At 44.3% G+C, this 288,358-nt stretch overlaps 2 protein-coding genes across 3 annotated transcripts; one reads left to right on the top strand and one right to left on the bottom strand.

Annotated features, from left to right (window-relative positions):
* Positions 1 to 55,384: 55,384 nt before the first annotated feature.
* On the top strand, positions 55,385 to 143,047 carry LANCL2 (LanC like 2). Of its 2 annotated transcripts, XR_005779037.1 has the most exons (10): positions 55,385 to 55,790; positions 69,326 to 69,443; positions 71,878 to 72,085; positions 87,551 to 87,698; positions 89,642 to 89,788; positions 91,951 to 92,133; positions 103,110 to 103,286; positions 133,020 to 133,092; positions 139,901 to 142,265; positions 143,034 to 143,047. XR_005779037.1 is itself a non-coding variant. In XM_040432389.1 (9 exons), exons 1-9 carry the CDS (start codon positions 55,578 to 55,580, stop codon positions 139,975 to 139,977), a joined length of 1,344 nt encoding a protein of 447 aa, XP_040288323.1. In that variant the 5' UTR covers positions 55,385 to 55,577; the 3' UTR covers positions 139,978 to 142,420. The 2 variants fall into 2 exon arrangements, 1 of the variants encoding a protein (XP_040288323.1); XM_040432389.1 differs by lacking the exon at positions 143,034 to 143,047 and having other exon boundaries at positions 139,901 to 142,420.
* Positions 143,048 to 164,372: 21,325 nt separating this feature from the next.
* Positions 164,373 to 287,818, bottom strand: VOPP1 (VOPP1 WW domain binding protein). The gene is made up of 5 exons (XM_040433139.1): positions 287,173 to 287,818; positions 221,359 to 221,417; positions 182,330 to 182,407; positions 178,752 to 178,888; positions 164,373 to 164,974 (listed from the first exon to the last, which is right to left on the bottom strand). Exons 1-5 carry the CDS (start codon positions 287,221 to 287,223, stop codon positions 164,802 to 164,804), a joined length of 498 nt encoding a protein of 165 aa, XP_040289073.1. The 5' UTR covers positions 287,224 to 287,818; the 3' UTR covers positions 164,373 to 164,801.
* Positions 287,819 to 288,358: the final 540 nt, after the last annotated feature.

Below are 288,358 nucleotides of genomic sequence, written 5' to 3'. Positions count from 1 at the left end.
TGTTCATGGTACGCTGAAGAGAGTTAAATCTAGACAGAGCTTGTTCCCTATTGTTCGGGAGTCTCACCCTGGTAGCTCGGAAGGGTAATGGAGAAACCCAGTGATTGGTTTCGTCTTTAAGGAACTCATTGTCCATTATCTTGATAAATTCTCTGTCCTCTACTGACAAAGCTACTTTATCATCGTCCTTGCTTGTGTGAAAGACTAATCTTCCGAAGTTGTCAGCAAAGGGAGGAATGTCGTCAGGTGGTTGTATGAGGTCTGGAGGCTTCTCTTTCACCTCATAGTGATGAGGACAAGGCTTAATGCAAGTTGTGCGTCCATCTCCACGCACGTTTTGAATGAGTGGATTTTTGGCTGATCCAAACATACATTTCCTATGACCACCCATCCCAAGTCCAGTCTCTGGGCGTATGGTGCATAGTCGGGACCATTACACTGTTGACGCACCTTGTGTACCCTTAGATTGTCTCTGCCAAGCAGGAGTAGAATCTCAGCGTTGTTGTCCATAGGTGGGATAACGTTGGCCAGGTGCCTTAGGTGTGGATGGTGAAATGCAGCTTCCGGGGTAGGAATTTCATCCCTATGGTTGGGTATTTGATCGCATTCGATCAGCGTCGGTAGAGGTATTTCCGTATTTCCACTGACGGAACAGGCGATAAATCCTTGTGCCCTCCTGCCGCTAGTCTCTATGCGACCCGAGCAGGTGTTTAAGATGTAGGGTTCTGATGGTCCCTTTATTCCGAAGGCTTCAAAGAATTTAGGTCCTGCTAGGGAACGGTTGCTTTGGTCGTCAATGATGGCATACATTATTACTGCCTTTTATGGTAGCCCCTCCGGGTAGACCTTGATTAGGCATATGCGGGCACAACATTTCTCACTCTGGCCCTCCCCACATACGTCCAAGCATGAGCAGGAAACAGCAGTGGCTGTGTTAGCGTGGTTCTGGGGCTCCCCGCCATGACTTTGAGCAGGACTGGTGGTGACAGCAGCAGGTGAATCCCTTGTGAGTGGAGTTGGGTGCATAGCTGAGGCATGTCTTTCACTATGACACTCCTCACACTTGATAATGGATTTACAGTCCTTAGCCATGTGCTCCAATGAAGCACAGCACCTGAAGCATACCCCAAGCTCGGTGAGGACTTTCTTGCGCTCCTGTATGGTTTTGGATCTAAACCCACTGCATTTGTTCAGTGAGTGTGGTTTTTTATGAATGGGACATTCACGATTGAAGGCCTTGTCTCCTGATGAGGTAGTGTACTGTCTACCAGTGGGTACTGCAGATGATGGTAGGTTAGTCTTTCTAACATTCACGCTGCTCTTAAAGTCTCTGTGTTTATGCACAATACTTTCATACCTTGATGATGGTGTCACTGAGGCTGTAGTATTGAACTCCAGGAAGTCGAGGCTGGGGTCATTCCTCATCTGGGACTGTTCATCGATGAATCTACAGAAATGAATAAATGGGGGAAAGGTGACGTCATGCACTCTTTTGTACCTTGAGACTGATGCCGCCCACTTCTCTTGCAGGCTGTATGGTAACTTCACGACAATTGGGTTCACCCCATGGGCTGTATCTAGGTAGCACAGCCCGGACAGACGAGGGTCTCTTTTGGCAAGCTCCAGTTCCATGAGCAAATCACTTAAATCCTGAAGCTTATGGACATCTTTGAGACTGATCTTGGGGACGTTCTGCAGTCTCCTGAATAGTGCCTTCTCTATTGCTTCTGCACTGCCAAAGGTGCGTTCGAGTCTCTGCCAGGCTGCAGCGAGACCTGCTTCTGCTTGTCCCACATAGACAGTTCTAAGGCTCTTGATGCGATTTGTGGAGCCTGGGCCCAGCCATTTGATCAAGAGGTCGAGCTCCTGCTCTGCAGTTAGGTAGAGGTTGGCGATGGCGGCTTTGAAGGTTGCCTTCCAGGCTCTGTAGCTCTCCGCACGGTCATCAAATTTTGAGAGACTGGTGTTAATTAGCTCTCTGCTCACCATAAACCTGGCAAACTCAGACATATCTGATTTCTCACTGCTTGTTGCCATGACAACTTGTGATGCCCCTGGGGCGTTTAGGCTGCGTGGCGTAAAAGGGTGAGATGCTTCCGGGTAGAATGATGTTGCTGCAGGGTTGAGCTGTGGTCTAGCCTCTGTAGATTCTGATGACTGCTGCTTGAGCTGTGGAGGTAGGCCAGGAAACACCTGGTCGCCATCTTGCTGTAATAACTGCCCTTGAGAGGGCGCGTCTGGGCAACTGTTATTGGATTGCTCGGGTGCTGTGGGTATCGCTGCCACTGCAGGTAGAGCTGACTTGGAGGTATCAGTGTTGTTGGCTTGGACAGTACTGCACACTGGGGGTGGTGCAGATAACTGTTTCAGTATGTAGTCGCTGGTGCGATCAGCTGGATCGTCTATCTCCTCTGGTGGTAAACAGATTGAATCAAGGCCTTGGCTCAAAGCTTGCTCAAGTAGTCTTACTTTTGCTAATGCGATTTCCTCCTCCCTCTCTGATTCGAGGATCTTTATTCGAGCCTCTGCTTCTGCTTCTGCCCTCTTGGCTTCTGCCTCCGCTTCTGCCCTCTTGGCTTCTGCCTCCGCCCTCTTGGCCGCCGCCGTCTGTGCTTCTGTTCTCGCAAGGACTTCTTTTTCGGTGAAGGAACGCCTCACTTTGGATAGCTCTGCGTTTATGCGGGCCTCTAGTAATCTGTCGCTCAGGTTGGAGCTTCTAGAGCATGATGATCTGTAGGACCGCGAGGAATGTTTGGATGAATGCGATCTGTGTGATCTGGTTTCTTGTAAATGAGAGATGCGGAGTTCCACTTTATCTTTAGCGTCCAGCACCATGGCGTCTCTTTGTCTGTCTATTGATTCTGCCTTGCACAACTCTGACGGGGCTTCTTCAATATTAGAGTCTTTTAGAAAGGTTATATACCTTGTGGACAGTCTCTTGTATTTTTCATGGGCTGCGTTCAGCCGCACGACGGTAACTTGTAAGCTGGTGGCATCGCCTGAGGAGGACTTAAGTCCTGATATGAGGGAGGAAACTCGTTCCCATAGCTCTTCCAGGTTGTCACATAGCTCATCTTTCCTGGTGTGATAATTTTCTGTGATCTTTATAGTTGGTTTGAGAGAGCGCCTTGGTCGCGTGACTTGGTCTGCTGGAAGTGTGGGTTCTACCTCCAGCTCTTCATAATGATCAGTATCAGGTTGCATTTGCTTTGTTTCATCGCTGGGGAACTGTACAAGGTCCTTTTTGGACATTTTGATTTAAGGTGCGCTGTCTCTTTAAGAAATCGAACTTTTGAATTGGGGGCTGAAAATTGCAGTGCGGCTCAGATGAGGCACCCCGATGAGTTTCCCAAGGTGTTTTGAGTGAATTGCGGGGTTTTGGTTTGAGGGAGGCCCCGCGTGCGTGAACAGTTCTTATATCATGCGAGCAAGGGTTAATATAGGATGTAGAAAGTGGCTTGGCGAGTAGTGGAGGACTTCCAGGCGAGAGTATATCTACTGCGGACACGCCGTGCTTCCCCTTAGGCTTATGGGACGTGCACTGTTGCCGGGCAGATTTGCTGGGAGTGGGCCTGTTGCAGGGGAGGTTCCTGAGTGTGGCACTGGGCTCTGAGGGAACCTGCAGCCGGGCATTGGACATTCAGACAGATATTGACTGGGGTATAAGGCTTTAAGGCAGTTTTTGACTGTTCTGTCCCCACATGAAGGCGAATGAAGGTGTAACTGATAATGACTTTGTGACTGTCCTACCTTCGTATCCAAGCAGTGGAGCAGACCGGACCGGCAGAGGCTCAGGTTAGATGGATCCAGACGTAGACATGAGGATGCAATCAAACGTGGGTTTATTTGATCCAGAGCAGTGACATACGGTGATACAATACAGGAATGCAGTAGATGCTGTCATGTGGATGTCTTTTCTGAGGCTAACTGCTGAGGCAACTGCTGGTCAAAAACTGATGCCTTCACAAGCCAAGGTGTGTGTCTCCAGTCACAAAGAATGCAGCACTGAAAAAGGCAACAGGAAGTGACCAGGTCCAAGGCTGCTAAAACCACGCCCAGAGAAAAAACTTTATTTAACAAGAACGAAGGCGTGCAGCATATGAATTCCGGCCAGCAGATGGCAGCAGAGAACAATAGACTTAAACAACATAGGTAAAACAAGAAATAATACAGTGCAGAAATTCAATATGAAAGGAACAGCACACCGGTATTTTATGAAAAGCCCGGAGAACCCCTTTAAGCCAGATAATGATGAGAACACTTACCGGTAATCTGATTTTCCTGACCCCACGACAGCACCACTGAGAGATGGATCCGCCTCCATGGACAGGAAACCTGTAGCATAAAAAAGGTGGAGCCACTCTCCCACCTCAGTGAGTTTACAGAGCATGAGAGGGACTCTCCTTTTGGTTAATACAGCTTACTATATATATATATATTTTTTTTTTTTTTTTTTTTGCGTCTCACCACGTGCACTCCACACAGCACCACCACCTTAGGGAGGGAATTAGACGGGTGCTGTCGTGGGGTCAGGAAAATCTGATTACCGGTAAGTGTAATCAGCATTTTTCCCCTCCCCACGACAGCACCACTGAGAGAGATTACATAGAAATCAGGGGTGGGTAACAGCTTCTAACACCTTTCTTCCAAAAAGGAGGTCAGAGATAGTCAAGCTGAAGCCTATAGTGCCTATAGAAGGTAGAGGGAGAAGCCCAAGTGGCAGCTCTGCAGATCTGGTCAATTGACACACTGGCCCTTTCTGCCCAGGAGGTAGACACCGCCCTAGTAGAGTGAGCTTTCAAAGATAGAGGAGGAGAAGAACCAGAATTAGAGTATGCTAAGGAAATTAGCTCTCGAATCCACCTAGCGATGGTACTCTTTGAGGCAGCATTACCTTTCCTAGCCCCTGCGTGCAAGACAAATAATTATTAAGATTTTCTCCAGTCCTTGGTCTTTTCTAGGTACTGGATCAGACATCTTCTTACATCTAGAAGATGCAATTTTTCTTCATCTTCATTCTTTGGTTCTGGAAAGAAAACTGGGAGAACTATCTCCTGTAATCTGTTTGTCTTGGAAGGGACTTTAGGACTAAAGTTAGGGTCCGGCCTAATCACTACTCTATCCTTACTTATTGTCATAAACGGGGGATTAAAAGACAGGGCCTGAATCTCACTAATTCTTCGCGCTGAAGTGAGAGCTACCAAGATAACCAATTTCAGGATAAGCATTTTGGTAGAACTATCCCCAATAGGCTCGAATGGATGACTGGTCAATGCTTTCAACACTAAATTCAAGTCCCAGGGGGGAAATCTAGGTCCCTTAACTGGAGCAACCCTATCTACTGCTTTGAAAAACCTGACTATCCAGGGATCCATAGCTAAGCTCCTACCGCTTAATCCCGAGAGGGCCGAAACCTGAACCTTGAGTGTGCTTTTAGCTAAACCTAAAGATAGCCCTCGCTGAAAAAATTCTAACACCTGTCTAGTAGAATTTTTTTTTGGTCAAATATTGGTCTCTAGGCCTGCAAAGGATAGGAATCTTTTCCAAATCCTGGCATAAATTGTGTTGGTCACTTTTTTCCTGCTTTTAACCACCTCCGGACCGCTGTACGCACAGACGCGTCCTGGAGGTGGTTGATTCATTCCTCCTGGACGCGCCGGCGCGTCCTCTCGCGATGGCCGAGATTTCCTGTGAACGCGCGCACGCAGGCGCGCGCGCTGACAGGAACGGAAGGTAAGAAAGTGGATCTCCAGCCTGCCAGCGGCGATCGTTCGCTGGCAGGCTGGAGATGTGATTTTTTTAACCCCTAACAGGTATATTAGACGCTGTTTTGATAACAGCGTCTAATATACCTGCTACCTGGTCCTCTGGTGGTCCCCTTTGTTTGGATCGACCACCAGAGGACACAGGTAGCTCAGTAATATGTTGCACCAAGCACCACACTACACTACACCCCCCCCCCCCCGTCACTTATTAACCCCTTATTCACCCTTGATCACTCCTGATCACCCCATATAGACTTCCTGATCACCCCCCTGTCATTGATTACCCCCCTGTCATTGATCACCCCCCTGTAAAGCTCCATTTAGACGTCCGCATGATTTTTACGGATCCACTGATAGATGGATCGGATCCGCAAAACGCACACGGACGTCTGAATGGAGCCTTACAGGGGCGTGATCAATGACTGTGGTGATCACCCCATATAGACTCCCTGATCACCCCCCTGTCATTGATTACCCCCCTGTCATTGATCACCCCCCTGTAAAGCTCCATTTAGACGTCCGCATGATTTTTACGGATCCACTGATAGATGGATCGGATCCGCAAAACGCACACGGACGTCTGAATGGAGCCTTACAGGGGCGTGATCAATGACTGTGGTGATCACCCCATATAGACTCCCTGATCACCCCCCTGTCATTGATCACACCCCTGTAAAGCTCCATTCAGACGTCCGCATGATTTTTACGGATCCACTGATAGATGGATCGGATCCGCAAAACGCATACGGACATCTGAATGGAGCCTTACAGGGGCGTGATCAATGACTGTGGTGATCACCCCATATAGACTCCCTGATCACCCCCTGTCATTGATTACCCCCCTGTCATTGATCACACCCCTGTAAAGCTCCATTCAGACGTCCGCATGATTTTTACGGATCCACTGATAGATGGATCGGATCCGCAAAATGCATACGGACGTCTGAATGGAGCCTTACAGGGGCGTGATCAATGACTGTGGTGATCACCCCATATAGACTCCCTGATCACCCCCCTGTCATTGATTACCCCCCCTGTCATTGATCACCCCCCTTGTCATTGATCACCCCCCTGTCATTGATCACCCCCCCTGTCAGGCTGCATTCAGATGTCCGTATGATTTTTACGGATCCACGGATATATGGATCGGATCCGCAAAACACATACGGACATCTGAATGGAGCCTTATAGGGGGGGTGATCAATGACAGGGGGGTGATCACCCCATATAGACTCCCTGATCACCCCCCTGTCATTGATCACCCCCCTGTCATTGATCACCCCTCTGTAAGGCTCCATTCAGACATTTTTTTGGCCCAAGTTAGCGGAAATTATATATTTTTTTTCTTACAAAGTCTCATATTCCACTAACTTGTGTCAAAAAATTAAATCTCACATGAACTCACCATACCCCTCACAGAATCCAAATGCGTAAAAATTTTTAGACATTTATATTCCAGACTTCTTCTCACGCTTTAGGGCCCCTAGAATGCCAGGGCAGTATAAATACCCCACATGTGACCCCATTTCGGAAAGAAGACACCCCAAGGTATTCTGTGAGGGGCATATTGAGTCCATGAAAGATTGAAATTTTTGTCCCAAGTTAGCGGAAAGGGAGACTTTGTGAGAAAAAAATAAATAAAATCAATTTCCGCTAACTTGTGCCAAAAAAAAAAAATTTCTATGAACTCGCCATGCCCCTCATTGAATACCTTGGGGTGTCTTCTTTCCAAAATGGGGTCACATGTGGGGTATTTATACTGCCCTGGCATTCTAGGGGCCCTAAAGCGTGAGAAGAAGTCTGGGATCCAAATGTCTAAAAATGCCCTCATAAAAGGAATGTGGGCCCCTTTGCGAATCTAGGCTGCAAAAAAGTGTCACACATCTGGTATCTCCGTACTCAGGAGAAGTTGGGGAATGTGTTTTGGGGTGTCATTTTACATATACCCATGCTGGGTGAGAGAAATATCTTGGCAAAAGACAACTTTTCCCATTTTTTTATACAAAGTTGGCATTTGACCAAGATATTTATCTCACCCAGCATGGGTATAGGTAAAATGACACCCCAAAACACATTCCCCAACTTCTCCTGAATACGGCGATACCACATGTGTGGCACTTTTTTGCAGCCTAGGTGGGCAAAGGGGCCCACATTCCAAAGAGCACCTTTCGGATTTCACAGGTCATTTACCTACTTACAACACATTAGGGCCCCTGGAAAATGCCAGGGCAGTATAACTACCCCACAAGTGACCCCATTTTGGAAAGAAGACACCCCAAGGTACTCCGTGAGAGGCATGGCAAGTTCCTAGAATTTTTAATTTTTTGTCACAAGTTAGTGGAAAATGATGATTTTTTTTTTGATTTTTTTTTCTTACAAAGTCTCATATTCCACTAACTTGTGACAAAAAATAAAAACTTCCATGAACTCACTATGCCCATCAGCGAATACCTTGGGGTGTCTTCTTTCCAAAATGGGGTCACTTGTGGGGTAGTTATACTGCCCTGGCATTCCAGGGGCCCAAATGTGTGGTAAGGAGTTTGAAATCAAATTCTGTAAAAAATGACCAGTGAAATCCGAAAGGTGCTCTTTGGAATATGGGCCCCTTTGCCCACCTAGGCTGCGAAAAAGTGTCACACATCTGGTATCTCCGTATTCAGGAGAAGTTGGGGAATGTGTTTTGGGGTGTCATTTTACATATACCCATGCTGGGTGAGATAAATATCTTGGTCAAATGCCAACTTTGTATAAAAAAATGGGAAAAGTTGTCTTTTGCCAAGATATTTCTCTCACCCAGCATGGGTATATGTAAAATGACACCCCAAAACACATTCCCCAACTTCTCCTGAATACGGAGATACCAGATGTGTGACACTTTTTTGCAGCCTAGGTGGGCAAAGGGGCCCATATTCCAAAGAGCACCTTTCGGATTTCACTGGTCATTTTTTACAGAATTTGATTTCAAACTCCTTACCACACATTTGGGCCCCTAGAATGCCAGGGCAGTATAACTACCCCACAAGTGACCCCATTTTGGAAAGAAGACACCCCAAGGTATTCGCTGATGGGCATAGTGAGTTCATGGAAGTTTTTATTTTTTGTCACAAGTTAGTGGAATATGAGACTTTGTAAGAAAAATAAAAAAATAAATAAAAATCATCATTTTCCGCTAACTTGTGACAAAAAATAAAAAGTTATATGAACTCACTATGCCCATCAGCGAATACCTTAGGGTGTCTACTTTCAGAAATGGGGTCATTTGTGGGGTGTTTGTACTGTCTGGGCATTGTAGAACCTCAGGAAACATGACAGGTGCTCAGAAAGTCAGAGCTGCTTCAAAAAGCGGAAATTCACATTTTTGTACCATAGTTTGTAAACGCTATAACTTTTACCCAAACCATTTTTTTTTTTTACCCAAACATTTTTTTTTTATCAAAGACATGTAGAACAATAAATTTAGACCAAAATTTATATATGGATGTCGTTTTTTTTGCAAAATTTTACAACTGAAAGTGAAAAATGTCATTTTTTTGCAAAAAAATCTTTAAATTTCGATTAATAACAAAAAAAGTTAAAATGTCAGCAGCAATGAAATACCACCAAATGAAAGCTCTATTAGTGAGAAGAAAAGGAGGTAAAATTCATTTGGGTGGTAAGTTGCATGACTGAGCAATAAACGGTGAAAGTAGTGTAGGTCAGAAGTGTAAAAAGTGGCCTGGTCTTTCAGGGTGTTTAAGCACTGGGGGCTGAGGTGGTTAAGTAGGGTAGAAATTAGAGCTTCAGAAAACCCTTTGTCGACTAAATGTGCCCTTTCAATCTCCATGCCGTAAGATGCAAGGACCCTACCTCCTAGTGCACTACTGGGCCCTGCACCAGGAGATTCGGAATCTCGGGAAGAACCCAAGGTTCCGATACCGACATGGACCTGAGAAGAGAGAACCATGCCCTCTTTGGCCAAAATGGGGCAATAACTACCATGTCTGATTTCTCTTCTCTTATTTTCCTGAGGACTCTGGGGAGAAGCTGAAGCGGGGGAAAGGCATACCCCAGACGAAACTTCCATTCTAGGAGAAAGGCATCCACCCCAAACGGGGATTCGTAAGGGCTGAGGGAGCAAAACTTCTCTACCTGACTGTTCTCCCTGGTGGCAAATAGATCTATTTCCGGGGTTCCCCATAACTTCACAATCTTTGCAAACACTAAGGGGTTCAGGGACCACTCTCCCTGTCTTAACCGATGACGACTTAAAAAGTCGGCCTGAATATTCTCCTTCCCCTTTATATGTAGAGCAGATATATGCGCTACCTGACCTGTATTTCAAATATGACACCACTGTACTGTTGTCGGACATAACCCTGACGTGTTTGTGTTGTATCTCTGAAAGGTCTGCTCTTAAGGCTAACAACACTGCTCTTAGTTCCTTCCTGTTGGAGGAGAAATCTCTCTGAAGCAAGGACCAATTTCCCTGCCTCAATTGACCCTGAAAATGCGCCCCCCCCCCCCCACCCCCATGGGCTGGCATCGGTCGTGATTACTACTGGGTCTGGATAATTCCACGGAATACCCTGGTTTAAGTTTTTTACCTCCGACCACCAGTTGAGGGAGATAAGAGTCCTCCTGCAGAGCATCATCTGGGAGTCCAAGGTTATTCCTTCCGGGGGAGGAGCCTAGCGGCGCATGGAGTAGGACGCACGCCGCACTAGCTCCGGCAAGTATTCTTTCTATTATACCTACTATGGTGGCGATCTATCTTTAAAATACCTGAAGGAGCTGGGGACATATCCAGGAAGCGGTCCGGTGCAAGGAAACAGCATTATGCCTGCGAAAAGAGGCAAAACGCCGAGCCGTCAGGAAAGAGAGACCCGGTCTCAAGATGGCGCTGAGGAGGAGGAATAGCCTGACCTGAGGGCAGCGGTGAGTCAGGGAGCGGCAGCGCGGCTTGAGCGCTTCGCTCACAAGTCCCATCAGTCCCCCAGCCATATATGGGGAGAAGGAGATGACACCCTGGCACAAGTGGAGGAAGGCTTAGGGGAGCAAGATGGCCCCTGTAATGATGACCAGCATTCCCCTGTTCAGCATGAGGGGGGGGCGAGCTCTAGCCTGTGCAGCACTGAAAAGGGTCTGCCAGTGATCACTGCCCCTGAGCCCACCTTGAAAGACGTGATGGCAGCTATTGCTAGTTGTAACGTCACCCTCCAGAATATGAATATTAACATTGGAAGCCTAAAAGCGGATATATCCATTATCCGTCATGACCTGCATAAGGTGGCTGAACGCACCTCAGAAGTAGAGAGGAGGGTCTCGGATCTGGAAGATGGGGCTGTTACCCTACAGAGAGAGAGCCGGGCTGCGTCAAAGGATATAGCGGCGCTTTATGCAAAAACTGACGACCTTGAAAACCGCTCTCGCCGCAATAATATTAGGCTGGTGGGCATTCCTGAGAAGTCTGAAGGCCCAGAGGCTACTGAGTTTATTGAAAAATGGCTTGCGGAAAAATTCCATGATAGAGGACTCTCTGCACTTTACGCTGTTGAACGAGCACATAGGGTCCCCACCAGGCCCTCGCCGCCAGGACGTCCGCCACGCCCAATACTGGCTAAAATCCTGCACTATCGAGACAGAGACACTATACTGAGGGCTGCGAGGTCTCATCCTGATTTAAAAATTAATGGGGTTCAGGTGTCTCTGTTCCCAGATTATTCGTCGGATGTACAAAAGAAGAGAGCTCGCTTTGTGGAGATTAAACCGGAGGCTGAGAGAATTGCAAGTACAGTATTCCATGATGTTCCTGGCCAGGCTCAGGGTGGTGGCGTTTGGATCCGCTGTGTTCTTTGAGGACTCGGATGCTGCGGTCAAGTGGCTGGATCAAAATGAACGTCGCCTTAGGATCCCTTCAACAGACACCTGAGACTGATGGACATTCCTGTTCCTGATCAAAGTTTTGATGTCCCCTGGACTGTCCACCCACCGTTGTGGACATTTTACTTCTGTCTTTAGCCGGTTGCTGGAGACACTTTGTGGGTAGAGCATACGCCCTCGGTTGCTCCCCACCTTCTCAATGTGCCTGCGTACGGTATCGTGCTGGATGCTGTGCTGCTTCAGGCGCTGTTGGGCCAGGTTCACAATGTTGGCCCCGGGTTCACTACTGAATCTAATTATGCTGCATATGTTTATTGTGTGGGGAGGGATAGTTGGGTGGGGGGAGGGAGGGGGGAAGGGGTTAGTGGGGGATAATACTGTCAAAGGTGCTATTGATGGCAATTCTAAAATGCTGAAACGTACAGTCCTTTTATACCTTGTCGGGGGAAATGGAGAAGGGATGGGAGACTGTATTCTGGTGATTAACATTGTTTTTCCTTGCAGCTGCTGGAAGGTGGAGAGGTGTGAATCTCAATTGTACTTTTATGTATGTATGCATTCTTATGGGACCTGTTACGAGAATACTTAGCTGGAATGTGAGGGGAATGGCGGATGCTACGAAGAGAGACGGTCTGTTCCGTTACTTATATAGATATCAGCCGGCAATAATATGCTTGCAAGAAACGCATATGACCAAACAATCTACACATGTTATGCAAAAGCCGTGGTTGGGTTATTCGGTGCATTCCATCTTCTCCTCGCATTCCAGGGGGGTTAGTATCCTAGTTCATAAGAATATCATATTTGAATGCCCCAGGGTATGTGTGGATGATGAGGGAAGGTTTATAGGAGTGCATTGTGTGGTCCAAGGGATGAGAATGGTGTTAGCGACAATCTATATACCCCCACCATTTTCCTCGGTGCCTTTAAGGAAGCTTATGGAGTTTATGGCAGAATTTTCAGAACTTCCAATGTTAATAGTGGGAGACTTTAATAATGTACTTGACAGTTCGCTTGATAGATGCCAGATCACACCTAGCGGTAGTAATACGGGTGAAACCCCGTTTGCAAGAATACTGAGGGAAGTAGGTCTGATGGATGTATGGAGAGAGACCCACCCCCTGGACAGGAAGTACTCGTGTTGCTCCTCGACTTATGGCTCCCTGTCGCGTATAGATCTGGGTCTGGTAAATGCTCATATGTTTCCGTTTGTGCAGAACTCAGAATATCTGACTAGGACCTTATCTGACCACTCCTTATTTAGCATCGCCCTTGATATTTCTGAGACAGCCAGGCCGGGGATTAGATACTGGCGTTTAAATGCCTTTTGGTTAAAACTGATAGGTGACCCGTCCGATACGCTTCAATCCCTTAGGGAATATTTTTGTATAAATGAGGGGACTGCGTCTCCGATAGTCGTTTGGGAAGCGATGAAGGCCTTCCTCAGGGGCTCCCTTATCAAAGCAGTCAGTCGGATTAAATCTAAATCTAGAGAGCTTGATCTGCAGAAACATGATAACATGAAGCTAGCGGAGGAAGCCTTTGTGTTGAATCCATCTAACCTAACAAGCATGGCCTTAAAGACTAGGCAGGAGGAGCTGAGGTGCCACCTCTTGGAAGTAGCAGAGAGGAAACGACTGTTTTACAAGAAGCAGTTTTTTACTGAAGGCGAGAGTGTAGGCCATATGCTCTCGGTTATCGCGAAAGCGCAGCAAGGGTCGCAATGTATATCTGGCCTGTTAGATGCTGGTGGCGTCCTCAGGCGTGATACTGACAACATTTTGAATATACTGAATAATTTTTATTCCTCTCTGTATACTTCTAGGGTGTCATGTTCGGATTAGGATATTGACGCCTTTTTAGCCACATTAAATCTCCCTAAGCTCTCCAGGGAAGACAGTATGCGGTTAGAGGAGCCGATTGAGTTAGAAGAATTGAGGGCGGCACTAGCTGCTATGGCTAGCGACAAGGCGCCAGGTTTAGATGGGCTCCCGGCGGAAGTATATAAGTCCTTTGCGGAAGTGTTGCTGCCGGAACTTCTGAAGGTATTCAATTATTCCAAGGAGAGGGGGGTGCTACCTCCGTCTATGCAGGAGGCGTTAATAGTAGTCATTCCTAAGCCGGACAAGGATCACTCTCTCCCTGACTCATATAGACCGATATCGTTACTCTCCACTGATGTTAAGTTGCTTGCAAAGGTTTTGGCCATGCGTCTGTCTAAAGTGATTTTGTCTATCATACACCCTGACCAGACAGGCTTCATGCCTCAGAAATCAACGTCAATTAATATTAGAAGAATGTTTGCCAGTATTCAACTTCCAGCTGACAATGTTGGAGATAGAGCTATCCTTTCTTTAGACACGGCCAAGGCCTTTGACAGCATTGAGTGGCGATTCCTGTGGAGAGTTATGGCATATATGGGGTTTGGAGATGAGTATATATCCTGGGTCCGGGTGCTATACTCTAATCTTAAAGCATGTGTCAGGGCGAATGGTGGGATGTCCCGCAAGTTCTGTTTGGGCCGGGGTACTAGACAGGGATGCCCGCTGTCGCCTCTGCTATTTGCAGTTGCGATTGAGCCGTTAGCCGCAGCGATTCGTAAGTCACCGGACATTCGGGGGTTCCAATATGGGACAGTTAATAATAAAGTGGCGATGTATGCAGACGACACTTTGGTTTTTCTGGGGGACACTGGTCCATCTTTGGAAGCGGCTATGAAAATCATTGATTGCTTCGGTGACCTGTCGGGTCTGACTATTAACTGGAGTAAGTCGGCGATTATGCTGCTTGACGGGCAAGTGCAATCGCAGACAGTGCGAGACAGAAGTATTCCATGTGTAGCGACCTTTAAGTATTTGGGTATCCATATATCCCCTAGAATCCGAGACTTTGTGCACCTTAACTTTGACCCGCTGGTTATTAAATTTCGTAACAAAGCTAAGGCATGGTGTAAATTATACCTGTCGGTGGCGGGAAGAGCCAATCTTATTAAAATGGTGTTGATGCCTCAGCTACTCTATATTCTACATAACTCCCCGGTCTGGCTGTCAAAGTCCAAATTTGTTCCAATCAATGCTACTTTCAGGGAGCTCATATGGCGGAAGGGGCAACCGAGAATTAAACTTGAAACGTTGCAATATCCTAAGACGGAAGGGGGCCTTGCAGTGCCAAACCCCTGGGTGTACTTCCTGGCTGCACAATGCCAACGTTTTAAAGGGTGGATAGAACTAGAGTCGAGTGAGGTGTCGTGTCAGTTGTTTACCCATTGCTTGGCATCTAATGACCTATTGCTGATCCTGGAGACTAAGGGGGCCGGGAAGAATGGTATGATGGGAGATCTGGGATACTTGATGCACTCCGTGTGGAACAGGGTTAAGCTCCTGAGGGGGGTTATCGGCAATACGGAATACACTCCACTGTGGGATAATCCCGTGCTGCCGGAATTCCTCTCCCTGTCTGATTTTGGGGCATGGAAAAGAAAGGGTATTCTGAGGTTGGGCCACCTTTTGGAAGAAAAGAAGTTCATGTCATTTACCAGATTTCAGGAGAAGTATGAATTGCCTAGAACTCACTTTTATAAGTATCTTCAGGTGAGACACGCATACAACTCCACATTTAAAGGTACGACTGTGATGGCAGGGAGAGATGGTGCATTGCACCAGATTCTGTCCAGGGGGGAGAGGAGAGGTATGATTTCCTGTATATACAAGCTGTTGCTTGATAAGTTTCTAATGTCACATCCGCTTGCGGCTAAAGGTAAATGGGAGAAAGATGTTGGCGAGCTAACTGATGACCAATGGTCTGACATACTGGAGGCGATACCTCTCTCTTCCTTGAGTGAAGGACGTAAACTCTCGCAGCTGTTTATTGTCCATAGGGTCTACAAGACACCGTTTTTTTTTGTTTCGTATAGGGTTTAGACCCATGGATAAATGTCCAAGGTGCTCTGTGGTTTCTGCAGATTTGTTGCATATGATGTGGACGTGCGAGAGGTTGGGGAGATACTGGGAGTTGGTATCTCAGACAATACAAGACGTTTATAAGGTACGGATACCCTCTGACCCTAAAGTGTCTGTGTTGGGATATGTCTCTGAATTGGCCACCGGTCAGGTGCATAAAATAGCTATAGGTAGAGTGTTATATGTTGCTAGAAAATTAATCGCCCTACATTGTAATCGCCCTCTGTTGTAAGGAGTCCAGCTGTAAACCTAAAAAAATCTGGCTTGTGCTGGGTTCTAATCTGGATTTCTTTAGATTTATTATCCATCCTAGACCTTCCAGAATATGCATCATAGAATTCTGACACTTCTCCCTGGAATTGGCGATTATCAGGAAATCGTGCAGGTAGGGCAGGAAAAGAATGTTCTCCTTGCGAATGAATGAGGCTACCTCCGCCAGTACTTTGGTGAAAGTCCTTGGTGCACTTGAAAGCCCGAAGGGCATAGCCTGAAACTGGAGGTGTCTGGTCCTCTCGTTCCCTACTACTGCTACTCGTACGAATCTCTGGAAAGAAGGATGCATCGGGATATGCAGGTACGCATCCTTCAAATCCAATACTGCCATGAAACATCCCGGAAAGACTAGGTGAATTGCAGACTTTATGGTCTCCATTTTGAATCTTTTTGCAACTAGAGACCTGTTCAGTTGTCTTAAATTTATAATTGTCCGGAAAGAACCGTCCGTTTTTTTTACTAGGAAAAGCGTCGAGTAGAAGCCCTTCACCCACTCTGCTTCTGGTACCTGTATCAACACTTTTTTGTCTATTAGTAGGTCCACTTCTGCTGACAAGTTTGGGGACTCTCTCGTGACCACAAACCTTTGTGGATAATGTCCTCTGAACTGTAATTTTAAGCCCTCTGCCACAATATTTCTGACCCAACTTCCTGCAATCTCTTCCCAAGCAGAGAGGAAGTATTTTAGCCTTCCTCCTACCTGTAGCCTGGCGTCATTTCTTAGACAGTTTCTTTCTGAGAGGAGGTACTCCCGAACATGAAGCCCTTACTCCCTGAACCTCTGGCCCTGGGAAACTGATCTCTATCCCCCAGCTGCCTCTTTCCCTGAAACCTAGAGGAATTACGAAAGGGACGCCTATGACTCTTAAACTGTGAGAAAGAGGACTCCTGTGGCAATTTCTTTTTTCTGTCTGCTGCCTTTTCTAGAAGGGCATCGAGTTCTGGGCCAAACAGGAACTGTCCCTGGCAGGAAATACTGCATAGACGCTGTTTGGAAGCCATGTCTCCTCCTTTCCAGTTCTTAAGCCATAAGGCTCTACGGGCAGAGTTCAAAATAGAAGCTGACCTGGCCGACAATCTGACTGCCTCAACTGAAGCGTCAGATAAAAAATCCGCCACCTTCTGTAAAGTCGGCAAAGAGGCCAGAATTTGATCTCTAGGGCATTTATCCCTAATCTGCCCCTCTAGCCTGTCAAGCCAAATGGCCAAAGATCTGGCAGTAACTGTTGCTGCTATGCAGTGGCGACTCTAGGATCAATATATAGGGGGGGCACAAAGATACCACAGTCAAAAATGGGGGGGCAAAAACAAATTAAGTATATATAAATAAGATTACAAAATACCAGAGAATTGCGGTCTGCAGGGATACATTTATACTAAAACTATTTACTTACAAAAGAAGCCATTCAGTCGTCTGCGGTGCCGTCCTCTTCTTGCTTCTGCGGATTCTTTCCCCTTCTTTCTGTCTCTCATCAGTGCGCAGTCGCATTGTTATGGTGGATCTGTGGAAGACACACTGTTATGGGGGCATCTGTGGAAGACACTGTTATTATGCCTCTTATTAGCCCCCATTATGCCTCTCATTAGCCCCCATATCAGCCCTTATGCCTCATTAGCCCCCATATGCTGCCTCTCATCATTAGCCCCCATATGCCTCTCATCATTAACCCCCATATGCCTCTCATCATTAGCCCACCATATGCCTCTCATCATTAGCCCCCAAATGCCTCTCATCATTAGCCCCCAAATGCCTCTCATCATTAGCCCCCCATATGCCTCATCATTAGCCCCCCCATATGCCTCTCATCATTAGCCCCCCAAATGCCTCTCATCATTAGCCCCCAAATGCCTCTCATCATTAGCCCCCCAAATGCCTCTCATCATTAGCCCCCCAAATGCCTCTCATCATTAGCCCCCCAAATGCCTCTCATCATTAGCCCCCAAAATGCCTCTCATCATTAGCCCCCCAAATGCCTCTCATCATTAGCCCCCCAAATGCCTCTCATCATTAGCCCCCCCAAATGCCTCTCATCATTAGCCCCCCAAATGCCTCTCATCATTAGCCCCCCAAATGCCTCTCATCATTAGCCCCCCAAATGCCTCTCATCATTAGCCCCCCAAATGCCCTGGCCCCCCATATACCTCTCATCATTAGCCCCGGCCCCCCATATGCCTCTCATCATTAGCCCCGGCCCCCCATATGCCTCTCATCATTAGCCCCCCTTATGCCCCCAGCAGCCACATAGTTTATAAAATAAAAAAATCACTTACCTCTCCTGCTCCTGGACGCCGCCTGCCTCTCCTCAGTCGACTGTGCTCTGAACTGGCGCGCACAGCGTGAGGTCACAGAGCGCCCTCACGCTGTGCGCAGCCCTGCACAGCCGACAGCCGAGGACCAGGAAGTAGTAAGTACAGAGCGTTCACCACTTCCTGGTCTCTCGGTTCTAATGAGCGCTTCCATAATGGAAGCGCTCATTAGTATTCACGTGGGGGAATCAGCGGGGGGGCAACCGGGGGGGCAAAGGACAACATAGGGGGGGCGATTTCCCCCCCTCACCCCCCCTAGCGACGCCACTACTGCTATGTTAGGTCTGAAGGATGCGGTAGATGCCTCCCATGTATTCTTAAGACAGGAATCTATCTTTTTGTCTAATGGGTCTCGAACGGCAGGGAGGACCTTCTAGAAATTTTTGATATTGCTACGTCCAACTTAGGTGCTTTATCCCACGATGTAGAGGCTTCTTCCTCAAAGGGGTATTTCCTCTTAAAATTCTTGGTTACAAAGGCCTTCCTATCTGTTTTTTTCCACTCCTTTTCGATTAGGGCTGTTATGCTTTTATGTAAGGGAAAACATCTTCTCTTCTTCTCGCGTAACCCTTCAAAGACTGCGTCCGCTACCGATTTGTCTTCTTTAACATCCTCTAACTCTAGAGTGGCCCTAATAGTTTTAAGTAGTTTATCCGTGTCACCCACTGGAAATAAAAAAAAATTCTCACTGTCCTCCTCTGAAGAAAACGAATCCTCTGACCCTTCGTCCTTATCATCTTCACTATCACCTGAAGATTCCACCTCTGAATCCACCCGTTCCTCAGATTTATTAGACTTCTTAGATGATTTAAGAGAATCTTTAACCTCAGATCTAATCAAGGCCCTAATATCCTTCATAAAACTTGGGGATTCCTCTGCCAGCGTCCTCTCGATACACTGCTGGCACAACTTCTTAAGATAGGAAGACGATAAGGGGCATCTACATAAGGCACATTCTTTATTTTTCCTTTTCGCCATGACCTTTTTTGGCGCCATCTAATGAAAAAAATGGCACATACACAACCACATATCAGTATTCTCTATACCAACAATTGTACCTTACCCCTTCAGAAGCTTCTATACTGGCGTCTGCCTTTCTGTCTCCATTTCTTCCGACCTCTTGTCCTGCTCCATGTTACTCCTGGGGGCATAGAGGTTTAAAAGCAAAATTAAGCTGAAGCAGGGAACAGCACCTCTCCTTAGAGAGTTCCACTTGTTCCCTGGGAGCCGACTGTGCCAGAAACCATCGCATTTAGGTCCTCACCAGTAGCCGATCCGGAGTCTGAGCTCTGCTTGCCTGTGCTGGAAAAAAGCAATCCGACCTCCCAGAGTGGTTAAGGGATAGCAGCCAATCTTAAACTCTAGCCAATGCAGCCAATGGTGCCCCCAGCTCTGAGAACGCCGACTCTCCACTGCTCCTGCGGTCAGTATGCAGCCTCCACGTGCGCGCCCTGGAACACTGCCCTCTGCCATGTTCCTCCAACAGCCGCCATCCTGTGTCCTGCGGCCCCCACGCGGTCTCACTCCTCTGAGGGACCCGTGCAAACAGCCCTGAAGATCGAGGAACGGCCCATAGCATCCCCCGATCCCCTTGAAGGAGAAGGACCCGGCACTCGGTCTCTTGGGCTGGTAAGACCACATGACCCTCTAGGCTTTCCTAGGATTTCCTGGTCATGGGTCCCTAGAAAAAAAAACTACAAGTCTCCTGCTCCAGGGACAGGAAACCTCACTAAGGTGGGAGAGTGGCACCTTTTTTATGCTACAGGTTTCCTGTCCATGGAGGCGGAGTCCATGGGGGAGGGGAAAATATAGACTTTGTATGCCTCATCATTGACGTGTATTTAGCTGTGGCAGGCTGCATGGTACTGGCAAAGAAATCCAGCATCAAACTATGAGAGTGAAACTTGGTCCAACTAGTGAGCCATGTTGATGCTGAGAATATGTTGGTTGGCCCACACATCTTGACCAGCATAGACTGCGTACTTGTTTGGGACTGCTGCGTCTGAGGACAGCCCTTACGTCTCTTTTATTTGACATAGAAAGAGTCAGGGAGTGTTAAGGGTAAAACTGATGGTTTTTCACATAAGTTTAACCAGTTTTGTCTGCAATTATGTTCAGAGTTTCATTTTTTTCAGTGCAGATGCAATTAGTTTTTGATGCGTTTTTCATGTGCGAAAAGAAAAGCTGAAGAAAAGCTGAAGAATAACACTCCATATCTCCTAGTAGTCATCAGTAAAAACGCATTGTATCAGGATACCTTCTGTTTTTCATGCAAGCCCTATTCATTTCTAAAGACCAGTTCTGTGTAAAAAATACACAATATAGAACATGCTGAGATTTTTCCTGCACACAGAGATGAGCAGTGATAAGCTCATGTGCACAGGCCAATTAAATGAATGGCTCAGGATTTAGTCTGGATGATATCTGTTTGCAACACTAGTCGCATCTGTATGAAAAACTCGCTTATGTGAAAGAGGCCTTGACTGGAGGTGTCCCTGAAAGCATTGCAAGCAGTGTGCCCCTGAAGAGAGACGCTACCAATATCCACCAAGCTCTGTGCCTCTGGAATAGACTTTGTAACTGCAGTGTACTTATTGTGAAATATAACCATTTAACCACCTCCGGACCGCCTAACGCAGGATCGCGTTTCGGAGGTGGCAGCGCTGCGCACAGTCACGCATATACGCGTTATCTCGCGATGGCCGAGATTTCCTGTGAACGCGCGCACACAGGCGCGCGCGCTCACACAGGCGCGCGCGCTCACAGGAACGGAAGCCAAGAGAGTTGATCTCCAGCCTGCCAGCGGCGATCGTTCGCTGGCAAGCTGGAGATGTGTTTTTTTTAACCCCTAACAGGTATATTAGACGCTGTTTTGATAACAGCGTCTAATATACCTGCTACCTGGTCCTCTGGTGGTCCCCTTTGTTTGGATCGACCACCAGAGGACACAGGTAGCTCAGTAAAGTAGCACCAAGCACCACTACACTACACTACACCCCCCCCCCCGTCACTTATTAACCCCTTATTAGCCCCTGATCACCCCATATAGACTCCCTGATCACCCCCCTGTCATTGATTACCCCCCTGTCATTGATTACCCCCCTGTAAAGCTCCATTCAGACGTCCGCATGATTTTTACAGATCCACTGATAGATGGATCGGATCCGCAAAACGCATCCGGACGTCTGAATGAAGCCTTACAGGGGCATGATCAATGACTGTGGTGATCACCCCATATAGACTCCCTGATCACCCCCCTGTAAAGCTCCATTCAGATGTCCGCATGATTTTTACGGATGCACTGATAGATGGATCCGATCCGCAAAACGCATCCGGACGTCTGAATGAAGCCTTACAGGGGCATGATCAATGACTGTGGTGATCACCCCCCTGTCATTGATTACCCCCCTGTAAAGCTCCATTCAGATGTCCGCATGATTTTTACGGATGCACTGATAGATGGATCCGATCCGCAAAACGCATCCGGACGTCTGAATAAAGCCTTACAGGGGCATGATCAATGACTGTGGTGATCACCCCCCTGTCATTGATTACCCCCCTGTAAAGCTCCATTCAGATGTCCGCATGATTTTTACGGATGCACTGATAGATGGATCCGATCCGCAAAACGCATCCGGACGTCTGAATGAAGCCTTACAGGGGCGTGATCAATGACTGTGGTGATCACCCCATATAGACTCCCTGATCACCCCCCTGTCATTGATTACCCCCCTGTCATTGATTACCCCCCTGTAAAGCTCCATTCAGACGTCCGCATGATTTTTACGGATCCACTGATAGATGGATCGGATCCGCAAAACGCATCCGGACGTCTGAATGAAGCCTTACAGGGGCGTGATCAATGACTGTGGTGATCACCCCATATAGACTCCCTGATCACCCCCCTGTCATTGATTACCCCCCTGTAAAGCTCCATTCAGACGTCCGCATGATTTTTACGGATCCACTGATAGATGGATCGGATCAGCAAAATGCATCCGGACGTCTGAATGAAGCCTTACAGGGGCGTGATCAATGACTGTGGTGATCACCCCATATAGACTCCCTGATCACCCCCCTGTCATTGATTACCCCCCTGTAAAGCTCCATTCAGATGTCCGCATGATTTTTACGGATGCACTGATAGATGGATCGGATCCGCAAAACGCATACGGACGTCTGAATGAAGCCTTACAGGGGCGTGATCAATGACTGTGGTGATCACCCCATATAGACTCCCTGATCACCCCCCTGTCATTGATTACCCCCCTGTCATTGATTACCCCCCTGTAAAGCTCCATTCAGACGTCCGCATGATTTTTACGGATCCACTGATAGATGGATCGGATCCGCAAAACGCATACGGACTTCTGAATGAAGCCTTACACGGGCGTGATCAATGACTGTGGTTATCACCCCATATAGACTCCCTGATCACCCCCCTGTCATTGATCACCCCCCTGTCATTGATCACCCCCCTGTCATTGATCACCCCTATGTAAGGCTCCATTCAGACATTTTTTTGGCCCAAGTTAGCGGAATTTTTTTTTTTTTTTCTTACAAAGTCTCATATTCCACTAACTTGTGTCAAAAAATTAAATCTCACATGAACTCACCATACCCCTCACGGAAACCAAATGCGTAAAATTTTTTAGACATTTATATTCCAGACTTCTTCTCACGCTTTAGGGCCCCTAGAATGCCAGGGCAGTATAAATACCCCACATGTGACCCCATTTCGGAAAGAAGACACCCCCAGGTATTCCGTGAGGGGCATATTGAGTCCATGAAAGATTGAAATTTTTGTCCCAAGTTAGCGGAACGGGAGACTTTGTGAGAAAAAAATTAAAAATATCAATTTCCGCTAACTTGTGCCAAAAAAAAAAAATTTCTATGAACTCGCCATGCCCCTCATTGAATACCTTGGGGTGTCTTCTTTCCAAAATGGGGTCACATGTGGGGTATTTATACTGCCCTGGCATTCTAGGGGCCCCAAAGCGTGAGAAGAAGTCTGGTATCCAAATGTCTAAAAATGCCCTCCTAAAAGGAATTTGGGCCCCTTTGCGCATCTAGGCTGCAAAAAAGTGTCACACATCTGGTATCGCCGTACTCAGGAGAAGGTGGGGAATGTGTTTTGGGGTGTCATTTTACATATACCCATGCTGGGTGAGAGAAATATCTTGGTCAAATGCCAACTTTGTATAAAAAAATGGGAAAAGTTGTCTTTTGCCAAGATATTTCTCTCACCCAGCAAGGGTATATGTAAAATGACACCCCAAAACACATTCCCCAACTTCTCCTGAATACGGCGATACCACATGTGTGACACTTTTTTGCAGCCTAGGTGGGCAAAGGGGCCCACATTCCAAAGAGCACCTTTAGGATTTCACAGGTCATTTACCTACTTACCACACATTAGGGCCCCTGGAAAATGCCAGGGCAGTATAACTACCCCACAAGTGACCCCATTTTGGAAAGAAGACACCCCAAGGTATTCCGTGAGGGGCATGGCGAGTTCCTAGAATTTTTTATTTTTTGTCACAAGTTAGTGGAAAATGCTGATTTTTTTTTTTTTTTTTTTCATACAAAGTCTCATATTCCACTAACTTGTGACAAAAAATAAAAACTTCCATGAACTCACTATGCCCATCAGCGAATACCTTGGGATCTCTTCTTTCCAAAATGGGGTCACTTGTGGGGTAGTTATACTGCCCTGGCATTCTAGGGGCCCAAATGTGTGGTAAGGAGTTTGAAATCAAATTCTGTAAAAAATGACCTGTGAAATCCGAAAGGTGCTCTTTGGAATATGGGCCCCTTTGCCCACCTAGACTGCAAAAAAGTGTCACACATCTGGTATCTCCGTACTCAGGAGAAGTTGGGGAATGTGTTTTGGGGTGTCATTTTACATATACCCATGCTGGGTGAGAGAAATATCTTGGCAAAAGACAACTTTTCCCATTTTTTTATACAAAGTTGGCATTTGACCAAGATATTTATCTCACCCAGCATGGGTATATGTAAAATGACACCCCAAAACACATTCCCCACCTTCTCCTGAGTACGGAGATACCAGATGTGTGACACTTTTTTGCAGCCTAGGTGGGCAAAGGGGCCCATATTCCAAAGAGCACCTTTCGGATTTCACAGGTCATTTTTTACAGAATTTGATTTCAAACTCCTTACCACACATTTGGGCCCCTAGAATGCCAGGGCAGTATAACTACCCCACAAGTGACCCCATTTTGGAAAGAAGAGACCCCAAGGTATTCGCTGATGGGCATAGTGAGTTCATGTAAGTTTTTATTTTTTGTCACAAGTTAGTGGAATATGAGACTTTGTATGAAAAAAAAAAAAAAAATCATCATTTTCCACTAACTTGTGACAAAAAATAAAAAATTCTAGGAGCTTGCCATGCCCCTCACGGAATACCTTGGGGTGTCTTCTTTCCAAAATGGGGTCACTTGTGGGGTAGTTATACTGCCCTGGCATTCTAGGGGCCCAAATGTGTGGTAAGGAGTTTGAAATCAAATTCTGTAAAAAATGACCTGTGAAATCCGAAAGGTGCTCTTTGGAATATGGGCCCCTTTGCCCACCTAGGCTGCAAAAAAGTGTCACACATCTGGTATTGCCGTACTCAGGAGAAGTTGGGGAATGTGTTTTGGGGTGTCATTTTACATATACCCATGCTGGGTGAGAGAAATATCTTGGCAAAAGACAACTTTTCCCATTTTTTTATACAAAGTTGGCATTTGACCAAGATATTTCTTTCACCCAGCATGGGTATATGTAAAATGACACCCCAAAACACATTCCCCACCTTCTCCTGAGTACGGAGATACCAGATGTGTGACACTTTTTTGCAGCCTAGGTGGGCAAAGGGGCCCATATTCCAAAGAGCACCTTTCGGATTTCACAGGTCATTTTTTACAGAATTTGATTTCAAACTCCTTACCACACATTTGGGCCCCTAGAATGCCAGGGCAGTATAACTACCCCACAAGTGACCCCATTTTGGAAAGAAGAGACCCCAAGGTATTTCGTGATGGGCATAGTGAGTTCATAGAAGTTTTTATTTTTTGTCACAAGTTAGTGGAATATGAGACTTTGTAAAAAAAAAAAAAAAAAAAAAAAAATTTTCCGCTAACTTGTGACAAAAAATAAAAAGTTCTATGAACTCACTATGCCCATCAGCGAATACCTTAGGGTGTGTACTTTCCGAAATGGGGTCATTTGTGGGGTGTTTGTACTGTCTGGCCATTGTAGAACCTCAGGAAACATGACAGGTGCTCAGAAAGTCAGAGCTGCTTCAAAAAGCGGAAATTCACATTTTTGTACCATAGTTTGTAAACGCTATAACTTTTACCCAAACCATTTTTTTTTTACCCAAACATTTTTTTTTTATCAAAGACATGTAGAACTATAAATTTAGAGCAAAATTTATATATGGATCTCGTTTTTTTTGCAAAATTTTACAACTGAAAGTGAAAAATGTCATTTTTTTGCAAAAAAATCGTTAAATTTCGATTAATAACAAAAAAAGTAAAAATGTCAGCAGCAATGAAATACCACCAAATGAAAGCTCTATTAGTGAGAAGAAAAGGAGGTAAAATTCATTTGGGTGGTAAGTTGCATGACCGAGCAATAAACGGTGAAAGTAGTGTAGGTCAGAAGTGTAAAAAGTGGCCTGGTCTTTCAGGGTGTTTAAGCACTGGGGGCTGAGGTGGTTAAAGGGGCTCTCCGGAAATGATTTAAAATGGCTGCCAGCAACCTGTCCTAGAATATGAGCAGGACTGTTTGCCACCACTTGCAGAGCTGCCTAGTGAGGTGAGGGGGCGGGGCCTCACTGCACTGCTGTACAATAGATGGTAATGATGTGATCCTGCCTATGATATGCCACCATGGCTGGGCAAACTGATAGAAACAATTACCAATGTGTAGTATAAGGGGTATATATATATATATATATATATATATATATATATATAAAAACAAAAAGTTCAGTGGCAGCACCGTCGATGGAAAAAATGCGGGTGCAGCTGGCCCAGTGTGGATATAAGCCAATCCAGATAGATAAAAAATAACAAAAAGGGCAGCACTCCAGGAAGTAAAAAATGAAAAAATACTTTATTCACCCATATGGGACAAGCGACGTTTCGGCTCAGTATGTGAGCCTTTCTCAAGCAGTGAGTACAGACAAAATACTGGATATATATACCAGTGAGGTGAATACAATCAATGTGCAATGCAGGTGTGATCAATTCATAATAAATACATTAATTAAATAAAAAATACAATACATGTATCACATTTACAATATATCTCATAGTGAACCTCAGTGCATAATCATACAATAAATAATCACTTGTAAAAATTAATATATTATCCTGTGAATTACACAAATGTATACAAAAATTTATAATTATCAATCATCTAGTGAACGGTGTCAGCTGTATGTGCTGATAAAGTGCTTAATGCTTACTGCGTAGGTCAAGCAGACGGAGGGTGAAGGAGGATGTATAGCATAGACGGCTGTCATAATCCATGCGGTTTGGCGTGCCTATAGCGCAACTGCGCATGTCTCAATGACGTATATGGCGTACTTCCGGGTTACGATGTGCCTGTAGTACCGCAACTGCGTGTTGGTCTTCTGATGTATCTTACGCCATCTTGGTTCAGGGCAACTTGCCTTTATTGCCAGATACTTCTGATATTAACAGCCGATGTGTAACAAAGCAAGGTAATGGCACATATTAGTGCTCTATGGCCTATAATGGTGGCTGGGTGAGTTCAGATCCGGGACGCAACAATATCAAAGCTGCAGCCCACATCCGTGACCCAAGATCAGTTGCGCACCAACACGTTAGTGTAGGGTCACACTGCATCTGTGATCAAAGCCCACCCATTGCCATCTAATAGGGAGGGATCTCCTCATAAGTACCTGCCATTGTACACAACGGACTGTGATTACAAAAGCACCAAATTCATACAAAAGCAAGAAAATTAAAAAGATTTATACTATGGATAAGAGACAATCCTTATATGAGCATGCCGTCCATAAATATACCTCCATAATTCCTCACTTCATACTCTGTGGCCCACCTACTGCAGAAAAAAGAAAGGAAAAAGAAAAAAAGAAAGAAAAAGAGAAAGAGAAAATTATTTTGTTGTATTAAACATGAAAATTAATAAAGAACATTTTTTGTCCTGTACAAAAAAATCCACATAATACACATGGAAGCGGTCGACAACACAATATGCAACAAAGAGGCAAACCACAGACTTAACCCACCCCGATTTTATAATCCACATTTAAACCATGTGGTTTAAGTGAATTAAGTGTGTGGATCCATTTCAACTCCCGTTTTTTTAAAAGATTGGCTCTATTGCCACCTCTCCTGGGCATTGGTATGAAGTCAATGATGCAACACCTAAGGTCCCTTTCTGTGTGTTTGAGGTCCGTAAAGTGTTTAGACACTGGTAAATCAAGCCGCTTTTTACGTATACTCAACCTGTGATTATTGAGCCGTGACTTAAAGTCAGTGGTTGTCTCACCCACGTAAATTAAATTACAAGGACATGTGAGTGCATAGATGATGTAACTAGAATCACAGGTTAAGTAGTGTCGTATTGGGTATGTCACCCTGGTCTGCGGATGCACAAAATTTCTACCTTTTAAGATGTATTTACAATTCACGCATGATAGGCATGGGAAACATCCTGTACTGTTTGTTGTCAATGTTGTCTGTCTTGATTTTTTTAAAGTACCCACATCTGCCTTGACTAGTTGGTCTTTTATACTTTTGGATCTGCGGTAGGACATTAAGGGTGGAGAATGGAATTCCTTGACGGCACTATGGCATCCACCCAGTATATTCCAGTGGCGTCGGATGATATTCCCTATGGCTATACTCTGTTCTGAGTGCATGGAAATAAAAGGAATCCTGGCTGGTTTTGTTTGTTGTACTTTGGTTTTAAGCGTATCATCCCTATTTAGTTTCCTGACCAGTTCTTTTTTATCCTGGAGTAATTTAGAGGGATACCCTCGTTTCTTGAACTTATTATTCAGTGAATCCAGTGTGTCATCAAACACATCTGGATCTGAAACTATGCGTCTTGCCCTTAAAAACTGAGAGTAGGGCAAGGATTTGATCATATTTTTAGGGTGATTACTGCTGTACGTCAATAGTGTGTTCCTGTCGGTCGGTTTCGTAAAAAAAGTGCAGTATGCAATTTACCGTCCGCCAGGAACACACGTGTGTCAAGAAACTGCATTTCAATGTGAGAATGCACTAAGGTGAATTGAAGTGCATCATCAATTCCATTAAGGAATTCGTGGAATTCACAAAGTTGTTCGACAGTACCAGTCCAGATGAGGAAGATGTCATCTATGTACCGCCACCACGCCCTAGCATGTTTGAAATGGTGGCTTCCATAGATGACATCTTCCTCAAATCAAATCATAAATATGTTGGCATAAGTTGGGGCCACATTGGACCCCATTGCCACGCCCTGTTCCTGCAAGTAAAAAGAATCTTGAAAAAGAAAGTAGTTGGACCTCAGGACAATTTCAAGAAGGGACAATACAAACTGTTGGGCCTGAATAGTCAAAGAAGATCTGTCTAACATGTATGCGACTGCCGATAACCCCTTGCAGTGATCAATTGAGGTGTACAGCGAGGTGACATCAAATGATGCTAACGTCACCTCCTGTACATCCGTCACATCGATGAGCTGCAATTTAAGTAGAAAATCGGTAGTATCTTGTATATAAGAACTACCTCCACATGCAAAACTGCGTAGTATCCTGTCTAAAAAGATAGCGACATGACTGAAAATTGAATCAGAACCTGATACAATAGGTCGACCGGGGGGATCGATGAGAGACTTGTGGATCTTAGGCAACACATACAGCACCGGAGTGACTGGATGCGTTACAGTAAGGTAATCCACAAGTCCCTCATCGATGACCCCCACGTCCAGAGCACCAGCCAAGACATTTTTGATCAATTCAGCAATTTTAAACTTAGGGTCAGCATCAATGGGCCTGTAGATGGTATTATCACTCAATTGCCTCAAAATCTCTGCAATGTATTTGCAGGTGTCTAGTACAACCACCGCACCGCCTTTATCTGCGGCCTTAATAGTAAGTTCGGGGTCACGTTTTAATTAATTGAGGGCAACAATCTCATCAACAGTCACATTGGGGCGACCAAAGGGTTGTGGAGAGTGTGTCTCTCTCAATGTCTGAATGTCAGACTTAACCGCAGCCATGTACGCCTCAATTGCAGGATCACAGATGACAGGATTGAAGTTACTACCAAGTGAGAGATCGAACATACCAAGAGATAACTCACTCATCTTGGCATGTTCGATCCGCTCCTTGTTCTGAAACCAGACCTTTAATTTAATGGCCCGGAAAAAAACATGCAGATCAAAATCTAACTCAAACCAGTTTGCAACAGTTCTAGGGCAAAACGAAAGTCCCTTACTATCACGGTCGGCGTGGCTATCACATACGTGACACAGAGGGAGGGAACGAGGAAGGCCCTGCCCAAGTGAGAGGGAAGATGGTGACCCCTGACTCACCTGGCGGCTGGCACCTGGCTGCCCTGACGTCCCTAGACGGGTTCCTCACCCGTACACCGATCACGTGCCTAAAGCCCTGGCTTTCCCTGAGCTGAGCCCTAGGTAGTGAACAGGGCGATGGGAACACTAGTCCGCACCACTAACTCTAAGGGAAAACACCAAGGGGAGGACAGACAACACAGACTCAACACATATTCCCAGGTGGGAGACAACAGGAGACAACAATAAGCCCAACAGGGATCCGGAGGGTAGCACTCAGGAACGACAACCAGGATTAACCACTCCAGTGGGTCAGTATAGATGTCCAGGCAGGAAGCTCTATAACTGGCAACTAGAGAAGTGTGAGGGGAGAATATAAGGAGGTAGGGAGTGGCAGACAAGAAACAGCTGAGGAGGAGAAGCTACGGATCCCTGAGAGAGACAAAAAGGATAGCAAGGCAAACACAGAAAACAATCACAAAGAAACAACGTGATCTTTAGATATAGAGCGCGCAGCCACCCGCTGCGACTTCCTGACCCCGGGTATAACGGAGTCAGACGTGGCTCTTGATACCCTCGTGACAGTACCCCCCCTTTCACGAGGGGCCTCCGGACACTCAGGACCAGGTCTCTCCGGATGAGAGGCATGGAAAGTCTGAATTAACCTGTTGGCGTTTACCTCTGACGCTGGAACCCACATTCTTTCCTCGGGACCGTAACCCCTCCAATGCACCAGATACTGAAGAGAGCGGCGGACCCGACGAGAATCAACAATTCTGGCTATTTGAAACTCCAGATTACCAGCCACAATGACAGGAGGAGGTGGCAGCGGCGATGGTTCTAGAGGTGGAACATACTTCTTGAGTAACGATTTATGGAAGACGTTATGGATCTTAAAAGTCTGAGGTAGCTCCAGGCGAAAAGCCACAGGGTTAATGACGGCTACTATTTTATAGGGACCAATGAACCTAGGACCCAGTTTCCAAGAAGGAACCTTCAACTTAATATTCCTAGTAGACAACCACACATAGTCATTCACTCCTAGGTCCGGACCTGGCGACCGTTTCTTATCGGCCATGCATTTATATTTACCACTCATCTTTTTCAAGTTAACTTGCACCTTCTGCCATACCGATGAAAGAGATGAAGAAAACCTTTCCTCTTCGGGAACCCCAGAAGACCCCCCCTCTTTGAAAGTACAAAATTGGGGATGAAAACCGTATGCACCAAGGAATGGTGACTTGCCAGTGGACTCCTGATAATGATTATTTATGGCAAACTCAGCTAACGGTAAATATGATGACCACAACTCTTGGTTTTCAGACACAAAACACCTTAAATATGTTTCTAGGTTTTGGTTGGTACGCTCAGTCTGTCCATTCGACTGAGGATGGAAAGCTGAGGAAAAGGACAAGTGAACCCCCAAACGGGAACAAAAAGCTTTCCAAAACTTAGAAATAAACTGGGTTCCCCGATCCGAAACCACATCGGAAGGGACCCCGTGAAGCTTCACGATTTCACTGATAAACACCTGAGCGAGAGTTTTAGCATTAGGAAGTGCGGGTAGCGCAATAAAGTGTACCATTTTGCTAAACCTGTCTACTACTACCAAGATAACTGTTTTACCCGCCGACAACGGTAAGTCAGTGATGAAATCCATTGACAGATGTGTCCATGGCCTATTGGGGATGAAAAGTGGCAATAAAGACCCTGCTGGACGTGTATGAGAGACTTTCGCGCGTGCACAAGTAGAACAAGTAGACACGAAATCCATTACATCCTGACGCAACCTTGGTCACCAAAAACGACGAGATAAAAGCTCCAAGGTTGCTTTACTACCCGGGTGTCCAGCAAGTGCCGAATTATGATGTTCTTTTAATAATTCAAGACGCAGGTTTAACGGTACAAACAATTTCTCTGAGGGGCAAGAGGCCGGGGCGTCCCACTGAGCCTCTAACACCTTTCCCTCTAGAACAGAGTGTACAGCAGAGACAACCACTCCTCTTTGTAAAATAGGTACCGGATCACAAACATTACCCCCTCCAGGGAAACTACGAGATAATGCGTCTGCCTTGGTATTTTTTGCCCCAGGACGATAGGTGATTACAAAGTTAAATCTGGTAAAGAATAGCGACCACCTAGCTTGTCTAGGGGTGAGACGCTTAGCCGATTCTAGGTACAGAAGGTTCTTGTGATCCGTAATCACCGTGACGGGGTGGATTGCTCCCTCTAAGAAGTGACGCCACTCTTCAAGCGCCAGTTTAATCGCCAACAGTTCCCTATATCCAATATCATAATTCTTCTCCGCAGAAGATAATTTTTTGGAAAAGAAAGCGCAAGGACGCCATTTGCCAGGAGACGGACCCTGAGACAATACAGCTCCCACTCCCACCTCTGACGCATCTACCTCGACAATAAAAGGCTGGGAGACATCAGGTTGAATTAGAACAGGTGCCGAGGTAAACCTCTCCTTTAGAGAGGAAAATGCATCTTTAGCGGCGCCAGACCATTTGGAAAAATCCGTCCCCTTCCTAGTCATGTCGGTAAGGGGTTTAACGATCACTGAATAATTTTTAATGAACTTTCTATAGAAATTAGCGAAACCCAAAAACCGTTGTAGGGCTTTAAGGTTCTCAGGAAGATCCCAATCTAAAATTGCCTGGACCTTCCCAGGATCCATGCGGAAACCTGAAGCAGATAATAGATATCCCAGGAACTGTAATTCCTGAACAGCGAAGACACATTTTTCAATTTTCGCATATAATTTATTCGTCCGTAGGACCTGCAGTACTTGCCTGACATGCACCTCATGTGTTTTCAGATCAGCCGAATAAATTAAGATATCATCTAGGTAAATGACTACAAACCTGCCGATGAGATGACTAAAAATATCATTAACGAAATGTTGGAAGACAGCAGGGGCATTGGTCAGACCGAAAGGCATAACTAGATTTTCATAATGCCCCTCAGGGGTGTTAAAAGCTGTCTTCCACTCATCCCCTTCCCTGATACGAATCAGATTGTAGGCCCCCCTAAGATCAAGTTTGGAGAACCACTTAGCACCCGCAATCTGATTAAAAAGGTCAGGAATGAGAGGAAGAGGGTATGGGTCACGGATGGTTATCTGGTTTAACTCACGGAAATCTAAGCAAGGACGCAGGCCCCCATCTTTCTTTTTAACAAAGAAAAACCCTGCAGCCACGGGTGAAGAAGAGGGTCTGATGTGTCCCTTAGCCAGACTCTCGGAGATATAATCTTTCATGGCTTGTCTCTCGGGACCCGAAAGATTATACAACCTGGACTTGGGTAATTTTGCCCCGGTAATCAGGTTAACCGGGCAATCATAAGGACGATGAGGTGGTAGTTTCTGACAACACTTTTCAGAAAAAACGTCCTCAAAGTCCGAACTAAATGTAGGTAGGGAAGCTATGGAGGCGATTAAGCAATTGTTATTTAAGCAATTCTCTCTGCAATGCTCACTCCGCTCCAATATCTCCCTGGCCTGCCAATCCACCACTGGATTGTGCGCTACCAACCAGGGAAGACCCAATACCACCGGAGAGGGAAGGCCCTCCAGAACGTAACATGAAAGACACTCATTATGGTGGTCCCCTACCCGAAGGTGTAAATTACGAACAATGTGGGTGAGGTTTCTCTGAGACAGAGGAGCAGAATCTATAGCGAATACGGGAATAGGTCTCTGCAGCGTACAGAGAGACAAACCCATAGTGCGGGCAAAATGGGCATCAATCAAGTTTACCCCTGCTCCACTGTCTAGAAAAACAGAAACAGACTCCGTCTTAACACCAAAAACAATGACCGCTGGTAACACAAATTGAGATGTTCGTATGGAGGAAACGTATACCCCCCGGCTGACATCCTCCGCACAGCCCGGGGTTAGTAGTTTTCCGACGGTCTTTTGTTTTTGAGAAAGGAGGGACAGACATTAATGAAATGACCCCTCCCCCCACAGAAAAAACAAGCCCCCCCCCTACGGCGAACCTCGGGAGGACGGACCTGACGAGAAGTTCCGCCTAGCTGCATAGGCTCATCTAAGTCAGTACAGGCTGACTGTTGCTTGGGAGAGGTAACCAATTGCTCCGGAATTTTCGATCTCTCCCTAAGACGTCTATCTATTCTGATAGAGAGGGACATAACAGCATCAAGGGAAAGGGGGGTCTCATACAGCGCCAGTGCATCCGTAACCCTTTCAGATAACCCAGAGCAGAACTGACTCCTGAGAGCCGGGTTGTTCCACTGAGTATCCGTAGCCCACCTATGGAACTCTGAGCAATATTCCTCTGCTGACCGATCTCCCTGTAGGAGTCTCCGTAACTTCGACTCAGCCAGGGCGACTCGGTCAGGGTCATCATATATGAGACCCAAAGCCCCAAAAAATCCCTCCACTGACCGGAGAGCCTGGGAACCAGGGGGTAACGAGAACGCCCAGGATTGCGGATCCCCCTGAAGCAGGGAAATGACAATCCCTACCCGCTGTTCTTCATGACCTGAGGAGTAAGGGCGCAACTTAAAATATAATTTGCAGGCCTCACGGAACGTCGCAAATTTGTCCCTTCCCCCAGAAAATCTGTCGGGAAGAGCAACCTTGGGCTCAGTGACAACCTGGTTACCCATAGCAACCGCTGGGGGTGCGGTCTGCTGCATTTGCTGCTGTTGTTGGAGAACAGACGCCTTCAATCCTGCCACCTCCAAAGACAGGCTTTGAAGCTGTTCTGCCAAGGCATCAATAGGATCCATATTGGATTCTAAGTAGAGAGAGAGAAAAAAAACAACAAACAAAAATATATTTTTTTTTTTCTCAAAAAGTAAGGGCCAGTTATAATATCACGGTCGGCGTGGCTATCACATACGTGACACAGAGGGAGGGAACGAGGAAGGCCCTGCCCAAGTGAGAGGGAAGATGGTGACCCCTGACTCACCTGGCGGCTGGCACCTGGCTGCCCTGACGTCCCTAGACGGGTTCCTCACCCGTACGCCGATCACGTGCCTAAAGCCCTGGCTTTCCCTGAGCTGAGCCCTAGGTAGTGAACAGGGCGATGGGAACACTAGTCCGCACCACTAACTCTAAGGGAAAACACCAAGGGGAGGACAGACAACACAGACTCAACACATATTCCCAGGTGGGAGACAACAGGAGACAACAATAAGCCCAACAGGGATCCGGAGGGTAGCACTCAGGAACGACAACCAGGATTAACCACTCCAGTGGGTCAGTATAGATGTCCAGGCAGGAAGCTCTATAACTGGCAACTAGAGAAGTGTGAGGGGAGAATATAAGGAGGTAGGGAGTGGCAGACAAGAAACAGCTGAGGAGGAGAAGCTACGGATCCCTGAGAGAGACAAAAAGGATAGCAAGGCAAACACAGAAAACAATCACAAAGAAACAACGTGATCTTTAGATATAGAGCGCGCAGCCACCCGCTGCGACTTCCTGACCCCGGGTATAACGGAGTCAGACGTGGCTCTTGATACCCTCGTGACACTTACTGAGAACACTCACTTGAGAGTTGGCCAAGTCCTTTGATGAAAGGTTTACCACAATCATTTCTTCCTCAGTGGAATGTTCCTGCACGGTATTGGTCGCGGCTTGTTGCTGCGCAGCCTTTTGGTACCTTCGATGTCTGTGGCCTCCACGTCTAATGCGTTGTTTCCGGACAATTCCAGTTCTTTCAATCCTAAAAAAGATTGATCTGTAGAGGAAATTTGCACATTCCTTTTCTTTTTCTTCCATGTGTCCTTATTGGACTGCGTATTTTTGTCATCCGATTGCCAGGAATATACGTTGCCTTTTTTATAGTCGTCCGCATCACGGTTCCATTTGGAGCGCTTTCCTTCCTCCATGTCGGTGCGAAAATTTTGTAACTGAGTAGAAATCATATCATGAAATGTCCCACATTCCTCTGCTGAGGACAAATTACTCAACTGCTGCTCAATTTTAGTTAAATCAAGTGTGACACCAGATAGTTCCTCCTGCAAATATTCAATATTCAGCAACATAACTCTACTAAGTGGCTTCTTATTAAGTGGAGTTAAAAAACAAGGAGTTTAAGAAAAGGAGTTTGGAAACTAAGGTTGGATATAATTTCCTGGTGTGTTGTTGGCTTAATTTTACGTGGTCCTTCGACTACAGCAGACAGGATCTAAATCATTTATACTGTTTTACTTTTTTACTGTTGTAATCCCCATTTAGTATGTGTTGCACAATTTACAACGCAGTCCAGTGCACATCTTGCATGATGTATGCAGTCCTGGAACAGGAGTTCAAGGGTGTATATCTTTGTTCTAGATGTGAGCAAATTACCAGTTTGGAATCGCAGATCGAGTCTCTAAATGGGCAAGTTGCAACACTGAGAGGCATTGATAATTTGCAAAAGAGTTTGCTTCTCACCGAGCAAGCACTCTTTGGGGTAGATGAGGGGGAGGGTGACAGAGAGGAGGCTGAGGAAAGTGAGGTAGCTAGCTGGGTAACAGTTAGAAAGCGGGGTAGAGGAAGAGTGCCAGGGAGGCTAGCCCTGATCTGACACACCCCAACAAGTTTGCACGTTTGGCAGATGAGGGGGATGTCAGTCCGGGGACGGCACTGCTGCAGCCAGACACTTCCTCTGCCAGTCAGGGGAATGTCAGCTCCAGTAAGCAGGGGACCAGGAGAGCAGGGCAGGCCAGACAGGTGCTGGTAGTGGGAGACTCCATTATTAGGGGAACAGATAGGGAAATCTGTCACAAAGACCGTGATCGCCGAACAGTGTGCTGTCTTCCTGGCGCTAGAGTTCGACACATCGCGGATCGGGTTGACAGATTACTGGGAGGGGCTGGAGATGATCCAGCGGTCATGGTCCATATCGGAACCAATGACAAAGTTAGAGGTAGGTGGAGAGTCCTTAAAAATGATTTCAGGGATTTAGGTCAAAAGCTGAGGGCAAGGACCTCAAAGGTAGTATTTTCCGAAATACTGCCTGTACCACGAGCCACACAAGAAAGGCAATGGGAGATTAGGGAGATTAACAAGTGGCTCAAGAACTGGTGTAGGAAGGAGGGGTTTGGGTTCCTGGAGAACTGGGCCGATTTTTCTATCGGCTACAGGCTCTATCGTAGGGACGGGCTGCACCTCAATGGGGAAGGGGCAGCTGTGCTGGGGAGAAAGATGGCTAGAAGGTTGGAGGAGTGTTTAAACTAGGGACTGGGGGGGAGGGTAATTACGTTATAGGAGGGGAAGATAGTGCAGATAGAGACCGGGGGCAAGGTAATAAGAATGGGGGAGGAATGGAAGGAGGGACTAGAACAGTTCAGAAGGAAAGGTGTAGGGTAAAAAATATACATAAACCTCTCAAATGTATGTATACTAATGCCAGAAGCCTGACTAATAAAACTGGTGAACTGGAATTAGTGATGTGTGAGGAGGACTATGACATAGTGGGAATAACTGAGACATGGCTGGATGATAGCTATGACTGGGCAGTTAATGTACAAGGTTACAGTCTGTTTAGAAAGGATCGTCAAAACCGGAGAGGGGGAGGGGTCTGCCTTTATATAAAGTCCTGTCTAAAGCCCACAGTCCGAGAAGATATAAGTGAGGGACATGAACATGTGGAGTCACTGTGGGTAGAGATACATGGAGCTAAAAACAACAATAAATTACTAATAGGAGTTTACTATAAACCACCAAATATACCAGAGTCCACAGAAAATCTACTACTAAACGAGATAGACGAGGCGGCAAATCATAATGAGGTGGTTATTATGGGGGACTTCAACTACCCAGATATAGACTGGGAAACTGAAACTTGTATATCTCATAAGGGAAACAGGTTTCTGGCAATAACCAAAGACAATTACCTCTCCCAACTGGTTCAGGACCCGACTAGAGGGACGGCCATACTGGACTTAGTATTAACCAATAGACCTGACAGAACAACAGACGTGCAGGTTGGGGGACACCTGGGAAATAGTGACCATAAAGTAATAACCTTCCAATTATCATTCAAAAGAGCGTTTCTACAGGGAGGAACAAAAATACCAAACTTCAAAAAAGCTAAATTTAGCCAACTAAGAGAGGCCATAGGCCAAACTAACTGGGACAAAGTCCTCACAAATACAGACACAAAATGGGATATCTTTAAAAACATCCTAAAAACTCATTGTGAGAGGTACATACCGTATGGTAATAAAAGGTTAAGGAACAAAAAGAAACCAATGTGGATAAATAGAACTGTAAAGAAAGCAATAAATGACAAAAAGAAAGCATATAAAACACTAAAACAGGAGGGTAGCATGGAAGCACTAAAAAACTATAAGGAAAAAAATAGAACATGTAAAAAACAAATAAAAGCGGCCAAACTAGAGACCGAGAGATTAATTGCCAAAGAGAGTAAAACTAACCCTAAAATGTTCTTCAATTATATAAATGTTAAAAAGTATAAATCTGAAGGTGTTGGCCCTTTAAAGAGTAATGAGGGGGGAGTCGCAGAGAGCGACGAGGAGAAAGCAAAGCTGTTAAATATTTTTTTCTCCAATGTATTCACTGAGGAAAATAAATTGTCAGATGACATGCAGAATGCAAAAATAAATTCCCCATTAAAAGTGTCCTGTCTGACCCAGGAAGAAGTACATCAGCGACTTAAAAAGATTAAAATAGACAAATCGCCAGGACCGGATGACATACACCCCCGTATCCTAAAGGAATTAAGTAATGTCATAGCCAGACCCTTATTTCTGATATTTGCAGACTCTATACTGACAGGGAATGTCCCACAGGATTGGCGCGTGGCATATGTGGTGCCAATATTCAAAAAGGGGCTAAAAGCAGAGCCTGGAAACTATAGGCCGGTAAGTTTAACATCTGTTGTGGGTAAACTGTTTGAAGGTTTTCTGAGAGATGCTATATTAGAGCATCTCAACGGAAATAAGCAAATAACGCCATATCAGCATGGCTTCGTGAGGGATCGGTCATGTCAGACTAATTTAATCAGTTTCTATGAGGAGGTAAGTTCTAGACTTGACAGCGGCGAATCAATGGATGTCGTATATCTGGACTTCTCCAAAGCATTTGACACTGTACCACATAAAAGGTTAGTATATAAAATGAGAATGCTCGGACTGGGAGAAAACATCTGTATGTGGGTAAGTAACTGGCTGAGTGATAGAAAACAGAGGGTGGTTATTAACGGTACATACTCAGATTGGGTCACTGTCACTAGAGGATTACCTCAGGGGTCAGTATTGGGCCCTATTCTCTTCAATATATTTATTAATGATCTTGTAGAAGGCTTGCATAGTAAAGTATCAATTTTTGCAGATGACACTAAACTGTGTAAAGTAATTTACACTGATGAGGACAGTATACTACTACAGAGGGATCTGGATAGATTGGAGGCTTGGGCAGATAAGTGGCAGATGAGGTTTAACACTGATAAATGTAAAGTTATGCACATGGGAAGGAAAAATGCAAGTCACCCGTACATACTAAATGGTAAAACACTCGGTAACACTGACATGGAAAAGGATCTAGGAATTTTAATAAACAGCAAACTAAGCAGCAAAAACCAGTGTCAGGCAGCTGCTGCCAAGGCCAACAAGATAATGGGTTGCATCAGAAGGGGCATAGATTCCCGTGATATGAACATAGTCCTACCACTTTACAAATCGCTAGTCAGACCACACATGGAGTACTGTGTACAGTTCTGGGCTCCTGTAAACAAGTCAGACATAGCAGAGCTGGAGAGGGTTCAGAGGAGGGCAACTAAAGTAATAACTGGAATGGGGCAACTACAGTACCCTGAAAGATTATCAAAATTAGGGTTATTCACTTTAGAAAAAAGACGACTGAGGGGAGATCTAATTAATATGTATAAATATATCAGGGGTCAGTACAGAGATCTATCCCATCAGCTATTTATCCCCAGGACTGTGACTGTGACGAGGGGACATCCTCTGCGTCTGGAGGAAAGAAGGTTTGTACACAAACATAGAAGAGGATTCCTTACGGTAAGAGCAGTGAGACTATGGAACTCTCTGCCTGAGGAGGTAGAAACATAGAATGTGTCGGCAGATAAGAACCATTTGGCCCATCCAGTCTGCCCAATATACTAAATACTATGGATAGCCCCTGGCCCTATCTTATATGAAGGATGGCCTTATGCCTATCCCATGCATGCTTAAACTCCTCCACTGTATTTGCAGCTACCACTTCTGCAGGAAGGCTATTCCATGCATCCACTACTCTCTCAGTAAAGTAATACTTCCTGATATTACTTTTAAACCTTTGCCCCTCTAATTTAAAACTATGTCCTCTTGTAGCAGTTTTTCTTCTTTTAAATATTCTCTCCTCTTTTACCTTGTTGATTCCCTTTATGTATTTAAAAGTTTCTATCATATCCCCTCTGTCTCGTCTTTCTTCCAAGCTATACATGTTAAGGTCCTTTAATCTTTCCTGGTAAGTTTTATCCTGCAATCCATGTACCAGTTTAGTAGCTCTTCTCTGAACTCTCTCCAAAGTATCAATATCCTTCTGGAGATATGGTCTCCAGTACTGAGCACAATACTCCAAATGAGGTCTCACTAGTGCTCTGTAGAGCGGCATGAGCACCTCCCTCTTTCTACTGGTAATTCCTCTCCCTATACACCCAAGCATTCTGCTAGCATTTCCTGCTGCTCTATGACATTGTCTGCCTACCTTTAAGTCTTCTGAAATAATGACCCCTAAATCCCTTTCCTCAGATACTGAGGTTAGGACTGTATCACTGATTTTATATTCTGCTCTTGGGTTTTTACGTCCCAGGTGCATTATCTTGCACTTATCAATATTAAATTTTAGTTGCCATATTTTTGACCATTCCTCTAGTTTTCTTAAGTCCTTTTCCATTTGGTGTATCCCTCCAGGAACATCAACCCTGTTACAAATCTTTGTGTCATCAGCAAAAAGACACACCTTACCATCGAGGCCTTCTGCAATTTCGCTGATAAAGATATTAAACAATATGGGTCCCAGAACAGATCCCTGAGGTACCCCACTGGTAACAAGACCTTGGTCTGAATATACTCCATTGACTACAACCCTCTGTTGCCTGTCCCTCAGCCACTGCCTAATCCATTCAACAATATGGGAGTCCAAGCCCAAAGACTGCACTTTATTGATAAGCTTTCTATGTGGTACAGTATCAAAAGCCTTACTAAAGTCTAGATAAGCGATGTCTACTGCACCTCCTCCATCTATTATTTTAGTCACCCAATCGAAAAAATCAATAAGATTAGTTTGACATGATCTCCCTGAAGTAAACCCATGCTGTTTTTCATCTTTCAATCCATGGGATTTTAGATGTTCCACAATCCTCCCCTTAAGTATGGTTTCCATTAATTTCCCCACTATTGATGTCAGGCTTACTGGCCTATAGTTGCCCGATTCCTCCCGACTACCTTTCTTGTGAATGGGCACAACATTTGCTAATTTCCAATCTTCTGGGACGACTCCTGTTGCCAGCGATTGTTTAAATAAATCTGTTAATGGTTTTGCTAGTTCAACGCTGAGCTCTTTTAATAGCTTTGGGTGTATCCCATCAGGCCCCTGTGACTTATTTGTATTAATTTTAGACAGCTGACTTAGAACCTCTTCCTCTGTAAAGACACATGCATCAAAAGATTCATTAGTCTTCTTTCCTAACTGAGGTCCTTCTCCTTCATTTTCCTTTGTAAAAACTGAACAGAAATATTCATTGAGGCAGTCAGCTAGTTCTTTATCTTCTTCTATATACCTTTCTTCTTTTGTTTTTAATTTGGTAATTCCTTGTTTTAGTTTCCTTTTTTCATTTATGTATCTGAAGAATGCCTTCTGGCCTTTTTTCCCTGACTGAGCTAATTTCTCTTCTGCCTGTGCTTTGGAAGCTCTTATAACTTGTTTGGCCTCTCTCTGCCTAATCTTATAAATTTGTCTGTCATCCTCGTTTTGTTTTTCTTTATAATTCCTAAATGCTATCTTTTTGTTTTTAATGATTTTGGCCACTTCTGCTGAGTACCACAGTGGTCTCTTCCTTTTTTTGCTTTTACTGACAAGCCTAATGCAATTTTCTGTTGCCTTCAATAGTGCCACTTTTAAGTAGTCCCATTTCTCCTGGACTCCAATGAAACTGTTCCAGTCTGATAGGGACTTGTATACCACTAATCTAATTTTAGAAAAGTCTGTTTTTCTAAAATCTAAAACTTTTGTTTTTGTGTGGTGTGACTCAGTCACTGTACTTATAGTAAACCACACTGACTGGTGATCACTAGATCCCAAGCTTTCCCCTACAGTAATATCAGATACCAAATTCCCATTTGTGAATACTAAATCTAAAATGGCCTCCTTCCGGGTTGGCTCCTCCACTACTTGCTGTAGAGATAATCCCAGTAGGGAATTTAGAATATCTGTACTCCTGGCAGAACTAGCTATTTTGGTTTTCCAGTTTACATCTGGAAGATTGAAGTCTCCCATAATGATAACTTTCCCCTTCAATGTCATTTTAGCTATTTCCTCAACTAGTAGATCATCTAATTCTTTGACTTGGCTAGGTGGTCTATATATCACACCTACACGAGTTACCTTATGATTATCAAGCTGCACGGTAACCCAAACTGACTCTAAATTGTTCTTGCTAACTTGTATCAAATTAGATTTTATGTTATCTTTCACATACAGGGCCACCCCTCCCCCCTTCTTGCCTTCTCTGTCTTTCCTGTATAGAGAGAACCCTGGTATTGATATATCCCAGTCATTACTCCCCTTGAACCACGTCTCAGTAACAGCCACTACATCTATATTCTCAGATGCCATTATAGCCTCAAGTTCATTGATCTTATTCCCTAGACTGCGAGCATTTGTAGACAAGACTCTGAGCTTGTCATTCCTTAACCTTTGTGCTACTGGCCTCTTCTGGCATTGTCCCGGGGGGCAGTTGGACTGCTGGATTATCACTCTTTTGCCCCCCTTTCCTAGTTTAAATGCTTCTTAGCAAATACCTGGAACTGTTCACCGAGGACATTCGTTTCTTTGAGAGAAAGATGCAAACCATCTTTCTTGTACAGTTCTTTTCCATTCCAACAAGAGCTAACATGAGACACAAAGCCAAACCCTTGGTTCAGACACCATTCACCAAGCCATACATTGAATTCCTTAATGCGCATCTTCCTGTCATGCTGAAGGTTATGCACAGGCAAAACTGCAGAGAATGAAACAGTTGATGCAACCTCCCGTATATCCTTTCCAAGTGTGTGAAAAGCTTCTTTCACCTTTGAAACCTCATTGCAAGCCAGATCGTTTGTCCCAAGATGGAGAATAACATCCACTTCCCTTTCCTGCTTTGCTTGCCTAACAATATTAAGGATCCGTCGTCTATCCCTGCTAGCGGTAGCACCAGGGAGACATCTCACAACACCATTCTCCTCAAACTTCACACCTCTTATGATGGAATCGCCCACCAACAGCTGCTTACTATCAATCCTCACCTTCTCCTTTTTGTCTTTGGCTGCAGTCTTACATACTTTAGGCATGGGAGATGATTGTTTCTCACCCACTGTGCTTGAGCCATCCTCCATGTTGCTCTTGCACTCTGAAAGTGCTGCAAATGAATTATGGAGAGCCACAGACTGTGGGACATGCCTTCTATCCACAACTCTCAGTCTACCAGAACCTACAGTAACCCATCTCCCTATTCTAGGGGGCCTCTGTGGCAGTGGCATTGCAATGTTCTCAGCCTGAGTTTGTTTAGTGGTTAATTTAAAAATCTCATATTTCAAAAAGTTAATTTCCTGCTGCATTATGGAGAGCTGTCTACAGATCAGACAGTATCCAAACCTCTGAAGAGTGGAACCTGAAATAAAAGCACAACAATTCCTGCACAGAACCAGATCTGCCAGATCTGCCAGGTGGTGATGGTGAGTACAATAAAGGAATTCAAGAGGGGCCTGGACGTATTTCTGGAGCTTAATAATATTATAGGCTATAGCTACTAGAGAGGGGTCGTTGATCCAGGGAGTTATTCTGATTGCCTGATCTACCTCACAGGGTTTTTTGCCTTCCTCTGGATCAACTTGCAGGATAACAGGCCGAACTGGATGGACAAATGTCTTTTTTCGGCCTTATGTACTATGTTACTATGTTACTATAAAGTCCAATGCATAACGATTAGATAAATTTTCAAATCTTTTGCAGTAGGATGGACAGCCAGAGAATAAATTAGGACGTAAACTGGACCTCATCCCTTTTGGGATCCGTTGTACCTTATAGTATTCGCCTGTACTCACTGCTTGAGAAAGGCTCACATACTGAGCCGAAACGTCGCTTGTCCTATATGGGTAAATAAAGTATTTTTTCATTTTTTACTTCCTGGAGTGCTGCTCTTTTTATTATTTTATATATATATATATATATATATATATATATATATAGTGGGGATTTGTTCTGGTAGACAGGCTAGCGGACGCAGTACAGAGGCAACCACAAAGTCTTTAACTTAAATAGTTCAGTGTTTATTCACACATAAGTATAAGCAAAACAAAAAGTCAATTTCAAGGAAAATAGTCACCTTGAGTCTGGTGTTTGTTCACACCATGCAGCAATGCAGAAGTTCTTGGACACAGCAGAAACCACCTGCTCTCATGGCAACAAGGTAGCAGGCCTTTACCCAGGCCCAAACTCCCAGGTCCCAACACAGAGACTGTCAGAGAGGAGTAAAATTCCTACCACCTGACAGTGCTGCCTGTGTTTTATAGCCCAAACCAAGACCCGGCTTGGAACGTGGGGAGAAGCCACCCACCCTGCACTTTGGCGTCTTCCAGTAAGAGCCGGCCCAGATCGGCCATACTAAATAGCAAAACCATGTCAGCCAGCACTAGCTGCCGCTGACACATGAAATTACCGGCTCTTACCTCACTGAGGCCAGGAATCTCAGTGACACATACCTTCCGTCAACGACGGACCCTTGCGCCTTCCTGCATACCACCCCCCTTTGTTCAACCCTGATCGGGTGAACACTTGCCAGACAGTGTACCTGGAACAGGGCATCCGCGTTTCCCTGTAAGCGGCCTGCCCTGTGTTCCACTGAGAACTTGAAGTTCTGTAACGACAAGAACCATCTGGTGATCAGAGCATTCCTCTCTTTGGCTTGGCTCATCCACTTGATAGGGGAGTGGTCGGTTACCAGACGGAACTTTCTCCCCAACAGATAATAGCGACTCGAGTGCTCATTTGATGGCCAGGCACTCTCTCTCCACTATACTGTACCTAGTCTCAGCTGGGGTAAGCTTTCGGCTCAGGAAAACAGGATGTTCCTCCCCATTGACGTCCTGAGAGATAACAGCTCTGAGGCATCGGTCTGTACCACAAATTCACTCTTGAAGTCAGGTGTCGCAATACGAGGACCCACACAGGGCAGACTTCAAAGCGGAGAAAGCCTTTTCCGCCTGTTCATTCCACTGAACCGTCACGGACCTGGGTCCTTTTAAAAGGCCTGTCAATGGTGCGGCGACTGTAGCAAAATTGGGGGACAAACCTCATATAGTACCCCACCATACCCAGGAACGACTTTACTTGTCGTGTAGTGACAGGTTGGGGCCATTTCTTAATTGCCTCAATTTTGTTCACCTGAGGTTTGATCATTCCGCGCCCAATTACATACCCCAGGTACTTGGTCTCTTCTAACCCTATCGCGCACTTTTTTGGGTTAGCGGTTAAGCCAGCCTTCCTAAGGGAGTCCACTACAGCCTGTACTTTAGGTAGGTGACTTTCCCAGCCGCTGCTATGAATAACGATATCGACCAGGTACGCCGAAGAGTACCGACGATGTGGGCGTAGAACAACGTCCATTAGCCTTTGAAACGTGGCAGGAGCGCCATGTAGACCAAATGGTAATACCTTGTACTGATACAGCCCCTCTGGTGTGATGAAAGCCGTTTTTTCCTTGGCAGCCTCCGTCAAAGGTACCTGCCAGTAGCCTTTGGTGAGATCCTGCACAGAAAAATACCGGGCTTGGCCTAACTTCTCAATAAGCTCATCTACTCGGGGCATGGGGTATGCGCCAAACTTGGACACCTCATTCAGTTTGCGGAAGTCGTTACAGAACCGAAATGTCCCATCCGGCTTGGGTATTAAGACTATCGGACTGGCCCATTCACTTTTTGACTCCTCGATGACACCTAGCTGGAGCATTAGCTGCACTTCCTCCGCGATGGCTTGTCACTGAGCCTCGGGTACCCGGTACGGTTTTAACCGGACTTTTGCCTGAGGCTCAGTGATAATGTCATGCCGGATTATGGACGTGTGTCCAGGGAGGTCCGAGAATACGTCCGTGTTCCGACTAATGAACTCCCTGGCTTCCTGAGCCTGTTTAGAGGAGAGGCTATGGCAGCCGCTTCCCTTGCTACAGACAGAGGGGCCGAAACCGCTTCCCCTAAGAATCCTGGTCGTGGGCTGTCATCCGTACAGGTTTCCCTATGTCTCCATGGTTTGAGCAGATTCACATGGTACACCTGCTCCGGCTTTCGCCTCTATGGCTGGTGTACCTTGTAATCTACCTCTCCAATTTTTTCAAGTACCTCGTAGGGCCCCTGCCACCTAGCTAGGAACTTACTGTCTACAGTCGGTACCAGATCACCCGGGTTAAAGTTCCGGACCCGAGCCTGCCGTTTATAGACCCTACTCTGGGCTCGCTGTGCTGTCTCCATATGCTTCCTAACCTGGGTGACGTATTCAACAACACTTTTGGGCGGTGTGGGTTGTTGTTTCCACGCCTCTTTGGCCATGTCCAACAGACCGCAAGGGGGTCTGCTGTATAGCAGTTCGAAGGGCAAGGACACAGTAGAGGCCTGGGGCACTTCTCACACTGCGAACATGAGATGGGGCAGAAGAAGGTCCCAGTCCCTCCCATCATTAGACACCGCTCTTTTTAACATATTTTTGTATGTTTGATTAAACCTCTCTACCAGGCCAACCGATTGCGGATAATACACAGACGTCCGTAACTGTTTTATGTGGAGCAACTTAGAGTTCCCTCATGACTTTGGACATAAACGGGGTCCCTTGGTCAGTCAGAACCTTCCTTAGGCAGACCCACTCGAGAAAACATCTCGGAACGGAACTACGGGGTGCTTTCAAAATCTTTTGCGGCCCCATTGAAATAAATGGGTCTGCACCCGTTCCGCAAAATTGCAGAACGGATGCAGACCCATTTATGCGGACGTGTGAATGGACCCTAAAGGATTTAAATTTTTTAGTAGAACTAAAATTTTATGCCTGAAACTACAAATATAGTTTAAAACCGATTTTTTTTTGGTATGCGCATATACTGCCATAGATGCGCCCAATTTATGACGAAGCACACGCCTTGTTGTAAATTAGCCATCTACTATGGCAGCACAGGGGGAAACTAAGACCAGTGTAAAAAGCCAGTCTTGGTAAATACGCCCCAGGGTGTTGGCACATATTTCTTTTGTGTAGTTTTTGGGGGGTCATTTGAGATTGTTTATATGTCACTCCGAAGTCTGTTTCTGCATTGTGCGGGTGCACCAAATTTATGAAATGGTGCACAGTTTTCATGGATTTGGTGCAACTACACTGTGTTGCATGACTTACATGCCCCTTTCACACAAGCGAGTATTCCGCGCGGGTGCAATGCGTAATGAGAATGCATTGCGCCCGCACGGAATCCGGACCCATTAATTTCAATGGGGCTGTGTACATGAGCGTTGGTTTTACGCATCACTTGTGTGTTGCGTGAAAATCGCAGCATGTTCTATATTCTGCGATTTTCACGAAACGCTGGCCCCATACAAATGAATGGGGCTGCGTGAAAATCGCATTGCATCTGCAGGCAAGTGAGGATGCGATGCGTTTTTCACGGATGGTTGCTAAGAGATGTTGTTTGTATACCTTCAGTTTTGGTGACATGACATCACATGGTCCAATCACATGGTCCATCACCGTGGTGATGGACCATGTGATTGGACCATGTGATCTGACGTCACCACAGGTCCTTTAGCCGGCAGCTCATGATTAAAGAAGTAAGAAGAGACTGGCAGCTACGTGATCAAGAGGAGAAGGTGAGTTAATAATTTTTTAACCCTCAATTGACCACCTAATAAGCATTCTGTATTAAAGAACGCTATTATTTTCCCTTATAACCATGTTATAAGGGAAAATAATAACATCTACACAACACCTAACCCAAACCTGAACTTCAGTAAAGAAGTTCGGGTCTGGGTACCACAGTCAGTTTTTTATCATGTGCGTGCAAAACGCATTGTACCCGTGCGATAAAAACTGACCAACGGAACGCAATCGCAGTCAAAACTGACTGCAATTGGGTACCTACTCGCGCGGGTTTGCCGCAGTACACCCGGGACGCATCCTGAACAAATCCGTCACGCCCGTGTGAACTCAGCCTTAGTCTTAAAAAAATACCCCAGGGGGCTGCCTGGCGTAGGATGCAACTTTTTTTGCGACATTTCAAGTGTCACAGACAGTCAATGTGCCATAATCCGGATCTAATCTCACTTCTGCCTTAAACAAAGACCACATTTAAAAACAAAAGTTGAATTTGTCATGTCGTTCAACATTTTTACACAAAAAACCTAACATATCTGGTTTGATAAATTATCCGCTAAGGCTACAGGCACACAACAGTGAAAAAAAAGCCCTTTAAAAAGGTCAGTTTTAAATGGACAATTTTTCACTGATGCCTTTCTGAGAAATGGACGCTAAAAACCCCTTCAATTCTACGGGGGCAGTCGGTCAGTAAAAAACGGACAAGATAGAACATGTTCTATTTTTTTACGTCAGTTTTTCACTGGCTGTCAAAAAAACTGCTGTGTGAATAACCCCACAGACGACCATTGTTCTTAAAACAGACGTGTGATGGCTGTTAAAAAAAACCACCCATCACATGTCCGTTTTTCACTGTCGCGTCCATGAAGCCTAAATATATTTGTGGTCAAGGCTGCAGGGGACGAGGAACCCGACTGGAGGCAGCTTGCCTATCTTACTTACCGATACTATCTAAGATGGCTGGTGGTGTGCCCTTAGCCATAAGCGAGGGTATGCCTATAAGGGGGCATACCCTAGGGACCTATGGAAAAAAGGGGAAGGGAGGGTGGGGCACCGGAACTGCACCTGCACAGGTGAATAGGTGGGAGGAGAATAAAAAAAACTTAAGCCCCTCCCACAATTGCAGGCTGAGTATTCAGCCTTCCTTATTTGTGATCAAGGCTGCAGGGGACGAGGAACCCGACTGGAGGCAGCTTGCCTATCTTACTTATCGATACCGAACCTATCTAAGATGGCTGGTGATGTGCCCTTAGCCATGAGCGAGGGTATGCCTATAAGGGGGCAAAAACCAAACCATTTAGTATGCAGCAATTTATTTGAAACAGCAATTTACAAGGCCAGGCTGGAAAAAGCTTTGGATATCTCCGCCTGTGGGTTCGGAACATAACGAGTACAACAGAATGACTGCCAGCGGCCCATTTTCCGGATAATGTGGGGAGGAACCCCATGACTAGAAGCCGAAGATGCAGCTCCAATGGGGAAGGAATGTCCAGAAATGAGTTTGGAGTTGAAACCTAAACCTGAGGCCGGTGTGCGAACGTGGGAGATGAACTGTGTTGAAGTGAGAGGTCGGTTTTTGAAAGGTAATAGCGGGCTATCTGGTGGGGAGTTGCCCAGAACGGACAGTAACTTTGTAAGGACCCTGACAGGGCACCAATCGTTGAACGTTTGAAAATAATAGATTTTTGTCGGGGGTCCTGCTTGGGAAGTTTTTGTGGAATGTAGGGATAAGGTGAAATGACTGCTATGTCATACCAATTGACCTATGGACAAGCCTTTGACCCTGGGAGAGGTGCGAGTGAACTCCCCGGGTCTCAAAAAGCTGAGATACATCGCTGCTTTAATGATTGTGCTGGTATAGGGCCCAAAAGGATTGCCGTCTAGGGAGGTGGACAATTTCCTAAATAGCTCTCCTGAGACTGGTTGTCTACCTGGACCTGGATTCTTGGAACTCTTCAGTATGCCCCTTAAGGTTGCTTTGAGTGCTTGTGAAGCAAACAATGACCTGCTGTCTGGGTGTCTTAACATGTGCTGATGCTGTACCTCGGCCAAATATAACCTGATTGTGTTATGGGAAAGGCCTAGTTCTTTATGACAGTAGGCTAGAAAAGCCGTGATGTATGTGGTTCTGTTGACGTTATTCCTGGGATGCCGGTTTGTGAATTGGATGAAGGTATTCCAGACAGTTTTGTAATTCCTACCAGTGTTGAATGATAGGGATTTGTGGATGAGTGACTTGGCTGCTGAGATATGACTCATTAGTCCATTACCGGTGCTCTGAACGCCGGCGGTGAAAGTCCCGTCTGTTCCGCCTCTGGCATTGCCTAGAAGAAAGCGGGGAAATTAAAATGTGATAATGCATCCGCCGCACAATTTTGTGCCCCCTGGATGTGCTTACATGAGAAATGGAAATTGTGATGCAGGGAGAGCCACACTAATTTACCAACTAAGGGCATGATTTGTGGAGACTTTGACCTGCCTTTGTGGAGAATGGCAACTACTGCTTGGTTGTCTGTGATGAAGGCGACTGGGGAGTTTGTCCAAAGCCTACCCCAGACCTGAGCTGCCACCACTATAGGATATATTTCTAGTAACGGGGAGGACTTTAAGATTGTTTGACTGCAAACCACTGATTACCATATATTGCTATGAACCCTCCGGATGTAGCTGCGTCAGTGAAGAGAGTGGGTGAAGTGGGGCTCCATGTTGGGACAAACAGGGAAACGCCGTTCCAACCGGACAAGAAGAAATTTCACATGGATAGATCAGCTAAGGCCTCGTTGTCTAAGTAAATGAGAAAATCCTGTGCAGGGGCTGTGGGGAGCAGCTGGAGAAACATAGAAACATAGAATGTGTCGGCAGATAAGAACCATTTGGCCCATCTAGTCTGCCCAATATACTGAATACTGGAGAAGTCTAGCTATGAAAGCCTTGCCTTGTGGCCTGACCTTGGATGCAAAATGTAACATCCCCAATAATGATTGCAGCTCCAACTTGGTGAGTGTTCTGGAAGCCGCTGATTTGGCTATGTTTTTTTTTATTTTAACTTGTCTTCCGGAAGCCTGGCCTGCATTGCATCGGTGTCTAGGACAATGCCCAGAAAGGTTACCAAAGTGGAGGGACCCTCGACCTTTGTGGGTGCTACGGGAATGTTTAGCTCAGAGAAAATTGTTAAGAGGTTGTTGAGTTTGTCGGAACTAGGGTCTGGAAGTTCTATTAGTAAGAAATCGTCCAGATAATGGTTAACCATGGAGCAGCCGGCATAATTAACCAAAATCCAGTGGAGGGCCTGGAAGAGCTGATCAAAGAGCCACAAGCTGCTTTTGGACCCAAATGGTAAATGATTTGCAAAGTAATAGCAACCCATCCATTTGATTCCATAAAATTTCCATAGCTGTGGGTGAATGGGTAGCAACTTGAAGGCGTCGGCAATATCAGCTTTGGACAACCAGGTTCCTCTGCCCAACTTGATGATAAGCTGAATGGCCTTGTCTATGGAAGAGTATTGCATTGAGAATTCTTTGGAATGAATGAGGGAGTTGAGGCTGGGTGTATCAGAAGCATGAGGCACTGACAGATCGTATATTAAGCGTTTTTTATTTGTGAATTTTTTGCTAACGAGCCCGATGGGACTGACCCTCCAGGAATCGAAGGGGGTGCGGAAAAAGGACCTATAAGGAAGCCCTTTTGTAATTTGGATTGGATTAAGGTGTTGACCGAATACGGGTCTCTGAGTGCCGAAAGGAGGTTGGGGCCCTCCCAGGTAGATTGAGGCAGAGCTACCAACCCTGTATGGAAACTCTTCCTGAAGCCGGACACCAGGAACTGTACAAAATTGGGATCGTGATGGTCCTGTAAAAGGACTGTCAACAGGTCCACGTTGACCCCGCCTAGTCATGTATTTCTGGATGACCTTTGAGGACAGGTGGATTGAGGATGGGCCCTGAAACAGACCGAGCAGAGATGGAGGGCCCTACATTTGTTGTAGTTGCAGATCGATAAGTTGTAGTTGTTGCATACCTGGGATTTGCCAAGAAAGACTATGGGTCTGCCTAATTTGTCGACTGTTGGGACGGGTTTAGGCGGTCCGGGGGGACCAGAAAAATACCTATCTTGAGGGGCGGGACTCAGGTTGGGACACCAATCGGATGAATGAAGCATGGATTGACACGAGGCGCAGGCTGGTGCCTTAAGCCCTGCGAAATGCCTGAAAAACAGCTCCATATCCATGGTGGCCCAATTGATGACATGCTGAAACTGGGCCAATGCGGCGGCAGCTTTTGTGGAGAAGGAACGATGGTAATTGTAAAAAGCGTGGACACCGTATTTGTGCCCCAGGTCTGTGACCCTGTATAGATAAGCATCCAGTTCCTCCCGTCTACCTGGCTGTGCTGAACATGTGATGTCTTGGAAGAGACTAAATGCCAGTACGAACTCTGGAATGGTGAGTTTCTTATTGAGACGGACATCCTTGGATTTAAGGACAATGGAAACGTCGCCGCAGGCGATGGTCCTGCTGTCTAGCGAGTCGTTGGTGGCAATAAGGATGGATGCAAGGTTTACATCCTTGCCTGCCAGGATGTCCCTTTAAAGGTTGTCGGGAATGAAATGTGACTGGGCTATGTCGGGTGCCCCAGAGAACCTACCTGGGGGAAGCGGAGGGACATGGGATGGGTGAGGCTGGACAGTTAGAAGGGGTGGCCCTAGCTTCCACTGCGAGCAGTCTGTTCTGTATGTCAGTGACCGAGCTGGAGATTTTGTTAATGGCAGCATGCAACTGCACCAGAGAAAGTTGTATTGTATTGTGGACATGGGAACCTGCTCAACCGCTGGAACGGCTAAGTCTGTAACCAGGAGCCTGTACAACTCTGCCTTCCGGACGGATGCTGGATGATTCCTGTTCAATTCGGCGATCAGTTTGGGGATCGTCCAGCTCCTTAACGACATATTGCTAGTGGGTTGTGAAACTGCTGTTTCTGGGACCGATAGCGCGTCTTCGATGTCAGACAATTGTGACATGATTACACTGCGGAACGAAGCCAAGCGATTATTGTAGAAAGAACCCGAAATGTCAAAGGACCGAAACGTGAAGAGAACGGAAAACGTGATTTTTTTTACAGCGTAAGACAGCGAGACGGCAGCGTGGAAAGGTGGTGAATTTAGTAGGACGTGCCAGCGAGCACACTCTGTGTATGAAGAGGTATTGACCCTTTGGGTTTTTTTGCTTTTTTTTTTACCTGGGTCTGGATTGCCTAAACCTGAAAGCACGGATGCCGTAAGGGAAATGCCCGGAAGCCTGAACGACTACTAACGTGGTCTGGACGTGCCAGATGAGGTAACTGATCAGGAAGCCTGAGAAGTACATAACAGGAGAAAAAAACATGACGTCATGAACCAAAACCCAGCCGACATGCATGACCCTGGTGAAAGATGCACCTGAGGCGGGGCACTAGGTGGATGGAACGTGATAGTGAAGTTAAATGATGGAAGGCTAGGAAAAGAGAAACATGGCTGCGTGAAGAAAGACGGGCCGAAGGAGGTGGTATGTCTCAGCGATGTGGGCCTGGAAGGTGACTGGCTAGACACTGACATTGCAAACGTGAGTACTCGACAAAAATGTAAGCCTGGTGCGTACCCGGCTGCAACATGATATAACCAGCGTAAGCCTAGGACGCAACTGGCTGCGATATTTAAATTGACAAACGTAAGCCTGGAACGTACCCGGCTGCAACATGAATTTTAACAAGCGTTAGCCTGGAAACGGACCCGGCTGCGACATTGATTTGACAAACGTAAGCCTGGAAACGTACCCGGCTGCAACATTAATTTTAAACAAACGTAAGCCTGGAAACGTACCCGGCTGCAACATTACATTTACAAAAGTAAGCCTGGAAACGTACCCGGCTGCAAAATTTATTTAACAAACGTAAGCCTGGAACGTACCCGGCTGCAACATTAATTTAACAAACGTAAGCTAGAAATGTTTTTTTTTTTCTGAACGCATTCCCCTACATGTCCACTGGGTGGCGAAAGTGCTCCTTTTCTTTCTTTTTTTGAACAGAGAAGCAGTCTGCGGCACATCCACTGGGTAGCGATAGAGCCTCTGCCGAGCTTGCTGATGAGACAAGGCTCCACCCTAGGATGTGCACGCAGCGGTGAGTGGCAGTATCGGGCTGCGGGAATGTGGGGACGTGGGCTGGAGCGCCTGCAGGGACACAGCGGGGGAAGGGGCGCCTGGCATTACTGGAGGAGAGGGCCGGATGGAAAAACCTGCCCCCTGTGGACAGCTGCGCCATGCAGGAAAGCGGGCAGCTGCCGCTACTGAGTCCTGGATCGGGTCAGACACGCTGTGCCGGACTCCGGGAAGTTTCCCCGTGGAGAGGGATCGGGCCGGCATCCAGCAACAGGGAGCAGACTGTGGTGCGTGGCCGCGCTGTTTGGGCCGCACCACGTGGGATGAGCTGGCGGCGAGTGTAGCCATACTTACCGGAGTGCTGTGTGCGGGCGGGCCGGCCATGCTGTGAAGAGGAAGGGAACTTACCCAAACAAACTCCTGAAGGCTTGAGGCAGCGCGCAGGTTCAACTCAATGACCGAAACTGCACGTGCACAGGTGACTAGGTGGGAGGAGAATATAAAGCCCTTACGCCCCTCCCACAATTGCAGGCTGAGTATTCAGCCTTCCCTATATGTTTCTTTGGGGTGTTTTTTTTTTGTCTTATTTGCGTTTTTTTCAGGCCTTTCATTTCTTACAGATAAGCCTATGAGAAACATCAGAAATAAAAAGCGACATACGCAGAGCATGCCGCAATTTTGGAAAAAAGTTATTAAAACCAGTAGAAAAAAAACGCAGTGTTTTATAGGAGGTCTTAGGCGACATGCACTCGACAGTGAAAAAAAAGTCCATTAAAAAACTGATACACTGTCCTGACTGTTTTTCACTGATGCCATTCTGAGAAACGGACCAATTCATTTGTATGGGGGGCAGTTGGTCAGCGAAAAACCGGACGAGATAGAACATGTTCTATTTTTTGACGTCCGTTATTCGCTGGCTGTCAAAACAATTGCAGTGTAAATAACCTCATAGACTACCATTGGTCCATCATGTCCGTTTTTCACCGACGTGTGCATGTAGCCTTACAATTTCGCATCATCCAGCGTGGCGTTTTGGAAAACATCATGTGTGAAGCTGCCTCAGTGAGGGAGCAGGCTTGTCCGTCATGGCGGTGCTGACAATTGTGCGTGGCGTGTGTGACTGCAGCCCTCCTCCCCTGAGCCTGTCCTACCCACTTCTTCATCTGTGGATCACAGGGAGGGAAGACAAACTCAGCACCAAAGACAAAGGCTGTGAGGGGACGGAGGAGCGCTGCTCCTGGGCATTTAGGGAAGTGGATGCTCTCCTCACATCTCCACCAGTGGACCCTGCTGTGGATGTTGGGGCTCCCTGTAAGGAGGGATCTGTGGGGTTCACATGACTGGAAGGATGAAGAACTTTTGGGGCTGATGTGACCTGGACGCTGGCCACAGCTGTGCTCATGGTGACAGGAGGAGGTGAAGAAGCTATGAATGCTAGCTGCTGAGGGAGATTTGTGCTTTGTCACCACAACACATATCGCGACTGGCCATATCATTAATACCACACTGCCCCACACACTGGCAGCTCTCTGTGGCACTGAGCCCTCCGGTGTGTGGCGGTGACAGTGCACAGAGGACGCGTTGCGCTAATTGGCCGGGTGTTTTGTCCCTGCCGGCTCTCGGTCGGGGAGATGGGAGAGAGCATGTCTAAACGGCTGAAGCTGCAGTTCGGCGGGGAGGCGGAGATGGAGGAGCGCTCCTTTAATAACTTCTACCCGGATTACCGGCCTGCCCCTGAAACGGTAGAGCAGGCGGAGGGAGAGGGAGAAGAAGAAGAAGAAGAAGAAGCCGGCGCCGCCGCTGAACACGGGGCACTGGACCTGCCCTTTGACAGAGATGGAAAGGTAGGGCCTGTGACATTGCGCACTATGCAGAACCTGCTGTCTTTCTCAGAGTGCCCCCTGGCGGTTATTATGACCTCAGCGGCAGAATGCGGTCTCCATCTGGTGGCTCCCTGTATACCTGTCCTAGTGCCACCAGACATGCTGGGTCACCGGTTAACCCCTTCTATCTGCAGGCATTTGGGGCCTTAGTAACCAAGCGCTTTAAAAAATATATATTTTTGTCACATTACATATACTGCTACAGAGCTATAACTGTTAATTTTTCCATCGGCTTATTTTCTGCGGGACAAGTTAGGGTGGGTTCACACTAGCGTTATGGCTTTCCGTTATAACACGGAAGGACGGATCCGTTCTTCTGCCCATAGACTTGTATTATGACGGAATGCAAAACGGAAAGCCTTTAAAAGGCATGCTCTCCGTCCTAATAGAAGTCTATGGGAATCAAAACGGATCCGTCTGGGTCCCGTTATGCAAGACGGAAAACAAAGTGATGTCGACAGGACCCAGACGGATCCGTTATGCTTTCCCAACGGAAACCAAACGGAATGCCTTTTAACCACCTCAGCCCCCAGTGCTTAAACACCCTGAAAGACCAGGCCACTTTTTACACTTCTGACCTACACTACTTTCACCGTTTATTGCTCGGTCATGCAACTTACCACCCAAATGAATTTTACCTCCTTTTCTTCTCACTAATAGAGCTTTCATTTGGTGGTATTTCATTGCTGCTGACATTTTTACTTTTTTTGTTATTAATCGAAATTTAACGATTTTTTTGCAAAAAAATGACATTTTTCACTTTCAGTTGTAAAATTTTGCAAAAAAAACGAGATCCATATATAAATTTTGCTCTAAATTTATTGTTCTACATGTCTTTGATAAAAAAAAAATGTTTGGGTAAAAAAAAAATGGTTTGGGTAAAAGTTATAGCGTTTACAAACTATGGTACAAAAATGTGAATTTCCGCTTTTTGAAGCAGCTCTGACTTTCTGAGCACCTGTCATGTTTCCTGAGGTTCTACAATGGCCAGACAGTACAAACACCCCACAAATGACCCCATTTCGGAAAGTACACACCCTAAGGTATTCGCTGATGGGCATAGTGAGTTCATAGAACTTTTTATTTTTTGTCACAAGTTAGCGGAAAATGATGATTTTTTTCTTACAAAGTCTCATATTCCACTAACTTGTGACAAAAAATAAAAACTTCTATGAACTCACTATGCCCATCACGAAATACCTTGGGGTCTCTTCTTTCCAAAATGGGGTCACTTGTGGGGTAGTTATACTGCCCTGGCATTCTAGGGGCCCAAATGTGTGGTAAGGAGTTTGAAATCAAATTCTGTAAAAAATGACCAGTGAAATCCGAAAGGTGCTCTTTGGAATATGGGCCCCTTTGCCCACCTAGGCTGCAAAAAAGTGTCACACATCTGGTATCTCCGTATTCAGGAGAAGTTGAGGAATGTGTTTTGGGGTGTCTTTTTACATATACCCATGCTGGGTGAGAGAAATATCTTGGTCAAATGCCAACTTTGTATGAAAAAATGGGAAAAGTTGTCTTTTGCCAAGATATTTCTCTCACCCAGCATGGGTATATGTAAAATGACACCCCAAAACACATTCCCCAACTTCTCCTGAGAACGGAGATACCACATGTGTGACACTTTTTTGCAGCCTAGGTGGGCAAAGGGGCCCACATTCCAAAGAGCACCTTTCGGATTTCACTGGTCATTTTTTACAGAATTTGATTTCAAACTCCTTACCACACATTTGGGCCCCTAGAATGCCAGGGCAGTATAACTACCCCACAAGTGACCCCATTTTGGAAAGAAGACACCCCAAGGTATTTCGTGATGGGCATAGTGAGTTCATGGGAGTTTTTATTTTTTGTCACAAGTTAGTGGAATATGAGACTTTGTAAGGGAAAAAAATAAAAATAAAAAAATCATCATTTTCCGCTAACTTGTGACAAAAAATATAAAATTCTAGGAACTCGCCATGCCCCTCACGGAATACCTTGGGGTGTCTTCTTTCCAAAATGGGGTCACTTGTGGGGTAGTTATACTGCCCTGGCATTTTCCAGGGGCCCTAATGTGTGGTAAGTAGGTAAATGACCTGTGAAATCCTAAAGGTGCTCTTTGGAATGTGGGCCCCTTTGCCCACCTAGGCTGCAAAAAAGTGTCACACATGTGGTATCGCCGTATTCAGGAGAAGTTGGGCAATGTGTTTTGGGGTGTCTTTTTACATATACCCATGCTGGGTGAAAGAAATATCTCGGCAAAAGACAACTTTTCCCATTTTTTTATACAAAGTTGGCATTTGACCAAGATATTTCTCTCACCCAGCATGGGTATATGTAAAATGACACCCCAAAACACATTCCCCAACTTCTCCTGAGTACGGCGATACCACATGTGTGACACTTTTTTGCAGCCTAGATGCGCAAAGGGGCCCACATTCATTTTATGAGGGCATTTTTAGACATTTGGATCCCAGACTTCTTCTCACGCTTTAGGACCCCTAGAATGCCAGGGCAGTATAAATACCCCACATGTGACCCCATTTTGGAAAGAAGACACCCCAAGGTATTCAATGAGGGGCATGGCGAGTTCATAGAATTTTTTTTTTTTTTGGCACAAGTTAGCAGAAATTGATATTTTTTTTTTTTCTCACAAAGTCTCCCTTTCCGCTAACTTGGGACAAAAATTTCAATCTTTCATGGACTCATTATGCCCCTCACGGAATACCTTGGGGTGTCTTCTTTCCAAAATGGGGTCACATGTGGGGTATTTATACTGCCCTGGCATTCTAGGGGCCCTAAAGCGTGAGAAGAAGTCTGGAATATAAATGTCTAAAAAATTTTACGCATTTGGATTCCGTGAGGGGTATGGTGAGTTCATGTGAGATTTTATTTTTGGACACAAGTTAGTGGAATATGAGACTTTGTAAGAAAAAATAAATAATTTCCGCTAACTTGGGCCAAAAAAATGTCTGAATGGAGCCTTACAGAGGGGTGATCAATGACAGGGGGGTGATCAATGACATAGGGGTGATCAATGACAGGGGGGTGATCATAGAGTCTATATGGGGTGATCACCCCCCTGTCATTGATCACCCCCCTGTAAAGCTCCATTCAGATGTCCGTATGTGTTTTGCGGATCCGATCCATGTATCCGTGGATCCGTAAAAATCATACGGACATCTGAATGCAGCCTGACAGGGGGGGTGATCAATGATAGGGGGGTGATCATAGAGTCTATATGGGGTGATCACCCCCCTGTCATTGATCACCCCCCTGTAAGGCTCCATTCAGATGTCCGTATGTGTTTTGTGGATCCGATCCATCTATCAGTGGATCCGTAAAAATCATGCGGACATCTGAATGGAGCTTTACAGGGGTGTGATCAATGACAGGGGGGTAATCAATGACAGGGGGGTGATGAGGGAGTCTATATGGGGTGATCACCACAGTCATTGATCACGCCCCTGTAAGGCTCCATTCAGACGTCCGTATGCGTTTTGCGGATCCGATCCATCTATCAGTGGATCCGTAAAAAATCATGCAGGCGTCTGAATGGAGCTTTACAGGGGTGTGATCAATGACAGGGGGGTAATCAATGACAGGGGTGATCAGGGAGTCTATATGGGGTGATCAGGGGTGATCAAGGGTGATCAAGGGGTTAATAAGTGACAGGGGGGGGGGTGTAGTGTAGTGGTGCTTGGTGCAACATATTACTGAGCTACCTGTGTCCTCTGGTGGTCGATCCAAACAAAGGGGACCACCTGAGGACCAGGTAGCAGGTATATTAGACGCTGTTATCAAAACAGCGTCTAATATACCTGTTAGGGGTTAAAAAAACCACATCTCCAGCCTGCCAGCGAACGATCGCCGCTGGCAGGCTGGAGATCCACTCTCTTACCTTCCGTTCCTCTGAACGCGCGCGCCTGTGTGCGCGCGTTCACAGGAAATCTCGCGTCTCGCAAGAGGACGCGCCGGCGCGTCCACCCAGAAGAGCAGGGCCGCCGCAAAGACGCAATCCTGCGTACGGCGGTCCTGAGGAGGTTAAAGGCTTCCGTTTTGCATTCTGTCATAATACAAGTCTATGGGCAGAAGAACGGATCCGTCCTTCCGTCTTATGGATTCCGTTATTTTCATAACGAAATCCCTAACGCTAGTGTGAATCCACCCTTAGGCCCCTTTCACACGGGCAAGTATTCCGCGCGGATGCGATGCGTGAGTTGAACGCATTGCACCCGCACTGAATACCGACCCATTCATTTCTATGGGGCTGTGCACACGAGCGGTGAAAATCGCAGCATGCTCTATATTGTGCGTTTTTCACACAACGCAGGCCCCATAGAAGTGAATGGGGTTGCGTGAAAATCGCAAGCATCCGCAAGCAAGTGCGGATGCGGTGCGATTTTCACGCATGGTTGCTAGGAGACGATCGGGATGGAGACCCGATCATTATTATTTTCCCTTATAACATGGTTATAAGGGAAAATAATAGCATTCTGAATACAGAATGCATAGTAAAATAGCGCTGGAGGGGTTAAAAAAATAAAATAAAAATGTAACTCACCTTAGTCCACTTGATCGCGCAGACCGGCATCTCTTCTGTCTTCTCCTTTGCTGAACAGGACCTGTGGTGAGCATTCATTACAGGTAAAGGACCTGTGGTGACATCACTCCGGTAATCACATGATCTTTTACCATGGTGATGTCATCATGTGATGACCGGAGTGACGTCACCACAGGTCCTTTACCTGTAATGAATGCTCACCACAGGTCCTGTTCAGCAAAGGAGACAGAAGGAGATGCCGGTATCAAGTGGACTAAGGTGAGTTAAATTATTATTATTTTTTTTTAACCCCTCCAGCGCTGTTTTACTTTGCATTCTGTATTCAGAATATTATTATTTTCCCTTATAACCATGTTATAAGGGAAAATAATACAATCTACAGAACACCGATCCCAAGCCCGAACTTCTGTGAAGAAGTTCGGGTTTGGGTACCATACACGCGCGATTTTTCTCACACGAGTGCAAAACGCATTACAATGTTTTGCACTCGCGCGGAAAAATCACGGGTGTTCCTGTAACGCACCCACACATTTTCCCGCAACGCCCGTCTGAAAGAGGCCTTATAGTTTTTTTATGGCACCATTTTGGTGTACAGAGACCTTACTGGTTAACTTTTATTAACTCTTTGTGAGCTCTTACGTTGTAATAATAATAATTTTTTGTTTTGTTTTGTTTTTCTATTTTTGCTCCCCCAAAAAAAACCTTTAAAAGAAAAAAGATAATCTTTTTGTATCACTACATCCCGAGACCCATAACATTTTTATTTTACTTTCTACTGAGCCATGTGAGGGCTTTGTTTTTGTGGGCCAACGTTTTGGGGTTTGTTTTTATTGGTATCGTTTTGGGGTATGTAACACTTATTGATCGCTTGTTCATTTTATTTTATTTTTTCATGGCAAATAACAAAAAAAGTAATTCTGCTTTTTTTATAGTGTTGCGGATCCGCAAAACACGGATGCCGCTCATGTGCTGTCCGCAGCCGTTGCTCTGTTCCGTGGCCCCGCAAAAATGATGAGGCATGTCCTATTCCTGTCCGTTTTGCGGACAAGAATAGGCATTTCTATAATAGGCCTCCTGTTCCGTTCCACAAATGGCGGAAGGCACACGGGCGGCATCTGTGTTTTGCGGATCCGCAATTTGCAGACCGCAAAACACAGCACGGTCGTGTGAACAAGCCCTAACTTGGATATTTTTGTAGGTCCCTCACTGCCATGTGATCTCACTCGTGAGGTGCTTTTACCTGACAGAGGGAGCTCCCTCACTATTAACCGCTTAGATGCCATGGTTGCTATTGATGCGGCATCGAAGGGGTTAAGCGGCCCAGATTGGCGCTTTTGCAGATCCGGGCCATTAGATCAGGAGCCCGGCTTTCATGTGCAGCGCTTATTCTAGGATTGTGTTCATTTTCTTTTTCTGCTAATGTGCAGCATGGTCTGTGGGGCAAAAACCTGCCATGTACAGGATTAGAAAACATGGCGGCTTTCGTCTAGAAACAGCGCCACTCCCTGAATTGCAGTATCACAGACAGCCTGTGGGCAGGGGTGGTGCTGTTTCTGCATAAAAGCAGCCCCCATTGCTAGGATATGTCCCCATTGTCTGATCGGTGCGGGTCCCACCTCTGGGACCCGCACCTACACTGAGAACGGAGCGGGAAAGGTGGCGGCCGGAGGACCCTGGGTTTCCCGCAGTCTGGCCACCGCCAATCGCTCTCCCCATAGGATTGAATGGGAGCGCACCGCGCTTGCATGTCCACCGCTCCTATTAATTTCTATGGGGCTGATGGAAATAGCCGAGCCAGCGCTCAGCTATTTTCGGCGGCCCCATAGAAATAAATGGAGGGTGGCTGCGCAGTGTGCGCCCTCTACAATCTTCAGGGGTCCGTTCTCGGTGTAGGTGCTGGTCCCAGAGGTGGGAGCTGCACCTATCAGACAATGGGGCATATCCTAGCGATATGCCGCCGTTGTCTGAGATGGGAATACCCCTGTCTATGGTCCCAAATCTGTGCTTTACTCCAGTGATTCTGTGCAGATCTTGCGCCTGACGGATGGATGACTGTTTATTAATATGTTACCCAGTGCATGGAGTCGGCTCTAGTAATCCTATCCTAATATTACTGAAGTGCTTGTATGCCTGACAAGATGGGATTGATACGAACCGCGCTGGAAGATAAAGATGTCTAGGGGATGAAGTTCTGAAATGAGCGTTCCTCCGGGGACATAACCGTCAGCTATAGACTGTGCCCACCGGCAGTGTTTCTCTTAAAGGGGTTGTCAGCTGGATAAAGATTTCTGAGAAAAGGAGCAGGATGGTTTAAAAAAAATATATATAAAAAGTTGAGGCAATACTCCATCAATCCCCCACCGCTGCTCCACCCCTAGTGCCTCGTGACACACAGGAAGTGAGAGCTCAGCCAATCACAGCTGAGGCAGGTCACCACTGCAGACACTGATTGGCTGACTGTGGGTGGACCCGCGTCAGACCAGCAGGTGAGATGGGTATTGCATGTTCAATTTTTAACTTATTCTGCCCCTTTTCTAAGAAATTTTTATCCACTCAAACAATTGACATCTTGCAGATTTCAAAATTTACACCACAGGTCAATTTCCACACTGTGTACATGAGATTTTGGACATCTCATTTACTTGGCTTGTACCGTGCTATAGTGCGAATTTTATGCACAGAAACTCTCTGTCTAAGGGCTCATTAAGAAGGTAGTATGCTGGCCGCAAGTATGCGAATCCGTTTTTTTTTTTTTTTTGCAGTTCAGCATGTCCGCAAAAAACGGATTGCACTTTAATAGGGCCATGTCCTGATTCTCACTGACAAGTATAGGACCGGTTTTATTTGTTTTGTGGAGCCGCAGAATGGAAGAAAAAGGCCCCATAGAAGTGAATAGGTCTACATCTAATCTGCAAAAAAATGGACCTGCATTTTTGCGGACAGCATACGGCCGTCTGAATGAGCCCTAATACATACTCTGCACATAACCCTTAGGGGGTGTTCACAATGCTGAGGGACATGTCCTTGCTCGGCACGGCCATGGCTTTAGACCATCGCCCCGCGATCCTTAGTGCTGCCTCCCATTGAGATGTATGGGAGGCAGAGAGGACACCGCCGCTGGCGGGTTTTCAGTGAAAAATCTCAGCTTAAAAAGCCGCCGTGTGACTGTACCCTTAGGGTTTACAGCAGAAGCCAAGTGGATGGAATCATTTCACCTCCATGCGGCATCATAAAGTCTGTGTGCCTCATGGTGCAGATGTTACAGGGGCTGTCCCACCTGGGATAGTGATGGCATATCGATAGACAGCAAAATGGATTTTACATTTTTTCAAGACTAAATAAAGTATTATGGATTTTGGCCTCATGTCCACATCCACGTGTCCGTTGCACAACAAGATACAACATGTCCTATTTTTAGCTGTAAAATGCGGACCACAGAGTGCGCAAAAAAAACAGATGCAACACAGATGTCATGCGTGTTGAGACTGCAAAACGGATACGGTCGTGTGCATGAAGCCTAGTGCTGAACAGGCACTACCGATTTACTACATATGCAAATTAACCTGAGATGAGTCCTGTACGTGAGATGAGTCAGGAAAAGGACTCATCTCAGGTTAATTTGCATATGTATCAAATCGTTTTGTTTGTTTTTTAAACAATAAAAGCACACAGAGCTATGGGGACTGGGTATTGCGGAGGTGCTAGCGGCCATCTAGCAACCCATGTCATCAGCTCTATACACAAACTCCCGGTGACAGGTTCCCTTTAAATAGCAGAGACCTGCGGCACATGTATGCGATCACCCATAAGGCTGATTGCATACATTTCCCTTTCAGATGCCGTGGTCAAATGTGACCATGGCATCTGAGCAGTCCGGAAGCGGAAGCCGCGCCCTTCCCCTCCGATAACAGCGTTCTCCGGCTGAGATCGGGGAACCTGTTACATTGCCCAAAAAGACCGTAGCCTCAAGCAGGCTTCGGAGTCTATTAGAGAAATATACCAATACAGGCCACTAGGTGGCAGCCCTAGATTGTTATATTGAAAAATATAGCCATCAATTAACACAATGGGCAGAATATGGGGCGTTGTAGGGGTCAGAATATGGTGATAATTTGTTTTCTCAAAGGTTTTAATTTTTTTTCAGCATTAAAAAGCAAGAAAAATTATACAAGTGTGGTATTGTTGTAACCGTACTGACCTGGAGAATGAAGATAACAGGTCAATTTTACAGCATAGTGTACGGTGTAAAAGAAAAAAAAAAAACCTTTGTCAGAATTGCGTTATTTCCCAATTCTATCCCATTTGGATTTTTTTTTCCGCTTCCCACTACATGGTACGCAACGCTAAATGGCACCACTAGAAAGTACAAGCCCTCATAGGGCTTTGTAAACGGAAAAATAAAAAAGTTAGGACTATGGGAAGGCGGGGAGTGAAAAACGAAAATGCAAAAATGGAAAATCTCAGGGTCCTCTAAGGGCTCTTTCACACGAGCGGATGCCATGCGGGTAATCCGCTGCGTGAAAGAGTGCCAAGCCGCGCTCTGGATTGCAGAGACACGGAGCAGTAACATGATTGATAACGCTCTGTGCCTCTCTGTGACCTTTTTACTACAAAATCACGGTGAGATAAAGATGTGACCGTGATTTTGTAGTAAGAAGATTACAGAGAGGCACAGGGCGTTATCAATCATGTTACTGCTCCGTGTATCTGCTGTCCGGAGCGGGGCTTGTCTTTCTTTCACGCAGCGGATTACCCGCACGGCAACCGCTCATGTGAAAGAGCCCTAAGGGTTAAGTCCCAGATGGGAACACCCCTTTAAAGGGATTCTGTCACCCAGATTCTTCTTATAGTGACGTTTATAGCGTCTGTCAGATCTCCTATAGCATGTCCACAATTTACCTTTGTCATATATATGAATCCTATGAGACCAACAGTGTCCAGACCTAGTGACAACTCACCATTAAAATAAAACTGCGTCCGCCATACAGCTGTGACCAAAACATAATCCCATAGCAGGACCCACAGATTATGCAGAAAATCGATTTTATAAATATGTAAATTACCTCTGAAAATAGTCCAACCATGTCAAGCAAAGTGTGCCGACAGCTGGCGCATGCGCAGTCCGTTCCCTGAGGCTGATGCCAGCACAGAGAGAGACCGCGCGGGCGCTTACTTGTGGTGTACAGGTGCATGCGCGAGATTACGAGGATTCCGCTGATTGATGTCGGGGGACCAAGGAGGGGACTTTGGGATGCGGGGCGGTGCGGACTCCTTCGAAATGGGCGCTGCTGGGCTCCATAGACATTAGGGACAGTCCCATGGGCTCTTTTCAGAGGTAATTTACATATTTATAAAATCGATTTTCTGCATAATCTATGGGTCCTGCTATGGGATTATGTTTTGGTCACAGCTGTATGGCGTACGCAGTTTTATTTTAATGGTGAGTTGTCACTAGGTCTGGACACTGTTGGTCTTATAGGATTCATATACAGTACAGACCAAAAGTTTGGACACACCTTCTCATTCAAAGAGTTTTCTTTATTTTCATGACTATGAAAATTGTAGATTCACACTGAAGGCATCAAAACTATGAATTAACACATGTGGAATTATATACATAACAAACAAGTGTGAAACAACTGAAAATATGTCATATTCTAGGTTCTTCAAAGTAGCCACCTTTTGCTTTTATTACTGCTTTGCACACTCTTGGAATTCTCTTGATGAGCTTCAAGAGGTAGTCCCCTGAAATGGTTTTCACTTCACAGGTGTGCCCTGTCAGGTTTAATAAGTGGGATTTCTTGCCTTATAAATGGGGTTGGGACCATCAGTTGCGTTGAGGAGAAGTCAGGTGGATACACAGCTGATAGTCCTACTGAATAGACTGCTAGAATTTGTATTATGGCAAGAAAAAAGCAGCTAAGTAAAGAAAAACGAGTGGCCATCATTACTTTAAGAAATGAAGGTCAGTCAGTCAGCCGAAAAATTGGGAAAACTTTGAAAGTAAGGGCTACTTGACCATGAAGGAGAGTGATGGGGTGCTGCGCCAGATGACCTGGCCTCCACAGTCACCGGACCTGAACCCAATCGAGATGGTTTGGGGTGAGCTGGACCGCAGAGTGAAGGCAAAAGGGCCAACAAGTGCTAAGCATCTCTGGGAACTCCTTCAAGACTGTTGGAAGACCGTTTCAGGGGACTACCTCTTGAAGCTCATCAAGAGAATGCCAAGAGTGTGCAAAGCAGTAATCAAAGCAAAAGGTGGCTACTTTGAAGAACCTAGAATATGACATATTTTCAGTTGTTTCACATTTGTTTGTTATGTATATAATTCCACATGTGTTAATTCATAGTTTTGATGCCTTCATAGTCATGAAAATAAAGAAAACCCTTTGAATGAGAAGGTGTGTCCAAACTTTTGGTCTGTACTGTATATGACAAAGGTATATTGTGGACATGCTATAGGAGATCTGACAGACGCTATAAACGGCTCTATAAGCAGAATTTTGGTGACAGAATCCATTTAAAGGGACATACCCAAACATACCTCCATTTTTACCCAGGCAGCCCCCCTGACTTGAGCATCAGAGCAGTTCATGCTCCGATGCTCTCCTTTGCCCTGCGCTAAATCGCTCAGGGAAAAGGCATTTTTAGGAGTTCCGGTGACATACCGGGCTCTCCATGGGGCTGCCAGGAAGCCCGGTGACGTCACCAACACTGATGGGTGGGCTTTAGCGCTGTCCTAGCCTGTAAAACGGCTAAGGCAGCGCTAAAGCATGCCCATAAGAGTCGGTGACGTCACCGAACACACTGCCAAGCAGAGGTGTTATTGTAAACAAAAGAGCCCTTGCCCTGCGCGATCCACTGCAGGGCAAGGGAGTGCATGGGAGCATGAGATGGTTCGATGCTAACATCAGGGGTACTGCCTGGGTGAAATTATGGGTATGTCCGGGTTCAGAGCTGAACCCCTTTAAGTCCCAGATGGGAACACCCCTTTAAATCTACAGCATATATGTCACCCTTTGCAAGACAAGGGGTAAGTTTGCAGCAACACTTTTGCAAAAAAAAATAATCAAGATCGAGGTGTTCATTACCGTGAACTATTAGGTAGGAGTTTCACGTTGTTCAGGGCCAGTTAAGGGTGTTGAGCGTTATTTTGTTAGCTGGTGCTCGGAGCTTTCCTGTCATGGTGTCAGGTCAGTGAGGCTGTTATCCTGGCATCTTCGTAGCGGTCGATAGGATTCCAGGGACGCTCTCTGTGAAAGCCTCTGCCGTCCTCCCAGGAGGATTTCTACCTTTGTAGCTGACTTTCCCCAGAAATGAACGCCATCCTCTGCCCGCTCAGGGGATTTCTAACGCGTCCGCTGTAACGTGTGCTCAGAAGGAACATCAACCGTATTAATATCCAGCAGAGTGATAGCAGTGAGTCGATGAATTGACGTGTGCCCAGTGAAAAAATATCTTAGGAAAGGAAAAACATTTATGGAGATGTTTAATAAAATTCACTAGTCTTACTTTTCATATAGAACAAACGTTTCTGGAAGAAGAAAATTCATATCGACACCTCATGGTCCAGCGTACATAGTCTACATAGTCAATGGTGCCTCACTTTAGAGGGGTCTGTTCTTCAGATGTCTTGACGCTGCGTTGCGGTGGGATTATATCAGCTGTTATCTAGTGCTACTTCTAGGTTGTGACGCTGTGTTGGGCACTTATGTGTCATTATCTACTGTAATCTGTGGGTGCTGCTATGGGATCATTTTCAGGTCACAGCTGTATGGCGGACGCAGTTTTATTTTATGGGTGGATTGTCACCAGGTCCGGACACCGTTGGTCTCATAGGATTTGTCACCTCTCCTGACATTTTTATTTTATGAAATACTTGTATTTCCCATGGAAAAACAATGCTGTAACACCATTTCTTAGAATACTATATTTTGCTGTTTCTCTGTTATTCCTCTAGGAAAACTATGGCTACATCGATAACTTGCAGTTATCATTCCATTGGTCCACAGCCTCCACTGTCAGCATTGATGGAGCATTGTCAGTACATAGGGACATGCTTGTTAGACAAGAAAAAGAGTAACACCCAGTTGGCTGTTTATTAGTCCTACATTTCCAGGAGGAATAACAGGGGAATGTCTAAACAAGAAGTTATTATTATTTACTAATTGGAGTCCTTTTTAACTCCATGACTGTGAGAAGAGAAGTAGGGGTACTTGGAACTCTGTAACAGAAAAAAATGACCGCTTACACCTGTATTGTTTCAGTAATCAACTAAACTGCCGACAGCACTAGGTAGGGGCTGGGGAGAGCAGTACAAACATATATTTTCTGGAGCTTTTATTGTCAGGAGTAGTGTGAATATGAGGTTTTATTCTGCCTACACTTGCACTGGATTCAGAGCTCTCTGGTCGCGGCCCCTCCTCTCTGCTCTGAGTGACAGCTATAGTGGGGTCCTGGTTGGATGCTGGAGCTGTCACTCATAGAGAGGAGGGGCTGTGAAGCAGCTCAATACATAAAGCACTTCCCAGTGCAGCCCGCCCTAGGCACTTGCCTAGCAGAATAAAACGTCATATTCACAGTACTTCTGATAATAAAAGCTTCAGAAAAGGTACGTTTGTACTGCTCTCCCCAGGCCCTGCTGACCGACTCGCTGACTAATGATCTGAATGATTGTTAGGTCTGCAGTACTAAATCCAGTTGGCTCTAATCAGGGGACATTTGACTTTCTACAATGAATACTGTTTTTTCTTCTAAATATTTCCGGGTCACGTGGGGCAATGTAGATGCAAGCAATTGCCAGTATACAAACACTTTTCCATGGGCATCTCATTTCTTCAGACTGTGGGAAGTATCTTTCTGTGTATTAATCTTATTGGTAATTGTATTTCATACAATTCTTATGTCTTTAGTTGTGTTTATTGGAAACCCACATATTCTTCCTCCTTTATAGATTACAGGAAGCTTTTCAAGACGCATCCAGGCGAAAATTAGTGACCTGCTACAACAAATGGAGGAAGGTCTAAAGACTGCTGACCCACATGACTGCTCTACATATACTGGGTATACAGGTGGGTGCTACATTGGGTACACACTGAATGGCCTCTTTATTAGAGACACCCATATAGCAGCACGTTAGACCTCCTCTAGCCTTCAGAGCGGTTTGTCATGGCATTGCTTCCACTAGGCATCTAAACCGTTCTCCAGGATTATTGACCTGTGTGGACTGGAAAGCATCTCACAAATTATGTGGAGGTACTGACCCGCTCTGAGCAGCCCATTCTACCTTGTGCTAGACATGTCTATAGGATTGGGATCTAGAATCTCGACTGTGAAGGCCAGGGAAGCAAGGAAAACTCTGTCATGTTCCTGGAATCTGTCCATGACCATCCAAACCTCGTGGCATGGTGCATTGTACTGCTAAGTGTCCTTGTGCCATAGGGTAAACGGCTGCCATGGAGGGATGAAATTGTTCAGCTACAACCATTAGGTGAGCTCTAGTGTCCATAATTATCAGAGAACCCAAGATGTACCAAGAAAACATGAATCACTCCATTACTGCACTTCCACCAGCCTGAACTGTTGACAGGAAGGGTTCATTGTTTTATGCTGCTTGTGCCATCAGCATGGTACAGCAGAGACCTGGATTCCTCTGACCAGGTGATGTTTTTCCACTTTTTAGGGATCCAGTTGTTTTGCCCTCTGGAGTCTTGCCTTTCCATTTCCCCTAGACAGCTATGGCGCTTAAACTGATCATCTGCTGTTATAGCCCATCGGTGCTAAGGAGCAACAAGTTGTACGGTCAGACACGTTAGTTGGTGCTCCAGTATTTGGCTGCAGTTTGCTTGATTTGCACTGCCTGTTTGTCAGAACAGATAAACGTGGAAAAAAGGGGAACCTTGAATTGGCGCTGCTACCCCAGGGATGAGTTCTGAGAACTGGCATCTCTTCCATATGTTTATTCACCATGTACTGTTAACGCGTTTGAGGACTGGACTAGTCCCTTCATCAGGTACAATGCCAGATGTTTATTAGAACAATTCTTGACGAGTAGTTTATGTCCACAGGATCCCCTTTCACTGGGTGTTTTTCCTCGATCACACCATTCTCTGAATGGAAACCCCCGGCTAGTCTAGGACCAATGACCATGCCTAGTATGAGGTTGCTCAGATCCACAGAAAACCTGGTCGTTCTATAGTACTCCACTCAGGGATCGCATACAGAGAAACTCCAGTCATGAACAGAGCGGGTGTCTTCAGTAAAGTGACGGCTCAGGGAACCTGTCAGCATGAATATGCCATCCAGTCTACTGGCATCATGATATACAGCAGGGTGAGATGGCTGTAACATTTTATAGGAAATTTTTCAGTATAACTTATTGATTGGAATCCTTGATGAGTCCAGTGGGTGGAGTCAGTGAGTAGGACCACCCACTAAACATAGAACGAGCAAGGATTTCTGTCACTAAGCTACACGTTATACTGAATCATTTCCTATAAAAGTACACAGGTACAGTGCATCAATCTACTCAGCATCTCCCACTCGCATCCGACTACATATTTAACCTTACAGGACATGGCCTGTTTTTTTTATTTTCATTTTTTCCTCCACACCTTCCAAGAGTCCAAATTTTTTTCATTTTTTGTTCACATACCCGTTTAAAAGCTTCTTTTTTGCAGGACAAGTTGTATTTTTTAATGGCACTGTTTATTTTACCACAGCTTGGATTGGAAAACGTGGAAAAAAGTTCTCTGTGCAGTGAAATTGGAGAAAAAAAATTCCACCAAGGTTTTTTGGGTTGTTTTATGGCATGACCTTATTCTGCTGGTCAGTACAGTTACAGCAATACCCAATTCATGTAGTTTTTATTATGTTTTACTACTTTTGTTTTTAAAATAACTTTTAAAAAATGTTTTTCTTTGCTGCGCCATATTCTGACACCATAACTTTTTTTATTTATCTGCAGAGCTGTATGGGGGCTTTGTTTTTGCGAGGGTGTACAGTGGTTTTTAATGGTGCCATAAGACTAAGATCACATTTTATTAAATTTTTGGCTGGGGACAAGGCGACCATGATGTTTTTTTCTTTTTTTCCTTTACGGCATACACCACACAGGAAAAGTATTTTTATATTTTAATAGTTCAGACGTTTTTTGGATGTAGTCTTACCTGTTATGTTGTCTTTTATTATTAGTTATTTTTATAAAAATTGATAAGGGAATTATTAGTATTTTTATTATTATTATTATTTTTTTGTATTTTACATTTTTAAACTTTTTTTTTTTTCTCTTAAATTTTTAGTCCCTTTAGAAGACTTGGACTTGTGATCTTCTGATCGCTTGTCCCATATACCCCAGTAGAATAGTACTGTGGTCTATGGGGTTTCATTGCCGTTATTGCACTTGTTATACATCTGTAGGTAATGTGCAAGTATACATGTAGGTGATGTTCATCATTGGTACTGCAGTAGATATAAGTAACCCTCTTTACTGCTCTTCTCTTGTAGGCACAGCCCTCCTCTACCTGCAGCTTCATCGCATCACTAAAGACCAGGCTCACTTACAGCGCTCTCTCGATTATGTGAAAAGAATTCTGCGCAACCTGAACGGCCGAAGAGTCACATTCCTGTGCGGTGATGCCGGGCCTCTTGCTGTAGGTGCTGTAGCCCATCACAAGCAGCAAAATGAAACAGAATCCAAGGATTGTATTGCAAAGTAAGGACGTAGAGATCAGCAAAGTACAAACTAACAACACCACTTTTATCCAGTCAGTATTTAGTCAGTGTTTTGGTCAGCTTTTATAAGCCAAAAACAGGAGCGGACCCTACAGAGGGAAAAGATTTGGACTGTGTTTGGACCCACTCCTAGAACTGGCTTTGAAATATTGATGCAAAATATCAAACTACTGCTGTGTGATAGCCTGACATCCAGGTCCATCAAAGCAATATATTGTGTACACTTGCATAGATATCAAGCTGATCCTGCTGACACAAGCACATTGACCACTCACTGATGGATAATACACTGCTCAAAAAAATAAAGGGAACACAAAAATAACACATCCTAGATCTGAGTTAATTAAATATTCTTCTGAAATACTTCGTTCTTTAAGTAGTTGAATGTGTTGACAACAAAATCACACAAAAATAAAAAAATGGAAATCAAATTTTTCAACCCATGGAGGTCTGGATTTGGAGTCACACTCAAAATTAAAGTGGAAAAACACACTACAGGCTGATCCAACTTTGATGTATTGTCCTTAAAACAAGTCAAAATGAGGCTCAGTAGTGTGTGTGGCCTCCACGTGCCTGTATGACCTCCCTACAACGCCTGTGCGCATGCTCCTGATGAGGTGGCGGACGGTCTCCTGAGGGATCTCCTCCCAGACCTGGACTAAAGCATCTGCCAACTCCTGGACAGTGTGTGGTGCAACGTGACGTTGGTGGATAGAGCGAGACATGATGTCCCAGATGTGCTCAATTGGATTCAGGTCTGGGGAACGGGTGGGCCAGTCCATAGCATCAATGCCTTCATCTTGCAGGAACTGCTGACACACTCCAGCCACATGAGATCTAGAATTGTCTTGCATTAGGAGGAACCCAGGGCCAACCGCACCAGCATATGGTCTCACAAGGGGTCTGAGGATCTCATCTCGGTACCTAATGGCAGTCAGGCTACCTCTGGCGAGCACATGGAGGGCTGTGCGGCCCTCCAAAGAAATGCCACCCCACACCATTACTGACCCAATGCCAAACTGGTCATGCTGGAGGATGTTGCAGGCAGCAGAACGTTCTCCACGGCATCTCCAGACTCCGTCACGTTCTCACATGTGCTCAGTGTAAACCTGCTTTCATCTGTGAAGAGCACAGGGCGCCAGTGGCGAATTTGCCAATCTTGGTGTTCTCTGGCAAATGCCAAACGTCCTGCACGGTGTTGGGCTGTAAGCACAACCCCCACCTGTGGACGTCGGGCCCTCATATCACCCTCATGGAGTCTGTTTCTGACCGTTTGAGCAGACCCATGCACATTTGTGGCCTGCTGGAGGTCATTTTGCAGGGCTCTGGCAGTGCTCCTCCTGTTCCTCCTTGCACAAAGGCGGAGGTAGCGGTCCTGCTGCTGGGTTGTTGCCCTCCTACGGCCTCCTCCACATCTCCTGATGTACTGGCCTGTCTCCTGGTAGCGCCTCCATGCTCTGGACACTACGCTGACAAACACAGCAAACCTTCTTGCCACAGCTCGCATTGATGTGCCATCCTGGATAAGCTGCACTACCTGAGCCACTTGTGTGGGTTGTAGACTCCGTCTCATGCTACCACTAGAGTGAAAGCACCGCCAGCATTCAAAAGTGACCAAAACATCAGCCAGGAAGCATAGGAACTGAGAAGTGGTCTGTGGTCACCACATGCAGAACCACTCCTTTATTGGGGGTGTCTTGCTAATTGCCTATAATTTCCACCTGTTGTCTATCCCATTTTCACAACAGCATGTGAAATTGATTGTCACTCAGTGTTGCTTCCTAAGTGGAGAGTTTCATTTCACAGAAGTGTGATTGACTTGGAGTTACATTGTGTTGTTTAAGTGTTCCCTTTATTTTTTTGAGAAGTGTATATACCTACACACACATGGTCAAAAGTCTCAGGACACCCTTTTATTTCAGAAACGGAAGGTAAAAGGAAATATCTGAATACCCCAGCAAGTAATGGGTGAGGGGGCCTATCTTTTAGGCTATGTCCGGAACATGGCCTCCATATTGTAAGCCGCCATATTGGATCGAGGGTAAATTTTTCCAATGGGAAGGGGGTCATGTAGTATATCAAAGACACATTGAACACGTCAAATAGCGTTCCCGTTGTTGCAACTTTCTGTGTTGATAACTTTTGAACCACGAGATATTGCAAATCTGATTGTAGCAATTGATTTCTGAGAAAATTCTTGTCTTCTTTAATATGCTACATGACCCCCTTTACCATTGGAAAAATTTGCTTTTTTGATCCAGTATGGCGGCTTTCAAGATGGTGGCCATGTTCCAGACATAGCCTAAAAGATAGGCCCTTTCACCTCTCCTATTGCTGAAGGTGTCCTTGTCTTATCTGGTAGTACGATGTCAGCAGCAGATCCTTTAAAGGGGATGCCCCACAAAAAATATTGTACATTTTTCAAACCCGTACTTGGATCTGTAAACTTTTGTAACTGCATGTAATTAGCAATTTACTAACAGCCACTGTCTGTATAGCGCCACCTGCTGTTTGCACTTTGTCTAAATTCTTTGTCCAACTCAACGAGGTTGACATACATGCTCAGTGCCATCCTCCCTCATCCCCTGAGCTGCCAGCTTGAAAGAAATCTAGCAGAGCAATTGCAGCAATGAACAGGCAGATCTCTGGATCCATGTGAGGTACAGGGCTGGTTTGGAGTTTGTTAGAAGGTGATTGACACGTGTATGATGTCTGATATTCATATTTTTTTTACAAAAGGCGGTGGAGCCAGTATGATATACTGGGCAGTGTTCTGCTAGTAGACCTTAGGTCTTGGGCATTCATGTGGATGGTACTGTGATATGTACCATCTACCTAAACCACATCTCACAACTTACAGAACTGAAAGGGCTTACCCCATGATTAATATAAGAAATCTGATATCATATAACAATCTCTTTCTAACAAAGCTAGAACCTCATGGGGATCCAGAGCTTTCACCATTTCTCAAGCTGGTAGTTCGAGGAGGGGGATGTTCTTTCTCAGGGGCAGCTGTCTCCCTATCACAGCTTCAGGGTCCATTCACACGTCCGCGGTGTATTGCGGATCCGCAACACATCCGGCAGCGGACAAGAATACGACATGTTAATTTTTTTGCGGAAGCCGCGACCCGGAAGTTCGGGGCCGAAGCCCGGAAGTTCGGGGCCGTGCTCTCCGCATACATTCCTGCCCCATTGAGAATGAATGGGTCCGCACCCGTTCCCGATATTGCATAACGGCTGCGGACCCATTTGCGGAAGTGTGAATGGAACCTCAGGGCGTGCCCTTTCTGCTACAGTTCTGTCACAGCTTTTAGCAGTAGATACAGCTGGTGGCAGTTGAAGGATGGAACTCAGCATGTGTGTCCAGCTGAGAAATGAGGAAAAGAACAAACAGCAGGTGACACTATACAGACATTTTAATGACTAGCTCAGTGGCTATACTAAATGTTAATTACATAGAATTACAAAGTATTCACATCCAGGTGCTGATTTGAACAATATGGAATGCTTTTCATGGGATAACCTCCTTTAAAGGTTCTGCTTCTAACCTCCTGGTGTCAGATACCAGAGGACACCTTCACAGGTCTTGTGGAGTCAATGCCTTGACAAGCATCTAAACAATATTAATGTTATGGCTGATCATTGTGTTTTTAAGCCTTGTCATTACCATTGGTATTCTATGGGGGAATCATCGATTTAAGCATTACCAGATGAATAGAGCTATAGTCTGCATGTTCCTGCCCTTAAGTGACGGAGCTTGTATTTTGTTGGTGGCGCTAATTATGTTTCTAAATTCATTCATTTCCCAAGTGATTCCCTTCCATGGAGATACATCCCATTTATATCCGTAATGCAAATCATTAGTTACATTAAGGCAAGTCCTTTAAAATAAAGTCTGATATTGGGTAAAGGCACAGTACATTTATTCTGGCTAATGAAAATGTGAGGAGAAGGATGCTTTTATATAAAGGACAGACTGGTCCCTGTGGGAAGAGGTATTTCAGAACCTGGTCCTAACCGACATGTGACGCTGAACCACTCGAAGTTTAACTAGTTCACTGCCTGAAGGATAGAATTGGGATTTCTTCCTGATTTAAATTTTTATATACAGTATATTTGTACAATAAGGTGGGAAATAATCAACCCCTGCACTCCAGAATTCTGGCTTCAAAAAGTTGAAAAATAGGGTTTTGAAACTTTTTTTGGTCACTTGCACAAAAATTTTGCAACATCTTGCATTTTACACCACTCACTACAGTGTTGAAAAGTGTAAAATGGTTAGCTTGTTATTAATATTGTATCATTTATAACCTTTCATGTACATTTACAAAAGTTTAGAAATGTTAATCATAAATATATTTTATGTTCTATCAGTCACTGTTTTATCAAAAACAGTGATAAGCTGGGTGTTCTAGTGGTGATGGATAATCAGTTCTCACCCCTCTTGTGTTCTCTCCTCTACTGTAGAAGTTTTTCAATGTAGTCACGTGCGACTTTGCGAATAACTTCGGCTCATTGGAGCCCATACATTTTAATACTGTACTGAGACGGATCTCCGTACAGTATTAATCCGAAGTTTTGAACAAAGCGACTTCGGATTTAGCATCCGAAGAGCTTCGCTCAACACTAGTGGTAGATAATCTGTTCTCCCCTCTCCTGTGGTCTCCCCTGTCCTTATACACTGCTCAAAAAAATAAAGGGAACACTTAAACAACACAATGTAACTCCAAGTCAATCACACTTCTGTGAAATCAAACTGTCCACTTAGGAAGCAGCACTGAGTGACAATCAATTTCACATGCTGTTGTGCAAATGGGATAGACAACAGGTGGAAATTATAGGCAATTAGCAAGACACCCCCAATAAAGGAGTGGTTCTGCAGGTGGTGACCACAGACCACGTCTCAGTTCCTATGCTTCCTGGCTGATGTTTTGGTCACTGTTGAATGCTGGTGGTGCTTTCACTCTAGTGGTAGCATGAGACGGAGTCTACAACCCACACAAGTGGCTCAGGTAGTGCAGCTTATCCAGGATGGCACATCAATGCGAGCTGTGGCAAGAAGGTTTGCAGTGTCTGTCAGCGTAGTGTCCAGAGCATGGAGGCGCTACCAGGAGACAGGCCAGTACATCAGCAGACGTGGAGGAGGCCGTAGGAGGGCAACAACCCATCAGCAGGACCGCTACCTCCACCTTTGTGCAAGGAGGAACAGGAGGAGCACTGCCAGAGCCCTGCAAAATGACCTCCAGCAGGCCACAAATGTGCATGGGTCTGCTCAAACGGTCAGAAACAGACTCCATGAGGGTGATATGAGGGCCCGACGTCCACAGGTGGGGGTTGTGTTTTCAGCCCAACACCGTGCAGGACGTTTGGCATTTGCCAGAGAACACCAAGATTGGCAAATTCGCCACTGGCGCCCTGTGCTCTTCACAGATGAAAGCAGGTTCACACTGAGCACATGTGACAGACGTGACAGAGTCTGGAGATGCCGTGGAGAACGTTCTGCTGCCTGCAACATCCTCCAGCATGACCGGTTTGGCATTGGGTCAGTAATTGTGTGGGGTGGCATTTCTTTGGAGGGCTGCACAGCCTTCCATGTGCTCGCCAGAGGTAGCCTGACTGCCATTAGGTACCGAGATGAGATCCTCAGACCCCTTGTGAGACCATATGCTGGTGCGGTTGGCCCTGGGTTCCTCCTAATGCAAGACAATGCTAGACCTCATGTGGCTGGAGTGTGTCAGCAGTTCCTGCAAGACGAAGGCATTGATGCTATGGACTGGCCCGCCCATTCCCCAGACCTGAATCCAATTGAGCACATCTGGGACATCATGTCTCGCTCTTTCCACCAACGTCACGTTGCACCAAAGACTGTCCAGGAGTTGGCAGATGCTTTAGTCCAGGTCTGGGAGGAGATCCCTCAGGAGACCATCCGCCACCTCATCAGGAACATGCACAGGCGTTGTAGGGAGGTCATACAGGCACGTGGAGGCCACACACACTACTGAGCCTCATTTTGATTTGTTTTAAGGACATTACATCAAAGTTGGATCAGCCTGTAGTGTGTTTTTCCACTTTAATTTTGAGTGTGACTCCAAATCCAGACCTCCATGGGTTGAAAAATTTGATTTCCATTTTTTAATTTTTGTGTGATTTTGTTGTCAGCACATTCAACTAATGTAAAGAACAAAGTATTTCAGAAGAATATTTAATTAACTCAGATCTAGGATGTGTTATTTTTGTGTTCCCTTTATTTTTTTGAGCAGTGTACTATATATGTGATAAGCAGAGTGTTCTAGTGGTGATAGATAATCAGTTCCGTTCTCTCCTGTCCCTTATACTGTAAACAGGGTGTTCTAGTGGTAATAGATAATCAGTTCTCCCCTCTCTTGTATTCTCCCCTGTACCTTATACTATAATCAGTGATAAGCAGGGTGTTCTAGTGGTAATAGACATTTGTATTCTCCCCTGTAGCTTCATACTATAATCAGTGATAAGCAGGGTGTTCTAGTGATAATAATCAGTCCTCACCTCTCCTGTGTTCTCTACTGTCCCTTTTACTATAAACAGTGATAAGCAGGATGTTCTAGTGGTAATGGATAATCAGTTCTCACTTCTCCTTATATTCTCCCCTGTACCTTATACTATAATCAGTGATAAGCAGGGTGTTCTAGTGGTAATAGATAATCAGTTCTCACTTCTCCTTATATTCTCCCCTGTACCTAATACTATAATCAGTGATAAGCAGGGTGTTCTAGTGGTAATAATCAGTCCTCACCTCTCCTGTGTTCTCTACTGTCTCTTATACTATAAACAGTGATAAGCAGGATGTTCTAGTGGTAATGGATAATCAGTTCTCACTTCTCCTTATATTCTCCCCTGTACCTTATACTATAATCAGTGATAAGCAGGGTGTTCTAGTGGTAATAGATAATCAGTTCTCACTTCTCCTTATATTCTCCCCTGTACCTAATACTATAATCAGTGATAAGCAGGGTGTTCTAGTGGTAATAATCAGTCCTCACCTCTCCTGTGTTCTCTACTGTCTCTTATACTATAAACAGTGATAAGCAGGATGTTCTAGTGGTAATGGATAATCAGTTCTCACTTCTCCTTATATTCTCCCCTGTACCTTATACTATAATCAGTGATAAGCAGGGTGTTCTAGTGGTAATAGATAATCAGTTCTCACTTCTCCTTATATTCTCCCCTGTACCTAATACTATAATCAGTGATAAGCAGGGTGTTCTAGTGGTAATAATCAGTCCTCACCTCTCCTGTGTTCTCTACTGTCTCTTATACTATAAACAGTGATAAGCAGGATGTTCTAGTGGTAATGGATAATCAGTTCTCACTTCTCCTTATATTCTCCCCTGTACCTTATACTATAATCAGTGATAAGCAGGGTGTTCTAGTGGTAATAGATAATCAGTTCTCACTTCTCCTTATATTCTCCCTTGTACCTAATACTATAATCAGTGATAAGCAGGGTGTTCTAGTGGTAATAATCAGTCCTCACCTCTCCTGTGTTCTCTACTGTCCCTTATACTATAAACAGTGATAAGCAGGATGTTCTAGTGATAATAATCAGTTCTCACCTCTCCTGTGTTCTCTCCCGTCCTTATACTATAATCAGTGATAAGCAGGGTGTTCTAGTGGTAATAATCAGTCCTCACTTCTCCTTATATTCTCCCCTGTACCTTATACTATAAGCAGGGTGTTCTAGTGGTAATAGATAATCAGTTCTCACTTCTCCTTATATTCTCCCTTGTACCTAATACTATAATCAGTGATAAGCAGGGTGTTCTAGTGGTAATAATCAGTCCTCACCTCTCCTGTGTTCTCTACTGTCCCTTATACTATAAACAGTGATAAGCCGGATGTTCTAGTGATAATAGATGAGTTCTCACTTCTCTTGTGATCTCTCCTGCCCATATACTTGGTATCTTCATACTGCTCTAAGGCCCTTTGTTATAGTGCCTGAAACTGTGCTGCACATGCTCAGTAGTAAGTTCATCCCCTAAAGTCTAGAGGAGGACATTCACTTCTGGGCTAGCCTACAGTCATCTCAGAACTGCTAGACAGGACAAGAAGACAGCATTAAAGGGGTTGTTCGGGAATAATTAACTTTTCACAAGTGCCCACAGTCTGCCTCTGTATGGAAATATTCATACTTGCCTACTACCCACCACTCTGGTCTGTGTGCCAACTCCCATGTGTCCATCTACTGGTCCATGGCTTGTTTAATTCATGTCTGGCAAGGGCATGAACGTCTGCTCCGCTGCAGCCAATAACTGGCTTCAGTGGTGATGTGTATCAAACTAAAACTCACCCATTCACAATCAGTTTGGTATTATATATGGGGGTCAGAGCCCAGGACATCAAATCTTCTCATACTGTTACATAGTTCATCCATTGATTCATGACTTCACACAGATATAGATTTAAAGGAGTTATCCGACCCCCACTGCTGTTGGAGCTCTGTGCCCAGATCTGCAAAAAAAAATAAAAAATTACAGAGTTTGTGGGCTGGAAATGTGGCATCCCGTCAGTCATCACGTGAATATCTGCAGTGGTCCATGTGTTGACAGACAGGACTTCACACTTCCACTCCACAGGAGACTAGAACCTAGGGGACGTGTCCCTGGGCGCTGGAAAGGCGCTCTGGTGTCTAGATAAGTGCTTTTCTTTCTTTAAGCAGAGCAGATTCGGGCACGTAGCTGCAATTGCAAAGGGTTTGGAAACCACTGTCAAATTCTGCCTCTTAGTAATCTGTATGTTCTTTAATTTGCCCTAGTGGTGACTATGAGGAGACAGAATTTTACAGTTTAACCCCTTAGTGACTAGCCTTTTGGGCCTTAATGACCCAGCAATTCTTTCTGTCTTTTAGTAACTCTTTTATGTATTTGTCAAGGTAGCCATCTGAGGGGTTGTTTTTTGTGTGGGACAAGTTGAAGTTTTTAATGCACCATTTTGGGGTACACATAACTTACTGATTAACGTTTATTAACTCTGTCTTGGGAGGAATGGGGTAAAAACAGAAATACCATCATTGTCTTTTTATGCTGTAAATTTTGCGACATTCACATAGTAGCATAAATAACATAACTTTATTCTCTGGATCAGTAGGATCACAGCAGTGCCAGATTTATATATATATTTTTTGTTTTCTACTTCATTAGACCCCTGCCTGCCATATAAGCACATTGGCACCCAGCAATACCCTGGTCCTGGCCGTTACTGCAGGAGCCCAGTTGTCATAAAACAGATGAGCACTCACTCACTTAGGCCCCTTTCACACGAGTGAGTTTTCCGTGCGGGTGCGATGCGTGACGTGAACGCTTAGCACCCGTGCTGAATCCTGACCCATTCATTTCAATGGGTCTGTGCACATGAGTGTTTGTTTGTTTTTTTTGTTGTTTTTTTCATGCATCAGTTCTGCGTTAGATGAGAATCGCAGCATGTTCTATATTCTTCGTTTTTTTACACAGCCCTGGCCCCATAGAAGTGAATGGGGCTTTGGTGAAAAACGCATTGCATCCGGATGCAATCCAGAAGCAAGTCCGGGTGCAATGCATTATTCACGGATGGTTGCTAGGAGATTTCGTTTGTAAACCTTCAGTTTTTTTCACGTGTGTGAAAAATGCATCAAAACTGATTGCACCCGCATGGGAACAACTGAACGCAATTGCAGACAAAACTGACTGAACTTGCTTGCAAAATAGTGCGAGTTTCACTGACCGCCTCCTGAGCCAATAGGTTTCGTTTGTGTGAAAGAGGCCTTAGACTGCACCCCTTGGTGGTGTATGGAATCACTCTCTCTCAGGGGGTCGCAGTCACAGACTTCTTCGCAGACAACCGGATTTAATGTCCAAACTGATGCTTTATTGTGGCACTTCAGCACCCACACAAACATAAGCATCAACATGAAATAAACACCTGCCCGTCTGGGCTCTAACTAATACACAGTAGTTTTCCCTGATTCACCTCTAGTCACAGGTTACACACAGGGTCTCAGGCTCCAAGCCTTTCTGTGGGGGTCACGTCCTCTCTACAGTCATACACAGAGGGTTGTCTTATCCCTCCTTGATTATAGCCCCGCTGACCTCACCTGTGATCTACTTAGCTAAAGGGAATACCTGTAGTGGACTAGGGGTGTGGACTGAGAGACTCGCTCCCAGTCCAAAGAAATTCAGCCCATACAACTTTAAACAAAACAGTCTCCAGCAAGCTATGCCTTGCTGAAGCAGCACTATTTCTGGATTTCATTTATCTCCCCCAGCTAAACTGAACCCCTGGGTGAAATACAGTCCATTGTTTTTATTTTTTGCCAAGCTCATGGCAAGTATGAATATCCATCATATCAATTTCTTGTTGTGTCAGTGACTGGAAACCAGGGTGGATAAAAATCCATATTTTTTTTATTTAAATCAGATTTTTTTTATATAAAATGCTTTTTGAGGAAAATATATAACCATCCAAAGGTTATTCCATCATGAAATAAAGATTAGGTTTTTAATTATGTAGAATAAGGCTGTATATGTTTATTTTTTTTGGTAAATAAATTCCATTAATCCATTCACAATGTCATGCTCTTCCAGAGGTTTTTGTAAGATTATTGGGCAGTTTCTCTGCCTACAAGATATTATCACAGATGCTTGGTTTACTTTTGCAGTTCTCAAAACTGAATTTGACTCAGCAGAGATCACATGCCTCTTCTTCACAGCAAAAATGTTATAACATGAACAGATTTGAGAAAAAGACCTTAATCCTAACTTCTACAAACCTATGAATACAGAATCAACCTAATATGAAAAGTTGTTATTCTATCTATAAATCAAATCCACCCTGCTGGAAACCGTGCCATGCCAGTAGAACAGAAGCTGTAAACTTCTCAAATACTCGGTAGATTATAGAAACTATAATGCACATATTTTCCCTTTTTACATGGTTCTGAAAATTCAATGTTCTTCCCACCCCTGATCTGTTATTCCTATCAGAAATGTATGTATAAATTGACAACTGGGCATTACCCATTAATTCGCGCCTGTCCCTACACAATACACAAACAAAGGATAAGCTGAGACTAAACGGGTTTAGTAGCAAAATGTAAATGTACTTTATTCAATAATTCTCATAAAAAATATATATATGATGTAATACATCAGATAAAAAGGTGGACTGCACCTGAGGGGACATAACACAATAAACCAGTAGGTAGAGGGCAATAAGGCAACCACAATTGGCTGGAATATACACTAAATACACTGATATATAAAGTTGTGTTCAAAATAATAGCAGTGTGTTTAAAAAAAAAAGTGAATAAAGCTCTAAATCCTTCTAATAGCTTTTATTTCCATACACACAAATGCATTGGGAACACTACACATTCTATTCCAAATCAAAACATGAAGAAAAATATATCACATTTGTTTTGTTCCTCTAAAAAAAAATTGAAGAAAAGTGAATATTAGACTGTTCAACAAAATAGCAGTGTTTTTATTCTTCTTTACAAACTCACACATTCACTATATAAACTGAAAAATGTTTGAAGATTTTGCTTTCCTTTGAATCACTTTACTAATATTTAGCGGTATAACCACTGTTTCTGAGAACTCCTGGACATCTGTTACATCTGTGTTGCATGGAGTCAACCAACTTCTGGCCCCTGTGAACAGGTATTCCAGCCCAGGATGATTGGACTACATTCCACAGTTCTTCTCTATTTCTTGGTTTTGCCTGAGAAACTGCATTTTTGATGTCACCCCACAAGTTTTCTATTGGATTAAGATCCGGGGATTGGGCTGGCCACTCCATAACATCAATCTTGTTGGTCTGGAACCAAGATGTTGCACGTTTACTGGTGTGTTTGGGGTCGTTGTCTTGTTGGAACACCCATTTCAAGGGCATTTCCTCTTCAGCATAAGGCAGCATGACCTCTTCAGGTATTCTGATGTATTCATCTGATCCATGATCCCTGGTCTGCGATAAATAGGCCCAACACCGTAGTATGAGAAACATCCCCATATCATGATGCTTGCGTCACCATGCTTCACTGTCTTCACAGTGTACTGTGACTTAAATTCAGTGTTTGGGGGTCGTCTGACAAACTGTCTCCGGCCACTAGACCCAAAAAGAACAATCTTACTTTCATCAGTCCACAAAATGTCTCTTTAGATCAGTCAATGTGCTCTTTGGCAAAGTGTAACCTCTTCAGCACAGGTCTTTTTTTCAACAGTGGGACTTTGCGGGGGCTTCTTGCAGATAGCTTGGCTTCACATGGGCGTCTTCTAATTGTAACAGTACTCACAGGTAACTTTACACCTTCTTTGATCTTCCTGGAGCTGAGTCCTTGCCATTTTGGCTATTCTTCTATCCATTCGAATGGTAGTTTTTCACTTTCTTCCACGTTTCAGGTTTTGGTTGCCATTTTAAAGCATTTGCGATCATTTTAGCTGAGCAGCCTATCATTTTCTGCACTTCTTTATATGTTTTCCCCTCTCCAATCAACTTTTTATTTAAGGTACACTGTTCTTCTGAACAATGTCTGGAACAACCTATTTTCCTCCGAATTAGAGAGAAATGCACTGTAACCAGCATGTACAACATTTGCTGCCTTCCTTCCTTAAATAAGGGCAATAATTGCCACCTGTTTTTCAAAGAATGAATGACCCCACTCATTGAACTCTACACTGCTATTATTTTGAACATGCCCCTTTCAATTAGTAATTCAATTACACAGAATCAGCAGCATGCACGTCATGACTGTTGGGTCTGTTCGATTTCTATTACTCTACTACACCTGCTAGTAAATTATTTGCCATGTAGAAATATCAATTCTAACAAAAACAGTGATTGATTAGGTTAGTAATCTCTGACTGCTATTATTTTGAACACAACTGTAGAAATATCACATAAATATCACAAGTATCCAAATCATATCAAAGTTCATATCTCTAGAAGTACACAAGGAATGACTATCGATACCCTAAGAATGGAGCCGTAAATAAAGGTGTGTATATATATATATATGTATAAAGATAGGTCACTTAAATGGCCGTGCCCACTGTCAGTGAACACAAAATCTAGGAGGAGGAGAGATCTCAAGTAAATACAAAGATCGATCTTCCTATAACATATAGCAAATGGCCAAGTGTACCAAAAGTAACATATACAGGCACCAACTACTTATGCAAGAAACGACCTCACACCATAAAGTAACATACCCATAAAGCAGTAATGTCCACCTCAGGAGAGCCACGTACCCCGACGCACGTTTCGGCTAGAATGCCTTCCTTCTGGTATTATTGTCTACCAATGTCTGTATTTCTCAGTATATATTGCCTTGATACTGGTTATGTTGTACTGTATTAGTTTGTTGAAATTAGGGGTGGGTGATATAAACGATATACAATATTATCGTCATAAATTCGGGCAACGATATAGATTTTGTCTATAACGCCATATCGAGATAGTTGACCACGGAGCGGTAGTGAATTAAAGAAGCCTTCACTCACCGCTCTGTGGCCTCCCGACTCTGCACTGCGCTGCACTGGCCAGGGCATTGCCTGCACACATCATCAGCGCGCTGGCTGACGCTGTGTGTGACGTCAGGTCCCTCCCAGTGCATGCTGGGAAGAAGACGCGGTCCGTCTCCTGCAGACTCCATCAGCCAGCCGCACACCCTGCAGGAAAGGTAAGTATATTAGCAGGGGGGCTGGGGGATGGATGGCTATGGCATGGGGCTGATGGCGCTGGCTGGGGGACATGATGATGGTGGCAAACTGGCAATGGCATGGGGCTGATGGCGCTGGCTGTGGGACATGATGATGGTGGCAATGGCATGGGGCTGGATGGGGGACATGGATGATGATGGTGGCAATGGCATAGGGCTGATGGCGCTGGATGGGGTACATGGATGATGGCAAATGTCAATGGCATGGGGCTGATGGCGCTGGCTGGGGGACATGGATGATGGTATGGGGCTGATGGCGCTGGCTGGGGGACATGGATGATGGCAATGGCATGGGGCTGATGGTGCTGGCTGGGGGACATGGATGATGATGGTGGCAATGGCATGGGGCTGATGGTGCTGGATGGGGATCATGGATGATGGCAGATGGCAATGGCATGGGGCTGATGGCGCTGGCTGGGGGACATGGATGATGGTATGGGGCTGATGGCGCTGGCTGGGGGACATGGATGATGGCAATGGCATGGGGCTGATGACGCTGGATGGGGATCATGGATGATGGCAGATGGCAATGGCATGGGGCTGATGGCGCTGGCTGGGGGACATGGATGATGGCATGGGGCTGATGGCGCTGGCTGGGGGACATGGATGATGGCAATGGCATGAGGCTGATGACGCTGGATGGGGGACATGGATGATGGCAATGGCATGGGGCTGATGGTGCTGGATGGGGATCATGGATGATGGCAGATGGCAATGGCATGGGGCTGATGGCGCTGGCTGGGGGACATGGATGATGGTATGGGGCTGATGGCGCTGGCTGGGGGACATGGATGATGGCAATGGCATGGGGCTGATGACGCTGGATGGGGGACATGGATGATGGCAATGGCATGGGGCTGATGGGGCTGGCTGGGGTACATGGATGATGGCAATGGCATAGGGCTGATGGCGCTGGATGGGGGACATGGATGATGGCAATGGCATGGGGCTGATGGCGCTGGCTGGGGGACATGGATGATGGCAATGGCATGAGGCTGATGACGCTGGATGGGGGACATGGATGATGGCAATGGCATAGGGCTGATGGCGCTGGATGGGGGACATGGATGATGGTATGGGGCTGATGGCGCTGGCTGGGGGACATGGATGATGGCAATGGCATGGGGCTGATGACGCTGGATGGGGGACATGGATGATAGCAATGGCATGGGGCTGATGGCGCTGGCTGGGGGACATGGATGATGGCAATGGCATGGGGCTGATGACGCTGGATGGGGGACATGGATGATGGCAATGGCATAGGGCTGATGGCGCTGGATGGGGGACATGGATGATGGCAATGGCATGGGGCTGATGGCGCTTGCTGTGGGACACTTTATCTTTACATTGTTTAGAGAAAGATCTGTTACACAATGCACATCTTAAACATTTCTTGAACAGTTTTATAATTTGTTTACATACAAAAGAAAATAATATATCGCGATATATCGTTATATCGCACATGCTTCAAATTATAACGCGATATAGATTTTAAGCCACGTCGCCCAGCCCTAATCCTAACAAAACAATAAACGGATTTGCAAAAAACAAAACCAAATAAAAGCTGCTGCGCGATTGGTCGGGATGGGCAACAAAGACAGTTTTTGTTTTCGACACTTTCAGAAATGCACCATAGGGTGTTATAATCCCAGTGAATACATTTGCCGACTGGACAGAATTCGTAGTCTAATCTCTTGTAACCTTTGACATTTAGGTTACTGGCCTTGCATCGAGGGGTGGTCAGCACGGACTCTGAGCTCCCGGATGAACTGCTGTATGGAAGGGCTGGATATCTCTATGCGTTGCTGTATCTAAATGCTGAGATCGGTCCAGACACGGTGCCTCAAGCCACCATCAAAGAGGTTAGTCATCGACAATGGTTAAACATGGCCGTAGCATTTCTCGTGTTTCATCACATTGATGTCAATGGTTGTCTGACCTTTCACAAACATTTGCATGGTGACAGAAAGGTCACCGAACACTAGGAATAAATCAAATGTCTGTAAAACTGGCTGCTGTTCCTGTTCTACAGGGAGTGCAGAATTATTAGGCAAATGAGTATTTTGACCACATCATCCTCTTTATGCATGTTGTCTTACTCCAAGCTGTATAGGCTCGAAAGCCTACTACCAATTAAGCATATTAGGTGATGTGCATCTCTGTAATGAGAAGGGGTGTGGTCTAATGACATCAACACCCTATATTAGGTGTGCATAATTATTAGGCAACTTCCTTTCCTTTGGCAAAATGGGTCAAAAGAAGGACTTGACAGGCTCAGAAAAGTCAAAAATAGTGAGATATCTTGCAGAGGGATGCAGCACTCTTAAAATTGCAAAGCTTCTGAAGCGTGATCATCGAACAATCAAGCGTTTTATTCAAAATAGTCAACAGGGTCGCAAGAAGCGTGTGGAAAAACCAAGGCGCAAAATAACTGCCCATGAACTGAGAAAAGTCAAGCGTGCATCTGCCAAGATGCCACTTGCCACCAGTTTGGCCATATTTCCGAGCTGCAACATCACTGGAGTGCCCAAAAGCACAAGGTGTGCAATACTCAGAGACATGGCCAAGGTAAGAAAGGCTGAAAGACGACCACCACTGAACAAGACACACAAGCTGAAACGTCAAGACTGGGCCAAGAAATATCTCAAGACTGATTTTTCTAAGGTTTTATGGACTGATGAAATGAGAGTGAGCCTTGATGGGCCAGATGGATGGGCCCGTGGCTGGATTGGTAAAGTGCAGAGAGCTCCAGTCTGACTCAGACGCCAGCAAGGTGGAGGTGGAGTACTGGTTTGGGCTGGTATCATCAAAGATGAGCTTGTGGGGCCTTTTCAGGTTGAGGGTGGAGTCAAGCTCAACTCCCAGTCCTACTGCCAGTTTCTGGAAGACACCTTCTTCAAGCAGTGGTACAGGAAGAAGTCTGCATCCTTCAAGAAAAACATGATTTTCATGCAGGACAATGCTCCATCACACGCGTCCAAGTACTCCACAGCGTGGCTGGCAAAAAAGGGTATAAAATAAGAAAATCTAATGACATGGCCTCCTTGTTCACCTGATCTGAACCCCATTGAGAACCTGTGGTCCATCATCAAATGTGAGATTTACAAGGAGGGAAAACAGTACACCTCTCTGAACAGTGTCTGGGAGGCTGTGGTTGCTGCTGCACGCAATGTTGATGGTGAACAGATCAAAACACTGACAGAATCCATGGATGGCAGGCTTTTGAGTGTCCTTGCAAAGAAAGGTGGCTATATTGGTCACTGATTTGTTTTTGTTTTGTTTTTGAATGTCAGAAATGTATATTTGTGAATGTTGAGATGTTATATTGGTTTCACTGGTAAAAATAAATAATTGAAATGGGTATATATTTGTTTTTTGTTAAGTTGCCTAATAATTATGCACAGTAATAGTCACCTGCACACACAGATATCCCCCTAAAATAGCTAAAACTAAAAACAAACTAAAAACTACTTCCAAAAATATTCAGCTTTGATATTAATGAGTTTTTTGGGTTCATTGAGAACATGGTTGTTGTTCAATAATAAAATTAATCCTCAAAAATACAACTTGCCTAATAATTCTGCACTCCCTGTATAGAGGCGCGTGAAAGCAGCTTTATACCCCGATGTAAATCCAAGGTCCTCAGCGGCTGAGCCTTCTGTCACGTTAGGAAAGCAGCTAGAGGAAAAACGCTGGAGGAACCCTGTAGTGACATCTAACTGGACCTGGGGCTAATATGCCAGCACTGGAGATTTCTGAGTGGATGCTTGAAAAGAATGACTTAAAGTGCTTTCTCCCTCAATAGCTTGTGGATGCCATCATTGAGTCTGGGAAGAATTTGTCCAAAGAAGAGCACAAGACAGAACGCTGTCCTCTGCTGTATCAATGGCACAAGAAGCAGTACGTGGGAGCGGCCCATGGATTGGCTGGCATTTACTATATGCTGATGCAGGTAAAGCGTGAGTCGGTGAGGTGGATATTAGGTCTGCCATGTGACTGCTAAACAACTTGAAACCTGTGGACACTTACCTTTTTGACTTTATTCCAAAAGCAATGCACCAAATGACACTTTATTCCACTATGCTAGGGCTGCAGTAAACAATTATTTTAGTAATCGAGTATTCTATTGATTTATTGTTTACGATGAATTGAGTACTCGAATAACAAAAAATAAATTTATAGACTGTTTTCCTTTATAAAAACTCATAAGACCCCCTGACATCAGTCCCCAACACCCTTTGTTCCCCACTGTGCGATCAGCCCAAGTGCATCAGTTCCCCCCAGTGCCATGAGCTCTTCCCCACCCCAGTGCCATGAGCTCTTCCCCACCCCAGTGCCATCAGCTCTTCCCCACCCCAGTGCCATCAGCTCCACTCCCCCACCCCAGTGCCATCAGCTCCACTTCCCCACCACAGTGCCATCAGCTCCACTTCCCCACCACAGTGCCATCAGCTCCACTCCCCCACCCCAGTGCCATCAGCTCCACTCCCCCACCCCAGTGCCATCAGCTCCACTCCCCCACTTCAGTGCCACCAGCTCCACTCCCCCACTTCAGTGCCACCAGCTCCACTCCCCCTCCCCAGTGTCACCAGCTCCACTCCCCCTCCCCAGTGCCACCAGCTCCACTCCCCCTCCCCAGTGCCACCAGCTCCACTCCCCCTCCCCAGTGCCACCAGCTCCACTCCCCCACCCCAGTGCCACCAGCTCCCCTCCCCCTCCCCAGTGCCACCAGCTCCACTCCCCCTCCCCAGTGCCACCAGCTCCACTCCCCCTCCCCAGTGCCACCAGCTCCACTCCCCCTCCCCAGTGCCACCAGCTCCACTCCCCCACCCCAGTGCCACCAGCTCCACTCCCCCACCCCAGTGCCATCATCCCTCCCCCCATTGTGCCATAGTCTCTGCTGCCCTGCTCCTCCTGACACCCGGATTGCACAGCGTCATTGGTTGCTATGACGCTATGCACTCTGGCCTTAGTCGCGCCCCCACCCCCTCCGTTTTACCAACTTACCTTTCCAGCAGGGGCTCCGCCGACACTCTATCGTTCCGCGACGTGCTGTGAAGTGTCCGGAGGCCCCCTGCTGGAAAGGTGCGTATTCCAAGCGCAGCGGGAGACCACAGAGTGGGAGTAATAGCAAGCGCTTCACTCCCGCTCCGTGGTCACATGACACAAACGCATCTTCGATGCAAAAAATTTGCATCAAGGTTTTTTTTTGTGTCAAATTACTCGATTTAATCGAGAATCGTTTCAGCCCTACACTATGCCAATTAGATGGCAAGTGCACGAAGGAGGTCTTATTTTTGGCAAGTGTCCGACGCCTCCCCTTTTTTTCCCACATTGACAGTACCAAGCTTTTCGGATATCAATGGCACCCCAATTGAAATCATGCGCAGGCGCCATTCAATCACTGGGTGCACAGACTATGTCAGCGGCGCATACTTGAAAGGCATGCATCTAGCCACGAACAGCAGGCTTCAAATGGGATACCAGTGACGTCAGATAAGGCTGGTGCTGTCAATTAGGGCAAAGTGGCAAATGTTGGTTTACAAGTGAAACCTGGAGTACTTACAGGGTTCCTCAGGCACCTGCCACGTAACTTGAATAACAGGTTAAAGCTAGGAACAACCACAAAGGTATGTGTTCACAGATTTCTATGTCTCCTGCCAAGTGCTTGAGTCGCTTGGAAGGCATAATTCACCTTTGGCATTTCTGATGAAATGATCAAATATTCCGGGTCTTTAGACATACCCTGAAAACAGTGTGAAATTTGGTCAACTTTGTGGAGTCATACGTTGTGAAGGCCCCACACACATTAGATGGCAAGCCAATACTGACAAAATTATTGTCTTCAGTTATCTTTTCTCTTATGTGTATGGCCAGCTTTGCTCGTTTGCCTTTTGCTTGTTCATAAAGTGAGCCTTTGATTTGAAGTAGGTTTTTCTACTATGTTGCTGGGGAACTCCACATTCATCTCCAGGATATTAAATTATTGGATTTCATTAGCTTGCCGGAAAAGATTAGATTAACTTAATATTTATTGACTGATTTCCTGTCTAAAGATATCCATGATTTTCTATGCTTCTGAGAAATTTTGTGTTAAGGTCTTTTTTATTTCAGCCTTTAGCAAAAGTAGACCAAGAAACCTTGACTGAGCTGGTGAAACCAAGTATTGACTACGTACGTCACAAGAAGTTCAGGTCTGGGAATTATCCGTCGTCTTTGAGCAATGAAACAGATCGGTTGGTACACTGGTGCCATGGAGCACCAGGAGTCATACACATGCTTCTTCAGGCCCACAAGGTACACATCAGCCAGTGTTTTTATATTCTTTATTAGTGTGTTGTAAATCTTCAAATATAATGTAAATTCTAGAAGGAGACTTAAATCTATACATCACGTTGACACTGATAACCTATTCAAGTTGGTAAACCCTTTAAAGCACATTGATAATTATCTAGGGTTCAGCCAGAATCAGGGCTTTAAAACTGAGGGGTTCAAAAGGGTTTTTCCTACCACTAACATTGATAGTGTCTGATCAGCGAGAGTCCAATCATTAAAACCCTCAGTAATGTCTAAAATAAATGGGCCATGACTCGTTAGGGCAAGTATGCAGCCCTTTCATTCTGGGTACTTCCCAAGGTCAAAACGGTAGGATCTTCTATGGATTAGTGCTGATGGTAGGAAAATACCTTTAAAGAGGTTGGCCCATCTCGCTTGGATATGCCACCAATGTCTGATAGGTGGGCGTCCCTCGTCTGGGATCTGCACCTATCTCTAGACTGGAGCCCACAAAGTGAAGCAGAGTGCAGCCGCCCTCCATTCTAGAGTGCTGGAAATAGCCAAGCGGCACACTTGACTATTTTCAGAAGTCCCATAGGAAAGAATTGGAAGCGCACCAAGCACGACCACCACTCCATTCACTTAAATGGGGCTGATGGAAATAGCTGAGACAGCTATTTCCACTGGCTCATAGAAATGAATGGAGGGCGGGCCATGCATGCCTCATGCACTCTCCTTCATTTTGCAGGCTCCGTTCTAGAGATGGGACCCACACCTTTCAGACATTGGTGGCATAGCCTAGGGATATGCCACCAATGTGTGAGATAGGCCAACCACTTTAAAAGGGGTTGTCCCAGTACAGACACTTATTCCCTATCCACAGACATCCGACCACTGGGGCCCCTGTTAATCATGAGAACAGGGGCACTGTGTCATATGTATATATGCATATGTTCCATTCAGCCCTATGGGACTGCTAGAGATAGCAGAGCACTTGTACGCGACTATCTCTGACTCTGGGCACTCACTAGGTGGTTAAGTTACAGTAGACTATTACAACAGACTGATTGCATATACATCTAATTGGTTCAATTAAAGGGGTTCTCCGGAAATTAAAAAAATGAAAATATGTCAATATTACTTTATTATAAATATATTCCCAAATACCTTTCATTAGTTATAATGACTCGTTTTGTCTAGGGAGCAATGATTAGGAGAAACAAAATGTCCGCTGTCCTATTAGTCCACACAAAACCTGTCCTAATCACACAGGAGGACAAGTTACTTCACACTGCGGTAATAAGCTGCCTGATCCTCCTCTCTTACTTGTCAGGGATTATGATCCTGAATACAGATGACAAGATCTTCAGCTGAATCTCTGTAGGAATGGAGTTCATGAAGAGACATGAAGTAAAGACAGGACAGACTGTGGTAATGGAGACTGCATACAAGTGCTGCTGCTCATTAGCCACATCTGCTCATGAACTCCATTCCTACAAAGATTCAGCTGATGACCATATTAAACTGTATTCAGGATCATAACCCCTGACAAGCAGAGCAGAGAGGAGGATGAGGCAGCTCTTTACCTCAGTGTTGTGAAGTAACTTTTCCTCCTGTGTAATTAGGACAGGTTTTGTGTGTACTAATAGGACATCGGCCATTTTGTTTTTCCTAATGATCACTCCCTATACAAAACGAGCCATTATAACTAATGTAAGGTATTTGGGAATATATTTCTAATAAAGTAATATTTAAGTATTTTCATTTTCTTAATTCCTGGAGAACCCCTTTAAAATGTTTGCTATGACATAACTAAGAAATGTTATTCGAGCATTTAACATCTCGCCAACAGGTGCCGCACAGTTTGGCACTTCTCGGCTTAGGCTACTCTCACACTAGCGTTAAAGTTTTCCGGTATTGAGTTCCGTCCTAATGCATTCTGAATGGAAAGCATTCTGTTCAGTATGCATCAGGATGTCTTCTCTTCCGTCCGGAACACTTGCTGGATTGCCGGATTTCCATTGAAATGTATTAATGCCAGATCCGGTACCAAGTGTTCAGGAAATTGCCGCATTGATGGATCCGGTTTTTCGGTCTGCGCATGCGCAGACCTTAAAAAATGTGAAAAAAATATATATACCGGATCCATTTTTCTCGCCTAGCTCAACTCCCTAGGAGGCGTGACACTAAGTGAAAACTGTTAAGCCCCTCCTCCAGCAGCTATACCCTCAGCCTGGAGAGAGAGACTACCAGTTTTTTGCTTAGTGTCCAAGGAGGCAAGACACTCCCTGCTCTGCAGAGCTGTCTTTTATCTTTCATTTTTTTCTATTTTATTTATTTTATGTTATTTTTTTATTTTTTCTATTTTTCACAGGGACAACAGAGACGCCTGGACCTCTCTGTTTCTCCCGGGGTCGCGCTGCGCCAGTGACGGCTATCCGCACTGCTGCCTCCCCCACTGAAGAAAAGGAGGACCAGGGCAGCCCAGCTCCCCTGCATCCCGCCAGGGCAAGGGTTTCCCACACGCCAAGCCCCTCTCCAGCTTCCTGCCACTTCGGTGCCAGTGGCTGAAGGGGCAACCCTGCTGGAGTGGACAGAGGGTGAAGACATCAGGATGGTGAGAGTGGCTGTTCCAGCCCTGCTCCCCACCACCTTCCCTCTCTCTCTCTCCCCACTCCCCCTCCTGCACCCCTCACTATCGGGATGCAAATTGTTCTGGGACTACAGGCTGCCCCCACTCCTTCAGGGGGGGCGATATGCAGGGGGGACGAGGGGACGAACCGGCGGCGTTGGGCAGAATTCTACAATGGTACAAGGGGATAGTGCCCCTTGATCGTGCTTAATTCGTCGCAGGGACTGCAGCGGCGGTCCCAGAATGCGCCGGCAGGCTTGCCTGCTTCGGCACTAGGACCGAGCACCCCTTATATGCCGGCCGGCAGCGCAACGGCCGCTCAGGGATCGCGGCGGCGCACTTCTGCCGGTGCGGTCGGTACCTTGCGCCGCTTACCGCCCCAGTCTCGTGGGATACAGGGGGCAGAAGGGTTGAAATCGGCACCCTCCGGCGCCATTACGGTGCCACAGGCCTTCACTTCCGGCCTTATGTATATATTTAAATCGTGCGCGCGCGAACGATACTGACAGGGGGCGGAGCTTTGCTTCCCGCTCTTCTCTTATCTTGCCTCCCGCTCCTCTCTTATCTCGCCTCCCAATCATCCCAAGTGCCCAGCAATCTCTGCTGCCGCTCCTAACCTGAGGAGGGATCGCGCTTGTGCTCCGGTGCCTGCTGCCTGCGGTTTGCTGTTGGTCTGGTAGGACTGTTAACCCCTTCCTAGTGCCAGCAGCCCCTAGTCTGGAAGGCCATACCATACTTTCTAGCCAACATGTCCGATCCCTCAGGGGCCTCTGGACCCTGGTACCACGCCTGTACCGCCTGTAATGCACCCTTTCCACAGGGGCAATCAGACCCACATTGCGCTCCATGCCAGGTCCCAATACAGGGTCCGCCACTTGTTGTGCCGCCCCGTGTTCTCTTGGATCCTCCTGAATGGGCTAAATCCCTCTCCCTGGCCGTGGAAAGCCTCACTAATGTCGTGGGCCGCCTTGCGAATGATCAGCCTACCACCGAGCCGGATACGCCGCCTGCTGTATCCTCCGGCTCGCTACTTCGGCCGACCCGTCTGAGTCGCTCGCTCCCAGCGACGCCTCCAGGGCCCGGCACCCCCAGAAGCGGTCCAGGGCGGAATGCGTGTCATCCTATGGATGCTTCCCTGTCACCTCCAAGGGTACGGTCTCAGTCGGGCCCCTCCTCCTCACAGGACGTGCCCTCAGAGGGAGAATTAGTGGATTCGAAATGGGATATGGACTCGGCCTTGCCGTCCAAGCTGGCCTCTGCTGTGGGCCATCTCATTACCAGCATTCGTGACACTTTTAAAATTCACGTTGATCCTCCCAGCTCTGACAAGGCCGGTGTGTCGTTTTTACGCCCCCAAGCAGGCGTCCACAGTATTCCCTCTCCATGCCGACTTCTCGTCGGTAGTCTCTAAGGCTTGGTCTCGCCCTGATGCCCGCTTTACCCCCCCTAAGAAGTTGGATATCTGTTATCCCTTCCCGGCGGATTGCATCTCCACTTGGGCGTCTCCGCCTAAGGTTGACCCTCCTGTGGCCCGCTTGTCTGAAAGCACGGCCATTCCTGTGGCGGACGGCTCCTCTCTTCAGTCCGCTGAGGACCGGCGCATGGAATCAATTACTAAGGGCATATTTGCCGCCTCCGGTTCTGCCCTCAGGCCAGTTTTTGCTTCCGCCTGGGCCGGAAAAGCGGTTTCAGAATGGGCCTCACAGCTGGATCAGAAACTTGATTTAGACGTCTCCATTCAGGACCTCCGTGCTTTGGCCCAACTCGTTGTTCAGGCAGGGGAATTTATTTGTGAGGCCTCCCTTGATGCAGGTGCCCTCATGGCACGTTCATCTGCCCTGGCCGTTTCAGCTAGAAGGGAACTTTGGCTAAAGGTTTGGACGACGGATACCACTTCCAAACGGTCTCTTGCTGGCCTTCCTTTCGCAGGTTCTCGCTTATTCAGGACCCGCCTGGATGAAATCATTTCCGAAGCCACGGGGGGGAAGAGCACCCATCTACCCCAGCCTAGGACCAAGAGCGCCATTCGAGGCCGTCCTGGTTTTTCTCGCTTTAGGTCCTCCCGCAGGGCTTCCACTTCTCGATCCGCGTCCGGTCCGTCATCTAATTCTTCCCAAGATAGGCGTAAGAAGCCTTTTTTTTGGACTCAGCCCTCCTGGCGTAAGTCCCAGCCTACTCGCCCTCCCTCGGCCAAGCAGAACCCCGCCTGAAGGTGCACCCAGGGACGACTCCTCCTGTTCAGGGACATCTGGCAGTCGCATGTCTCCGACGCCTGGGCCCTCGAAGTTGTATCTTCCGGGTACAAACTCGAATTCGCGTCCGTCCCCCCAGTTCGCTTTTTTCGCTCCCGTGTCCCGAGGGATCCCCAAAGTGCGGCCGACTTCTCTGAAGCCATTCGCATTCTTCTGGAAAAAGGAGTGATCACTCCTGTTCCTCTAGAGGACCGATTCAGGGGGTTCTATTCGATCCTTTTTGTGGTCCCCAAAAAGGAAGGTTCGGTAAGACCCATATTGGACCTCAAGCGGTTGAACCGTTTCCTCCGTCTACGGCGGTTCCGGATGGAGTCCCTCAGATCAGCGGTGGCCTCTCTGAAAAAAGGGGAGTTTCTGTCATCTATCGATATCCAGGATGCTTACCTACACGTCCCGATCGCTCGATGTCACCAGTGTTTCCTTCGCTTTGAGGAACGGCCATTACCAATTTGTCGCCCTCCCCTTCGGCCTGGCGACTGCTCCTCGGGTGTTCACCAAGGTCCTTGCCCCTGTCCTGGCCTTGCTCCGCTCCAGGGGCGTTTTTCTGCTTCTCTACTTGGACGATCTGCTCATCAAGGCGCCCTCCTTTTCGCTGACGTCCACCAGCGTGAACCTCACGCTGCAAACCTTGGAGCGGTTCGGGTGGATATTCAAACTTCCCAAGTCCTCGCTTATCCCGTCCAGGCAACTCCTCTTTCTGGGGATGCTTCTGGATACAGAAGCGGCGGAGGTTCGGCTCCCACCGGAGAAGCACCTGCTCCTTCACCAGTCGGTTCGGACCCTGCTTCTCCATCGCCGTCCGTCCTTCCGGCTCAGCATGCGGGTATTAGGACAGATGGTGTCCTGTTTCGAAGAGATTCCCTTTGCGCAGTATCACTCCCGCATCTTCCAGACGGCAATTCTATCTGCCTGGGACAAGTCCCAGGAGAGTCTGGATTGGCCCTTCCCCCTCCCCCCCCATGTTCGGTCCTCCCTTCTCTGGTGGTTACGGACTCCCCTCCAGGGAAAATCCTTTCTGCCAATGACCTGGTTGGTGGTTACCACCGATGCCAGTCTGCATGGTTGGGGGGGGGGGTGTTTCCTCCCCAGTCCATTCAGGGCACTTGGTCTCCATCGGAGTCCAAACTGCCGATAAACATTTTGGAACTGAGGGCGATTCTCCTATCTGTGGCGTATATAAATCATCAAGGGGGCACTCGCAGCGCAGCGGCTATGCGGGAGGTGTCTCACATCCTCCACTGGGCGGAGAGTCATGTTCCGGCCCTGTCAGCCATTTACATTCCGGGGGTGGACAACTGGGTGGCGGACTTCCTCAGCTGGACGACGATCGACCCGGGCGAGTGGTCTCTGCACCCCGACGTGTTCGAGTCCATTTGCCTCCGTTGGGGCCGTCCGTACGTGGATCTCATGGCCTCCAGACTCAACCACAAGCTCCCCACCTTCCTGTCCAGGTCCAAGGACCCAAGGGCGTACGGCGCCGACGCGCTCGTTCTTCCATGGACGAAATTCTCCCTCCTCTACATTTTTCCGCCCCTCCCTCTTCTACCACGGGTTCTCCGGAAAATCGCGGCAGAGGGCATGCCTACGGTTCTGATAGCCCCGGATTGGCCTCAACGGCCTTGGTACGCCGACCTAATGCTGCTCCTGGGAGACGCACCTTGGCTGCTTCCTCTAAGAGAAGACCTCCTCTCTCAAGGGCCGATCTTCCACCAGCATTTAGGGTCGCTACGTTTAACGGCATGGCTATTGAGACCGCAGTTTTAACGCGACGGGGGTTTTCTGCGGATGTGGTTTGTACCATGATCCGCGCACGAAAGCCTGTTTTTTTGCGAAACCCTGGATGTTCATCTTCCTAGTTTTTCCCTTCCCACGGTCTTGTCCTTCTTGCAGTCTGGTCTGGACCTGGGTCTGGGTCTCAGTTCGTTAAAGGGTCAGATCTCGGCGCTTTCCATCCTCTTCCAGCGTCCTCTGGCTCCTCTCGGTCCTGTCAAGACCTTTCTCCAGGGAGTCGCTCACTCTGTCCCCCCGTATCGCACTCCCATTTCACCCTGGGACCTTAATGTGGTGCTTGCGGCTCTCCAGTCTGCCCCCCTTCGAGCCCTTGCGGAAGGTTTCTCTTCGCCTTTTGTCCTGCAAGGTCATTTTCCTTGTGGCCATCACGTCCCTTCGGCGGGTGTCTGAATTGGCGGCACTTTCTTGCACGGAACCCCTTTTGGTCTTCCACCAGGATAAGGTGGTTCTCCGTCTGGTTCCTGACTTCCTTCCGAAGGTGGTATCCGCTTTTCACCTCAATGAGGACATCGTCCTCCCTTCCCTTTGTCCGTTCCCTTCTCATCCTCGAGAACGGGAGCTTCACCGCCTGGATGTTGTTAGGGCCCTGAGGATTTACCTGGAAGTCACTGGTCCCTTTCGGCGCACGGACTCTCTCTTTGTGGTTCCGGAAGGTCCGCGCAAGGGGTTGGCGGCGTCCAGGGTGCTTCTTGCCCGCTTCATCAAGATGGCTATTGCTGAAGCTTACCGCGCCAAGGGAAAGGAGACGCCCTTTGGTATTACCGCTCATTCTACCAGAGCGGTTGGTGCCTCTTGGGCTCAGAGGCATCAGGCTTCGGCTGAACAACTGTGTAAGCCACCTGGTCTTCCTTGCACACTTTCACCAAGTTCTACAGGGTGAACACCTATGCTTCGGCGGATGCTGCTTTGGGCTGCCTGGTCTTGCAGGCGGCGGTTTCTTGATGCCTCCGGTGGTTTTCATCTTGGGCTGTGGTCCCTCCCCTCTTGGACTGCTTTTGAACATCCCAAGGTTTCCTGTGTCCCCCAAGGAATTGGGCGAGAAAACGAGATTTTTTTATAACTTACCAGTAAAATCTCTTTCTCGCTCTTCCTTGGGGGACACAGCACCCACCCATTGTTTTGGTTTGCCGTTACGGTTTGGTTGCCCCTGTCAGGTAGTTGACTTGTTTGGTTTTACATGGTTGGCCATTGTCTTTATTTCACTACTTGGGCACGCAACTGGTAGTCTCTCTCTCCAGGCTGAGGGAATAGCTGCTGGAGGAGGGACTTAACAGTTTTCACTTAGTGTCACGCCTCCTAGGGAGTTGAGCTATACCCAAGATTTCCTGTGTCCCCCAAGGAAGAGCGAGAAAGAGATTTTACTGGTAAGTTATACAAAAATCTTTTTTTCCGGATGACACTGGTATTGTAATTCATTTGTCAGCCGGATCCGGAAACAAATGATATCCGTTTGCATATGGATTTCCGGATCTGGCAACGGAACTGCCTGCTGGATTCTTCTAATGCTAGTGTGAAAGTACCATAAGTGTTGCGGCAAGCAGAGTAGACCCAGAGTTAGGTAACTGCTGCCATAAAGACTATAAAATCTTGTCTTAATGGGCAGAAATCAACCAAATCACATCAAAAGAATGAAAGCGCCAGTATGAAATAGGTCAGCAGGTCCTTGGTATTAGCAACAGGAATATATTATCGGAATATACTGTATAGCGGTATATCCAGACGGTGAAAAAGGCAGAGCCTGTTGTTCTCCTTCACATATGTCCATCTTCTGGTGGATTTTATTAAAGTGGCTCACTATGAAGTGATGGTAAGGGGTATAATGTGATATTTTTTTTTTTTTTTTATGTACTGTTCCAGGTTCATACGCAGGTGCATAGCCAAAGGCTCATGGGCCCTGGTGCAAGCGTTCAGCTCAGGCCCCCTCCCCCCCCATTCCCTCAGCGCTGGTGCACCTAGCTTCTCTGCTGCCCAAGGCAAAAATTTTACCCCCCCATGCCAAATTCTCAACCTAACCCCTTACCTCCAGTCCTACTGTTAAAGGGGTTGTCCTCTTTTTACTACTGACAACCTATCCTCAGAATAGGTCATCAATATCAGATTGGAGGGGGTCCCCTGGGACCCCTGCCGATCAGCTGTTTGAAGAGAGGGCAGCGTTCATATAAGAGCTGCTTTCTCTGCTCTGTTCACCTGCTTGCCGCAACATTTGCAGTGATGAGCAGGTAAAAAGAGCTGAGAAGGCAGCGCTCATACGAGAAAAAAAAAGCGGACATACTTGGAAAACATTACATAAAGCGCTACAGAACATACAATACCTCTTACATCCAGTGACTTCTCTTCTCTGATGTAGATATTCTCTTTCCTCTATTTCACCTGTCAGACCAGATGCCATGGTGACTTCTTTCAGCCGCGCCTCGTCTCTGCAGAGTTTAACACAGACATCTTACTTTCCTACTTTTCCATCATCCTCCCACCTTCTCAACGTCCCATCCTGCCCCCCACAATACTGTGTCCGCTGTGTCCCCCAATACCATCCTGCAGAAACAGTCCCCCTGAAAATACTCGTACCACACAGTGCGTCAGTACAAAAACACCCCTTTATATTGTGCGCCAGTACAAAAAAATACCCCCTTCCTTTCAGATCAGACCCCATATAAAACCCTAAATGAGACCCCCCCATCTTAGACTAGACGCCCTTCAGACCTCTGTCAGACCCCAGTTTTAGACCTAAGAACAGACTCCCATGTCAGACCCCGACCCAATATCAGACCTCAGATAAGACCCCCATTAGACCTCCAGACCCCCATTTCAGACCCCATATCAGACCTCAGACCAGACCTCCAGAGCCCCATTACACCTCAGACCAGACCCCCATTAGATCTCCAGACTCCCACTAGACCTCTAAACCCCCATATTAGACCTCCAGACCCCCAATCAGACCTCCATACCCCCATTAGACCTCTCCAGACCCCTGTCAGACCTCCAGACAACTCATTAGACTTCTCCAGAACCCCCCCCCCCCATTAGACCTCTCCAGAACCCCCCCCCATTAGACCTCTCCAGAACCCCCCCCCCATTATACCTCTCCAGACCCCCCCCCATTAGACCTCTCCAGACCTCCCCCATTAGACCTCTCCAGAGCCCCAGTCAGACATCAAGACCCCCTATTAGACCACTCCAGACCCCCCCATTAGACCTCTCCAGACCCCCCCCCATTAGACCTCTCCAGACCCCCCCCATTAGACCTCTCCAGACCCCCCCCCCCCCATTAGACCTCTCCAGACCCCCCTATTAGACCTCTCCAGACCCCCCCCCATTAGACCTCTCCAGACCCCCCCCCCATTAGACCTCTCCAGACCCCCCCCCCCATTAGACCTCTCCAGACCCCCCCCCCCCATTAGACCTCTCCAGACCCCCCCCATTAGACCTCTCCAGACCCCCCCCATTAGACCTCTCCAGACCTCCCCATTAGACCTCTCCAGACCTCCCCCATTAGACCTCTCCAGACCTCCCCCATTAGACCTCTCCAGAGCCCCAGTCAGACCTCAAGACCCCCCATTAGACCCTTCAGACCCCCATATCAGACCTCAGATCAGACTGTAAAATAATAAAGTAACTTACCTCTTCTGCTTCCACTCTCCCTGTCCTGGCTCTCTTCTGTTCTTAGGGCCCGCGCTGCACAGTCACCTAACCTCCTGCAGCGTCAGGTCAGAGTGCGCTCTGTATGTCCTGACGCTGCAGGCAGCAAGGACACAGGAGCACGGGACCTAAGAACAGCAAGAAGGGAGGAGGGGGTAAGTACAGTGCTCACAGTGCTTCACTCCCTCACCTCCTGCATACTAGTGAGTGCTTCCATTATGCACTGCATCTTATAAATGGAAAAGTACACTACCACTGGCAAGGGGGGCCAGGGCCCGGTCGCTACTGTGACCGCTGCAACCCCTATAGTTATGCCAGTGTTCACACATATATTAAAGGGATTGTCTCACTTCAGTAAGTGGCATTTATCATGTAGATAAAGTTAATACAAGGCACTTACTAATGTATTGTTATTGTCCATATTGCTTCCTTTACTGGCTGGATTCATTTTTCCATCACATTATACACTGCTCGTTTCCATGGTTACAGACCACCCTGCAATCCATCAGTGGTGGTAGTGCTTGCACAATATAGGAAAAAGCACTAGCCTATGTGTGCTACCATGGTCCCGGCCACCAGAGAGGCTGACACTTTTTCCTATAATGTGCAAGCACGACCTCCACTAATGAAAGTTTGGGGTTTTTGTTATAACTTTTTTCCTTTATTTTCTTTTATTTTTTTTTTAGCTATTCAAAGAAGATAAGTACTTGAAAGATGCCGTGGAGTGTGGTGATGTTATTTGGCATAGAGGTCTTCTAAGAAAAGGATATAGCATCTGTCATGGAACTTCAGGAAACGGATATGCCTTCTTATCTCTCTATCATCACACTCAAGATAAAAAGTATCTCTACAGAGCCTGCAAGGTAAGGGGAACTGGAAGTGGTGCCATTTAACCACCTCCGGACCGCTGTACGCAGATTCGCGTGTTTTGGGGTGTCTTTTTACATATACCCATGCTGGGTGAGATAAATATCTTGGTCAAATGCCAACTTTGTATAAAAAAATGGGAAAAGTTGTCTTTTGCCAAGATATTTCTCTCACCCAGCATGGGTATATGTAAAAAGACACCCCAAAACACATTCCCCAACTTCTCCTGAATACAGAGATACCAGATGTGTGACACTTTTTTGCAGCCTAGGTGGGCAAAGGGGCCCATATTCCAAAGAGCACCTTTCGGATTTCACAGGTCATTTTTTACAGAATTTGATTTCAAACTCCTTACCACACATTTGGGCCCCTAGAATGCCAGGGCAGTATAAATACCCCACAAGTGACCCCATTTTGGAAAGAAGAGACCCCAAGGTATTCGCTGATGGGCATAGTGAGTTCATGGAAGTTTTTATTTTTTGTCACAAGTTAGTGGAATATGAGACTTTGTATGAAAAAAAAAAAAAAAAAATCATCATTTTCCACTAACTTGTGACAAAAAATAAAAAATTCTAGGAACTTGCCATGCCCCTCACGGAATACCTTGGGGTGTCTTCTTTCCAAAATGGGGTCACTTGTGGGGTAGTTATACTGCCCTGGCATTCTAGGGGCCCAAATGTGTGGTAAGGAGTTTGAAATCAAATTCTGTAAAAAAGGACCTGTGAAATCCGAAAGGTGCTCTTTGGAATATGGGCCCCTTTGCCCACCTAGGCTGCAAAAAAGTGTCACACATCTGGTATCTCCATACTCAGGAGAAGTTGGGGAATGTGTTTTGGGGTGTCATTTTACATATACCCATGCTGGGTGAGAGAAATATCTTGGCAAAAGACAACTTTTCCCATTTTTTTTATACAAAGTTGGCATTTGACCAAGATATTTATCTCACCCAGCATGGGTATATGTAAAAAGACACCCCAAAACACATTCCTCAACTTCTCCTGAATACAGAGATACCAGATGTGTGACACTTTTTTGCAGCCTAGGTGGGCAAAGGGGCCCATATTCCAAAGAGCACCTTTCGGATTTCACTGGTCATTTTTTACAGAATTTGATTTCAAACTCCTTACCACACATTTGGGCCCCTAGAATGCCAGGGCAGTATAACTACCCCACAAGTGACCCCATTTTGGAAAGAAGAGACCCCAAGGTATTTCGTGATGGGCATAGTGAGTTCATAGAAGTTTTTATTTTTTGTCACAAGTTAGTGGAATATGAGACTTTGTAAGAAAAATAAAAATAAAAATCATCATTTTCCGCTAACTTGTGACAAAAAATAAAAAGTTCTATGAACTCACTATGCCCATCAGCGAATACCTTAGGGTGTGTACTTTCCGAAATGGGGTCATTTGTGGGGTGTTTGTACTGTCTGGGCATTGTAGAACCTCAGGAAACATGACAGGTGCTCAGAAAGTCAGAGCTGCTTCAAAAAGCGGAAATTCACATTTTTGTACCATAGTTTGTAAACGCTATAACTTTTACCCAAACCATTTTTTTTTTATCAAAGACATGTAGAACAATAAATTTAGAGCAAAATTTATATATGGATCTCGTTTTTTTTGCAAAATTTTACAACTGAAAGTGAAAAATGTCATTTTTTTGCAAAAAAATCGTTAAATTTCGATTAATAACAAAAAAAGTAAAAATGTCAGCAGCAATGAAATACCACCAAATGAAAGCTCTATTAGTGAGAAGAAAAGGAGGTAAAATTCATTTGGGTGGTAAGTTGCATGACCGAGCAATAAATGGTGAAAGTAGTGTAGTGCTGAAGTGTAAAAAGTGGCCTGGTCTTTCAGGGTGTTTTAAGCACTGGGGGCTGAGGTGGTTAATAATTTCCTAGTACAGTTGCAAGGAAAAGTATGTGAACCCTTTGGAATGATATGGATTTCTGCACAAATTGGTCATAAAATGTGATCTGATCTTCATCTAAGTCACAACAATAGACAATCACAGTCTGCTTAACCCCTTCAACCCCGGGCCTGTTTTCACCTTCCTGCCCAGGCCATTTTTTGCAAATCTGACCAGTGTCACTTTATGTGGTAATAACTTTAAAACGCTTTTACTTATACAGGCCATTCTGAAATTGTTTTCTCGTCACATATCGTACTTCATGACAGTGGTAAAAATTACAAAAAAATAAAAATCATTTTTATTCATTAAAAAAAATACAAAATTTACCAATTTTTTTAAAAAATTTCCAAATTTCAATTTCTCTACTTTTATAATAGATAGTAATACCTCCAAAAATAGTAATTACTTTACATTCCCCATATGTCTACTTTACTTTATGTTTGGATCATTTTGAAAATGAAATTTTATTTTTTGGGGACGTTAGAAGACTTAGAAGTTTGGAAGCAAATCTTGAAATTTTTCGTAAAATTTCCAAAACCCACTTTTTAAGGACCAGTTCAGGTCGGAAGTCACTTTGTGAGGCTTACATAATAGAAACCACCCAAAAATTACCCCATTTTAGAAACTACACCCTCAAGGTATATAAAACTGATTTTACAAACTTTGTTAACCCTTTAGGTGTTCCACAAGAATTAATAGAAAATGGAGATGAAATTTCAGAATTTCACTTTTTTGGCAGATTTTACATTTTAATCAATTTTTTTCCAATAGCACAGCAAGGGTTAACAGCCAAATAAAACTCAATATTTATTACCCTGATTCTGCGGTTTACAGAAACACCCCACATGTGATTGTAAACTGCTGTACGGGCACTCGGCACCCGTAGAAGGCAGTTCCCGATGCCGTGCAAGACTCGATGCGATCACTCACCCAACACAAACCCCTTCTATGTCGCGGTCAGCGCGGACCACGGCATAGAAGGGGTTAATCCACCGGCATCAGCTTTTACAGCAGGGGCCCGGCTACCACGGACTGCCGGACCCCTGCAGTGATCGCACGCTCACCGCTCAGGTGCCCGCGCGATCACTATGATGTACTATTACGTCAAATTGCGGGAACGCAGTGGTTCCCATGACGTAGTACGACATCATAGATCGGGAAGGGGTTAAACTAATAACACACAAAGAATTAAATGTTACCATGTTTTTATTGAACACACCATGTAAACATTCACAGTGCAGGTGGAAAAAGTATGTGAACCCTTGGATTTAATAACTGGTTGAACCTCCTTTGGCAGCAATAACTTTAACCAAGCGTTTCCTGTAGTTGCAGATCAGACGTGCACAATGGTCAGGAGTAATTCTTGACCATTCCTCTTTACAGAACTGTTTCAGTTCATCAATATTCTTGGGATGTCTGGTTTGAATCGCTTTCTTGAGGTCATGCCACAGCATCTCAATCGAGTTGAGGTCAGGACTCTGACTGGGCCACTCCAGAAGGCGTATTTTCTTCTGTTTAAGCTATTCTGTTGTTGGTTTACTTCTATGCTTTGGGTCGTTGTCCTGTTGCAACACCCATCTTCTGTTGAGCTTCAGCTGGTGGACAGATGGCCTTAAGTTCTCCTGCAAAATGTCTTGATAAACTTGGGAATTAATTTTTCCTTCGATGATGGCAATCTGTCCAGGCCCTGACGCAGCAAAGCAGCCCCAAACTATGATGCCTTCACCACCATACTTCACAGTTGGGATGAGGTTTTGATGTTGGTGTTCTGTGCCTCTTTTTCTCCACACATAGTGTTGTGTGTTTCTTCCAAACAACTCAACTTTGGTTTCATCTGTCCATAGAATATTTTGCCAGTACTAGGGCTGAAACGATTACTCGATTAAATCGAGTAATTCGACACAAAAAAATCCTCGATGCAAATTTTTTGCATCAAAGATTCGTTTGTGTCATGTGACCACAGAGCGGGAGTGAAGCGCTTGCTATTACTCCCGCTCCGTGGTCTCCTGCTGCGCTTGGAATACTCACCTTTCCAGCAGGGGGCCTCCGGACACTTCACAGCACTGGGGGGAACTGATGCACTTGGGCTGATAGCACAGTGGGGAACGAAGGGTGTTGGGGACTAATGGCAGGGGGTCTGATGAGTTTTTATAAAGGAAAACAGTCTATTAATAATTTTTTTTCTTATTAGATTACTCGATGAATCGTAAAAAATTATCGATGGAATACTCGATTACTAAAATAATCGTTTACTGCAGCCCTAGCCAGTACTGCTGTGGAACATCCAGGTGCTATTGTGCAAACTGTAAACGTGCAGCAATGTTTTTTTTGGACAGCAGTGGCTTCCTCTGTGGTATCCTCCCATGAAATCCATTCTTGTTTAGTGTTTTATGTATCGTAGATTAGCTAACAGGGATGTTAGCATATGCCAGAGACTTTTATAAGTGTTTAGCTGACACTCTAGGATTCTTCTTTACCTCATTGAGCAGTCTGCGCTGTGCTCTTGCAGTCATCTTTACAGGACGGCCACTCCTAGGGAGAGTAGCAGCAGTGCTGAACTTTCTCCATTTATAGACCATTTGTCTTACCGTGGACTGATGAACAGCAAGGCTTTTGGAGATACTTTTATAACCCTTTCCAGCTTTATGCAAGTCAACAATTCTTAATCGTAGGTCTTCTGAGAGCTCTTTTGTGCGAGGCATCAGTCACACCAGGCAATGCTTCTTGTGAAAAGCAAACCCAGAACTGGTGTGTGTTTTTTTTATAGGGCAGGGCAGCTATAACCAACACCTCCAATCTCATCTCATTGATTGGACTCCAGTTGGCTGACACCTCACTCCAATTAGCTCTTGGAGATGTCATTAGTCTAGGGGTTCACATATGCACTGTGAATGTTTACATGGTGTGTTCAATAAAAACATGGTAACATTTAATTCTTTGTGTGTTACTAGTTTAAGCAGACTGTGATTGTCTATTGTTGTGACTTAGATGAAGATCAGATCACATTTTATGACCAATTTGTTCAGAAATCCATATCATTCCAAAGGGTTCACATACTTTTTCTTGCAACTGTATATACAATGGCCTCTGTTCACTGGACAGAGGCCAAAATAGTGTCTTTTGAGCCTCAGTAACCTTTTTTCTGTGTAGGAAAGCAGAGCAGATATTGCTTTTCTATACAGCTAGCCAAAATAAATATACTGCGCAGCCTACTTTTATTTATTTATTTTTATATATTGCCCGACATATGCAGCCAATTTCTTTCTTTCTTTTTTTTAATCAAATCTTTTTTATTGACAAGAATAATATTACAAAGTCACACAAAATATAGAATGTCATTATGTAATAAACCATTAAAGTACAATCAACCTTTGCAATTTCCTCGTCATTTTACAATTGAATGAACTGATGAACTCTTCCACCCTCCCTTACTATTTCCCACTCCGGCTATGATTCGTCTCCCTTCCCTTTATGCCTAGACCACGATGTGGCTATGGGATGTTCACTTACTCCACAGCTTGTCAAACTTATGGGGGCAACCTCTTTTTAAGCTTTTTCATACATCAGCATGGTGTTTTTTGTGCGGAATTCCTCAAATGTTGGAGGGCTCGCCTGTATCCAATGCTATCAGTTTCCTGGCTACATACAGGAGCCTTCCCATCGCCACCTTAGTAGCCTCGTCCGTCCCTACCTTTAAAACATATCCCAAGATACAGTCCCTGACAAAAGTCTTGTCGCTTGTGTACAAATTGACCTGAAGTGCCGCTAAAATATATTTCTAATCAAGATTTTGTTACAAGAAATGGGTCATTTTAATCCCAACAGCTTTTGTAATAATGTTTTAGTGCAAAACGAAACTGACAAAAAGTATTCTAATATTCACAGCTTGGTAAAGCCCATTGAGTTAATTTTTGCCAAGACATAAGTGTTGTCGCCTTGTCATATGAGCTTCACCTGTGAGTAATAATGGATCAATTAGGTCTCAGGTGTGTATAAAAAGAACCCCAGTACACTAGACCTTCACATCAACTGCAACTAGACCTCTGCAAACATGCCTAAGATTCACCCGGAGACTAAAGTGTTGATTATCAAGAAGCTGAAGACCAGATCCACTGCTGATGTGGCAGACACCTTCAATGTGTCTCAGCGTCAAGTTCAGAGGATAAAAAAAAGATTTGAAGAGACTGGAGACGTTTTGGACAAGGCCAGGTCAGGCCGACTCCGCAAGACAACTGCTCGAGAGGACCGTTTGTTGGCTCGAAAATCCAAGGCCAGCCCATTTTCCACTGCAGCAGAGCTCCATGAGACCTGGTCACCTGAAGTCCCTGTGTCAACCAGAACAGTTTGTCAGATTCTGTCTCAAAATGGCCTCCATGGTCGAATCAGTGCCCATAAGCCAGCACTAAACAAAAGACAATTGAAAAACCGTGTGGCATTTGCCAAGGCCCACAGCCTGCTAAAAGGATGGACGCTGGAAAAGTGGCAGAAGGTGGATTTTTCTGATGAATCTTCTGTTGAATTACACCACAGTCGCCGCAAATATTGCAGGAGACCTACTGGAACCCGCATGGAGCCGAGATTTACCCAGAAAACAGTGAAGTTTGGTGGAGGCAAAATCATGGTCTGGGGTTACATCCAGTATGGGGGTGTGCGAGGGATCTGCAGGGTGGAAGGCAACATCAATAGTCTAAAATACCAAGAAATCTTAGCTACCTCTTATATTCCCAACCATAAAAAAGGCCAAATTCTGCAGCAGGATGGTGCTCCATCCCATACTTCCATCTCCACATCAAAGTTCCTTAAGGCGAAAAAGATCAAGATGCTCCAGGATTGGCCAGCCCAGTCACCAGACATGAACACCATTGAGCATATGTGGTGTAGGATGAAAGAGGAAGCATGGAAGACGAAACCAAAGAATATTGATGAACTCTGGGAGGCATGCAAGACTGTTTTCTTTGCTATTCCTGATGACTTCATCAATAAATTGTATGAATCCTTGCCAAACCGCATGGATGCTGTCCTTCAAGCTCATGGAAGTCATACAAGATATTAAATTTGGATCTCACAGCACCACTACTTAATTTGCTGAAATATTTTTGGATTTGCAGTAAAGTTGTTCAATTTCTGTATAGGCAACACAGCTTTTGTCTTGCCAAAATTTTACCTTTCTGTCTTGATTAAATGATAAATCTTTTTTCAGTGAAACTAATTTATTTCAGTGCATTAAACATCATTTGGGAGGGCTTTAGCTTTTCATATGAGCTATTTCTAACACCAATTGATTAATTAAGAGTCAGGTTAATAGCAGGAGTTTCTACAAAATAGAGAAGCGACAAGACTTTTGTCAGGGACTGTATATATTTTGGGGTCTCTATCTAGTATATTGGGCAGACTAGATGGGCCAAATGGTTCTTATCTGCTGACACATTATATGTTTCTATCGACCTTTACAGAAAATACTTGGCTTATGATCTCTAATATACCCATCCAATACTTTTCTCATCTCTGACAATGCCATTGCACGTGAAGCAAATCAGCCGGTTCTAGTAAGCATCTTGGGCATTTTGTGTAATTTCTGACGCCAATGCGCTGTAAAAATATTGTCTTTTTGTATACCCTGTGAATAATGAAGAGTTGGTATAATTTCCCATTTTCACCTAATGATGGCACTGCCTCTAAAATATCATCCCATTATTCCTGCGTTATCTCTCCCGGATCTCCCTCTCATTTCCTCAGATGTGTCAATGGGTGGGATTCCAGGAACTTATTATGAAGCATAGAGATCAGACCTTTCTTACCCCCCCCCCCCCCCCAAAAAAAAAAAAGTATCAGTTTTTTCAGGAGAGTCCCTCACTGCTGCCGCCAAGGGTTCTATGGCGATTGCAAATAGTAGTGGGGGCGCTGCAGCCCTGCCTAGTTCCCCTAGCCAATTGAATAAAAGAGAAAACTCCCCCATTGGCTACAATCTTTGCCTTTGGATTGGAATATAGTACCTGCACCCATTTTATAAAGCATTGTCCAAGACCCATAAATTGTAGTGTACACCAAAGATAATCCCACTCCCCTTAGCAGCGTCAAGTGACAATATAGCTCTATCTTTGCCATTTTCCACTGAGACCTGTAGACTGGTGTACACTCTGCGAATATTAACCCTTTCATGACCAAGTGTCATTGATGCCCCAGTGTCCAGGTCAAAATTAACAAATCTGACATGTGTCACTTTATGTGGTAATAGCTTTGGAACACTTTTACTTATCCACGCCATTCTGAGATTGTTTTCTTGTGACACATTGTACTTCATGATAGGCATATATTTGAGTCAATATATTTCACCTTTATTTATGAAAAAATCCCAAATTTACCCAAAATTTTTAAAAATTCACAGTTTTCCAAATTTCAATTTCTCTGCTTCTAAAACAGAAAGTGATACCTAATAAAATATTTATTAGTTAACATTCCCCATATGTCTACTTTATGTTGGCATCATTTTGGAAATGTCATTTTATTTTTTTAGGACGTTAGAAGGCTTAGAAGTTTTAGAAGCAATTCTTACAATTTTTACGAAAATTTTCAAAACCCACTTTTTAAGGACCAGTTCAGGTCTGAAGTCCCTTTGTGGGGCTTACATAGTGGAAACCCCCATAAATGACCCCATTATAGAAACTACACCCCTCAAGTTACTCAAAACTGATTTTACAAACTTTGTTAACCCTTTAGGCGTTCCACAAGAATTAAAGGAAAATGGAGATGAAATTAAAAAATTTCACTTTTTGGGCAGATTTTCCATTTTATATATATTTTTTCTTTAACACATTGAGGGTTAACAGCCAAACAAAACTCAATATTTATTACTCTGATTCCGCGGTTTACAGAAACACCCCACATGTGGTCGTAAACTGCTGTACGTGCACAAGGCAGGGCGCAGAAGGAAAGGAATGCCGTACGGTTTTTGGAAGGTAGATTGTGCTGGATTGGTTTTCTGAACGCCATATGTTTTTTATTTTTCTGCCGATCGTCTTGTGCAGGGGCTCGTTTTTTGCAGAAAGTGTTGAGGTTTTTATTGGTACCATTTTTGGGTACATAGGATTTTTTGATCATTCATTATTACACTTTATGGGGCAAGGTGACCCAAAAATTGGCTGTTTTGGAACAGTTTTCATTTATTTATTTTTACAGCGTTCATCTGAGGAGTTAGGTCATGTGATAGTTTTATAGAGAAGATCGTTACGGACGTGGCAATACCTAATATGTGTACTTTTTCTTATTTATTTAAGTTTTACACAATAATAGCATTTCTGAAACCCAAAAAATGATGTTTTAGTGTCTCTATAGTCTGAGAGCCATAGCTTTTTTATTTTTTGGGCGATTGTCTTAAATAGGGTATAATTTTTTGCGGGACGAGGTGACTGTTTAATTGGTACTATTTTGGGGGTCATAAGCCTTTTTGATCGCTTGCTGTTGCACTTTTTGTGATGTAAGGTGACAAAAATAGCTTTTTTGGCACTGTTTTTTAAATTTTATTTTTATGGTGTTTATCGGACGGGGTCCATCATGTGATATATATATAGAGACGGTCGTTACTGACGCGGTGACACCTAATATGTGTATTTTTATTTTATTTTTTTATAGGAAAAGGCAATGTCTTTTTTTATTTACATTTTTAATTATTTATTGATTTATTTTTACTTTTATTATTTTCACTTTTTTATCAGTTCCCTCTTGGATCTTGAAGATCCAGTGGGGCTGATAGTTGTACTATACTTTGCAATGCTCTTGCATTGCAAAGTATAATACTTCCAGATTGCCTGTAGGTGGCAGCACTGGACGCCTTTGCCATGGCAACCGGACACTTTTGCAAAGCGTTCGGTTGCGATGGCAACCGTCGGGTGCTGCATTCACAGCGCTGCAGCCCCGATGGTGGAGAGAGGGAGCTCCCTCCCTCTGTTAACCCCATAGATGCCGCAACCGCAGCATCTATGGGGTTACCCAGGAGAGTGTCAGCATATAGCTGACACTCTCTGCTGATGGCGGCGGCTCAGGAATGGAGCCGCCGCCATCACACACAGAATGGGGAATCGGGGGCAGCGCTGGAAGGGGGGGGGGGGGGGTACAGACTACAATGGGGCAGGAGGGGGCGGCTAGAAAATTAATGCAGGGGGTGGATCGCATGCCAGGAAGGAGATGAGCAGGAAGGAGATGAGGGCACAGATCGGGGGGGGGGGGGGGGCACAGAAGGGCACCATGTACTTAGAGCGGCGCAGATCGGGGGGGGTGGGCATGAGGAACACTATCGACTTTCAGGCTCTGATCTGCAGAGCACAGATCAGAGCCTGAAACCGGCATTTTAACACTGCCGCGATCCGATTGGTTAGTCTGCACAGACTAACCAATCGGATCGATTGCCGGCAAGGGGCCACTCTGATTGGTCCCTTGCCGGCATTACTGCACTGTATGCTGTCCGTGACAGCATACAGGGCAGGGGCAGAAGCTTTAATTGCTCCCTCACCACCGCCGATAGTTTAGGCAGGTTAGCCCCCCGCAGAAATGTTTGCATCTCCTCCTCAGAACAAGAGGCCTTAGAAGTGCAAAGAGAGGAGTAAAAGCCCTTCAGGATATCTAGGATATCCTCCTTGTTCCCACAAGACCTCCCCAGGGTATCCACTAATTCAGTTATACACGCCGCTCCCTGTTGGGCCCTAGATATAACTGATAGCATGTGGCCCACCCTTTCCCCTTCTGCAAACAAACATTGTTTATAAAAAAGGTGTTTTCTGTCTGGAGCAGATGGCATCTTAATTGCTCCTGCGCTTCCTATAAGTGCCCTGCTGGTGGACTGTGAAGATGCTGCAACAAAGGCCTCCTCCGCAGCCGCCACAGCCTTGTGAGTCCTAACATCTACTTCCCTAGACCGTGTTTTATGTCTACTAATGGACTTAATCAAGATCCCTCTCAAGTATGCTTTCATGGCCTCCCGAACTGCATGCGGAAATGCCGTACCTGCGTTAAATGTGAAGTACTCCTGCAGGGCACCCTTTATAATCTCCATATCGCCTAAGATCTGCAGCCAAAATGCGTTACATCTCCACATCCTTGGCCCCGGCCTGGCTCTCCTGGTCAAGACCAACTCCACCCTCAATAGGGAATGATCCGACAGATATCTAGGCAGATAATCAGACGACTGAACCAACAGGAACATCACATCATTCGCTAGCGCTACTGTAGGTCTATACGGGACAGAGTATGATAAGTGGATGAACTACATGAGTATTTACGTTCTTCTGGGTGTCCATTCTCCACACATCTATCAAGCCTACTTCTTTCATAATGTTACAAAGGGCAGAGAATCCTAGTAATCTCACTTTCCCCTGCACCCTACACCTGTCCAGACGTTCATCCGGTGAACAGTTATAACACCCGGATACTCTGCCATAAAGCCTAATACCAGTCACAGGGGAACTGACGAAATCAGTGGAGGGATATACAGTACAGACCAAAAGTTTGGACACACCTTCTCATTCAAAGAGTTTTCTTTATTTTCATGACTATGAAGGCATCAAAACTATGAATTAACACATGTGGAATTATATACATAACAAACAAGTGTGAAACAACTGAAAACATGTCATATTCTAGGTTCTTCAAAGTAGCCACCTTTTGCTTTGATTACTGCTTTGCACACTCTTGGCATTCTCTTGATGAGCTTCAAGAGGTAGTCCCCTGAAATGGTCTTCCAACAGTCTTGAAGGAGTTCCCAGAGATGCTTAGCACTTGTTGGCCCTTTTGCCTTCACTCTGTGGTCCAGCTCACCCCAAACCATCTCGATTGGGTTCAGGTCCGGTGACTGTGGAGGCCAGGTCATCTGGTGCAGCACCCCATCACTCTCCTTCATGGTCAAATAGCCCTTACTTTCAAAGTTTTCCCAATTTTTCGGCTGACTGACTGACCTTCATTTCTTAAAGTAATGATGGCCACTCGTTTTTCTTTAGGGCTCTTTCACACTTGCGTTCTTGTCTTCCGGCATAGAGTTCCGTCGTCGGGGCTCTATGCCGGAAGAATCCTGATCAGGATTATCCTAATGCATTCTGAATGGAGAGAAATCCGTTCAGGATGCATCAGGATGTCTTCAGTTCCGGAACGGAACGTTTTTTGGCCGGAGAAAATACCGCAGCATGCTGCGCTTTTTGCTCCGGCCAAAAATCCGGAACACTTGCCGCAAGGCCGGATCCGGAATTAATGCCCATTGAAAGGCATTGATCCGGATCCGGCCTTAAGCTAAACGTCGTTTCGGCGCATTGCCGGAGCCGACGTTTAGCTTTTTCTGAATGGTTACCATGGCTGCCGGGACGCTAAAGTCCTGGCAGCCATGGTAAAGTGTAGCGGGGAGCGGGGGAGCAGTGTACTTACCGTCCGTGCGGCTCCCCGGGCGCTCCAGAGTGACGTCAGGGCGCCCCAAGCGCATGGATCATGTGATCACATGGATCACGTCATCCATGCGCATGGGGCGCTCTGACGTCATTCTGGAGCGCCCCGGGAGCCGCACGGACTGTAAGTATACTGCTCCCCCGCTCCCCGCTCCTACTATGGCAACCAGGACTTTAATAGCGTCCTGGGTGCCATAGTAACACTGAACGCATTTGGAAGACGGTTCCGTCTTCAAATGCTTTCAGTACACTTGCGTTTTTCCGGATCCGGCGTGTAATTCCGGCAAGTGGAGTACACGCCGGATCCGGACAACGCAAGTGTGAAAGAGGCCTTACTTAGCTGCTTTTTTCTTGCCATAATACAAATTCTAACAGTCTATTCAGTAGGACTATCAGCTGTGTATCCACCTGACTTCTCCTCAACGCAACTGATGGTCCCAACCCCATTTATAAGGCAAGAAATCCCACTTATTAAACCTGACAGGGCACACCTGTGAAGTGAAAACCATTTCAGGGGTCTACCTCTTGAAGCTCATCAAGAGAATGCCAAGAGTGTGCAAAGCAGTAATCAAAGCAAAAGGTGGCTACTTTGAAGAACCTAGAATGACATATTTTCAGTTGTTTCACACTTGTTTGTTATGTATATAATTCCACATGTGTTAATTCATAGTTTTGATGCCTTCAGTTTGAATCTACAATTTTCATAGTCATGAAAATAAAGAAAACTCTGTGAATGAGAAGGTGTGTCCAAATTATTGTTCGGTACTGTATATTGCCACCAGTATTACCCGCATACCTTCTATACTACAGTGTATACAGGCAAACCTCCCCTTTCCATCCAGGAACTCCTTAATACATTCAAATCTGAAATAATCAGGGGCGTGGCCTAACCGCCGATGTAAAGAGACGCATGGCGCTGAGCTCCTGGACAGTATCCTGCACTTAATCGCTTACCCGCTTCCTACCTGACCTCAGAGTGGACCGACATTGATCAGAAGCCTCCCTGGACGATAGGGGTTGCTCCGGTCACGATATGACCCGTCAAAAGCAAAGGGAGAAGGAGAGCAAAGACGGCGGCACGGACACGCCTACCAAACAAAATGGCGCCGTGCAAAGTACTAAACTCTCTGATGTGGCGGCGAAGCTGGGGAAGTTTGCCCGCACCCCAGCAGCTGCAGCGAATGATTCGGGGCCTGATGCTGGGATGTCCGGTGAGGCTGGAGGAGCGGAGCCCCTGGAAGCGGCCTCATATGCATCTGTAGCAAGGCTAAAGGTGGGTCCAGAGTTGCCGCCAGAAGCGTCACCCATTTCCGAACCCACCATTGCAGACGTGTATAAGATGGTGGCGCAATGCAGTACAGCCCTCACGTCTCTAAATGCCAATATGGGAGGCCTTAAGGAGGAAGTTTTATTGATAAGACAGGACATGCGACAGTTTAAAGAAAGAGTGGGGGAGTTGGAGGGTCGCGTTAGTGACATGGAGGACCAGCTACCGCCTGTTAAAAGGGACTTACAGCGTGTTATACATAACGTATCCCTACTTATATCAAAATCTGATGACTTGGAAAACCGTCTAAGACGGAATAATGTGCGATTTATTGGAATACCGAAGCGCACTGAGGGTTCAGATCCTGTCTCATTTATGGAAAAGTGGCTGGTGGACACTATTGGGAAAGAAAAGCTATCCCCACTCTTTGCAATAGAACGGGCACATCGGGTGCCATTTCGCCCGCCGCCTCCGGGGGCGCCTCCGAGACCTCTCCTGATTAAGGTCTTACACTACAGGGACCGGGACGTCATACTTAAAGCAGCCAGGGATAACCCTGACATTCAAATTGGCGACAGCCGAATTCTTATGTTCCCGGACTTTTCTGCCGACATACAGAAGAGGAGAGCAAAATTTTTAGAAGTAAAGAAAAGATTGAGATCATTGCAGTGGCCTTACTCCATGCTATATCCGGCAAAGCTTCGGGTGGTGGCGAATGGATCCACGCACATGTTTGAAGATCCGTCTGAGGCATGTCAATGGCTGGACAATCATGAAAATCATCGGCGTGGCAACAATACCTGAGGAGACGGTGATATCTTTGCTGGAACTGTTCTTGTTTTACTAGTGTCTTTTGATTGACACCCCACAGTGCCAGATATAGTATTGTGGGATTATTTTATGTTTTCCTGAGAAGGGAGGTTTTATATGCTGGCTTTTCATTGGTTCTGTTTCACAATGTATGGGTCAATATGTGGTTGGGAGGGAGGTTGGGTGAGCCAACACATTTGCGCATCCAGGTTATAGCGCATATACTATTTAGGCACTTGCTCTATCTCCTGTGCCTTTATTGTTAACCCATGACGGTTAGGTTCACTTTAAATGTCTACGATGTACCCCTGTTTATTGGGTTCATGAATAGCAGAATGTTCAGGGTAGTTTAGGGACAGTTGGGAGGGGGGTGTAAGGGCAGGTTCTATCTTCAGTATTATTACCAGTGGGAGATTCCTATGGGGTTGTCGGCACCGAACTCTGTATCTGCTTATGAGTTACCATGATGTTTTCCGTTAATATTCTTGCATGGAATGTGAGAGGAATGTCATTGGCGTCTAAACGATCAGCTATTTTCCATGCTATGAGGGATGTACAGCCAGCTATTGTATGTTTATCTGAGACCCACTTGACTGCTGATAAGACGAATTTAGCACATAAAGCATGGGTGGGGTGTGAGTTCCACTCTACATACTCCACACATGCCAGAGGTGTTAGCATTTTAGTGCATAGAGCTATTCCGTTTAGTGCCCAGGAAATATTGATGATGATGGAAGATTTATATGCATAGACTGTCATATCTTTCAGTTTAGGATTATTTTAGTGGCGGTATATGTTCCCCCTCCATATTCAGCTGAAATTATGAAGCTGATTATTACCTTTACATCTAAATTTCCGCTAGTCCCTATATTAATTGTAGGAGACTTCAATACCTATCTTAATGGCCTCTTGGATAAATTCCACAATGGGTCGGGAACATATACTGCCGCTCCTACCTCTCTGGCGAGATTGATGTTGGAGGTGGATTTATGTGACATATGGAGGACCATATACCCTGATCGGCGTCAGTATTCGTGTTATTCAGCATCGCACAGCTCCTTGTCCAGAATAGATCTAGCAATTGGATCCTCATCCTTGGTAGCCCTAATAAAGGAGATCTCATATTTGCCCCGTAGTTTATCTGACCATTCCCCACTATTGATTACCTTGGAAGTGGGGAGACACATATGTGCTCCTAGACCCATCTGGCATTTAAACCCATTTTGGTTATCAATAGTGGATACAGGAACTGATATCTCTAAAGCTATTACTGATTTTTTTTGTCTATTAATATAGGCTCGACATCGGGGGCTGTGGTGTGGGATACCTTGAAGGCGTATGTCAGAGGGTTGTACATTAAGCATATTAGTGTTAGGAAATCTAAGAGTCGTCTTCTGGACAAGGAGCTATAAGATAGAGTTACGCAATTAGAAGCCAGGTATATAGATCAACCCACATTGCCTAATGAAGCACAGTGGAAGGAAGCCCAGAAGCTTTTGAGGGAACACATACAGTCTAGAGCGGACGATAAACGCCTATTTATGACTCAGAGATATTTTGCTCAAGGGGAAAGTGCAGGACACCTGTTAGCTACAGTGACTAAAGCACAAAATGGTCCTTCCTGTATAGCCTCGCTCAGAGGAACTGGTGGACAACTAGTAACAGGAGATGAGAATATCCTGGGAGAATTTTACGCTCACTTTAGGGAGGTGTATAGGTCCAGACTGGTCACTACTGACTCCGATAGAGCTGGTTACCTTGAGAGAATTAGTATCCCTGCCTTATCTATGGAGAATAGCTCACTTCTTGAGGAGGACATAACTCTGGAGGAATTGGAGATGGCGTTGAATTCCATGCCCAATGAAAAAGCACCTGGTGGGAATGGTCTTCCTGGGGAATTCTATAAAAAGCATGGGGAATTACTACTTCCACATCTTTTAACGGTCTTTAAAAATGCATACCGCGAAGGTAGATTGCCTTGTTCCATGAGAGAGGCAATAGTTGTGGTGATATCTAAGCCAGGCAAAGACCCTTCACTAGTGGACTCATATAGGCCCATCTCACTCCTGACTGTAGATGTGAAACTTCTGGCCAAAGTTTTGGCCAAACGATTGTGTATGGTCATTCAAACTATTATTCATGATGATCAGTCTGGGTTCATGCCTGGAAAATCCACGGCGTTGAATCTCAGGCGCCTGTTCTTAAATCTCCAATTGGAGGGGAGGGAAGGTCAGGATAGTAAAGCTGCAGTAGTCTCACTTGATGCTGCCAAAGCTTTTGACAGTGTTGAGTGGGAATATTTGTGGGCGGTCATGACTAGGATGGGCTTTGGAACAGGTTTTTTAAAATGGGTCAAGCTTCTATATTGTGAGCCCAGAGCTAGAATTAGAGTGAATGGTCAACTATCACCCACAGTTGCACTGGAAAAGGGGACGAGACAAGGCTGTCCGATGTCTCCCTTACTATTTGCGATAGCAATTGAACCATTGGCATGCCTTTTGCGATCTACTCCACTGATGAGAGGGCTAGTGAGGGGTTCTAGTGAGGAACGCGTATCCCTATACGCAGATGATATGCTGATCTATGTAGGTAATCTAGTGGATTCCATACATTCTATAATCTCTATAATATCGCAGTTTGGTGACCAGTCTGGACTTCTCATAAACTGGGATAAGTCAGTAATTCTCCCAATATCTTCTCAAGTGCATACCACTCATGCTCATGCTACCACTCAAGGTGGTGCGTTCTTTTAAATATCTTGGAGTAACTGTATCGATGAACCCTGCAGATTACATTCCTAATAACCTATTGCCTCTGTAAGGGAAATTTAGAGGTAAGGTTGCTGTCTGGCATAAATTGCCTCTCTCTATGATAGGTAGAGGCAATTTGTTAAAAATGATATTTATGCCTCAGTTGCTTTATATTCTACACAATTCCCCCATATGGATTCCAGTGCATTATTTCCATAAAATACAACAACTGTTCCGGTTTTTTATATGGAAAAATAATAGAGGAAATCCTACAAAGGAATAAGGAAGCCGATGGCCTGGCTTTACCCAATCCTATGTTATACTTCTTATTGGCCCAACTGCAACACTTCAAAGGGTGGGGGGTATTAGATGACATGGGAGGGAAGAGTGGTCGGTTGATGAGATGGGCTTCAAATAGGTCTCCCCCGCTGGCAGCTATTGAAGGAGAAATAAAAGGGGAAGTGGGAAACATTCCAACCCTGATACTCATGAGGAAAGTATGGAATAAGGCAAAGAGTATTTTAGGGATAACGGGGTTAATGAACATCTCGCCTCTATGGCATAATCCCACACTTCAGGAACTGGATGACCTGAATGGATTCTCCCAATGGAATAATAAAGGGATATGGAATTTAGGCCATATTTATTCTAATGGAATTTTAAAACAATACCAACAATTGTGCTCTGAATTTGAGCTGCCCTCTTCACAGTTCTACCGATATCTGCAACTTAGGCATGCTTTAGAAGCTCAATCTAAGATAGCCCCGGTGACGTTTATATCAAATCAGACATTAAATATAGTGGTTGCTGCTGGATCAGAAAGGGAGCAATCTCCATGGTATATCAAGCCCTATTAGAGGACTTTCTTAAAGGATATCCACTAACAAGTAGGCGCCAGTGGGAAAGAGATCTAGGTGAACTCACGGATGAGCAGTGGATGGAGGTAGTGGAACTCGCCCCTACTTTATCCATTAGTGAGGCAGCACGTCTATCCCATCTGTATTTAATACATAGGGTTTACAAGACCCCAGTGTTTTTACATAAAATAGGTTACAGAGATAGCCCGGCCTGTCCGAAATGTGGAAGTGCTGAGGCTGATCTATTGCATATGCTGTGGTCGTGCCCATCACTGACATCCTATTGGAAGGCGGTACTGCATCTGGTGAACAAGATGTATAGTGCTAATCTTAAGTTGGATCCCAAACTGTGCATATTGGGCTTGATACCAGAAGATAATCTACAATCTGTTATACTTACTGGAATAGGGAGGATGTTATATCAAGCTGGGAAAACATTGGCAGCAAAGTGGATCCAATCCATACCCCCTGATATATCAGAGTATGTTGCCAGATTAAATGTTGTGATTCGCTTAGAAAGGGGAGTCTATCAAAAAAGGAAGTGTCTGTCCAAAGTTGAAGCGATCTGGGGCAGCTGGATCGATAATTCTGGGTGTTGTAGCTCCTGGTTGGCGCTTACAAGGAGTTTTATATGTACTAGGTGAGTGCAGTGCAGATGGAGGATACATATGATACTGAAGTGAATCTGAGAATGGGAGAGGAAGGGGAGAGGCCACAGATGGTAGTATTTGTGTGGTGTATGTACAGAAGCCTGCTGGTGACTGGCTTACTTGGAATTGGAATATGGCTGTATGGGAAGATGGACGCTGGATGGTGATGCTCTGTAGACATATAGGTGGTTGGAAATTGATGCTGGAGGATGGTTTACTAATGAGTACTGCGGTGCCGACACCCCAGGAGTGATGATGAAGGAAGGCTGTTATAAATGTGTCCTGCTCTTGTAGGGTTTGGGTGGGGGGTGGGGTTTTGGGTTTATTTGTTAATGGATGATGTTTGCAATCACATTGAAGATGTCTTTGATACCTGAGTTTCTACGTAGATTCATGCCATGTCTTTTGTAGATATGTGTTTTATAATGCATATAATATATATTATATATGACTGATAATGTATATGTCTTCTGTCTACAAAAAAAATGTCATGTTAATGTTATAAAAAATGACTGAAAACTGATAATAAAGAGATATCTGATTTAAAAAAAAATCTGAAATAATCAGACTCCCAGTAATCAGACATTTTATGAACTTTCCTGTGGATAGGTGATAAATGTTGCTTCTAGGAACAATCCTTTAAGTTGGTTTACTTGTTTTATTGGACTTATCATTATTTCATTTTTTTTTTTTTTTACTAAATTTGCCCTCAGCCAGCAGGACCTGTGGAGAAATCCGTACTCACCTGGTCCCCGCTGCTTGATACTGCCTCCCTGACTGTTTTTACTGGACTTCCAATCCCTATCTGTCAACTTCCTGCACAGATGGAAGAAATGTCACTACTGAGGCCAGTTATTGGCTGCAGCAGTGCATGTGACCCTGTCCTTGCAGGAAGTTGCCATAGACCAGAAGTCCAGTGAAGACAGCCAGAGTGAAGGAACTGAGAAGCGGGGACCAGGTAAGTATGGATTTACAGGTCCCGCTGACTGGAGGGCAGATTTAAAAAAAATACTGGACAAGCCCTTTAACCCCCCCCCCATATGTGTTTTTACGGCGGTCACTAAGGGTTTTTAGGCTGGGCGGCCCAGTCTAAGCACTGTACGGGACCCCCGTGCAGCAGGGAGCTGGCTCTCACATGAGAGCCGCAGCCCTGCTCTAACAACCCGGGCTGTTTAGCAGTTTACATGCCGTGGGCAATGGCGCCCGCCGCATGTAAAGTGCTGAAAGAGGGAGCGGACTCCTCCTGTCTCCCATCGGCACCCCGCGATCGCATTTGTGTGTGAAGGCTGCCTTGGGTCTGATGTAGGCCCCAGACCAGCCTTCAATAATTTCCAGCAGCCTGCACATCTCTGGTGCAGACTGCTGGTCAATGTTAGAATATCATTAAAATGCAATGCAGTATAGGGATAGTGCATTGCATTTTAAAAGCAATCAAAAAGCTGTCTGTTGTAGTCCCCTTGTGGGACTATTAAGTGGTAAAAAAAAAATGTTAAAAAAACAAACAAACAAATTTTTCAATAAAATAATACAATAATAAAAAAGAGCAAAAAAAATATCTTCCCCATATGTTTGGTATTGCCGCGTCCGTAACGACCCGGACTACATAAATATCATGTAAATTATCCCCTACGGTGAACACCGTAAAAAAAATTATAATAATAGGATTGCTAATTTTATTCTTAGAAAATGATATATCACCCGTAGGGGATATGGGACATAAGCACTGGTATACACAATCAGAAACAGCTAGTCCTTTAAGTTGGCACCATCAATTAGTGCCAGCCTGAATAACTGGGTGGTTGGTTACAAAAATTGGTTATGCCAAAATAAATAAATATGAGGATCGGGGCATATAGTCAGTTGGTGAGGGTAACAAGGGGCAAATAAAACACAAGTATTTGCACTAGGAGTTCAAGGATTGAACGGTGAGGGTAAAATTAATAATGATAATACTAATGCCGTTGGTACCTTGTCTTTCCTCCAAAATGTTCCCTTGATTGGTGTTCCGCTATGCCGCTTATTATTTGTGAGTTTCTGTTGTTGTTCCTATAAAGATGCTGTTGGCCTTTCAAATCGTGGCGTCCTTCTTGCTCACCTGCCAGCAGCAGCGCGGCCCCGGCCGAAGCACGCGCGGCGCGAGGGAGGTTGGTCTGTTACCCGGGAAACCGCTTGCGGTGACGTCACCGTTACGGGCATCCGTAGGACAAAAGACTACTACCTACGCGTTTCAGAGCCTATCGGGCTCCTTCGTCCACCCTGACGAAGGAGCCCGATAGGCTCTGAAACGCGTAGGTAGTAGTCTTTTGTCCTACGGAGGCCCCTGTACTCGTAACGGTGATTTCACCGCAAGCGAGTAAAATGCAATAAAACACCTCTTTTTTTTTTTTAAAACAAGTAATAAAATGTAAAAAATAAAATATAAATTTATGTATTTGGTATCACTGTAATCGTACTGACCCAGAGAATAAAGATATTATGTTATTTATACCAAAAAATGAACGCAGTAAAATTATAACGTAAAAACGCTGTGGCAGTATTGCCCTCCAGAAAGAGTTAATAAAAGTTAATCAGAAAGTTATGTGCACCCCAAAATGGCACCATTAAAAAGTACAACTTGTCCCGCAAAAAACAAGTCCTCATAAAGCTATATAGACGGAAAAATAAAAAGTTATAGCTCTTGGAACGAGACGATAAAAAAAGGAAGAAAAACGCTTGGTCACTAAGGGGTTAAACATAGAAACATAGAAACATAGAATGTGTCGGCAGATAAGAACCATTTGGCCCATCCAGTCTGCCCAATATACTAAATACTATGGATAGCCCCTGGCCCTATCTTATATGAAGGATGGCCTTATGCCTATCCCATGCATGCTTAAACTCCTCCACTGTATTTGCAGCTACCACTTCTGCAGGAAGGCTATTCCATGCATCCACTACTCTCTCAGTAAAGTAATACTTCCTGATATTACTTTTAAACCTTTGCCCCTCTAATTTAAAACTATGTCCTCTTGTAGCAGTTTTTCTTCTTTTAAATATTCTCTCCTCTTTTACTTTGTTGATTCCCTTTATGTATTTAAAAGTTTCTATCATATCCCCTCTGTCTCGTCTTTCTTCCAAGCTATACATGTTAAGTTCCTTTAATCTTTCCTGGTAAGTTTTATCCTGCAATCCATGTACCAGTTTAGTAGCTCTTCTCTGAACTCTCTCCAAAGTATCAATATCCTTCTGGAGATATGGTCTCCAGTACTGAGCACAATACTCCAAATGAGGTCTCACTAGTGCTCTGTAGAGCGGCATGAGCACCTCCCTCTTTCTACTAGTAATGCCTCTCCCTATACACCCAAGCATTCTGCTAGCATTTCCTGCTGCTCTATGACATTGTCTGCCTGCCTTTAAGTCTTCTGAAATAATGACCCCTAAATCCCTTTCCTCAGATACTGAGGTTAGGACTGTATCACTGATTTTATATTCTGCTCTTGGGTTTTTACGGCCCAGGTGCATTATCTTGCACTTATCAACATTAAATTTTAGTTGCCATATTTTTGACCATTCCTCTAGTTTTCCTAAGTCCTTTTCCATTTGGTGTATCCCTCCAGGAACATCAACCCTGTTACAAATCTTTGTGTCATCAGCAAAAAGACACACCTTACCATCGAGGCCTTCTGCAATTTCGCTGATAAAGATATTAAACAATATGGGTCCCAGAACAGATCCCTGAGGTACCCCACTGGTAACAAGACCTTGGTCTGAATATACTCCATTGACTACAACCCTCTGTTGCCTGTCCCTCAGCCACTGCCTAATCCATTCAACAATATGGGAGTCCAAGCCCAAAGACTGCACTTTATTGATAAGCTTTCTATGTGGGACAGTATCAAAAGCCTTACTAAAGTCTAGATAAGCGATGTCTACTGCACCTCCTCCATCTATTATTTTAGTCACCCAATCGAAAAAATCAATAAGATTAGTTTGACATGATCTCCCTGAAGTAAACCCATGCTGTTTTTCATCTTTCAATCCATGGGATTTTAGATGTTCCACAATCCTCTCCTTAAGTATGGTTTCCATTAATTTCCCCACTATTGATGTCAGGCTTACTGGCCTATAGTTGCCCGATTCCTCCCTACTACCTTTCTTATGAATGGGCACAACATTTGCTAATTTCCAATCTTCTGGGACGACTCCTGTTGCCAGCGATTGGTTAAATAAATCTGTTAATGGTTTTGCTAGTTCAACGCTGAGCTCTTTTAATAGCTTTGGGTGTATCCCATCAGGCCCCTGTGACTTATTTGTATTAATTTTAGACAGCTGACTTAGAACCTCTTCCTCTGTAAAGACACATGCATCAAAAGATTCATTAGACTTCTTTCCTAACTGAGGTCCTTCTCCTTCATTTTCCTTTGTAAAAACTGAACAGAAATATTCATTGAGGCAGTCAGCTAGTTCTTTATCTTCTTCTATATACATTCCTTCTTTTGTTTTTAATTTGGTAATTCCTTGTTTTAGTTTCCTTTTTTCATTTATGTATCTGAAGAATGCCTTCTGGCCTTTTTTTCCTGACTGAGCTAATTTCTCTTCTGCCTGTGCTTTGGAAGCTCTTATAACTTGTTTGGCCTCTCTCTGCCTAATCTTATAAATTTGTCTGTCATCCTCGTTTTGTTTTTTTTTATAATTCCTAAATGCTATCTTTTTGTTTTTAATGATTTTGGCCACTTCTGCTGAGTACCACAGTGGTCTCTTCCTTTTTTTGCTTTTACTGACAAGCCTAATGCAATTTTCTGTTGCCTTCAATAGTGCCACTTTTAAGTAGTCCCATTTCTCCTGGACTCCAATGAAACTGTTCCAGTCTGATAGGGACTTGTATACCACTAATCTAATTTTAGAAAAGTCTGTTTTTCTAAAATCTAAAACTTTTGTTTTTGTGTGGTGTGACTCAGTCACTGTACTTATAGTAAACCACACTGACTGGTGATCACTAGATCCCAAGCTTTCCCCTACAGTAATATCAGATACCAAATTCCCATTTGTGAATACTAAATCTAAAATGGCCTCCTTCCGGGTTGGCTCCTCCACTACTTGCTGTAGAGATAATCCCAGTAGGGAATTTAGAATATCTGTACTCCTGGCAGAACTAGCTATTTTGGTTTTCCAGTTTACATCTGGAAGATTGAAGTCTCCCATAATGATAACTTCCCCCTTCAATGTCATTTTAGCTATTTCCTCAACTAGTAGATCATCTAATTCTTTGACTTGGCTAGGTGGTCTATATATCACACCTACACGAGTTGCCTTATGATTATCAAGCTGCACGGTAACCCAAACTGACTCTAAATTGTTCTCGCTAACTTGTATCAAATTAGATTTTAGGTTATCTTTCACATACAGGGCCACCCCTCCCCCCTTCTTGCCTTCTCTGTCTTTCCTGTATAGAGAGAACCCTGGTATTGATATATCCCAGTCATTACTCCCCTTGAACCACGTCTCAGTAACAGCCACTACATCTATATTCTCAGATGCCATTATAGCCTCAAGTTCATTGATTTTATTTCCTAGACTGCGAGCATTTGTAGACAAGACTCTGAGCTTGTCATTTCTTAACCTTTGTGCTACTGCCCTTTTCTGGCATTGTTTCGGGGGGCAGTTGGACTGCTGGATTATCACTCTTTTGCCCCCCTTTCCTAGTTTAAATGCTTCTTAGCAAATACCTGGAACTGTTCACCGAGGACATTCGTTCCTTTGAGAGAAAGGTGCAAACCATCTTTCTTGTACAGTTCTTTTCCATTCCAACAAGAGCTAACATGAGACACAAAGCCAAACCCTTGGTTCAGACACCATTCACCAAGCCATACATTGAATTCCTTAATGCGCATCTTCCTGTCATGCTGAAGGTTATGCACAGGCAAAACTGCAGAGAATGAAACAGTTGATGCAACCTCCTGTATATCCTTTCCAAGTGTGTGAAAAGCTTCTTTCACCTTTGAAACCTCATTGCAAGCCAGATCGTTTGTCCCAAGATGGAGAATAACATCCACTTCCCTTTCCTGCTTTGCTTGCCTAACAATATTAACGATCCGTCGTCTATCCCTGCTAGCGGTAGCACCAGGGAGACATCTCACAACACCATTCTCCTCAAACTTCACACCTCTTATGATGGAATCGCCCACCAACAGCTGCTTACTATCAATCCTCGCCTTCTCCTTTTTGTCTTTGGCTGCAGTCTTGCATACTTTAGGCATGGGAGATGATTGTTTCTCACCCACTGTGCTTGAGCCATCCTCCATGTTGCTCTTGCACTCTGAAAGTGCTGCAAATGAATTATGGAGAGCCACAGACTGTGGGACATGCCTTCTATCCACAACTCTCAGTCTACCAGAACCTACAGTAACCCATCTCCCTATTCTAGGGGGCCTCTGTGGCAGTGGCATTGCAATGTTCTCAGCCTGAGTTTGTTTAGTGGTTAATTTAAAAACCTCATATTTCAAAAAGGTAATTTCCTGCTGCATTATGGAGAGCTGTCTACAGATCAGACAGTATCCAAACCTCTGAAGAGTGGAACCTGAAATAAAAGCACAACAATTCCTGCACAGAACCAGGTCTGCCATTGTAAAGAGGGGAAAGATTTTAAACAAACAACTCTTACTTGTTTAGATTGTATCCACCTCCAGATTACCTCCTGAGTATCTCCTGAATATCTCCTGAATATCCTGAATATCTCAATGCTCTTGTAAATCAGCTCTTGGTAAGCAGTCTTGGAGAAGCAGCAAGCTATTAAGTCTCTTCTGTATCTTCTGTAAGTCTCTTCTGTATTTTTAAATTTTTCAAACCTTTATTCAGGACAACCGTAATCAAATCTTTAATGGCCGCCATTTGCTTTTCTGGAATTTTAGAAAACCCAAAGTACACTGCTCAAAAAAATAAAGGGAACACAAAAATAACACATCCTAGATCTGAATTAAAGGGTTTCTATCACTTCATATGACATAATTAGCTGTCAGACACTAGCGATCTGCTAGTGTCTGCTCTGGCCAACCATCCTACTATAATCACTTGTGGGGCAGCGGTTTAGCTAAAAAACGAACTTTTATAAATATGCTAATGAGCCTCTAGGTGCTATGTGGGCGTCATTAGCACCTAGAGGCTCCGTCTACCTTCATACACAGCGGCCGCCCAGCACGTCCCTCCAGCCCGCCCATGTCCTCCTCCGTGTGACGCAGCGGCCGAATTCTCGCGCATGCGCCGTGCGCGGCTGTATTCGGCGCATTAGAGATGTCTGAGCTCGGAGCGGTCAGACATTCAATGCGCATGCGCGGCTGTATTCGGCGCATGCGCATTGAATGTCTGACCGCTCCGAGCTCAGACATCTCTAATGCGCCGAATACAGCCGCGCACGGCGCATGCGCGAGAATTCGGCCGCTGCGTCACACGGAGGAGGACATGGGCGGGCTGGAGGGACGTGCTGGGCGGCCGCTGTGTATGAAGGTAGACGGAGCCTCTAGGTGCTAATGACGCCCACATAGCACCTAGAGGCTCATTAGCATATTTATAAAAGTTCGTTTTTTAGCTAAACCGCTGCCCCACAAGTGATTATAGTAGGATGGTTGGCCAGAGCAGACACTAGCAGATCGCTAGTGCCTGACAGCTAATTATGTCATATGAAGTGATAGAAACCCTTTAATTAAATATTCTTCTGAAATACTTTGTTCTTTACATAGTTGAATGTGCTGACAACAAAATCACACAAAAATAAGAAAATGGAAATCAAATTTTTCAACCCATGGAGGTCTGGATTTGGAGTCACACTCAAAATTAAAGTGGAAAAACACACTACATGCTGATCCAACTTTGATGTAATGTCCTTAAAACAAGTCAAAATGAGGCTCAGTAGTGTGTGTGGCCTCCATATTCCTGTATGACCTCCCTACAACGCCTGTGCATACTCCTGATGAGGTGGCGGACGGTACATTGTCTTGCATTAGGAGGAACCCAGGGCCAACCGCACCAGCATATGGTCTCACAAGGGGTCTGAGGATCTCATCTCGGTACCTAATGGCAGTCAGGCTACCTCTCGCGAGCACATGGAGGGCTGTGCGGCCCTCCAAAGAAATGCCACCCCACACCATTAATGACCCAATGCCAAACCGGTCATGCTGGAGGATGTTGCAGTTAGCAGAACGTTCTCCACGGCATCTCCAGACTCTGTCACGTCTGTCACGTGCTCAGTGTGAACCTGCTTTCATCTGTGAAGAGCACAGGGCGCCAGTGGCGAATTTGCCAATCTTGGTGTTCTCTGGCAAATGCCAAACGTCCTGCACGGTGTTGGGCTGAAAACACAACCCCCACCTGTGGACGTCGGGCCCTCATATCACCCTCATGGAGTCTGTTTCTGACCGTTTGAGCAGACACATGCACATTTGTGGCCTGCTGGAGGTCATTTTGCAGGGCTCTGGCAGTGCTCCTCCTGTTCCTTCTTGCACAAAGGCGGAGATAGCGGTCCTGCTGCTGGGTTGTTGCCCTCCTACGGCCTCCTCCACATCTCCTGATGTACTGGCCTGTCTCCTGGTAGCGCCTCCATGCTCTGGACACTACGCTGACAGACACAGCAAACCTTCTTGCCACAGCTCGCATTGATGTACCATCCTGGATAAGCTGCACTACCTGAGCCACTTGTGTGGGTTGTAGACTCCGTCTCATGCTACCACTAGAGTGAAAGCACCGCCAGCATTCAAAAGTGACCAAAACATCAGCCAGGAAGCATAGGAACTGAGAAGTGGTCTGTGATCACCACCTGCAGAACCACTCCTTTATTGGGGGTGTCTTGCTAATTGCCTATAATTTCCACCTGTTGTTTATCCCATTTTCACAACAGCATGTGAAATTGATTGTCACTCAGTGTTGCTTCCTAAGTGGACAGTTTGATTTCACAGAAGTGTGATTGACTTGGAGTTACATTGTGTTGTTTAAGTGTTCCCTTTATTTTTTTTGAGCAGTGTATAAAGCGTAAACTAGGAAACGCCTGAATAGAGTTTTTAGTAGACTCAGTTCTCGGTTTTGATGCTACAATTCAGTAATTCCTTGGGTACTTGACCTATGATTTTTGGCCTTTAGAATACTCCAATTCCCACACTTGTAATGAGTATCTAAATGTTTAGCTGCTCGGAGGCTCTTCATGGCTGCCTGGCAGATGGAAATGGCATCTGAAGCTCATACAATATATTTTATGATCACGGAAATAACTCTTAGGGGAAATCCTCATCTTATGTGATGCATTTAGGTCTGAAAACTCCTGATTTAGTATTCGGTTTTCGAAATAGAGTTACATTAACTGTGACACAGTGTGGGGTTGTGTCTTGCAAGGCAGGTATTTTCCTCCCAGCATGTGCGGCTGGGCTGGTTTCCAGCCAGGTGAGGTCAAATAACGGACCGGAGTCCGGGTTTAGGCAGCACCTGACTGTCCTTAAATAGGTAGCTGGTCTCAGCAGAGATGTCTCTGTTTTTGGGATCTTAGGCTTTGTGCCGTACTGGAGGGCTCAGAGCCGCACGCTGGGGAAACAGTCCCCCTAAAGCCTGCTGTAGACTACTGGAGGCAGAACTGGCAGCAAGGTGACTTGTGTTATATGAACTTTCCATTGTGTGTGAATTAACACCAAGACTGCAAAGTTACGTGCTGTTTTGTGCAATTGCCTCAAGTGTGAATAAACACTGACGTTTTGAGTTAAGAACTTGTATTTTGCCTCTGTACTGCGCCCGCTTACCCTATCTACCAGAGCGAACCCCCACATAACCTATTGACAGCTAGCACCACCCTATCAAAAATACAAGACATTTTCCTTCAGGTGCTACCACTTCAAAGGAGGGACCTCATAAAAACGCACATTGTGATGGAAGAGAACCAGTTGCACAGTGGATTTCTGTGTTGATTACATAGTTCAGTATAGTCTGGTTTTTGTCAAGCATTGAACGTGTTTCTTTGTTTTCCTGCAGTACGTTTCACTTCCGTCACATATAGGAAACACACACAGTGACTATGGAAGGGGAACATTAACATAACGTTTCTGCAAGTTTTATAAGGCTTCTTCTGATCGCTTTCAAGAAGTCCCTTGTGAATAAATGTTATGCAGCAAAACATAAAGAAATGAGGCTCCCAAAAGTAACAACTATTTAAAGTAGTATTACACAGCACTTATAACACCAATAGGCAACCGACCATGTTAGTATGTGGTCACACTACGTCCTCCAAAACAAATACTTCTCTTAGCAACAGCGTTCTGCCCTCACAGAGTCGTCAAACGTTCTCTATGATATCTACTGATAGAATATATGACCTGGGTTTTTTCTGGGACAGCCATTTTTAAAGGGGTTGTATAAAATTAGAAAATATAGCTGCTTTCTTCCATAAACAGCACCACACTTGTCCATGGGTTGTTGGTATTGCAGTTCACCCCCATTGAAGTGAATGGAGCGGCAATACTAAAACTATGGACAGACTGGGTGTGGTTTTTGGAAGAAACCAGCCATATTTCTCTAATCCTGGAAAATGTATGCCCTTGTGATCCCCTCAGGATAGGTCATCAATATATCTGACTCCCAGATCAGCTGTCTGATGCGCTTCCTAGGCCATGTGATGTCATATTCTTCGGTCACATGGCCTAGGCGCAGCTCAACCCCATTCAAGTGAATAGGGCTGAGCTGTAATAACAAGCACAGTCGCTATCCAACGTACGGGTCTGTGCTTGGTAAGCATTGAGGAGGCCGCATCACTCACCGGAGTGCTGCTGCCTCCTCAAACAGCCAATCCTGATTGACGACCTATCCTTCAGGATAGGTCAACAATCTGTAAATCCCAGAGAACCCTTTTAAAGTCCATCTTCTCTGAGATTTGCATCGTATATTACCTAAAGGGACACAAACATATTTCAATATCCCCACACCAGTTCCTTGACACCAATTTTATCTTTAATATATTTTTTTCTTCTGATTTTATACATGAATAGTGGTCTTTGCTGTATACTGTGTGGACAGTTGTGTGTTCCTTATCACTAACATGTGCATTTGTCTCTTCTTGTAAGTTTGCAGAATGGTGTTTAGATTATGGTGCACATGGATGCCGGATCCCTGACAGACCCTATTCTCTCTTTGAAGGTAACTCATTCAGCATTGGCCAAGCTTGGACAGGTTGTCTCGTGAAGACATCTCCTGTCATTGTGCTTGAGTACATGCATATCATAGAAGAGGGTCCACTCTCTATAAGCCAGAACCGAGAGTCAATCTGTAAGAGCTGTTCCAGTTATAACAAACACGAGCTGTCCATGTATTAAATGGTCACTATGTAATACTACAGTAGGTGTTTGTGAGATTGTGCTTTTAGCACGACAGCGTCGCGCTGATACTCGGCAACATGGTGCCGAGATCTCGCACTCACTGGAATAGTGACAGCACATCCCAGCAAGCGCGTCATAGAAGCGACGGGAGATCCGACTTGGATTCCCGCCAATTCTACACGTGTGCGGCGTTTGTTATGAATCCTGAGGGGGAAGTCCCCGCCGGATTTTAAATAAAAATCCGGCCTGGGTCCCCCCCTCAGGAGCATACCGGGCCCTTAGGTCTGTTATGGGTTGTAAGGAGAGCCCCCCCTACGCCGAAAAAAACGGCGTAGGGGGTCCCCCTACAATCCATACCAGACCCGTATCCAAAGCACGCTACCCGGCCAGCCAGGAAGGGAGTGGGGACGAGCGAGCGCCCCCCCCCCCCTCCTGAGCCGTACCAGGCTGCATGCCCTCAACATGGGGGGGTTGGGTGCTCTGGGGCAGGGGGCGCACTGCGGCCCCCCCACCTCAGAGCACCCTGTCCCCATGTTGATGAGGACAGGGCCCCTTCCCGACAACTCTGGCCGTTGGTTGTCGGGGTATGCGGGCGGGAGGCTTATCGGAATCTGGGAGCCCCCTTTAATAAGGGGGCCCCCAGATACCGGCCCCCCACCCTAAGTGAATGAGTATGGGGTACATCGTACCCCTACCCATTCACCTGCAAGAAAAGTGGTAAAAACACAAATAAACCACACAGTGTATTAAAATATTTTATTTTTCTGCTCCGGAGGCCGCCCCCTGTCTTCTTTATTAGCTCTTTTACCAGGGGGGGCTCTTCTTCTTCCGCTATCCCGACGGGTCTTCTCCGCTATCCGGGGGGTCTTCTCAACTCTCCGGGGTTCTCCTTCTGTCTTCTCCGCTATCCGGGGGGGTCTTCTCAACTCTCCGGGGTTCTCCTTCTGTCTTCTCCGCTATCCGGGGGGGTCTTCTCAACTCTCCGGGGTTCTCCTTCTGTCTTCTCCTTCTGTCTTGTTGACTCGGCGCACCCCGGTTCTTCGTCTCGCGAGACGAAGAACCGGGGTGCGCCGAGTCTCGTGAGACGAAGAACCGGGGTGCGCCGAGTCAACAAGACAGAAGGAGAAGACAGAAGGAGAACCCCGGAGAGTTGAGAAGACCCCCCCGGATAGCGGAGAAGACAGAAGGAGAACCCCGGAGAGTTGAGAAGACCCCCCCGGATAGCGGAGAAGACAGAAGGAGAACCCCGGAGAGTTGAGAAGACCCCCCCGGATAGCGGAGAAGACCCGTCGGGATAGCGGAAGAAGAAGAGCCCCCCCTGGTAAAAGAGCTAATAAAGAAGACAGGGGGCGGCCTCCGGAGCAGAAAAATAAAATATTTTAATACACTGTGTGGTTTATTTGTGTTTTTACCACTTTTCTTGCAGGTGAATGGGTAGGGGTACGATGTACCCCATACTCATTCACTTAGGGTGGGGGGCCGGTATCTGGGGGCCCCCTTATTAAAGGGGGCTCCCAGATTCCGATAAGCCTCCCGCCCGCATACCCCGACAACCAACGGCCAGGGTTGTCGGGAAGGGGCCCTGTCCTCATCAACATGGGGACAGGGTGCTCTGAGGTGGGGGGGCCGCAGTGCGCCCCCTGCCCCAGAGCACCCAACCCCCCCATGTTGAGGGCATGCAGCCTGGTACGGCTCAGGAGGGGGGGGGGGGGGGGGGGGGCGCTCGCTCGTCCCCACTCTCTTCCTGGCTGGCCGGGTAGCGTGCTTTGGATACGGGTCTGGTATGGATTGTAGGGGGACCCCTACGCCGTTTTTTTCGGCGTAGGGGGGGCTCTCCTTACAACCCATAACAGACCTAAGGGCCCGGTATGCTCCTGAGGGGGGGACCCAGGCCGGATTTTTATTTAAAATCCGGCGGGGACTTCCCCCTCAGGATTCATAACAAACGCCGCACACGTGTAGAATTGGCGGGAATCCAAGTCGGATCTCCCGTCGCTTCTATGACGGCTCTGTCTCCATCGCGGCAAGCCAGCTCGGCGCTGGCTCCCGCGATGGGGCTCGTAGGTGCTCAATCTCGCCGAGAAAGAGAGCGAGATTGACACAAAATCGGGTTCACCTACTGTACATTTCTAAGGTGCAATTGCTGCAGAGGAAATGCTATGGCTTTCCCTGGCAAAACCAGAGTCTCCATGTGAAAAAGGTTATCTGTCATGAGACGAATCCTTTAGTGAGTCACATGTGATGGTGATGGGCTGTAGAAACACTTTAACTGCATTACTGTGCAAAGGTTTTAGGCTGATGTGAAAAAATGCTGCAAAGTAAGAATGGTTTCAAAAATAGAAGTGTTAATAGTTTATTTTTATCAATTAACAAAATGCAAAGTGAATGAACCAAAGTGAGATCTAAATCAAATCAACATTTGCTGAGAACGCCATTGGCTATCAAAGCAGCATCAGTTCTTCTACATACACTTGCACACAACTTTTGAAGGAACTCCGCAGGGAGGTTGTTCCAAACATCTTGGAGAACTAACCCGAGATCTTCTGTGGATGTAGCAGGGCTCCAGATGGCGACCAAAACGGTCGCCAATGCGCCTTAAAATTTGCAGATGGCGACAAGACTTTTTAGTCTTGTCGCCATTTGCGACTGTCCCGCCGCGCTCCTGCGCAGCCTAAGTTCTCTTCACTAGCACACGGCACAGTGGAGAAGGAAGGAGTCCCTCCCTCTCCACTGTGACGCGGCCGCCACTACCACCAATGGGGATATAGCAGGAGGAGGAGGGGAGGAGCTGTCACCACTGCGCCACCAATGAATGTAAAACATAAGTGTCTGCAGCGGTATCACAGACCCGGCCTCTATAACAGGGCATGCGATCCGCGGCCATTAACCCCTCAGGTGCCACAGATCGCATGCCCTGTTATTGAGGCCGGGTACTGGGTCTGTGATACCGCTGCAGACAATTGTAAAAAGGAGTTAATGGGTCCAAAGAATATGAACTTATCAGCAGGCTGCATAGAGCGGCGCCCAGGGATCTAAGTGCACTTACTATTATTCCTAGGCGCCGCTCCGTTCGTCCGCTGTGGCCCCCGGTATTTTCAGCATTCAGAGGAAGGAGGAGGAGACGTCAGTGTCTCTCCTTCTCCCTGACAGCAGCGCTGTCCAATCACAGCGCAGAGCTCAGAGCCAGGGAGTTTTTTTTTTCTCCCTGGCTCTGAGTTCTGAGCTGTGATTGGACAGCGCTGCTGTCATGGAGACGGAGAGACACTGGCGTCTCCTCCTCCTTGCTCTGAATGTTAAAAATACCGGGGGCCACAGCGGGTGAACGGAGCGGCGCCCAGAAATAATAGTAAGTGCACTTAGATCCCTGGGCGCCGCTCTATGCAGCCTGCTACTGAGTTCATATTCTTTGGACCCACGAAAGGTCCTCTTTAATTACATTCATTGGTGGTGCAGTGGCCCCCCCAAAGCCTCTCCCCCCCCCCCCCCCCCCCATTATTATCACTGGCCACAAGTTGTCGCCCCCCCCCCTATTATCACTGGCCACAAGTCCCCCCCCCCCCCCCCCATTATCACTGGCCACAAGTCTGTCCGCCCCGTCCCGTCTCCCCCCCATTGTTATATGGTGGCCACAGGGTCCCATCCCCTCCAGTGGTGGCAGTGGCAGATTACACTGCTGGGGCTCAGATCGTTACCATGGCAGCCAGGACGCTACTGAAGCCCTGGCTGCCATAGTCAGCTCCCTGCTGCTGTGTGCACAGAGCACAGAGCAGCAGGGAGATGTGAGATCCTATTCACCCTGATAGAGCTCTATCAGGGTGAATAGGACAAGGGATGAAAGATCCAGGTTCTAGTCCCTAAGGGAAGAAATGGTTATTAAATAAAAAAAAGTTAAAAAAAACACCAAAATACTAAAAGTTTAAATGGCCCCCTTCCCAGTTTTACATATAAAATTTACAAACAATAAAGAATAAACCTATTACATATCGCCACATCCCAAAAAGTGTGAGCTATTAAAATATAAAAAATATTTCCGCTCGGTGAAGGCCGTAACAGATAAAAAAACCTCTAAACCACGCAATTCGCCATTTTTAGTCACCTTGTCCCCCAGAAGATGTCCCTGGATGTGAGAGGTATGTGGTGCTGTTTTCTCCTATATGTAGTGCTGGCTCACTACTGTCACCTGCGTCTCATCTTCTCAAAGTTCTTTTTTTTAAAATGATATGCATTTTAAATTTGGCGACTAAAAAATGTAATTTGGCTCCTAAATTTTTTCGTTTAGGAGCCAATGGCTCCTGGTAATTTTTTTTTGTCTGGAGCACTGTGTAGGCTTGCTCAAATCCTTCTGTCTCTTCATATAATGCCAGAAAGACTCGATGTTGAGATCAGGGCTCTGTGGAGGCCATATCATCACTTCCAGGACTCCTTGTTCTTCTTTAGGGCCCATTCAAACAGCCGTAGTGCTTTGCGGATCCGCAAAACACGGATACCGCCCGTGTAAGTTCCGCAATTTGCGGACCGCACATGGCCGCAACCATAGTAGAAAATGCCTATTCTTGTCCGCTATTGGGGACAAGAATAGGACAACCTCTATCTTTTCCGCGGAACGGAACCACGGATGCGGACAGCACACGGTGTGTTGTCAACATCTTTTGCGGCCCCATTGAAATTAATGGGTCCGCACCCATTCTGCAAAATTGCTAAATGGATGCAGACTTATTCATACTGCGGTCTGAATGAGCCCTCACACTGAAGATAGTTCTTAATGACATTGGCTGTATGTTTGAGATTGTTGTCCTGCTGCAGAATATATTTCGAGCCAATCAGATGCCTCCCTGATGATATCACATGATGGATACGTATCTGCCTGTATTTATCAGTATTGAGTACACCATCAAAGGGTTATTCCCATCTCAGACAAAGGAGGCTGCCTGATGAAAATAGCAGAGCGCTGCCTCGGCTATTTCCGTTGTTCCCAAAGAAATGAATGGAGAGTGGCTGTGCACGCGCCCTTCTTCACTTTGGCTCAGTTTACAAGATAGATGCGAATCCCAGAGGAGGGATCCGCACCTGTCAGATAATGGGGGCATATCCTAGCGATTTTCCCCCATTGTCTGAGATGGGAATACCCCTTTAATATTTCTGTTACACCCAAATATTATTGGCTTATGCCATTTTTCTGCACCCCAGTTCCTATGTTTTTGTGCATAGTTGAGTCTCTTGGCCTTGTTTCCACATAAAAGGTATTTGGCTGTAACAGAAGGCAGTTTGTTGACTGGAGGGCGGTGCAGTAGTGTCTGCAGGCAACAGTGGTGCATGGTGGAGGTTCCTTGCAAGTTCGGGGCTGCATTTCATCAAATGGAGTTGAGGGGTTTGGTCAGGAATAATAGTGTCTTCATTGCTAAAAACAGCCTCCCTGCCAGGTTCCTTTAAACACTGTGTGCAAGTGTACCTAGAAGAAATGATGCTGTTGGAAGGTAAAGGGCGATCACAATAAATGTTTATTTGATTTAGATCTCACTTTTGTTCATTCACTTTGCATTTTGTTAATTGATAAAAAATTAACTATTAACACATCTGTTTTTGAAAGCATTCTTACTTTGCTGCCTTTTTTTCCATGACTGCCTAAAACTTTTGCTGTGTATCTGCCAGTCTGTTTTATATCATTAAATTTACCTTGAGAATCAAGGTACCGTATATACTCGAGTATAAGACGAGTTTTTTGGCACATATTTTTGTGCTCAAAAAGCCTCCTCGTCTTATACTCGAGTCTAGGTCTTAGCTCCGGTAATAGCAGGCAGTGCGGGGGGCGGCGCTCACTCACTGACGTCACGCGCCTGCGCCGCCTAGTGGGAGCAGGCGCGTGACGTCAGTGAGTGAGCGCCGCTCCCCGCACTGCCTGTATTACCGAAGCAAAGACAAAGTAAGATATCCAAAGTTAAAGGTTACTGATTAGTTTAAATATACTGCTGTGAGCGTCGGGGAGGGGGATCTGTGGATGGCACTGTAGGGGGATCTGTGGATGGCACTGTAGGGGGATCTGTGGATGGCACTGTAGGGGGATCTGTGGATGGCACTGTAGGGGGATCTGTGGATGGCACTGTAGGGGGATCTGTGGATGGCAGTGCCATCCACAGATCCCCCTCCCCTAAACAGTGCCATCATGGCACTGTTTAGGGGAGGGGGGATCTGTGGATGGCACTGTTTAGGGGGGAGATCTGTGGATGGCACTGTTTAGGGGGGAGATCTGTGGATGGCTCCCTGTATTTAATGCAGAGTGTGTGTGTATATAATGCACACACTCTGCATTAAATACAGGGAGTCACCCTCTTGCAGATGTGTGTATATAATGTAGAGTGTGTGCATTATATACACATACACTCTGCATTATAGCTGCATTTCCCACCCTAGTCTTATACTCGAGTCAATAATTTCTCCAATTTTTGGGGGGTAAAATTAGGGGCTCGGCTTAAACTCGGGTCGGCTTATACTCGAGTATATACGGTATGTAATAATTTTTATCTATATTACACCTGTATCAAATAAATAATTTATATAAAACAAATGCACAATATCTGTAGACCTTTCCAGAAATGCAGAATTCTCATTAGATCTCCTCTACCTTTCTGCAGGAATGGCTGGCACGGTTCATTTCTTGTCAGACGTGATGACACCAGAGACTTCACGCTTTCCTGCATTTGAACTTTGATTGGCTGGCAAGAGACTATGACGAGGAATATCTTTTGGCAGTCTGAGAAGATAAAGAGCTCACACATGTTACGTTTGGTACCTCCACCTCATCTTGCCAAACTAGACTTGTCACCTCTTTTTACAGAAGAGAAGTCAAAATGTTCTGTGAAGACACCACTGGGCTATCCTGAAATACGACATTCATCCTGTGCTATGTTTGTATGTTTGGTCGAACATGAAGATGCTTTGTTCTATCTTTTATGTTATCAACTTTTGATGAAAGGTCATTTGTTGACCCTTTGAAAGATAATCTAGTTTCATTTGTGGTGTATATTATAATCCTGAATTAACATCAAAGTAAGCAGTAAATTTGGCTCTTGGAGTACTTGCAGAATAGTCCATAGACAATAGAAATAACCTCCTGCTATGTGCATTTCCAGTAGGATTAACTTGGACCAGGCAAGTAATACATTTTGAAGGGTAACATCTCTGTATGACCCACCACTTATTACGTTATGTAACAATCATTGGTAAAAACTTTTTCAGAGCGATTTCATATGCATCTGCCATAAAAGTGGACTGATACTATTTAAAAAAAAAAGTGGCTTTGATGCCAACTGGTATACAGCTGGATACAGTTTTGGCAGTGCGCCAGTGTCTTCCTCAGCCCATGTTAGGTTTTTGGCCTGGGGAAGGTACTTGTCCAGTCCCCAAGCACATACCTTCTATGTTCTATGCTTTTATATGGTTTTCCTCCCAATAAACCAGTTGTCTTCACAGCCAGGTTTTTCAAACTGGTTTCCATCAACTTGTATGTAAGATATGGTGGTGCTCTGAAAGGGAAGCTGTTTCCACTGATGGTTGCACTTCACTGACACACTGTCCCTACAAAGGAGTGTCGATGTTGCCTACTTCTGGAACTGGCACAACCTTTAATCGTTCAGAGTCCAGCTGACTTGATGTGCCTACTATAGAGCACAACCCAACCAGGTGAGCTGCATTCCTATATGACCTCAGCATTATTACAATATGACCTTATCTTCTTTTTCCATTCTCGCTTTTTTTCCGCCATTGATTCTGCACTTCCTGTTAAGACGGGTAATTTCTATCCCGGTTTTGTCAGCACAGTTTTACTTTTCTTCTTTTTACTGCCTATGTATCTATTGCTGTATGATACAATACAGTATGGTTTACATTATGAACACATTTCAGAACTATACATGTGCTTGTACACTAGGCAAGTAGTTGACATTTTCCCAGAACAGTGTACAGTATAGACAGAGCAGACAAAATCTCCTGTGTGTTGAATGGGTCATTTTGGATGAGAAGATGATATGGTATAAAAACTGCATGTTCGGTAAATGTGTATGTAAGGACCATCTGCATGCATTATGGGTGGGATGTAGAATGCACCTTCATTCCATGGCAGATCAGAATAATATATACGTGTCTTATGCGTTCATGGTGGCACAAGTTAGTATCCAGGGGGCTTGCAGGGTGATAACTGCCCAAAGTGTTGGAAGAGACTTGCTGTCCAGAAAATTACACAACCATAGACTGCACCATTTATCCCAAGCCTTGAAAAACTGTGTTCCATCTATCATTAAGCAGTCAGCACCTTCAATCATTTCCACAGAAAATCCAGTGATCTCTGACATGCACAAATGACCTAAAATTTCATTTGAAAACCCCCTTGAAATCTGAGCTGCAAGTATTTCTTTTCATGATCTGTGTGTAGAGTAGCTGGTCTGCAGAAAGATGCGTTCTGCTCCACTTTTATTCCGATTACTTAAGGCGTTCCAGAACATTGAGATGTGAAGCACGACATGGATATTCAGTGGGTTTCTCCAGCCTAACTGCTCACCGTCGTGCCAAAAATTACTCAGAGGATGTCACTGCATGCACCATTTGTACTGAGCTTGTATAGAAAGGGGGCTTTGTCTTTATGTGTTTACTGGTGGTTATACCATATGCGGCTCCTCAGGCCTGTGTAGGCCTGGTACGTGAGGATTCAGCATAGTTTGATTGGGAGTATTTGTGCTGCTTAGAATTTTCATAATTGTCCTTGCATTACATATGACATGACAGATCAAATGTGTCATGGCTACGTGCACAAATGTTGTGGGGGCAATTTTCATGTAGATACTTGGTTAGCCATCACTTGGTACTTTGAATGAAAGAGCACACCCTTTGACTATGATTAGAGATCTTAACTTTGTAACGTCTAATCATGAAATCTATTGATTTCTGCAATGTAAGTCATTACCAAACTTCATGGCTTTAACTAGTTGGGATTGGCTGTTGTCTGTTTTTGGGATATGTGTGCATCTGTGGTGCTTGGTATGTACCTAAAATGTTAAATGTTAATTACCTGCAATACTGTCTTTTACATGTTCACGTGTTCTGTGTTTTTACGTATGTGACCCTTAATGCTGCCGTCAGAATGAATAAAAAGCTGATGGCAATTGCCTATGACTTTTACTTCAAATCTTCTGCACCAACACACTAAAATCTATTAATATTGGTCATTTTATTTTGATTTGAAAATAGTCCACAGGTCCTTCCTCTATTGCTTCATGGTGCAGTTTTGATGGTTACGTCCTATTGTAGGAGCTTTCGATGGTGGATGTGGAGGAGCATGGATATTCTGACCAGTCTGCAGCTCTGCAGCCCATTGCACAGCAAGCTGTGATGCTTTGTGTCTTCACACCTTTTTGTACATCATTAAAAATACCCAAAAGGAGGCGAAAAGGTCGCTCGCCACAGTACAAGACACTTATTACAAATCACTCAATGGTGAAAAAGTACAAAATTGCTATATGTAGTGCCAACGATCCTGAACGGGAGCAAAGGAGTGGGAGGGGAAGGGAGACTGGGTCTCTTTCCCCTATTGATACCTCCCTATATGTCTACACCTTTTAAGTTGTCCCTAGGTGTCCCTACGCTGCGCCATGTGATTGCCGGTTTCGTCAGAGAGGGGAGTAAGCGAGGGAACTATGTTGGCACACTCAGGGATATACTATAAATGAGCCCACAATAGCATGCAAAATACAGGCCAATGAAACGCGTGGGTAGGTGTGTTTTTGGGATATAGCTGTATTTTGCTTGCTATTGTGGGCTCCTTTATATTTTATCCCTTAGTGAGCCAACATAGTTCCCTCGCTTGCTCCCCTCTCTGACAAAACTGGGCTGTCACATGGCACAGCGTAGGGACAACTTAGGAGGTGTAGACATATAGGGAGGGATCAATAGGAGAAAGAGACCCAGTCTCCCTTCCCTTCCCACTCCTTTGCTCCCGTTGAGGTTTGTTGGCACTACATATAGCAATTTTGTACTTTTTCACCATTGAGTGATTTGTAATAAGTGTCTTGTACTGTGGTGAGGGACCTTTTCGCCTCCTTTTGGGTATTTTTAATCATGTATTAAAAGTTAAGTCTTATTTGAGGTTAGCCACCAGTTCTGTTCATTTTGTGTATTTACATTTTTTTGGTTATCATTAGTGACCATTATACTCCCGTGGTTAATTTAATATTGACACCTTTTTGTCATAGCCAGTATTAACTTTTTCAGCAATTTTTGCTACAGTGGCTCTTCTCTGGGATCCAACCAGATAAACTAGCCTCTGCTCTCCACTCATATCAGTGAGTGTTGGGCTTCCATGACAGATGGGAATGTAGTATTACACAAGTATTCAAATTAATGGCCAACCATGTAAAAGGAGGCCAGGCCATGTCTGCCAGAGAGAGAGAGCTGCTCTTTGTTAGTGGCTCTCTGCTAATGGAGGGAGTTCTGTAATGATCATTTATCCAGTAATGAGTATGAAATGGGGTTCAATTATTGAGACAACTCATCTTATTACTTTTAGCATAAACCTTTGGATGGCTAGACATTGTCTATAAACAGTGAGAAATGCCCACATTACGTTAGACATTTTAGGATGAGATGTGGTGGGGAGTTTTCTGTAAGCATACAGATCCGGAGATACAAAATTGAGTTTCGGAACTTAAAATACTATCAACATCACAGTGGTATTAGACATCTAGATGGAGCAGAATACTTCCATTGGCCCAAAACTTCAAGAATATTAAAGTTCCAAGAATCAGAAATCCAAAGGAGATGGCATCAAATTTAAATGTCTTCAGTGATGGGAAATATCCATCATTTCAGCACCAAGGCAGGTTTATTTTATTCTCCTAATCTCAGTCTGATAACAAAAAAAAAATTGGCTCTCGTAGGTCGTAGATTGCTGGATTTAGGAACATGGACAGAACTACTACAAGTTTAGGCTTCCACAAAATAGAAAACACAGTGGCACCACTATGTAAAAGCTTTCAATGAATGGGTTGAAAATAGACTGTTATAGGTTAAAGCAACAGCACTGGGATACGTGCTCAATACACAAAATGTAGTCCTTACACATTAGAGATATTTGGCCTCTCCTTTTTCAAGGGACAGTTGATTTATAGCAGGTAAAATAACACCAATGTGCATATAACCTAATATGGTGTATGGTCTTCTACATTGAACAGGGTAACACACACTAACCCTTTAATGTCTAAAGCCATAGCTCTACACCTTATACAGTGCCTTGAAAAGGTATCCATAACCCTTGAACAAGGGATGAGCGAATCGACTTTGGATGAAACACCCAAAGTCGATTCGCATAAAACTTAGTTTCAATACTGTACAGAGCAAGTGCTCCGTACAGTATTAGAATGTATTGGCTCCGAAGAGCCAAAGTTATTACTTTGCGAAGTCTCGTGAGACTTCGCGTAATAACTTCATAAATTGATTTCTACTGTAAAAAAACATTTTCTGAACTCAGGTTCGGTTCCAATCCAGTGTGACCACTTGCCTTCAGAAGTCACCTAATTAGTAAATAGAGTCCACTTGTGTGTAATTTATTTTCAGTATCACTACAGCTGTTTCATGAAGGCCTCAGAGGTTTGTTGGAGTACATTAGTGATCAAACTGCATCATGAAAACCAAGAAACACATCGGACAGGACAGGGATAAAGTTGTGGAGATGTGTAAAGCAGGGTTAGGTTATAAAAAAAATATGTCCCTGGGGGCGGAGCTTGGCCGCTGTGGAAGATGGACACCTGATTCCAAGCTCTTCTACATACTGATGCTTAAACTGCGTCTCACAGCACCTTAGACCTGCCTCAGCACCTGCAAAAGGCAATAGAGCAACCTCCTACACTGACTGGTAACTACCGGACTGGCAGTTAGCCATCTACACAGCATAACCGGCGCGATCAACCCTCCGCCAACCTTCAGCTGCCTCACCGCACTGTGGGTTCCGCGAGACACAGGAACGGCGGTATTTCCCAGGCGCCGTCCTCTCGAAGTCATACCTCCTGCACACCGCCTTTGATCCCTCAGCACCGAGGAACACACCGGCAGCGCGGACCCAGCATGGAAAGGAGGTACATTCAGTGCCTGACTCCCGGGCACAGCGGCCATATTGGTTGCGCACATTTTAGCTGCGTGATTATGGGCCGCTGGCCTCTCACATCTGGGGAGCCTTCCCCTCATAATACCTGTCTGCCTGCCCAGCTTTCCACTGCCAAGACTGCAATTATGCGCCACCGCTGGGGTACAATGACCAAACGCAGGGTAAAGCCCTCTGCGCCCAAGAAGTTGACAGACTTTTTTGGGGCGGCAGATACCGTCATGTCTGCACAGAATGACTCAGCTCCTTACTCGCCACGTCCTCTGAGTCCAGCATCTCAGCCTGCGGACAGTCAAGAAGTGAGGGATCCTACCCTGCACGGCAACCCTGGCACTGCTAGAGGATAGGGAAGAGAAGGTCAGTAACATCGCCCTCAGCTTCCCCCAATAGTAAAGGCCCAGCCCAGAAAATATTTAACACCCAAGATGACACTGAAACAGCTAACTCAGTTTTGCTACAGTGTGATATATCGCAATTTCCAGCCTCCTCTGCTCCAGAAACATTGGACACTTTAAAAGTCACCAAAGTACTGAGGGACAACGACATCAAATACAGGTGGGGATTCCCAATTAAACTTCTGATTTCACGCAATGGAGTATCCACAGTTGTCTCGTCCGTAGAAGAAGGTATGAAGATTCCGGAAAAGTGGAATCTCCAAGATGGCAGAGCATCACCCCAGTGTACACCACATAATCCTCTTCCACCGATTGCGGCGGATTGGTCTTCAGTTCCCGTTATCCAATCAAAGGGTTGAGAACTGCTCAGGAATAGATCACATTTACTTCTGGTGATGGCAGCAGCAAGTTTATTTTCAGTCGTACAACTAACTATGTTCTGGGCATCATTGTGTAACTATTTTGTCTCCCCCCGGTATGTTGCGGTATATTCACAGGTTGAACCTGAGAGTGACCCATCATACTAACCGCTTCTCATACGAAGTTTCTAATCTTTGTTTACTGCATTTTTAAAATTATGTTGTTTTTTTTTACTTTTTGGCATTCACCCCTATGCACCTTACAGCTTATTGGTACGAATAATGGGTACGGCAGTTCTTATACGGAGTGACGATATTCCACACTTACTTAGCCATTATGGTAGTGACTAGAGCTTCCCTAAATGTTAACCTTCTTAGCGGTAATTCCGAGTGTAGCTCAGGGTCACATCACACTGCAAGCAGCAGTAACCCCGAGCCACACTTGGGACCACCATGAGTTAATTTGAATGGCGCAGGGATGGATGCGGACAGCACACAGCGTGCTAACCGCATTTCCGGAGCGCGGCGCGAACTTCCGGCCGCAGCTTCGGAAGTTTGTACCGCTCCGGGTACAAAATTAATGAAGATATCGTACCGCCAGGGAGGTTAAAGGGCTTAACAGCCTTTATAAACGCAGTATGGTTTGGAAAGAAGCTCGAAACCTTCATTCAGAGATACTGTTACAAACATAAATCTTCCAAATTTTTCAATAAGAGGTTCCATCACATATTTGTATCTTCCTGCTCCGCAAAGGTGTAGCTATAGCAATTAAGAATTCAGTAGCTTTTTCACTACACAATACTATTGTAGACCCACAGGGTCGATATCTGGGTGTGATCTGTGATATTAATAATGTTATATACACTCTCTTTAATGTATACTTTCCCAACAGGCATCAACCTTGATTTTGGGCGTCACTTCAGTCCAGTCGACCTTAACACCATTTTGGATGCAAAATTGGACACCACTAGCCCTGGGAGATACCTTCCCTACCTTGCAAAATCGCTGTTAGAAGAAGGTCTTTATGACGTGTGGCGTTGTCAGCATGGAGGTTAGAGGGACTATACCTTTTTCTCATCACCCCGACAGTCATATTCCCGTATTGATTTTTTTCTAGTCAAGAAAACCTCATTACTCCAAACGGTTTCCTCTAGCATTAAAACCATCACCTGGTCTGACCACGCCCCAATTACACTCACTTTAGCAGAACAGTACTCAACTCCACTCCCATCCCAATCGCGCCTGAATGATTCCATCCTAAATCATCCGGATTACAAAGATAGGTTACAAGAGGCCCTCTCCTCATATTTTGTATTAAATTCCACACCCGACATGGATCTCCAAACTTTGTGGAGTGCACATAAGACAGTCATGAGAGGCAACCTTATTCAATGCTGCGCACATTTGAAGAAGGCGCGGAATAAGGAAATTATGGAATTACTTACTTTCATTAAACGCTTAGAGACATTAAACAAAGCCTCAGTTTCTGCCATTCATTCCGCAACTCTTCGTGATCTAAGACTGCACCTTCAGGCAATATGGTCATCCAAACATGCCTTTTTTCTTAAAAGGTTCAAGATGCAATGTTATGTACATAATAATAAGGCAGGTGCGTTTCTAGCCTAGAATTGTTATATGATAAACATGGTAGCAAGATCATCGACCCCCGACTCATAGCAAACCAGTTCAAACTGTTTTATGAGTCCCTGTACAACCTGAAAGATGATGTCCAAACATTATGCCCTACTGAGGAGGCAATCAACTCCTTTCTTGAAGCCATCCATCTACTCAAGTTATCACTAGATCAGGTTTAGTCATTATCCACTCCATTCACTACAGAGGAGATCACGCAAGCGATCAAGTCACTACCATTACATAAAGCCTCAGGCCCAGATGGTTTTTCTAACGCTTACTATAAACAGTATGCCGCAACATTAGCACCCCATTTAGAGAAGGTATTTAACATGGCCGCAGCCGAGGGCAGCTTACCTGAGGAGATGCTCGTGGCTCACTTTATAACTCTCCCTCCACAGGGCAAAGACCAACAACGCCAGCGAACTTCCGTCCTATTTTTCTCTTGAACTCGGACGTGAAAGTTTACGCAAAGATAATAGCAACACGATTGGTGAATTATATCCCATTACTGGTCCATCCAGACCAAGTTGGATTCGTGGCAGGGAGACAAGCACCAGATGGCACTAGAAGATTCATAGACCTGGTTCAATTGGCTGAAAGCACTCGAGCGCCTTCTCTGTTTCTAGCTCTGGACGCAGAGAAGGCGCTCGATCGAGTGTACTGGGGCTATTTATCGGCCACTTTAGATAAGTTTGGATTTCAGGGCCTCATCAAATCCACTATATTGGCTTTATACTCCACACCTTCGGCCCGAGTGTTTGCGTCAGTTTTTTTATCGGATCATTTTATTATAACCAACGGCACCAGACAAGGCTGCCCACTATCCCCCATTGTATTTGCCTTTTGCAGAAACAGTCAGAAAATCCACCATCATTTCAGGAGTCTCAGTGAAGGGTGAGCCTCACAAACTGGGCCTCTATGCTGACGACATCATACTGTCACTAACACGTCCGGAGATATCCCTCCCGGGGTTACAGGATGTTATAAATAAGTTCCAAAACGTATCCTACTATAAACTGAATTTATCAAAAACCCAGGCATTTACTGTGGGGGTAGACACCACCATGAGAGCAAACTTGTTTTCTAAATATCCCTTTAGTTGGCAGGAGAAGGGCTTCACTTACTTGGGTATCACTCTTACTAAATCTGGCAAAGATCTCTATTCAGCTAATTATCAACCCCTATTAAAAAAAAACTGCTCATATGATTCGGAAATATTCTCATTCCTTATTATCATGGGCATGCAGAGTGGCTGTTATTAAAATAATACTGCTCCCAATTATTTTATACACCTTTTGGACTGTGGTGATACTGGTACCTGCCGCTTTTTTTAAGTCTTTGCAAAAATTGCTCGCCGACTTTGTCTGGGCTGGTAGAAAACCCAGAATTCGGTTCTCTACAATGACCAGACCATGGGCTAGGGGAGTACGAGTATCCCGGATATAAGGAAATATTACTGGGCCTGTGTCCTTATGCAAATGAAGGAATGGTGGTCATACGCCAGCGACAAGAGATGGGTGACCTTGGAAAAGGCGATTTTCCCCACCCCCCTTATTGCACAGTTTAATTTGCATCACCAAAAAACTCTGGTATCTCCTGCCTCTCTGGCTAGTATAAAGGCTTCAACTACAGTATGGAAAAGCCATCTCCCATATTTAGCTACTCTACCTAAAACTACTATTCAGAACCTACCCTTATTATACTTGAATGTCTGGATTCCAGATCTGCATTTAGAGAATTGGTTGGTGGTAGGGATAACTAAAATTGCCCATTTGTTCATGGAGACAACCCTGGACTGTTTTCAAAAGTCTAACCTGCAAATTTAACATTCCACAGAGAGATTTCTATAAATACCTGAGGATAAGGCATGCTGGATTTTCCTATTACAATCCTAACCTTTCTCTCATCCTTCTGTGGCTCTATTAGGGGCATCTCTTTCTTTTACAACATTTTGAGATCTCCAAATACAACTGTGAAACCTCCCTTTGTCCTTAAATGGGAAAAGGAATTAGGGGTGGAACATCCGATGGAGGATTGGTATCTAGCCTTTCCTATAGTGAAACAGATATCTTCAGGGGCTACACATTGGGAGACTGCATTTAAAATACTTCTCTGATGGCATCAAACACCTCGTATTCACAAGCTTAATCACACATACCCGCCTTATCAGGGGCGTAGCTAAAGGCTCATGGGCCCTGGTGCAAGAGTTTATCTTGGGCCCCCCTTCCCTCTGCTCTGTGGCCAGGGGCAGGGGAGCACATAGCCTTCGTGCTGCCTGAGGCCAAAAAAAGGCACACCCCCAAGCTAAATTCTCAACCTAACCCCTTCCCTCCAGCCAGAGATGTGACGATCAAGGACTTTCTATAATACTGGTGTCTTCTTATGTGACACAAGGGTCTTTGGGCCCCCTCAGGCTCCTGGGCCCGGTAGCGACTGCTACCTCTGCACCCCCTATAGCTACGCCACTGCGCCTTATTGTTGGAGGAATTGCGGCCTCATAGGCACATAAAATCATGTATGGTGGGACTGCCCACTGATATCTAAGTTCTGGGATTCAGTGTTCCTTCTGCAGAAAGTGGTAGGATTGCAAATCCCCAAGTCGCCATCTCTAGCCCTTTGCTTTGTGGGTCTCATAGACCTTACCTCACAGATTAGGATAGTTTGTGGTCAGATCATTTTAGCATCCAGGGCGATGATTGCCAAATCCTGGAAATCCAGCTCCCCGTTGACCATCAAGGAACTAATCTCTATGGTTCAACTACACTTTGAGCTACAAAAAATGTATGCCCCCCAGTCAAACAGACAGTCCAAGTTATTGAAATGTTGGGATCCTTGGATCCAATTTTTCAAACCGTAGCTGCTACTTGCAACGCCTGTAACAAACCAGCTCTCCATTTTTTCCAGGGTAATACTTATCAAGACAAGAGGTGCCATTTTGTCTTTGTTTTCGATTGTTATTTTACTGTTTCTGTTCTTACTTTTCTGTTGTACATTAAGAAAAATGTTCCTGAGACTTGCTTTAATTTTCAAAGTTCCTGCTTGGACCACTTGCACTGTGTTTTGAAGCGAGGTCCCCTCACACTGCAAAATGTAACACGTCTATTTATAAAAATGAAAGTAAAAAAATATATAAAAATATCCCAAGCTATGAACATATCAGGGAGCACTGTTTAATCCATCATCCAAAAATAATGGGGGTATGGCACAGCTGCAAACCTACCAAGACATAGCCGTCCATATAAACTGACAGCCCAGGCAAGGAGAGCACTAATTAGAGAAGCAGCCAAGAGGCCCTTGGTCACTCCAGAGAAGCTGCAGAGATCCACAGCTCAGGTAGGAAAACGTGTCCACAGAAAATGTATTAGTCCTGTGCTCCACAAATCTGGCCTTTATGGGAGAGTGGCAAGAAGAAAGGCATTTTTGAAAGCAAGCTATAAGAAGTCCCATTTGCAGTTTGCCACAAGCCATGTAGGGGACGCAGCAAACGTGTGGAAGAAGGTGCTCTGGTCAGATGAGACCAAAGTTGAACTTTTTGGCATAAATGCAAAATGCTATGTGTGGCGGAAAACTAGCACTGCACATCACCCTGAAAACACCATACTCACCGTGAAACATGGTGGTGGCAGCATTATGCTGTGAGGATTATTTTCTTCAGCGGGTACAATCCTGGAGGAAAATCTGGTAGAGGCTAAAAAAAAAACTTGAGACTGGGGCAAAGGTTCACCTTCCAGCAGGGTAACAACCCTAAACATTACAGCCAGAGCTACAATGGAATTGTTTGGATCAAAGCATATTCATGTGTTAGAATGGCCCAGTCAAAGTCCAGACCTAAGTCCCATTGGGAATCTGAGGCAAGACTTGAAAATTGCTGTTCACAGACGCTCTCCATACAGTCTGAGCTTGAGCTATTTTGCAAAGGATAATGGGCAAAAAAAAGTCAGATGTGCAAAGCTGGTAGAGACCTACCCCAAAAAACCATATATCATTTTCTTTTCACTTCTCACATACGTGCTACTTTGTGTTGGTCTATCACTAGTGTTGGGCGAGCATGCTCGGTCGAACACCATTTTCACTCGAGCATCGCGATGCTTGGCACATCACGGTGTTCGGCCGAATACAGCGTGTGCTTGAGCGCGATGCTTGAGTCTCCTCCCCGCATGTTTGTTGGCTGGTACGCAGCCAATAAACATGCAGGTAAGTACTGCCATTCACTGTAATGCCGTAGCCATGTTGGCTGCTGGCATTACAGTGATTGGCTGGCTGGAACACGTCATCGGGTGCTATATAGCACCCGATGACACGTGTTCGGCTCAGTCTTAGTCAGGGAGAGCAGAAGGGAGAGATAGTGTAGGGATTGAAATAGCAATGTTTTAGTGTAATACTTGTTATAGACCTATAGACTATTGTGTGTGGCAGCAATATATATTTTTAGTGCAACCTGCACTAAATTGCTAAAACTTGTTATTGACCCAAAAGTCCTTTTAAGGACTATAGTTATATCTGGCAGCAATATATATTTTCAGCGCAACCTGCGCTAAATAGCTTGCAATTGTTTGGCCGCTGCAGACAGCAACATTATCTGTGCTACATATCCTGTCTAACGTGTGCACAGCCTAAAAATATCTGTGACATCCAGTGTACTTTTTCTGTGGACAGTGTCCGCTGCGGACAGTTACATTACCTGCGCTACATCTCCTGTATAACGTTTGCATATCCGAAATATCAGTGACATTCAGTCTAATTTCTTTGCTGCTGGTGGCAGCGACAATACCTGCACTACATCTCCACTATAACGTTAGCGCATCCGAAATATCAGTGACATTAATTCAGTGTAATTTTTTATTAGCCGCTGGTGACAGCAACATTACTTGCGCTAAACCTCCTGTTTAACGTGTGCGCATCCTAAATATCAGTGACATTAATTCAGTGTAATTTTTTATTAGGCGGTGGTGACAGCAACATTACTTGCGCTATAGCTCCTGTTTAACGTGTGCGCATCCTAAAAATATCTGTGACATTCTGTGTACTTTAACTTCATGTCCCAGTTTGCAGGGCGGCGCAGGACACCACTCTCGAAGTCAGACCAGTGCGACCAGGTGGTCGGTTGGATTGCAGCAGATAATGCTTCCAGTTGGTTAAGCACAACCCTGTCTTCCACAAAGTCCAGTCTCAGTAGCCAAGAGTCTGGTCAACAGATTCCTCACTCTGATACTCCTTCCACCCACCATGGAGAGTCTTGGCAAACAAGTGATCCTACACTCTGATTTTCTGAGTTGCTGTTTTCATCGCCATTCCTTAATTTGGGCCTCTCGCCAAAGCCCGCTTGAAGAGGGACATGAGGAGATCTTGTGCCCTGATTCCCAAACTCTGGAGCATCCACAGTCAGAAGAAGATGACGGTGGGGAACGGCAATTAGTGTTTCACTAGGTGGATGATGATGATGAGACACAGTTGCCAATAAGTCAACCGCAATTAGTGTCTCAAGAGGTTCATGATGAAGATGAGACACAGTTGTCAATAACTGAGGTTGTTGTTAGGTCAACAAGTCAGGAGGATGACCAGAGTGAGGAAGTGGAAAAGGAGGTGCTGGACGATGAAGTCACTGACCCAACCTGGGAAGGTGGCAAGCCGAGCGAGGACAGCAGTACAGAGGGGGAGGGATCTGCAGCACCGCAACAGGCTGGAAGAGACAGTGGGGTGGCAAAAGGGAGAAGGCAGGCCACACCGAATAGGCCCGCAACTGTTCCCAGAACCACCCCTTGCGGAAATCTCCCTTGCCAAGGGGTAGATGTTCCGCAGTCTGGCGCTTTTTTGAGGAAAGTGCAGACAATAAAAGAATTGTCATTTGCAACCTGTGCCATACCAAAATGAGCAGGGGCTTGAACCTCACCACCACCAGCATGATCTGCCACATGGCATCAAAGCACCCTAATAGGTGGGCCGAACGCCTGGTCCACAACCAGTGTCTGCGGGTCACACCACTGCCTCCTCTTCCCCTGTATTACATGCTGGCCAAACCCCTGTCCAAGACGCAGGCCCGGATGCCTCCCGCCATGCACCTAGACCTTCGCAAGCACCATCAGCTTGCACATCCACTTCTGTGTCCCAGTGCAGCGTACAGATATCTATACCTCAGGCCTTTGAAAGCGCAAATTCCCAGCCACCCACCCACAGACCATAGCACTAAATGCGCACCTTTCCAAATTGCTGGCCCTGGAATTTTTGCCACTTAGGCTTGTGGACACTGAGGCTTTCCGCAGCCTGATGGCGGCGGCTGTCCCGCGGTACTCTGTCCCCAGCCGCCAATATTTTTCACGGTGCACAGTCCCAGCCTTACACCAGCATGTGTCCCGTAACATCACCCGTGCCCTGACCAACGCAGTTATTGGGAAGGTCCACTTAACGACTGACACATGGACAAGTGCTTTTAGCCAGGCACACTGGGTGAATATTGTGAAGGCCGGGAGCAAGTTGTACCCTGGGATGGCACAGGTGCTACCGACGCCAGGGATTGTGGGCCCTACTTCCATCAGGGTTTCCGCCACCACCTACGTTAGTGGCTGCAACCCCCCCTTCTCCTCCTCCGCCTCCTCCTCCACTTCCACCTCTGAATTATTATCTTGCAGCACCAGTCAGACATCAGTCAGTAGCTGAAAGCAGTGTAGCACTGCAGTGGGGAAGCGGCAACAGGCCGCGCTTAAACTGATCTGCTTAGGTGACAAACAGCACACCGCCACAAAGCTGTGGCAGGGGATAAGGGACCAGACTGAGCTGTGGCTCTCGACACTCAACCTAGAACCAGGCATGGTTGTGTCTGATAATAGCCTTAACTTGGTGGCGGCTTTGGAGCTCGGCAAGCTCACACACATACCATGCTTAACCCACGTGTTCAACCTAGTGGTTCAGCGGTTTCTCAAAACCTACCCCAATTTGCCTGAGCTACTGGTGAAGGTGCGCCGTGTGTGTGCCCATTTCCGCAAGTCATCGACAGCTTCCGCCGGTTTGGCAACACTGCAGCAGCCCTTGCAATTGCCAGCTCACCGACTGTTGTGCGACGTGAGCACGTGCTGGAACTCCACGTTCCATGGTCGTCGCCTTTCCAGTCAGCTTCCGCTCTTCACAAGCGATGAGTGGGCATTGATGTCTGATCTCTGTGAAGTTCTACGCAACTTCGAGGAATCCACACAGATGGTGAGTGGCGATAACGCTATTATCAGCGTAACCCTCCCACTTCTGTGTCTACTCAAACGCTCTCTGCTCACAATTAAGGCAGACGCTTTGCATGTGAAAGACGTGGAAATAGGGGAAGAAAGTACACAGGGTTATAGCCAGACCACCCTCAGTTTGTCGTGTCAGCACGAATTGGATGATGAGGAGGAGCAGGAGACGGTTGCCTCAGCTACAGAGGGTAGTACCTATGGAAGGTTTATTCCATCTGTTCAGAGTGGATGGGTAGAAGGGGAGAGGGGAAGATGAGGAGATTAAGAGTCATCCTTCTGATGAGGACAGCAAATTCTTTTCTGCTGGGACTCTGTTAGGCTGCCTTTCCCGTGACCCTCGCGTGGTAAGCATTTTGGCCAACACCGATTACTGGTGGTTCACCCTTCTCAGCCCCCGCTACAAAGAGAACTTCTCATCTCCCATTCTCGTGGTGAAGAGGATGAGCAAAATGGTGCAATACCAGAAGGTTCTTGTGGAAAAATTGTTCCAAAAATTTCCAGCTGACAGCGCTGGCTGCAGAGTACGTAGTTCCTTGGCCAACCGAAGAGGGGAGATGAGGGGAACACACAGCAGTTCCAACAGAGGCAAGGAAACACTCTCCAAGGCCTGGGAAAGTTTTATGACACCCTGCCAGCACCGTCAACCTGATGCGCGGCCTAGTGTCACAAGGAGGGAAACATTTTGGAAGATGGTGAATGAGTACGTAGCAGACCGTGGCAGCGTCCTCAGTAATCCCTCTTTGCCTTACAACTATTGGGTGTCCAAGCTGGACACGTGGCACGAACTGGCGCTCTATGCCTTGGAGGTGCTGGCCTGCCCCGCCAACAGCGTTTTGTCAGAGCGTGTATTTAGTGCTGCTGGGGGCATAATAACTGATAAGCGCAACCGCCTGTCAACTGAAAATGCTGACCGTTTGACTCTTATAAAAATGAACAAGGCCTGGATTGCCCCTGACTTCTCTACTCCACCAGAGGAATGCGGTTGAACATAAAGGCACTCTAAATGTGGCTTTTATGGTGTATTGAATACACTGTATTCCCATGCACCCCTTCCACCACTAAAAAGGGTATATGGTTCAATCTCCCTTTTCTCGTCCTCCTTCTCCATCATATCAACATGCTTATTAGGCTGCCCTGGCTCCTAATGTATTAGAGGGTCAGCTCGGCAGCGGGCCCTCACCCATAATATTTTAGAGGGTCACCAGCAGGCCCTCACTCATAAGGTGTTTGAGGGTCACCAGCAGGCCCTAGATGGTCAGCTCGGCAGCAGGCCCTCACCCCTAATGTTTTAGATGGTCAGCTTAGCAGCAGACCCTCACCCCTAATGTTTTAGATGGTCAGATCAGCAGCAGGCCCTCGCCCCTAATGTTTTAGAGGGTCACCAGCAGGCCCTTGCTCCTAAGGTTTTTGAGGGTCACCAGCAGGCCATCAATGATAATTTTTCAAGGGTGTGTATGATGCCCTCCTTTATGTGTAATAAAGGGTATATTGGAGTGCCGATTGCTTGTAATTTTTGGCAGCCCTTTCCCTTAGTACATAGGCTTTATAAGTGTAGGGGTCCCACTACCTGAACAATTGTACCACAATGTGAATGAGGCACTCCTTTATGTGATATACAGGTTGTATCGGAGTGCCTCTTCCTTGTCATTTTTGGCAGCACTTGCACTTTATATACAAGTAAATATACAGGAAAGAGTGTTTCCTAACAATTTTTCCTCTAAAAATCGATTTTATTTTCGGTTTTGTGCGTATTATTGTCAGTCTGTAAAATTGGCGTACTACTCGGACAACATTGTTCCCAGCAGCGACCTGGGAGTCCAAGATGCATCCAGATATCCTCCCCATGCTGTTCCGAAACCATTTCAGTGGTATTTCCATTAATTTCTGACCTTTTAATATGAACCAGACACCCAACCCTCTTCAGAGCAGGGGTTGCCTGGTTTAATGCTCGGGTTCTCCCATTGACTTCCATTGTGCTCGGGTGCTCGGTAGAGCACCCGAGCATCCCGAGGTGTTCTACTCGAGCACCCCAGCACTTTGGTGCTCGACCAACACTATCTATCACATTAAATCCCAATAAAATACATTTACGTTTGTAGTGTAACGTGAAACAATGTGGACAAGTTCACAATACATTTTCAAGGCACTGTATATATGAAGAAACTTAAAGGCACAGCTTTATGCAGCCGATTAGAAGAGTGGAATAGAAAATAATCCAAAACAAGCTCTTGGCAAGGCAATTACTTTATCTGTTAATAGACCTTTATTAATTGTAGAAATTATTTTTTTTCCAATTGTAGACTTTTGTTTTATAATTATGTTTACACAGAAGAAAACGTCAACCCCCAATATATTTTTGTCATTGTAGATCACATTACACTGTCTCCAATTTGTATTAAGACAAAAATTATGATTGAAAATAATTTAGAACTGAGAACATGTACACTGGGTATGGACCCTCTTTATAATTGTAGTTGTATAACATTGTTAATAGATTCTACATATAGAGAAACCAGGTTTTTTTTCTGCTGAATTTCAATATACATCTGGTATAAGGGCTATCTAGGGGTATATACTTTTGTACATACTTCTGCATGCCTCCATCTGCAGTGGGAGGCATATGGATGTACAGTAGAGGGTTTCATACCTCCCAACTTTTGAAAATCATAAAGAGAGACAATATTTGCGGCGCATCACGGCAGTTTTTTTCATACTAGGCCACTCCTCTAACTCGGCCAAAAGCATAATTACTGACTCCGTCACAACTGCAGCAGCTGGGGATCGGCTAGGTGAGCATAAGTTCCTTCATTTTTTTACAGCATGTGGAGCCCCCGGGAAAATTTTTTATTTTCTTGCACTTCAATATCTATTTAAATATTAGCACATAAATCATCAGATTATAGATATTTTAAGGTCCAAATTGCACAAAATAATGAAGTTATGGTCTAATTTACAGGTAGAAACCATACAGTTTAGTAAGGAGCAATTTAGTAAATATATTAATGCACATTTATGCATTAATTCCCCAGGTCAAAAAGAGGGTCATTTAAGGATCAAAGAGGGAAAGAGGGACGTGGGTCAAAAAGAGGGACTGTCCACCCAAAAGAGGGACACTCGGGAGGTAATGGGGTTTATGGACTTCTGTGGAAGCCCTATTAAGGCTCCATGCAACTCAGCGCTAGTCTTGCTTGAGTGGAGCAGCTTTTGAGCCATGGTGTCTGAAGGGGTCCACAGAGGGGACCACATGTACTATAAAAGGCCAGTGCACTGGGTTATAATGCTGTTTTATGATAGCTGCACTTAAATGGTATGAATAAATCAAGTTTTCTTACTGTAAAAATTACAACTTGTATAAAGTATATAGATCCTATAAAGGTGGAACACAGTGCACTCAATTACACTTGATGGTTGGGGGGCAGTATGTATTTTTTGGGGCTAATGTGCATGAAATGTACACCTCTATTTCTATGAGTTAAGCTGGCCACACAGTTCAGATTACTACTGATTCATCCATACACATGTATGAGGGGAGTAAGCCACTGCCAGACACCTCTGGTGGTGGCCTATCTCCTCAAGAACAAAAGAATGGGGCATACTGAAAACCCAGACGTCAGTTTTTTCTTTAGGGTATAGTCGGAAGGCCACACCAAAATTGACAGATTCACCCAGCATTAAATTAATTTATATAGCCAAGTTATCACTTGCTACATCTGTACTGTATGGGTCCATGCATGAGTGCCATGTTATGTATCGGTACAATCCACAATAGGGTTATGTGCTTGATGCCTTAAACTGCACAAGTGAAAGTTTACTAAGACTTTCATTTAAAGGGTAACTGGCATATTTTTTTTATTTGATAGTTTATTAGAGCTAGGCATGTATACCTGAGTTAGTCTGTCAATGATTGTCAAAAAATCTGTAATTACCTTATAATAACAGCTTTCATTAATGTCCTCTATCCCTTTCCACTGCTCTCTTAAAAGACCATTGCTAGGCCTTGTCTGTCTTCCTTTTAGTATAAACAGAAGACAGAGGGGCGGTCTTCCACACTGCATGCCTGCATTAGGCTTCAGAGTGAGGAGGCGTGTCTCTCAGTAATCCAATATGATTGGCTGGCAGGGAGCTACTGGCTACAGCAAGTGTGCACGGGAAGTGAAGGAAAGCAGTTTTGGCCTTAGATGAGCCATCTTGAGAAGGTCCTCATGTTGTAAATGTTTAAACAGCCGTAACTAAGGGAAAAACTCAAGGAAAACTGTGGTATGTGAAGAAACTAAAGATTGCTTTATGCATAATGCTGCTGCAACATATGCAAAAAAATTTTTTTTTTATGAAAACATGACAGTTACACTTTAATAAAGACTAAAAACATATCAGACAACATATTCTTCAAACCACTAATAATCAGATACTCATGTCCTACCCTGAGGATAGGCCATCACTTATAAAGAATTTGACAATCCCTTCAAGAGTAAAGCCACATATAGTGGCTGATACTCATCACCCCCTTTATTTCATTGGGATAGACCTTGCTAATTGCCAAAGTTTTTTGAATATTTGGCACAGTTTTTAATGGAAAAACCATGCTGACATTAGGCAGGTCAAGGACAGCCCATTACCAGACACATTTATGTTTTTCTAACAAATCTATAAAGTTTCCTCTTGTTTAATTATTCAAGTAATTTGTGTCTTTTTTTTATTTGACACAGGGAGCATTTACCAGAAGAGGAACTTTTAAATTACAAGTGACTGTTGTAATTTTAACCAAATTTATCAAATGTTGCATGATTTTTGATAAATTTGTCCCTACACACAAATTTTGTCTGCAGTTTTTGTACCACTAAAAAGCACCAGCACATATTTTTTGGGCCACCTGTGATTTTTGCTGCGATTTTGTGGTGTTTTGTTTTTTTCCGGAGATTTTTTTTGCAAACTGTGTTCTCTCATTAGAATTTTTTTCATGGAGTTTTTCCCCCTATAGTGAAGGTGATGTGAAAACGCCTAAAAAAAACATGCATGCGTGTTTTTAAAAGAAGCCAGAAAGACAATAAAAAACACTAGTCTGCAAAAAAATAATGTATGAAAGCAGTCCTACACTTCTGTCTTGAAATGTTACTCCACTTTACCCCTTTCCATGGATTGAGAGTGCAACAATTTTTGCAAGCGTTGTGTTTTTAATATATACACTGACCAAAAATATAAACGCAACACTTTCGGTTTTGCTCCTATTTTGCATGAGCTGAACTCAAATATCTGAAACATTTTCTACATACACAAAAGACCCATTACTCTCAAATATTGTTCACAAATCTGTCTAAATCTGTGTTAGTGAGCACTTCTCCTTTGCCGAGATAATCCATCCCACCTCACAGGTGTGGCATATCAAGGTGCTGATTAGACAGCATGACTATTGCTCAGGTGTGCCTTAGACAGCCCACAATAAAAGATCACTCTGAAATGTGCACAGTTTTACCTTACTGGGGGGGGGGGGGGGGGGGTCAGCAGAAAACCAGTCAGTATCTGGTGTGGCCACCATTTGCCTCACGCAGTGCAACACATCTCCGTCGCATACAGTTGATCAGGTTGTTGATTGTGGCCTGTGGAATGTTGGTCCACTCCTCTTCAATAGCTGTTCAAAGTTGCAGAATATTGGCAGGAACTGGAACACGCTGTCGTATACGACGATCCAGAGCATCCCAAACATGCTCAATGGGTGACATGTCCGGTAAGAATGCTGGCCATGCAAGAACTGGGATGTTTTCAGCTTCCAGGTATTGTGTACAGATCCTTGCAATAAGGGGCCATGCATTATCATGCTGCAACATGAGGTGATGGTGGATGAATGGCACAACAATGGGCCTAAGGATCTCATCACGGTATCTCTGTGCATTCAAAATGCCATCAATAAAATGCACCTGTGTTCGTTGTCCATAACATACGCCTGCCCATACCATAACCCCACCGCCACCATGGCCCACTCGATCCACAACATTGACATCAGCAAACTGCTCACCCACACGACGCCACACACGCTGTCTGCCATCTGCCCTGAACAGTGAAAGCTGGGACTCATCCGTGAACAGAACGCCTCTCTAACGTGCCAGACACCATCGAATGTGAGCATTTGCCCACTCAAGTCGGTTACGACAACGAACTGCAGTCAGGTCCATACTTCGATGAGGACGACGAACATGCAGATGAGCTTCCCTGAGAGGGTTTCTGGAAGTTTGTGCATAAATTCTTTGGTTATGCAAACTGATTGTTGCTGCAGCTGGTGGCTGGTTTCAGAGGATCATGGAGGTGAACATGCTGGATGTGGAGGTCCTGGGCTAGTGTGGTTACATGTAGTAGGCGGTTGTGAGGCCGCTTGCATGTACTGCCAAATTCTCTGAAACGCCTTTGGAGGCTTATGATAGAGAAATGAGCATTCATTGCACGGGCAACAGCTCTGGTAGACATCTAATATATTAGTCCTCACACAGTTATGTCATCAGAAAAATAAAAATTGGCGCTTGGAATGCAGTGGCATAAAACCTGATTATTTTATTAAAAAAACTATGTTTTTATTATGCAAGTAGTATAACATAATAAAAACTACCGTATATAAATTTGGAATCATCATTATTGTAATGACCCACAGAATAACTTTATCATGTTAGGTACCCTTTCACACTTGCGGCAGGACGGATCCGACAGGCTTATCACCCTGTCGGATCCGTCCTTCCGCTATTTCGCCATGCCGCCGGACCGCCGCTCCGTCCCCATTGACTATAATGGAGACGGGGCAGAGCTCCGGCACAGTACGGCAGTTCACGGTGAGAGGCCGCCGGACTAAAAAGTCGGACATGCAGGACTCTTAGTCCGGCGGCCTTTCGCCGTGCACTGCCGTACTGCACCGGAGCTCCGCCCCGTCCCCATTATAGTCAATGGGGAGGGAGCGGCGGTCCGGCGGCCCAGCGAAATAGCGGAAGGACAGATCCGACAGGGTGAATAGCCTGTCGGATTCATCCTGCCGTAAGTGTGAAAGTACCCTTATTTATATCACACAGAAAACGCCATAGACATATAATTATAAAAGTTATTTAATACACTATAGGTACTCCAAAATAATTTTAAAAAAAAACTTGTCCCGCAAATGTCAAGATCTCATATAGCTAAGCTGAAGAAAAAAAAAGAAAAAATTATGACCGCCGGAACACAAAGGAAAAATTCTTACTGGTCTTTAAGGCTAACATTATGTCACTAAGGGGTTAAAATGCACTTCAGTCACCTTTAGTTGTGCGACAAATATATTTACTTCAGGCCCAAGTTCAATTAAAATTTTAATATTAATGTTAATATTCAGTATGAAAAACTATGGGGGAGATTTATCAAACTGGTGTAAAGTAGAACTGTAACAACCAATCAGATGCCACCTTTTATTTTTCACAGCTCCTTTGGAAAATGAAAGGTGGAATCTGATTGGTTGAAATGGGCAACTAAGCCAGTTCTACTTTACACCAGTTTGATAAATCTCCCCCTATGTTTGTATATTACTGTCAGTTACAAAAATGCTCTATTTAAGAGAGATTCCCTTTACTTCAATATAATGTAGTTCAGTCGGTATAATTAGGTGTACATCCTGTTACTGAGCTGCACCAGCAGGTTACACATGGTCGCTTTCATCCTTCAACTGCCAATAGACAGGGCACTGATACAGAGTGATCTGCTTCTGTAAACTGTGACCGATACAGGGGGAGCACTGCAGCAGAGAGGACACGCCCCCTGAGCTGCCAACCTGAAGAAAATCTAGCAGAGAAATTGGAGAAGTGAATGGGTCGATCTCTGGATCCACGTGAGGTACAGGGCTGGTTCTGGCTCTCTTAGAAAAATACTGTCATGTACTATATGTCTTATGATTTTCATTTTTAGCGTAATCATGTGAAATTTTCCCTGTAAGTGAGGCTGGCAAATGTTAGGCGAAAAAAGAACACTGCACACCAAAAGAAAATTCTCATCCCATTCCCAACTATGAAGCATGGTTTGGGACTACTTTGCAGTCTCCAGGTCTGGGCATCTTGCAGTCATTGAGGGAACAATGACTTCTAAGGTATATCAAAACATTTTTAAGGAGAATGTAAGGACAGCAGTCCATGACCTCAAACTAAAGAGAAGAGTGATACAACAAGACAATAACCCAAAGCACACACATAAGTCATTTGAAGAAAACTATTTGTGTCTTGGAATGGCCAAGTCAGAGTTCTGATCTTAACCCTTATGGAAATGCTCTGGCATGACCCAAAGTGATCTGTGTATGCAAGATATCCCGCAAATATTGATGAACTGAAAAATGTTTACAATTAGGAATGGCCCAAAATTTCTCCTTAAAGGCTTTGTACACTTTTGGGGCCAATTTTTGTTTATGATTGAATTTTACTCATTTTTGGCTAAAAAAACATATTTTCAATTGGCCTTTATTAAAAATATTGAGCAGTTCTGGCACAAAGGGTTAACGGTTCTTTTAGCTGTGTGACTCGTACTTTCAATTTGGTCATCTAACAACTCTTATCTCTAAACCACTAAGAGGTCATAAACACTTATTTAAGCTCCATTATCAGTAAGGTAAGGATTGAGATTTAATGAGTGTTTATAATGTCAGAGAGCAGAGATAAGGAGCCAGACAGCTCCCCAGATGACGTCAAAGACAGAAAATCCACAGGCAGCTAGTAGAGCATGGCAGCTATGTACACCAAAAAGGATTCCATATTGTTAATAAAGAGCAATTGGAAAAAAAATTTTTTAGCTCAAAATAAGTACAATGCGAAAATAAAAAAAAAGCCTTTAATGTTGTTGAAATCTTATTTGCAACTTTTACAACTACAGGAAACATTTGTGGAGGTGATTACTGCTAAAGGGGGATCTGCAGGTTATTAAATTCATGCGTTCCCTTACTTTTTCTCCCTACAATGTGTATGCTTGCTCAAGGTGCTCAATAAAAGACGTAAATGGCGCAATTGTTTCTGTTATTAGTTTCGTTAGATTGTGTGTCTGTAAATGTGTCTTAGATAAGAAGCGGACCAAATTTTCTTATTAAACAATGTCTAAAACCAAGTAACTGCATAGGGTTCACTTACTTTTCTTCCAACCGCACATGTGGCCTTACCCTGAAGGTGTATCCCAATGAAATAATTTAGAGATTAATTAAGTTAAAGCATTTTTGTAAAATGTCCCACATAAGAGACCTCCCCCATTCCATGTGCACCATCACAGCATGTTTTTGACCTTCTTGCCTTCTTGTCTATTGTCTGGTCGCATTTTTGTTTTTTTATATTATTTCTTACATTTTGATGAAAAACACAAATTATCCGACATAGTTTCCATGAACAGCATGCCTTTTATTGTAGATACTGCGAAATCTGCTAGCACTCTGAAGAGTAATAGGCAAACTAGGCAACGATATGTAGTGTACGCTACCAGCATAGATACAATGAAAGAGCTACAATACAGTACTAGGAACGCGTAGAAAAGAAATAAATTAACGGAAAAACTGCCTTTCCAGCAATGGAGAAGTGCATTTATCCATCAAACCCCATGCTAGTGCCGAGAGGGGAACATAAACTGCAATTCTGAAAAAATGTCATGACTTCAATCCAGTTCCAAGAAGAGCGTTTCCCTCTGAACAGACCTGATCTTCCAATGATTCATACCAAGAGAGCAATCGTCACGCCAAGGGAGCGTCCTCATCATCGTGAATTTGTAAAAAGTCAGATATAAGAAAAACATTGCCAAGTGCAAAAATTGCTTCATTTGCAAGATTTCACCACTTGCTCGTAGGGTGGTGGAGGTGTGTTGTAGTAGGATGGGGGAGGTGGGAAAGCTGGGTTTCCTTGAGGGGAGTTTGGCTGCATGTGAAATGAAGGTGTGGCTAGGTTTCCCCCTGGATCAGAATAATATGGCATTCCTGGCTGCTGAGGTCCTGAAATAGAAAAGTCAACACATCAGATGACCAATCAATGTTTTTTGAAGTCCAGGCAGTGGACACGTTTTATATATGTTAGTGGCTATCTTGAGTTTCACTAAGGCTACTTTCACACTAGAGTTTTTACTGGATCCGGCAGGGTTCAGCAAAAACGCTTCCGTTACTGATAATACAACCATCTGCATCCATTATGAACGGATCAGGTTGTATTATCTTTAACATTACCAAGACGGATCCGTCATGAACTCCATTGAAAGTCAATGGGGGACGGATCCGTTTTCTATTGTGTCAGAGTGTGTCAGAGAAAACGGATCCGTCCCCATTGACTTGCATTGGGGGTCATGACGGATCTGTCTTGCTCCGCATCCCAGGACGGAAAGCAAACTACAACATGTTGCGGTTTGCTCTCCAGTATGGGAACGGAACGGAATGCATTTTGGAGCATTCCGTTCTGTTCAGTTCAGTTTTGTCCCCATTGACAATGAATAGGGACAAATCTGAAGCGTTTTTTCCGGTATTGAGCCCCTATGACAAATCTCAATACCGTAAAACTAAAATGCTAGTGTGAAAGTAGCCTAAGGCTCTGTTCACATTTCCGCTCGAGGGCATCATTGGTGTCCATCATTTGACAGATCCAACACTCTGTTTTTCCAATGAAGAGTTTCTCTTACTCTGATGTAACCCAAAAATGGAAGCATTCACAGAAATGTGAAAAGACTAATCTTCATTTCGTCATAGCCAGAATATTATCTTTAACCCCTTAAGGACTTAGGGAGTACCGGTACGCCCTATTTCCCGAATCCTTAAGGACTCAGGTTTAAATCGCGATTGCGGCGCCGCGGGGGTTAATCCGAACAGGATGCCGGCTTGCTGCGTTTCCGGTCCATTCGGGTCTCCGGTGACCCGATGAACCGGAAAAAGACTGCGATCGGTGGCGTGATTACACCACCAATCGCAGTACGAAGATTTGGAGAGGCGGTGCTGGCCGTGGTGCTGATGCCTGCTGTCCAGGGTGCTGATTGGTGCAGGGGAGAGAGGCGCGAGATTCAAACTTCCTGCGCTCCTCTCTCCCCTCCTCTTCCTGTTCTGCACGAGCACCCTGCAGCACCGTCCTCACCACGCTCCTGAGTCCCCCCTAATCGCCCTCCAGGTAGGTTAGGGTCAGTGAGGGAGAGGCACCGTTAGGCAGGGATAGAAGGGAAAAGTTAGTTAGGAAAAAAAAAGCACCTTTATTCTAAACTTTTTTTGTTTCAGCTTTCAGACCCTAGACCCCCCTGCCACTTGCCCAGATTGAGGAGGCATACGCCCAGATTGCCTCCGACTCCGAGAGCCCCAGTGAGGATGAGGATGAACCCACGTTCCTCTTGTCATCCGCATTCTCATCATCATCATCTGATGACGATGAGCCCCCAAGGCGGCGGAGACGCCGCCAGGCGGAGCCAGGGGCCCCACATGCTAGGGATCCTGTGGCCCACCCTAGTATGAGCGGCCCTGGGGCTCGTACTGGTTTCCCGGCCCACCAAATAAGCCCACCGGAGCTTAGCTGGTGTCCCCCAGTGTATTTTCAGCCCGAGATTCCGGATTTTGTTGGCAATCCAGGAATCCAGATTCCCACAGTGGGGTTTACTGAAATGGACTTTTTTAGTTTTTTTTTCAGTAACCCATTTGTGAATCTGATGGTGGAGCAGACGAACCTGTACGCCCAACAGTTCGTTGCTCAGCACCCGGGCTCATTTTTGGGTAGACCCGGTGGCTGGACTCCGGTCAGTGCAGCCGAGATGAGGACATTTTGGGTCTAGTGCAAAAACCCAGTGTCAGGCAATACTGGAGTGGGGACATCCTCTACCAGACCCCACTCTACAGTATGGCCATGACACGTCCCCGGTTTGAGGCCATCCGGAAATGTGTGCATTATTCCGAGAATGCAGCATGTCCCCCCCCCCCAAATTTGAGCAGGCCTACGTACCTGGAAGGGAGGTCGCGGTTGATGAGTCTCCCGTTGCGTTCAAGGGGAGACTCAGTTTCCGCCAATACAGTCCCACTAAGCGGGCGAGGTATGGCGCAAAGCTATACAAAATTTGTGAGAGTACCTCAGGGTACACTTACAAATTTTGTGTGTACGAGGGGCGAGATTCCCGTATTCAACCCCCAGAATGTCCCCCCACTCTGGGTGTTAGCGGGAAACTCGTATGGGACCTTATGTACCCACTGCTAGATAAGGGTTACCACCTTTACGTGGATAACTTTTATACTAGCATTCCCTTCTTCAGGTCCCTTGCCGCCAGATCCACGTTCGCTTGTGGGACCATGCGGAACAATCAACGCGGCCTCCCTGCCTACCCCCTCCAGGTACCTATCCCCAGGGGTGAGACCCGTGCCCTTACCAGTGGAAACCTGTTGCTGGTCAGGTATAAGGACAAGAGGGATGTCATTATGCTGTCCACAATCCACGTTAACAGCACCACCCCCGTCTCTGTGCGAGGTACCGCGGCAACGGTCCTCAAGCCCGTTGTATCGTCGACTACAATCTGTATATGGGAGGAGTTGATCTCTCTGATCAAGTCCTCAAGCCATATAATGCCATGCGCAAAACCCAGGCAGGTTGCCATGTACAACTCTTTTGTACTATCCCGAAGTGCTGGCAGCACAGGGACATTCCTCCAATTCTATGAGGCAGTCCTCAAGGACCTGATCTTTTCGGACCGGGAAAGAGCAGGCCGGAGTACCTCGGGAACTGGAGGCGCCCGGATCGTCCCTGGCCAACATTTTCCAGGTGTGGTCCCCCATACTGGAAAGAAGGGACAAACCCAAAAAAAGTGCAGAGTGTGTTGCAGGAGGGGGATACGGAAGGACACCACCACTCAGTGCGACACGTGTCCCGATCATCCGGGCCTCTGCGTTATCGATTGCTTCAGGGAGTATCACACTTCCATGGAGTACTAAATTTTTATAATCCCCAACAGTCCCCTAGAGAACATAAAAAACTATGGCTCTCAGACTTTGGAGACACGGAAACAATTTTTTTTCCCCAAAAAAATATTAGTTTTAGTGCAGGCATCCTCAAACTGCGGCCCTCCAGATGTTGTAAAACCATAACTCCCAGCATGCCCAGACAACCTACAGCCATCAGCAGGGCATGGTGGGAATTTTAGTTTTACAACATCTGGAGGGCCACAGTTTGAGGATGCCTGCTTAGTGTCTCCAAAGTCTTGAGCCATACATATTGGGCATCGCCGCGTCCGTAAAAATCTTCTCTATAAAAGTAACATGTAACCCAACCCCCCCGGATGAACAGCGTTTAAAAAAAAAAAACGTGTAAAAAAAAAAATTTTTTGTCACCTAACATCACAAAAAGTGTAATAGCGAGCGATCAAAATGTCATATGCACCCCCAATTAGTGCCAATAAAACCGCCATCTCATCCCGCAAAAAATGAGCCCCTACATTAGATAGTCGCCCAACAAAAAAAACCAAAAACTGTAGCTCCCAGGCTATAGAGATACAAAAAAATTTTTGGGGGTTCCTAAAATGATAATATAGTGTAAAATCTAAATACATTTTAAAATGTAGACATATTAGGTATCGCCACGTCCATAAGAATCTGCCCAATAAAAATAACATTTGACCAAACCCCTCGGATGAACAGCGCTAAAAATATAAAATAAAAACAGTGCCAAAACACCCATTTTTTGGCAAAATTTCCATTTGAATCCTTTTTTCCGGTAATAAAGCAAACAAAACTAAATATTTATTGCCCTGATTCTGTAGTTTGCAGAAACACCCCATATGTGGTCGTAAATGGCTATATAGCCACACGGTAGGGCATAGAACGAAGGGAACTCCATATGGTTTCTGGAAGGCAGATTTTGATGGACTGGGTTTTTTGACACCATATCCCATTAGAAGCCCCCCCTGATGTAGCCTAGACTAGAAACTCGAAAAAAGTGACCCCATCTAAGAAACTACCCCTCTCAAGGTATTTAAAAGTTACTTTACAAACTTTGTTAACCCTTTAGGTGTTCCACAAAACTAAATAGCGAATGTAGGAACAATTTTAATTTTTGGTTACCTTGCCTCAAAAAAGTTAATATAGAGCAACCAAAAATCATATTTACCCTAAAATAGTCCCAAAACAACAACCACCTTATCACGTAGTTTCCTAGATGGGGGTCACTTTTATGGAGTTTCTACTCTAGGGGTGCATCAGGGGGCTTGAAAGGGTACATGGTGTAAATAAACCAGTCCATCAAAATCTACCTTCCAAAAACCATATGGCGTTCCCCTTCTTCTATGTCCTGCCGTTTAGCCAAACAGTAGTTTACGACCACATATCGGGTGTTTCTGCAAACTACAGAATCAGGGCAACCCATATTGAGTTTTGTTTGGCAGTTAACTCTTACTTTATTACTGGAAAAAAATGGGTTAAAATGGAAAATTTTCCAAAAAATAGATATTTCAAAATAGTTTCTCCATCTGCCATTAACTCTTGTGGAACACCTAAAGGGTTAACAAAGTTTGTAAACCCAGTTGTGAATACCTTGAGGGGTGTACTTTCTTAGATAGAGTCACTTTTTTAAAATTTCTATTCTAGGGGTGCAACGGGGGGCTTCAAATGGGACATGGTATAAACAAAACCAGTCCTGCAAAATATGCCCTCCAAAACCCATATGGCGTTCCCCTCCTTCTATGTCCTCCCGTTTGGCCAAACAGTAGTTTAGGACCACATATGGGGTGTTTTTGCAAACTACAGAATCAGGGCAACCCATATTGAGTTTTGTTTGGCAGTTAACCCTTACTTTATTACTGGAAAAAATGGGTTAAAATGGAAAGTTTTCCAAAAAATAGAAATTTCTAAATTGTTTCTCCATCTGCCATTAACTCTTGTGGAACACCTAAAGGTTTAACAAAGTTTGTAAACCCAGTTTTGAATACCTTGAGGGGTGTACTTTCTTAGATGGAGTTACTTTTTTGAAATTTCTATTCTAGGGGTGCAACGGGGGGCTTCAAATGGGACATGGTATAAACAAAACCAGTCCTGCAAAATCTGCCTTCCAAAACCCATATGGCGTTCCCTTCCTTCTATGTCCTCCCGTTTGGCCAAACAGTAGTTTATGACCACATATGGGGTGTTTTTGAAAACTACAGAATCAGGGAAATCCATATTGAGTTTTGTTTGGCAGTTAACCCTTACTTTATTACTGGAAAAAATGGGTTAAAATGGAAAATTTTCCAAAAAATAGAAATTTCTAAATAGTTTCTCCATCTGCCATTAACTCTTGTGGAACACCTAAAGGGTTAACAAAGTTTGTAAACCCAGTTTTGAATACCTTGAGGGGTGTACTTTCTTAGATGGAGTCACTTTTTTGAAATTTCTATTCTAGGGGTGCAACGGGGGGCTTCAAATGGGACATGGTATAAACAAAACCAGTCCTGCAAAATCTGCCTTGCAAAAACCATATGGCGTTCCCCTCTTTCTATGTCCTCCCGTTTGGCCAAACAGTAGTTTAGGACCACATATGGGGTGTTTTTGAAAACTACAGAATCAGGGAAATCCATATTGAGTTTTGTTTGGCAGTTAACCCTTACTTTATTACTGGAAAAAATGGGTTAAAATGGAAAATTTTCCAAAAAATAGAAATTTCTAAATAGTTTCTCCATCTGCCATTAACTCTTGTGGAACACCTAAAGGGTTAACAAAGTTTGTAAACCCAGTTTTGAATACCTTGAGGGGTGTACTTTCTTAGATGGAGTCACTTTTTTGAAATTTCTATTCTAGGGGTGCAACGGGGGGCTTCAAATGGGACATGGTATAAACAAAACCAGTCCTGCAAAATCTGCCTTGCAAAAACCATATGGCGTTCCCCTCTTTCTATGTCCTCCCGTTTGGCCAAACAGTAGTTTAGGACCACATATGGGGTGTTTCTGCAAACTACAGAATCAGGGCAACCCATATTGAGTTTTGTTTGGCAGTTAACCCTTGTTTTTCTCCTGGAAAAATTGATTATATTGGAAAATTTTCCAAAAAATTGAAATTCTTAAATGTTATGTTCATTTGCCATGAAGTCTTGTGGAAGTCCTAAAGGGTTAACAAAGTTTGTAAAAACAGTTTTGAATACCTTGAGGGGTGTAGTTTCTAGAATGGGGTCATTTTTGGATGGTTTCTATTATGTAAGCCTCACAAAGTGACTTCAAACCTGAACTGGTCCATAAAAAGTGGGATTTGGAAAATTTCAGAAAAATTTCAAAATTTGCTTCTAAACTTCAAAGCTATGTAACATCCCCAATAAATAAAATATCATTCCCAAAATGATACAAACATGAAGTAGACATATGGGGAATGTAAAGTCATCACAATTTTGGGGGGTATTACTATGTATTACAGAAGTAGAGAAACTGAAACTTTGAAATATGCTAATTTTTCAAAAAATTTAGTTTTTTTATGCAAATTTTTTTTTTACTTTTTTGACCCAATTTTAGCAGTGTCATGAAGTGCAATATGTGACGAAAAAACAATCTCAGAACGGCCTGGGTAAGTCAAAGCGTTTTAAAGTTATCAGCACTTAAAGTGACACTGGTCAGTTTTGTAAAAAATGGCCAAGTCCTTAAGGTGAAATAGGACTGAGTCCTTAAGGGGTTAAAGGAAACCTGTCATCAACTTTATGCTGTCTATACTAAAGGCAGAATAAAGTAGACAGGCGGGTTGATTTCAGCGGTCTGTCATTTAAAATGTAAAAGTAAGGGCGGGTTCAGATCAGCGTTATGGATTCTGTTTTTGTTTTCCGTTATAACGGAAAATAACGGAATCCATCAGACGGAAGTCAAAATGGAAGCCTTTAAGAGGCATACCGTTTTGATCCGTCATAATAGAAGTCTATGGGAATCATAACGGATCCGTCTGGTTCCCGTTATACAAGACGGAAAACAAAGGACTTTTTTTTCCGTCTTGCATAACGGGAACCAGACAGATCTGTTATGATTCCCATAGACTTCTATTATGACGAAAAGCAAAACGGAATGCCTTTTAAAGGCTTCCGTTTTGACTTCCGTCTTATTGATTCCGTTATTTTCCGTTATAATGGAAAACAAAAACGGAATCCATAACATTGATGTGGACAAGCCCTAAGTGGTTGCCGAGAACCAACATCACAATCATTGCAGACTGGGCCTGGAAAAGAGTCCCGGCCACCTGAGAAGAGTCATGGTTATTCATGAATTCTTGCTCTCCCTGTCCTCCTGCTGATAATTGACAGGCTTCTACCTAGTTTTCTCCCTTTCTCTCTAGGAGAGAACTGCCAATCATCAGCAGATGGGTGAGAGCAGGAGATTATGAATAACCATGACTCTTCTCAGGTAGATGTGACTCTTTTCCAGGCCCGGGCTGCAGTGATTATGATGCTGGTTCTCAGCAACCACTTTTAGCTCATGAGTGACACACCGCTGAAATCAGCATTTCTGTCACTATTTTAGGCTGCGCTCAGTGAGGTCAGCATAAAGTTGATGACAGGTTCCCTTTCAATTTTATGGAGGAGATCATAAGAGGCAGCCCGGGGTGGCCGGAGTTCCAGAAACAGCTTCTATGGCGGCTTTCTTTCGGGCTTGTGTGTGGTATTGCAGCTCAGCTCCATTGAAGTGCGAGATGCTGAGCTGCAATACCACACACAACCTGTGGAGTTTTTGAAGAAGGCAGCCATGTTTTTCTAATCCAATACAACCCCTTGAAATACACCTGTCTAGAAAGGTGTACTAAGGGAGCCTGCACACGATGCATATTACGTGCTGTTTTTCCGTTCTGATTTTCATGCAGAAAAACCGCAGCGTAATACAGTACCAGCAAAGTGTATGAGATTAGACCAATCTTCTGTAAACTTAGCTTTTTTCTTAGGTGTGAAGATTGACCTGCTGTACAGATTTTAAAATTGTTGTGGAGGTTTTTTTTTTGTAGGTTCGACCCTTTTCAATGGACAGGTGAGATCTGTGGAAAATCCACACCAAAAATGCTTAAAAACCACACAAAAAAATGCACCAAATAGTGCAGCTTTATGTGCATTTTTTATGCGTTTTTGGTGTGGATTTCATGGGGATTTTCAGCACATAGGTCTCTGAGATTTCAGCCAACCAGAAAGAACACTATTATCTCCAAATGAAACAGAAGTGGCCGGCCTGCCAAACTGTCTCTGACAGCTCATCCGGGAAGTCACATCAAGGGAGACATCAAGGCTTTTTGATGATTGGGGTCCTGTTTCATCTAATGTAAAGCTGACACTGCATTCCACCATAAGAACATCATATCAACTGTAAAACATGGTGGTGGTGCTGAGATGGTGCAGGGATGCTTTACTGATTCAGGGTTTGAGAAACTCAAAATTCTAAAAAGAATGTCTTGTTATTAATCCACAATTTAATCTCTTCCTGACATCTGCCATATATGTACGACAGATGTTGGGCCTTTAACCCCTTCAGGACACAGCCATTTTTCACCTTCAGGGTGCAGCCTAAGTTTGCAAATCTGACATGTGTCATGTTATGTGGTAATAACCCATTTACTTATGCAGGCAATTCTGAGATTGTTTTCTTGTCACATATTGTACTTCATGACAGTGGCAAAATTGAGTCAAAATATTTCATTTTTATAAAAAAACAAAAACAAATGTGGAAATATTTCCAAATTTTAATTTCTCTACTTTTTTAATAGATAGTAATACCTCCAAAAATAGTTATTACTTTACATTCCGCATATGTCTACTTCATGTTTGTATCATTTTTAAAATTACATTTTTTTTTTTGGGACGTTAGAAGGCGTAGAAGTTTAGAAGCAAATCTTAAAATTTTTAAGAACATTTCCAAAACCACATTTTTTCAGGACTAGTTCAGTTATGAAGTCACTTTGTGGGGCTTACATATTAGAAACCACCCATAAATCACCACATTTTAGAAACTACACAAAACTGATTTTACAAACTTTGTTAACCCTTTAGGTGTTCCACAAGAATTAAAGGAAAATGTAGATGAAATTTCAGAATTTCACTTTTTTGGCTGATTTTCCATTCTAATCAATTTTTTCCAGTAACAAAGCAAGGGTTAACAGCCAAACAAAACTCAATATTTATTGCCCTGTAGTTTACAGAAACACCCCATATGTGGTCTTAAACTGCTGTACGGGCACACGGCAGGGCACAGAAGGAAAGGAATGCCATATCGTTTTTGAAAGACAGATTTCACTGGGATAATTTTAAGTTGCCATGTCCCATTTGAAGACCACCTGATGCACCCCTAGAGTAGAAACTCCCCCAAAAATGACCTCATTTTGGAAACTACAGGATAAGGTGGCAGTTTTGTTGGTACTATTTTAGGGTACATATGATATTTGGTTGCTCTATATTACACTTTTTCTGAGGCAAGGTAACAAAAAAAAAAAAGGAGTTTTGGCACCGTTTTTATTTTGTGTTATTTACAATGTTCATCAGACAGGTTAGATCATGTGGTATTATTATAGAGCAGGTTGTTACAGACGCGGCAATACCCAATATGACTACTTTTTTTGGTTGTTTGTTTCAGTTTTACACAATAAAGCATTTTTGAAAAAAATGATTTTTTAGTGTCTCCATATTCTGAAACCCATAGTTTTTTTTTGGGCGACTATGTAGGTGCTCATTTTTTTGGGTATGAGATGACGGTTTGATTGGTACCATTTTTAAAACAAAAAAAAATCATGTTTTAGCGTCTCCATATTCTGAGAGCCATAGTTTTTTGGGTTTTTTTTGGCGATTGTCCATTTTTTGCGGGATGAGATCATTGATTGGTATGATTTTGGGGTGCGTATGACTTTTTTATCGCTTGGTATTACACTTTTTGTGATGTAAGGTGACAAAAAAATTGCTTTTTTTTTACAGTGTTTTTTTAAAGTGTTCATGTGATATTTTTATAGAGCAGGTCGTTACGGACGTGGCAATACCTAATATGTATATTTTAGTATTTATGTAAGTTTTACACAATAATATCATTTTTGAAACAAAAACAATCATGTTTTAGTGTCTCCATAGTCTGAGAGTCATAGTTTTTTTTTTTGGGCGATTGTCTTAGGTAAAGTAAATTTTTTGAGGGATGACGTGACGGTTATATTGGTACTATCCTGGGGGTCATACGCTTTTTTGATCGCTTGGTGTTGCACTTTTAGTGATGTAAGGTGACAAAAAAATGGTCGATTCTCTTAAGTGGGGTATCTTTTTTGTGGGATGAGATGATGGTTTGATTGGCACAATTTTGGGGTGCATATGACTTTTTGATTACTTGCCATTACGCTTTTTGTGATGTAAGGTGATAAAAAATTGCTTTTTTGACACCGTTTTTATTTTTATTTTTTTACGATGTTCACCTGAGGAGTTAGGTCATGTAGTATTTTTTTAGAGCATGTTGTTACGGACGCGGCGATACCTAATATGTCAACTTTTTTTATTTATTTTTACATTTAACACAATAAAACATTTTTGAAACATGTTTGAGAGCTATAGTGTTTTTATTTTTTGGGCAATTGTCTTACGGGTAGGGGCTAATTTTTTTTCGGGATGAGGTGACAGTTAGATTGTACTATTCTGGGGGGCATATGCCTTTTTGATCGCTTGGTGTTGCACTTTTAGTGATGTAAGGTGACAAAAAATTATAAATTTTAGCACAATTTTTATTTAATTCTTTTAAAAGTGTTCACCTGAGGGATTAGGTCATGTGATATTTTTATAGAGCCGGTCGATACGGACGCGTCAATACCTAATATGTCTACTTTTCTTATTTTCCCTATTTTTTTTTTACTTTATTTTGGGAAAAGGACGCTTTTGTTTTCTTCTTTTGAAACTTAAATTTTTTTATTATAAAAAAAACACTTTCACTTTTTTTACTTTTTATATTTGTCCCACTGTTGGACTTCACGTTCTCAGGATTTGATCCCTGTTTCAATTCAGTACAATACATTATGTATTTTGCTGAATTGAACTATCAGCGTCTTACACAGTAAACTGCTGACAGTTGCCTAGGAGACCCAGGCTGGGTCTCCTGGGCTTCTGTAGCTGGCAGGCTCCGATGCCTGTGTAAGGCATCGGGGCTGCATGGCAACCATCTGCCCCCTGCCAGCGCTGCGCGGGGGGCTGATGGAGTCAGAGGGAGCCCCATCCCTCTGTAAACCCTGCACATGCCGCGGTCAGCGCTGACTGCGGCATGTAAAAGGATGCAAAAGGATGCAGCAGGGGCTGGGCTATCAGTAATAGCTCCTGCACCCGCCCGATCCCATCACGTGCATGCATGTGGAAATGCGGTAAGGCACCACATTCTCCCACGTGTATGTGATAATGCGTGAAGGGGTTAAAGATGGCGCCCGCTCAGGAGCTCAGCAGGTGCCATATTCGCCAGGTTTCTGCTGTTTTACACAGTAGACACAAGGGAGCAGAGTCAGTGATCAACAATAACACTGATCATGGACGTTGTAACCCCTCAGATGCCGTGGTCAATTGCAACCAGGGAGAAATTCGGTTGCTACGGCAGCCTTGGACCTTATGGCTGCTCCAAGACCTGCCACAGCGAAGTTCCTGTGTGGCAGGGCTCCATAGGAACATAGTGAATTTCCCATAGGTTGCAACGGTAATTTATTGCAGTCTATGGGAGTCTAAGTGATCTACGGTAACCCTAAGAGGACTTAATGTAAGTGAAAAAAGTTTAAAAAAATATAAAAAATATATAAAAATGTTGAAATATTAAAATATTAAATGTATTTATCCTGCACAGTGAAATGGCCAATTCCCCTTTTTTTTTGCTTTATCTCCCAACAAAAATTGAATAAAAAGTGATCAAAATTGACACTCTAAACTGGAATAAAAAATACAGCACACCTCTAAAAAAAATTAGCCTCACACGACTTCGGTAGACATAAATATAAAGTTATGGGGGTCAGAATATAGCGATGCACATAAAAAAAATGTTTTTCAAAGTTTTTATTTCTTTAAGTATTAAAACACAAGAAAAACTATATAAATGACATGGTAACACATCAGTTATACTGCATAGGGAACACCCTAAAAACAAAACCCATCAAACTATAATGGAATTGCTCTTTTTTCCATTACTTCGTATGCAATATTAAATGGTGCTATTAGAAAGCACAACTTGTCCCGTATAAAAAGGCCCTCATACGGCTATGTGAATGGAAAAATAAAAAAGGTATGGCTCTGGCAAGGCCAGGAGTAAAAAACAAAAATGCAAATACGGTAAATCCCTCTGTCCTTAAGGGGTTGACAATGTTTTTTTCTAGCTTCCCAAAACATTTTATTGAATAATAAAAAGTGCCCTTAGAAAGTACAACCTGTCACTCAACAACCAAGCCATCATAAGGTGGCTATGTAAATAGAAAAGTAAAAAAGTTATGGCTCTGGGAAGACCGAGAGGTAAAAACTAAAAAATGTTTGTCACCATTAAGTTAAGGCCATTCTGCAAAGAAGAGGGGCAACATAATTCCTCCACAGTAATGAGAAAAAGTGACCTTCAGCTATCTGAAGAGCTTATTAATTGCAGTTGTGGCTGCTCAAAGTGGTACAACCAGGTATTCAGTTTAGGGGGACATTGTGCGACAACATCTTTCCTTTTTTCTACTTTTGCAAAAAAATATGCAAATATAGAAGAAATCCATATGAATTGATATTTGGCCATGTTGATGATTGTGTGCCAGTACAGCAGTGCACAGCAGCAGCAGGGAGTGAACAGACCTATAGGTTACAGTACAGTATCCTCTACATTAACGGACAACAGACAACCACATTCTTTATGTTGCCCTAAAGAGTACCTATTGCTTTATAAAACTTTTGACATGTCATAAAGACATGCCAGAAGTTTAGACATATGGGTGCTAAGCCCCCACCCATCGCTAACATGAAGCGATGGAAGCTCTGAATGGAGATGAGTAAAGCTCGCCGCACCTGAAAGGGTGTAGTGCTTTGCTGAGCACTACTACCCCTTTGTTTCAGTGACTGGTGGGTGTTACACTCAAGATCAACCTAATGAGAAGAAACTGCAGATTTGAAACACAAAATATGATCATTTATCGTTCATTTTTAATCTTCATGATTGCTGCCTATTAAACTTTATTCACTAGACCAGGGTTTCTCAACTCCGATCCTCGGGACCCACCTACCAGTCATGTTTTCAGGATTTCCTTAGTATTGAGCAGGTGATATAATTAGTGTCCATGCATCAGAACTTACCACAGGTATTCATTTTGTGGGATATTCTCAAATCCTGACCAGTAGGTGGGTCCCAAGGACCGAAGTTGAGAAACCCTGCACTAGACTCTTGAGAACCCATTCAAGAGCCCATTTTATTGTACAAGTACCTCCAAAGTATTCAACATACTACCATCCTGTTCAAGCAATGGTAATGCGTCAACACTCATTATTAATATTTAATCCATTTTTATTATTGATGTTCAGCTTTTAACATGCTAGTATTTAAGTGCTGTGTTGTCATATGACTGACTTTGCTTGAAACATTGGTACACACTATCTAATACTGGCCAGAATAAAAAGAGAGTGTAGTGCACACCGATGTACCCTGATGTACACCTGACGTATTTCACTGTCACTTTTATGGTGGTGAAAGTGACAGAGAACTTTAGTAAATCTTTTCAACTATTACTGCAGAAAACTGGTGTAATTCCAGTGATACATATGCCCCAATGTGTAGACTTTTCTTACAATGACTCATAAAGATATATGTAAAGTGTTTCTCAGACTTGGACAGACCTGGTGGAGGCCCAGGTGTTTGCCTTGTATATGATACATTAAATGTTGGTTCTTCTACAAGCAATGGTGGATACATTCGCCGTCTAATGAAAAATCCTGCTCCGCAACAAAACAGAACTCCCATCATCAGTAGAAACCTAGAGAATAAGATCAGAATATGTTATTTTGTCATAGAACCATGACCTTAGATGTTTTCCTGATCTTTTTCTACTCCCCAACTTACTACAATCGGTTGCAGATATAGGTGACCCACCCCATGGTCCTGCATTAGATTTTGAATGCTTGAAAAGTATAATGGTCACAATGAAATGCAATTTTACCATATAGGACTAGAACAGGCACAACAATTAGTAATTTTAGGGCTTGAATAGTCCTATGAACAATAGTCAGTTTCTATATACACTCACCTAAAGAATTATTAGGAACACCATACTAATACGGTGTTGGACCCCCTTTTGCCTTCAGAACTGCCTTAATTCTACGTGGCATTGATTCAACAAGCTGCTGATAGCATTCTTTAGAAATGTTGGCCCATATTGATAGGATAGCATCTTGCAATTGATGGAGATTTGAGGGATGCACATCCAGGGCACGAAGCTCCCGTTCCACCACATCCCAAAGATGCTCTATTGGGTTGAGATCTGGTGACTGTGGGGGGCCATTTTAGTACAGTGAACTCATTGTCATGTTCAAGAAACCTATTTGAAATGATTCGAGCTTTGTGACATGGTGCATTATCCTGCTGGAAGTAGCCATCAGAGGATGGGTACATGGTGGTCATGAAGGGATGGACATGGTCAGAAACAATGCTCAGGTAGCCCGTGGCATTTAAACGATGCCCAATTGGCACTAAGGGGCCTAAAGTGTGCCCAGAAAACATCCCCCACACCATTACACCACCACCACCAGCCTGCACAGTGGTAACAAGGCATGATGGATAGATGTTCTCATTCTGTTTACGCCAAATTCGGACTCTACCATTTGAATGTCTCAACAGAAATCGAGACTCATCAGACCAGGCAACATTTTTCCAGTCTTTAACAGTCCAATTTTGGTGAGCTTGCGCAAATTGTAGCCTCTTTTTCCTATTTGTAGTGGAGATGACCCGGTGGGGTCTTCTGCTGTTGTAGCCCATCCGCCTCAAGGTTGTGCGTGTTGTGACTTCACAAATGCTTTGCTGCATACCTCGGTTGTAACGAGTGGTTATTTCAGTCAACGTTGCTCTTCTATCAGCTTGAATCAGTCGGCCCATTCTCCTCTGACCTCTAGCATCCTCAAGGCATTTTTGCCCACAGGACTGCCGCATACTGGATGTTTTTCCCTTTTCACACCATTCTTTGTAAACCCTAGAAATGGTTGTGCGTGAAAATCCCAGTAACTGAGCAGATTGTGAAATACTCAGACCGGCCCGTCTGTCACCAACAACCATGCCACGCTCAAAATTGTTTAAATCACCTTTCTTTCTCATTCTGACATTCAGTTTGGAGTTCAGGAGATTGTCTTGACCAGGACCACACCCCTAAATGCATTGAAGCAACTGCCATGTGATTGGTTGACTAGATAATTGCATTAATGAGAAATAGAACAGGTGTTCCTAATAATTCTTTAGGGGAGTGTATACAAAAAATGTATCGGAAAACAGAAGACATTTTTTGACTGATTAAGAGAAAGTATAAGAATAATTTTTTTATTCATCAGTGGTCATTAACGGCTTTAAGGGGTTGTCTTATCAGAGGATATGGATATGCCCCCATTGTCTTATAGGTGTGGGACCCGCACCTATATCGAGAACGGAGCGGCGAAAGTGGTGGAGAGCGCACTGCGAGTGCGCAGCCACCTTCCATTCATTTTCTATGGGGCCACCGAAAATTTCCGTCGGACCCATAGATGTTAATGGTAACGGTGGCCAGTCATGCGCGGTGTGCTCCCATTCACTTCTATGGGGAGAGCGTTTGGTGGTGGCTGGACCGGAGCCCTCTAGCCACCACCTTGCGGGGCTCTGTTCCCGATATAGGTTCGGGTCCCAGAGGTGGGACCCCCACCTATAAGACAATGGAGGCATATCCTAGCAATATTCCCCCATTGTCTGAGATGAGACAAGCCCTTTAATTTTCAAGCAATAATTCTGTAGCATTGTCATGTCCCTCAGAGTTTCCATTTTTACCTTCTATATAGTTAGTTGCTTGTTGTGTATACCTCTTTACATATCGTTCTTCTTGTATAGATTTACATAAATGGCATGACTACCCATGTGGGATCTCAGGATTGATGGGAAACACTTGAATTAACCTTGGCAAGTAAGCTGGGCCCCTCTAGTCTACCTTTTTTCTGTATTCTAACTTTAAAGGAGTTTGCCCATCTCAGATGGCATATCGCTAGGATATCAGACATGGTGTGGGTCTCACCTCTGGGACCTGCTCCTATCCAGAGAATGGGGCCCATGAAGTGAAATAAAGCACACTGCACATGCACAGTGTGCTCTTCACTCATTGCTATGGGAGTTTTGAAAAGAGCCGAATGAGTGCTCTTGGCTATTTTCAGAAGTCCCATAGCACTGAGAGGAGAGTGCACCATGCAAGCATGGCCATCTCTCCATTCACTGCTATGGGACTGTCATCTGTTTTCAGAACTCCCATAGTGGTGAACGAAGAGTGGCCGTGTATGTGCAGCTCACTTTGGAGGTTCATTCTGGAGATAGCAGCAGGTGCCCAGACATGAAACCACACCCATCTGACACGATATGCCATCAATGTCCTAGAGAACCCCCCTTTAAACTTGTGGTGTTGGAGATCACTGCTAATTACTCTGTCTCACCATTACTTTATCCATAATTGGACCGATAATAATGCACTACTTAATGTGTGATGATGCCCGGACATTTTGTCTGCTTCCATTTTTATGACTTTATTGTTATACTTCTTGGGTGAAAATTATTTAGGTGCACTTCATGTCTTTAATGCTCCTTAAAAGTGATAAGAAAATTATGAAGATGTTACAGAATAAGTGATACTAATATTGCAGAATTTTTTCTTTAAACTTTTTTTTTTTTTCTACACTATCAAAGCACATAATTGGAACCCTCCCCTGAGACCACCCAACATTGTTTGTATGACGGAGAACAGAGATCAGTTCTCCTTGGGTTTTCTGTAAGAGAAATGCAGGTGCTGACCACAAAAGTATTCTAACCAATTTTGGACCATAATCTAATGGTGGAGAATGGATACATCTAGCGTTTTTATTTTATTTTAGTTTTTGCTTTTGAGGGCCGGGCACATCTGAGGGAGGGAAGCTGGCCATTTGAAGCACTGATCTATTTATCAGAGTGAAGAGCTGTCACAACGAGCATCTTATCTGTGTGGTGCTGTAGGGAAATTGAATACTTGCTGCCATGTTTTCATCGGGGATTCCAATAGCAGGACACTCTGTAATCAGAACTCAGTAGACAACCCCATAAAGTCTGCATAGACATATACATTAATATGCATACATATTATCTGCATGAGCATTATCAGCCTATAGCTTAACATGCGTATTGATCAGTGTCCTTCAGTGCAGCTTCAAGGCATAATGTAACCTACCAGAAATACCATAACCGCTGGATAGAGAGTGCCCGTACACAGCATCTTGATCCACAGCAGTCCTCATATGCTCGACATCTACAAATAACAATATATAATTTATTATCAGCAATATAGTTATTATATTACAGTTTTTAAAAGAGAAACAAGAATATAATAAATTATATTAAACTAAAAGAAAAAGAATTGGCATCTTGGACCAGGTAGACCATTGATATAGGTGATGTGGGCGATGCGATATATGGGTGTGGCTTGAGGGTGGGCGGGGACACAGAGGCCCCATAATCTCCTATTGCCTGGGGGCCCCAGGAGTTGTCAGTCCGCCCCTGCATAGGTTATATCCTGGAAAATTTCATTAATCATATGCTAATTTTGCATAGAACAATAATGTATCCACTGTCCATGCCATACTTACATTTTCCAATTTATTCAAGAATCTTACCCAAAATTTGCCATGCTAAAATGACACATGCCCAAGACTAGAGATGAGCGAATCGAAGCTGACGAAGTGGAATTCGATCCGAATTTTAGGAATTATTTGATTCGCACCGAATTTCCTCATGCTTCGGGAGAGACGTTAGCAGGCGCTAGGGACAGTGCTAGGAAAGACTTGAATACTTACACTGTGTGCAGAATTATTAGGCAAATGAGTATTTTGACCACATCATCCTCTTTATGCATGTTGTCTTACTCCAAGCTGTATAGGCTCGAAAGCCTACTACCAATTAAGCATATTAGGTGATGTGCATCTCTGTAATGAGAAGGGGTGTGGTCTAATGACATCAACACCCTATATCAGGTGTGCATAATTATTAGGCAACTTCCTTTCCTTTGGCAAAATGGGTCAAAAGAAGGACTTGACAGGCTCAGAAAAGTCAAAAATAGTGAGATATCTTGCAGAGGGAAGCAGCACTCTTAAAATTGCAAAGCTTCTAAAGCGTGATCATCGAACAATCAAGCGTTTCATTCAAAATAGTCAACAGGGTCGCAAGAAGCGTGTGGAAAAACCAAGGCGCAAAATAACTGCCCATGAACTTAGAAAAGTCAAGCGTGCAGCTGCCAAGATGCCACTTGCCACCAGTTTGGCCATATTTCAGAGCTGCAACATCACTGGAGTGCCCAAAAGCACAAGGTGTGCAATACTCAGAGACATGGCCAAGGTAAGAAAGGCTGAAAGACGAAAACCACTGAACAAGACACACAAGCTGAAACGTCAAGACTGATTTTTCTAAGGTTTTATGGACTGATGAAATGAGAGTGAGTCTTGATGGGCCAGATGGATGGGCCCGTGGCTGGATTGGTAAAGGGCAGAGAGCTCCAGTCCGACTCAGACGCCAGCAAGGTGGAGGTGGAGTACTGGTTTGGGCTGGTATCATCAAAGATGAGCTTGTGGGGCCTTTTCGGGTTGAGGATGGAGTCAAGCTCAACTCCCAGTCCTACTGCCAGTTTCTGGAAGACACCTTCTTCAAGCAGTGGTACAGGAAGAAGTCTGCATCCTTCAAGAAAAACATGATTTTCATGCAGGACAATGCCCATCACACGCGTCCAAGTACTCCACAGCGTGGCTGGCAAGAAAGGGTATAAAAGAAGAAAATCTAATGACATGGCCTCCTTGTTCACCTGATCTGAACCTCATTGAGAACCTGTGGTCCATCATCAAATGTGAGATTTACAAGGAGGGAAAACAGTACACCTCTCTGAACAGTGTCTGGGAGGCTGTGGTTGCTGCTGCACGCAATGTTGATGGTGAACAGATCAAAACACTGACAGAATCCATGGATGGCAGGCTTTTGAGTGTCCTTGCAAAAGAAGGTGGCTATATTGGTCACTGATTTGTTTTGTTTTGTTTTTGAATGTCAGAAATGTATATTTGTGAATGTTGAGATGTTATATTGGTTTCACTGGTAAAAATAAATAATTGAAATGGGTATATATTTGTTTTTTGTTAAGTTGCCTAATAATTATGCACAGTAATAGTCACCTGCACACACAGATATGCCCCTAAAATAGCTAAAACTAAAAACAAACTCAAAACTACTTCCAAAAATATTCAGCTTTGATATTAATCAGTTTTTTGGGTTCATTGAGAACATGGTTGTTGTTCAATAATAAAATTAATCCTCAAAAATACAACTTGCCTAATAATTCTGCACTCCCTGTATACTTTATTTTGTTTAATAGAAGTTCAGAGAATGAGCATTAGGGCTCTTTCACACCTGCGTTATTGTCTTCCGGCATAGAGTTCCGCCGTCGGGGCTCTATGCCGGAAGAATCCTGATCAGGATTATCCTAATGCATTCTGAATGGAGAGAAATCCGTTCAGGATGCATCAGGATGTCTTCAGTTCCGGAACGGAAACGTTTTTTGGCCGAGAATAACCGCAGCATGCTGCGCTTTTTGCTCCGCCAAAATCCGGAACACTTGCCGCAAGGCCGGATCCGGAATTAATGCCCATTGGAAGGCATTGATCCGGATCCGGCCTTAAGCTAAACGTCGTTTCGGCGCATTGCCGGAGCCGACATTTAGCTTTTTCTGATTGGTTACCATGGCTGCCGGGACGCTAAAGTCCTGGCAGCCATGGTAAGTGTAGCGGGGAGCGGGGGAGCAGAGTACTTACCGTCCGTGCGGCTCCCCGGGCGCTCCAGAGTGACGTCAGGGCGCCCCAAGCGCATGGATCATGTGATCGCATGGATCACGTCATCCATGCGCATGGGGCGCTCTGACGTCTTTCTGGAGCGCCCCGGGAGCCGCACGGACTGTAAGTATACCGCTCCCCCCGCTCCCGCTCCTACTATGGCAAACCAGGACTTTAATAGCGTCCTGGTGCCATAGTAACACTGAAAGCATTTGGAAGACGGTTCCGTCTTCAATTGCTTTCAGTACACTTGCGTTTTTCCGGATCCGGCGGGCACCTCCGGGCAACGGAAGTGCTGCCGGATCCCAACAACGCAAGTGTGAAAGAGGCCTTAGAAGTGCAGGGAAAGGATAGGGAGGAATTATTCCACAGTATTGAAGCAGAACAGGGTTCAATAGGGGAGTGTACAGCCGGGGTAATAGGAAAAATCTTACACCTTGCTGCACTGACTGCGGATCCAAATTTCCATTATACAGCTCTGTAATTCCAGCAAACCTTTCTTGTTATTGGGGTCTTATTAGCCCTTGTACGGTGCAGTTATATATGTTTCTAAAGCCTTTTTGTCGTGTATTAGTGGGGGGGGGGGGGAAGGGCTTATTAGCCGTTGTATGTTGAAGTGAGAAAATTACAGCCCTTTTTCGCATGTATTAGTGGCAACAAAACATTATTTGCCATTCACGGCCCAGTTCTATGTTCTAAAGCCTTTTTTTGGCGTGTATAGTGGGGGGAAATGAAAAAGGGCTTATTAGCTGTTGTGTGGTGAAATGAGAAAATGAAAGCCCTTTTTGGCGTGTATTAATTTCCTTTTTATTTACTTATTTGATCTAACGGTATGGCAGGCACAGGCCTAAATGTTTCTGGCGCAGGCACAGGACACAGCAGAGTAGGGGGCGTGGCAGCAGGGGTCACTTCGAGAGGCCTGAGCTCCCAGTGTCAGCTAGCGGTCGTGTCTTGACCAGCAACCCAGCGGTTCTTGAATGGTTGACTCGATCTTCGACTTCGTCGCAAGTGACATCAGACACCCCCAGCCAAGAGTCGGTGGTTTCGTCACACACAACTCTTAGTTGGCATGGCTCAGGAGCAGAACCTGTGCTCTCACCTGTCCTCAACCTGCCTCTGTCCTTTTCTGTTCCATCAGCCAGAGAAGTACTATATGCTGTGGGCTCAGCTTCACTATACAGCGAGGACGAGCTACTAGAGGACAGTCAGCAGCTACTGCCCAGCCAAGATCCAGAGGAGACATCCACCGCTTCCTCCGGTAGGCAGGCAAGTAGTGATGAGGAGAGTGGCGTGGGAGCTGGTGTTGCGAGTGGTCAGGCTCCTGGCTCAGAGACTGTTGAGGAGGACATCAGTGACATGCAGGCAGTACTTGATGATAATGTAGCCAATCGCAATTGGGAGTCGGCTGACGAAGGGGCTTTATCATCATTGGGAGAAGAGGGTGGCAGCTTGCGCGTGAGGCAGCGGTGGAGCCAGCAAGTCGGTAGCGTGGCAGGGAGTCAGCAGGGTGGCAGCAGTGGGAGCTCGGCAGCCAAACATGCCCGGAGTAGACCACCTGCTTCGCAGGAGCCTGCCGACCTGGAAAGTAGTGGTGCAGGGGTTCACGGCGGCAGTGGCAGTAGCAGTCAGTCAGTGCGGAGTATGGGGGTAAAATCACTTACTCGGCGGTGTGGCAGTTTTTTGTTAAGCTGTCCGGGGAGGTGAACATGGCCATTTGTCGAATCTGTGGGCAGAAGGTCACGGTCACGGTCCTGCGTCAACATATGCAGCATCACCATAAAGTGGCCTGAGAGAACCGTGGCTCCAATGTGATGGTCCAGCCTGCTGCAGCAACCACTGCATCACCCAGTGGCACGCACCCGATTTCAGGCAGTCAAGGCTCCACCACCTCAGCTGAAGGAAGTTGTCTGTTCTTTCCATCATCTGCTGGTTCTGCTGGTTCTGATGCTCCTGCTCCTCCTCCTCCTAGTCAGTCATTCCATCAGCAATCGATCACCGAAGCGATTGCCAAGAAACAACAGTATGCGTGCACTCATCCAACGGCGCAGAAGCTGAACGTGCTCCTGGCCAAGTTGCTGGTTCTGCGGTCCCTCCCTTTCCAAGTGGTGGACTCTGCACCTTTCATAGAACTGATGGCTTGTGCCGAGCCGAGGTGGAGAGTCCTAAGCCGTCATTTCTTTGCCAAAAAGGCAGTACCAGCCCTGCACACACATGTAGAACAGAAGGTGGGCCAGTCCTTGAGCCTGTTGGTGTCTGCCAAAGGGCACGGCAGCGCCGACTGTGGAGCTGTAACTACGGTCAGGGACAATACATGTCCTTTACGGCCCACTGGGTGAATGTGGTACCTGCACAGCCACACCAGCAATTTGGCCAGGGGACACCGCTTCCGCCTTCACGTTCTCATGCCGTTGGTCCTGCGATAATGTCCTCTCATCCTCCAACTTGTCCACAGCCTCCACTGCAAGGACAATTCACAGGGCCCTACCAGCATACCACATGTGCAGGGCACGGAGGTGTCACGCTGTTCTGCACCTAGTTTGCCTGGGCGAACGGAGTCACACATGGGAGGAAATGCTCTGCGTCCTTCATCAAGAAATCGAATCCTGGCTTTCTCTGTGACAACTCAAAATCGGAACCATGGTGACTGACAATGGGAAGAACAAGATGTCGGCGTTCCGTCATGGAGGGCTGAGCCATGCGCCCTGCATGGCGCATGTGTTCAATCTGGTTGTCAAGCATTTTCTGAAGTCTTCCACCCATCTGCAAGACATCCTAAAAATTGCCAGGAAACTTTGCATGCACTTCAGCCACTCGTACACCACAAAGCACACCCTCCTTGAGCTACAGCGGCAGAACGGCGTCCCCCAACATAGTCTGATATGCGACGTTTCTACCCGTTGGAATTCCACCCTTCATATGTTGGACCGACTGTACGAACAGAGAAGGGCCATAAACGATTTCTTGATGATACAGGCAGACAGAGGTATTCCCCTTTGTAACTTCGATGTTAGCCAGGGGCAGCTCATGCATGACACCTGCCATTTGCTCGTGCCCTTTGAGGAGGCCACTTTATTTGTCAGTCGCCAGGACTTTGGGATGAACACCATCATTCCACTGATTCATATCCTGGAAAATATGCTGGTATATCTGGCTGGTCAGGGCCTGGAGACGTGGTGCCTATATCTCACGGCCACATGAGCCCTGTGGGCTGAACTGGAGGAGGAGGACATTGGAGCACAAGCAATGTGTAGCGAAATGGGTTGTTTTTCTATACAGATGACAGGAGAGGAGGAGCAGCTGGAGGAGCAGGATGGAGATGAGGAAGACGAGGCAGATGACCCAGACACACCATGGCAGTATGCAGTGGAGATGGAGGCAGGATCGAGTCACTTGCGCAAATTTGCACGATGCATGCTCTCTTGCTTGTGTAGTGACAGCCGAATTGTCACCATTCGGCAGAGGGATGACTACTGGGTCTCCACTATGTTAGACCCTCGCTACCGGGGCCTTTTTTACACCCCCTGAGAGGGAGGACAAACTGAACTATTATAGAGACATCCTATGTAGTCAGTTGGCCGCTGCCTATTTGCGCCATCGTCCATTCTCTCGCAGGTCTGACCGGGGGGCCCTCTGCGCTCACGTTTCACTGCCATGGCTGCTGGGAGGGTCAGGAGCAGTACCAGCTCCATCAGCAGCAGCCGGAGTCTAGAGTCGCTGATAAGTAGCTTTCTTCACCCGCATAGTGAAGAAACTACTTACCAGCAGCGAGACATAGAGCACAACCTGAACCAGCAGATGGTGGCATACTTGGAGTGCACCTGTGGCCGTCATTGAAGATCCGCTGGACCAGCTGTCCCCAACCGCCGGGCCGCGGCCCAGCACCGGGTCCTGGAAGATGGTTTGCTGGGCCACAGCGATCATGGCAGTCTTTAACTCTGTACTAATAAAGCGCTTCCATTATGGAAGCACTTCATTAGTACAGAAGGACCAGGAAGCGGTGAAGGATCTGTACTCACTGCTTCCTGATCCACGGCTTGGCTATCGGCTGTGCAGGGCTGCGCACAGTGTGAGGTCGCTCTGTGACCTCACACTGTGCGCCGCTATACACTGCCAGCCGACAGTAGAATGAAGAGGATCGCGATGGTGACCAGGAGCAGGAGAGGTACGTGTTTTTTTTTATTTGCACTGGGGGCTTATGGCTGACCTGGGGGACATATGGCTGACATGAGGGGCTGACATATGGCTGACATGAGGGACTGACATGAGGGGCTGACATATGGCTGACATGAGGGGCTGACATATGGCTGACATGGGAGGCTGACATATGGCTGACATGGGGGGCTGACATGGGGGCTTATGGCTGACATGGGGGGCTTATGGCTGACATTGGGGGGCTTATGGCTGACATGGGGGCTTATGGCTGACATGGGGGGCTTATGGCTGACATGGGGGGCTGATAGATGGCTAAAGGTTTGGGGGTTGATCTGAGCCATTGGGGGTCTGATCTGAGGTCTGATTAACATTGGGGGTCTGATTGCTGGTCTGACCTAAGGTGTAATGAAAAATATTTTTTTCTTATTGTTCTCCTCTAAAACCTAGGTGCATCTTATAGGGCGAAAAATACGGTACAGTGCAGCAGAGACCAGTGCAGTAGAGACCATAGTCAGTTTATATAGTCGTTATATAGTGTTATATATTTTAATATGCACCTTGTGTTTTGTTATGCGCGTGAATCAGTCAGCCCCACCCCCTAAGCCCCGAAAAATCGACAAGGTAATGATCGCGAATTTTCGTAATGCTAATTTTTTATCGCAAATTTTTCAATTGCCGAGCAAAAACATGATTCCTCCCTGTTTCTTGCTTGTGGGCCAATGAGTCATAGCACTATATCGAATATATTCGTTTTTCGAATATTCGTAATATTCTAAAACAAGAATATATAGCAATATAGCAAATATTCGAAACAAAAACTAATATAGAGCAATTTAGCTAATATAGTGCTATAATCTTTTTTTTCAATAGTTGAAATTTTTTTCCAATCTGAACTTCAGATGAGAAAAAAATTACAACTATTAGACAAAGAAGATTATAGCACTGTATTAGCTAAATTGCTCTATATTCATTTTTTTTGAATATTCGCTATATTGCTATATATTCTTGTTTTAGAATATTACGAATATTCGAAAAAACAAATATATTAGTTTTTTAGAATATTTGTAATATTCTAAAACAAGAATATATAGCAATATAGCGAATTTTCGGAAAAAAACGGATATAGAGCAATTTAGCTAATAGTGCTATAATCTTTTTTTTCAATAGTTGAAATTTTTTTCCAATCTGTAGTTCAGATGAGAAAAAAATTACAACTATTAGACAAAGAAGATTATAGCTCTATATTAGCTAAATTGCTCTATATTTGTTTTTTGTTTTTTCGAACATTCGCTATATTGCTATATATATTTATTTTAGAATATTACGAATATTTGAAAAAACAAATATATTCGATATAGTGCTATATATTCGTTTTTTAGAATATTCATCCTTTTTCCCATTTAAACTCATGATTCCTCCATGCTTCTTGCTTGTGGGCCAATCAGTCATTGGGAGGAATCATGTTTTTACTCGGCAATTGAAAAATTTGCGATAAAAATTTGCATTACGAAAATTCGCAATAAAAGATTCTCGAATATTTGAAATTACGAATATATATCACTATATTCTAAATATTAGTGAATTTTCGAAGTACCTATATTCCCGATAAAAATTCGCAATTTGAATATTCGTGGTCAACACTAGCTGCCACCCGCCTGATGCCACACATCTGATGCCAAGTCCTCCTTCTTACACCCACCATTGTCAGTGGGTACTGTTAGTGCCACCCACCTTCCCACTCTGTCACCTTGCCACTCTGTGGTCTCCTGATGCTGCTGCTACCTCCACACTATGTCACATTGCCACTCTGTGGCCTCCTCATGCTGCTGCTGTCACCTCCACACTCTATCATTGTGCCACTCTGTGGTCTCCTGATGCTGCTGCTACCTCCACACTATGTCACCTTGCCACTCTGTGGTGTCCTGATGCTGCTGCCACCTCCACACTCTGCCGGTGTGCCACTCTGTGGTCTCCTAATGCTGCTGCCACCTCCACACTCTGTCGGTGTGCCACTCTGTGGTCTCCTGATGCTGCTGCCACCTCCACACTCTGTCATCGTGCCACTCTGTGGTCTCTTGATGCTGCTGCCACCTCCACACTATGTCACATTGCCACTCTTTGGTTTTCTGATGCTGCTGCCCCCTCCACACTATGTCATTGGGCCACTCTGTGGTCTCCTGATGCTGCTGCTAACTCAACACTATGTCACCTTGCCAATTTGTGGCCTCCTCATACTGTTGCTGCTGCCACCTCCACACTCTGTCATTGTGCCACTCTGTGGTCTTCTGATGCTGCTGCTACCCCCACACTATGTCACCTTGCCACTCTGTAGCCTTCTCATGCTGCTAATACCACCTCCACACTCTTTCATTGTGCCACTCTGTGGCCTCCTCATGCTGCTGCTGCTGCCACGTCCACACCATGTCACCTTGCCACTCTGTGGTCTCCTGATGCTGCTGCCACCTCCACACTATGTCACCTTGCCACTCTGTGGTCTCCTGATGCTGCTGCCACCTCCACACTATGTCATTGGGCCACTCTGTGGACTTCTCATGCTGTTCCCACCCTCCCAACTCCATGACTGGGCCACTATTTTGCCTTTTTGTCCTGGTTGACATAATCATTTTTTTGACCCTCCTTCTGATCTGTCAGAAGGAAGGAAAATTTAGACACATAACGGATGCTGTCTGTGTAGCAGCTGTAAGGCCTGTATGGTCCCATCAGAATTGGCTTATGATTTGGTAGCCAAAAGCAGGAGTGGGTACAAAACACAGAAGACATACCAATATTCCATTCACGTGTCATCTCTGTTTTGGATCCACTCCTGTATTCTTGGCATTAGCAATACTGATTAATTACAGACCAAATGCTGACCGAGTGAAGACCGAGTGAAGGCGGATGCTCAACAGACAGGATCCGTTTTTTTGGGAGGTATTTTTCTGATGGATCAGAGGAAGGGCAAAATAATCAGTGACGTCAACACAAACTTACTGCTGCCTCTTCACTCTGTCATGGGGGCTCTACTTGTATAAGCGTTTAATAGAACAGGTTCTGTAGACATCTATGTGGAATCAGCTGACGACGGTGTAAAAGAAGTGCGCTCTTTTACACTATGGTAGGATTTTGGGCCTCTGCACGGTTCTTTATACCTGACGCTAACATCGACCTGTAAGGCGGAGTTCACACTTGAGTTATTTGATCAGTTTTGGCCCTGTAACTGCCCAAATAAGTGAAGTGTGCAGTGATTCTAAGAGCGACGCCTGCCATGTGCGTGTCCTACTGACTCACATTATTGTTTCACTAGCACAGCGGACTCACTATGCATGTTGCTGCAAGGCACAGTGTTCTACACTACTATACAGGCTCTCTGCAACCAGGAAATAGCTGCTTTTTAAAGCGATTCGCCACAAATTCATTAGGATCGAATCGTTTTGGAAAATTCATCCGAATATAATTTTTTAGAAATTCGCTCATCTCTACCCAAGACTAATGCTTGGGTCATGCTCCGTGGTTCTATACATATAGGACTATCTTTTGATTGCAATGTAAACATACAGGGAGTGCAGAATTATTAGGCAAGTTGTATTTTTGAGGATTAATTTTATTATTGAACAACAACCATGTTCTCAACGAACCCAAAAAAACTCATTAATATCAAAGCTGAATATTTTTGGAAGTAGTTTTTAGTTTGTTTTTAGTTTTAGCTATTTTAGGGGGATATCTGTGTGTGCAGGTGACTATTACTGTGCATAATTATTAGGCAACTTAACAAAAAACAAATATATACCCATTTCAATTATTTATTTTTACCAGTGAAACCAATATAACATCTCAACATTCACAAATATACATTTCTGACATTCAAAAACAAAACAAAAACAAATCAGTGACCAATATAGCCACCTTTCTTTGCAAGGACACTCAAAAGCCTGCCATCCACGGATTCTGTCAGTGTTTTGATCTGTTCACCATCAACATTGCGTGCAGCAGCAACCACAGCCTCCCAGACACTGTTCAGAGAGGTGTACTGTTTTCCCTCCTTGTAAATCTCACATTGATGATGGACCACAGGTTCTCAATGGGGTTCAGATCAGGTGAACAAGGAGGCCATGTCATTAGATTTTCTTCTTTTATACCCTTTCTTGCCAGCCACGCTGTGGAGTACTTGGACGCGTGTGATGGAGCATTGTCCTGCATGAAAATCATGTTTTTCTTGAAGGATGCACACCTTCTTCCTGTACCACTGCTTGAAGAAGGTGTCTTCCAGAAACTGGCAGTAGGACTGGGAGTTGAGCTTGACTCCATCCTCAACCCGAAAAGGCCCCACAAGCTCATCTTTGATGATACCAGCCCAAACCATTACTCCACCTCCACCTTGCTGGCGTCTGAGTCGGACTGGAGCTCTCTGCCCTTTACCAATCCAGCCACGGGCCCATCCATCTGGCCCATCAAGACTCACTCTCATTTCATCAGTCCATAAAACCTTAGAAAAATCAGTCTTGAGATATTTCTTGGCCCAGTCTTGACGTTTCAGCTTGTGTGTCTTGTTCAGTGGTGGTCGTCTTTCAGCCTTTCTTACCTTGGCCATGTCTCTGAGTATTGCACACCTTGTGCTTTTGGGCACTCCAGTGATGTTGCAGCTCTGAAATATGGCCAAACTGGTGGCAAGTGGCATCTTGGTAGCTGCACGCTTGACTTTTCTCAGTTCATGGGCAGTTATTTTGCGCCTTGGTTTTTCCACACGCTTCTTGCAACCCTGTTGACTATTTTGAATAAAACGCTTGATTGTTCGATGATCACGCTTCAGAAGCTTTGCAATTTTAAGAGTGCTGCATCCCTCTGCAAGATATCTCACTATTTTTGACTTTTCTGAGCCTGTCAAGTCCTTCTTTTGACCCATTTTGCCAAAGGAAAGGAAGTTGCCTAATAATTATGCACACCTAATATAGGGTGTTGATGTCATTAGACCACACCCCTTCTCATTACATAGATGCACATCACCTAATATGCTTAATTGGTAGTAGACTTTCGAGCCTATACAGCTTGGAGTAAGACAACATGCATAAAGAGGATGATGTGGTCAAAATACTCATTTGCCTAATAATTCTGCACGCAGTGTAATAGGGATGTAATTGGCAGCATCCACCTATCATAGAAAGTTACATCACATTTACATGGAAGGTTTATACTGATAAACAGGTTGTTTAGAGATGCAGAATATTATGGCAGAGCTGAAATTCTGAAACTTTGGGGCACACTGCTATATAAAGCATTTGAACTCATTACGGCAAAGCATTTTGCTCCTGGACAGCTGGTTAAATTGTATCAGCCTACATTAATCATATTTTGGATTAATCAAAAGCAACATTAAACTAAAATCTAATAACTTCAATAAAAACATAATTTAAGCAAAGCCTTAAAAAGTGAGTTAGTACAGCTTATAAGGAACTTCACACAAAATAACTAATACCAAAAAAGATTTTAGCCTAGGCATGGCAAAAAAATCCCAAATAAACCCTTGCGGCTTTTATCTGCCACTTGTGAATGGGAGTTTGTAAAACCCTATTCTCTTTCATCATACAGATTTTTGATGATGCCCTTAACGTAAACTGATGCCTTGATAAGAGAACTCTTCTGCAGAAATATAGAAAATATGGCATTTACACGAGCATAATGCCTGGTAGAGTTGATTATGCTGAGTAAAATGATACCTGTCTTTTGTCTTTACAGTGAACTGTTGCTAAGATGTATTACTTTTATATTTATGCAGATAACCTATTTCAAGCACCAAGGAGTTGGCTGTAGCACTCGGAACACCACTAATGCAATGCCCCTGTGCTCTGTACCCTCCCCTTTGATTGACAGAGCTAGACATCTAAAATAGCCCTGTGTTCTTGCTCCAAGTTGGTTCAGTGACTTGGCACTTACGGAGTGAATCAGATGCTGCTTCCCGAGCTTGGGAGGCAGCAATAATTCCATTGCGCAAGCGCCAACTTGGCTCAGTGACTCGGCACCTGCGCAGTGGATCTAATGAGCTTGAAAAGCATGATCTGATCCACTGCTCGATGATCAAAGCACGCATCTATTAACTGGCTTCCTCTGGGTGCTCGCCTAGATTCGTTCCCTGCTCCATCTCAGGAACAGTTGCATCAATATAGGTGTACAAATAGACAGCACTCCAAAACTGAAGGTGAGATAATCAGTGATTTTTATTCAGCCGGACATAATGGTGTGTAATAAATTAAGGCAATGTTTCAGGCTATATGTAGCCCTTCATCAGGCCTGGTGTATAGGCGCAGTCGTGTGGACGCCGGCGCCCACACGATTGTGCCTTTACACCTGGCCTGAATTTATTACACACCATTATGTCCGGCTGAATAAAAATAACTGATTATCTTACCTTCAGCTTTGGAGTGTTGTCTAATTGTATACCTATGCTGATCCACTGCTCAAGCGCTGAGTCACTGGGCTGATTATGACTTCTATGACTGAAGACGAGAATGAAATTTGGAGGTCAGTCTTACTATAAAGGCCTTGACAATGGGGGAAGGGGGTCCTGCTGCAGCCTCCTGCCTGGCAGCCACATAGATATGAGAGGGGATGATGAGAGTAAAAGAAAGGTAAATAAACCCAACCACTTGTGGAGGGGGGACGTTAGGTCAGTAAGGGGCAGGAAATACTATACTGCATACATACAGTATATCAATCATCCCAAGCAAGCAATAAGGGCTATTCCATTAGGTGAAATGATAAGAGGCAGAAGACATTGTAGTCAGCAATCTAACTTTCACAAAGAAATTGCAGAAATTCATAATGGACTCCATATAATAGAGCTGTCAGTATTTCTACTAATAAATTGAGACAGATTTCGCATTTCAAATCCCAAGAGTTGATTTCACAAAATACACCCACTTTGGTCCTGGAATATACCAAAGTGGGTGTATTTTGTGGGATTTGAAAAATGTGTGGATAAGAAATTAGAATATATTCTATCTCAGGGTTGCAGAATTGTATATAGGAGACCCCCAAACACATACTACATTGCACTGGTTTTATAAATGTGGTTTGCAACTTTGCATCCATGAAAGATGTGCACACAGTTTCCAAAGACACTAAGAAATTTGCTATCAAACAAAACATTCATTGCCATTCGTGTCTGTAGTTTATATGATCAGATGTTTGCTGCGCAAAAAGAGTTGTGAGGTCTGCGCATCTAAAAAAGCTCAAAATAAGTATACTGGAACATTTAAGAGATCTTAAGAATCCAACAAACTACAACATGTGTAATGTAGCAGAACATGTCTTCTCGTCATGGTGTAAAGGCTGAGTCTTATCAAGCATTCCTCAAGATGAGGCAATATTAAAGGTTGCCAATGAGGGCTCTATGCAGTGGCGTACATAGAGACGTAAGGGCCCCATATCAAGGATCAAACCAGGGCCCCCCACACAGGACAGAAGAGTTTCTGCCTAAACCCTTTCCAATGACCCTTAGGCCATTTTTCCACTGCCTCATTTGCTAAAAGTTGTTCCTTTAGAAGGTAAAGTCCTGACCAAGTTTTCACCTCCAGTAGAAGAGGAGATAATCCCAACTAAGACTGGGCCCCCTCTTATCCTGGACGCCATAGCAGTCGCATGGTCTGTTGCTATGGTAGTTAGACCCCTGGCTCTATGTGTGTAAGGGTATGTCCTGCATGCAGTTTTGGAAGCCAAAATCAGGAGTGAATTTAAAAAAAGAGAAGTCATATCTGTCCTTTATATTTTCCATCCTTTTATGATTCATTACTGATTTTGGCTTCTAAAACTGCATGGAGAAATCTGGCCGTGGGGAACCACACATAGCTGTTTTTCTCCCCTTGAATATGTATGTACAAATTGGTTAGTATGAGAGCAGCTGTTTTAAAGGTATCTATGCTAAATAGGTGGTGGGTGTCGCTCACGCCTTGCTATGATTAAGACCGCATGTAGGGAGGAAAATTGTAATGTTATTTGAATAAAGCTTACTATTTTTACTGCACGCTGGATCAAATCGCCTACATTTAGTAGTAAGGACACTGTGACAAGGGATGGATCCTCTGCGTGGCTAAGACAATATTTATGGTGAGCTGGCTTTATTCCCTATAGCTATACCTATACACCTTGGATGGCGAACCTGCCAATTTGCAATGTATATGGTGGCATCTCCAGACCAGCAGATGGATTTCACCTTTCTGATCTTGAGGTGTCTGCCAGCATCTTTGTCCCCTTTCTATATAGAGGGCACATGCCCACGTGACTGAGCCAAGTATGCATGAGAGGAGATGTCTGATATGTATGGCCGGCCACCTGAACAAGGTTAATAGGCCCAAACTCTTGGGGGGGTTACGTCAGATTAAAGATGTGGGCAGTTTTCTTATGTTCCTCGTATTTTTCCGATTTCTCCTTGGTGACTAGTCTTGAGTACCTCTGCATCTTGACATGGTTTTGTTTTATAAATGGTCATTATTGTGTTTTCTGAGCTTCTTTATTTAATCAAGTGACATTGAAATGCCTCCCAGTATATTTGAACCTGAGAACCTGTTGATACCATAAAGGGGTTGTCTCACTTCAGTAAGTGGCACTTATCATGTAGAGAAAGTTAATACAAGCCACTTACTAATATATTGTTATTGCCCATATTGCTTCCTTTGCTGGCTGGATTCATTTTTCCATCACATTATACACTGCGTGTTTCCATGGTTACAACCACCCTGCAATCCATCAGTGGTGGTCGTGCTTGCACAATATAGTAAAAAGCACTAGCCTATGTGAGCTCCCATGGTCCTGGCCACCAGAGAGGCTGACGCTTTTTCCTATATTGAGCAAGCACGACCACCACTGATGGATTGCAGGGTCGTCTGTAACCATGGAAACGAACAATGTATAATGTGATAGAAAAATGAATCCAGCCAGCAAAGGAAGCAATATGGACAATCACAATACATTAGCAAGTGCCTTATATTAACTTTCCCTACATGATAAATGCCACTTACTGAAGTGAGACAACTGCTTTAATACCACTGAGCCGAAGAGCAGAAATGTGAAGTAGAATGAAATGGCAAAGAAGAAACCAATCCTCTCATACATACTGGATTGGTTTCATAACGGACAATCTAAAAGGTGGATCCAGTTCGAGAAGCACGAGGTTGGGTTCCCAGCCCATAATCTGCTCTGGATTTCTCGGTCTAAAAGACCCCCGCGTCTCCCCCTCTTGACCTCGGGTATTCTGAAGATTTGGGATAAAATTGCAATACCACTTGGCCTTACCCAACTCCCTAGCCCCCTAATCCCTCTTTTTAATAACCCTGATTTCCCTTTGGGCATGAAGAGTAAGTCGTTCCTGGGTTTGGAGCTCGCAGGTAATCCTACTTTATCCTCAGTTATGGAGAAGGGATCTTTACGGCCGCTATCCTCCTTTCCGGAGGGTTCGTCGCAAGGGGCGTGGTTTCGGTATAACAGCCTTAAAAATTACCTATCCTCTTTAGGCCCCAAAACAGCTTTAGCTAGAGATCTTACCTCTTTTGAATCATTGTGCACTCAAACATCCCCTCCTACACATTTAGTGTCTCTGACTTACGGGCTACTCCAGGGGAAAGACGACACCATCTCCACTTTACCCTTTGTAAGGGTATGGGAAAGAGAATTGGGGAAGTCACTCCCTGCTGACCTGTGGGAGAAGGCATTTGAGCTATCTTATAAGTCTTCTATAAGCTGCGGACTCCAGGAAAATAATTTTAAAGTGTTATCTAGGTGGTTGTGAGGAGGGCAATATGTCCCATATTTGGTGGTTCTGCAACAGAATTACACCGTTCTGGGAAGCTATTAATGATCTTTATGATTTGGTTTGAGGCAGTTCTTCTAGGTGGACGCTGGAGGGTGCTTTACTCTCCATGTTCCCTAGTTCTGCTTCCACCTTGAAAAAAGGCCTATTGAGATTCTTTGTCCAAGCCGCTTGCCTGGTCATACCTAGATTCTGGAAATCTACATCTGCCCCTCTCCTTAGGGACTGGCTAATAACCTTTGAGAAAATCTACAGAATGGAGGAGCTCTGGGCGGAGGACTTGGGTAATTCTAACAAATTCTTAAAAATCTGGACTCCTTGGATTATGTTTAAGGGTTCTAGCGAATTTATCAATTGGCTGAACAGGGACGGTGCCAGTCCCTAAGGAGATATTGGCCCCCCTCCTTAGATTTTCACTATCCTACGCCTATATGTTAATCCCATTTGAACTGGGAAAATTTATAGACTGGCTCACTCAAGCTGGAATTTATTTTTCTGATTATTGTTTCTTTATGTCTTTGGTCAGGATTCCTCTTTCCCTTCCCCCCTCATCTGTTCTTTTGTTTCTGTCTTCGTCTATGTCATTTGTTTCTTAGTGTGTGTATACATCAGAGCGCTCGCTCCTAGGCATCTGCTAATCAGACTATGATGTGTCACTTAACTGTAAGGAATGATCACTGGTTACACTCTCCTGTGCATCTTCTTACTCTTTGTACCTATGACCATCTGATTGTATGCATTTACTTGTACACAGCCACGACTTGTTATCGGGCTGTTTTTGTCTCTTTGATGTATTGTTCTTTTCTTGGCTCTCTCGAATAAAAGTATTTGAACAACAAAGAAGAAACCAATAACTAAATTCCATGCAGCAAACCACCAAACAGCTTATTTTTAGCTTGAAAGGCATGCTCATTTGACTGTGATGATACACAGACGGGAAGCCGGTAGACTTACCTAATTATATCTTTGATAGAAAATTATATAGGCAGAATTACATTCTTTTTAATCCAGCATTAACAAAGTTTTAAGTAAATATCTTCAACCAGGGGCGTAGCTATAGGGGGTGCAGAGGTGGCTACCAGGCCCAGGAGCCTGAGGGGGCCTAAAGACCCTTGTGCCACACAAGAAGACACTGGTATTATAGAAAGTGCATGCTGGTCAAGTTACACCTCTGGCTTTAGGGAAGGGGTTAGGTCAAAAATTTGGAGGGGGGGGGGGTGCCAGTTAGTTAAATTTTTTCCTCAGGCAGCATGAAGGCTATGACCTTCGCCCTGGCCACAAGCATTGAGGGAAGGGGGGCCCAAGCTGAAGTCTTGCATCAGGGCCCATGGGCTTTTAGCTATACCCCTGTCTTCAGCACTTCAGTTTCTGTTAACACTACAACTCCCAGTATGCACACTTGATTGGCTGTTTTTGTAACTCCCATTGAAGGGAATGGAGCATGCTGGGAGTTGTAGCTTCAGAACAGCTGGAGTGCTGATCCCTGTTCTATGGCATATCCATTGGTCAATGCCACGAGGTCTGACCACTGAACAGAATCCTTCGGCAATACTTCAATAGTCAGATGTTGACAAGCTTCCCACGCTTTGAATATTAAGGATGGGATATAGTTTTTCTTTTCATCATATGCAGTTATAGATTGTGTGACATATTTAAAAAAAAACATGAATTTTACCATATTTGGGAACCTCTTATGAAACAACTCAGTAACTCACTTGTGTGGACTCTAGCCATTTATAGACTACATTTTTTTATTTTTTTTATTTATTATACTCACTTAGGTCTCATGCACACGAATGTATTTTGTTTCCATGTCCGTTCTTTTTTTTTTTGCGGATAGGATGCAGAACCATTCATTTCGATGGGTCTGCAAAAAATGCGGACAGCACACCGTGTGTTATCCGCATCCGTATGTCCGTTCCGTAGTCCCGCAAAAAAAAATAGAACATGTCCTTTTTTTTTTTTTTGCGAATCCGCAATTTGTGGACTACAAAACACATACGGTCGTGTGCATGTAGCCTTAGGCTACATGCACACGACCATTCCGTTTTTTGCAGAACGGAACAGGCGGCCCATTGTAGAAATGCCTATTCTTGTCCGCAAAATAGGACAGGAACGGAGCAACGGATGCGGACAGCACACCGAGTGCTGTCCGCATCTTTTGCGGCCCCATTGAAGTGACTGGGTCCGCACCCGAGATGCGGGCCAGAACTACGGTTATGTGCATGAGGCCTCATACTGACATATTCCGCAGCTCTTTACAGACATTAACATGACTCTGTCCCCAATGGGGCACACAACCTAAGGTCCCTATCAGTATGTCTTTGGAGATTGGGAGGAAACCGGAGTACCCAGGGGAAAACACAGGGAGAACATACACACTCCATGCAGGTGTTGTTCTTGGTCGGGTTCGAACTTAGGTAGCCACTGAGCCACCATACAACCCAATATATACCTACTAATATGCCTGTCTTGTGGTAATGTACAGTGGGGGAAATAATTATTTGACCCCTCACTGATTTTGTAAGTTTGTCCAATGACAAAGAAATGAAAAGTCTCAGAACAGTATCATTTCAATGGTAGGTTTATTGTAACAGTGGCAGATAGCACATCAAAAGGAAAATCGAAAAAATAACTTTAAATAAAAGATAGCAACTGATTTGCATTTCATTGAGTGAAATAAGTATTTGAACCCCTACCAACCATTAAGAGTTCTGGCTCCCACAGAGTGGTTAGACACTTCTACTCAATTAGTCACCCTCATTAAGGACACCTGTCTTAACTAGTCACCTGTATAAAGACACCTGTCCACAGAATCAATCAATCAAGCAGACTCCAAACTCTCCAACATGGGAAAGACCAAAGAGCTGTCCAAGGATGTCAGAGACAAAATTGTAGACCTGCACAAGGCTGGAATGGGCTACAAAACCATTAGCAAGAAGCTGGGAGAGAAGGTGACAACTGTTGGTGCGATTGTTCGAAAATGGAAGGAGCACAAAATGACCATCAATCGACCTCGCTCTGGGGCTCCACGCAAGATCTCACCTCGTGGGGTGTCAATGGTTCTGAGAAAGGTGAAAAAGCATCCTAGAACTACACGGGAGGAGTTAGTTAATGACCTCAAATTAGCAGGGACCACAGTCACCAAGAAAACCATTGGAAACACATTACACCGCAATGGATTAAAATCCTGCCGGGCTCGCAAGGTCCCCCTGCTCAGGAAGGCACATGTGCAGGCCCGTCTGAAGTTTGCCAATGAACACCTGAGTGATTCAGAGAGTGACTGGGAGAAGGTGCTGTGGTCTGATGAGACCAAAATAGAGCTCTTTGGCATTAACTCAACTCGCTGTGTTTGGAGGAAGAAAAATGCTGCCTATGACCCCCAAAACACCGTCCCCACCGTCAAGCATGGGGGGTGGAAACATTTTGCTTTGGGGGTGTTTTTCTGCTAAGGGCACAGGACAACTTATTGGCATAAACGGGAAAATGGACGGAGCCATGTATCGTGAAATCCTGAGCGACAACCTCCTTCCCTCTGCCAGGAAACTGAAAATGGGTCGTGGATGGGTGTTCCAGCACGACAATGACCCAAAACATACAGCAAAGGCAACAAAGGAGTGGCTCAAGAAGAAGCACATTAAGGTCATGGAGTGGCCTAGTCAGTCTCCGGACCTTAATCCAATCGAAAACCTATGGAGGGAGCTCAAGCTCAGAGTTGCACAGAGACAGCCTCGAAACCTTAGGGATTTAGAGATGATCTGCAAAGAGGAGTGGACCAACATTCCTCCTAATATGTGCGCAAACTTGGTCATCAATTACAAGAAATGTTTGACCTCTGTGCTTGCAAACCAGGGTTTTTCCACCAAGTATTAAGTCTTTTTTTGTTAGAGGGTTCAAATACTTATTTCACTCAATGAAATGCAAATCAGTTGCTATCTTTTATTTAAAGTTATTTTTTCGATTTTCCTTTTGATGTGCTATCTGCCACTGTTACAATAAACCTACCATTGAAATGATACTGTTCTGAGACTTTTCATTTCTTTGTCATTGGACAAACTTACAAAATCAGTGAGGGGTCAAATAATTATTTCCCCCACTGTATATAAATAGAAAGAAAGCACCGCGGCACTCACCACTGGTCTCAAATTGCTGTTTGCAGTTTATTCCATTGTTACATGGTAATAGTGGACGCGGACGAAACACAGGTGCACGGATCGGCTACAGCTTTTTCGCCCTATCTTGCGCTTTGTCAAGCTCCTGTGATGTAGAGGGGGAGGGGGCTATAAATACCTCCACCCCATGTACGTCACTGGTATACATTTGTGTGAAATACAAAACATATATACTTAAAACCAAATCAAATGAAGACAGCTAAATCATTCTTGTCATTTAACCCTAAAGGTCCCATTGCTTGCGTTCTAATTATCCATGCGGCTTCCTGCTGCAAAAGGATGCGTTTTCTGTCACCTCCTCTCATGGGGGTTTGGACGGTTTCAATACCTGCACATTTTAAAACTTCACTCCTCCCTCCATGTTCAGCATGTATATGTTCAATTAGCCTAGTTGCTCCACTTTTGGTTATTATTGATTTCTTGTGCTTCCCTAAAGTGTACATACAAGCACCTACAGTCAGGTCCATAAATATTGGGACATTGACACAATTCTAACATTTTTGTCTCTATACACCACCACAATGGATTTGAAATGAAACGAACAAGATCTGCTTTAACTGCAGACTGTCAGCTTTAATTTAAGGGTATTTACATCCAAATCAGATGAACGGTGTAGGAATTACAACAGTTTGCATATGTGCTTCCCACTTGTTAAGGGACCAAAAGTAATAGGACGATTGGCGTCTCAGCTGTTCCATGGCCAGGTGTGTGTTATTCCCTCCTTATCCCAATTACAATGAGCAGATAAAAGGTACAGAGTTCATTTCAAGTGTGCTATTTGCATTTGGAATCTGTTGCTGTCAACTCTCAAGATGAGATCCAAAGAGCTGTCACTATCAGTGAAGCAAGCCATCATTAGGCTGAAAAAACAAAACAAACCCATCAGAGAGATAGCAAAAACATTAGGCGTGGCCAAAACAACTGTTTGGAACATTCTTAAAAAGAAGGAACGCACCGGTGAGCTCAGCAACACCAAAAGACCCGGAAGACCAGGGAAACAACTGTGGTGGATGACCAAAGAATTCTTTCCCTGGTGAAGAAAACACCCTTCACAACAGTTGGCCAGATCAAGAACACTCTCCAGGAGGTAGGTGTATGTGTGTCAAAGTCAACAATCAAGAGAAGACTTCACCAGAGTGAATACAGAGGGTTCACCACAAGATGTAAACCATTGGTGAGCCTCAAAAACAGGAAGGCCAGATTAGAGTTTGCCAAACGACATCTGAAAAAGCCTTCACAGTTCTGGAACAACATCCTATAGACAGATGAGACCAAGATCAACTTGTACCAGAGTGATGGGAAGAGAAGAGTATGGAGAAGGAAAGGAACTGCTCATGATCCTAAGCATACCACCTCATCAGTGAAGCATGGTGGTAGTAGTGTCATGGCGTGGGCATGTATGGCTGCCAATGGAACTGGTTCTCTTGTATTTATTGATGATGTGACTGCTGACAAAAGCAGCAGGATGAATTCTGAAGTGTTTCGGGCAATATTATCTGCTCATATTCAGCCTAATGCTTCAGAACTCATTGGACGGCGCTTCACAGTGCAGATTGACAATGACCCAAAGCATATTGCAAAAGCAACCAAAGAGTTTTTTAAGGGAAAGAAGTGGACTGTTATACAATGGCCAAGTCAATCACCTGACCTGAATCCGATTGAGCATGCATTTCACTTGCTGAAGACAAAACTGAAGGGAAAATGCCCCAAGAACAAGCAGGAACTGAAGACAGTTGCAGTAGAGGCCTGGCAGAGCATCAACAGGGATTAAACCCAGCGTCTGGTGATGTCTATGCATTCCAGACTTCAGGCTGTAATTGACTGCAAAGGATTTGCAACCAAGTATTAAAAAGTGAAAGTTTGATTTATGATTATTATTCTGTCCCATTACTTTTGGTTCCTTAACAAGTGGGAGTCACATATGCAAACTGTTGTAATTCCTACACCGTTCACCTGATTTGGATGTAAATACCCTCAAATTAAAGCTGACAGTTTGCAGTTAAAGCACATCTTGTTCGTTATTTTTCAAATCCATTGTGGTGGTGTATAGAGCCCAAAAAATTTAAATTGTGTAGATGTCCCAATATTTATGGACCTGACTGTATGTGTCTTACCAATGTAAAAAGCTCCCACATGGGCAAAAAATCACATATACCATATACTGGGTCTTACAATGTATAAATTGTTTCACTACATGTCCTACATTGCCCATCTGTAAATATTTCTGTTTGTGTACATGTTCACACATGGAGCAGTGTCCACATGCGTAGTTTCCTTTTGAAGCACTCCTTCCCAGCCAGTTGTCAACTGGACGGGGAAGGTTGCTCCTAACAATGGCATCCCCTTCAGTTTTGCTCCTGCGGAAGCTAACACTAGGGTAATTATCTACCTTGGCTGCCAGAGATCCATCCCTCTGCACCATTTGCCAATTGTTTAGAATGACTTTTTTAATAGTGGAGGCCATTGGGGAATAATCAAATGTACACACTGCTCTATCTCCATCACCTTTGTTGTATTATCCACTATCTTCTCCGGGTAACCCCTTGTAAAAAAGGCTTCTTCATGTCTATACATTGTTCTGTAAACTCAACATCCTCTTTGACAATTCTGGCAAGGCGCATAAATTGGCCATATGGGATTGCGGTTTTGATATGTGGCGGGTGGTAACTTGTGTAATGTAAAAGTGCATTCGTGGATGTTGTTTTCCTGTGGATGGTAGGGTTTAATTGACCATCTTTCACCCTAATTTTAATATCAAGGAAATCCAATTCCACCGCACTCAAAGTGCTGGTGAACCGCATGTTCATCTTGTTTACGTTATTTAAGTAATCCACGAATGCACTAAACATGTGTTTCTCCCCCGTCCAGACAATAAATATATCATCGATATATCTTAGAAAAACCTTGATATACCGTATGAATGGATTCTGGACAGTATAGGTATATCTCTCTTCAAAGATGGCCAAAAATAAATTGGCGAAGGTGCATGAGACTGGTGTCCCCATCGCTGTTCCTGACAATTGTTTAAACCATTCCTGATTTACCTATCTTACGCAAAACATCCCGAATTTTCTCTATCCCCAGTTCCTGTGGGATCCTGGTATATAGGCTTTCCACATCCACCGCGGCTAAGTAAAAGCCATCCTGCTATTGTATTCCTCCCAAAGCCTCCAAAAAGTCGGTGGTATCCTCCAAATATTAAGGAACCCCTTTTAACACTGGACGCAACATCCAATCCAAATATTTCGACAGGGGTTCGGTCAAAGAACCGTTCCCCGACACTATGGGGTGTCCAGGTGGGTCTACCATCGACTTGTGGATCTTGGGTACTATATACCACACTGGTTTGATGGGGAACTGGGGATAGAGTCTCTCAGCCATGCGTTTAGTCAAAAATCCTCTGTCCACATATTTCCACAATAATGCCTTGAGTTGTTGCTATATCACCGACAGAGCACCGCCGTGAAGGTTCCTGGATACCAGCCGGCACAGACACATGCGGCAGTGCCGGCTGCGATTTCTCTTGCTTCCCGTACCATATGCCTGTCTTGTGTTTAATATTTCCCATAAACTTCCATGTAAAATCTGGAGGCGGTGTCTTTTTTGCTAAACAACAGCGAATAAAAACACAATAGCCCTCAAAAATGCAAAAAAACAACAACCTATACTTGATACCAATGTAAGGCAATCCTTTTCTTTATTCATACAGTAGGCAGCAATTGCATGCATATTTTCCATATAATCATCCTAGAGATGAAGCATTTACTTACAGCTAACTGTAATTTATTCCTTGGGCACAAGTAACACATCAAGCATTATAGGCAGACCTGTTCCTTTCTCTGGCTTTTATTGCAGCATGATTCCAAAAATCATTATAAACCTTATGTCTGAGGTTACCAAGGTAACAAGTCTCTAAGGCCTGAAACCCCAAACTAAGGATTCAAATGCTGCCAGCAGCTAAATTGTTAATGACGTTGGCCTCCTGTATTACATTCAGCATCAGAGGTTATGTATAATGATGTGTGACCCAGGAAGAGAAAAGTTAATGATCCCTGCAATATGCTCCTGATACAGAATGGGCGGACTGGGTAGATAATAGCAAGGGAAGAATGGAGACGTCTCTTCTTCACATCTACTGCCTGCAGAAACCAAACTGCAACTGAGGTCGAAAGTAAACCTTGTAAATCTGTTCCATCTATTGGAAAACGGGTCTTACGCGCTGAAAGACTTCAATCTGGCATGGGAGCTAGTCTATGGATCTATCTATCTATCAATCATGTATTTATATCTATCATTTATCTATAATCTATCTCATGCCTATCTATGGATCTATCTATCTATCATCTATCGATCCAATATTTATCATCTATGTATATCTAGCATCTATCTAATATCTATCATCTATCTATATCTATTATCTATCTATATATATATATAATCTATCTATCTAATATCTATCTCTTATCTATCTAAAGTATCTATCTCTTTGTAGTATCTTTATCTTCAGTATCTACAATGCATAGAAAACTCTTTAGACCTCGCTTTAGTTCTAATCCCTCACTCAACCCGCAGGCAGATTCTTTTACCTCTAGACTGTGCACAGTCTGGGCACAGGTTCAATCGAATCTGGAAAAGGCCCAGGAAACCCAGTGTAAACATGCCAATAAGAGACGTTCCAAGGGGGTAAATTTTGTACTTGGCGATAAGGTGTGGTCGTCGACTAAAAATCTTGCTTTGAAACAATGTTCTAAGAAATTCTCGCCGCGTTTCATTGGACTTTACAATATTATTGAGCTTATTAACCCAGTATCTTTTAGACTTAAGCTACCCGACTCCCTCCGTATACATGATGTGTTCCATAAGTCGTTACTTAAGAAATATGTGTCACCAGTGGTTCCGGTTAAAAAACCTCCTCCACCTGTGGAGGTTGAGGGTCAGGAGGAATTCATTATTTCTAAAATAATAGATGTTAGAAAGATTAGAAATTCCTTTCAATACCTGGTCCACTGGAAAGGTTTTGGACCTGAGGAGAGGTCCTGGATACCTATGTCTAGGATGCATGCTTCCAGGTTAATTACCAAATTTCACCGGGAACACCCTGAGAAACCTTGTCCACAATGCTTGGGTCTGGTGGCCCCTCGTAAAGGGGGGGGTACTGTAACGGGGCGCCGAAGGCGCACTCGGTCTCCCATCAGCCGCAGACCTGCTGTTTACCTTCGGGAGCGAGGATCTGTGTTTGGCCTCATTCCTAGGGCGGCTTTGCTAGCTGGGAGGCCCCCTGCTCCTAGGTCTGCCTTGAGCATCAAGCTGATCACTCGGTGCTCAACTTGTCTGACTGTCGGTCATGTGACGCTGGCCACGTCACATGACCCTCACTCCCCACTATAAATACAGTCGGCCTGCTGGCTACAGGTTGACTGTGATTTTCGTCCTATAGGCTGTGTACTTTAGTGTTATTTAGCCAGTTGCGCTCCGTCACCTAGGGCGGGTGGTGCAAGTAGGCAGGGACAGGGGACCAGGTGGCAGCTCAGGGGGTGCACCTACGCTCTATCTTGATTCCCATGACTCTACCCGTGATAGCATCATTTGCCAAAAGTTGTTCCTTCAGAGGGTAGAGTCCTGACCAAAATTTTATCTCCAATACAAGAGGAGATAATCCCAACTAAGACTGGGCCCCCTCTTGCCCTGGTCCCCATAGCATTCACATGGTCTGCCGTTATGGTAGTTAAGCCCCTGTACACCTTTACTTCTGTATATTTGAATGTTTTATGGGGGGACACTGCACAAGTCAGCTTGTTAGGTTGGAGGTTAATGAAATATGAACACATTCAATCAGCTTGGGAATTTGATATACAAAAGTCTTCCAGTAAGGCACCAAAACGCCTGCTAATGGCAATGCAAATACATGAACGCTGGGAGCAATTCCAAGGATGAAAGTGAGATCAATTATTAAGAACTTGTCATAGAAACTTGACTTGCACATTAAGAGGTAAAGAGTGCTGCATTTTTCATATATTGGTGCGAAAAGTGTGCAAGTCATCTTTAATTTAGTGTGTCTCTTCTGGTTTGTGATGTGAAAACACGCCTTGAGACTACAGCATTTCTACATTAATGTGTAGGTCTGAAAACACAAGCCTTTGTGTCTGATTATGATTTATACAATGAAAACTATACTGACGTAATATTGTAAGAAAAGCCTATGAATTCACTGTACATGCGAATGTAATCTGTCAGGAACAAAAAAAAATCTATTTTCTCACAAAACCAGCAGAGAACATACAGATACACGTCAGACCGTGTATAAGACAATGAATACACCTTTAAAGAGGTTCTTTACCTTTTTCTTACTGATGATTGGTCATTGGCATCTGATCGGCGGGGTCTGACACTCGGGACCCTGCAGATCAGCTGTTTGAGAAGGCAGCAGCACTTGCAGTAGCACCATGGCCTTCTCGCTGCTTCCTGCAAACCAGTGACATCGAGCCTTCCAGGCTATTTACCACCTTCCTGACCAGGCCTAATTTTGCAAATCTGATGTGTCACTTTTTGTGGTAATAACTTTGCAATACTTTTACTAATCCAAGCCGAGATTGTTTTTTTCTGACACATTGTACGTCATGTTAATGGTAGATTTGAGTCAATATGTTTTACCTTGATTTATAAAAAAAAAATCCTAAATTTACAGAAAATATTCTAAATTCCTTTGCTTTTAAGATAGATAGTAATACTGTAAGATCCTCACCTGTCTCACACTCCGGTGTGACGAAAAAGGGTCCTCGTGGAGCAGCGGGATAGGTTACACGTGTCTCCATTGATACACCAGCTCCGACCCCTTTGCGAACCGACGCGGGGATGCGTTCGTATGTGTGCCGGAGGGGAAGACCGCATGGCTTTCGAGGACAGCTTGGCCGGGCTAGTGGCAGTACGTTGCGGCCGAGCTTGTCTCCGGTGCCTGTTGCGGATTCCATTCCGGTGTCCATGTCGACGCGCTCGCGCACTCTTGCAGAGTCTGTCGTGCATCCGCATTTACATTCGAAAATGGGTTCGCAAGGGGATACGCGGTCACGTGTATGCGCTTCTTATGCGCTTCGCCGACCAGCGAAGGGAATAGCACCTGGCCGCAAGTTCAAAGCAGATTAGGGAGCCGGCATTAGTCTAATTGACTAATGACCGACCAAAGCCTTGTACACAGGTGTAGGGCAGGATCATGACCTATGGGGAGTGGACACTTGGTGCCCTGGGATTTTTTAGCAGGCACATAAAAGGTGGCCTCCCAGATCGGTCAGTGCCCACTGTTATCCTTCCTTATCCAGGTGTAGGTCAGTACTGCTAGCTACTGATTGAAGTTTGCTGGGACTCCGTCCATTCCAGTGGGACCCAGGACCCGGGACTTTCCGTGACGCATCCTTTTACCTGGCAAGTTGCACAGAGACTTATGCACGGATCGGGACTACTCCTGGCTTTCCTTTGTTTTTTGTTTGCCTGACGTTTGCCCAGTGAAGTTTACCTGGACTTTGTTTATTTTGTTAATAAACCCTTTTGACTACATCCTCACTGGTCTGTTTTGTTGGTGCCTTGCATGAAATAAACTGCCTCACTGTATGTTCCACTCTTCCTAGGTTCAAAAATGTCGATCTAATCATGGACCTACAAGATGAACATTGTCCACATTTATAATTCCCTGGTGGGATTCCTTTTTCTAACCAATTGTCATTCTTGTTTTCAAATCTACTTCTTACTATCTTATCTTTAATGGTTTTACTTCTAAAACTGACTGAAAAGGAAGGATTTTTAGTTTTTTCTTTTAAATCTTCATCATAAACCAGCATATGCCAGTTGTTAAAAATAGCCTTCTTTATGCTTAAAGCCGTTGGTGTATATTTAAAGTAAAATACTGCTCTATCCATCTTTTTTCTATTATCAATCCTGTTCCTACTTCCTTGTTCTTCTCTTTTTATTGCTCTCACAAAGGAGCTATCTATCATTTGTTCAGGGTAACCTCTCCAATAATCTCCTATTCAGTTCTTTAGCTTGTTCAACGAAGTCTATGTCCTTACTCGCTATTCTTTTTAATCTTGTACATTGCCCATATGGTACAGCTTTCTTTACATGGTAAGGGTGGGAGCTCCTGAAGTGCAAGAGGGAATTTGTGGCAGTCAGTTTTCTATACACCTTAGTAACTAGTGTCCCTTCTTGTAAACTTACTTTTACATCCAAAAATTCCAATTCCCTTGAATCTATTTTACTAGTAAATCTCATGTTCATGTTGTTTTGAGTGTTCAAATACTCCAAAAATTCCTCAAATTGCACTTCAGTTCCTCTTCACACTATAAAGACATCATCAATAAATCTCAAAAAAAGCTTGATATTCTTCACAAAAATATTTCTGGTGGTGAACACATACTTGTCCTCAAAGGTCGCTAGAAATAAGTTAGCAAAAGTACAGGAAACTGGTGTCCCCATTGCTGTTCCTGTCTTTTGGTGGTACCTATTACCATACAAAAATGAAGCTTCTCTCACAAACTCTATATTCTTCACTTTTATTCTGACAATCCAAGATCTTACCTACTGCTTGAACCCCCAATTCCTGTGGTATCCTTGTATATAAACTCTCTACATCTACTGATGCTAAAAGGTCCCCTTCTTGCCACTGAATATCTCTAATGGCTTCCAGAAAATCATTGGTATCTCTTAGCAGTGGACGCAGTAGCCAATCTACATATTGTGACAGGGGTTCAGTAACTGATCCTATTCCTGACACTATTGGGCATCCAGGTGGACTTTCCACCGACTTATGCACTTTTTTTTAAAAAATCAGATATCTCTTTATTATTACGGTAGTTTTCAGTCTTTTTTTGTAGTTTTCAGTCTTTTTTGACTTATGCACTTTTGATACAAAATACCACTTTGGTTTAGTAAGGTGTTTAGGGTACAACCTCTCCACTGTTCTTTCTGTGATAATCCCCTTTTCCATATATTTCCACAGTAGGGACCTCAAATGTCTCAAATTTTTTACTATCGGGTTACTTGCCAACGGTGCATACACTTCCTGATCTCCTAGTTGTCTCATTGCTTCTTTTACATAAGATGCTTTCTCAATTAGTACTACATTGCCTCCCTTGTTGGCTGGTTTCACTACTATTTCTTCTTGTTTTGTGAGCCACTGGAAGGCTCTCTCTTCCCCTTTACTTATGTTTTTTCTCACTCTAGGATACATTAACCATTTTACTTCTTTTAATACTTGTTTCTGAAATAGATCTAGGTTGCTACCAGCCGACAGGGGAGGGTTAAATGTTGACTTCACCACCTTTGTGAATATTTCTCCATCAATTTCAGACTCTACCTTTGTTGTTACAGGTTCCCCCTGGAGGGCCAGTAAAGTGTTCACCACCTGTTTATCTTTTTGGTCTTGTATTTTACCTTTACAGAATCCTAATTCATTTATTGGACTAGGTTTTTCTCCTTCCTTTATTTCTCTCTTTAATCCCTTCTCATTCTTATAATACCTAAACAGGTTCCATTTCTTAATAGCTTTAAACAAATCAACTTCTGGATCAAAGTCTTCTAATAGACTAAAGTTCAAACCTTTTGAGAGTAATGAGAGGCAGTCACTATCCAGTTCTATATTTGTTAAATTAATTACATTACTCCGTTTTTGCGTTTCTCTGATGTCTTGCCTCTCAATTCTCATTATTTCCAAGACACTTGCTTCCTTTTGTATCCTTCTTTCCAACTTTTTCCTTTGCAATTGCCCCCTTCTGATTCTTCTCATAAAGTTGTTATTCCTTTCCTCATATTGTCAGTTATAAACATATTATTCAAATCCTCTGACGCGCTTGAATCAGATTCAGTTGTCCAACCATCCACATTTTTCTTCCTCCCTTGTCGTCTCCTCCTATATGTTTTCTTATTTTCCTTCCAATCAAAGGCTTTTCCACTATCATAATCTTGTTTGTCCCTCAAAATTTTATCTTTCTTTCTTTCGTCTCCGCTTGTATGAGTATTATTTTTGTCTCCAATTTCTTAAAAAAAACATCTGCTGTTGATTACTCGTTAATCTCACTCTCAATTCTTTTTTGGCCTTCTCTAACTCCAATACCACTATGTCATATTCTTTTATATTTCTTTTTAGCACCAATTGCATTAACTTAAACGAGTGTTCCATATGCAGATTCCTCCACTCTTCCGTAAGGTCCATATCAACTGCGACACTTCTGTGTATACTCTCAGACCTCTTGGCACTCTATTATGGGTCTCATACGACTGCAGTGAATTAATGGTCCAAAATAAACGGACCTCTTTCTCTGATAGCTGTGTCACTTTGGCTTCCAAAGTTCTGGTGCTCATGACTTGTATGGTGTCTTTATCGTTACACTGAGTGAAAAAAGTGCCCGCATCCATGCGACCCTCATTTATAGCTACATCACACATTTCCGGCGCCATATGTATTACAGTCTCCATGTTTCTTGTCTTCCCTGTGGAAGAGTGGAACATACAGTGAGGCAGTTTATTTCATGCAAAACGCAGTATGTGGTTTATGTCATATTTTGCCCATGTGGGAGGTTTTATATAGGAAAGACCATACGATGTCTATATGTGAGATTCAGAGAGCACAAGAAGTCTATCGAGACAGGAATAGGATCACCTAGGTTAATAGAGCATATCAAAGAAGTACATGGGGGAGATACAAGTACACTTAAGTGTGCAGGTATAGAAACAGTAGGAATGTTGAAAAACGGAGGTGATAGACATCGAGTGCTACTCCAGAAGGAGGCCTCTTGGATGAGAACCAATGCGATGGGACCTTTGGGTCTCAATGACAAAAATGATTTGGTAGTGTTCATTTAACATGCTGTATAAAGTTGTTTTTAAATGTGTTTGTTATTGTTGTCTTAGTGATGACACCAGGCACAGCATAAAGAGGATGCGTGCGCCGATGTCATCACGTGGGAGGCCAGATGAAGTGCGTCTGAGCCTGTGACTAAGTCCCCGCACCAGCGACTATGTTTTAAAGAAAAATAAAGCAACTGCAAAAGGATTCGGTGAGTGCCACCTTTGCTATTATTTTCTCACAAGACAAGAAAAATTTTAATTCTGTCAGTGTTTTTTATTTTTTTATGAGGTTCACCATTTGGTATATATGATATGAACTTTATTCTGCAGATTGATACGATTATGGCTATACCAAATGGCACCCCCCATGAATGAGATTGCAGAGTGCCGATGTCTATACATAGCAGCTGTGGGCCTAATCAAGGCCTGCCCTCAGTATATACCACAGACACAGCCTGATAGTGCCAGTCAGTATACTATATTTATACATTATATTGCATAAAGTAGTACAGTATACAACATAGGTGATCAAAAGATCCCAAGTCAAAGTTCCCTTATGGGCAGTGGAGTAGGTATAAAGAGTCACAGTGGTTGCAGTTGCGACCGAGCCCTAAGGCAGAAGAGCCCTGTGGGCCCCCCTGCCAGTGGCACACTGCCGATTTCCATATCTTTCACTTTATAAGATGCAGTGCGTCATATAAAGCGAATACTAGTGAGCGCTTCCATTATGGAAGCGCGCTGCTCACTAGTATGCAGGAGACGGGGAAAAGAGGTGAGGGAAGAGCTGTACTCACCCCTCCTCCCTGGTCTTCTCCTTGTCCGTGCTGCACTGTCCTGACTGCGTACAGTGACAGGACATAGTGCGCACACCATAACATAATATTGTACATAGTCAGGTCACAGTGCAACGCAGGCCCCCAAGAAGACCGGGAGCTGAGAATGCAGAAAGAGAACACCGGACCTGGAGAGTAGCTGCACAGCAGGAGAGGTAAGTTTATTTATTTTGGGTCTTATCTAAGATTTGATATGGGGGTCTGATCTGAGGTCTGATATGGGGGTCTGATCTGAGGTCTGATATGGGGGTCTGGGGATCTGATATGGGGTTCTGAGGATCTGATATAGGGGTTTTACTTGAGGATCTTATATGGGGGTCTGATATGGGGGTCTGATTTGAGGTCTGATATGGGGGTCTGATTTAAGGTCTGATATGGGGGTCTGATTTAAGGTCTGATATGGGGAGTCTGATCTGAAAGGTAAGGGGGTACTTGTACTGGCACACATTATAGGGGGATATTTTTCTACTGGCACACATTGTGAGGGGTTATCTTTGTACTGGTGCACATTATAAGGGCATATTTTTCTACTTGCACACATTATAAGGAGATCAATTACTACTGGGGGACATGATTACTAGTAGGGGCACCATAGGGGTATTATTACTATTGGAGCACTGTTAACAATAAGTGCACTTTAGCAAATAATTATTACTACTGATGGGACGTTGGGGAGCAACTATTACTGTGGGAGGCACCCTGGCACAGTATCAGCTTAGCACAATTATTTTTGGTGGACATTATGTTTACACGATTAGCGTCAGGGAACCCTCTTTTCAGGGTGCAGATATTTTTTGGGGCACTGTGTGCCAGTAATTATTAAAGGGGGCATTTTTTGCATGGTACTAGTATTTTCAGGGGGATTGTTTCTACAGTAGTGTTGGGGAGCACAGTGGGCGCAGTATTGGGGGTGGCAGGATGGGGTGTTGAGAAGGTGAGAGATTGATGGAAACGTAGGAAATTAAGATGTCTTTTTGTCAAACTCTGCAGAGATGAGAGTTGGCTGAGAGAAATCATTACGGTGGTCTGGTCTGAATGGAGAAGATGGGGAAAGAGAATGTCTACATTAGAGGATACATCATTGGATGTAAGAGGTATGTGGTGCTGTATTACCCTGTATGTTTGTAGCGCTGTATGTAATGTTTTCCAAGTAGGGCTGGAGAGAAGGGGTTAGGTTGAGAATTTGGCATGGGGGTGGGGGGGCTGTTTAAATTTTGCCTCAGACAACAGAAAGGCTAAGTGCCCTTGCCACAAAGCACTGAGGGAAGGGGTTCCCTAACTCTTGTACCAGGGCCTATGAGCCTTTTAGCTACTCCCCTGCTTATGGGACTAGTAAATCGTAAAAAAAAAAGTGAAATAAAGTTGTAGTAAAAAATAAACTTCAAGTTAAAAGAAATTATACCTTCATCCATTGAAAAAAGTTGAAAAATTCCCTCCACCTTTTTGGTATCGGCATGTCCATAAAGCCCTGCACTACACAATTATCAAGTAATTTATCACGCAAACTGAATGCCATAAAAAAAAAGCAAGAATTGCTTTTTTTTTGCTTATTCACTATAAAAAAACTAAAGAGATTAAAAAAATTTATGTACCACAAAATGACGCAGATGAAAATCAAGCCCTCACACAGCTCCACAGAAAAATAGAAAAGTTATTCGTCTTGGGATGTGGCGATGAAAAAACATGTTCTTTTTTTTTTTATGGGTTTTATTGTGCAAAAGTAGTATCAGTATTGGTATTCTTGTAATAATACTGAACCACAGAATAAAGTTATCATATTATTAGTCAAGCTGCTGTAAAACCTCAATGGTGGTATTGCCGACCCCCCCCCCCCCCCCCCCCCAAAAAAAATAAAAAGTTTATAAAAGTCAATATGTTATGTGTACCCCAAAATAATGCATTAAAAATTACAACTTGTCTGGAATAAATCAAACCCTCATACGACAGAAAAATAAAAAAGTTATAGGTCTTGAAATGTGTGGGTCTTGAAATTAACCCCTTAATGCTGGTCATTAAGGGGTTAAACAAGCTATGCTCCAGTGCAGCTGTAGATAATACAGATATATATATATATATATTTATATATATATATATATATATATACACACTCACCTAAAGAATTATTAGGAACACCATACTAATATGGTGTTGGACCCCCTTTTGCCTTCAGAACTGCCTTAATTCTACGTGGCATTGATTCAACAAGGTGCTGATAGCATTCTTTAGAAATGTTGGCCCATATTGACAGGATAGCATCTTGCAGTTGATGGAGATTTGAGGGATGCACATCCAGGGCACGAAGCTCCCATTCCACCACATCCCAAAGATGCTCTATTGGGTTGAGATCTGGTGACTGTGGGGGCCATTTTAGTACAGTGAACTCATTGTCATGTTCAAGAAACCAATTTGAAATGATTCGAGCTTTGTGACAGGGTAAAGTAGCCATCAGAGGATGGATACATGTTCTCATTCTGTTTACGCCAAATTCGGACTCTACCATTTGAATGTCTCAACAGAAATCGAGACTCATCAGACCAGGCAACATTTTTCCAGTCTTCAACAGTCCAATTTTGGTGAGCTCGTGCAAATTGTAGCCTCTTTTTCCTATTTGTAGTGGAGATGAGTGGTACCCGGTGGGGTCTTCTGCTGTTGTAGCCCATCCGCCTCAAGGTTGTGCGTGTTGTGGCTTCACAAATGCTTTGCTGCATACCTCGGTTGTAACGAGTGGTTATTTCAGTCAACGTTGCTCTTCTATCAGCTTGAATCAGTCGGCCCATTCTCCTCTGACCTCTAGCATCCACAAGGCATTTTTGCCCACAGGACTGCCGCATACTGGATGTTTTTCCCTTTTCACACCATTCTTTGTAAACCCTAGAAATGTTTGTGCGTGAAAATCCAAGTAACTGAGCAGATTGTGAAATACTCAGACCGGCCCGTCTGGCACCAACAACCATGCCACGCTCAAAATTGCTTAAATCACCTTTCTTTCCCATTCTGACATTCAGTTTGGAGTTCAGGAGATTGTCTTGACCAGGACTACACCCCTAAATGCATTGAAGCAACTGCCATGTGATTGGTTGACTAGATAATTGCATTAATGAGAAATAGAACAGGTGTTCCTAATAATTCTTTAGGTGAGTGTATATATATATCTGCCTTTGAAGATGCTGGAGAAGTGATCACACATGCTCAATACCACTCCTTGTAATGTCTATGGTACTGACACAGATAAGCAAGTACAGCAGTTGCCTATCTCTGTCAGTTCCATAGATTGATGGAGAATGTATGATCAGTGGAGGTACGATCTGAGAAAGATAATAATGACGCAAGAGTGCAAGAGCTTTTAGTGAAGCGAGCGGGAACATGCAGGAGCTCGACATAGCATATCGCTGCTCCTGCTAGTGCCTAATCCACTAAGGCTCCATTAACACGTCCGCAAAATGGGTCCGCATCCGTTCCGCAATTTTGCGGAACGGATGCGGACCCATTCATTCTCTATGGGGACGGAATGGATGCGGACAGCACACAGTGTGCTGTCCGTATCTGCATTTGTGGTGCGCGGCCCTGATCTTTGGGTCCGCAGCTCCGCAAAAAGATAGAGCATGTCCTATTCTTGTCCGCAGCTTGCGGACAAGAATAGGCATTTCAATGGGGGTGCCGGGCTGGTGTGTTGCGGACCCGCAATTTGCGGGTCCGCAACACACCACAGACGTGTGAATGCAGCCTAAGGCCTCTTTCACACGACCATTTTTTTCTTCCGTTTACGGGCCGTTTTTTGCGGTCCGTATACGATCTGTATACGAACCCATTCATTTTAATGGTGCCGCAAAAAAAAACAGAACACATACGGAAATGCATCTGTATGTCTTCCGTATCTGTTCCGTTTTTGCGGAACCATCTAATGAAAATTAATTTTATGCCCAGCCCAATTTTTTATATATAATTACTGTATACCGTATATGCCATACGGAAAAACCGAACGGAAATGGAAACACAACGGAAACAAAAAATGGAACAACGGATCCGTGAAAAACGGACCGCAAAACACTGAAAAAGCCATACGGTCGTGTGAAAGAGGCCTAAAGCCTGGAATAGAGCATTGGATGTGGTATGCCAGGCTTTAGCAGAGTGCGCTGGCATAGGCTGCAGTAGCAATGTGTGCTCCTGCCAGTAGAGTGCTCTCTGTGGCCTCACAGAATCTGTACACCCGTCAGCAGTGTATGGATTTCAAAGTGCTACAGACGGCTAAACGTCAGGTACCTATTTTGTAAGCAAATCAGAAAAAAATTAAAGTATATTACAAAAATGTATTATATGACATTTAAAATAGTTTTTAATAAAAGTGTTTAAAAGTTTATGTATCCAATACAACCCTTTTTTTTTAATATGAAGAGAAGATTCTCAGTTTCATTATGCAGATATTTAGTTAAAATTCTTTCTCACTGGAGAAGTGGGTCCTCTAAGGCTACTTTCACTCTGGCGTTTTGGCTTTCGGTTTGTGAGTTCCGTTCAGGGCTCTCACAAGCGGTCCAAAACGGATCAGTTTTGCCTTTAATGCATTCTGAATGGAAAAAGATCCGCTCAGAATCCATCAGTTTGTCTCCGTTCCGTCTTCATTCCACTTTGGAAGCGGACACCAAAACGCTGCTTGCAAAAACTGAGCCAAACGGATCCGTCCTGGCACACAATGTAAGTCAATGGGGACGGATCCGTTTTCTATGACATAATCTGACACAATAGAAAACGGATCCGTCCTCCATTGACTTTCAATGGAGTTCATGACGGATCCGTCTTGGCTATGTTAAAGATAATACAAACGGATCCGTTCTGAACGGATGCAGGCAGTTGTATTATCTGAACTGATCCATCTGTGCAGATCCATGACGGATCCGCATCAAACGCGAGTGTGAAAGTAGCCTAAGTAGAACTCAGGTTGTCACTAGTTAGACTAGGGTGAGGGGTCTAAGGAAATCTCTTTTCTTTCCCCTTAAACTCCACAGAGAGCTATGATCTTTTTCTGTTGGATTCCCAGGTCACAGTCGTTAGAATTCGAGATGAGCGAATCGAATCCCACGAAGTGGAATTCGATCCGAAATTCAGAATAAATTCGATTCGCCTCGAAGCCGAATTTCCTTGTGCTTCGTGTCAGCGAATCAATTTAACCTGAAATAGTGTGAAAAACAAAAAAAATTCAAACTTACAGTACCTCCTCCATTTGCTCGCGACTGGCCACTAGCCTCCTTCTTGATTAAAGATCTCGGCTGAAATATCGTGAGTGGTGACATATGACGTCACCACGCGCCGGGCGAGATTTTGCTCCAGATCTTCAAGCAAGATGGCGGCGGCCGGTGCGTCGCGAGCAAATGGAGGCGGTAAGTTTGATTTAATTTTTATCAATTGTTCATTTTACACAGTTTTTACACTCAGATGCCCCGATCATGTATGAACGCGGCATCTGAGGGGTACAATGATGGGGAGCAGTGCTATCGCAGCTCCCTGTCATTGCACCCACTACTCGAATCGAACTTTTCAATTATTCGCTCATCTCTAGTCAGAATAGTCACCGATAAGTGGCTGGTGTGCTGTAGGGAATTTTACAAAACAAAGGGCCGTCAACTAATTTGCAGTCAGGATGCAACAAGCCAGAGGATGGTATGGAACCATCATATAGAGACAGGCCAGGATTCAATACCAGGAGTAGAACTGCAGGAACCAGGCGACAAAGTCAATACACAGGATAGGAGTGTAATCCAGCCAAGGCCAGGACCTGGATTAGGCATTACAGAGCCAATAACATAGGAAAAATTAGCCAAACAAGGATCTACCTTGATCTCCAGACAAGGAGATCCCACCCAAAGGTCCCACCCCTGCCTGTATGCAGATGCATATGGCTCCCACTGAGCTATAATAGGATCCTATATAACTACATGTAGACTATACCTTATAAACAGGGAAGTGGCTGTTGGGCTCTTGGCATATACATAAGGCCCCATTCACATGACCGTATTTTTGTTTCCGCATCCAATTCACATTTTTTGCAGATCGGACGTGGACCCATTCATTTCAATGCATGGGGCAGCAAAAAATGAGGGCACCACACCGTTTGCTGTCGGCATCCGTATCTCTGTTCTGCAGCCCCACAAAAAAGACTGAACATGTCCTATTCATATCCGTTTTGTAGACAAGAGTAGGCATTGTTACAATGGGTCTACAAAAAAAACAAAAACGGATGCAACATAGACGTCACAAAGATTTTTTGTACATCCACGTTTTGCGTGGATGTGGTCATGTGAATGCACCCTAATATGTGTACATTTCCCAAATACACCTGTAAATTCATACTGTGAAGTTTCATCACGTTTGTCATTTTTGAAGCTTTTGGTCTAAAAATTTTAATTTTTTTGGCATGTAATCCTACAGGAAAAGAACGGTAGTCAAATAAAACAAATGGCGGATAAAAATACCATGATTATTGATAATGTATTGTCTTGGTATCAGATCAACATTAAAAATAGGACACATTTATGAATCAAAAGCATTGTAATAATGCATGTCAACCTGTGTGTAGTCAAATTCAGTACATTTACATTACTTACAGTAATACTTACATGTAATATGTAGGATATAATCCTTCAAAGTACCAGCAGTGTTTTTTGGCTTCAGTACACTGAAAAACAGAACAGACCAAACTAGTGAACACATTGGGGCAGATTTACGAATCCTGTCTAATATGTTGGCAGTATAAATGTAGATAGTAAAATGCATGAGATTTATCCCGGCGGCTCAGACTGGATGATAAAGTTGATGCAGGGATGGACACTTTTAGATAACTTTATTACAACTTTTGGTTCTCATACTTTGTAAAAGAATTTTGCGCCAAAACTTTCCCGCAAAATGTTTATTTCAATTGATTTCCCTTTTCCACAAAGCTGCGCCCCCTTGGCAAGTGGTTTATTCTTTTTGGCTTACTTGCTTCATAAATATGTCTAACATAAGAAATGACAAATTTCACCAAAGTTTGGTATAAATTATGCCCAAATTCAGGAGCAGACACAATGGTTAAATGTGGGCCGTTGTCTTCTTATACACTAAACTGTGAATTTTGAAATATGATATTGTGATTATGACATAAAGGATCATCACTAACAGATCGGTACTCCTGCCAATCGGCGCTGCGGTGTACCGGAACATGGCTCAGTTCTATACACTGTGTAGTGGCTGTGCCTGGTTCTCTTAAATGGGACTGAGCAGCAGTAACCAGGCACAGTCTGGTTCTGGCACTAAACTGATTAGTAGGGAAGTCTGGAGTCGGACCTCTGCAGATCTGAAACTGATAACCTATCCTAAGGAACATTAAAAGACCATTCCAGGCAAAACCATATTATGCCTTGTCCAGTGGTACAGTGAATGGTGACATGAAGAAAAAACCTTTGTTATGTACCACCCCCAGAAGCCCTGAGGTAGGCATAACACAATGGGAGAGATTTATCAAGAATGGTGCTTCCTACACCAGTCTTGATCCCTTTTGTGCTGGAGTGAGGAGTGCCAAGACCCAATATATTAAAAGGTTATTTTCTGATTACTGGTGATGACCAATGTGTTTGTAAGACGGTATATGGCACATACTAATATACACCATTTTCTGCTGTATTTAATAAGGTATGGCCACTTGTTTGCCAAGTCTTTCGGGCTGTCCAAAGAAAGGTCCTGTCCATAAAATGGATGCTGATGGAGGGTCATGTGACCATGCAACTCACCTAAATGCGTTGTTTCCTCCATTCAGATACACCGCACCGGTCATCTGCACTTGCACTGCTGGGAGTTTAGTGCAGTTGCAGTGTGTTTTAATGGACAGCCTCATTGGCTTCAAAGCCCAGAACGAGTAGGAGTAGGAGTAGAATTTAAATGAATAAAATACAAGTTTTACAGAATCTTTTCCAATAAAACTAAACATGTCTGCTCAGCTCCTTCTGCTCTATAACATGCTGCCTGTAGCTTACTTTGCATAGGTTCCCTTTAAGTCCAGTTTTATGGTGTAAAGCCAATGATAAATCTCCCCCATGTTTTTCAGTTTTGCCTTTGGTGTTGCTTTCCCATAATAGACATTTATGACAAGTCAATCAGGAGAACAGTTGAGATAGGGAACTTCTTAAATAAGAAGCTGGACCTGTGGAGATCTATCCTTACTTGCTCCCAGCAATTCTAGCTTTGTGACTCCCATGATGTCTTCAGTGGACTTATGGCCCCTGTCTGTAAATTTTTACTCAGATAGTCATCTACCATTTGGGACACATTACTGCTGAGGACAATCTGCAGCAGAGTACATAACCCTGTCTGTGTGGAACTTGACAAATGTGGACCAAAAGTTAGCCTAGGAGCGACAGACCTGGAATGGAGCGGCGGGGAGCTGGTAAGTATAGATCTCTTCACAGGTCCAGCAGATTGGGGGTAGGTGTATTTAAAAAAAAGTCCTGAACAATCCCTTTAAAAGCTGAGCCTATTTTGCTGTTACGAACCACAGGAACTTTTTTAATTTTTCCTTCACCGCATTCAAAGAGCTATAACATTTTTATTTTTCTATTGACATGGCTGAATGAGGGTTTGATGAGTTTTTAAAACCTAGGCAAAAAGTGGATTGTAAAAAAGAAAAGTAAAATTTTTCCCTTAGATATTGACTTTCAAAATCTGCTTAAAAAAAATTATAATTAAAACAGTACCTATGAATACACCATACGAGCGACGTCAGACATGGTACATACAGTATGTAGTAGAATAGTAATATGAGTTTTATGTGCTTCCCACCAAAACAACCCCATTCAAGAACCACAATGTCTGCAGATGGGTGCCCTTTTCAAAGGGGCTCTTGATTTAATCGATTTCCTTAGGCTACTTTCACACTGGCGGCAGGAGGGTTCAGCAGGCTGTTACAAGGGGGAACAGCCTGCCGGATCCATGCTAACGCTAACTCACTGTGGCGCCGGACAAACATGCCGAGAGGCGGCCGGACAAAAACTACAGCATGCTGCATAGTGATTGGGGCCGGAGCGAACTTCCGGCAGCACAGTGGGCTAGCGTTAGCACGGATCTGGCAGGCTGTTCCCCTGCCGGAACAGCCTGCCGGACCATGCTGCCGCCAGTGTGAAAGTAGCCTTAGTCATGTTACAAGGCTTGTTAAAGGGTCGGACATTAACTATTGGGTAGCAAGCTCCAATAGATGGCACTCTAAAGACAGCTTTCTTTCTCTTGGAAGAGGGCTAATCTGCATACCCTTAGACTCCGGACTAGTTGGTAGTTTCAGGCTGCAGGTGACCAATTCACTTTAATAATAAAATAGGGAAAAATGAAAAATGGGATTTCCGAGGCTTTTAATTGTTTAATAACTGTAAAAACTATAGTTTCATGCTTCCTATGCTCAGATGAGATCATCTTTTAACAGCTACATTGCAGTGATTGTTCTACTCCTTGGTAGCAGCTTGAGATATTCCCAGGGCATGGAATGTATTAGGTCTTTTAACAGGCAGCTCCCACGCTCATGGATGCTAATTAGACACTATGCAGCAGATAATATAATGATCTGTGGCCATGACAAAGACAAAGTAAAGTTCAGCTGTGGTGTAAGTATTACTGTGTCTGAGTACAGACAATAAGTGTGCGAATCTTATTCTCCCCTTGCAACTCTGATTTCCACTGCCAAGATGTAGAGCAATGGAGCGGGGCGCAGCCGTAGCGAAGTGCGGCTTGACTTAGGGGGAAGTTAGGAGGCACGAAAGGGTTAATATGTTTAGGATAAGGTTCAGGGTCTGATTGGTTGTATGGGGGTGGGTCAGTTGCGGGGTTTGGTGGGCTATATATAAACTAGTGGGGAGGGGTGTATCTATTCAGTGCAGTGGGTACCTGGATAGTTTCTATGGAGGTTGGGACACAGCTAGGCCACTCTGAGAGCTGCTGATAACCAAGTTAAGGGTACTTTCACACTAGCATTATTCTTTTCCAGTATTGAAATCCAGTAAAGGGTCTCAATACCAGAAAAAAACACATCCATTCAGTATGCATCAGGATGTCTTCCATTCCGTCCCTTGTACGGTATGTGACCGGACAAAATTCCGCAGCTTGCTGTGGTATTCCTTCCGGCCAAAATCCCGGAACAATACCGCACTTGCCGGATCCGGCATTAATTTCCAGTTATCACCTCCACAATATAGGGAGGAGTGATCGCTAATGCCATCGCTCATCCCCATACAGAATCATTGTTTGCTGGCTGCAGAGGCTGTTTACACAGCACAATCTGCTACCGGCAAACTATTATTTAGGTGTCTGTGTGCCGCTCGTTCAGTGGGTAACCGGTGGCACGCTTGTTGGCAATGATCTGCTCTATCTTCGGGCAATGTAAAGGGGCTTTTAGACTTAAAGGGGTTGTCCAGGATTCTGATATTGATTGCATATCCTCAGAATAGGCTATCAATATCAGACTGGCAGGGGTTCAACACCATGGGGCCAGAACTACACAGCTCCACCCACTGAGTGGTGTACAGAGCTGGTAACTGCAGCACTGCTCCCACTCACTTCAGTGGGAACAGTGCTGCAGTTACCAGCTCTGTCCACTACACAATTAACCCATTACTCCGAGCAACGTCGCAGGTGCGAGATTGAAATGGCCAGATGACATTTCTTGGTCTGTCAATCATGGAGACCAGCCCTTCGCTGCTCAAGCAGGCTGATTAAAGTATGAATTGATTCCGTCATTGCTATTATAGAATTTCCTAATATAATGGTGGAATTTATCATGAGGGAAATGTTTTAAGTTAGTTTTTCTTCTGTAATTTGCTCCAAGCTTATCAAACAGTCATTACACACCCCCCCCCCCCCTTCCCCCTTCTACGGGAGTTAAACTGTTCCTTTTTTTCTGACTTTTTTTTTAAAGGCTGCAGTTGATAAATCTGGCGTGCACCCAATTAACATAGCTAACCAGGCCCACTTTTTGACTCCGTTTTCCAAAGTGTTGAGCAACGTAAAATCACAAAAATATGCAAATTTCTGCACAAAAAGGTCATGCCCCAAAATGTTCAACTCTTTTTCAACCAGCATTCTTGTCCAAAGGAAATTATAAATTCATCCCAATGTGCCTTTTAGTTACTCTTCTGTATTAAAACATTAGTTTGCTGTTGGTGAATGAAAACATTTTTGCAGCAGAAACTGCAAACCTGTCCACAGCTAGTCCAGTTCTTAGCTGAGAAATTGATACAACTGCAGGCAATAATCAAAGAGTAGATTCGGCAAAGATTCAAAACCCAGATGTATCTTTAATAAATACACACTTGTGGGGAGACAGCATCCCAGTACAGTGTTGACGATTGACAGGAAATTGACGATTTTATTTCAGACAAATTACGGAATGACTTAGGACATGTAATTTGTCCAAAACACGCCAACGCTGTACCAGGGTGTGAGTATTTAATAAAGGTACAGTAGCAAATGCCAGCCTTCTGCTCGGACCTCCAGGGCATGGATAGTGCAGGACTGCACTCACACAGCGACAAATGTAAACGATTTCCAGTCACCGGTGTTTGTAAAATCCATTCAGTTTTATTTCTTCTCCATTAGCAGTTACAAAATGGTGGGTACAAACCAGGCCTTACATCTCTCTGACGCGTTTCGGGTGCGTGTTTTTAGCACCTGTGATCATAGAGTCACTAGATGACTACATCAGTCAGGCTATATAGTGGAAAAGGTGGGAGGGGACATGCCCAGTAGGTGTGTTTGGCATTAGAGAATACAAGTAGTAGGGCCTTCCATATTGTGCTCAAGAATAATAATGCCCCCAGAGTCACCCCAATAGTAATAATGCCCTCAGTAGAAATAATAATAAGATGACTAATAATAATAATAATAATAAAAATAATAAGCGAATCACTGCTAAAAGTTAATTGTTTTTCAAACTTGTCTCTTTATGAACTGTGTATCCCAAATGGTTGTGTATGGACAACAAACATTTAAAACTGGCAATGTTCGCCCAGTTTCCAGGGTAATAGGCTGGTCACATCCCCTGGCTAGTAGTGAGTTTTTAGTTGAGCAAAGCTAGAGTCAACACCTACATGTGTGAGCTTCTGCCAGGTAGGCCCAAAGAGAAGCCTTAGCCAGGAAATACCATTCCTGAAACTAAAAAGCTCCCAGAAAACAACTTAACAGAGAGAATAGCCCTGAAGAAAAGAAAATGGACATTCACAGAAGGTCTAGAACCATCAAGGCCATGCTGGATTCAAAAAGTAAGGTACTGCACGTTTATGGCAATACGACTTTGCTGCCAGGGAAAGGCTATATTGTTTCAGCACCCACCACACATTGGGGCAGAATGGCCATCCGGATCTTAGATCTACACCCTGCAACTCGGAACTGAATAAAGACTTAAATGGGTTCTCTGGGCTTTTTATATTGATGACCTATCACGTGCAGCTGATCGGCAGGGGTGCCGGGTTTCAGACCCCTGCCAATCTGATATTGATGACCTATCCCGAGGATAGGTCATCAATATTAAAAACCTGGAGAATCCCTTTAATGAGTATGAAATTGTATACCTGTGGCTATTTGGGGAGATTGCAAAATGACCTTAGAGTGAGACTCCTGGGACAAGCCTACTCCATAACATACTATAGAACTGTGCCTATTGCTGTTATATGAACTACTACCCACAATATCAATTCAGTAAAGAGAGACTTTATTTATTTCAAACAAACAGGCCTGGTCTTTAACTCTACCATCCATTCGCCAGTCCCTACATCTGCCCTCCTGGCTTGCACCCATCTACCTAAAGGCAGGTTTAGACGAGCCAATTGAGTGTCCGATTGTTGGAAAGGAAGCTCTCCTTCCTGACAGTCAGCTTTCTAGCTCAGTGAGGGAGACCGCTGCATTTACATGCAGCGATCTCCTTCACAGTATGAGGATGATCCCGTGTCCCCATACAGAATTATTGTTTCTGTGCAGCAGATCTCTGTTTACACAGCCCAATCTGCTGCCCAGAAACGATGATTGGCAGTGCCTGCACGAACGACAGGATCACCGGATAAATGGGCAAAAACGCTCAGATTGGCGGCACATTTAGATGGCCAGATTTTTGGGAACGAGTGTTCGCAGGAGAGGTCGTTCCCGATAATCTGGACGATTATTGGTTCGTCTAAATCCACCTTAAGATCAAGGGCACCCACCTAATTACAGGTAAAAGCTCCTAAAAGGTCCAGGGTGTGCCCTGAGGGAAAAAAAGGTGCACCTTCCATTCACTGCACAGCCCTAGGGAGCGTTGGAGGGAGTACAGCTCTGTGAACCACTATAACTAATTTGTAGTGCAAAGAAAAAATAATACCCACCTGACTCGCTCCATGCTGCCATCTGCAATACAATACATTCCTGTGGTACACAGGCAGTCATTCCAAAATACAAAAACGCCCCAAAATACGCCTCAAAAACGCCTGTAAAAAGCGTTTATCGAATACGCTCAGGTGTGAACCCAGCCTTAGGATGGCAGTACAGTAGAATTCAGGAGTCAGGAGGAGAGTGTCAAATCATTACTTATTGTGGACGGTGGCCGTGAGGAGGGTTTAGGCAGTTCCCTGGGCATCGGCCCACCGAAAGTTTCCCTGTAGGGTCAATGGCCAGTCCATCCCAAGTCAGTAGGCATAGTCTAGAATCAAATTGTGTAGTGGTCTAACCTGGCAGAGGTCAAAGGGCTCTAGAGAAGGGGGGATCATAGTAGTGTCAATAACAGGGGCATAACGAACGGCTCATGGTCCTTGATGCAACAGTTCAGCTTGGGCTACCCAGTATAACTTCTCCAACGCTTGCCAGCTGCAGTTCATCTATAGCTTTCTAGCAGCATCGCTGTATCTCTTAAGTGACCCACTGATGTAATGCTAGCAGCCATGAAGTTACATCTTCGCTGACTTGAGTTGACCGCTTCCCAAATAATGGCTTCAGCACTATTTGCCCACTAAGCTGTGTTACACAGGAAGGAGGCTTTTTATGTACTTGTTCCCTGGTGTTAGCCAGTGCTTGAATATCTACCTTTAATCTAACTTAGCTGAGGTCCTCATAGAGTTCTCGCATTAAAGGGCTTCTGTCACCCCACTAAACTAATTTTTTTTTTTTGTGTACTTATAATCCCTATCCTGCGATATATCTATACATTATGTTATTAATCAAAAATAACCGCCCCCTCCTCCTGTTGATTGACAGGGCCAGCCGCGATCTCCTCCTCCGGCCAGCCCTGTCAGCATTTCAAAAATTGAGCTCCTGTGTTGATTCGGCGCAGGAGCTCTGAGATAAGGAGGCTGGTCTCCTCAGCACTCCCTCAGTGCGCCTGTGCCGATGACGTCTTCTCTTTCGGTGACGTCATCGGCGCAGGCGCACTGAGGGAGTGCTGAGTAGGCGAGCCTCCTTATCTCAGAGCGCATGCGCCGAATCAACACAGGAGCGTGATTTTTGAAATGCTGACAGGGCTGGTAGGAGGAGGAGATCGTAGCTGGCCCTGTCAATCAACAGGAGGAGGGGGCGGTTTTTTGCGGCTGCTACCAGCAAGTAGACGCCCTACTTGCTGGTAGACAGGTAATTAGCATATTATAAAAGTAAGTTTTTTGACATATCTACTGAACGAAAATGATTAATAACATAATGTATAGATATATCGCAGGATAGGGATTATAAGTACACAAAAAAAAAAAAATGAGTTTAGTGGGGTGACAGAAGCCCTTTAATTGCTGGATACCACAACCACTAGAAGTATTGGTAGGGGTGGAGTATAATCTCAGCTCAGCAGTCTCTACCATATACAACCACTCATCTGCATTTTTCTCCACAGCTTTATTTCCTTTACTATAAAATGACTTACTGCTACTTTTGGCATTAAAGGATTAATGATCTCTTTTCTGACTGGGGAAGGGGGGAGTCCAGCATCATAAATCTTCTTCCACTGTCTACTCCACTGTAGCGTCACAGATTTATTAAGCAATTAAATTGCTTTAGGCCCCTTTCACACGGGCGAGTTTTCCGCGCGGGTGCAATGCGTGAGGTGAACGCATTGCACCCGCACTGAATCCGGACCCATTCATTTCTATGGGGCTGTGCACATGAGCGGTGATTTTCACGTGTTGCCTGAAAATCGCAGCAAGCTCTATTTTGTGCGTTTTTCACGCAACGCAGGCCCCATAGAAGTGAATGGGGCTGCATGAAAATCGCAAGCATCCGCAAGCAAGTAAAATAGCGCTGGAGGGGTTAAAAAAATAAATTAATTAATTAACTCACCTTAATCCACTTGTTCGCGCAGCCGGCATCTCTTCTGTCTTCATCTGTGAGGAAAAGGACCTTTGATGACGTCACTACGCTCATCACATGATCCATTACCATGTTATAAAGGGAAAATAATACAATCTACACAACCTTGAACCCAAACCTGAACTTCTGTGAAGAAGTTCGGGTCTGGGTACCACAGTCTTTTATCACGCGCGTGCAAAACACATTGCACCCGCGCGAAAAAAAACTGAACGGAACGCAATCGCAGTCAAAACTGACTGCAATTGGGTATCTACTCGCACGGGTTTGCAGCAACGCATCCGGACCTTATCCGGACACGCTCGTGTGAAAGAGGCCTTATAGCAGACACAGAGGACAACTTGACTTAGTAAAAGAAATCTGGAAGCAGGATTCTTAATCTTAATCATGATTAAGATCACTTGAAGATCGAAACACATTGACTATCTTGCAAGATACAACTGAAGTTGTTTTAATTAATATGGAATAAAGATGATATGGTTTTAACTTCTGAGTGCTGGACAATTGCCTTGTGGAATCCTGCTTCCAGATTTCTTTTAGTAAGTCAAGTTGTCCTCTGTGTCTGCTATAAAGCAATTCAAATGGCAACAGGCCAGTAAAATGTTGCAGTGCTTTGCTAATTGCAAACTTTAAATAAAGACGCCAGCAGTCCTAGGCCTTGCCATCTTTATCAACCACAACATGCTTCTAAGGCTTTTATCAAATCTTTCCACCAAACCATCTGTTTGTGAATGGTAGACTGACATACGGAGAGCCTAATAGTCCCCTGGTTAGTTAGGAACTCTTTAGGTATTCCAACCCTGCTAAAGACCTGCACCAACTCTTTGGCAATGGTTATTATAGCCATATTTCTTAGCAGAATGGCCTCTAAATATTGGGTTGCATAATCTGAGATTACCAGTATGAACTGATGTTCCCGAGCTAATTTGATTATAGGTCCTATCAGATCCATTACTATCTGTTCAAAGAGCATTTCAAAAATGGACAAAGGTACTAGGAGCTTCTGAAATTTGAATTTGTATATTGGCACTCTGGCTGGAAGCCCAATATTGTTTACTATCTGCTATTAGCCCAGGCCAGAAAAAAAACTTTTTAAATTCTACCTATAAAATGCCCATGTGCTAAATCTAAGACAATTCTGATATATGGCTTGGGAACTACCAACTGTTCCACAATGTGCCCATCTTGCATGTTTACCTGATGCAGTAAATAATTTTGTACTACCCTATAAAGATAGGCAAGTGGGACACCTACATACTGTACACCAGTTCTTTAGGCTACTTTCACATCTGTGTTTTTGCTGGATCTGGCAGGGGATCAGCAAAAATGCTTCCGATAATACAACCGTCTGCATCTGTTCTGAATGGATCCGGTTGCATTACTTCCCAAATTAACAAGACGATCCAGCACTAAAACCACTGTAAGTCCATGGGCGTCCGATCATGTCCGGAAAAAACGGATCCGGCACAATTGACTTACATTGTGTTTCATGCCGTGTCTGTCATGATTAGTATGCCATGATGCACACAAAAACGTTGCTTGCAGTGATTTTATGGCCTGCATGGGAACCTAACCAAGCGGAATGAAATGCATTCTGGTGCTCTCCATTCCGTTCAGTTTTGTCCTTACTTTTACATTTTCTCTAACTTGGAGAAAAGTAGGGTCATTCAACAGAGAAGTGGCCAAATTGTCACTTGTTACCTTGATGTCTGGTAATAATTTTCACACTTCTTATCCATCTACATTGATATCTGCTTAATCCCCTTTATTAACATCAGTTGCATTTGTGTTAAAGCATTAAAAGGAAAAGAAGAAGCAGTCTGAGTAATCAGTAAGAGGATGAAGCACTCATGTCCCTTTGTTCATGGGGCCTCAGTACTGGTGGATCTTTTATCGGTTGTTCCAAGAATTCCCAGAAAACAACTGAACTCTTGTCCCAGTATTGCACCATACAGAAAAGGGGGAACAGCTGGCAGATTACATCAGCATGGGTCCCTATAGAAACTAGTGCAGTTTTATAGTCATGACTTTGAAAATGAACACAGGTAACCCCTATAGTATGGGACTGTAATCTATCTGGGTTTACAAAATTGGCCTTAACCAATGTGATGCGACTGCCAGTATCAAACAGAACCTCCTTCCCCTGTACCATTACTGTATACTCGTCTATCAGTATTTTCACAACACTCATACCACATTGCATGGGTTCAGCATTTAGCAGCCACATGCCCTGGGTCCATACACCATAAGCATTTATTAGGTTCAGGTCTTTTTAAATCAGGCCAGTCTTCAGATCTTGGCCTGGCTCCTCATTTAGTAGTCACAGACTTTCCATTAGTAGTGGGAGAAACCTACTCCTGGACATAGCAAAGTGTTGTCAGAGATTTATCAGGTTCTCTGCTGCTGCATACCTTTCCATCAGATAGACCAGTTCATATGCACTGTTATAGTCACCATGTGTATATTTCTGACAAAAGGGCTCTCCGATACCTGTCCACGACCAAATGCTCCACAACCTCTGGAGCAGAAATAACATTTGACTGTAACCACTTTGTCAAGAGTATAGGTCATATATTTGTGGCATAAAAAGTGGCATATTTTGATGCAGAAAATTCCATCTAGATGGGACTTTCAGAAAATCATGTGCTTCCCGCCAAAACAACCTCCTTCAGATGAATGGAACTGATTTTCAGTCATAGAAATTTTCTACAACTAAATCTCCTTCATGTGAAGACCCCTAAGCCCAAGAATGCACTGTGACTCCCAAACGTGCCAAAATCTCAGCCTAAGTGTACAGCCACATGGTCAGGTTTCCTGATGCAGTTTTAGAAGCCAAAACCAGGGGTGAATTCAAAAAAGAGAAGTCATATTGGTCCTTTATACTTTCTCTACATTTACGATACACTCCTGACTTTGCCTTCCAGAACTGCATCAGTAAATCTGACCATGTAGCCATACCCTTAAAGTGGTTTTCTGAGATTTTCATATTGATGGCCTATCCTAAGGATAGGCCATCAATATGTGATTGGTGGGGGTCAGACTCCCAGCATCCCTGTTGATCAGCTGTCTGAGGAGACAGATGCGCTCCAATGAGCACCGTGACCTCCTTGCAGCGTACCAAGCACAGTGTCATACATTGTACTGCAGCTCAGCCCCATTCACTTAAATGGGACTAAGCTCTGGCTAGACCATATGACAAATGACAATTCTGTTACTGACCTAGGAAGAGGCTGCCGTGCTTAAAGGAGCACCACAGCCTCTTCAGACAGCTGATTGGTGGGAGTGCCAGGAGTCAGGCCCCCACAGATCACTTATTGATGGCCTATCCTAAGGACAGGCCATCAATATTAAAAATATCAGAGAAATCCTTTGAGCTTGCTGTTAACTTGAGCATCTACTGGGTCCAAATAATAATAAGACTTCAAAGCTCAGCATTATCCTGGCCTGAGTACAGTAAATGTACTCCACTTGTCTTTTTGATCTCTATACAGACTATTTTCTTCTTATAATATAGTTTGTGAAATGACCTTTGACAATAGTTTTATTACACGTTTTATTATGACGGGGAAACGCCTGGAAGTAACTGATAATAATTTTACCTAAAAGCCACAGAAAACCCATTTCATATTTCTTCTCTCTCTTCAAATGCTGTATACTGGAAGTATATGTTCAAGTTTTATGTCTCTTCTTGTCTTGCACGCATTTGCTGAGACCAGAGTGACAGTATTTTAAGGGTAGACCGTCATTTGTCATCTTTTAGATGGCGTTTATTATGTTTTCTGTGCTTCAGTAAAGATATACTCAGTTTAGCCATTTTATTTTCTGCACAGGCTGTCCGACGGTGGCAATGAAATCATTTTATATTTCCCTGTCTGAATTACTAGGTAGACAATTTGCTTCAATACATCACTGTATATTTTGGTTTGAGTACCACAAATTAAGAATAAATCCAGATGTGCAACTGGCGTTTAAAAAGTCACAACCACACTGTTTGCAACTTTTTCACACCAAAAAATAATGATGAATCAGGCTCATGGTGGTAAAAGGGGAGACTCACTTTAAAGGGGCTTTCCAGGATACCCTCAGTTTTTACTTAGCAGCCCCCCCTTACCCCCCAGCAAGATTGACCTACCACAAGCAGTGTTGGACTGCAGTTCCTTGGGCCCACCAGAGGGCCCAATCCCCATATCATCAATAAAGTCTAACAATTTTTAGTCAAAGAAATAGACTCTAGTGGCAAATGCGTAAGGCAGACAAATTAGTTTTTTCTCCAGGACATTTGGGGTCAACTAATTCCAGGGGACTATGTAAAAACTAAGGGGGATCCGTTAGAGAAATAGTCAAAGGTTGCCAATTATGTTTTAGTTTTGATACTTAGGCATTTCTTCATGCTATTGCAGATATCATATTGTCAAAAGTGACGGCAGGAACTGTAGCCAGGTAGTCAGGTTTGAATTAGTTTCACAGAAACATATAAGCAATTCTGGCAAAAGCAAAATGTGACGTTCGTTCAAAGATAACAAAATAGATATCAGAACAGGCAATATCTCTGTGGCTCCTGCATTAACTTCACATTTACTAATATATGTCTGTTTCATATTTTGGTTGGTAATTCCTCTTTAAATATTGATGACACCAATGTATTTTGCCCATGGCAAAGTAGTTACAGTACAATCTATTGCACTATTGTAGTTACCTCTGACTTACTTATTCCATGTGTGCAGATTGTACCTAAGACATACTTGTATTTGCCAGCTATGCAAGGCTTAAACTGAATATTTTATGCTACCTTGATTTATATCGGTGGTAATACTGTACAGTATAAGTTGAGAGAATCCCTTTAAGGTCCCATTTTATGGGCTGTCACAGCATATAATTATCAGGATCAAACTGCTTGTTCATGATAATTGCCTGTTCAATAGAGGAAGTAAAAGCTGCATTTATATGCTGCAATCACCTCGACTGTATGAGTACGAGGGATCACTGCTGCGATTGCTTGTCCCCTTAAAGAATCAGTGTTTCTGGGCAGCACAATCTGCTGTCCAAATATAATGTTTTAGATGACCACAACAGCCATGTTTTCATTGATAAATAAGTTCGTTCATTGGGTGATTGGCGGCACCTATATACAGGGAATTATTGGGAACAAGCACTCCCAATAATTGCCCCAATCGTTGGCCCTTGTGACGAGGCCTTTAGTAGTACACTCATGGTCACTGACTGGTCACTGGCTTAGGTCCTCAAATCCATATACATTCTTAGTTTCTGATCCAAAATTTGGTCCACAAAAAACAATAGTTGAGTACCATATAATAAGAACTGGAAATTTGCTCAAGTTTTGATCTTCCACACTATGTTTGTTAGGGGGGTGGTCTTGAAGGTTCATTGTTTACATAGGTTCGTCCATGCATATGGGTAGGTCATAAGGATTGATTTTACTTATCTGACATCCACTAAAGAATGAGTCCCTTAGCAAAAATCTGACTTGGCTCCTCAATATGATGTCAGGTTTTAATGTAAACAGAAAAATGCCAAAAAAGGGAGGAAGGTGATGAATTCTTCTCCAAGACTACCATGATTAGATCAAATATAGAAAAATGGAGGTAGTAATCTATTAAAACATAGCGTTTATTAATATATAATTAAAACGTTTACCAACAATACACTTAATACTAAAAAGTGTGCACACCACCACTCGTGCAACAAAAATAAAACACACAATAACACAAAATTGCCAAAGATACCTTATGTTGACAGTATCAGGTAATGGCAATAAAGGAAAAAATCTGCCAACCGGAAATATATCCCACAATAATATAAGGAACGGTCTTACCGGTGGGTAGAGGTCATCTGGAGACCATCGTGAAGTTCCAGAGGTCTCAGTTTTCAAATATAACAGCGGGCAGGGTCCTGGTTTTGGACTCTGTCCCTAGAATGCCCTGTCGGGTCTAGTATGCCCTGACATCCTCCTAATAAGGAGTCATCACCCTGACAAGGGCGGCCCCATCCGGAACCTTTCCCTAAAAATTGGAGGTCCTGGGCGTCCGTGCCTAGGGATACTACTAGATGGATAACCCCTAAAAGCAGGAAAAAAATCCAGAGACGAAACACGTAGGGATTTTTTTTCCTGCTTTTAGGGGTTATTCATCTACTAGTATGCCTAGGCAGGGACGTCCAGGGCCTCCTATTTTTAGGGGAAAGTTCCAGACAGGGCCACCCTTGTCAGGGCGATGACTCCTTATTAGGAGGAGACCTGACAGGGCGTTCTAGGGACAGAGTCCAAAACCAGGACCCCGCCCGCAGTTATATTTGAAAACTGAGACCTCTGGAATATCACGATGGTCTCCAGATGACCTCTACCCACCGGTAAGACCGTTCCTCATATTGTTGTGGGATATATTTCCGGTTGGCTGAATCTTCCTTTATTGCCATTACCTGATACTGTCAACATAGGGTATCTTTGGCAATTTTGTGTTATTGTGTGTTTTATTTTTGTTGCACGAGTGGTGGTGTGCACACTTTCAGTATAAAGCGTATTGTTGGTAAACGTTTTAACTATATATTAATAAACGCTATGTTTTAATAGATTACTACCTCCATTTTTGTATATATGATGTCAGGTTTTGCCATGCAGGACAGAAGGACCTGGTGTCTATTTCCCCATCTACTTGTTATCAATGACTGGATCAATTTGCTACACTCTTGTTTCTCTGACTGAAAAAGGCTTAAAAAGGTTGATAAACAACGCTAAAGAATGGTCTTAGATCAATGGTTAAAAAAACACATTACTTATTCTGTTCTAGAGAAAAATGCCTTTTAACTTAATCTTTGTTATCATTATTTTTAAATATTTTACAGCGTTTGATTTATAAATTGCTATTTTATAATCTTGTACCCTGCAGTACTCGGCTATGCGAAACAAATGACATGTAAAATGTCAGTTGCAACAAACATGTCATAATGTTGCAATTTATGATTTGAGAGATGGAGAATAATTGAAGAAACACCTGTCACAGTGAACAAAAAATCTTTGACAGCCAAAGAAATATCTGCCGCAGGTTACATATTATAAAGAACAGAACTTGCATAAAATACAATGCAGCTCATGGTATAACACGGGCAATAACCGTTCATACTCATTAAAGGAGTTGCCAGGGAGGCGTCGTTGTTTTAACAAATAAACTTCCAGACAATGTTAAGTATAAAGAAACATCTCCACCGATCCCCTGTCGCTACCGTTCTGCTGTTTCTCCAGCAGCCATTACCTTTCCTGGCTCGACATGCTGGAAAGGCCAAGAACAGTCTGCTCAGCCAATCACTAGCAGAGATAGGTCACTGATACGGCCAGTGATTGGCTGAGTGATCTTTTCCTGGCATTTCCAGTGTGTCAAGCTAAGACAGGAAGTGGGGACCGGAATATTGCTGGAACGGCAGCACAGCAGCCACGGATCAGTGGAGGTAAGTAATGTTGCTTTTTTTTATATATATATTGCTGGGCCTTTTTTTTAAATAAGAAATGTCTTCCTGGAAAATCCCTTTAATAATTTGAAGGGGTTTCTTTCAGCTATTAAAATGTGATGTATATTAGCAGTAAAATCCATGGCACAAATCCAAACCTTGTATTTCTGCTACAGATTACCAGTTTGTCATGCTGTAGATCCACACATGGATTAGCTCCATCTAAATGGGGCTAATACACGTATATTTCATGTGGATTTCTGCATGAAACGTGTCAAAATCCACGTTAAAAACTAAGCCATGTGAACATAAGGAGTGTTAAAAATACCCAAGCTGTCTCCTTGGGCTATGTGTGGTGTTGCAGCTCAGCATCAACCCAAGAACAAGAGTGGCGCTGCTCCTTTTTTGAAGAGGGAGGGGGGGGGGGCTTGTAAAATAAGCCATGTTCCTCATGAAGTTTTTACAGGTGCTTTTTATGATTTATTTTAACTACATTTTTACATGTGTTTTTTTTATTCATGTTCTTTTCAAGTCCTACAGAGAATCTAGTAAGAAATGCCGTATCCAGATCATGCTGCATTTACCTCTGACCCCAGAAACCCACTATGTATGAAGAATTTAGTTTTTCCTTATAAGGATAAAACACCATAGAAAAATCACAAAAATGCATTTTACAAAATATGCTATGTCTGAAACCACCCTTACAGTGTAAAATATGTAATGTATACTAAGGCTCTGTTTACTGATCAATGCTGTGCCATTCTTTCCATCCAATAAGACAGAATCTCCTGACAAAGCAGAAATATGAACAGAGTCCTACATACTCTAGCTGCTCCACTATATTCTTAAAGTGAACCTGCCAGGTGATTTTGTCTGCCATATCCTAGGATGTAGTGTGAGTCCTGTTGTCCTTTCCCACACACAGTGATTGACAGCTCTCTCTGTATCAGTGGCCCAGATTCAGGTAGATTTGCCCATTACTTACACCTCAGCCGCTCAGCTGAATTTCTCTGCGCTGGAGCAATTTTGCCAAATTGCCACCTGATTCAGGAATCGTTTGTTCATTTAATTTGCTCCTGTTTAAGGCAAAGCTGAGGGCGCAAGGCCGTGCAAGTCAAAGTGGGTGTGCCCCTATGTAAATGAGGAATTTTCGGCTCAGCAGAGGTTTGCTAGCATAATTTCAGGGCAAATCCTGCTCAGCAGCTTGCACTGAGCAAATAAATAGGAGCAGACTTGCGCAGGTTCTTTGCTGAATTTCATCCTGCTTTTTCCTCCCCCCCCCTCCTCCCCCCACCCCTCCATCCCCACCCCATGCCTCCTCCGCACCACGGAGATTGAGGAGCCAGAGCCGGGGCACCCTTGGCCCAAAGAAAAAAACTAAAAAATAATTTTATGTCGACATTTTTTTGCTCAACACAATATGATTTTTTTATTATTTTTCTATATGCTCAGGATTTGGGATTTGGATTTGGGTCGGGCTGCTGATGTCATCCTGCAGGATTGTTACCAACTCAAGGATGACTTCAGGGCTAAAGCGAAACATGCGATACACCTCAGTATCAGGCCTCATGCACACGACCGTTTTTTTTTGCGGTCCGCAAAACGGATTTCCGTTGTTCCGTGATCCGTGACCGTTTTTTCTTCCGTGGGTCTTCCTTGATTTTTGGAGGATCCACGGACATGAAAAGTGAAAAAAAAAACTAAGTCAAGTTTCCATTGAAAATGATAGGAAAAACGGACACGGATCACGGACACGGATCACGGACGCGGATGACTATCTTGTGTGCATCCGTGATTTTTCACGGACCCATTGACTTGAATGGGTCCGTGAACCGTTGTCCGTGAAAAAAATAGGACAGGTCATATTTTTTTCACGGACTGGAAAAACGGATCACGGACGCGGAAGCCAAACGGTGCATTTTCCGATTTTTCCACGGACCCATTGAAAGTCAATGGGTCCGCGAAAAAAAACAGAAAACGGAACAACGGCCGCGGATGTACACAACGGTCGTGTGCATGAGGCCTCAGTCATCTGAAAAAGGTTGTAGCGCCCTCTGTAAATCCTCTCCCGTGCCCTCCTACGAGTCGGCTCAGTCAATAGAATATCAAGAACCATAGCTGCCCCTGGCATGTTGGTGCACAGATGTGAGGTCCCGAAAATGTGGGTGCTCTGCTTGTTCAGATCGTCTGTCTAGGTGCTGCTGAAGTTGCGCGCTCCTTCAGATGACATTTGGCCATCTTTTGCTAACTTGCCCCTGCTTTTAACAGGAGCAAGTTTGCCCAGGGAAAAAAGCTTGCACGCTTCCAGCGCAAGATGCGCATCACACGCGCATGTTTCTGAATCATCGGCAGTACCTAATTTGCATATTCGCTGAGGGAATTCCATGAAGGCGCAACTTACACCCCGCGCAAAATTGCGCAGGAACAGCTAGGCTGCGTGCGCGGGAAAATGGCCGCATTTCAGGCTTAACTGGTTTACAGAATCAGCCGCAAATTTGCATAGGAGCAAATCAGTACTTGCGCGGCGCAAATCACACTTGTTCCCGCGCAAGTGCTTCTTGAATCTGGGCCAGTGTGTGTACACAGTAGGCTATCAATCACAGTGTGTGGTGGGGTAATCAGGACTCTTAGGCCCCTTTCACACGAGCGAGTATTCCGCGCGGATGCGATGCGGGAGGTGAACGCATTGTACCCGCACTGAATACCGACCCATTCATTTCTATGGGGCTGTTTACATGAGCGGTGATTTTCACGCATCACTTGTGCGTTGTGTGAAAATCGCAGCATGCTCCTCTTTGTGCGTTTTTCACGTAACGCAGGCCCCATAGAAATGAATAGGGTTGCGTGAAAATCGCAAGCATCCGCAAGCAAGTGCGGATGCGGTGCTATTTTCACGCACGGTTGCTAGGAGACGATCGGGATGGAGACCCGATCATTATTATTTTCCCTTATAACATGGTTATAAGGGAAAATAATAGCATTCTGAATACAGAATGCATAGTAAAACATCGCTGGAGGGGTTAAAAAAAATATAATAATAATTTAACTCGCCTTAGTCCACTTGATCGCGGCCCGGCATCTCCTTCTGTCTTCATCTGATCTCTGTGCAGCAACAGGGCCTTTGGTGACGTCACTCCGGTTATCACATGGTCCATCACATGATCTTTTACCATGGTGATGGATCATGTGATGACCGGAATGACGTCACCAAAGGTCCTGTTGCTGCACAGAGATCAGATGAACCCAGAAGGAGATGCCGGCTACGCGATCAAGTGGACTAAGGTGAGTTAAATGTATTTATTTTTTAACCCCTCCAGCGATGTTTTACTATGCATTCTGTATTCAGAATGCTATTATTTTCCCTTATAACCATGTTATAAGGGAAAATAATACTATCTACAGATCACCGATCCCAAGCCCGAACTTCTGTGAAGAAGTTCGGGTTTGGGTACCAAACAGGCGCGATTTTTCTCACGCGAGTGCAAAACGCATTACAATGTTTTGCACTCATGCTGAAAAATCGCGGGTGTTCCCGTAACGCACCCGCACATTTTCCCGCAACGTCCGTGTGAAAGAGGCCTTACTGTCTCTCTAGGAGTCTTGTCAGGAATTACTCTGCTTTTTATTCAGAAATCCTGCTCCAAATTACATAAACCTATATACCTCCGGACTCACCTTTTCTTCCCCAATCATATCCTGCACTCGGATAAGACAGCAGAAATCACCTGACAGGTTTCCTTCAAAGTAAAAATACAGTGCTATATCTCTTTTTTCCTAACTTAAACCAGATACTGAAACATATTCTTTCTTTCTAATCGTTTTTTTCTTCAGATTGTAGAAAAAAAAATCACATTTTTCAAAAATATATATGTTTAACAAAAATACCTCCCCTTTAATCTACTTGCACTGTTTAATTTTTTAAAGGAGAACTCTGGACAAAAATCATACACTGGGGCAGATTTACTAACCCTGTAGATGGTCTAAGATGGTCTAAGCCATACACCAGATTTATCACAGGGGCTCAGGCTAGATGATAAATTTGATGCAGGGAGAGACACTTTTCTCTGACTCTGTACCAACTATTGATTGGCTTACTTTGAGATAGAATTTTATGCCAGATTCGTGGCACAATTTTGGTGCTAAATATTGCATCTTAGGCCCTCCCCCATTTCCACTCCTTCTAGCTAAGACCAACCCCTTTTCAATCCCACTTTCGCCAATTTGAACCACTTTTCGGACAGATTCTAGGTGCAGATGCTTTGTTATTTTAAGTGATAAGGGCTTATTATGGATGGCTTCATGAGGGATCGGTCATGTTAAACTAATTTAATCAGTTTCTATGAGGAGGTAAGTTCTAGACTTGACAGCGGCGAATCAATGGATGTCGTATATCTGGACTTCTCCAAAGCATTTGACACTGTACCACATAAAAGGTTAGTATATAAAATGAGAATGCTCGGACTGGGAGAAAATGTCTGTATGTGGGTAAGTAACTGGCTGAGTGATAGAAAACAGAGGGTGGTTATTAGTGGTACACACTCAGATTGGGTCACTGTCACTAGTGGAGTACCTCAGGGGTCAGTATTGGGCGCTATTCTCTTCAATATATTTATTAATGATCTCGTAGAAGGCTTGCACAGTAAAATAAAAATTTTTGCAGATGACACTAAACTGTGTAAAGTAATTAACACTGAAGAGGACAATATACAGCTACAGATGTATCTGGATAGATTGGAGGCTTGGGCAGAGAAGTGGCAGATGAGGTTTAACACTGACAAATGTAAGGTTATGCACATGGGTAGGAATAATGCAAGTCACCCGAACATACTAAATGGTAAAACACTGGGTAACACTGACACGGAAAAGGACCTAGGAAATTTAGTGAACAGCAAACTAAGCTGTAGAAACCAGTGTCAGGCAGCTGCTTCCAACGCCAATAAGATAATGGGTTGCATCAAAAGGGGCATAGATGCCCGTGATGAGAACATAAGCCTACCACTTTCCAAATTACTGGTCAGACCACACATGGAGTACTGTGTACAGTTCTGGGCTCCTGTAAACAAGGCAGACATAGCAGAGCTGGAGAGGGTTCAGAGGAGGGAAACTAAAGTAATAACTGGAATGTGGGGACTACGGTACCCTGAAAGATTATCAAAATTAGGGTTATTGACTTTATAAAAAAGACGACTGAGTGGAGGGGAGATATGTATAAATATATCAGGGGTCAGTACAGAGATCTCTCCCATCATCTATTTATCCTCAGGACTGTGACTGTGACGAGGGGACATCCTCTGCGTCTGGAAAAAAGAAGGTTTGTACACAAACATAGAAGAGGATTCTTTATGGTAAGAGCAGTGAGACTATGGAACTCTCTGCCTGAGGAGGTGGTGATGGCAAGTACAATAAAAGAATTCAAGAGGGGCTTGGATGAATTTGTAATAATATTACAGGCTATAGCTACTAGAGAGGGGTCGTTGATCCAGGGAGTTATTCTGATTGCCTGATTAGAGTCGGGGAGGAATTTTTTACCCCTTAAGTGGGGAAAATTGGCTTCTACGTCACAGGGGTTATTTTGCCTTCCTCTGGATCAACTTGCAGGATAACAGGCCGAACTGGATGGACAGATGTCATTTTTCTGCCTTATATACTATATTACTATATTTTTATTTAAAATGTAGATGTTTTGGTCGGCACTATGTTTGGCCATATTGATCATCCACAGCTTTAGGAAAACTTCACAATAACTGCATATTCAGAAATCGAGATGGGCCAAGCTTAGAAAAATTCTATTTGGATAACTTCACTGAAGTTTGACAAGAAATTCTGATTTTTTACAAATTTATGCATCATGAATCGCTCAGTTAAAACCCCATTCAATTAATGGAACCGTTTTTAACAGCAGCTTAGACAGAAGTGCATTCATCTAACAGCCAGTAAAAATGTCCTCCTCTCCTGATTGAAAAAGATCAGCTGAAATACCTGCGCTGAGCATGATGACGTCACCGTGCGCTCCCAGCGTGATCATGTTGTGACGTCATCATGCTCAGAGCAGGTCCTTCCGTGGGTCTTTTTCTATCAAGAGAGGAGCAGACGGCCTCTGCGTAAGCAAGTGGATGAGGTAAGTGATTTTTTTCCTTTCTTTCTAAGACAACTCCATTTAGGAAAAATGATTTGTTACCATGAACCAGGAGGAAATTCGGCTAAGTTTAGAATTGAATTATTCCTACAATTCGGACTGAATTCCACTTTGGATGCTTCGCTTTGCTCAACACTATTCAGAAATTTCACCCTCTGCCTGCTTAATCTGTAGCTGTGGATTTGTGTAAGAACTTGTAAGATAGAGACCTGAAAGGAGCAGTGTTCAAAATGGAAATGCCCACTCAGCCAGTTACCGACCCACCTCAACCAGGGATTGGCTGAGCAGGCATTTACTGTGTGTCAAGAGGACACAGACAACAGTGTTGGGAGGGTCAGCAAATGACACAGTACCTTCTGTGACAGAGGTTAGAAGATTGGAGAGACTGACTGCACGTGAGGTTAACTGACAGTCTCTTGATTCTCAGTGTTGTGGTTTGGTAATGACCACACTTCTTGTCAGGTGCAGCCCGTGGTCATTACTGCATTCCCTACTTAGCTTGGTCTCACACTTCATACCATGCGGTTGATATTCTCTGCTTGGATTTGGAAGAGTTGGTGTTGGGACCTTACCTGTGTTGCTGCTCATCCATTTTCTATACTGCTCCTTGTATTTGGTTGTTCCCCTGTGTTCCCCTGTGCTTGTTGTTACTAGGCCTCAGGGAGACGCTGGTTCGTTCACCTAAGAAAGAACCAGTAGTCTCATCCCCTGCCACGACCTAGGGCATTGCAGGGTTCTTGGGTCTAGGTTCTGGCGTATGTATTTTCCCACCTTCAGGGTCTATACATACAGACAGGAGTCAGGGCCAGGTTTAGAGGGCTTCCTAGGACGTGACCTTTTCCCTCTCCCAAGCCTTGAGGCCTAGTTCTGTGTCCCTCTGCTCCCCTGTATTCCTGACAGCAAATCAGTCATGTGAGTATGACATATTATTATCCCATTGTAAGCTGGCGTGAAAAATAAATGTGCACTGGACAACCCCTTTAAATATGTCCTGGTTTGCTGGTTATCACAGTGCTGTTACATGATATGTTTTACATTTACATACCACTCATCCAAATAGGCAATCTTACACAGGACCATAGATGGATACATGAACTATAGCTGTAAGCTGCATGCAAGCAATAAATCCTCTCCTCTTGCAGCAGTGGTTCTCAAATTCAGATCTCAAGAACTAAATGAATCTACTGTGATTATTAGCTAGTATAAGAACACCACACAAGCCCATGGCTGTGAAAAGTAAAGAAGATCAAAGACAGTGAAATCTATCTAATTCAATTTTAATGTCTTCAAATAATTAAGCGAGTCGATGATAGAACATTTTCTGTGCTGCATCTAAAGAATGAAACAAGGAAAGAAAAAAAAAAAACCTGTATAATAAAAAACCTAATTCACTATGACTAATACCTCTAGGAAGCCTCCAACGCATTGTGTGCCTACACAACCCACTTGATAATGCATTATAATGAGGTATTATTCCACAAAACAGAAAGATTCCCTATAGGAGCGCTTGCATCTATATAGCAGTGTGAACGGCAGACGCGTGAAGCACAACGCAGGCAGATGTCTAGTCCCAGTCTACTCCCAGCAGAATGGGAGATGCTTTGGTCAGCTAATGACTTGCTTCCTTTCCTTGGTTGATTGAAAACACACCAAAGCCATTAAATTCTGAAAGCGCTTCGCTTAGAGGTAAGTACCAGTCCCTGCTTGTAAAGCCAGCAGTGATGCAGCTTTTATTAAAGGGTTTCTACCACCAGATATACTGTTATGTAACTGACTGATATAGCGATGCGCTAATGTCAGCACTATATAACAGTATGTTTCTAACATTACTTCCTGCAGCCGTTTTTGCTAAAAAAGCACTTTTATTATATGCTAATGAGCCTCTAGGTGCTATGTGGGCGTAAAATCAGCACCTAGAGGCTCCGTCCACTCACCCATTATCCCGCCCAGGTCCCCTGTTCTGCCCGCCCCGCTCCTCTTGATTGATGGCATGGTCCACCGCATCGTTGCCGAAATCCCGCGCCTGCGCCGTTCACTTCTGTCTTCTGCGCAGGCGCAGTGAGTGAAGGCCGCTCTCCTGATGCCGGCTTCCTCACTGTGACGTAGTTGGCACAGCCGCAGTGAGGAATCCGGCACCAGGAGCGCATCAGTCACTCACTGCGCCTGCGCCGAAGACAGAAGTGAATGGCGCAGGCGCGGGATGTCGTCAACGATGCGGTGGACCGTGGCATCAATCAAGAGGAGCTGGGCGGGCACAACACTGAACCTGGGCGGGATAATGGGTGAGTGAACGGAGCCTCGAGGTGCTGATTTTACGCCCACATAGCACCTAGAGGCTCATTAGCATATAATAAAAGTGCTTTTTTTACAAAAACGGCTGCAGGAAGTAATGTTAGAAACATACTGTTATGTAGTGCTGACATTAGCGCATCTGTGTGAGATAGACCCTGACTCTTCGTGTTCTGCTACAAGATCTCATTTTAGGCTACTTTCACACTAGCGTTTTAGTTTTCCGGTATTGAGATCCGTCATAGGGGCTCAATACCGGAAAAAAAACGCTTCAGTTTTGTCCCCATTCATTGTCAATGGGGGCAAAACTGAACAGAATGTAATGCTCCAAAATGCATTCTGTTCTGTTGCGTTTTCATACCAGAGAGCAAACCGCAGCATGTTATAGTTTGCTTTCTTACCTGGGATGTGGAGCAAGACGTATCCGGAATGACCCCCCCCAATGCTAGTCAATGGGGACGGATCCGTTTTCTCTGACACAATAGAAAACTGATCCGTCCTCCATTGACTTTCAATGGAGTTCATGACGGATGGCAATGTTAAAGATAATACAAGCGGATACGTTCATAATGGACGCAGATGGTTGTATTATCAGTAACGGAAGCGTTTTTGCTGAAGCCTGCCGGATCCAGTAAAACCGCTAGTGTGAAAGTAGCCTAATCACAGTACATATAATGTATAGACAGGTACTGTAGATACAATAAAATACTCCGAAATCATAAGACAATAAAAATGTCAGTATACAGTATATGATACATACCCCCAAAGAAATGAGATGCCTCAGTATCTGACGTCTAACTCAAGAGCAGAGAGTCCCTCACAAGCATACGGCCTTCCATTCTCCTATGGGATAGCAATGTGCACATACTCCGAACATGTCATCGTTTTCTGCGAGGAATGTATTTTTAGAAATCATGAGAATTCAGAGGAGGACAAGCTGTTACCTCGAAGAGGCACTGGCATATACTGTACTTGCAAAAATGTAGATTTTTTTTTAATTCTTTAGGTCTATTCACGGTTGGTGCTGCCTTGGCTTTGTGAGGATCGTTATATTTCCCTGCCTCCTGGACTATGGAGCCATGTTTTCGATTATAGCGGTAGTAATTTCTGGTACAGGTACGGTTACTATATTAATACTACATAATGGTCACCTTCCCTCAGCGGCTGGACACTGGGGTTAGCCTGTCACTCGCGAATATGAGGAAGCTCAGCTCCCACTGCAGCTAATAAAATGGGAATTTATGAAAAGTACTGCATGAAATTCAGTAACCCAGCGGGTTTTCATTCTCTGGATTTGGGGCCCAGAGAACACTATAAGCAACACACAAGAGAAAAAAAGGGGTAAGGACTGTCAGTGTTGACTTGTCAGCATTGTAATGTTTAACCCCTTAGTGACCACTAATACTCCTTTTCACGGCGGTCACTAGGGGGCCTTAGGCTGGCCCACCACCGTTTTACGGAAACCTAACAGACCCCATTATAGTCTATGGGGTCGGTAGGCGCCGTTATGTACTGAATCCGTCCTTTCTGTTCTTATAACGGAGCAGGAGAATGAAAAGGCTGAATGCTGATGTGAACTTAAGCCTAAGCGATGCACAGGTCTCCCATACAGTGGGCTCGCTCTCACATTAGAGCCAGGCTCCTGGACTAACCGCCCAGGCCAGCAGAAGCACCGATTTGGGACATTTAACCCCTTAGATACTGCAGTAAATGTTGATTGCAGCATCTAAGCCATTACAGAGGGAGATGACTCCCTTTGTCTCCCATCGGCACCCCATGATTTAGATTGCGGGCTGCCAATGTCTTGGCATGGCAGCTCCCAGGCCTGCCTTCAGCATATTCCTAGCAGCCTCCTCACAGCCTGCCAGTGGTTGTCTGTATAGCACTGATAAAATAATACATTGCACTGCATAAGCAATGCAATGTATTATAAAAGCCATCAAAAGAACGCCTATTAAAGTTCCTTTGTGGGACTAGTAAATAGTTAAAAAAGTTAAAAAAAAGTTTTACTAAATAAAAAAAATTCCAAGTTAAAAAATTTACATTTTTTAATGAAAATTGCTTTTCAAAGGAGAAAAACTTAAAATAAATAATAAAATAAAATCCCCTCCACTTATTTGGTATATAGCCAAATTCATAATAACCTACACAACACAGTTTTCATGTAATCTATCCTGTATGGTGAACGCCATTAGAAAAATAAAAAATAAAAACATGCCAGAATTGCTGTTTTTTGCCACCCAAAAAATCACCCCAAAACAATACTAATGAAAAGTACAAGTCGTCCCCCAAAAACCAACCCCTGACACAGCTTCGTAGAAAGAAAAATGACAGGGTTATGGGTCCTGGGTTGCAGCAATGCAAAAACATTTTTTTTTTTTTAAGGGGTTTTATTGTACAAAAGTAGTAATATATATTAAAAAAAACGATGTATTTGGTATCGCTGTAATCATACTGACCCAGATAATAAAGTTATCATGTTATTTGTGCCGAAAAATGAACACCACAAAAATAAAACAGCTCCGGCTATTGGAAGGAGACAATGAAAAAAATTGGTTGGTCACTAAGTCCCAAAAGGGACTGGTCACTAAGGGGTTAAAATGGAATGAAAATATGCCAACAACAATGTAAAAAGACCTTGGATAGCCTGGAGATACAACATTTTCCCTTTCTGCACATGTTAAAAATGCCTATTCTTGTCTGTAAAATGGACAAGAATAGGATATGTTCTATCTTTTTTGCAGGACATACGGATGCAGACAGCACATGCTGCGCTGTCCACATTTTTTGTGGCCCCAGTGGAATGAATGGGTCCGTATTCCGATCTGCAAAAAAAATGCGGATCAGATGCAAAGCAAAAATACTGTCGTGTGCATGGGTCCTTATCTGCATCATCATTATTTAATGCTGGTTATATCAAATATCCTTTAAACCGACCTGGCTGCAGGACATGATTTACGGAAAATGAATTACAAATAAGATAATGATGGTTTTATAATAGAGCCTGGAGAACATCTGCAGCCGTAGGCCGACCAGCAGAAAGTGAGATAATACAGAAGTGAGCGTAATTATCTTCCTCTAGGGGATTCTGCCCTAATTGCACAGTTAAAGACGAGCTGATGCAGCATTAACCTTGATTGCGTGATGGCTGTATTATCGGAAAAGGAAGGCATACTTCACACAGCAGAATGTTTTTATTAATCTATGAAACAGCGCAAAAATGTGAATTATTTCTTTTATGGAGCATCATGGCTTTAATTCTGTTTAATCAGTACCTTTCATCATTCCTGATATGTCTGTTTTTATTAAAGAATTGTATCCCCAGCAAATTTAAATTTTGATATGTTTTGTAGTACAGTGCTGTTCCTCTTATATTCCTCCTGGAAATGTATGAATTAATTGTCAACTGGGTCTTACCGATACCCATGTCAATAGGGTGTGTGCCTCTAGAGTCAGCTACTGCTAGTACCGTGCGGACTATCTCAGAATGTGTAGGGACATACCATGTTAACAATGCATTACAAGAAGGAACAAAAAAAATAACTATTTCATGGGGAATATGAGTATTTACAGTACTAAACCAGACATGTCAGGAATGCTGATCTCCTCCTTTACGTACAATGGAGTACGTGTACATAAAGGCACAGGAGCCAGGCTGACTGCCACATCTAAATAGTTTACATTAGGAGGGGGACTCCCTCTGTACCTCATTGCCCCCCTACAAATATTAGTACCAATTAAAGCTCACCTTCAAAAAAACAAGCTCACACATCTCCGTCCATGAAAAAAGAAAACTACTGAAGGTATTTGACAATTTTTTTTTTAAGTGTATTTATTGTGCTAAAGTAGTGAAATATAAAAACTATCAGGGTCACACACAGATCTCATAGAGCTCCATAGCAATACTTAGTATGGGCCCCTTTTCCCCTCCCAGTTTCCATGTACAGGTCTATTAAACACTCTCACACAACGCAGACCGGAAACATCTCATTTTTTCTGATGACTTTATGGTTTTTTAAGAGGAAGAAATTTTAATTAAAAAAATGGTATTAAAAAAAGAAACTTGGCTTCAACCTCACCCACTCTAATCAACTTCTGTGTCAATCTACCGTATATCTCAATGTATTTACAGCAAACAATTGCCATAAATACACTGATAAATCTCCAGCCTCCTTTCACATACATTACAAAAACAGCTGCCGTCAGCCACCACTAGGGGGAGCTCAGTGCATAGGAATTTATAAAGTTACGATTGTCTGCAATGGAAAGCTGTAGAATCTCTATGCCAGTGTTTTCTTTTCATGTGGTCTGCCTCCTTAGAAGGTTTGCTGCTGGAAACTACATATATTGGGGGTCACTGCAACTGTACTAAATTAGTGGTACTAAAAAAAGGTGGAGGAGAAATTGAATCAAGTCACATGACATGAGTATATAAAGAGCATGTTAGAGAGTCTCTTAAAAGCAAAAATGGGCAGAGGTTCACCAATCTGTGAAAAACTGCATCTAGAAATTGTGAAACATTTCTAAACATAAAATCGTCTACAGTATATAATATCATCAAAATATTCCGAGAATCTGGAGAAATCCATGTGCGCAAAGGACAAGGCCATCTGCCAGCCTGCTAGCTAAATTGTTCAGCCAACATATCTTCCGTCTCCATGGTTTTCCTTTACACATTGTATCAGACCGAGGAGTTCAGTTTACATCCAAGTTCTGGAGAGCTGTATGCAACCTTGTGGATGTCAAATTGGACTTCTCTTCTGCTTACCACCCGCAGACCAATGGACAAGTGGTGCATATAAATTCGATCTTAAAGGGGTTGTCTATCTTGGACATTGGGGGCATACCTCTGGGACCAACACCTATCCTTAGAACAGAGCCTGCCAAGTGATTGCAGACGCACTGCACATGGGCTGTTGTCCTCCATTCATTTCTGTGGGAGTGCAGAAAATATTTTTGTAAGCCCCATAGAAGTGAATGGAGCGGTGGACATGCTTGTGCAGTGCGCTTCTAATATATTTCAATGGGTCTTCCAAAAGTAGGCCAGTGTGCCGGTTGGCTATTTTCAGCATTTACATAGAAATGAATGGACGGTGGCCACGCACGTCACTTTGAGGGCACTGTTCTAAGGATAGGTGTGGGTCCCAGAGGACCTAGCAATATGTCCCCAATGTCCAAAATGAGATAGCCCCTTTCATGTATCCTTCTTTGAGCCAGTAGTTATAAAATGGTACTCCAAACGTCCTGCACCTACTGTTACTTCAGTCAGCTATAAAGGTGTGTATAAGGTAAAGAACATCCTGAGTATGTAGAAGGTGATGAGCAAGGCCCTTTTCTTGATTGACTGGAGGGATAGATCTTGGGAACCCTTGGAAACCATTTATGCTCCTTCCCTCCTGAAGAAGTTTGTGCAGAGTTTCGCTTCAAAGAGAAAAGGGTGTAAGGAGGGGGTCCGGGGCCCTGCAGCAGTTATCTAGCCCTTGCCCAGCAGCCCGGTCCTAGCTGGGTCTTCTCAACCTCCCAGGAGTGAGGACAGCCAAAGTCCTGTGTCTCTGATCCTCGTGAGTAAGCTGTCAAGTACACCAGGACTATGTGGCCTGGTGGCTCCTCTGCAGCAAAGGTAAGATCCTTGTATAGGAGTTAAAGGGTAAAAACCAGGGCACTGCCAGGACAACACCCTTAGGGCTAGCCCAAAAGTCAAACCACAGAGGAAGGAAATTTCACGCTAATTTTGGTGTGTATTCCATACTGAAATCCAAATGAAATTTGTCCCTAACTCACCTACCCATTTTTTTCGATAGCAATTCAGATTTTTCGACAGAGAGCTTGAGCACGTGGATTATCCCTGTGTGAATCTGCCACATATGAAACTGCAAATTTTCTGCAAAAATCTGATGGCCAGCCTGCAAATTAGCATTGGATTTTTCAGCTTGAAAAATCCATTGTCTGATACTCCTTTGGCATTCTAAAATTAAAAAGTTATATTAATCTAATACAATAGCTGAAAGTATCTGCAATAAAATCCTCCCTCACTGAAGCTTTAAAGCTTCTAGAAAAAACTATAAGCCCTGTATGATAATTCTCCATCCTTTACTGAAGTAATCACATGGGTATACTGATGCCATTTCTCTCTATGGAAATGACGAGTTCTTGTCACAACACAGCTGTACAAACGCCAGGAGGGGCCCATGGAGACTGGATGGAAGGCTACACTGAAATGAAACGTCAGCCTAGGTGCTCGGAGAATAAATCACTGTCAAGGCAACAAGCAGAGAACTAAAGCACAAAGAATATGCCACTTTACTATACATGAGGCAGTGGTGCCCTTCAGAATCCAAACCAATGCTTCAAGAAGTCTACATTTGTTCTCTTTCAGAGATGGTAAACTGTGAGAAGACCTGAGGAGATTTAGATGATGAGATCAGATATAAATATGGAAGATAAGAGGGGATGACCATGACAATTGTTGCTCTAAGTAAGAAATGGGGTCAGAACTGTTGTGAATTTCCTCTATCTACATCACAATGGAGAAGAGACAGATAAGGACAGCCCCACATCTTACAACCAGCACATCACCCAGTAGCTTAGGTGGTATCAGCAAACAGAAGCTATTTTTATTGTAGCCTACTGATGGACATGTAGCATTGATGCAAGCCTTCTCCAAGTTTGGTCACATTCCACCAAACACACATATCTAAATATGACCACAATATCAATAGTCCTGTCTAATATTTCTAGATTATTCTGAACAATAATCTAGGCTGGTACATCTCACTTGTTGTGTAGTCTGTCAAATAGTATTGAATTAGATGCCATAAACTATCACCAGCAAGCATAGCCGTCGCTACACCAATTGCCCCCCTTGGTTATTCCTTGTCCCCCCCGCTGATTCCCATACCGCTTTCCCTTTAAAACCTAAGGCTCTGAGCCACCGCCGATCCGAATTATCACAGTGACAGTCAGTCACTGCGCAAAGCGCACTGACGTGACGTCACACGCACACCGCCTTCAGATTTGCGTGCTGCCGCCCGCTAGTCAATTCTGGTTTGCAGGCGCGGCGGCGGGAAGTGGAAGTCTTAGCCAGGACTAAAGCCAGGACTAGGAGGAACCAGACCAGAGTACACAGACAGGAGCGCAGCGCGGCAGCTGCGCTGTGGCTGAGGTGATCAAAGACAATTTAAGTTGAGGACTGAGGAGATTTTATCATATTATACACTCACCTAAAGAATTATTAGGAACACCATACTAATACGGTGTTGGACCCCCTTTTGCCTTCAGAACTGCATTAATTCTACGTGGCATTGATTCAACAAGGTGCTGATAGCATTCTTTAGAAATGTTGGCCCATATTGATAGGATAGCATCTTGCAGTTGATGGAGATTTGAGGGATGCACATCCAGGGCACGAAGCTCCCGTTCCACCACATCCCAAAGATGCTCTATTCGGTTGAGATCTGGTGACTGTGGGGGCCATTTTAGTACAGTGAACTCATTGTCATGTTCAAGAAACCAATTTGAAATGATTCGAGCTTTGTGACATGGTGCATTATCCTGCTGGAAGTAGCCCTCAGAGGATGGATACATGTTCTCATTCTGTTTACGCCAAATTCGGACTCTACCATTTGAATGTCTCAACAGAAATCGAGACTCATCAGACCAGGCAACATTTTTCCAGTCTTCAACAGTCCAATTTTGGTGAGCTCGTGCAAATTGTAGCCTCTTTTTCCTATTTGTAGTGGAGATGAGTGGTACCCGGTGGGGTCTTCTGCTGTTGTAGCCCATCCGCCTCAAGGTTGTGCGTGTTGTGGCTTCACAAATGCTTTGCTGCATACCTCGGTTGTAACGAGTGGTTATTTCAGTCAACGTTGCTCTTTTATCCCATTCTCCTCTGACCTCGAGCATCCACAAGGCATTTTTGCCCACAGGACTGCCGCATACTGGATGTGTTTCCCTTTTCACACCATTCTTTGTAAACCCTAGAAATGGTTGTGTGTGAAAATCCCAGTAACTGAGCAGATTGTGAAATACTCAGACTGGCCCGTCTGGCACCAACAACCATCCACGCTCAAAATTGCTTAAATCACCTTTCTTTCCCATTTTGACATTCAGTTTGGAGTTCAGGAGATTATCTTGACCAGGACCACATCCCTAAATGCATTGAAGCAACTGCGATGTGATTGGTTAACTAGATAATTGCATTAATGAGAAATAGAACAGGTGTTTCTAATAATTCTTTAGGTGAGTGTATATCATACATAATCATATAACTTATCTATATGACAGCCTGATTGCAGCTTGCACTGCCTGGTGTGGTGGCGTGCTGCTGACTGAGTAGAGTGCTGTGCATTTAACATTGTGAAGAGGGGGGGGGGGGGGGGGGGGGTCCTGCTATTAATTGCATTGTGTCTTGAGTTGTCTGGCAGGACTGGGGGGGGGGGATACAGTTAGGAGATAGCTTTGCAGGGCCATCCTCCATCACTTATTGTTATTAACCCCTCCCTTGCCAGCCCACCCAGCCCCATTTTCCTGTGTGTTCTGCTTTGAACTTTTTTTTAGTCCATGAAGGGGTTAATTAAGTGTTGGGGTGGGGGGTGTTATTGTGCATATTGTGTTTGGGAGCCATTTAACAAGTTTGGGTTTGAGCGTGGTTGTGGTCATCCACAGATCCCCCATAACAGTGTGTCATCCACAGATGCCCATAACAGTGTGTCATCCACAGATCCTCCATAACAGTGTCATCCACAGATCCTCCATAACAGTGTGTCATCCACAGATGCCCATAACAGTGTCATCCACAGATCCTCCATAACAGTGTCATCCACAGATGCCCATAACAGTGTCATCCACAGATCCCCCATAACAGTGTCATCCACAGATCCCCCATAACAGTGTCATCCACAGATGCCCATAACAGTGTGTCATCCAAAGATTCCCCATAACAGTGTGTCATCCACAGATGCCCATAACAGTGTCATCCACAGATGCCCATAACAGTGTCATCCACAAATGCTCATAACAGTGTCATCCACAGATCCTCCATAACAGTGTCATCCACAGATGCCCATAACAGTGTCATCCACAGATCCCCCATAACAGTGTCATCCACAGATCCTCCATAACAGTGTCATCCACAGATGCCCATAACAGTGTGTCATCCAAAGATTCCACATAACAGTGTGTCATCCACAGATGCCCATAACAGTGTCATCCACAGATGCCCATAACAGTGTCATCCACAAATGCTCATAACAGTGTCATCCACAGATGCCCATAACAGTGTCATCCACAGATGCCCATAACAGTGTGTCATCCACAGATGCCCATAACAGTGTGTCATCTACATATCCTCCATAACAGTGTTTCATCCACAGATGCCCATAACAGTGTGTCATCCACAGATGCCCATAACAGTGTGTCATCCACAGATCCTCCATAACAGTGTGTCATCCACAGATGCACATAACAGTGTCATCCACAGATCCTCCGTAACAGTGTGTCATCCACAGATTCCACATAACAGTGTGTCATCCACAGATGCCCATAACAGTGTCATCCACAGATGCCCATAACAGTGTCATCCACAGATGCCCATAACAGTGTCATCCACAGATGCCCATAACAGTGTCATCCACAGATGCCCATAACAGTGTGTCATCCACAGATGCCCATAACAGTATGTCATCCACAGATGCCCATAACAGTATGTCATCCACATATCCTCCATAACAGTGTGTCATCCACATATCCTCCATAACAGTGTTTCATCCACAGATGCCTATAACAGTGTCATCCACTTGACTTTGTTTTCCATTTTGCATAACGTGACCCAGACGGATCCGTTATGTTTTCCCATAGACTTCTATTAGGACAGTGCAAAACGAAATGCTTCTTAAAGGCTTACGTTTTGCATTCCATCTGGCCATTCCGTTATATTCCGTTTGAAATGGAACCTATAACGGAATGGCATAATGCAGATGTGAACCCACCCTTAGGAATAGATTGTTTCTAAATACTCAAGCGTACTGAGGAAGAAAGGAAAACTCTTAAAAGCTTGTCTTTAAGTATTAGGTTAGTACAATATCGCAATACTCTCGTATTTTGTTATCTTATTTATATATACTTATTTCATTTTTTTCAGTAGAAGTGGTGAAAATTATTAGTGCCCCCCCATTTTTGACTGTGATATCTTATGTGCCCCCCCTATATATTGTTCCAAGAGTCACCACTGCCAGCAAGTGCCCTAAGAGCAGTCCCCATCCCAAGAGGTGCTCTGCCTCTTCTAAGTAAACATTGTCCCATGTGTAACGCCCCGCTAGGGGGCATTACCACTCTTTTTGCCCCATCACTGTTTCCTATGGTTAGGCCTCATGCACACGACCGTTGTGTGCATCCGCGGCCGTTGTTCCATTTTCAGTTTTTTTTTCGCGGACCTATTGACTTTCAATGGGTCCTTGGAAAAATCGGAAAATGCACCGTTTTGCAGCCGCATCCGTGATCCGTGTTTCCTGTCCGTCAAAAAAATATGACCTGTCCTATTTTTTTGACGGACAACGGTTCACGGACCCATTCAAGTCAGTGGCCAGTGGGCCCCCCCCCTCCCTCCCCCTCCTAATTAAAATCTCCCCCCTATCATTGGTGGCAGCGGAGAGTACCGATCGGAGTCCCAGTTTAATCGCTAGGGCTCCGATCGGTAACCATGGCAACCAGGACACTACTGCAGTCCTGGTTGCCATGGTTACTTAGCAATTTTTAGAAGCATTATACTTACCTCCGAGCTGCGATGTCTGTGTCCGGCCGGGCGCTCCTCCTACTGGTAAGTGACAGGTCTGTGCTATAAGCAATGCGCCGCACAGACCTTTCACTTACCAGTAGGAGGAGCGCCCGGCCGGTCACAGACATCGCAGCTCGCAGGTAAGTATAATGCTTCTAAAAATTGCTAAGTAACCATGGCAACCAGGACTGTAGTAGCGTTCTGGTTGCCATGGTTACCGATCGGAGCCCCAGCGATTAAACTGGGACCCTGATCGGAACTCTCCGCTTCCACCAATGATAGGGGGGGATATTTTAATTAGGAGGGGGAGGGGGGGGCCCACTGGCCACCAATGAATCTACAGTACTACAGGGGAGGGAGGGGGGGCCGGCCGCACTGGCCACCAATGTGTTAAATACAGGGGAGGGAGGGAGGGGGGCCGGCCGCACTGGCCACCAATGTGTTAACTACAGGGGAGGGAGGGGGGGCCGGCCGCACTGGCCACCAATGTGTTAACTACAGGGGAGGGAGGGGGGGCCGGCCGCACTGGCCACCAATGTGTTAACTACAGGGGAGGGAGGGGGGGCGGCCGCACTGGCCACCAATGTGTTAAATACAGGGGAGGGAGGGGGGGCCGCACTGGCAACCAATTAGTTAAATACGGGGGGGGGGGGGAAGGGGGGGTCTGCCCCCTGCTGCCTGGCAGCACCTGCCAGGCAGCAGGGGTCAGTCATGTACACAGTTCTTTTAGTATATTCTAACCTGAAGCGTCCCCATCACCATGGGAACGCCTCTGTGTTAGAATATACTGTCGGATCTGAGTTTCACGATCTAACTCAAATCCGATGGTATATTCTAACATAGAGGCGTTCCCATGGTGCTGAGGACGATTCAAGTTAAAATATACCATCGGATTGGCGGATTGGGGAAAACTCTGATCCGATGGTATAATAGGGACTCCTGACTTTACATTGAAAGTCAATGGGGGACAGATCCATTTGCAATTGCACCATATTGTGTCAACGTCAAACGGATCCGTCCCCATTGACTTGCATTGTAAGTCAGGACGGATCCGTTTGGCTCCGCACGGCCTGGCGGACACCGAAACAACTTTTTTTTCATGTCCGTGGATCCTCCAAAAATGGAAGACCCACGGACGAAAAAACGGTCAGGGATCACGGACCTACAGACCCCGTTTTTGCGGACCTTAAAAACGTAATGTCACCATACGTAATTATTGCAAGTCTTTTATAAATGTGTCTTTTATAAATGTGCATTGCTTTCCTATGTAACTGTTATGTTATCATGCAATGTACCTGGTTCACCAGCAGATGGCGGCACCTCTGGCAGAGCTATGTTAGCTGGAATGGAACCCTTCTTCCATTCCAGCCCCCTCTCTACACAGGGAGGAGTTCAATGTTAGTGAAGGTCAGAGTAGCTTACCCCCTGCAAAGGGAAGCAGCAGGCCCTCGTCCCTGCTAGACGAGCCTGCAGAAGTTAGGCCTCATGCACACGACCGTTGTGTGCATCCGTGGCCGTTGTGCCGTTTTCCGTTTTTTTTCGCGGACCCATTGACTTTCAATGGGTCCGTGGAAAAATCGGAAAATGCACCGTTTTGCAGCCGAGACCGTGATCCGTGTATCCTGTCCGTCAAAAAAATAAGACCTGTCCTATTTTTTTGACGGACAACGGTTCACGGACCCATTCAAGTCAATGGGTCCGTGAAAGAACACGGATGCACACAAGATTGGCATCCGTGTCCGTGATCCGTGGCCATAGGTTACTTTCATACAGACGGATCCGAAGATCCGTCTGCATAAAAGCTTTTTCAGAGCTGAGTTTTCACTTCGTGAAAACTCAGATCCGACAGTATATTCTAACACAGAGGCGTTCCCATGGTGATGGGGACGCTTCAGGTTAGAATATACTAAAAGAACTGTGTACATGACTGACCCCAGGTGCTGCCAGGCAGCAGGGGGCAGCCAACCCCCTGTAGTTAACACATTGGTGCCCAGTGCGGCCGCCCCCCACCCTCCCCTGTAGTTAACTCATTGGTGGCCAGTGGGCCCCCCTCCCTCCCCTGTAGTTAACTCTTTGTTGTCCAGTGCGGCCGGCCCCCCCTCCCTCCCCTGTAGTTAACTCTTTGTTGTCCAGTGCGGCCGGCCCCCCCCCTCCCTCCCCTGTAGTTAACTCGTTGGTGGCCAGTGGGCCCTCTCCCCTCCCTCCCCCTCCTAATTAAAATCTCCCCCATATCATTGGTGGCAGCGGAGAGTACCGATCGGAGTCCCAGTTTAATCGCTGGGGCTCCGATCGGTAACCATGGCAACCAGGACGCTACTGCAGTCCCGGTTGCCATGGTTACTTAGCAATTTGTAGAAGCATTATACTTACCTGCGAGCTGCGATGTCTGTGTCTGGCCGGGAGCTCCTCCTACTAGTAAGTGACAGGTCATTAAGCAATGCGCCGTACAGACCTGTCACTTACCAGTAGGAGGAGCTCCCGGCCGGACACAGACATCGCAGCTCGCAGGTAAGTATAATGCTTCTACAAATTGCTAAGTAACCATGGCAACCGGGACTGCAGTAGCGTCCTGGTTGCCATGGTTACCGATCGGAGCCCCAGCGATTAAACTGGGACTCCGATCGGTACTCTCCGCTGCCACCAATGATATGGGGGAGATTTTAATTAGGAGGGGGAGGGAGGGGAGAGGGCCCACTGGCCACCAACGAGTTAACTACAGGGGAGGGAGGGGGGGCCGGCCGCACTGGACAACAAAGAGTTAACTACAGGGGAGGGAGGGGGGGCCCACTGGCCACCAATGAGTTAACTACAGGGGAGGGAGGGGGTCGGCTGCACTAGACAACAAAGAGTTAACTACAGGGGAGGGAGGGGGGGCCCACTGGCCACCAATGAGTTAACTACAGGGGAGGGAGGGGGGCTGGCCGCACTGGACAACAAAGAGTTAACTACAGGGGGGAGGGGGGGCCGGCCGCACTGGCCACCAATGAGTTAAAAACAAGGGGGAAGGGGTCTGCCCCCTGCTGCCTGGCAGCACCTGCCAGGCAGCAGGGGGCAGTCATGTACACAGTTCTTTTAGTATATTCTAACCTGAAGCGTCCCCATCACCATGGGAACGCCTCTGTGTTAGAATATACTGTCGGAAATGAGGTTTCACGATCTAACTCATATCCGACAGTATATTCTAACATAGAGGCGTTCCCATGGTGATGGGGACGCTTCAAGTTAAAATATACCATCGGATTGGAGAAAACTCCGATCCGATGGTATAAAAGGGACTCCAGACTTTACATTGAAAGTCAATAGGGACGGATCCGTTTGCAATTGCACCATATTGTGTCAACGTCAAACGGATCCGTCCCCATTGACTTGCATTGTAATTCAGGACGGATCCGTTTGGCTCCGCACGGCCTGGCGGACACCAAAACGACTTTTTTTTCATGTCCGTGGATCCTCCAAAAATCAAGGAAGACCCACGGACGAAAAAACGGTCACGGATCACGGACCTACGGACACCGTTTCTGCGGACCATAAAAAAAAACCGTCGTGTGCATGAGGCCTTAGTTTTAGAGCACCCCCTGCAAGGGGAAGGCTGTGTTCCAGCCAGCAAAACCTGTCTGCTCTGTTGGGCCCTGAGGCCAAAGCTGAATGCCTCCAGAGCCAGAAGAAAGATTCCCTGGATAAAGACAGATAAAGGCCTCATGCACATGACCGTTGTTTGGGTCCGCATCCGAGCCGCCGTTTTGGCGGATTGGATGCGGACCCATTCATTTCAATGGGTCCACAAAAGATGCGGACAGCACTCCGTGTGCTGTCCGCATCCGTGGCTCCGTTCCGCGGCCCCGCAAAAAAAATATAACATGTCCTATTCTTGTCCGCGCTTTGTGGACAAGAATAGGCATTTATATTGCCGGCGCCCGTTTCGTTCCGCAAATTGCGGAAGGCAACATGGGCGCCTTCTGTTTTTTGCGGATCTGCGGCTTGCGGACCGCAAAAAATGGCACGGTCGTGTGCATGTAGCCAAAGATACAGATCAAGAGAAAGACAGAGTCAGACTACAGAAAGCTAAGTTGCAGCCTATAGCAGAAAGGAAAAGTTTCTGTTTAATCCTGATAGAACAGCAGAGCTAGAGAAAGTGACAGATGTAGCAGAGCCAAATGTGTTTGCCTGCCAGAATTATTAAATAAATAAAACCTGCTGATAACCAAGATAAAGTTGGAAAATTGTTCCCTGATGCAAGTTTATGCAAAGTAAAGCTGTTGTCAACTTTAACACCTTAAGGACCTTGATGTTTTTTGGAAACTTGACATGTGTCACTTTATGTGGTGATAACCTTGGAATTGTTTTACTTATCCAAGCAATTCTGAGATTGTTTTCTCACGACACATTGTACTTCATGATAGTGAAAAATTTTAGTCGATATAATTCACCTTTATTTATTAAAAAATCCCTAATTTACAGAAAATTTGAAAATATTAGCAATTTTCCAAATTTGAATTTCTCTGCTTTTAAGGCTCCATTCACACGTCCGCAAAATGGGTCAGCATCCGTTCCGCAATTTTGCGGAACGGGTGCGAACCCATTCATTCTCTATGGGGACGGAATGGATGCGGACAGCACACAGTGTGCTGTCCGCATCCGCATTTGCGGTGCGTGACCCCGATCTTTGGGTCCGCAAAGATAGAGCATGTCCTATTCTTGTCCGCAGCTTGCGGACAAAAATAGGCATTTCAATGGGGGTGCCGGGCTGGTGTGTTGCGGACCCGCAATTTGCGGGTCCGCAACACACCACGGACGTGTGAATGCAGCCTAAGGCCTCCTGCACACGACTGTATGGCTTTTTCAGTGTTTTTTTCCGCTTTTTGTTTCTGTTGTGTTTCCGTTTCTGTTCCGTTTTTTTTCATTCCGTTTTTCCGTATGGCATATACAGTATACAGTAATTGCATAGATAAAATTGGGCTGGGCATAACATTTTCAATAGATGGTTCAGCAAAAAACGGAACGGAAACGGAAGACATACGGATGCATTTCCGTATGTGTTCCGTTTTTTTCCGTATGTGTTCCATTTGACTTGAATGGAGCCACGGAACGTGATTTGCGGGCAATAATGTGGACATGTTCTATCTTTAAACGAAACGGAAAAACAGAAATACGGAAACGGAATGCATACGGAGTACATTCCGTTTTTTTTTGCGGAACCATTGAAATGAATGGTTCCGTATACGGACCGTATACGGAACGCAAAAAACGGCCAGTAAACGGGGGGAAAAAACGGTTGTGTGCAGGGGGCCTAAGGCAGATAGTGATACATCATAAGAGAGTTATTACCTTACATTCCCCACTTTCATGTTTGCATCATTTTGTAAATGTTATTTAGTTTTTTTTAGGATCTTATAAGGCTTAGAATTTTAGAAGCAAATTGTTGCATTTTTAAGAAAAAAATATAAAAATACTTTTTTAAGGACCACTTCAATTCTAAAGTCACTTTGTGGGGCTTACATAGTAGAAAACACCCATAAATGACCCCACTGTAGAAACTACACCCCTCAAGTTATTTAAAACTGATTTTACTAACTTTTTTAACCCTTTTGGAGTTCCACAAGAATTAAAGAAAAAGGAGATGACATTTTTAAATTTCACTTTTTTGGCAGATTCTCCATTTTAATTCATTTTGTCTTATGTAGGGTTTCATTTTTTGCGGCATGAGATGAGGGTTTGATTGGTATTATTTTTGGGTACATACTGCTTTTTGATCGCTTGTTACTGCACTTTTTGAGATGTAAGGTGATAAAAAATTGCTTTTTGGCACAGTTTTTTTTTTTTTTTACGGTGTTCACCAGACAGTTTACCTCATGTAATATTTTTATAGAACAGGGGATTTTTATAGAACAGAGCATGGGGATGTACAAGCTGCTGCAAACCCCCTGTATGCTGCGGTCAGCGTGACCGCGCCATACAGGGGGTTAATCCGCCGGCAGCGGTGTTCCGCCGGGCCCCTGCTGCTGATCGCGGCAGCGCGTGTGGGGCAGCCGGTTAACCCTAGGACGAGAATGCTCGTCCTAAGTCGTTAAATACCGGCCAGTTAGGACGAGCATTCTCATCCTAGGTCGGCAATCTGTTAATACAAGTCTGGACTCAATTTATTCTACCAATCCTTCAACTGTTAACCCTATTTGCACTGCTTCAGACGACTACGCCTGGGGTTCCGGGATTACCAGGTAGGAGCACCATAACAAGTGCACAGCCGCACCTAGAGGGACATTTAAGGCCACCCTCATACCACTTTGGCATTCCTACACCTGGCTCCCACCTACTTAGGGGGACTTAGTCCCTCGTTGCTGAAATGCAACTGACGTCACAACAAAACTCTCATAACATCTTAAAGGGACCCCCTAGTCGGCTCGTTGCACATGCTGCCCATTGGTCTTGATCGAGAGGTCCAATAATCTGCAATGTCACTGTGTTTGGTAATGAAATCCCACATACTGTACTTCATGAGGAGGTGAAGCACGCAAAGTATATCAGTGAAGCCTTTGCCTGGTGCATGCAAAGTGAAAAACTGTGCATCCACCACCCCCGGGACCGCATGGCGCCAATGCGTGACATTTTGTTTTCAAACACATTGAAGTTGCAGACTGGTGGATCAGTCTAGGCCAGGGGTGCCATGAGGTGATGTTGGGAAGTGTTTACACAGGAGATCCAGAGCACTTGCCAGCTGGGGACTGCACTCAGGGCTCTTGCAAGCTTATTTGCATAATTAATACAAGTTTCTATGTCTGCAATAATGAGGTGATCAGCTGCCAAAAAAGGTTTAAAATGGAAGGAGATGTAAAAAAAAAAAAAGGAAAAATGACCTTTCAAAGTCCCGTTGTTCCAGCGCAGTGGTTCACAATTATAAAGTGCCATTTCTGATCATGTGACCACTGCAATCAATCAGTGGCCTCATCGATCTCGTGTGCAAGAATGGCACATACCGTTTGAGCCTCAGTCACTTTAGTGGAAATGGCATCAATTCCATATTCTGACAGTCAAAACTTTTTTACTTTTCCATCTAACAGAGCTGTGTAGGGCTCATTTTTGCAGGGCAAGCTGTAGTTTTTATTGGTCACTTTTTAGGGTGCATTCACACAACGTTTGGTCCGCATCCGATCTGCATTTTTTCAATGGGACCGCAAAAATCCGTATGCCCGTTCTGTAGTCCCGCAAATAAGATAGAACATGTATATTCTAGTCCATTTGGCGGACAAGGATAGGCATTGTTACAATGGATCTGCAAAAAATGGCTGCAACACAGTTGTCATCTGTATTTTTTATTGATTTGAGTTTTGTGGACGCAAAATACACACAGCCGTGTGAATGCACTTTTATTCAATTTTTGGAGGGGGCAAAATGACCAAACATCAGCAAATTAGCATTCACTGCACACAATAAATATTGCTATATTTTAATAGTTTGGACATTTTTGGGCACAGCAATATTTCTGTTTTTAGTCCCCTTAGGAGACTTGAACAAGCTATCTTCTGAAAGCTTGCCCCATAGACTGCAATAGGATTGTCATGCCCGGCTCTGACTATGTGCGGAGGTCGGCCGGAAGGAAGGAAGGATCTGTTCCAGCTCAGATAAGTTTGGTTTTTGTTGTTTGTTTGTGTGTCGTCTGTCCCCTTCAGGTTCTGAGGGAGCAGGCTGCCCTATTCCCCTTTCACCATCTCAGGGATTCTAGGGTATTTTCAGCACAGGCACGAGGACACATTATAACTACCTTCAAGGTCTGAATGTGTGCTTAGCAGGGTAGGGAGAGAAGTCAGGGATTTGCTAGGAGGTGACCTTTCCCCAGCTTCTCGCCTAGATACTTGTTTGTTGGTTTATCTGTGTATCTGAGATCCCGTCCGCCGTGACAAGGATACTTTCAATGGCTGCCTGTCAGGCTGTGCCTCAGGCATGGCTTTGCAGGCAGCTCGCTATGATAGGCCTTGGAGCCTTCACAAAGCCCCAGGCTGTCATAACAACAGATCGGAGCCCCACAATTTTGCAGCGGAAGCTCCAATCAGAAGGCAGAGGGAGCCCAAGCCCTCCCACACATGTAGCAGTTGCTATTGACAGCAGCATCTGAGGAGATCAATGACTGAGATCAGAGTCATCTACATTACCGGTCACTGCTGGTGGGTGTTTGCAGCCAGCACGGCCACGTATAGAACGCGCTTAGCACATGAACCTGCTCTATACAATCCCTTAATGCTCATGACGTATGGGTACATCATGGTACGTTAAGCGGGTCAAGGGATTTTTATTCTTGATCTTTATGTAACATAAGTTCATTTAACACAGGCTTGCTCAACCTGCGGCCCTCCAGCTGTTGCAAAACTACAGCCCCCAGCATGCCCGAACAGCCTACAGCTATCAGCCTACAGCAGGGCATTGTGGGAGTTGCAGTTTTACAACAGCTGGAGGGCTGCAGGTTGAGCATGCCTGTTTTAACACATTAAAATGGCATGTAAACTGTACTTCTTGATGTTCCTAAAGGATTAACTGCACCTTTCCAAAACAAAGATATACATTGAAATGTAGAAAGGTATGACCCCAGTCGCATATTGTGAAGCTTCTGAGCCCCAAAGAAAAAATCTGTTACGGTGCTCCCATCTACCATGTGCCTGTATAATACCGATATTATGTGGCAAAAGGGTCACTCACCAGAGACCGGCTGTTATTTCTGAACCACAATAGCTACATAAAACTCTGTATGACCCCATTAATTGTACCATTGACTTTACTGAGACAGTTTTTTTTTCTCTTAAGAATAAAAGCTTCATATACAATAAAATATAGGGGAGGTATAAGGCAAAAATAAGGATTTATGAGTTCCAAGGTCACGTTCATTACATCATTACAAACTATGTACAGGCTGACCTACTGCAGTAATGTTTGTATCAGCCATGCAGGAGGAGGGTCACTGTGGCCAACTTGACCATGATTTTTTTTTTAAATAGCATGCATTGGTAAAAAGCTTTATCATGCAGCCCAATTCTGAAAGTTAATCTTGGACATACCCTTTAAGTCTCCTAGAAATATTGTACTTTAGTCATAAGGCTCACAGATTTAAATGGATTAGCTTTTTTTTTTTACATTTAATATCTAATATGTTTATACTTTTTTTTTTATAAAAGAGAAGAAAAAAAAAAGAATAAGAATTTGACAGTAGTCCTGACTAAAAGCTGCAAAGGTAGGGCCCTGAGCAGTCTCCTTCTGAAGAAGCAAGGATGAAGTCTCTTTTCAATGCGCGAGTGCTCATGTCATTCCGTTTCTGCACACAGCCCCTATTTCGGCATTATCTATGATCAGAACTACAATTATAATGGACTTATATAATGCCGCTTTTATTATTTTCTTAAAAAAATAGCAACAATTCCCCAAATTATGTAAAATAAACTTTCATCAATACAGTAATTGTAAAGAAACTGAAAAGGAGATAATAACTGGCAAAAGTAAAGAAGACCACATACAGCGCTGAATATTAGATGGAATAATCCAAGCCGAAGGAGGATCAGGTATGAAATGATATCCCTTATAGTGAAATGCACGAAGTGAAAATGAGTCAATTAAATCCAAAGTAACACGTAATATCAAGTCAGTCTTTTTAACCTTATTGTAATGAGTTCAACTTGTAGAGATGTGTCCCTAGCACATCCTATACTAAAACCCATCATCACGTTTAATAGGATGCAGGATACATCAATGATAGACAGCTCTGAGTCACTCAATGCTGTGGCTGGCAATGTGACCTCTATAAAATGAAATAAAGCCATAATTATGTATACACAGGGAGTAAAGTCCATTTTAATTTAAATTTTATCAGCATTTAAACTAAAAGAGTATTTCTGTGCAAAATCTATCTACAGTACAATGCAGTCGTTAAGTCTTCAGACCCCCAAGTTTTTCCCCATCATTCAGCACTCTGTACCTCATAATGAGAAAAATGAAAACAGAATTTTTTTGAAATATGTATACATTTATTAAAAAAAGAAAAACTAAATCTTCACATAGACAGACCCTTGGCTATGACACTTGAAATTTAGATTGGGGTGGCTCTGATTTCTCTTTATATTCTTTTAGATGTTTCTAAAACTTGATTGGAGCCTACCTGTGGTAAATTCTATTGATTAGACATGATTTAGAAAGACATACACCTGTTTATATAAGGTCTCACAGCTGACAATGCATATCAGAGCAAAAACCAAGCCATGAGGAAGAGAGAACTGCCTGTAGAGCCCAGAGACATGATTGTGTGGGGGCACAGATCTGGAGACAGGTACAAAAAAATTCTGTTGCACTGAAAGGTCCCAAGAGCACAGTGGTCTCTATAGTTCTTAAATGGAATAAGTTTGGAATAACCAGGACTCTTCCTAGAGCTGGCTGCCCCAACGAACTAAGTAATCAGAGGAGAAGGGTGTTGGTAATGAAGGTGACTAAGAACATATTTGAACATTTTGGGTGAGCTCCTATGTGCAGGTGGGAGAATCTTCCACCCTAAGCATCATGCTTGGAATAAACCAGGCACTGCTAAATACTATGCCTAAAGTGAAGCATGGTGGTGGCAGCATCATGCTGTGGGGTGTTTTTCAGTGGCTGGGACAGAGACACTGGTCAGTGTTGAGGAAAAGCTGAATGGCGCAAAGTACAGAGATATTCTTAGAGCAGAGCAGACCTAAGGTTTACCTTCCAACAAGACAATTAGCCTAAACACATAGCCAAGACAACACAGAAGTGGCTTAGGGACAATTTTGTGAATGTGATTGAGCTGCCAGCCAGAGCCCTGACTTGAATGAAATTAAACATCTCTGGAGAGACCTGAAAATGGCTGTCTACTGATGGTGTCCATCCAACATGACAGAGCTTGAGAGGATCTACAGAGAAAAATGGCAGAAAATCCCCAAACCCAGGTGTGCAAACCTTGTGGCATCATAGCCAAGAAAACTGGAGGCTGTAATCGCTTAGTGTAACTAAGACCTGAGTAAAGGGTTTGAATACTTATGTCAGTGCAAGAATTTAATTTTTCCTTTTTGATAAATTAGTAAAGACTTCAAAAAATTCTCATTATGGGGTTTTTCACTTTCTCATTATGGGGTATTGAGTGCAGAATGGTGGGGTAATTTTTTAAATTTTTATATTTTAGCACAAGGCCCCAACATAAAATGTGAAAAAGTGAACTGTATACCGGATGCTATCCATATCTGTGCAATAAAAAGACTGGTACATATATTACATAATATAACTATAGGAACTGTAAGCATCACAAATGAAACCAAACAGGGTCACAGGCTCCTTTGACACACTGTAAATCCTTGTCTGGGCTATAAAACAGACTGCAAAGCAAGAACAGTAGAAGGCAAGTAATGATATACAGATGTGTCCACCCTTACCATTTGCTTGAATTTGGTTAAAGACTTCAATTTCTTATGAATCAAATGTAATAAAATGCAATAACATGATAGCAAAACCCATGACAGGCTGCAATACATAAAAAACACTAGGTGACCAAACATAGATTTGCATAGCATAGACAGAGTTCAAAACAGAGTATCTTGAAAGCATATTTTCTCAAAAAGCTGGTCATTTCAAGGCACACTTCTCGGGATATGTTGAGCCAAGAGGAAAGGCGTATTTGTACATGGTATTTATAGAAGGAAAACATTCTGATGTCAGAGCATGGTGATTGTATGGTACCACATAGGCCAGGGATTAGCAACCTTCAGCAATTTAGCTACTGTCAAACTACAACTCCCATCATACAAACATGTTTGACTGTTCTTTTGACTCCCATACAAGTGAATGAAGCATTCTGGGAGTTGTAGTTTCCAAACAACTGGAGTGCCAGAGGTTGCTGATCCCTGATATAGGCACTGCTCATCTCTTTCTGCAGACAGTGTACATTGAGTTCCTTCCCTAGTGCCAACCACCGACTGACTGACTTGGACTGACTTAGGAACCACAGCAACTCAGCCATGAAGTGGCAGACCCCATAAACTCACAGAGTCAAGTCACAGAGTTCTGAGATGCATAGTGCATAAAAGTCACCAATACTCTGCTCAGGGCCGGCCTTAGGTGTTCAGGCGCCCTGTGCGAGCTAACCTTGTGGCGCCCCCCCAATACCCCAGTATAATAAACATTGGTGGCACAGTGGGCCCCCCCAATATAACAAACATTGGTGGCGCAGTGCGCCCCCCCAATATAATAAACATTGGCACAGTGCGCCCCCCCCAATATAATAAACATTGGTGGTGCAGTGCGCCCCACCAACACCCCAGTATAATAAACATTGGTGGCGCAGTGCGCCCCCCCAACACCCCAGTATAATAAACATTGGTGGCGCAGTGCGCCCCCCCATATAATAAACATTGGTGGCGCAATATAATAAACATTGGTGGTGCAGTGCGCCCCGTCAATATAATAAACATTGGTGGCGCAGTGGGCCCCCCCAATATAATAAACATTGGTGGCGTAGTGCGCCCCCCCAACACCCCTGTATAATAAACATTGGTGGCGCAGTGCGCCCCCCCATATAATAAACATTGGTGGCGCAATATAATAAACATTGGTGGTGCAGTGCGCCCCCGTCAATATAATAAACATTGGTGGTGCAGTGCGCCCTCCCTCAATATAATAAACATTGGTGGTGCAGTGGGCAGTGCCAATGAGGGTTAAAAAATAAAAAAATTATTAACTCACCTCCTCCAATTGATCGTCTCCTGTTCTTTCTTCATGACCTGTCAAAGGACCTGTGGTGACATCACTGTGCTCATCACATGATACATCACATGATCCATCACCATGGTAATGGACCATGTGATGAGCTCAGTGATGTCACCACAGGTCCTGAAGAAAGAACAGGAGACCGGCAGCTACGCGATCAACTGGAGGAGGTGAGTTAATTTTTTAAATTATTTTTTAACCCTCATTGGCACTGCCCACTGCGCCACCAATGTTTCTTATACTGTGGTGTTGGGGGGGGGCGCACTGTGCCACCAACGTTTCTTATAAAGTTATACAAATACAGGAGGCGGGTGCTGGAATCAAATAGCCGACACCCGACCTCTGTGACAGGGAGCTGCGATCAGAGGCAGTTAACCCCTCAGGTACCGCACCTGAAGGGTTAACTCAACTGCAGCTGATCGCAGCTCCCTGTCACAGAGGTCGGGTGCTTCACTTGTACTGAGCATGCTCAGTTCGCTGGGTAGGAAAATATCTGAGGTAGCAAAATATCTCAGAACACCGGCTATTTGATTCCAGCACCCGCCTCCTGTATTTGTATTACAGGTCAGTTATCTTCATTGGTGGCGCAGTGGTCACAGCCCCTCCCCTCCTCCTCCCGTCTCTCTTCTTATTGGCAGCGGCGGGGGCAGCAGGCAGGTCAGACACAGGGGAGGAGGAATCAGGTCAGACAGGGGAGGGGGAGATGGAGGGGGCGCCCCGAGGGAGAACACAAGTGCATCCTCGCCTGCCGCATATTACATTGCGAGCTGTCGGCCACCCAGCGCCCCTGTTGCTATGGCGCCCTGTGCGGCCGCACAGCCCGCACACCCCAAAGGCCGGCCCTGACTCTGCTGATTCAATAACTGGAGAGTTCCAAATCTCCTCTAGCTTTAACATCAATACAAAAACTGTGCACCAGGAGCTACATGGCATGGGTTTCCATGGCCGAGCAGCAGCATGCAAGCCTTTCATCACCAAGCACAAGACCAAACACTGGCTGGAGTGATGTAAAACTTCCCAACACTGGACTCTGATGCATTGGAAACGTGTTCTGTGGAGAGACAAATTGTGTTCCTCTATCTGGCATCCTGATAGATGAGTCTGGGTTTGGTAAATTCAGGAGAACATTACCAGCCTGACTGCATTGTGCCAATTGTAAAGTTATGGGTGTGTTTTTCAGGGGCTGGCATAGGCCTCTTAGTCTCAATGAAGAGGAATAATAATGCTTCAGCATACCAAGACATTTTGGACAATTGTAAGCTTCCAACTTTGTGAGGACAGTTTGGGGAAGGCCTTTTCATGTTCCAGCATGACTGTGCCCCAGTGCACAAAGCAAGGTCCATAAAGGCATAGTTGGGCGAGTGTGTGGAAGAACCTGACTGACCCATACAGAGCCCTGACCTCAATCCCATTGAAGTCTTTTGGGATGAAATAGAACAGAGATTTCAAGCCAGGCCCTCTCATCCATTATCAGTGTCCAACCTCACAAATATTCTTCTGAATGAATGGGGAAAATTCTCACAGACACACTCCAAAGAGTGGAAGCTGTTTTAGCTGCAAATAGGGAACCAACTCTATTTTAATGCATATAGATTTAGAATGGGGAGCCTTAAGAGCTTATGTAGGTGTAATGTGTAGGTGCCCCAATACTTTTGTCTATATGGTGTAAATCGTATCACTATTAAAAAGGTTCTCCTAGATTCAAATACAGTATCCATTAGGACATTTAATGCCTATTCGACAATGCACAAATTTGGTTCATTGTAGAAGGAAAAACAAGACAGTAAATGTCTTAATTGTAGAGCATTATACATTCATGATCATTTTAGATGTTACTATAAACACAAGGCACACCAACACAGCAGTATCATTTTGACCTACTTTTCATATTGGCTGCTAGGTAACGTTTCTCGAAATCTTTTTCCTGTACAGTAGGCTAGGAGTTTCAAAGCCAAAGCTCCCTCTGCTTTCATATTGGCTACATTCTTTTAAGACTATGATTTTTAAGGCTTTTAACATTTCAAAAACTAAAAATGCAAATAAACCACAATATATATCAAGATATCGCATCTCAAAAAGAGCTACTTTATGTAAATATTAGCTAGAAAATATCTCTGCAAATTATAACTTTTATTACTGCTATACATGCAGTACCTTCTGAATGTATTTGATCTATACTACTAAAAATTACAGTATTTCTTTTACAAAAATGTTTCCAGTTCAGGGAAATCTATCCTCTGACCTGAAAGAACATCCTGTGAAGCAGTCACAACCAAATAGTCACAACTGATGTCAAAGCTAACATCACTTACTATGTCTGACATGCAGTTGTAGGCAACTCATGTCAGATGATGAGAAGCCCAGCAGAAGTCCAGCACTGGCTTGGTTCTGGGAAACATCTGGGGCAGGCATTGTAAACTGGCATCTTTTGCATGGTATGAGGGCATCTCTGTGGGGGGCATTAGAGCAGGGCCAGATTACAGGGGGAAAAAAAAAAGGTCATTGCTCAGTAGCACTTACCATATAACCCCAGCAGCAAGAAATGTCATAATTTTCTTGAAGGTAATCTATACAACTGTTTGCATAGACATCTAGCTGTAGTTCACCTGATTAAAACGCTGTTTTTCTTTTTGTTGATCCAACTGTTATTGAGGTACTTTTTCCTTATATTCAGGCATTTGGTGCAACAAGGGCATCACCATTGGTCTTATTGCGCTGAGCTCCACTCCTTTCTATGGCCAGCCCCTCAAAGCTCCAATGCCCAATTAACCTACACTGCTAAACAGAAGAATGAGCCTTTATGCTCACTGTCATAGAAAGATGGCTCCACTTATATCCAGGGAGTAAAAGATTAGGCATATTAAACTACAACTTGTCTAATTCTTATTTTTCCAACAGCAACTGTCATAAGACAGTCAGACTACCTTCATACGCATTAAGTAGACCCTGTCAACATGTGTATAGCCAGAACATGGAGGTTAGTTGATGAGCAAGGACAATACAATTTAGACCGTCATGGGATTTGGGGTGTAAGACGTCGTTATAGTTTTGATATAGACTAACTATATACACTGCATATGTGAGCAAGTTATGACTATATTCACAACAAGAATATTTTTTATACTAACTACATATGCATCAGCAGTAGAAATAAAACATACAGCAACCAGCACCATATGGCTACTGAAAATCCCATATGTCACATCATATGCAGAAATAATCCATTGCTTTAAGGGTGCATTCACACGACCGTATTTTTGTCTCCGCATCTGTTCCGCAATTTTGTGGAACGGGTGCGGACTCATTCATTTCAATGGGGCCGCAAAAGATGCGGACAGCACACAATGTGCTGTCTGCATCTGTACAGGGTGGGCCATTTATATGGATACACCTTAATAAAATGGGAATGGTTGGTGATATTAACTTCCTGTTTGTGGCACATTAGTATATGTGAGGGGGGAAACTTTTCAAGATGGGTGGTGACCATGGCGGCCATTTTGAAGTCAGCCATTTTGAATCCAACTTTTGTTTTTTCAATAGGAAGAGGGTCATTTGACACATCAAACTTATTGGGAATTTCACAAGAAAAACAATGGTGTGCTTGGTTTTAACGTAACTTTATTTTTTCATGAGTTATTTACAAGTTTCTGACCACTTACAAAATGTGTTCAATGTGCTGCCCATTGTGTTGGATTGTCAATGCAAACCTTTTCTCCCACTCTTCACACACTGATAGCAACACCGCAGGAGAAATGCTAGCACAGGCTTCCAGTATCCGTAGTTTCAGGTGCTGCACATCTCGTATCATCTGAAGGCAATCGTCGATGCTGTGAAGATACGAGATGTGCAGCACCTGAAACTACGGATACTGGAAGCCTGTGCTAGCATTTCTCCTGCAGTGTTGCTATCAGTGTGTGAAGAGTGGGAGAAGAGGGTTGCATTGACAATCCAACACAATGGGCAGCACATTGAACACATTTTGTAAGTGGTCAGAAACTTGTAAATAACTCATGAAAGAATAAAGTTACGTTAAAACAAAGCACACCATTGTTTTTCTTGTGAAATTCCCAATAAGTTTGATGTGTCAAATGACCCTCTTCCTATTGAAAAAACTAAAGTTGGATTCAAAATGGCCGACTTCAAAATGGCCGCCATGGTCACCACCCATCTTGAAAAGTTTCCCCCCTCACATATACTAATGTGCCACAAACAGGAAGTTAATATCACCAACCATTCCCATTTTATTAAGGTGTATCCATATAAATGGCCCACCCTTGTAGATCCGTTCCGCGGTCCCGCAAAAAAGATAGAGCATGTCCTATCCTTGTTCGCAATCGTGGACAAGAATAGGCATTTCTATCATAGGGCCGGTTACATTCACACGGCCGGTATCCGTGTTTTGCCGATCCGCAATTTGCGGCCCGCAAAACACATACGGTCGTGTGAATGTAGCCTAACAGTCTACCAAAACACAATAAACATGTGAATGGCTGAGAATGTGGTCCCTGACAATAGTGGCGTCTAAGTAGTGCCCACGACACAACTGACTCATACACGGAAGCCATACTGCTGAATAATGAGAGCGGAAAGTGGAAATGGCATTTGCAAGACCAGTTCATTTTTATATCACCGCTGTGCTCTGTACATAGAGGCAGTAATTTCTACATTTCTAAAAGTTCTTCTAATAAAAGGTCTTCAACTTCAAGGACTTTTTTTTTACATCAGGATTTTGTTCAGGGACAACATTGGCAGGTAGGTACCCATTAAAATCAATAGTTGTCTATTACATACAGTGATTTTAGCAGTGTCCTCCTTGCCATCCTAATTAACCCTAGTTAATAGTTTCTTTAAAAGCTCGGTTTTTGGTTCTTTCAGTACCTAAAGTGGTTGTCCCACAAGACAAAAACATTTCCAGTATCCAATGGTTAGGGAAGAAGTATCAGTTGCTGGAACCCCCACCAATCATGGGTCCTGTTTTCCCATAACAATGGAACAGGAGAACAGGGGTCTTGTGTGCCCATATGAAAGAAGCAGCAGGTCAAGCATGTGTGCTGCCACTCCCTTCGTTCTCTGTGGGACTGTGGATAGAGGAAACATATATTGTAGGACAACCCCTTTAACTATGATGAACCAGTACATCTATACTACAGGTGTTTTCCCATCTTAGGCATTTATGACTTATGTACAATATATAGGCATATGTATACAGACAGGATAATGTCTGATAGCTGCTGGTCTCTCTACTGTATGTCCAAAATAGGGATCCCCTGCCCCGCGCCTTCACAGGATATGCCAAAAATATGCCATAAATTACTAAAAGATGAGGACCCCACTTCTGGAATCCATGCAAAACTCCAGAATAGGGGGTCTCCCAACCCCCATCCAACTTGTAAGGTCCCAACTGTGAATGGAGAGGTAGTCGGGCATGCGCAGCTCTTTCTATTCACCTCTATGGGAGTTTCAAAAACAGCCAAACATGCTAAGGCTACTTTCACACTAGCGTTTTTGCTGGATCTGGCAGGGTTTAGCAAAAACACTTCCGTTACTGATAATACAACCATCTGCATCCGTTATGAACAGATTCGGTTGTATTATCTTTAACATCACCAAGACGGATCCGTCAAGAACTCCATTGAAAGTCAATAAGGGACGGATCTGTTTCTATTGTGCCAGAGAAACCTGATCCGTCCCCATTGACTTGCATTAGGGGTAATGCCGGATCCGTCTTGCTCCGCATCCTAGGACAGAAAGCAAAATACAACATGTTGCGGTTTGCTCTCCGGTCTGGGAACGCAACTAAACGGAACGGAATGCATTTTGGAGCACTCTGTTCTGTTCCGTTTTTTTCCGGTATTGAGCCCCTATGACGGAACTCAATACTGGAAAACGTAAAAGCTAGTGTGAAAGTATCCTGAGCTATGCATGTGCAGCCACCTTCCATTCACAACAGCGGCAATACATATTAGAAAAAATATACCCTACTTTTCTATCTATGGTGCATTACCTTCACAGACAGCTGCATGCACTCCCTCCTTTTTGGCTGCTCAACCTTCTTAAAGAGGCTGTGAAAGAAGGGGGGGTTGCCAAACCCTCCCATTTGTCCAGACTTGTAAAGGGAGGCTTACTTACCTGCTTCCAAGCACTGGCTCCCTACTTCTTCTGCCCTCACGGAATCCGGACCCATTCATTTCAATGGGTCTGTATACACGAGCGTTGGTTTTCACGAATAACTTGTGCGTTGCGTGAAAATCGCAGCATGTTCTATATCCCGCGATTTTCACGCAACGCAGGCCCCATAGAAGTGAATGGGGCTGCGTGAAAATCGCATCGAGCAAGTGCGGATGCGATGCGTTTTTCACGGATGGTTGCTAAGAGATGTTGTTTGTATACATTCATTTTTTTATCACACGCGTGCAAAACGCATTAAATCGCATTGCACCCGCGCGATAAAAAATGAACAACCGAACGCGATCGCAAACAAAACTGAATGGACTTGCTTGCGAAATCGAACATTGTTCACTAACGCATCCGGACCTATTCCGCTCACGCTCATCTGCAAGGGGCCTAACTCAATTCCCAGAGGAAAGACCAAAGCTGAGGGGTTAGGCTTCACTATTCACCTTCCGGTTTAGCCTGCAGATTATAACATAGTATAAAACAGGAGAAAACATTACAATACCAAGTCCAATTACTAGCAGTGGCCTAATGGATCACTGCACCCCATAAATCATAGGAACAGGGACCCATACCCAGTGGAGAAGCTGGTCAAGCATGTACAGTGCCACTCCATTTATTCTCTATGGGCCAGAAATAGCAGAGTGCAGCTCTCGGCTATCACCAGCAATCCCATAGAGAATGACTTCTGCTCTAAATTGGCCAACAGATGTACATAAAGGTTAGCACCATTGGATCCAGTACAGCGAATTTTTTTCCGAAGGATATGAATGGGGTATAAAATACCCCTTTCACATGCATTGCTGGACGGATGCCAGCAGATTCTGTCAGGATTTAGGTGCCAAATCTTGAACATGTAAATATAATCTCACCGTTCAAACCTGATCACAAGACCAGACATTAATAAGACCTATGTACGGTACATACTCCGAGAGATTGTTTGAGCCCCCCTACCTTGCTAAGCCAGTGCTTTCATATTGCTAGTATATCTTTTACAACTGTATAAAATACTTATATTCTGATCCAACAAGACCTAAAGGTGGCAATCGCCTTGCTTTCATCATGCTCCACATTTTGGAAAAATGAATTGCCCAAGAACTCCAGTTATGCAGAAACCAGCAGTTTATGGATAATTATACTGTTACTATTAGTACAAGGGGTTGTACAATAACCGCATTAGTAAGACCATCCTCAGAAATAGTAATGTCCATCGTCTCTTAAGAATCACTGACTGGCAGATTTGGATAGAACAAGAAAAACACTGGCAGGCTGAGAAGTGCAAATCTTATTGATGTCCAGGTGGATTTCTGCCAGGAAACAAGGCACAGTCAGTGATCAGCCTTTCTGGAAAACTGGAAAAGATGTTAATTTGGAACTGAAAAGAAGTGAAAGAGCTAACTTCACTAAGGCCTCAAGTACACTACCGTATCCAATTTAGGGTCTGCAAATCAAGGATCTTCAAAATACAGGTGGGGTCTGTCTGCCGTACCCATTTTTTTGGTGAACCCATTGACTTAAATGTGTCTGTGGTCTGCAAAACTAATAATAATTTATCTTTTTGCGGAACGGACATCAATGTGCTTTCCGCATTTGTATGTCTGGACATTTATGCCGTATCCTCTGAGACCAGATGCTATTGTGCAAACGGGGTCCCGTTTAGTGCTGTCAAGAAGGGAAATGTGGCCCTGCATCCGCTGCACTCTCCATTCACTTCTGTAGGACTTCTGAAAAGAGTCAAGCAAGGCAACTTCTCCCTTCATGGCAGTGTTGCACAGAACCCTGTTCTTGAGATAGGAGCAGGTCCTATGAATAGGCCATATATGTCTGAATTGGACAACCCTTTTAATACATGTCTATACTATCTTGAATATTGAAAGGGTTACATGGTAGCTCATCTGGCCGTATAGACACTTTTCAAAGGTCTGTGTAGCCAAAAAAGACAAGAATGAGTGGTGCCTGTTGGCACTTCTGGTTAGCAAACTCAAAGATAATAACTAAGCTCAAGTATATTAAAGGAGTTGTATCACGAATAATATTCTACAGTTTTCAAACCAGCACCTGATTCTGAATACCTTTGTAATTGCACGTAATTAAAAATTTTGTATAGCTACTGAATTATTCCATAAAATGCATCTGTATAGTGCCACTTAATTTCTTATTTCTTTGACCGGTTTATTAAGATGGCCGCACATGCTCAGTTTCATCCTTCAGCTACTTCCTGAGCTGTGATAGGGAGAGCATGGACACGCCCCTAGAGCTGGAGCAGAAAAGACACGCCCCTTGAGCCGTTAGCTTGATATAAATCTTGCAGAGCAATAAATTGGGAGATCTCTGGATCCATGTGAGGTACAAGGCTGGTTCTAGCTTTGTTAGAATTGATTTTCATTTTTTACATTATTCATGGGATAACCCCTTTAAGTAAAGCAGAGCTTTACGGTCTCCTATGTAAGGGCAGCCTAGGTAGAGGAGAAACGCTGCGCTTGGGCATATATAGTTTCTATGATTAGATTCAGTAACTTCATTTTAAAAAGCTGTTTAAATATTTCCAGGACTCCTAGAGAAAGCCTGTGAGTCCTGCTTCTCCCACCTCAGTAATTGACAGTTTTTGCTGTATGAGTTTGTACGCAGGAAGAGCTGTCAATCGGTATGTGTGAGCGAGAGGAGCAGGACTCACAGGCCTCTATCGATAATGAGAATGGGGATCTACAATTCCCCTGGGTGGATGGAGCAGTCACCGCTCCATTCACTTGTATGGAACTGAGGGAGATAGCCAAGTGCTCTACTTGACAGTACCATATACAATGAATGGAGTGGTAAGTACACTTACTGTTTTTCTGATTACTGGATCTCTCAGCAGCCGGACTCCATTGATCATATTTTTCTTTGAGCAAGTGATTTAGGCCTCATGCACACGACCGTTGTTTTGGTCCACATCCGAGCCGCAGTTTTTGCAGCTTGGATGAGGACCCATTCACTTCAATGGGGCCGCAAAAGATGCGGACAGCACTCCGTGTGCTGTCCGCATCCGTTGCTCTGTTCCGTGGTACGCAAAAAAAATATAACCTGTCCTATTCTTGTCCGTTTTGCGGACAAGAATAGGCAGTTATATCAATGGCTGTACGTGCGGACCGCAAAACACACAACGGTCGTGTGCATGAGGCCTTATGTTGCTAATGGGAAAGTAATTACCTAATGCAATACTTTAATTGCAGGAGTGTAAATGGAAATTGATATCCATGTATGTATGTATATACATATTATATGCATGCATGTATATATGGATATTAAAGTAATTGATATCATTCAGGTTGCCGTGATCATCGTCAAACAGGGTCTTAGGTATAATGACGTGTGCTTCCACTGGTACTAGTCTATACTCAATATATATAGACATCTGGCCATAGACACGAGACATTTATCTGCAGATCTTTGGCAGATCAAACATATTTTTATAGCATCTGCTGTTAAAGGGGTTCAGAGAATTAAACCATTAAAGGCTATGAACACATTTCGGGCAATTTTCTTTAATGATTGCATTTTACTCATTTTGGGCTACAAATCACTTCTTTAATTAGTCTTTATTAAACATTTTCATCCCTGTACAGATGTCAGGCTCTGTGTATTTGCAGATTAGCAGCCTTTCTGTTCACAGTCAAATTGTCCCGTCGGATAGGAGCCCTGGGGGCTCATGTGTAGCCCTTATCTCTGAATCCCTGACAGCTCATAAACACTCATTTAAGCCATATTTTTATCAGTTTGATAAGAATGTGGCTATAATGAGTGTTTATGAACTGTCAGGAATTCAGAGATAAGAGCAATACATGAGCGTCATCTGATGGGACAGAAAGTGGCTGCCAGCAAGTAGACCAAAATGTAACCCTCACAAAAACTGCTAAAACTGTTTAATAAAGGCCAATTGAAAATATGGCTTTTAGCCCAAAATGTATCAAATGCAATCATTAAAAAAAAATTGGCTGAAATGGTCATAGCCTTTAATGTTGACCTATCCTCTGCATAGATAATCAAAATCTGATCGGTGGGGATTTGACTCCCAGTAACCCCAGCAGTTTGAAGGAGCCGCATTGCTCAGGTGCAGCCTCTACATACTATACCAAGCACGGTGCCAATACTTTGCATAGTGGTTTGCTCGGTGATGGAGTTCAGTTCCATTCCCTTAAACAGGACGGAACTGCACAAAGGCCATGTGAATGTGGCAACACAGGCAGCCTAGGAACAGGCCACCAAAGCACCACAGCCTCTTCAAACAGCTATTCGATGGGGGTGGTGGGAGTTGGACCCCTGCAAGGATAGTTATCAATATTTAAATCCTGCCATTGCATCAGTCATCAAGTTACTTTAGCATTACCTACACATTACTTAAAGGGGTTGTCCCATCTGAACCTTTCATTTCAGAGATAGGAATAACCCCAGTAAGTGCTGGCCGGGGGTGGACAACCTCTCATTGATTTTTACCAGAGAATGAATGATACACGTAATGGACACTAGAGACAAATTGGAAATTGAGCTTAGAGGACCTCATAAAACACTTTACGTAAAAAGGCAGCGCAGGTAAAACAAGGATAAACTAAATACGGATGATGTGGGCAGTTATTGAGAATCGGCATTCTTAGAAATGTTTGCCCTGTGTAAATAACCAATAACCCGATGAACAAGCAAACCCATGGGGTGATCGCTTCTTTCCTGTGGCACATAAAATCATTGCTTGCCAGCAGCAGATTATGCTGTATAATGATCTTCAATCCCATACACAGGGGGATGATCGCCGCAGGTAAATGTAGCTATCATCACCGCTCAATGACCAGGCAATTATCAGGGACAATTCATTCCTGATAATTGTCTGTTCAGGCGGTCCATCTAAAAGGGCCCTAATAAAGAAGGAGCAGTGAATATCTGGATGATTGGAGTTCCACCTTTTAAGATAAAATCATTCACCAAAATGTAGGCAAAATTTTAAATTGAAATATTAACCATCCCATTCAACATTTCACTTTGTAAAATACCTGTGATATATAACCTTTAGCTCTTCCATAAACTGTGTCCTTGTAGGAAGACAAGCACTTAAATGGACACTTTCATCAGAAAGGTGTATTTTTTATGTGGCTGTTTTTACTTTTCTATTCATCAGTAATATTCCATTAAAAGGAAAATACTAAATATTGTACAGTACTTCTGTAGCAGTTAACACAAATGATACGTCCTCCTATAGGTAAGTAATCCATTGTCAGTTTACTGTTCCCGGGGGTAAAATGAGATAATCCTCATGATAATAGTAGGTGTAGAATGATAATATGACAGCTCTAAGCTTCTCTTGATAGGCCTAGATAAAGATGTCCACAGAAAATCATTGGGCATGGTGTGATGCTCTAAATAAGTCACACAAACCCTTACTAGAATACACGGAATGACCTAAAAAAATTATATCCAGAAAATCATCCACCGATTTTTTTTACAAAAAAAAAATACACAGAATATTGACATAAAGGTTGCTGGTATATGGTAAAAATTAATTCATTTACATTGATAGCTCACTATAATTTTTCATATCTAGCCACTGTCCTTTGCTAGTCAACCTCCTTTTTGGATAAAGTTACAATAAAAACTTCTCCTATTTTCTAATCTGTACTTTTACATTAAACAGTTGGAAAGAGGACATGTCATTTCACCTGGTATTGTAAGTATTAGTACATACTTGTATTTTCCATGAAATAATCATTCCAGAGCACCTTTTCTAATAATCTGCATTGTACCATTCCTCTGTTAGTCCTCTCAGAAATATATTAATAAATTGTCAACTGAGTGTTACCATTCACATTGTCAAAAAGATGTGTCATGATACAGTCTGACACTTTGAACACTGATTGGACAATCTGTTTACTGTGTAGGGACCCCCCCCCCCCCCACCACCACTTGCCAATTTATTCATGCATAGTTCCTCAGTCTAGATACACTCCCTCAATTGAAGTTTAGGCTAGGGATTGTCTGCAATGCAGAAAAAGACTTTAAAGGCTGAATCCAGCAAGTCAATCAGCTAATAATAAGCTTGATTTTTGCACTGAACTAGGAACCATGCTTAGAAACAAACATCTACATATGGGAAGTGTAATGTTAACTTTCAGAATTGAAGCTTTTTGAGGGAGAACATGGGGGGAAGAAGCAGAGCATTATAAGAGCTTATGTGCAACAAGAGTTGTATGGTTCTTAAAGAGGATCTATCATTGGAAGATCCTCTTTAAAGGAGTTGTCCAGGATGACTACCTTCTTCCAAAAACACTGCCACAACTGTCCAGCCACAACCTAAAGATTTGTAGCTGGTTGTGAAGAAGGCAGCCATGTTTTCTAATATTGGTCAACTCCTTTAAAGGTATTGTCCAGCCTTTACTAAGTGATTCATAGGCCATCAATAACTGATCAGGGAAGTTCCAACACCTTAAAACCATTGCTTTCAATGGGAGTAGCTCTGTAGTAATGAGCTCCCTCTACTACAAGGTTGACGCAGCTGTGTAGTTCTTGCACTGACTTCTGGTGACACAGCTACACCTGAACAGCTGATTGGCGGGTGTACCGGACCCTGACCGATCAGCTAGTGATGGCCTATGTTAAGCATTTGTAACATTGCACCGGACCACCACATCAACACTGATGTTTGTCTCAATGGGTAATTGTATTCCGTGTTTATGTAATTATAAATATGATATGGTTACACTGATTACTTTGGTGTATATATTACTTTGTGCATTGGCTACTATACTGTGAATAGGTGTGTTATATTGCTAATTGGTATATGGTGTATTGGACCAAAATAGTGGGAGATTTTTTGTTTGTTAGCGTTTATTCCACCAACTGAACAGTCGTTTCACTATGGGGACATTAGCTCAACTGGGGGCATTACAAGGGGGTATTCTTTGCACTGTCACATTATAAGAAGAATTATTTCTACTGGGGGGGGGGGCATTATAGAGAGCTTTATTACTCCCCCATGGTATGACCCCCTAGTATCAGCACCAGCCTCTCCCTGCTCTGCTATCCCTCTGCCCTTTCTCCAAATCCTTATTATGAAATCTCTCTCATTAGGATAAAACACAACATCAGCTCCGCCGAGCCCCCGGCCAAAGTGTTGAAGTCTTGTCCGAGATCCCCAAGGACCATGCCAAGTAATTGTAAGTTTTCATGTGAAATGTTGGTTATACACATATAGCATACACTGTGCCACACAATATACAGCTTCTTCTGTATAAATGTCCACAAATTAAATCTCCAGAGTCAATACGGGACGTTAAAGTCAGCAAGTGTTATGGCGGGGGCCCTTTTGTTTTTCGCCCCAGGGCCCCATTTCACCTAGAACCGGCCCTGCATGCTGGGAGTTGTTGGCCATCCCTGGTATAGGCCCTGTATGGGAGCTGTAGTACCACCATGTGCATGATCATTAACTAAGAGTCAGAATACAAGTCACATGATCCCTCTCAGCCCGGAAGTTTGGCAGGCCGTCTACTTTAAAGAAGTCATATTCTCTTTCATACATATGTCGTACCAAAAAATAACCACAACTGAAAAGTTCTAGTAAATTTTTTCTGTAATTGTTTTTATTAAAAGCATTTGCATGACTCGACAAGTAAAAAAATAAATAAATGTGTTCCATTTCCAAAATTTTAGTTTTTACACATCAAGCTGTGACTTATAAAAAAAAAGAAAAAAAAGAAAAGAAAAAAAAAGATCTAAATTTGTACAAAATCTTAGTAGAAAATGTGTGGATAGAAAACTGCAGGAACAAAACTGCCAAGTTTAGACTTACAGTATATCAAGGGGAGTTACATAAATTTGACTGATGTGTTCCTGGAATGTCAGGCACCTGGTCAGTGAGAGCACTGCACTCCATAACCACCGACAGCACCCACTCAGAACTGCAGCTGTCGGTGGTTATGGAGTGCAGCAGTGTTATCTTACAGGGGTTGTCCAACTTCTAAGTGTGCTTTAAATAATTTCCACCACCACCACCACCACTTACAGTACCAGAAAAGCTGATGAGATATTAAGAAATCTCATCCACATGCTGCATTAAAAAAAATCTGCAGAGTAAATTGACTTGTGCGGTGTCAATTTGTGTGGTGGATCTCCACTGCAGATTCCACCCTTTGCAATTAGAGGGTGAAATCCACAGCCATTTCGGCAAGGAAAAAAAGGCATGTATTAAACAATTTTCCACTGGCAGTCTGGCACTAACCACAACCTTCCCAAGGATTGGTGGGCAGCGCTCAAGATAAACTCTGGATGGCCACAGGTTATATAAGGAGCTGCTGAACATCTATGTTCAATTAGCTTACCTCTGTGGAGGGCAGAAGTAACTTACACTCCCACCTTACCCTTGTCTTTCCATTGGCTAGCACATGATCGTAGAGAGATTTTCCATCCCAAATTTGCGATGACAATATGTTTTTTGATAATACACTGAATGGGTAAAAGTACTGTGACACACCTCTTAATCGCTAAATTGAGCTGTTCCATTCAGTCCCATTACAACAGGTGTATAAAATCCAGCACCCATCCATGCAGTCGGCCTTTACAAATATTTGCAAAAGAATGGCTTGTTCTATATATCTCACTGAATTCAAGTGTGGCCCTGTAATAGCATGCCCCCATTATAACAGAGAAAGTTCTTCCCTCCTAAATATTCCACAAGTAACTGTGAGTGGTATTATTGCAAAGTGAAAGCATTTAGGAACCACAGCACCAAATCATGCCCTGGGGAGGCCACATGGAAGCTGGGGGAGTGGGTAACCACAGGGGAGTAGCTATAGGGGGTGCAGAGGTAGCAGTTGCTACCGGGCCCAGGAGCCTGAGGGGGCCCAACGACCCTTGTGCTGCATATGAAGACACCAGTATTATAGAAAGTGCATGTTGTTCAAGTTAGATCTCTGACTGGAGGGAAGGGGTTAGGTCAAGTATTTGGCATGGGGCGGAGGTGCCGTTTCAATTTCTGCCTTAGGCAGCACGAAGGCTATGTGCTTCCCTACCCCTTGCCACAAAGCACTGAGGGAAGGGGGGCCCAAGCTGAACTCTTGCACGAAGGCCGATGAGCCTTTAGCTACGCCCCTGGGTAACCACATGTAATGATATCCACTCAAGAAGCCAATACCTTGGAGAGGCAGTTGCTTGATAATCTTCTTCTGTTCTACAGTAGTTTAGTAATCTGTACTATCTAGTCATTCTGCCCTTGACGTACTGGAAATCAGCTCTCCGAGCACTGACCTCCTGGTGATCCTGCAATAGATTTGTGTTTATATAAGGATACACGGCAGCCAATCTGAGGAGGCAGAGCTGAAAGTAGGAGGGACAGAGCAGCAGCCCGAACCAATAATGAGACAGGGGGTGTTTCTCAGACTACTTCAGGTCCCTGTAGGCACTACAGCTAAGCTGTAGACACAGATCTAAGTTCTGTCCTAATGTGCTGAGCTAAAAAGCAGCAGGATCTGGGGATAGCAGGTAAGCATCCCCTGTAGGTAGGGACTTACATATTATTTTTGAGCCACTTTAATTCTGTACTGCCAAGCCTCCATTTCCTTAGGTTCCTGGAAACATTGGACCGTCTGCAGTAGCTGAAAATCTTTAATAAGGAACAACAATGCTAAATAATATGCAACCACATATATTACAAATGCTTGGTGTGAAGTGGTGCATTAGGGGTGTTTGTTACCCAAGTTTTTTCCACAAAGTATGAACAGATGAAAATGTAAAGAAAAGGCCTGTATGCATTACCATGCAAAGATATTTAAGAGGAAGTTCTAAGTTTCATAAAGTACAGCAGTTTCTCAAAGTAGGAGCCATAACGTCTGTATAGGCGTGGTTTAGCAAAACCCAATTTGTTTTTAAATTATACAGATTGTGGAGAGCACAAAAGGACATAGAGAGGAGCAAATCACTCAAAATTCGATTTGAATTCAATTCAGCTGAATCGGTTAACCAATGAGAACTCAGTCCGAGTCGATTCTACCTGAATTAAAAGTGCTCTAATTGGTCGGAGGTCTCCTAGAAGCCGTATTTGTCTCTCTTATTTCTCACTTTTTAATTTTTTTTTATTAACATTATCAATTTTATTTTTATCTCTTGCTCAAAGATTCACCCAAATCAAATGACTAAACATTCAGGTTTGGATCCACCTCCCATTTATTTTACAAAATTCAGGTCGAATCCAATTCATTTAGAATCCATTCGCTTATCTTTAGACATTATTGATTACTTCTTATCAATTGTAACCGGCATTATGATTGGGATCTTAGTAGCCCTCTGTGCAGGTACCTGTAGTCTTCCTGCCCAAATATCACCAAGTCAAATGACCAGCACCTTCTTGGACTTGCCAGAGCTTCTGTGCCTGTCTGTAGGGTTGCTCTGTGCTGTAGCCATAGCGGATGCCAGCTGCTATGTTTGAATTTCACTTTTTGACCTCATTTACATGTACAACAGCAGAGTATTGATCACAACAGCAACAGGATTTATTAATAGCCCGTGGACTTAACAAATCTGTTATGCTTTCCAGGGGAAGAAGAACATGTTTGAAGTTACACTATGCTATAGGATAGCAATAAGCATCACGTGGAAAAATAATCCTAAGTAGCTTGTGACCAAATCTGGTACTGTAGCTAAAATGTTAATGAAATGCGTGGGGGAGAAAAGCTAATAGATTGAGAGGAGAAAAAAGACTGTATTTTCTCCTTAAAGCCACCAGGAGAACAATGGACGCATACATGCAGGAAGAGTACAAAGAGTACAATAGCAGAAAGGCCTTACATTACATACTGTGCTGAGTACGGTCTTCTATATCTTCTGCTGTAAATAATAAATGAAACAAAGAAAGGTCTAAAGAGAGAGGCAAAAGGGCTCTTCATGACCTTACACCTAATTCTGGCCACCTAGCAACATTTATTAGATGAAGTCATCTTTATAACTCAACTGATCGTCTTGAAAGACAGCAGTCACGGTGGTCCTCAAAGTGTTTAGAGGCCCCCTTTAAAAAAGGTGTTCTGCAGTAGTTCTTATTTGCAATTACCTGTTCCACAGGAGGTACATTAAGAAAAATCTTATTAGTACAAAGGTGAATGTGGATCATGAGAGAGGGGGGCCCTGCTCAGGCTGGCCCCATCCCAAGTCCCAGGATGGAGGGGGGGGGGGGGGGGGTGTTCTGGCATGAATTAGTGTCAGGAGGGACTTGTAAATTCGGATAAGTGTGCCCCTGCTTCAAAAAATGTTCACACATCTGGTCCCCTTGTATACCCCTCCCCATCATGTATAGACAGAACAGGAGGGCGTTACTTGAATAAACATATATAGACGATAAAGGGGCAATTTGTCAAAGGAGGGTGGATGTGTCTATAGCTATACATCAAGATATATAGAATGGAAACTGCTTTCCATAACTGATATGACATCAGGAAGCCGTCATCATCATAAATGGTGAGTGGATGGCACCTATAATACAGGACAACCCCCAGCAGTGTGACAGTAGTCCTGTCTGTGACCTGCGCTTACCTCCAGCAGCAGTGACAGCAAGAAGAAACCAGCACACTGCAAACTCTTCATGTCTCAAGCACTTCCTTTAAGACATCAACCCAGTGATCAGCCCTTCGTCCACCAGCATCAATGGCCAGTTCTCCAGTCACAGATGTAGAGTTCCTCCCCAAATCACTGCTCCAGCCTTCAGTTTGGAGGTCTCCTCCAACTGTTGGAAACTCACATAGCGGATCCTAGGGATTCAGGAACAATCAAAAGCAGAGAGTATAGAAGATTGATCCTGGAACTCCTGTAATGGTTACAAGCTCATCCTCAGATCTTCAGATGGCAGAGCTAGGGGTGGCTCATACAGGAGGAGGCTGATCATGTTGGAAAGCGAACCCAAAATAACGATGCGGGAGGGGGACGTGAAAAAGGAAGAAAGAAATAGCAGCAGGGGAAGGAAGGCAGGGTGGAATCCTAAGCTTGATCCCTCATGGAAATGGATGGAGAGGGAAGACTGAGATGACACAGTGAGGAGGGGATTAGGAGGAGGAGGAGGGGGCGCCTGGCCTTCTCCACCTCCCTCCTTCCCTCCCTGTCGTGTTTCTTTATGGCAGCAGTAATGAGATCTTTCATATTATATGATTATTGTTCTCGAGCGGTGTCAGTGGCCTATGTGAGGCGTCCTGTGATAGTACAGGCTGTGCTGCTGAGCTCTGCTCTCTGTCATGGGATTAATGCTGTGGGTATGTCTATACAAAGCACACCCCTCGTCATTCCACTCTTTCAGGCTCAATCATGCCTGGTATAACGCACTTTGCTAAGATATTGCAATAGGTTTACCAATGTTACATTGAGTTCTGCAAAGTGAAAACTCAACTTGGTAACATCTGTCTGGTGACAAGACTTTGCCTACAATGCGGAAACTGCTTTCTGATTCCCACAAAAACTCATTTGTCATTTTTGTCACACAAAAAAAAAAAAGCATTTTAAAACAGAGCAGATTTTAACAGAAATACTACAAAGGTAGACATAAAAGGGGCATGAAATTGGATATGCTAAGTCATCGTATCAAAGGCTTGGGCACACTGATTTTGATGTGTTGAATCCATTCGGACCCAAAGTACTACATGAAGCATGTAAACTGGCATGAAAGTGGACATTTAGCACGTCTTCAAAGGGTTCGGCATACCAGGAGCAGGACTCTGTATAGACTTCAGGT

The sequence above is a fragment of the Bufo bufo genome, chromosome 5 (genome assembly GCF_905171765.1).
Source record: "Bufo bufo chromosome 5, aBufBuf1.1, whole genome shotgun sequence".
NCBI classification, from domain to species: Eukaryota; Metazoa; Chordata; class Amphibia; order Anura; family Bufonidae; genus Bufo; species Bufo bufo.
The sequence above is the reverse complement of the archived record's forward strand: the minus strand, read 5'-3'. Positions and strand labels throughout refer to the sequence as shown.

What these genes read in the sequence shown, in the direction of transcription:
- LANCL2 (XM_040432389.1), top strand. Translation starts at nt 55,578, where the DNA reads ATGGGAGAGAGCATGTCTAAACGGCTGAAGCTGCAGTTCGGCGGGGAG. An exon ending in CTCAAGCCACCATCAAAGAG is followed by an intron (nt 87,699 to 89,641) that starts GTTAGTCATCGA and finishes CTCCCTCAATAG; the next exon opens with CTTGTGGATGCCATCATTGA. An exon ending in TTTACTATATGCTGATGCAG is followed by an intron (nt 89,789 to 91,950) that starts GTAAAGCGTGAG and finishes TTTTTATTTCAG; the next exon opens with CCTTTAGCAAAAGTAGACCA.
- VOPP1 (XM_040433139.1), bottom strand. Translation starts at nt 287,223, where the DNA reads ATGAAGAGTTTGCAGTGTGCTGGTTTCTTCTTGCTGTCACTGCTGCTG. An exon ending in TGCTGTCACTGCTGCTGGAG is followed by an intron (nt 221,418 to 287,172) that starts GTAAGCGCAGGT and finishes TCTGTTTTTCAG; the next exon opens with TGTACTGAAGCCAAAAAACA. An exon ending in AACACCTGGGCCTCCACCAG is followed by an intron (nt 164,975 to 178,751) that starts GTCTGTCCAAGT and finishes TTTCTATTTCAG; the next exon opens with GACCTCAGCAGCCAGGAATG.